The following is a 288,358-nucleotide window of genomic DNA, read 5'->3' on the forward strand; positions in this document are numbered from 1 at the left end:
AGAAAGATTTCCTCCAGTTTACAGTGAAAGCTTCATCGAGCTTCCAGCTGTCGTATCAGTCTGAAATGTTGATATCAAATTTTATTGAACTTTATATCAGAATCAGAATCGGCTTTATTGGCCAAGTATTTGCACATACAAGGAAATTGGCCCCGGTTCGCTAAACTCTCACTATGTACACACACACAATTAAACATTCACATTAACTACTTATACAATGCAATTATAAGTGGAAAAACGTCTATTTTGAATGTGTATGTATGTATGTATGTACTGTATGTAGTGTGTGACCTGCTCTGACAAAATCAGTCACATTGACCCCAAAACACATTTTGAGTGCAGCCAAAATCAATATTTTCTCATGAAATCACGTTTCTAAACGGGCCTGTGCTACATGTGACTGATTTTGTCAGAGCAAGTCACGTGTGTGTGTGTGTGTGTGTGTGTGTGTGTGTGTGTGTGTGTGTGTGTGTGTGTGTGTGTGTACGTGTGTGTGTGTGTGTGTGTGTGTGTGTGTGTGTGTGTGTGTGTGTAAAAGCAGGATGTAGCTGGTCCACTGACCCACATGCTGTCAGATAAGGATCAGAGTGGAAGAGGACAAACCCAACACACACACACACACACCTCTGAGAAGATATAGTGTGTGTGTGTGTGTGTGTGTGTGTGTGTGTGTGTGTGTGTGTGTGTGTGTGTGTGTGTGTGTGTGTGTGTGTGTGTGTGCGCGTCTGTGTGTGTGTGTGTGTGTGTGTGGGGGGGGGGGGGGGTCTCTGTTTAAGTTCCATGTCTTCACTTGCCCTTTGTCTTGGTGGCCTAATATCTTTACTATCAGGTCAAACGCAAGAACATATAAAAGAGATTTAATACTGCTGCTGCAAGTACAGTACTACTCTCAAGGGGGAACCTCCGCGGCTGAAAAAATGAAGCCAATGCGGAAGTGTCTTAAACTTGCATTCTTTCCAATTGTCTGATTGTAACTGACTTGATTTATGACCTCAGGGAACACTTGCCTATGAGTTCATGTCTCAATCGCTAGATTCTAGTCTTCCTCATTACAGCATGATGTTCATATTGTAAGTTATGCTCCCATTTAGAGTCAAATATGATAAACCTTAGAAAAATAATGGACACCCGCACACTGTCTTCACTTGCTCAAAATTGGAAAATATATGATAAAATAAAATATGATATTAAATCAAATATGATAAAGCAAAATATGTTTTGGGGTGTGATTAACAGGTCGCCTGTCTGTCCAGTGATCACGCAGCTGGCCGTTGACAGGCCAATAGCAGGCGGCTCTGCGGCTCTGTCTGGCATGGTAGCTTGTCAGGAAGGAAGCTAAATAATACTGCAAACATAGCCTCAATTTTGGTGAGGGAAAACTATTCTTCTCACCTCCAGATATCTGAATGAGAATGGGTTGAATGGGCCCATGAGGCTCCCCTTTACAGACAAGGTCATATTTTTCACCTCCTTATGTTGGCAGGCAGCAGGTACGTAGAAAGTACTCGAGTGAGTACATGATCTCCGCCTAATGTCAATGTATGGACTTGTGAGAGTGAGCGCAATGATCCCACAGAAAAGCAGTCATGTTAAATGCATGTCAATGGAGACATTTAAATCACATTAATATCTTGTGGATTGATTTTTTTTTCTGTTGTTACTCGTCACAGTTTGTCTCAACAAAGGTGTTATGCAGGCTAAACCTCTGATGAGTAAGGGGAGAAACTGTGGACAAGCTTTTGGGTATTTTGCCTCAATGTTTGTATGTAGGCTATAGATGGATTATTAATTTTGCCGTATGCCCAAATTCACAGGTCTGTTTATGAAATGAAAAAAATATGAAGGGAAAGACTTAATCTTAGCGTGTGTTGATCAGAGTTGCCAGATTTCGATGTGGGCAGTTTGGGAACTCCCGGTCCAAACCCCAAACCCTGTACTACTACTATTATTATTTCTATTGTTACTTTGACACTTTGACGCCTGCCCCCCCCCACCCACCCCACCCCACACACACACACACACACACACACACACACACACACACACACACACACACACACACACACACACACACACACACACACACACACACACACACACACACACATCCTCCCTGATCCCCATCCTGCCAGAGCCTTCGTCCTATTGGTCGATCCCACACAACAACAGGTGATGACACAGTTATGTTGACACCCAATCAGTGATCGGACTGAACTCGTTAACCCACAGTCCTCTGACCTCTGTACTCTGAGCTCGCTCCTCCTCCTTCATCCCTGCTTTCTTTTGCTGAAACATTTCTGATGGCTCTCCTCTCGCCTCCTCTCGCCTCCTCCCTGCATCCTTGAACAGGTTTCCTGTGGCAGGAAGCAGCCTGGTAGTGGAGCCTGAAACAGGATGTCCTGCAGAGCAGTGGAGAGTTATTATTGTTTTGTATTTTTTATTAGTGTTTATTTTTATTTAATTTTTATTAGATAGATAGATAGATAGATAGATAGATAGATAGATAGATAGATAGATAGATAGATAGATAGATAGATAGAGAGATAGATGGATGGATAGAGAGATAGAGAGAGAGAGAGAGAGAGAGAGAGAGAGAGAGAGATCGAGTATTTTAGTTTTATTATGGGGGTCTTTGTCAGGGGTAAGAAGTTGAGAATAAGTATTACAATACAAACAACAAATTGTGAAGCCAGTTGACTCTCAGTCATGTAGACATCCCAGTCTCAATAAACATATGACCCAATGCCTCCTCATGCATGTTGTGTTGACACATTTGACCAAATTGAGAAGACTAAAGCTAAAGACTTTTCTGTGTATTTTTATTTTATTTTAGTTAGTTTTTATTTCCTATTTGTTTTTATTTCAGTAACTACAATGTTTTTTGTTTTGTTTTCCACACCCAGTTTTGACTTCAGTTTTAGTTCACTGTAATAACCTTGGTACAGGTTGTAATGGTTATCACCATGTTGCTGTCACTTCTCTAGAACTAACGAGTCCTGACATCACTCAGGCCGGCGCTACTATGCGCCCCCTAGGAGAACTAACCGGTACTCCAAGTCTTTCTTCCCTTCAGCTGTCAGGCTGGTAAACACAGACAGTAGTCATTTTAAATGAATGCCTTCACTTATACAGTATGAGCGCACAACAGGCTGTACATATCCTGTCTGTGACAAACAGGTTAGGCTTGTTCATACATATATAGATACAGTATATATCTATATTTCTTATACATGTTCTCATGTCTTTACATACAGAAATATATGTATACTTTTTATTTCTTGTTCATGTTTATATAAGGCTGATCTGCTATCTCTGACATTATTTATTTGTTTATGTTTATGTTTATGTCATGCTGTTACGTTACGTCCTGTCATGTCTGAAGTTTGTAGCTCACTGTGAGCTTTTGAAGGTGTTGGGTAGGATGTCACGCAATTGCTCGACTGTGATGTCATCAGGCAGTTGTGATGTCATCAGTGATGTCCTCGAGCAATTGTCTTATTTTATTAGTTAAAATTGACCTGTTCTCGCGTAGCGTAACGTCACCGTTACGTTTCAGATGTTTTGCTGTTCATCCGTCATTAACATGGTGAATTAGGTGGTTAATTCTCAACAATGTTGTTCATGCTACATACCAAACGAATCGTCAGACTCTTGCGCATCGAACCGTGTCTTCCTTTTTCGGATCAGATCAACACAGCAGAAGTTATAGACGTATTTGTACAAAGAGTCCTGATTTTTTTTCCCGAGGCGAGGTAGTATCACTACTGTTCAGTGGGCTGTGGCACCACCAACATATCTCATAGTAAATCTTGCATGGAAAATGAAGCTAAGGGTCTAACGAACAAAACTAGCTATTACATTTAGTCACCACATCATCCTAACTGCGACAATCAACAATAAAACCATATTTGCTTACTTTGCAAATCCGTGAAGAAGATATTGTTTTTGTTCGGTTTCCTGTTTGTATACCGTGAACACAAAGGCGGAAGGACGAATGACGACCCATTTTGGAAACTAGATACTCTCTGGAGCAAAATGAGTTCTTCCGCAATTTGCTGTGGGCTCTATTGGCTACACAGTGTGTCAGTCAACTCATGTCATGCTCTGGTTGGATGTTGACAAATGTGGGCGCCTGTTATGCGTAAACGTCATATACATCGAATCCAATGGCAGATTGCTAAAATTTGACTGACCAGTCTTGTAGCAAATTAAATTACCTTTCCAACGAGTGGTGTAACTCTTTGTTTGGGTGAGGGGGAGGGGCATGTACAGCCCTGCGTCTAGGAAAGAACGTTTTCACTTTGCGCATGGAGTTTTGAATAGCGCACGGGGCAACAAGAACAGCAAAGTCAAAGACAATTATTTTGGTTTTTCTGATTTGTTTTATTTGATTTACAATACCGAAAGCAAAGAAGAAGACTCATTTTCTTGGCACAAAGTACAGTAGAGGAGGCTGATGTCGATTTCTCTGAATCAGAATCAGGATAGTATTGACTCGAGGAAGAAGATGGTTTGATCCTATGCTCGATCGGTGAGTATACATGCATTTTCAAAATGTTTTATGATATTATTCAATAATGAAAATGGCATGTGAATGTGTGGGACACATTCACATTGATGGTAGGCTACTTATTTTCATTACCCTGATTTATAACACTGAACAAATAAATACATAAATAAACAAATAAATAATTTCCAACCAGTCAATGACTTTATATGAATGCTATGTTGGAGTGTTCACAGTTCTAATCTATCTTGGTATAATTGTTTGACTAGAGTAAGATGATGGGTGTCTATTTGCATTCAAATGGTTCACCTGGATGTGGGGGTGGGTGGGGGTAGGCAGGGAAGTGGAGACCTGGCAATAGGGGGGTGGGGGGATTTTATTCAAAATGCAGTCTTTCCCTGCACTCCATAAAATGGTGAATGGTTGTTTACTATAAAAAAAAATTGTGAAGCAGAAGTGGAGACATTGACTGGGTGCCAGAGACATCTCACAGAGGAAGCGTCGGCCCCCACTGGCCTCTACCTCCCCCGCTGATCCTACTGTCCCCACCACCCCCGATGCTCCTACTGCGGATGGCATGATGTTGATGAGGCAGATGTTGAGCCACCACAGCTACAGTTCAAGCCTGTCAGAACACCTGGACCACAGGTTACCACCACTGCACAATACAGTGTACTGCAGCTGTTTCAGCTCTTCCTGTCTGCCTCCACACTGCATTCTGTGCAGAAATCGAGTACACCCAGACACAGAATTATAGTGGCCAGAGCCATAGAGAGAGGGGGCTTGGTGCAATACTTTTTTTTATTATACTGCACACGTGTTTTATTATATTGTACACGTTTATAGTGTGCACATTGGTCAATTGACAGTTCCTATGTGCAATTGTGCTTTTTTGAAAGACAGGGATGCAAACTAGTCACTAGGTGACGGTCACCTTTTTCATACCAACATAGGATTATTTTTGAGTGATTTTATGTCTGCCCTGGCATCTGTAACCTTTTTCATTTTCCGTGACTTTACATCCCTGCAAAGAGTAAATAAAACTATTTGTACTCAAGTTATTTGGTTTGACTCTATTCTTCTATTTCTATAGCCTCAGCCAGGAAGGATTTATGACATCACTGATGACATCACAATTGCTTTTGGCCACTTTTAGAGAGGCTTTGGGTAACTAAGAGATTTGAAAAAAAAAAAAAAATCTAAAATACAACAAAGTTGTTTTTATGAGTAATTTATGTGATATTGTTGAAAAAAAATATATATATATATATTAGGGATGGGCATTTCTAGCAAAAACACTATTCGAAATTCGCTGGCCAAAGTCGACTTTTATTCGAAATTCGAAAATTAAATTTTTTTTTTTTTTTTTTTTTTTTAATATTTTTAATATTTTTTACATTGACATTTTCGAAAATAAAAAACTGTTTTGACAATCATGAGTGGTTCATTAAATATTTAGTAGGCTCAGGTCTGAGTGCCAAAGGGGTGCCAAAGTCACCCCCTCTCCCTCTTCATGGGATTTTCATCTGCCATTCATTTTTCCAGAAACCTTGCTTAAAATGCTTATAAAAATTGTTTTACTTGCTCAAACCAAGCGATTCGACTATACTTAGAATCAGGGGAGACAATGCAACATTTCACTAAAAAAAAAATTTTTTTTTTTTTTTCTTTTTTTCGAATTTCGAATTTCGATTTTCCATAATAAAAGTCGACCTTGATAATAACAACGATTATTCGAAAATTCGAAATTCGATGCCCATCCCTAATATATATATCATATGCCTCTAAAGTAATTTGGTTACCAGGTGTCCATTTGGAGTCTCCAAATGGCTTTTTGGAAATCCGCCTAGGTATCTCCCTACTAAAACCACTGCCAAATACTCATGTTTTGATATTTTTTCATCTCCTTTGAGTTGTCATGTGGTAAGGCCTGTGGCTATGTCTCCATTGGGTTTCTAGCCATAAATACAACAACCACAGGTAACTGTTTACACTGTAAAAGTGTTTTTTATTCTAGGCGAGAATCAACCACTGTGTTTGAGCTGGTGTTACTCAGGGTGAGTAACACATAGAGTCATTCTGACACTTGGAACAGAAACTTCAAAGTCTTACCTTTCAGAAATGGTCAGGCAGTTGTCTGTAACCCTAGCGGTTCAGCCACAGTAAGCATTTTAGTTTGGGTATGTCGTTTTCACCATTTTCTTCAGAAATAGGCCCCAGGAAGATTCTGTTTTTTTATACCCTGGACCTTATTTCCAGCTTTATGATGTTTAAGTCACCCTGACAACTTTGGTTTGATCAGCATCAGCAGAAACGATAATCAGTTTGAACTGTGACCTGATATCAGCTACTGTATATAACGAGGAAAACAGGGCATGTGAAAAAACCTGTATTTATGTCTTGTAAATAGCTTATTTTCCGACTCACAGCGGGTCATAATGCTTTTTATAGAGAGAACGAGGTATTCCCCGGCTGCTACATGTAATCCATATGACGTTACTCCATACAGGCGGCCACTGAATTCAAATAAATAATCTATATTCTCTAAAACAGATAAATATCATCAGTGTATATCATGCTAAGCTATTCACCTTATGTAGCCATGCCCATTTGACCCGGTTGTGTGGCCGTATCAAAACTTCCGGCTAAAAATAAATAAAATAAAATGGCTGGCTGCTCCAATATCATCTAACTCTGAATTAACTAATAATTTTGCCAATTGTATGTAACATACCAAATAAAAGCAAACGGCAATGTCTAAGAATGCAATGCCATGTAACTGGCTCGTTAATTCTCGCATTCCAGGGAATTACGTTAACGTCTGCGGGTCTTATTGACGCTAGTGGCTCGAGCGCTCGGAGGAGAGAAAACTATCTGAAGCTTTCTTTGTTGGTGTCCAGGTATGTTTTACAAGAAAGTGCTCTTCATTGTCGACCATAACGTTATCTGACCTGGCTAACAGTGGATACTCTGCTTGCTTGCTGTGTACCAGCTCAAAGTAGTAGGCTACGTTCTTTATTTTACCCCTTCACTGTCTGCTCCAAAAACAACTCTCTGCTTTTGCGCCGTGACTGCCGGAAGTGTTAAAAGGACCCGGAAGAATTTGGCCCACTGTAAGGTCTGAACATAAGGTGAATATAACAGCTAACTACACTGCAGTGAACCCTGCACCCGGATGATGATGATGATGATGATGATGATGATGATGTTCTTCTTCTTCTTCTTCTTCTTCTTCTTCTTCTTCTTCTTCTTCTTCTGTTCCACCATTAAAACTAGCTGCTAGCCAACCGGGACCAATGGACATGAATGTGATCTATCGCAGTTGAGTTTCGCTTTTTGAGATGAGATGACACCATCAGTCACGTTTTTGGTCTAAACATAAACACTATGAGCAGATTTAGAGTAGTAGGCTACTGAATGTAAACACTATGAGCAGATTTAGAGTAGTACTGAATGTAAACTTACTTTGACATGCCACATGGGTGATATAGCTGTTGGGATTCTACGTCCACTGCGTTCTTCTGAGCAACTTTTCTTTTCATGAGCGTTAGTACGGGGCGGTAGGCGTAGGCTGGGGGTTACACAGCTTCTCCACCCGTTACTTTTGTCGTGCATGACGAGGGCATGTTTTCAATTCTGTCAGTCCCTCCAAAACTTACCACTGTTGCTCCAACAAATGTAGAAAGCCCCCCCCCTTTCTTTTCATACCAGTCTGGGCTTTACATCAATCAAACAAATCAGTGTGGCTCCTCATACATTTTGCCATAAGCATGCCCACCTTCTGCTTTAGCGGGTAGAGCACAGACATAAGCATGCCCACCTTCTGCTTTAGCGGGTAGAGCACAGACATAAGCATGCCCACCTTCTGCTTTAGCGGGTAGAGCACAGACATAAGCATGCCCACCTTCTGCTTTAGCAGGTAGAGCACAGACATAAGCATGCCCACCTTCTGCTTTAGCGGGTAGAGCACAGACATAAGCATGCCCACCTTCTGCTTTAGCGGGGAGAGCACAGACATAAGCATGCCCACCTTCTGCTTTAGCAGGTAGAGCACAGACATAAGCATGCCCACCTTCTGCTTTAGCGGGTAGAGCACAGACATAAGCATGCCCACCTTCTGCTTTAGCGGGTAGAGCACAGACATTTTGCGCTGCACGGAGAATAGCAGAACGTTTTGCCATGCCTCAATCTTTTTTTTTCAAAGATAGGGTAGTTCTCAGTATATTACTGGGATAACCTTTCAGGGACCACTAGTGATTTTCGCTATTCAGTGGTATCATATCATGAGATATTTTGCCATGCAGGTAATTATAATATATGATAATTGGATTACTAACTTTGCTTACGAACCATATTTTGATATATATTGGTATCGTGAATGACCCCTATGATTATCGTGATATTGATTTCAACCATATTGCCCAGCCCCATGTATCCCTTGTTTGTTCTGCTCTCTCTCTTCTCCCCCTCCCTCCCCCGTTCCCTCCCTTCTCTCACTCCCTTCTCTGCTCTCTCTCCCTCCTCTCTTCCCCCCATTTTCTCCCCTTCCTTTTGAAACAATTTCCCAACAAGAGCACTTTGTGACGGTGGCAAGGACAAATACCCCTTTAACAGGGAAGAAACCTGCCAGGTGGATCTTAGTGGGCGTTCATCAGCCATGAGCCGCAGGCTTTAGTTGCCAGAACATTATTTCCATCCTAATTAAGTTCCAACCTCCTTCAACGAGACCCTCACCACAACCCCCTCAGAGGACCCTCACCACAAACCCCTCAGAGGACCCTCACCACAAACCCCTCAGAGGACCCTCACCACAAACCCCTCAGAGACCCTCACCACAAACCAGCATCTATCAGCATGGCCATGATATACAATCAATGAGGGATGGGCTCTCACCCAGCCAGCAGCTCACTGTCTTCCCTGCAAGGCATGGCACCATCCCCCCCGACACTCCGTCAGGTGACTGGACCACCACAAGCAGACAAGTGCTCCTCTCGATCAGCTGCTGTGCCTGATCAGCTGTGTTGCGGTGAGATAGTCCACCATGCGAACGGTGGCTGAAAACGCAACGTGACGAGACGGACAGACACACATACACACAAACACAAACACACCGATAACACAGATGAGCTCGGTTCAGGGTCAGAGTCAAGTCAAGTGAGGGAATGCACAGTAACAGTATCTAGGTGCTAGCTCTCTACACTTGGTTAGTTTGTAAAGCCAATGCTTACCTTAAACCTGTATTCTTTCAAATGGCCTGCAGGGGACGACTCCACTGGCTGCAAAAATAAGTCTGATTACATGGAAGTGAATGGGAAAATGATTGTATGTCTCACTTGGTCTCAATCACCAGTTTCAAGTCTTCAGTCTTCAAGTCACTATGATGTTCATTTTGTAAATTATTTGAGTAGAATTGACGATAAAAAATTGTGTTTTGGGGCGCGATTGACAGGTCGCCTGTCCAATGATTGTGAAGCTTACCAAATCACGGACCAATAGCAGGCTGTGCTGCAGCTCTCCTCTTCATATATTTCATATATTTATATGGTCTATGGTTGGCAGCCACCTTTCTGATCTCTGTTGAATTATCCGCCATAGATGCCCTGCTTGAGGTAGATGCACCCGTTGTTCTCCACCAAGCCACCCAGTTTCTTGGCCAGCTGCAGGGCCTTGTTCTATAGGTTCATAGAGGCTGTGGCTGTGGGCTCTGTCCGGTGCATCGTGACCATCTGGGTCGGTTGGTCCAGTGACGCCATCAGCTCTTTGTTGATGATCATCTTGCTGATGATGCTGTGGACAGTGGGCAACTCTAACTCAAACATTTGCGACAGCGTCTCCGTGCTGATGGAGTCGTACACACTGCTGTATGTGAACAGGTAAGTCCTCAGTGACTCCTCTTGGATCTTCATGACAAGCATCTCGCGTACTCGCTGCGTCTCGGGAAACAGGTCCCACACCTTTCTGTTCATCTTCTCGTTGATGATGAAAGAGTGGGAGGTGCGCCAGTCGCCCATCTTCATGGCCTTGCTGGCGGCGACCACGTGCTCCCTCATGCTCTCTGGGGGTCCCAGCAGCGGCTGCCTCTCTCCCACCCTGAGCTGGTGACGGAACTGCTTGCTGATCATCCTGCGGCGGACATCAAACTCGTGGGCGGCCATGTAGGGGATTTCCAGTAGCATGGCTGCAACCAGGTACACACACTCTAGCAGCTCCAGGTTGATGTGCATATGGAATGGCACCTGTCTCCTCTTTTCAATCTTCTCCTGCTCGGCATTCCTCTCTTGCATGGTCCTCATCAGCAGGCCCTGACCCAGGAGCTCCTTGGCGCGGCCGGAGGACTGTATGTCCAGCAGGGCATTGTGGGCATCCTTGATCATGCCCTGGCGGAAAACGCAGATTCCCAGTTGCACCATGGTTCTGTTGTACAGGATCTGCACAGGTGGGTCGGCGCGCTGGATGTTGTCCTGCACATGGCTCATCAGCATGAGGTCACGGGCCTTGTACCAGCGTGAATGCAGAGCGTGGTGGTAGATGTGGCAGAGGATGGCGCAGGTGCGGACACAGTCGGTCCGGTCCTTGGCATAGATGAACTTGCAGAGGCGGTCCATGATGACGGTGCTGTCCTCCACCAAGCTCTCTTCCTGGTCCTGCCCCGACTTGGTCTCTCCCTGGAGGCCCATGCTGCGGCGGTGAGCCTTGTAGTCAAACTTATAGTAGGTGTGCAGAATTCGGCGCAGGTAGATGCGGCAAATCTCCTCCGTGCTGCCCTTGTTCTCCAGGTAGTTCAGCAGCCTGCCAATGATGCCACAAACCCGGCCCTCATCCTTTAGGTTGTCTACGTACTCTTGAGAATGGGGATCAGTGTTCTGCATGATCTTGGTGAACTCTTCGTCCATCCTCTCCACCAGCGTTAAGATGCATCCACACACCCTGAATGGCTGGTCTGAGATGCTGAGGTTCTCACTGTCCTCTGCAATGTTCTCCCCAATGAAGATGTTGCTGTTTTCAAAGAGGATGTCCAGCATCTCGTCTATACAGTCCAGGCACTTCTTCCATATGTCTGCCTTCATGAAGGCCGCCAGGTTGGGGTTGTAGTCATAAAGGGAGGCAATGATGTTGAACTTGATCTTGACCAGGATGCCTTGGCCCAGGTTGTTCTCATTGGAGATGCATTCAAGGGTGTGCAGCAGCTCTATCTGGGCAGCTCTGTCTGTGCCCTTCTTGCCTCTTGCTTGAAGGATCTCATGCAGCTTCTTCACTACCACCGCAGTGTTGATCTCTGTGCCCTTCACAAACATTCTGGGCTCCTCCTTGACCAGAGCTACTCCACCCTTCACCTTCTCCCAGCCTCCCTCACCCTTCTTTGCTCCCTCCTCTTTGGCCTCTACCTCAAGCCGCTCTTTCTTCTTGAGCTTCTTCTTCCTCCCATCCTTCTTCTCACCAACCTGGGTGTTGGGGAGAGAGTCCAGTGGTCTCTCTTTTTTGAGGAAGGCCTGGGCCAGGAAAGCATTCTTTCCCTCCCCGACGTCAGAGCTCTCACTGCCGCTTTCTGCGGTGTCCGAGCCCCACTCTTCATCATAATCATCGTTGTCAGGAGATGACTCATCCAGTGAGCCCTTCTTGAGGAACTTGCTGGCCTCTGAGGGAGCATCTGCAGGCTTTTTCTTTAAGAAGGCCTTGGTTGACACACCATCCTCACCCCGCTCTGTGTCGCTGTCTGAAGAGCCTGAATCCTCTGGCTCCTCCTCATCCGCAGACTCCGGTGGGTTCTCCTTGTAAGCAGTGATCTCTGTTTCATAATCCCTGTTGTACTTGCGGATCTTCTGACGTAGCGTGCTAAGGGCTTTTGCATTGTTCTTGTTCATCTTCTTCTTTCCTTCTTTGTCCTCCCAAAGTTGGTTGAGATAATCTTCCAGGTTAGCCAGAAGACGGATGTAGAAAGAGGGAACCCCCACTTCGTCCACTATAGTCTTGCTTCTGAGGAACGCTCGACATAACTGCTCAAACCCCTCCAAGCATTTGGCCATGTCACGGATCTTCATGGCATTGCGGATAGTCTTGATGAAGTTGGTCAACTGCTCAAACCTTTTGTCTTTGGCACTGCGTACCACTCTCTTGGTGTCCTCCTCATCGTCACTAAGCAGCAAGGTCTGCTTGAAAGTAATCGCTGATGCTTTAGAGGTGATCTCATCGGCGGATGAGGACTCCTCTGACTCACTGTCAGACCCAGTGGCGAAGAAACGAGACATTGCTGAATCAATATCCTTGTGAAAATGGTCAGTTTTGCAATTTAGCGGGCACAAATGATGGCGTGCGACAGGGTGCGCAGGCACTAGCATCAGCAAAAACACGTTCTGATTGGTCAATTTGCATGAAATCATGTGTGCCACTTATATAGCCTCATTGGGATGATTTATGACATCACTGAGGATGTCACAATGTCTATGACATGATTATGGTCTATGACATCACATTTCCTTGTGAAAATGGACAGTTTTGCAATTTAGCGGGCACAAATGATGGCATGCGACAGGGTGCGCAGGAACTGCAAAAACCCATTCTTATTGGCATGAAATCACGTGTGCCACTTGTATAGCCTCATCGGAATGATTTATGACATCACTGATGATGTCACAATGTCTATAACATGATTATGGTCTATTACATAAGGGTGGTCACGGTCAGGGTGGGGTAAAAACCCCCGTTCTATCCATTCAGCAAAGTTAGAATTTAGCTGATAGCCCAGCCCAGACAGACACGATCAGGGATTTAACGACCGCAGTAAACGCACATCTGAGCAGACGTCTTGTGTTCTGCTCTAGAACCCCCAAACCTGTAGTTTAGAACCGCAGCACCGTCTTTTGGTGAGTCAGCCCATGAGATATATCGGCGGTTTTACCCCACTCGCGTGCCAGCCGTTTAACATTTTGTGGGCGTTCCCATACATGCCTCTATGGACCGCTATGGATCCTGGAAGAAAGTCACCATTTCTATTACTATTTTCAGTCCTGTTCTTATTACAGCTGCTACTGTGCATTACTAGTATTACTTATGCTCTTACTTATTATAGTTGTTAATGGTATCATTATTACTGCCATTACTGTGCCCCTCTCTCTCTCTCTCTCTCTCTCTCTCTCTCTGTCTCAATACAAACCGCTCAACCGCACAAAACGCCACCATCGCAAAGTGCTGCTCTTGTTGAGTAATTGTTTCAATTGCCACATTAAACAGTAAAATCGCCAGTGCACGTGAGAATTGTTTCAATTGTTGGGTCTAAAATAAAGAGCCTGTCTCCTACCTGCTCTATTTGTAAAGCGCCTTGGGATAACTCTTGTTATGATTTGGCACTATATAAATATATAATTGATTGATTGAAATTTAGGTCTATGCCATTATCAGAGCTTTATGACATCACTCATGATGCATGCAACTGGGGTCCTCCACAATGGTTCTGTGAGGAGAAAAATACGTCAAATATTGCTGTAGCGCCCCTGCCTAGTAGCCCCCCTTATTGGCGGTCACTATAGTGATGTAATATATCACCGATGATGTCACAAACAGTGATGAGGTCATAAATCACTGATGCTGTCATATAGATGTCATAAATCACTGATACTGTCATACTCGAACAATTGTGATGTCGCACTTATGGATGTCAAAGACCAAATTGGGTTTTCTACCTAATCCAAACAATATCAAGATAGCGTAAACCAAGTGTTGGATTATCTAGCAGTGTCCACCCGCTATGCCGACCACCCGCAATGCCGACCTTAGGTTTAGGCGTGGGGGGTGGGAGAGGTTAGGTTTTGGGTTAGGGTCTGGGGGAGGTTAGGTTTAGGCATTGGGGGAGGTTAGGTTTGGCGTGGGGGCTGGGAGAGGTTAGCTCCAGCCGGTCCACCGCACCGACACGCTGCACGCCACCTCGCTCAGCTGGTTCTGCTTGTGGGCTAACGACATTGCAGCCTGTCGGCACATAGACGCGGCACCTATCTAGCATGGGTATTGGAATTTAAACAGTAACCCAAAAGTGAGAAAATCCCTTTCCGCTCCCTGTAAGCTCTGCCATTGGCTCCAACCGACCGGCTCTGCCCATTAATGGATTTATTTTCCGCTCCCTGCGTGTCGCTCTCAAATCCGTCCGTCGCTATGAAACAACAACAACTCTAGCTTGTTGGTAGTAGCAAGTACTGTAGCAACTTGCTATTCGCTGAAAATGGTAAGTGTTGACTACACACCGTTCACGTTCACTTCATTTTGATCGGGTAAAGTGCAGCATGCGTGCGAGCGCTGTTACATCCCTTCTGACGGAGCCTGCCGACAGATTTTCGAAAGTCTCGAGAGAGATTAGGCATTGTTAGGCAGCAACTGGGCAAGTTTTCGGGCTGAATTTTGAGGATTACCTGTTGGTGACTGGACTCAGTGAGAAAGAGGCTGATGTGCAGTAGGGCTGTTGAAACAAATTTTGGTATTAGAATATTATTCGATTTGCATAAATATGAATTTTTATTCAAAGAAAATTACAGCGCATCTCGTCCGTCTCAACCCAACCAGCGTGTGAAAACAAATAATTTTGTCACAGGTGATGAATTATTAAAGTTTTCTGAGTCTGGTTCGGATATAGATGAGCACGCTGAAGAAGGCCTGTTGTCTGAAACGTCCGTTGTTGCTTTGCCTTCCCCAGATGATGGATTAAACCTGTGAAAGGACATTTAGTGTGCTGTAGAGATGCGCGGATGAGCTTTTATGCCATCGTAATCCGCGTGTATGCATGAACCGTCCGCCCACCATAAATCCGCGCAAATTATTTCATACTATTTATAGATCCGCGCCCGCCATGCACCCGACGCCATAAACGCTAAAAAACGCTATAAAAGGAGCAAACTTACGGTTTCTGCTGCCGTTGGTGCGAATCGATCGCTGCAGTCTAAGACTCCAAATAAATTTCTATGCTGTATTATGTCCAGTCCACCACTTGCCCTCATGTAGTTTACTCGGCTAACCCTATAGCTTTAAGTTTAGTTTACTTGATGATTGCCTCATTGTATGGGAAAATACGAACACGTCTTCTCTTCAAACACGTCTTCAGCGGAGACTCCTTTTTGAGGATGACATCATTGACCATATATGGACGAAAAGTGCAGCCTAGTGACCTAGCACATGGCTATTTGGTTTACGGCCGTGGGTCCTTTGGGGGATCTACAATTGGCGACTAAGAATGTGCCTGACGAAAAATGTAGCTTAAAATACGTTCATAGGCTAGAGAACGTAATTAATATTATTTTTCCTCATTAATGATACATCGTTTCAACCGCCTGCAACCCATCCGCTATTAATCAGAACGTTTATTTTTATGATCCGGCCCGCCCGCGGGGCGGGATATCCGCGGTCAGCGCGGTTATAACTGCGGCCCGCGCATCACTAGTGTGCTGGCTCTTGCCTCTTTCTCACTTTTGGACTTTGCTGTTTGCCTTTGCACCTGAGTTTTTGATCGATTCTTGAGTGTGTTCGCTACTGGTGTGGTTGGGCGCCAGGTCCTACCTCGTCAATGTGGAAGGGACTATTACCGTCGCAACAGGGTCGATCTCAGACCAGCGGAGACGGCCCCTCCTCAGCCGTCGGGCCACTCAGTACGGCCCCCAGAGCAGCGCGGGGATGCGCCTGTGGAGGATCCATCTATCTCACCCTCCCACACAGACTGTTGGCACACTACGTCGAGAGGAGCAGGGCCTCGTGGAGTGGGAAGTTGATTAAGCCTCGAGGCAGACTAGACCTCTAAGTTGTGATTGGCTGGTTGTAAAAATCAATCAATCAACCAATGTTACAAACTGTTGGTACTACGTTAAAAAACTGTGATATGACATTTAAGTATATAGGCAGTTGGTTGAAATAATTGCATGCACCTTTCCATAATTTGAATAGCATATGGTTAAGTTTAATCTCTCTACAATATTTGTACCTTTTGGTTTATTGAGACTTTTGTTCATGTAGGAACTAGGCCAGTCAATGTTCTGATGATCTTATTACAGAAAGGGAGATGTTACAGGGCGTCTTGTAATAGCTGGTTAGTCAACAGCGCCGCCCAGTGATTAGTCCTGGCATCTCATGCTTGTACCCAGAAATGCCCGGCCCCAGAGTGTGTGTGTGTGTGTGTGTGTGTGTGTGTGTGTGTGTGTGTGTGTGTGTGTGTGTGTGTGTGTGTGTGTGTGTGTGTGTGTGTGTGTGTGTGTGTGTGTGTGTGTGTGTGTGTGTGTGTGTGTGTGTGTGTGCGCGCGCGCGCGCGCGTGCGTGCGTGTGTCACAGCTGGGCTACAGTTGTAAACTTTTAGTTTTCATATTTGGTAGCCTGGGTCATGTACACACACTGGTTGTGAGAGGCCTCCAGTAGGGTGTACCACGAAGCAAGATTAGTGGCTTAGCGAGGTAACTTCAGGTTTAACCCTAGGTTTGCCGTGCCACGACGCTAGTTAACTTCTTACCGAGATCGATCACCATAGTAACTTATGCTCTACGGCTAACCTGCTTTGTAGCAGGTTAAGTTCAGAGGATAAGATCAAAACCCAAGACCCACGCTCACTGCATTCACTGCAGTCAGCAACATGTTGCCACTCTCATTTTATTTTGAATTGATAATCAGGCCCGTTTATATGTGCTGAAACTTCATGTGGTGATTTACATTGACCACTGGTTGGATTTGAGCTTGCAGGGGACGGGATATGGGCAGATCCCCGTGCGTAATCACTGTGGCAGCTGCTGGTAACGGGGAATTGCGTGCAGCATAGGCGCCGGAAGCGAAGTGGGGCTGTTATTTAGGGGGGCAAGGGGAAATTTTGCCCCCCTAAATATGAGAGAGTGGGGGAAAAAGAGAAGAATCCACAGCCAGCGCTCCGAGAGCGAGCGAGCAACCCAATCCCCCCGCCCCCACCCGCCCTGGCGTCCACCCGCAGTGCCGACAGCCCGCAATGCCAACGTTAGGTTTAGGCGTGGGGGGTGGGAGAGGTTAGGTTTAGGCGTGGGGGCTGGGAGAGGCAGCCGGTCCCCCGACACGCTGCACACCGCCTCGCTGAGCTGGTTCTGCTTGTGGGCTATCGGCATTGCGGACTGTCGGCACATAGACGCGGCACCCCCGTCCCGACTTGCTGCTCGGCTTTCTTTGGCAGCCTACTACTAATACTTCTTCTGGGGAAGTTACAGAGAGCCCACTTTACACTGTTTACACAGCCTGTGATGCTTGTTAAAGCTGTGATCGTTGTGGGATTATTACACCTGAGAGACAGACAGACCCGGAGAGAACTCAACTTACTAGTATTGCCGTGGAGCTGTCTCTCCCTCCCTGCTCTCTCACCGACAGCTCCACGGCAATAGTAGAGAGAGCAGCAGAGGCGAGCCGGTTAGCAGCAGAGCCAGAGACAGTCATCTCATCTCCACCGGTCACCCCGGGGGGGTTTACGGCAGTGTTGCTCTGGTGACTGAGAGCTAAACCAAATGGGTGTTTTGTGTGTCTGGGATACACTTCCTCAGTACTTATTTAAGTTCTGTTTTATTTATTTTTCATTGTTACGATGCCACACCCTTACTGCACTCAGTAATGCACTTTAGGATGGCTTGAATGTGTTGTCATTGGCTGCTGCTATAATGGTATAGTATACAGTACGGTTAGTTTCATTTTATTTTTGTGTTGAGATGACAAGTTTTGCACTGTGTTTCAAAGTGATAATAATAATAATAATAAGTTCAGTGTTGCTGTCTGTTGTAGTGTAATTGTAAAATTACCTAAAGGGAGAGCAGGTCACCACATGAGTGAGAAAAGGAGAAAATACTGAATAATGACATCACTACAGTATAATCCTAATGTTAATTTAAAATGAGATATTCCTCTAAATATGGCTAAAAATCATTCAAACGTCCAAAAAAACGTTTTTTGTTTTGTTTTGTTTTTCTCAAGACTCACTTCCTGCTTTTGCCCCCCTAATTGCAAACTCATTCCGGCGCCACTGGCGTGCAGGTGCGTGCGCAGTCACTGGTTAGCCATTCTTTTCAACACAGTCGTAGGAATGCTAGTAGGGATTCTACGCAAGGTTTGATAGATTAGACCACAGCTGTTCCTGCTGCAGGGTGTGAACAACACAATAATCTATATAAACCTCACCCAAACCCTGGGCCTGGGCCTGACCCAAACCCTGGGCCTGACCCAAACCCCCAGTCAATGCTCACCAAAATGTACACTTAAGAGACTGCATTTTTTCCCCAGAAATATTGTCAATGCTTTTATTGAATGCTGTGTTAAAATCTATATGACAAGTTACATCAGATATCTCATCTGACACAGGAAACATACAGTGTCCTAAGAGGAAGTGACGATGGCTGTGGGGTCTTCCTTGTCGCACCTCTCGACGTGAACGTGCGAGGTGATTCGTGGGTAAACGCTCTGCATGGGCAGCATGGTGCCGAGCCTCTCACCCTTCCTCACCGTGCCGGAGGTCTTGTCTGGTTTGATGTACCACATCTTAAAGCCAATGCCTGGAGGACACACAACAGTGAGAGTGGTTCACCATCATGATCCATGGAGGCCAAACAATCTGCACATTTTGACCATAGTGTATGTTGCACGGCAATATAGCAGAGAATTCCCTATCAGCTCTCACTATTCAAGTGGCAAACTATACCCTTATTGGACATTTACAGTAGTAGACCAGGTTTCTCGTGGATAAAAAGCTATAGCGATAGCGAGGAATATTTGTCCAGCGGCTGTCTACATCTCTGAGCCCACCCTTCTTAAACTCCAGAAGCACCCCTAGTGGCCTGTATAGTGATACCTGCGAGGAGTCGCCAGGATTTATACGACAGCTATCTTCTTACTGTAACAGTTGGTGTGGTTGCTGGATGTGCACTTTAAGCTATATGCTTTTACAGCTAAGAGAGATTCTACCTAATTCCTCCTATACTCTGGTCGATGAGGCAATTTGGTTATTCGGCGTTTGAGACTATAAACCCATTAGGAAAGTGTTGACTGGGGCTATAAATCAAGTGAGAAATAGGGGAATTTCCTCATTCACTTCCATGTACTTATTTTTGCAGCCAGTGGAGTCGCCCCCTGCAGGCCATTCGAGAGAATGCAGGTTTAAGGCACTTCCACATTAGCTTCACAAACGGAGCTACAAGCTAGCCCCTTGATTGTGACCAGGCAGTTTTTCATTCATTTCACTGTGTACACTAGGAGAGGATTTAAATAGATGGTGTTTCAGTATACACCTTATTCACCACGCCCACTTTTTCTCTCTTCCGCATTACCCGCAAATGTATTTGTTCTTCCGGTTCAGTTGGCGGCCAATTTCAAAACAAAACGTCACTATGAATGTCACTATGAATGAAGTTTGGCAACATTCAGAAGCTACACTGCGGCCAACTTCAGTTACATGCTCATAGCGTTACTGCTGTGAGGAGCCGATGGCTGTACCCGGTTTGACAGATAGCTAGTCCGACCGGTCAGCACAGTCAGCGCTCCCAGTCCTCGCTGCTCGTTAAATATTTCCAAATAGGCGTTATTCTGATAAACTGGTCACATACTATTTGGAATGTTCTCATCTGAAAAAATATTGCAACTTTATAACAGTGTTTTTTTGTTTTTTTACTTGAAAACATATTTTTGGCAAGTCTAAAAATGATGACGGTAGGCGTAATCTACTTCCGTGTCTAAAACGGAAAGACGATTACAAAATGAAATCATGCAGAAGCGTCCTTGTATGGGCAAAGAATAAGGTGAATACAACATGGTGGAAATAGACAGACCTCCTGCAGTGAAGCAGACGCCGTCATCGATGGCGTTGCCGTTGCCATAGGGACGAGACCGTCTGGTGATCGTCAAGTCTGCCGGAGCGAGGACCTCCGCACCGTCGGCACACACGACGTCAACTCCCCTGTGTGCTCTACCACCACCATCACTTCAGTTCAGGATTCACAGGGAAACAAGACAACATACATGTTTGCACCATCATCACATTTTCATAAGTCGCCAGATTAAGACGTTTCTGAATGAAAATACGTTGCATATCACGTTTTTAGATATGTGAATAATTAACGTTATGACGTGTAATGTTAATCTTCATGTCCATGATGGTCTCATGTTGAAATACGTCACGGACGCCTAAGCGAGAAGGGATGGGATTGGCAGACCACAAGCAAGAGAGTGCAGTTTGGTGTGTAAAATCCTTCTTTGATCTTACCAGCGTTTTTATGATTTTTATTTCATCACGTAAAGCAGTTTGTACGTATCATTAAATTAAGACAACAATAATATGAATGTATCCAATAATGTAAAAACCAAAGGAGAATTTGCACTAAACAAGTTGAACTGGATGGGTGAAAGTTACCGAGAAGCTCCATAGTGTCCATGTCCATGGGGGTCCGAACCTCTGATTCTGTTTGTGGGGTTTCCACTGCTTAACGGTCCAAACTTCATGGTGCTTCAGTAGATCCTGTTGTTTCCAGTGGATCCTGTTGCCTCAGTAGATCCTATTGCTTCAGTAGATCCTGTTGCTTCAGTAGATCTTGTTGGTTGTGATCTAACCCAGTATGGTTTCGCTCCTCTCTTATCAGCACAATGTGTTGTTTACAGCAGTTAGTGTTGTTCCTGAAAAAATGGGCCAACTTCCCCGTGTGTAACCGACGTGCTGCTGCACCAGTGGCGTAGCCAGACTTGGCACATTGGGTGTGCCACAGAAAGAGAGAGTGTGCCAGGGGGCGGACCATTTGGCGGCGGTGCCGCCAAAGAAAATGTGGGCCTTTTCAAGCCAGATTTAGAGGAAAAATGGCGACATCTAGTGGACAAAAAAAAATCACTACATAGTGCCTTTAAGATAGGACCATGACCATAACCATCAATGTTTGCTCCTTTTCGCACTCATTATTAGCAGATAGAAGCAGTCAATTAAATTGGCAACATGTAAAACTACTTTGGTATCTCAAAAAAGCCTGCTGCTGCAGTGCAGGGAGGGTCTCATTTCTCTTCTCCAAAAACAAACAGTGAGGATACAGTATATATCTTTGGAGGCTCTCTCTCAGAGAGATCTGTAGCGTCAGTGTCCTCTGGCTCTGCACAAACCTCCGGTGTGTTGTTGGCTGCGTTCCCCGCTGTTAATGTCATTGTTTCGGCTGCATCATCTTCTTCATCATCGTCTGTCTCTTCTCCACTGTACACCACCAATACAGGTGCGGGAACGGGTGCACTACAATCCGCACTTGTTGAGGAGGAGGGTGACAACGAGTCATCTTCTTCCTCGTCGTCAATGCGACGTTTCTTGCCTTTGACCGAAAAAGCTTAAAAGCGAGCTTTGTTTCATGTCTTCTTGATTTGGCGCTGCTGTGCGTGCATTTGTTTACTTTACGTGGACGACAGCTTAACTAGTTTCTCATGATGCTCCGGGGCACATAGGTCAGGTTATTATTATTAGCCTACTATGCTAAGGAAGGTAGGTGACCATAATTCATTTCAATGTCCGCTCTCAATGTCCGCTCTCGAAATCGCTGTCCGTTCTCAAGAGCTATTCAGTTGGTTCATGAAATCGCTGGGCTGCGTGCCCTCCAGTGTTGCTCCTGGCCAATCCGGGCGCCACAGGGCGTGGTTATTGCTTATCCTATCTGCGAATAGAAATCACGCGTCAGGTCAGCGGACAGTTGGACACAGTGCATGACAGCGTTGACATGTGTTTTGCAGACAAACAAAAAACTTTTTTACCCCATTTTTTTTGGGTGTGCCAGCCACCTGCAGCAGCTTGCTGGCTAACTTAGCTGAAATATAGCACTCAGAATGTTTCACAAAAACTGCAACCCGCAGATTTTGCACAGCACTGACAGCAGCAGTGCAAACGGATGCGTTTCAGCAACACAGTCTCACAGAAAATTGTAAAATAGCAACGTTTTGGACCAACGTTGCTATGTTACAATTCTGGCTCGAAAAATGTAAAATGGTAACGTTCTGAGATCTTAGGGTTAGGGTTAGGGTAGGGGGAGGGGTTAGAAACAGAAAATCTCCGTAAACCACGCCACCCCTGTAGAAACATACGTTACCATTTTACAATTTCTGAGCCGAAATTGTAACATAGCAACATCCACAAATGTTGCTATTTTACAAAAAAAAATTAGATCGGGGCAGTTGGGCTGGCACCCGATGCCTTTGAAGTCTGCACCAGCAGTTTACTAGCAGAAACCTCATGTCGTGCAATGAGTAAATTAACGTTAAAGTGTCAATCATTTCTGCTCTATAATTTTACTTTGTCTTTGTCATTATATGTATGTAGACCGTAGTTGCTTTCATCTATATTGCATATTCATATTGTTTACTGTCTAGCTGTACTTCCTTATGATATAATATTTATTGAGTAGAATGCAAGCAGTTTTATTACAGTCAGCTTTTATTCACACATTGAGATGAGATGAGATGAGATGAGATAAACTTTATTGTCACTTCATGGTACAAGTATCACAAGCGAAATTCTGCTTGGTTCGCTCTCAGAGTCGGAGAGCAAAACCATGTCGCCATTGAACAGCGCCAGCAATTGGACAATGCATTTAAATGAAATACACTCAGAATAATTCACATTATTACTAATTTGAGAAGTAATAAAGGCACACTTCAATATTATACAATACATATACATTTGTTGTAATACGGTATGTACCGGATTACCAGCAAACACCACAACGCAAAAGGCTGCCGTACATAGGCGCCACTTTGGTCGTGGGAGGTGAAAGGGGGGGTGGGGGGGGCGGAAGATTGCCATCATCATGAGCAGCAAGAGGAACAACAGGGGTGTCAGTGACATTTGCCAGTATTTTGGCAAATAAAATAATAAAAGTAAGTTTACAGCAGTGATGAAATGAGTACCGGTCAGATGATAGAGGTGGCTCAGGGCTGTACAGTAACTAATTCAACTGTAAAATCCTACAGAAGTTGGTAACAAAAAGCCTAGTGTGTGTGTGTGTGTGTGTGTGTGTGTGTGTGTGTGTGTGTGTGTGTGTGTGTGTGTGTATGTGTGTGTGTGTGTTTGTGTGTGTGTGTGTGTGTGTGTGTGTGTGTGTGTGTGTGTGTCTGTCTGTCTGTGTGTGTGTGTGTGTGTGTGTGTGTGTGTGTGTGTGTGTGCGTGTGCGTGTGCGAACCGCGTCATACACACACAAATGAGGGATATACATGCAAATGCTGCATCAGGTATCAATGGGTTAAGACAGTTTTATATGTAGGGAGGAGCAGCACACAGTTGTGGTCAGCAGAACCTATGGGAAGCAGGGGGATTGATTTATATGCTCCCTTTACTGTACCATAACAGAGATCTAGGGCCCTATCATCGTACGGTGCTATCGCTTATGCTATCTTCCCTGCGTCTTATGCTATCGTCTGCCTCCACCATCCAGTTTTGCGCTGGAATCTAAGCGCAGACACAGGTGTAGGCATGGCCCAGGCGTGTCCGTGCTAAATACTGGACTTTGCCTGTCTCAAATGCTATCGTCTGCCTCCCACAAGTGTCATTTTGCACTCTGGCCAAGATACCAGCGACAGGTTCCGAGCGTAAACACAGGGTTGGGCGTCGCCCATGCCAAACCAGGCGTTTCCGCGCTGTTAGGAAAAATGTCCTTGGGTGAGTGCAATTTTAAGACCACCTAATAGCAGGTCTTAGCCAGAGATGTGCGAAAATACATCATAAAGTATTTTGATACAAATTACAAATACTTGCTCAAAAAATGTATCACAATACAAATACAAAATACTGGTCTGAAAAATGTATTTGAGATACAAATACGTATTTTGTATTTTGAAAATACATAAAAATGCATTTTATAAAAACTGATAAAACAGTGCAACAATTAGTCAATCCATCAATTCATTGCCAAATATTACATTAATTGCCTATTTTGATCATCTATTCATTATTTTGAGCCATTTCTGAAGGAAAATTTCCTAATTCTCCGATTCCAGCTTCTCAAATGTGAAATGTTCTGGTTTCCTTAGATGTTAAATCATCTTTTAGTCCTCTGTGACAGTATTCTCCTTTCCCTCTAACCCATTACAGTTCTTTCATTTCAGTTAGCTGTTTTTCAGCACAGCTAATTTCTCCCTCACTTCAGCTGTTAATAACCTTCTGTGAGGGCTTTTGACTTACAGGCAGCATTTCTACATGTTAACCTCAAGTTTTGGAACTTTGACCATGTTAGCCCTAGATATCTGACATCATAACAGTATCCCTGGATATGATGTGCCATGGCTGCAGTTATGGAAATCACGGGCTCCACGGGCTCCCAAAATCGGTTACATGCTGCCACTCCGACGTGCTGCCACTCCGACGTTCTGCCACTCCGAAATATCGGCACTCAGAAAGGGATCATGTCTATGTTCCCCGGGTTCTATATTGCCCGTTTTCCCACGCCAAACCTAACCTCCCCCCATGCCTAAACCTAACCTCCCCCAGACCCTAACCCAAAACCTAACCTCTCCCACCCCCACGCCTAAACCTAAGGTCGGCATTGCGGCTTCTAAGGTGAACGACCGCCAGTCCGAATAATAGAAGTTAACGTTCGGAGTGGCAGGGCTTCGGAAAGGCAGACAGTTACCCCCAAAATCACCCACCTTGGTGCGATCGTGCAAATGTGCATCGGCTCATACTACATCAGAGTTGCTCGAGTGACATCACTGATGACATCACAACCATGACCCACACTGCCGCCACACACACTGCCACCCACTTTGCCAATTTTAATTAAGAAGAAAATTAGTTGTGTCTTTCTAATATGATACACTGGTTTGAATATGCAGTAAACCGTTTCATTTGCAGATAGGCCAGTGCATGCAATATCTAATCATCAATTTATATTAGTAATTTATCTCGGGGAATTTCAACCAATACAAGGCTTCATACTAGATGAAGAAGTGATGCGAAGTCTGACTCAAGACCCACCCTACTCTGCCTCTGATTTGTGGTTGAGTTTGTTCTGAGGGTAAGCCAATCAGAGGTAGAGTAGAAGTGACATGTCACATTTTTTTTCTCCACAGTTTAAACCTGTGTCAATGGTAAGAATGTGTCAATTTGAGAATAAAATGACATAAAATTAAAGAAAAAAGTATTTTATGTATTTAAAATACACAAAATACAAGGTCTGAAAGTATCTTGATACAAATTACATCTTATTTTTCTCGGTCCAGCCAAATACAAATTACAAAATACACAAATGTATTTGAAATACGTATTTTAAATACATGTATTTAAAATACTGCCCATCTCTGGTCTTAGCGCTAAAAACCCCACTGCGCCTGAGCGCACGCAATATTTTCCGCGCAGTGCAGGGGGAACTCCTACATTACGCACAGCATGGATGTCCCTCTCTCTCCAAAACCTCGCGCGCACACACTCTCCCTTCATCAGGTTGATTTTCAACTATAACCTACATTGCATTATTAGGCTACATAATTCTTGACCATACAGGTCTGTGGTGTTAGGTGTATAACAGTAGATTACTTTTGAGAAAGTTGTGCCGGCCAGTAACCTATTTCCCTGCAATTGCACACATGGAAGACCATGCTTCTCCACACTGCGGATGGCGTGACCGCAGTCAATAGCTTAACCCGAGTGGACAATTCTGATATAAGATATTGAAATAGGCTAGAATAAAAATCTCACACATCCCTACCCTATTAAAGAAACAAATATTTTGACATGCATATAGCCTATATGAACGAAACGTCTAATTACAGTAAGCGCACGCTTTGGGACATAATGTAACACCATGGGGATATGCACTCCGTATTTAGCCTTTCTAATGCTATAGTATGGGTAAATGAGCAAATTCTAAGTGGTCCCTGGGAAATGTGGTTTGGTACATAGTGGTGCTTGCTGGGAAATGTGGTTTGGTACATAGTGGTGCTTGCTGGGAAATGTGGTTTGGTACATAGTGGTGCTTGCTGGGAAATGTGGTTTGGTACATAGTGGTGCTTGCTGGGAAATGTGGTTTGGTACATAGTGGTGCTTGCTGGGAAATGTGGTTTGGTACATAGTGGTGCTTGCTGGGAAATGTGGTTTGGTAGATAGTGGTGCTTGGTCTGAAAAGTTTGGGAACCCCTGCAGTAAATGATTCGCAGTTGGACCGTCTCACTCTTCTAAACACTCTATTCACTCTGTGTAAGTAGAGGATTGTACATGCTGACTTTATAACCTGTTCTTTTTAAATAATACCCCTGAAGTATAGTTGTAGGTATTTGGCACTATAGGAGCCATGTTTTACCACAGAATCCTTGAAGAGATTTTTACAGCATTTTATTCATAAAAGTGCACTGTCATCAAATATGACCTCCACTTATGATGTGCGCATCATAAACACAGAATTATGGATCGCCAGTGGCAGAGACAATGAAGGACAGAACGGTTCCCTGATACGTTACTTCAGTTCCTTGTTGGACAATATTTTCAACATCCAGCAGATGGTGCTGTATGATAAGTGATGAAAGGAGGCTTTTTAGAGAGACATTAGAAAATCAATGCATGAGTATATTTGCAGAAGGTCATGCAATTACATGTAGATAATGCAATGATTAAAACACAATTTAAAAACAGGGTGAGTCCATCAGGTCTAGGGTGAGTCCATCAGGTTCATCGGTGAGTCCTTCAGGTTCATCGGTGAGTCCATCAAAAGTAGCGGGTTGGATCAGACTTGTCACACATCTGGACGTGAACATGCGAGGTGATCCCTGCGTAAACACTCTGCATGGGCAGCATGGTGCCGATCCTCTCACCCTTCCTCAGCGTGCCAGAGGTCCGGTCCGGCCTCACATAGAACAGCTTGAAACACAAACCTGCAGACAAGGATCCATACAATTACTGACCAGGCAGTAAAGTAGAATAATGTGTTAAGGTAATTTCATTACTTTCCCCAGTAACAAGGATTGTAAGGGATTACAATTTCCACAACTGTAATTATATTACAGTTACTCATCCAAGTTTCATAGTTACTGCATTACTTTCTCCAGCGCACAGTGCTAAAATTACGTGTGGAGATAGGTCTGGCTATGCTATCCTACTGCGTTGCCAGAACGCAATTAGTTTTTTGTCTTAGGTAGGCAAATAAATAAAAGTATGCAGTTTGGCTAATTGTTGTCTCCTCTAAGGTTAATTATTGTTGCAATAAAGTGGATTCAGTTCTAAAAGGGAGCTGGCTAAACAGGTTGTACGTCACTTCTTCGAAAGGGGGGGTAGCGAAAATAATAAATTGACAAGTAATGTAACTAATTACTTTTGATACCAAGTAATAAAGTAATTTAATTTAAGTAATACTTTTTCTAAAGGAGTGATAAGTAACTCATTACACTTCCTGAGTAACTTGCGCGATCAATCAATTAGCCAGTTACAGAGAAAATGGCTGTGTGGCGTTTTTAAAGGAACAGTGCCGTAATTTTGGCTTCACAACACTGGAAAAATTCTGCTGCGCGCAAACTGTCTGGAGTCACTTTACGTTCCTGTTCACTTTAGGTATTTAGGTGATGGCTGATATGGAGCTGCTGCATAGCTGCTCGGTGTGTGTCTTAAGTGGACAAACAAAGTTTGCCAAAGTTTCTACTGACATGAGGGGGAGGAGATGATTTAATTTTTGGGTGAACTATTCATTTAACTCGTACTTTTCAATACCTGCACATTCACATGAGCATTATTGCTGATGGTCTGCTGTCTGTTGTTTTTTTGTCACCAGACTAATTGGATTAGACTTGGTGATTAAAGTGACTCCAGTAACTCTGAGTAACAGTTACTTGTTTTGGGTTTGTTTGGTGTAATGAGTTTTAGGATCTGAAGCTGACTGAAAGAACTGATCAATTTGGTTGCAGATGTTCTGTAAAGACGTTTGAGGCGAGGTGACCTTCTCCTCTGAGGTTGATGCCGCTGTTGATTGCCGCCTTCTTGGGGTCGGTGTAAACGATGACCTTGCCGTTGAGCGTCACATCAAACGGAGCGTAGACAGTCGCTCCATCGCTGCACACTATATCCAGACCTTTGTGCAGCCGGCTTCCCCTGAGACAGAGCAGATTCAACCAGTCACAGACGACAGTTGTATTAGCAAACCGTTGCATTGTGGTGTTGCGTAGCAAAGTGTTGCATTGTGGTGTTGCGTAGCAAAGTGTTGCATTGTGGTGTTTGGCGTTACCGGCTCGCTCCATAGCGTCCTTCCCCCCATCTGTCACTAGTTCTCCTCTGATTGGTTGGGTTTCCACTGCAGAGCGGACCGAACCGAACGCCATCGCACACACTCAGCACAGCTGGAGAGACAGCAGATATTCACCACACTGTATGCAATTATGAAAATAGTTGCACTTTATTTCGCGTATTGTTACCATGTGATTACAGCATTGTTTTTGTATTAGTACCCCATGATTACAAACTACTTACACTGTAATTAACAGGTCGTAAAATAAAATACAAATATTGTATTTATTATTTTATTTAAATTCATTAATTCAATTTGAGCAGACAAATTAGTTCTGAAATGCAGATAAATCATTACATTTAAAAAAGGCTTATGCAAAATGATCAAAGAAAAAATATATAGCAATAAAAGTAAATCATCAAGGTAACTAGTGATGTAAAGCAGTAAGTAAGTAAAAGTTTATTTCTAAAGCACCCCTCCCAGCACGAGTGCACAGAGTACTGTACATAATATGTCAGTCAAAACATTTAGGCCTATATGGCACTAGGGCATAATAGTAACATAGCATAACATAACAGCAAAAGTAGGATAAAATCTTAAAAACAATATACAAACATAAAACCAAGTGCAAGAGGACAGTGAGGTGATGATTGGCAGCAGTTCATACCCAGCAGCGCTGCCATCAGAAGCAGTCCAGTCTTCATGGTGAACGTGCAGGTTGGATCTCTGAGAGAAGCTGCTCAGGTGAATGTGCAGGTTGGATCGGTGAGAGAAGCTGGTCAGGTGTCTGCTCTCCACACTGACTGAGGCTCCAGGAGGCTTTATAGAAGCTGCTGAGCACATGTCCCCTAAGCTGGCAGCTTGCCAAGCCCTTCTGTCTCCACCATTACAACAGACTCAACATTCCAGTATGATACAATAACTCACCTTTACTGGAAGGAAAACTCTTAAACATAGAGTCTGTGGAAAGCAAAAATTGCCACAGCCCTTTGTGTGTGTGTGTGTGTGTGTGTGTTTGTGTGTGTGTGTGTGTGTGTGTGTGTTTGTGTGTGTGTGTGTGTGTGTGTGTGCGTGCGTGTGTGTGTGTGTGTGTGTGTGTGTGTGTGTGTGTGTGTGTGTGTGTGTGTGTGTGTGTGTGTGTGTGCGTGCGTGCGTGCGTGTGTGCGTGCGTGCAGGGAATTGCGTAAAAATGAAACATTTATCATCATGTTATTGCAGTGTTTATGCCAGCACCATAGCTCCTGCATCACATGGCTAGCTTGCCTTGGAAGCTAAGCAGATCTGTGGCAGTCCTTGGATGGGAGACTATCCAAGGACTGAATAAAAAATAAATAAATAATAATAATTAATTAATATTTTCCTTCATCATGAGACTCATAACATAGACAACAACAAGTTATATATTGGTTTATTTCAAGACAATAATTACATTGTTAACCCTCTGACTTTTTTTTTGTCTGTCTGGACTCCTTAATAATTTGTATAACCTCAACCCTGTAATGCACAATCAAGTGATATACATGATACTTTTTTTTTCAGGACAACCTGGACAACCAGAAGTATGCTGCAGTGATGTCACATGGATATATTCATTGTTATATCAGAAACACAAAAGGAAAAAAACAGAGTGGAAATTGAATCTCACAGAAATGTATTTAAATCGCAGAACAATGATAATAAAGGCTTTTTGGCAATTGAAAATTGTTCTCCTAAGTCTTAATGATCATGGGGAAAAATAAACAATATAACTTGCACACATCAAAAATTATTTACATTTTTCACAAAGAAAACCCTTTTTTCACCCAAATAAGTTATTAGTCTCCAAAAGGACTAGGGTTCTTATCGATACAGATACTTAACGATACTCTTATCGATACTACTCTCCATGCAAAAAATAAAGACATGACATTAAAATATATAAAAAGTTATTTTGTCATTAACTTTTTGCATCAATAATATATTCAGCATTGTGAATATGGTCATTTATTAAATCTAGGCCACCTATGTAATTGTAATTGAAATGTGCAATTATTTTTGAAATTTGGATTCCTATCATAAGAGAAAACTGAGAAAACGGCTGTAGTTCACTCTAAGAGGGAATTCTACTACAACAACCAGAATGCATTGCGCTGGCCCGACTCTTTCAATTTCACATATAATATACAGTCAATGGTTTCACTTCAGGGACAGAGAAAACCAGCATATATCTCTACTGAGCATTATTTTCATTTATAGCATGGTCTGGCTGAGCTGTTTAATCAAATAGCACAGCAACATTGTTCAACACACTACCTCAACTTCACCGGCTCGTATCCAAGGTTCGTCCTATTTACTGGAACAGCAACCATGTTTCCATTGCATGAGAAGCTGACGGGCTGTAACGCTTGTTCCAGGTATTAGTCAATTCCCCAAGTAAACAGAGTTACCCAAGACGCCTGCGGCACACACCTAACGTGATTATCATCATCAAGTGTGGATCAATCACAGCCGTTTTCAAAGGATTAAAAAACAAACGACAACTTACCCTGTGCTGACCGGCTGGCTGGATATATTTTGCTGCAAGCTAGCGCTAAAGGTAGGTTAAAGTTAACAACACCATCGCTGTTTGTCGCTTTTCTGTATTCAGAGTTGGCAAAGTCGACATACTATTCTTTAAGAAAACAAGTCATGTCCACCAAAGCACAGCGAAGTTTGTTGCAGCGTGAGGCATATCATGCTAGTTTTCTGTCTGTCCCCTGACTCCCAGCTGGCTGCAGGCATCTCTCTCGGGTAAAACGCTAGTTTGGTGCTGGTTTTCTTCCAAATATACTACTGATATTTTAAAGTATTTAGTAGTATTATATTTTAGGGTTTTTCCTGTCGCAGCTACTGTAGCATGAGACAGGAGTGTAAACATGCAGTTAAGCAACATCAAACGTAATTGCTTCCTGATCCTGGTAGCTTGTCATCATTAGGGGATGGTAAAAAATAAATAAAAATACGGACAGCAATACCGTTCATCGAGACGCTTATTGATACTCCGGTACTGACCAATCAGGAACCGGTACCAATTTAGAACCGGTCTACGGTAGCCATCCCTAAAAAGGACACTGTATTTCAAGGCTGGACTTCAAAGCTTCTGAAAGGGCAGCAATCACACCGGAGAACTCCTTCTAGCGGTGCAGCCTTTAGCTTTCAGAGGAAAAAACTGTAAGTGAATCAGTCATAGCGTTCCAGAGATATTCCATGTAACATTCAGAGCATCTTTTTGATGTCACATATGACATCGCGAATCACAAATTTCTTAAAAAAGCACGTGTGTGTGTGTTTCTATCTGTCCGACGTCTGTCTGTCTGTCTTTGGTCAGCAATGTGAGTGTTTCATTCTCCTCCCTCTACATGACACAGAGACACAGAGGAACCAGACTCAGTCCAAAACCAGAACCCAGGATAGAGGGGTTCGGTGAATGTGGAGTGGAAGGTGTAGAGGTGGATTAGTGTGTTGGAAGAAACTCTGTAGAAGGACAGAGAGCCAGCAGGCCAGTCCAGATACACTGCTACTCTAGAGCTAGAAGCGAGGAGGGAACGTATGTCTGTTCTTCTGTTATTGTGAAAGGCATAGTAAGTATAATCAGAGCAGAGCAGACTCCAGGAATTTTCATTCCATCCAAGCCCGCAGTCGAACACCCCTCCTCTCCTACTGATTCCTTTGTAAGTCACCCCTATATAAACCTGTCCTTTCCTCTCCACCTCCCAGTAACAGCGACCAGTCAGACCATTTCTACACAGTAGCTGACAACAGCCGTCAAATCTCTCTGGGTGATCGGGATATGGCTGCCACTCTCCCACCCTTGTCACCTTTCTGTTGTCTTCAGACAGGAGGAGGTGTCTGTGTGCTGTGTTTGGGTCCAGTGTGAGTTCACAGGCATCTGATGGGACAACAAGACACAATACATAGTATGACTTTCTATATAAATAGTTAAGAGTGTGTTGCTTTGTTTCCACAAATCAAACTAAATACACACTTACATTTCCTCACACCTGGTGTCAACCTCTCCAATCCACCATGGGCCACACTAATAAACAAAATCAGATCAGCAGATTTTCTTTGATGCTGCAAACATGGACATGTGTGACAGTGTGACAGAGTGACTCCGCCTTCTACAGACATTGCCTCTCCATACCTGAGAGAGTCCAGTCTCCAGTGTGGATCCAAAAGTCCAGCAGAGAGCAGATTCACTCCCGACGCTCCTGGATGATTGTAGCTCAGGTCCAGCTCTCTCAGATGGGAGGGGTTGGAGCTTAGAGCTGAGGCCAGAGAAGCACATCCTTTCTCTGTGAGCAAACAGCCTGACAGCCTACACACACACACACACACACACACACACACACACACACACACACACACACACACACACACACACACACACACACACACACACACACACACACACACACACATACACACAGAGAGAAACACACACACACACACACACACACACACACACACACACACACACACACACAGTTTTCTGGTTTAGATTAGTCAGTTTGGTCAGTTTGACAGTTCTTGGATCAGTTTGTTGCAGAATCTTAGTAATCCTTTTTGGTATTTTCGAGAGACCGGAAGGTTCACTGTTATTCACTGTTACTCTGTAAGTAAAGCAGGGTTTAAATGGTCATGTGTTGAACAGGTTTAATTGTTTAATTGTTTATTGTGGATCCCCATTAGGCTACCGCTACATCAAAGGTGAGACTACTCTTCCTGGGGTCCAAAGACATAAAATACAAACATAAAAATCCAAAAGCATTGGAGTAAAAACAACACAACAAAAATAAATAAAAAACAAAAACAAAAAACAAGTGAGTCAAGGCTGACTCAATATTCATGTCAGTCAAATATCAACCATATCAACTCTTCTCATAAACAAAAAGAAATGTATCGGTCTTCCCGAGTAATTGCACCAGCAAAAACAACTGGGAATATTGAGGAATACTGACCTGAGAGTCTCCAGGCTACAGTGTGGAAATGTGTCAAATCAATTGATAATGTAAAACGTGTTGCTGAGTCTCCATTTGCAGATTCAGGAATACTCACCTGAGGGAGTTTTGAGAGCAGGGACCATTTGGAGAAATGTGTCAAATCAACTGAAGTAAACTGTGAATAGATCTTACCTGAGACTCTTCAGTCTACATTCTGGGCTCTCCAGTCCAGCAGATAACAGCTTCACCGCTGAATCCTGTAAGTCGTTGTTACTCAGGTCCAGTTCTCTCAGACTAGAGGAGTGGGAGCTGAGAACTGAGGCCAGAGCTTCACAGCTTCTCTCTGACAGATTACAGCTACTCAGCCTGAAGACATGAAAATATATGAAAATGGTATTCTCTTGTATTTTAATGCCAATATAGTAATAATGTTGGGTGATGTTTCCCTTATCTAAAAGCAGGGTTCAGTGTTCTCTGGTGTGGTGGTTCATGGAACTGAGTGCAGCACTAACAATGCCAGATACTGGTTTGATTCAAATTGGGTCAGCCCATATTGAAACTGTATTCACACATGGTGCTGCAATGTGATCTGGATCAATACATCCACCAAATCTATACTATGTCATGGGGCTGAACAATATTAACACAATAAAATCTAATTGCAACTGTGACTTGTGTGTCTTTTTTTTTCTTTTTTTTAAATAAATGTGATTTTATTAATAGAAAATACATGTCAATGTGCAGGATTTATTCAGATTGGTTTTCACCAATACTAGTTTAATTCATGGCCAAAATATTACCCAAAATATCGTGTTGAGAAATCTTGGGCACTTCTCTCTCTTAAGCAATTAACTGCAGCAGGCTCTATGATTTGGAAATTGCAGAAGTTCATGTTGGATGTTGGAGTTTTTTTCAGTGAATTGTTATGCATTACAGAAAGCCATTAAGAAGAATCATAAGATATATGATGCAGCTTTAAGCTACATAAGCACTTTTCTGACCACTAGTGTGAGACAGAAACCACATGACAGCAAACAAAGCAAACGTGCTGTGCTACAGGGTCAGCAGCGCCTTTTTTGTCTCCGGAAACTTGCCAAATTCCAGGTAGACAAGACCTTAATGAAATTGTTCTACAGCGCTTTCATTGAATCGGTGATCACCTTCTCTATTGCTTGCTGGTATGGCAGCCTCGACATCAAGAATAGGAACTCCCTAGGGAGAATTGTGAAAACGGCTTCAAAAATAGCCGGAATCCATTTTAGGAGCCTAGACCACATTTTCAACTTGCAGTTGCTGAAAAAAACAAGGGCTATCTGCTCAGACAATGCCCATCTGCTGTGCTCTGAATATGAGCTGCTTCCATCTGGCCTTCGTCTTCGTGCTCCCTTGGCTAAGAAAAATAGATATAGGAATTCCTTTGTGCCTGCTTCGATTCGAGCTTTAAATGCTACTTAAGAGAATATACAGTAATGTAACATCTATTTGATGTTTTTATTTATTTTATGTTCTCCTATACAATAGTTATATTGTAGCATTTACTTTCTATGTAGTGCTTTGTGGCTAAGTCTCCTTCTTATCGCATTTGCACTTATCACATTTGCACTTATCGGCCTCTAATGCACTTAAACTACACTGGCACTTTTGAACTGAACTGCTACTTTGCACTATGTCGTGGTCTATTGTGTCTCCATTTTGTTTTTATGGTTTTATGGTCTTTTATGGTTTTTATGGTTTTATGGTCTATTTGTGTCTGCACTTTGTTTTCATGTTTTTATTTCGAGTCTTGTGTGATTTTATGACTGTTTTGTTTTTGCTCTGCTGCAACCCAAAGTGCCCTTCTGGGACATATGAATAAACTTGAACTTGAACTTGAACAGAATCCCCTAAGGACCAGCCATGCATAAAGGCTCATGGCTAAAACAAATGTGCCAACGGAGAAGTATCCTTGGTTACCAGTCTCACTTCTCCAGATGTTTCTGCCACTGAAGGTAGCATGACCAACAAGGACAAGTAAAGAGGCAGGTAGTAAGATTACTAATTGATCATGTGTCCTCGCTCTCATCGATTCCAATACTTTTTTTCAGGGAAGGAAGAGCGCCGCTTTCATACAGCGAGAGAGGAGACAAGCTAGTTTAAACAAGGCTAGGTGGAATCCTAGCATATGGCCAGCGCGGAAAAGAGTTGACAACCGAGCCTGTTGGTTGTAGCAGGCAGCAGCGTTGTTAATGTGGAGGGCTCTCAGTGACGTTCAAAGTTTTTTTCAGTTTTCTACTGATTTGTGTCGAAATCAAACCCAGATAAAGTTAATAAATTGGCATGTCATCACAGCAGCTTCCTAGCCTGGTAAACCAGCCAGTCACGTGAACTCACATTTCATTTCCCGTTCTACCAGGTCTGTGATATTTTTTCCCCAGGATGGCAAAGGCATGACCCACCCTTCTCTGACTGATTGGCCTAGTGTAAAACCTTGTTCATCCAATCACGTTCGCTTGGCTATCCTGCATCTCTTTCTACAGTCAGTTGTCAGACAGACAGCAGTTTTGCTTGTTAGCATGCATGAAAAACGGCACTGTTTTTATATGTTTTTATAGTCTGGTTTGGTTTATAACGCTGCCGCTATACTCTGACAGTGCACATGTAGCCTATAGCCTGTTGCCTATGAACAAATTATTAGATGACCCACAGTAACGTTATAGCCTCAGAAACAACTAACTGCAGTCATTCATAGAAAAGTATTAATGTCCAGCAAACATACCACTTGCAAGTAGCCCACTGTTGTTGTTTTTATTCCCCCATAGGCCTACATGTAAAATTGTGTAAAATTCCTGTCTTGTACCATGAAATAAAATGGTTCAAAACTTTTTGACAGACAATCTGATGTTGGTGAAAATGAAGCAATTCAATTGCAGCCCGACCTCCAAAGTCATCGTCATCAGCGGTTGCTCCTCCTCTGTCTGCTTTGCTACATGTTCTGCACCACGTTGAACATAATTAAAGAAAATAAACTTAACTTACTAGGCCCTGTTTCCACGGCAACGCTCTCTGCATAAAACTGCAAACTTTTTTTTAGCATCTAGGTCCTGGTGGTTAACTAAAAATCAGGGCAGTTGAATCACTGTGTTAAAATGTACTTTCAGTTGTCTGTGTTCTATGACTTCTGTGTATGTCGGATCACACACATACAAAAAAAAATTGCAACATGCATCAATAATTAGTTTATTTAATTACCATTATTGTGAAGGTTCTAACCAGAACTTTCAATGTTATTCGGGCTCACTTGACACTGCTCTGACTTTTTTGCGGCTTCAGTCTGCACGCAAATCGTCCGCTGAGAAACAGCCATTACTGTTTTGCCAGCGGGGTTCCTGATTGGCCAGAGCTGCAGCGTCCCATCACCCAAAGGCTTGCAGCGTGTCCTTGGATGTGTGCATATGTGTGCAGCTCACATCACTCAACAAAAGTGGCAGACAAATTGGCACGGAAATTGGCCCTGGACAAAGCCAGATGTAGGGCTGGATGTAGGCTGTAGGGCGCTGGCCAAAAAGGAATATTGTTTGGTCAAAACTAGACAACACAAGCTGAAGAAAATAGGTGAAGACAACAACACAGCTACTGGCTCCTGGTTTATATCATTGCGTCACACTGAAAGCAGGGACCTTTTGGAGAAATGTGTCAAATCAACTGAAGTAAACTGAATAATAGATCTTACCTGAGAGTCGCCAGTATACATTGTGGACTCTCCAGTCCAGCAGATAACCGCTTCACCGCTGAATCCTGTAAGTCGTTGTTACTCAGGTCCAGTTCTCTCAGACTAGAGGAGTGGGAGCTGAGAACTGAGGCCAGAGCTTCACAGCTTCTCTCTGACAGATTACAGCCACTCAGCCTGAAGACATGAAGAGATATGAAAATGGTATTCTTTGTATTTTAATGCCAATATAGTATATTTATAGTTATATTTTAATGGAAATGTAGTTTGTGATTTTTCTTTTAAATAAGTATAGCTAATAATGTTGATTGATGTTAAAAGCAGAGTTGACAGTGTTCTTAAAAAGGTGCTGGAGTTAATTGAAAGGAGTGCAGAACTAACAATGATAGAGTTGCTGGTTTGATTCCCACTGGGTTCACCCATGTTAAATCTGTATTAAGACATGGTGCTGCAAGGTGGTTTGGGTCAATCCACCCAATGGTATATGGCTATGCTATGTTGTAGGGCTGAACAATATTGACAAAATATTCTAATCACAAGAGACCCTTTTCACAGGGGCCATTTTGTGTCGAAAAGGCAGGGTAAACAAAGGTGCATGCAAAACAGTAATGAGGGTTTTCAACTTACACTCATGGAAGTTGGAAAGCCTCAATAGTGTATTAATTAATGCTTGCACTTCTGTTTACCCTGCCTTTTCGAAAAACAAAATGGCCATAGCAAGGGTCTATTGTAATTTAAACTGTAATTTGATATCATCAAAAGTTCTTCTTGTTGTTGTTTTTTACTTAAACATTGTTTATATAAAGGTGTTTTTGATGTCAGTGTGCAGGATTTACTGAGATTGAGTCTGATGAAAGGTTTTCACAAATACTATAGATTCATGGACCCAAAATATCTTGTTGAGAAATCCTGGACACTTCTCTCTCTTAAGCAATTAACTGCCAGTGCTATTTCGAAATTGTGGAAGTTCAAATTGCCAAATTGCCAACCCTCCCCCCGGTTAATTATTCAACTCTACTATGTTGTGCTTTACAGAAAGACATTGAGAGGAATGACAAGATATACAGTATGAACAGGATTTAAAGCTCAGTGATTTTCTGACCACTAGGCTGAGCGAACCCCCAACATTGACAAGTAGCAAGTTTACTAGTTGAAAACATTTCCTCACTCGCTTAATCAATTCAGACATTACAACGTTGCAACATGCATCAATAAAGCTATTAGTTTATTTAATTCCCATTATTCTGAAGGTTTTAACCAGAAGTTCCCCTTTTAGTCTGGCTCACTTGACGCTGCTCTGAGTTTTTTCCGGCTTCAGTCTGCACGTGAATCGTTCACACAAACGCTGTGTATAAACACAAAATCAAAGGCAAGAATGCAACAACAGTTTGCCGTTTTATCCACAGACCGTTGTCGTCTAAACATGTCCTTAGTCTGGAGTTTAGACTGAGTGTAAGTCAGGAGGACCAGAAGATCTCAGCTTTAGTCTGGAGTTTAGACTGAGTGTAAGTCAGGAGGACCAGAAGATCTCAGCTTTAGTCTGGAGTTTAGACTGAGTGTCAGTCAGAAGGACCAGAAGGTCAGCTTTAGTCTGGAATTTAGACTGAGTGTCAGCCAGAAGGACCAGAAGATCTCAGCTTCTCTCCAGCTCAGACAGAATTGACATGTATGCAGTGTAATGCTGCATGCATGTGCTGTCAGAGTAATTGGAAAAATGTGATACCAACTGAGAAATTTCACATGAACGGATGCTCAAGTCGGAACAATTATAACTCTGCAACTTTAGGAAGATTTTGGTACACGAGTTGCCGACTTGACATCATATACGCAGAAACCATAGAGGCAGAAACATGCACGGGCAAAAGTAGATGCTTTGCAGATGGCAAGAAACGTTTTATTTTGCACACACGTCATTTGTAATATTACCGGCAGTTGCTGTCCATGTAGAGTGGCCTAGATGATTAGTTAGAAAAATATCGGCATTAATCCGGATTTGGTTTACACATTTGATCATTCCGGCACCAAAAGCACGTAAACACACGGACGTCGCAAGAATGACTTGCCTGCTCAGAAAATACAGTAGGACCATCCGAGGGGCACATGAATGCACATAACTCAGGGTCAAAACTAGTCAATCTCTGTGAGATTTGAATATTCATTCTTTATCAGCAAGTAAACAGTGGAAATATGTGGCCTGCAGAAACCCTTGCATGTCACTGCCGCACAATTATTTTCATAAAACAAAAGGGAAAGTAATTATTTTTTTATGGTTTTGGTGGAATGCCATTGTAGAAAATAGAACGTTCTGGAATGCTTAAAGCCATTTTCCCCACGTTTTACTTTTAGACACATAACAGATTAAAATACTCTAACATTTGATCGAGAGAGCTATCTCAGTCATTCAAAAAGTTATATATAGGTGAGAGTTTCTAATTCATGGAAATGTAAAAAAAGATTAAAATGTCAAATTTCCACCATGTGAAGGGTTTTTGCAGACCACCACACATGTGCTAAATCTGAGATATACTCCATCTATGATCTCCCATTCACACTAATTCAAGTCCTAGCTGCCCTATTCTTAACCGAAGCTGAGTGCCACGTACGCTAAACCGCGGTCACACCAGAAGCACTCTCTTTTCCTCAGCGCCTCGCCCTCCCCAGGCTCGCTCACAACTTGCATTGACCTCATGCCTGGCAGCTCGGGTGCAGTGCGCTGCACGCTTGAAAAATAGAACAGAAGCTGAAGCTATCGCTGCAGCGTGGCTTCAGCGTGGTGTGGCATGCGGCTGACAGTCTCGCCTGTGAACAAGGAACTGAAATGAAACTGCCATAGCGCTGCGTAGCTTCAGCGTGGCTTCGGGGATATGGTGTGAATGAGTGCTGAGACAGGAAGAGAAAGGTGCTGTAATGTAAATTACATAAGATTAAAGCATGGAAGATCTTCACCCAGTCATCCAGGTTCATAGATGTGTATGAATTTTGATCAGGACAAAACACATTCCGGAAAATCCAGAACATTATTTTCACTGCGCTCAGAGAGTTTTGAGAGCAGGGACTTGAGTTTGGAGAAATATGTCAACCAAATTGATGAAAACTGTGAATAGATCTTACCTGAGAGTCTTCAGTCTACATTGTGGACTCTCCAGTCCAGCAGAAAGCAGTTTCACACCCAAATCATGGAGATGATTGTTACTCAGGTCCAGTTCTCTCAAACTAGAGGACTGGGAGCTGAGAACTGATGCCAGAGCTTCACAGCTTCTCTCTGACAGCTGACAGACACTCAGCCTGAAGGACATGAAGATATGAAAATAGTATTATCTTATATTTTAATGTCAGTGTAGTCAGTGATTTTTCTTTCAAATCATTAGCCTACTGTGAATTATTTTGATTTATGTTCCCCATATATAAAAGTAGAGTTCACACTGTTCAATGAACCTACTAACCACTAACAACGCCAGCAGAGATGCTGGTTTGATTCCCACTGGGTTCACTCATGTTAAAGCTGTATCCACACATCGTGCTGAAAGGTGATTTAGATCATACATCCACCAAATGCTCTATGCTACTGTATGTTGTAGGGCAGCCCAATGGTTAGAGAAGCAAGCTTGTGCCTGGAAGCTCGTTGTTCGGAAGTTCAATCCCCGGGACCGGCAGGATAAATCTTGGTGGGTAAACTGAAAAGGCAGTGCTTTACACTTCTTAGTTACCACCACTGAGGTGCCCTTGAGCAGGGCCCTTAAAGGAGAATGCAATTTTTTACAACCTGGACCTTATTTCCAGCTTTAAATATTATTTTTAAGTCACCCCGATAAGTTTGGTTTGATATGCACTGAAACGATCATTTGTTTTGAACTGCGACCTGAAAACAACGAAAACTGTCATGTGAAATGCTTGTATCCTGTAAATAGCTTATTTTCCGACATGCAGCAGTGTGGATTAGACTGAGTGTCAGTCAGAAATACCTGAAGATCATCCTAATAATAATTCTTCATCACCAAGTAAACAGTGGAAATATGCTGAATCTGGGGTTTATCTCTGCTTCACACTCATTAAAGTCCTACCTGCTCTATTCTCAATAAGCTGGATATGTGACAGTGCAGTAATATAAATTACATGAGAGAAAAGCAAGGAGGATCTTCTCTCTGTCCTCCGGGTGCCTGACTGCATGAATGTAGATCAGGACAAAACACATTCTTGAAGATTCAAAACTGTATTTTCATTGAAATAAAAAATGCAGAGTGTTGGAGTCTCTCTTTGCAGATTCAGGAAAACGAACCTGATAGAGTTTTGAGAGCTGGAACCTTAGTTTGTAAAAATGTGTCAAATCAATTGATGAAAACTGCGAATGGATCTTACCTGAGAGTCTCCAGTCTACAGTGTGGACTCTCCAGTCCAGCAGAAAGCATTTTGACTCCAGAGTCTTGTGTGGCGTTGTCACTCAGGTCCAACTCTCTCAGACTAGAGGACTGGGAGCTGAGAACTGAGGCCAGAGCTTCACAGCTTCTCTCTGACAGCTGACAGAGACTCAGACTGAAGGAGAATCAGTGATTAAGACAACTTAAAAATTTTGTACTGACATCACAATTTAATCAAGTTAATATATCCAATTATCTGTCCACCTACAGAGCTTTATTGGAGGCTTTGACCACTGGCAGCAGCCTCAGAAGAGCCTCCTCTGAAGGAGAGTATTTCTTCAGGTCAAACATGCCCAGCTCTTCTCCTGATGAGAGTAAGATGAAGACCAGAGCCGACCAATGAGCAGGGGAGAGATCGTATATGGGGAGATGCCCTGATCTCAGGTGCTGTTGGATCTCCTCCACTAGAGAATGGTCATTCATCTCATTCAGACAGTGGAACAGATTGATGCTTCGCTCTGGAGAGGGATTCTTCTTGATTTTCTTCTTGATATACTGGACTGTTTCATGATTGCCCTGTGATCTTCTCCCTGTCTGTGTCAGCAGGCCTTGTAGGATAATCTGATTGGTCTCCAGTGAAAGGCCCAGGAGGAAGCGGAGGAAGAAGTCCAGGTTTCCATTTGGAGTCTGTAAGGCCTTGTTCACAGCACTCCGGTATAGGTATTTTACTGCTGATTTGTCTCTGAATCGCATAGACCACCAGGAGGCTTCTGACAGCAGATTGACATCAGAGTCGATGAATGAGACGATGACATGAACAGCAGCCAGAAACTCCTGCATGCTCATATGGAGAAAGCAGAAGACCTTGTCCTGGTACAGCCCACACTCCTCTTTAAAGATCTGTGTGAACACTCCTGCGTACACTGAGGCTGCTCTGATATCAATGCCACACTCTGCCAGGTCTTCTTCATAGAAGATCATGTTGCCTTTCTCCAGCTGCTCAAAAGCCAGTTTTCCCAGAGAGAGAATCATCTCCCTGCGCTCTGTATTCCAGAGTGGATCTGTCTCCGATCTCTCATGATACTTGACATTCTGCAGTTTGGACTGAACCACCAGGAAGTGGATGTACAACTCAGTCAGGGTCTTGGGCAGGTCTTCTCTCACACTGGTTTTCAATACATGCTCCAGAACTGTAGCAGTGATCCAGCAGAAGACTGGGATGCGACACATGGTGTGGAGGTTTTGTGAAGTTTTGATGTGGGCGATTATTCTGCTGGCCTGCTCCTCATCATCTCTGAAACTCTTCCTGATGTACTCCTCCTTCTGCGGGTCAGTGAAGCCTCTCAACTCTGTCACCATGTCAACACACTCAGGAGGGATCCGATTGGCTGCTGCAGGTCGTGTGGTTATAAGGAGGCGAGCAGAGGGAAGCAGTTTTCCCATGATGAGGTTTGTCAGCAGCGCATCCACTGAGGTCGACTCTGTGACATCAGTCAGGATCTCGTTGTTCTGGAAGTCTAGAGGAAGTCGACACTCATCCAGACCGTCAAAAATGATCACAACCTGGAACTTGTCAAACCTGTAGATTCCTGCGTCTTTGGTCTCTGGAAAGAAGTGATGAAAAAGTTCGACCAAGCTGTACTTTTTCCCTTTCAGCAGATTCAGCTCTCGGAAAGTGAATCTAAATATGAACTGTATATCCTGGTTGGCTTTGCCTTCAGCCCAGTCCAGAGTGAGCTTCTGTGTTAAGACTGTTTTCCCAATGCCTGCAACTCCCTTTGTCATCACTGTTCTGATTGATTGATCTTGTCCAGGTACGGGTTTAAAGAGATCTTCACTTTTGATTGTGTTTTCTGGTCTGAATGGTTTCCTGGATGCCATTTCAATCTGTCTGACTTCATGTTCATTGTCGACCTCTCCAGTCCCCTCCTCTGGGATGTAGATCTCAGTTGGTAGTATCAACTTTCCTGATTTTGTGATTCCCTCAAACAAATGCTGAAACTTCTTCTGTTGGTCAGATTTGTGTTTACTCTGGCACTTGGCAAGAATATCTGAATGAATAAAAAGTATATGACATCAATTTGAGGATGATAGAATAATGCTAACATTTCCGGTAAATGTCCATATTCCAAACGTATACGTAATATATTGAGCTCATCCTTTTTTTATACATTTTTTATTGAGTTGGGGGGTTTTTTACAAGAAAAAACTAAAAAACAACAAACATAAAACCTATACAAACACATGCACAACCAGACTCACTCAGAACCCCCCTCCCCGCACGCCAACTAGAGGTCACAATGAGAATTTTCCCACTGGGGACTCAATATAAAACATCCAGAAATTACAATAATACAAATATGCCAGTTTACAATAAACCTAGTCACTTCAAAAGGCAGTCTGTGTCTCTTCACACATATATTGGCTGATAAAGTACACATAAACAATGATGCAGTCCGCACTCTATATAAAGTGTTGTTACTAATACTTTTATGTGATGCATGCTTGCATAATGTCCCATTTTAATCTTCCTTACCTTTGGGTCCTAAACCCGTGTTTAATAGTCGTTGAAGTAGATCATTCTTGTTGATCTCCCTCAAAAGCGTTTTGGTCACCTCCAGAGTGTATTCGCTGTAGGTCTGCCCCATGTGATCCACTGTCTCCAGCCTGTCTGCATTCTCCAGGCGGCTCTTTGGGATGGCTGGGAAGCCTTCCAGGAAGTCACTCTGCTGCAGGAACCACTTGAACTTCTTGAACTCTTCGTCGTCCAACTCCCCTAAAGTTCCCAAGAGCAGCTCTACAGGTGTCGCCATGACTGCTCCCTGATGAGAAGACATTATGATTAATTGACCTTAATGCTGTTTGTGAGCTTGCAGGTAATAGCGCCCTCAAGTGAGGAAGTGTCTTGAGACTTGGCAGCTCTCCTATCCCTGAGACTGAGTCACAAGGTTTGTTTACAATAAGGTCCGGGTAGACAATGCCTGCATCACATACAACTTAATGGAGTGGAGCAAACAGGGCGGGGAACCAATTATATAAAGAGAAAATGGTTACATCTAAAACGCAGGTTTGATTCTTTCATATCTCATTAATTAACAACACTTTCACCAACATTAGAGACCTAATGTACCCAATACTAGCAGTTAGTCCGACTGGTGGTGATGAGATGTCACTGGTGTGTGGTGGTAGATTTGGTTTCTCAACACATACTACGAGCAGCGCCCGACCGGCCTTGGCCCCCCCCTCCTCCTTGATACCCCCTGGCAATATTGACCCTGCCATAAGTTGTGTTTCCATTACACTCAGAAATGCGCAAAATCTAAATATCGCAATATAAATTGGGCAATGGAAACAGGTAAATTTCGAAAAACCTCCCAAATATCGCAAAACGTTTTTGCGCTCTCATGAGGTGGTTTTTCAGACGTGTCGATATAGCAGTTTATCGCAAAAGTGGAATGGAAACACATTTTTCGCATTTGCATGTCATGTGACCCATCTTCTCCTTTGGAAAAGGAGCGGAAAATGAGGGAGAAAGGGTTCGATAAGCCGTGGCAAAACCTCCGCAGCAACCTAGCAGAAAGACGAGTGTTGTGCAAAAGCGGAGCTGGGGAAAATAGATCATGTTTAATGACAGAAATCGCTCCATGGTGACAGGCTGCCTGTCTGTGTGCGCGCAGTTGTAGGCTACCTTTTTTCCTCTGCCTCTCACGCTCACTGCATTCACCGCAGCCAGCAACATGTTGGGGCTGGGTACGACACTCATTTCTTTTTAATTGATAATCAGGCTCGTTTATATGCGTTGTAACTGCATGTGGTGATTTGCATTGACCATTGGTTGGATTTGAGCATGCAGGGGACGGGATTTGGGGCAGATCCCCATGCGTAATCACTGTGGCAGCTGCTGCAACGGGGAAGTGCGTTCAGGTGTGTGCGCCGTCACTCAAACTCAACTTCAATGGAAACGCCTACAAGTCGCAATTGTACATTGTCGAAGTTGTAGAAATATCGCAATTATTTTGCGAAAAACTGTAATGGAAACACAGCTATAGACACCTACAGCAAACTTATCCACCAGGACATCACCAAATTAGAACAGAGCATTCCCTTTGTTAGACAGAATATCACCCACAGGGAACGAACAGCTCTGAATGAACTACAACATAGGACGACTCTATTGTCATTCGCCCCGCCGATAAGGGTGGAGCCGTAGTGCTACAGGACGACACTGACTATTTAGCAGAAGCCACCAGACATCTCTCTGACACCAACACTTATGTCAGACTACAGAATGATCCTGGCACGCCCACCCGCAATGGCATTAAAGCTATAATTGACACGGCCCTCCAATCTGGCCACATCACTAAACGTGACCACAGATTCTTACTACGCAAACACCATAGGACCCCAGTACTCTAGCCTAGGTAAACCCAGCCACCACGTGACCTGCTCTCTCAGTTCCCAGTCACTGAGAACAGGTCTGAGAGCAGGTCACGTGGGGGATGGGTTTACCCAGGCTACCAGTACTCTACCTACTGCCTAAAATCCACAAGAACAAAACACCATGTCCTGGACGTCCTATTGTATCTGGCAATGAGTCCCTACTTGAACCTCTATCACAATATGTTGACCACCACATCCAACCATTTGTCCGTACTTTACCAGCCTACGTCCGTGACTCCTCTGATTTCTTACTGAAACTTGACCAACTCAACCTAGACCTATCTGACGTCATCCTAGCCACCATGGACACAGAATCTTTATATACTAACATCCCACAACAGGCGGCCATTGACACGATCAGACAGACTTTATCCAACAGAACCACTGAACTCCCCCCTAATGACTTCATCACCAAACTATTTCATGTTTGGTGGTGAGTACTATCTACAGACCTCTGGAGTGGCGATGGGCTGTGCCACTGTGCCTCTGTGGCCAATTTGTATGTGGGCACCTTTAGGGGCACGGTGGCTCAGTGGTAGAGCTGTCGCCTCGCAGTCAGAAGGTCCTGAGTTCGATTCTCGCCTGGGACACTGCGGGCGCTGTGGTTGTGTTCCCCCCATATCTTCAGTGCCTACTGCCCAGGTGGGGTATCTCGTCATAAGGGCCTTTCTGTCTGTGTGGAGTTTGCATGTTCTCCCCGTGCTCCCCCAGGGGGTTCCTCCGTATATAACCCCCCCCCCCCCCCACATTAAAAACATGCAGAAGATCAGATCGTCATCGTCATCCGACCAGTGACGACAACATCCGAAGTCGGTCCCCGGGCGCTGTACGAGAAAGCGACCACTGCTCCTGGCGTGCCCCCCGGAGGAAAGGACAAAGCCAGGATGGGTTAAATGCAGAGGACAAATTTCACCGGCCACCGTCAGCATGTGTGTGTTTGTGGCCCTCCGTGCATGTGTTGATGTGTAACCGTGTGACAATAAAGACGGGCTTGTCCATCTGAAATCGTGTTAAATCGTGTCGTGTTGAGATGGATTTTGTGTATAACCCATTTATTGCCCACATCAGTCTATGGCTCAGGTATATAGATGACATTTTCCTCATTTGGCATGGCACAGCAGCCTGCCTACTTGAGTTCCATCGCCTCCTCAACACTTGGAATAAACACCTCCAATTCACCATCGAGCACTCCCCGGACTCTATCCACTTCTTGGATGTTTCTGTCTATAAACACAACAGTAAATTAAACTCCACTATCTACAGGAAACCCACAGACATAAACACCCTCCTACACGCCTCCAGTTATCATCCCTCCCCCCTCAAAAACAACCTGCCAGCCGGACAATTTATGCGCCTACGCAGGCTGTGTAGCGACAAGCGGGACTTCATATCCAAGTCTTCCGACATGCGTCTGAGGTTCCTGGAGAGGGGCTACGGTCGCCGCCCTGTCTCCCACGCCTTTAAGCGCGCACTCCATGCCCACAGAGACATATTGCTGGAGGCCAGAAAAACGGACACTTCCCCTCCCAGAATCACTGCAACCCTCCAATACTCCCCCCTGGCCAACAAAATCAGACGCTGCCTCCTGAAACACTGGAATATTCTTCAGGTTCACAACACCTTCACACTACCCCCCAGGATTGCTTTTACGCGCAATCCGAACATCAGAGACAAGCTGGTTAAAACCTTCCACACTCCCAGCATTACGCAGCGCACCATTGACTCCCTACCTCCCCCCCGTCGGGCACTTCCCTTGCGCACACTGCTCATGTTGCGCACAATCACTGACAGACTCAAAACGTTCACCACCCCGGACAGTCAGTCTTACAAACTCAAACACCTCACCACCTTGCGCATCGCAGGTGGTAGTCTATCTAGTTGCCCGTGCCCCTTCCTATACATCGGGAAGACGACCCGCCCATTACGCACACGGATCACTGAGCACAAAAGCGCTATTAGTCGTGGAGACACCAAAGCCCCACTAGTCGAGCACTTTTTAAACAAATCTCATAGTGACAGTGACCTCCGTTTCTGGGCCATTGATCTTATCAAGCAACACCCGAGAGGCGGGGACTTGGACAGAGCGCTCCTCCAGCGCGAGACACGCTCGATCCATGCGCTCCACACAGCCGCTCCCCACGGCCTCAATGAAGAGTTTGATTTATCATGCTTCCTATAATCTGTGCCTATATCTGCTCCCCCCCGTTTTTTTTACATGTTCCAGCTATATATTGCTTTGTGTGTTGCTTAGCCTTTGATGTATCCACATCCCAGTGTATTATTTATTATAGCCTATGTTGCTTCTACAGTCTTATGTGTTATTGCTAATAGCCTATATTGTATGTACAGGCCAATGCATTATGCCTTATAGCCTATGCTGTATGTACAGCCCAGTGTGCTATTTCTATGTCTGGATGTTCTCTCTCTCTCTATCTTATACACTTCTGTTTTTGACGTAGTTCATACGTCACAGTATCACTTCCGCACACCACGTCAGCTCACCTTGTACCACGTATTGCTCTTATACAGGTGTGGCAACCAACTTTTCTGCCCTCCAGCCTGACGAAGAGCAGAGGTTGAAACGTGTTGCGTCTCTTGTGCCCTTGTCCTTCTCTGAAGATGTACTTTGTATTAACTGATTAAGTATACCTGTACATTACTTCTTTATTACATTCCTCTATAAGCATCAAGAAGCTCCCTCTTTCTTCTATTTACTGTTTCTCAACACAGTACATAAAACAAGAAAAACCAAATCAGATAGGTCATACCACCGTGTTTAACTACAATTACATCCGAAAATGAAAACAGAAATACACAATAAACAAGTTTGGTGATATCTCCACAACTCAAATCAATTGGCAGGTGTCTACCCGTAAGTCACTTTTGTTGTTAAAGGAACACTCCGCCCATTTTCAACCAGCTTTGTATCATTAGAACATCAGTAGTATATCAGAAAACTGTAAACTGTTTTGAAGTCTGTCATTTAATTTGACAGTTATTGAGTGTTAAAGTGTGGACCAGTGACATCACTGGTCCACACTAACTCAAATTAATAACTAATTAACTCAAATCAACTCTCAATAACTGTCAAACTAGATGAATGATGAATAGTTTGACAGTTATTGAGAGTTGATTTGAGTTAATGAGTTATTAATTTGAGTTGGTGTGGACCAGTGATGTCACTGGTCCACACTTTAACACTCAATAACTGTCAAATTAAATGACAGATTTCAAAACAGTTTACAGTTTTCTGATATACTACTGATGTTCTAATGATACAAAGCTGGTTGAAAATGGGCAGAGTGTTCCTTTAACGCGACGTCACGGTGATTTGGTCTATAAGGCAATACGTCCTCATACCAACTGAAAGCGTTGAATACACATCTTGAAAGATGTCACGTCATCTTATACACAACAGTTGTACAGATTAATTCCACATAACTCACTTATCAAACATGTGTAATGTTTCCTGGTGGATCCTTACCTGGTGACCTCACATCCAGTTCAAGTCAAACTGTCTGCCTTCACTCAGACACTTCAGTCCTGGTGTGTTTGATCTGAGGCTGCTGTTACGTACCCTTTATAGCTAAATGACATTACAAAAATGGTATTTCCAACACCAAGCAAGCTGTTTGGTCAATTAGACACACATGCGCGTGTGTGCGCACACACACATTCACACACACACACACACACACACACACACACACACACACACACACACACACATGCACGCGCACCTGCTGCACACACACACACACACACACACACACACACACACACACACGCACACGCACCTGCTCCACACACACACACACACACACACACACACACACACACACACACACACACATAGTCACACAGAGCTGGAAATGTGTTGCAGTGACAGAACAGATTGTGCTGTAGTTAGTTCCTTAAAAAATGAGCAAACATCCCCTTTCTGAATTTACAACCAAGTGTGAAATACCATAACGGCTACATTACAAGCTTTTAGAAAGACATGGCCACAAGCGCTTTATATGGGCTACTGTTCAACTTTATTTCAGAAATATATGGCTACTTCTGTATGAATCAGAATACATCTAGCAAGCTGACATTAATCAATAATACTGGCTTTAACTGGGGATGGAAAGGTTGTTGTGCAACGTGACAGCAAAAAGAATCCATGACATTTCTGCATCAAAACTAATCAACTAGGCTATTATTAAAGTTATAAAAACAAGCAAACAGATGCAACAGAATGCTTCATTGGATCAAATACAACAACAATAAGAAAAGTGAGCATGCAAGCTCCAGGAGTTTGAGGTAATCGAGTACCACAGGCATGACGTAGGCTATTTTTTTGACCAACCTGGAAGTTAGCATCGCCTGCTCCCTCGTCTGGAAGTCAGTGGGATGTTTGTATGGGGATTTTGGTTAGATGCGTGAAATATGTTTGATGGTTAACAAAAGTTTAAGAATCTGAGACCTTTGTGTTCAGCAAGATCATTTTCACAAATGAACACCATCGCCAAAAATCAAAATTTTCATAAAATGAAATCTCCCCATCATTTGTGTCTGTGTCTGTGTGTGTGTGTGTGTGTGTGTGTGTGTGTGTGTGTGTGTGTGTGTGTGTGTCCGTGTGCGTGTGCGTGTGTGTGTGTGTGTGTCTGACTTCTCATCATCCAGCTTCCCTACACATGTTCGACATTAAAGTAAAGTATTATAACTTTCAATCAGAATTCTGAAAATAAAGTCAGAATTTTTAGATTAAAGTCAGAATTCTGAGGGGAAAAGAAGCATACTGTTACATGTGAAATCACTGATGATGTCACTGATGATAGTATTGATGGTGTACCGGAATTTGAATCGGAATCTACTAGGCCCCAACATGTGCAGCCTTTTGGGCCAGAAGCATCTGGATCTGCATGCATTGCATGTGCATTTTCACATGAAGCGAGAACTGTGTCTAGTACTACAAGGGACGTTAAAAAACCTTAATGGATAGAATATTCAATTTTGCTTCCATCAAAGAGACTTGGAAAAACAATCTGGCAGGTCTCCATACAGCAGATTGTTTTACTATTGTCCTTGTTATGTTTGGTTCTTTGTAACCGCCGCTTATTGCGCTCTAATGAGTTGATTATAGTAATTCACTGTGATCATGTGATCAAGTTAATACGCTGATTTTAACAAGTAAAGACTGGTCTCTAATAAGAGCCTGCCTAAATAAGATAAGATAAGATAAGATAAGATTAACTTTATTGTCCCACGCATGGGAAATTTGTCTTGGGCTTACGCCCACACTGCAGCCATAAAAACATACATACATACATACATACATACATACATACATACATACATACATACATACATACATACATACATACATACATAAAAACATACATACATACATACATACATACATACACACAGGACAACAGCCAAGTGCGACGTTACACAAATACAGAGTTTGTCTGGTCAACAAAGTATCCGGCAAAACAGTCGGAGGAGCTCGGGCATCAATCAATCAATCGACTCAAGACATAACAACAATAAACAAGATGACCACACAACATGATGTCCCGGCTATTTAGCAGGTCTAGGACCTGCCTCACCTCACTGCAATGCAGTATTTCAAGATACATTTCTTATAATATATATAAATATATATAATTGCTATCTGCCTGTCTGTAAAATAAAAGCCCCGGCCACAATTGGAAGAAATACGGTAACTGAACTGAACTGAAACATGGAGTTTCAGGAGGGAACTGAAGCAATAACTGAGAGAAGCTGGACTGCAGGTCAAAGTCCTGTGCAGTAAAGTCCTGCTGCCACTAGATGGCAGAACATATTTATTTTATCACAGTCTGTGGTACTAATGTCCAAATGTTGTAGAAATAAGAATGGATGATTCTTCTTTGTTCACAGTCATAAAAACACAAACTGTAACTTTCTAGTCTTTCTACCTATTTGGAATTTGTTATTCTCTGTCTTTATCATTGATATTGATGCGTGTCTGTTAGTGTTTTGTGTATATAGAGGGTCTTTGAGTATTTTGAAAAGCACAAATACAAATACACTTTCCACTGTTGTGTTGAGAGTGAGGAGTGTCACTCAGTCATGTCCTCTGAAACAATTTCGGATTCAAAGACAAAAACGAGCTTGAAAAAAGCAAAGCGATTTGCAAGATCAGCTGAGCGGGTCCGTGTCGGTCCATGTCGGTCTGTCGGTCTGTGTCGGTCCGTGTGTGAAGTGTTGCGGAAATACAGCAAATATCCGAAACCACATGATGAGACATCACCCAGCCAGATCTGCTATCTGAAGAAGAGCCGACCAGACTGAAACCAAATAAAGTGAGCAAACTGCCTGTCTGTCTGTCTGTCTGTCTGTCTGTCTGTCTGTCTGTCTGTCTGTCTGTCTGTCTGTCCGTCCGTCCGTCCGTCCGTCCGTCCGTCTGTCTGTTTGTGTCTGTCTGTCAGCCTGTCTGTCTGTCTGCCTGCCTGCCTGTCTGTCTGCCTGCCTGTCTGTCTGCCTGCCTGCCTGTCAGTCTGTCTGTCTGTCTGCCTGTCTGCCTGCCGCCTGTCTGCCTGCCTGCCTGCCTGTCTGTCTGTCTGTCTGTCTGTGTGTGTGTGTGTGTGTGTGTGTGTGTGTGTGTGTGTGTGTGTGTGTGTGTGTGTGTCTCTGCCTGCCTGCCTGTCTGTCTGTCAGGCTGAGGTGGCCTGCACATTGTGATAGTCTTATCTAAAGGCAGCAGGCAGCAGCAAGAGTTGCAATATCCTCTTTTTTTATTTGATGAATGGTGAGAACACACCCTGTGTGTGTGTGTGTGTGTGTGTGTGTGTGTGTGTGTGTGTGTGTGTGTGTGTGTGTGTGTGTGTGTGTGTTTAAACTGTTATACTACACTATTACTATACTGTAACTATCTAACTGTTGAAATTAGCTAGCTAACTAGCTAATGACAAATGTGTTTTTTATGTCTGTTATCTGTTTTCATTTTTCCCTTAAAGGAACACTCCACCCATTTTCAACCAGCTTTGTATCATTAGAACATCAGTAGTATATCAGAAAACTGTAAACGGTTTTGAAGTTTGTCATTTAATTTGACAGTTATTGAGTGTTCAAGTGTGGACCAGTGACATCACTGGTCCTCACTAACTCAAATTAATAACTCATTAACTCAAATCAACTCTCAATAACTGTCAAACTATTCATCATTCATCTAGTTTGACAGTTATTGAGAGTTGATTTGAGTTAATTAGTTATTAGTGTGGACCAGTGATGTCACTGGTCCACACTTTAACACTCAATAACTGTCAAATTAAATGACAGCCTTCAAAACAGTTTACAGTTTTCTGATATACTACTGATGTTCTAATGATACAAAGCTGGTTGAAAATGGGCAGTGTTCCTTTAAGTCTTTGCGCTCTCAGCCAGAAAATAGATGTCTTTCTGACCTTAGGTTGTAGGTCACCTACCAACTGTTTATCAACCATTTCATTGGTTGATAAACAAAGTGACGAGCAACACCTATGACAGGCGCCGAAGCCACTCTCATCATTGTAAACAGTACAGTACACCCTCCCAACCGATACATGGTGCTGGAGCAGTTGAAACCCAGAATGACACAGCCGAGGAAGGCTGTTTTTGAGATTTCGCTTCGGCTGTAGCATGTGAATAAGGGCTCAGTATTGTAAAACTACGTACTATTTTTGGATGCTCTTGGTATCTTTCAAAGGAGAACAACATTGTGCGTCGGTAAGGTACATATCTATTGTGATTGACAACATGTATGTTGCTATAGAGACCATCCCAAACAATAAGTTGAGTTGATTGAGGACCTGCTACGGTGAGACTCAGTCTGAAGAATGAAGGCTGAGTCTCGTCTCGCGTTGAGGCTATCAATAGCCTATCAGCTCAAGCCATTCATTTCCCTCGCTTTTCCGCTGAGCCAATCAACTAAGCTGTTCAGCATATTAGAGCCCTGTGTCTTACTGTGTTACTCTCCTATGTGCTGTCACCCTCAGTTGCTGTGATCTTCATCGCTGAAGCAGTTGTTTCGCCCCACCTCCACCCCTGCCACCACTGACGCCTTTCTCTCTCATCTCAGGAGGAGCGTCATCACATCATGAAGTCATACTGCACGCCAAACTTAATGTAGCGGGTGGTACCTGCGGCTTGCCGTACACACCTTGAATGCGGATGGGGAGGCGTATATAATAGGGGAGGTGTGTCTTGTATTAGACTCTTCCGGGCAGGACAGAGGAAAAGTTTGGCGTGTTCCCAAGTTAAGCTGGAGTGTCTGTTCAGTCGGTAAGCGATTTAAGAGTGTTACTTTATAAGCAATGGGAAGAGAATCATTGTTTCTTTCTGACAGTACGACTTCTTGTTTTAGACTCTCTTGCGGGTGGGAAGACAACGCGCCGTGTCCTCGTTTGAGCGTTGAGTGTTGACCATTTGGTAAGAGATGAATGCTTTTACTCAGTAATCTGAAGGGAATTATTGTTTCTTTCTGATAGTGCAACTTCTGCGTTTTACTGTGCCTTTCAGTGCGATACTGCAGCGTGTTAGTGGTGGGCTTTCAGCTGCCGGGAGTAACGTTATACCGGGCGAGGGAAAGCACACGCTGACGCAGCAGGTATTTCATACAGTAGTAGTTTATTTTCTTATATGTTTTACAGTGTTTGCTATATGTTTTAGTCTGAGAAATAAAGCAATAGTTTTAAATCTAGGTGCAAATGTTTATTAATTGTGATATTAATTGTGACATTGTTTGTGTGTTGCAGTGATTGCAGGAGGGTCTATTCGCTGTTCTTGCTGACTTTAATTTGTTTATTTGTTTATTTGGGGATTCAATTAGTCCGCCTGGGCCTTGTTACATGACCCATAAGACGAAAAGAGTTGGGAGTTCGTCTTGGAAAGGCGGGCTAATCTTTTTATATTTTGTTTGTTTGTTTGTTTATTTGTTCCTGTGTGCGCAGTCTCCCAGTTAAACAGGGCCCTTGTATATCATTAGACTGAGAACCTAGGAGTGCCTCACCTGTTTGCTCATACTTGCATGTGATTTGGAGTGTCCACAAAATCAAGTGTGAAACGTTGTAGTGCTGTGTATTCCAGAGTGTGGATCGTACCACTGTGTGAGACGTTGCAGTGCTGTGTATCCCCAAGTGTGGATCTTATCACCGTGTGTCATGTGTTCCAGTGTACATTACTTCACTGGTAGCTTAAACTTTCTCAGTCCTAATGGAATATAGAAGAGTACATAATGACTCAGGAGAACTGTGCTCTTAGATCTGTTTCTTTGTCTTGTCCCTAAGTGTGAAATAAACCCTGGCATTGCATTTTGATAATTAACACTTGTTGGATCATTTATTTGGATTGGGCTCTCATCCACCATACCTGGCCTTCAGTAAGCATTCAGTGCAGAGGCATAGCGGGTGTAACATTAATTTGTCTATTTGTTTCATTAAAGATTATTGAAACGTCTTACTAGTCTCTCATGACTGAAATACAAAAATGTCAGTGTTAACCAAGCAACCAATGAGCCTTAAATTTCTCCCTTTCCCTTGTTGTGAAATGGATCAGACCAAGGCAATCAAACACAGATGAGTATAGGCTATAATAGCAGAATATAACGTTGATATACATCTAGAAATGTTGATATGAAACATAGTTTTGGTTCAGAAACGTTGATATTCTACTTATCCGTTGACTGCAGAAACGTAAAATGGTGCCATTTTATTCTGACGACCGCATGCTGGCTGTTTCCAGGCTTTTCCTTCCTGTCTGCGTTGGCTCTGGGTTTCATCAGTCATGATATTTCCATGTCAAACCATAAGCTATAGGAACATTTGGGGCCTCTCCTTTTTGACAGTTTTCACAGTGATCATATCTTCCTTACAATTCAAATATGAATTCAGTTGAATTCCTTCATTGTCGGTCTTGAAAACATTTAAAACATATCACAGCTTATAACATAACATGGTATCTTGCTGATTAAGAATACAGAACAGTAAATTGTGGCCACAACAACTCCTAATGGCCACTGGCGGGCTCGGTAAGAGTTAACAAGGCCAGGTCGAAACCTGGCATATGGCCGGTGCATGGGATCGTCACCCCTGTATACCCATACACATTTTAACAATCAACAGAACACATATAAGCCATCGTCTGATTTTCCACCTTTTTCCCTGTTTGTGTTTATAAATAAATATCTGCTTCGATACTCGATACAGATACGATACTCGATACCTAATGGATAAGAAACAGAATGTCCACAAGGTTGATCACATTCACAAATTCAAGGTTTAGTAACACCCTTAACAGTCACTGTAGGATTGAAGGACACCTTTTGAAATGTGTCTCTCTGGTGTTAGAAGACCACCATATTAACTGAATGTTTCTGTGTTAGAAGAATAATGCCATATTAACTGAATGTCTCTCTGTGATAGAACAACGCCATAATGTAGGCCAGTGGTTCCCAAATGGTGTGGGATTTTGCATTATTGCAATTGCAAATATAGCCTAAAACTATACAAAAAGTGGGTGTCTTGCTGCTTTGATGTAGTAATTTTGCAAAGTTTTAAATTAATTCCTAGAGTAATATATTTTGTCAAATTGTATTTGACATTAGTAAGTAAAAAAGCATTTAGAGTGATAAGAGTAATAGAGGCTGTTTTGCACTGATAGAGTTAGGCTATATAGGTGTGCCTTGAGATTTTGTCGTGCCATTTGGTGTGCCATGGGCACAAAAAGTTTGGAAACCACTGATGTAGGCTATCTCTATGTATCTCTTAATACAATATTTTTCTTTACACTCTTTACAAATTATATCCATGTAAATTGCACTCTTCAGTCTTCACAACAACCTGTGATATCAGTCAATGTTTGAGACAGGTCCTTTGCCTGTCTCATTGAAAACAGAATAGAAAAATATAAAGTGCAGCACTGGCACAGCACACTATAGACCAGTGGTTCCCAACCTTTTTTCTCTTATTTACCCCTTGAGCTGTTTTTCCATGACAATAGTACCCCTCACTCATGCGTCTTGATGATTACATACAAGTAAATCTATACAAAATATATGTTTCACTGAACTGCCGGTGTTTGGGCTTTTTAGTTGTTTTTTTTGCCATTATCAGTAGCAGAAAGTGTAGCAGTTGACACTTGCCAGCAGAACTAGTTGCGGCACACACATCACATTTTAACAATGGGCTTATGAAATAACTTGGAATATATATTTATTTATTTATCATTTTGGAGGTAAATTGTATTCCCCAATCATTCTAAGTACCCCCTGCAAGCTGCTCAAGTACCCCTAGGGGTACACGTACCCCTGGTTGGGAATCACTGCTATAGACTATGTAAAATGGCTCAGACTGAAAAGTTATTAGTGTGTCTGTCAGTAACACACGATAACATAGGGTAACCCAGGTTATTTATTTTGTTGTGACACATTACAGATGTCACGCTTTCCCGACGGTTCCTGAACGCGTCATGTGCAGGAGGGAGGCGATATTTTTTTTTGGATGATGGCGAAGGCTATGCGAAGGGCCTAGCGTCAAACTTCCATCCAAACATGATCCAAACATTCGCTTGGCTATCCTGCATTACATCTCTTTCTACACTGTGGTCAGACTGTCAGCAGTTATGCTTGCTAGTTCCCTGTAAATAACCCTGTTTTATATCACCCTTGATCAATTCTCTGTCTATAGGCTACATACGTGCACTGCCAAGAGTAGCGGCAGCGTTATAAACCATAGATATATGACTATATTAAAAACATAAACACACTGGCGTGTTTCATGCAGGCTAGCAAGCGTAACTGCTGTCTGTCTGAGTCTGACCACAGACTGTAGAAAGAGATGTAATGCAGGACATAGCCAAGCGAATGTGTTTGGATGGAAGTTTGATGCTAGGCCAATCAGAGACAGAGAGGGGCGGGTTATGCCTTCGCCATCATCCAAAAGAAAATATCGCAGGAGGGAGAGAGGATGCAAATGCGAGTTTGTCTGTCTGCTCTCAACTCCGTGAATATCGCTTTAATCTTCATAACAACTGGGTTTCCATCCAAATGTATCGCATAATTCAAGCAAATTTTGTGAAAATCCGCAAAATAAAATGCGAATTTATGCATGTTTCCATTCAGTTTTGTTTAGCGAGTTTTGGGAGTCGGCAGGTTGAGCAGTCGGTGGCGCTTCTCGTCAGAACGTGCCTGTGTGCCTGTAAGAGATCTCTATCAGCGGAGACCTGCTTTGATTGAGTCATCACCCGGTGATGGTGATGATCACCGTCCTCATCGTCGTAAAGTCGCCTTCAAAGCATGATGTTAGATTATAACGAACTAGTTGTGTGGCTTAGCCTTCCCAAATGTTGAGGGTCGTTTTTTAGAATTTAATACATAGAATTGCGAACGTTACATTCAATTTCATTCAGACTGCCTGGCGCTAATCGCCACCATTTCCCCCTGGAGTAGCATGAAGCGGAAGTGAAGTCGGGGTTCCTCTGCCTTTCCGACATGCTGCCACTCCGAATGTTAACTTCCATTATTCGGACTGGCGGTCGTTCACCTTAGAAGCCGCAATGCCGACCTTAGGTTTAGGCGTGGGGGTGGGAGAGGTTAGGTTTTGGGTTAGGGTCTGGGGGAGGTTAGGTTTAGGCATGGGGGGAGGTTAGGTTTGGCGTGGGGGCTGGGAGAGGTTAGTGAAAAACGGGGAATATAGACCCCCTTTCTGAGTGCCGATATTTCGGAGTGGCAGAACGTCGGAGTGGCAGCACGTCGGAGTGGCAGCATGTAACCAGTGAAGTCACATCTGGTACGTCATCGTTAATTCGCAAAATCTGTTTCCATTGCAAAAGTTCGCATCTTCCTACTGTCGATACGCTGATAAATCCACCCCCTCCAAGCGTAAAAACATTTATGCGATATTTCGACCTTTATTCGAATTTCTGGTGTTTCCATTCAAGTTTATATTCGCATTTTGGGTAAATGCGAATATCCAGAGGTGGATGGAAACCCACTGGCTCGATCATTACCCGCTGTACACAACATGCACTAGTTCTGCACAAGCACCCGCGGGTCTCTCCTCCCTTCACCGACACTCACTAATCTCACCGCTGTTTACATGCTTTTCAGATCGGCTAACACTAGTTAGCCTACTTAGCTCAGCTGTTAGCTACTTAGCTTAGCTCTCTGCCTCTCGGTAAGATGTTCATCATGTTCCTTACACATAACATCATTCATGTATATTTGCTGGAAGGGGAGACGTCTCCCGCTACTGTTGATGTCCAGTGTGCTGGCAGAGACACTGGGAAATGTGTGTTTGTTTATTTGTTGCGTCGCATGTAACGTTAATAAGACGAGGAATCCCGCAACTTCATTTCAAAAGCACAACAACCAGTTAGTGATGGTACCGAACTTTGGGAACTTCCAATACCGAACCGTTTATACAGTACACAGTAAACAAATTTCGATATTTTTACACAATCGATATTTCGAGCCCAATTGGCCGGAAAACCAGGATCGATTTCTATTTTTCTGCGTGGACCATGGGCGCGGAGTGGACCCTCTGCGTCCGTTAACGACTGTCAAGCTGCACAAGATCAGATCGGGGCAGACAGGAAGTCCGAAACCGGACATTCGTCAAATAAAACAAATTTCAAAGTAAAAGCCCATCTTGATGAAAGGGTGCCAGGAGTCGTGTATGCAGCGATTGGGACACACGTGGTCCTATAGGCCAGTGCAAGCACCGGCCTAAAAATGTAAAAAGTAAAATAAAATAAAAGAATTACAAGAGTTAAAATGAAAAATCCTTCATAACTCAAGGCAAGTTTATTTGTATAGCCCTAATTCACAACATGTCTCAGAGGACTTTACAGAGAATGTGTCCAGCTAAAGGTGCATTCACACCGAGATATTTATTTTTCGCTCTGTCGCTCAAGTCAACCCTTTGGAATCGCTCTGTCGCTCTGTTTAAATCGCTCATCAACAGGCACACGAAATGATGGACATGTGGGTGATATAACGTTACGCAATGTCATGCTGTTTGTCCACTACGAGCCACCGTCATTGTTTACAAGCTAAGCCTATCAGCGTGCTCCTAATGCGAGCTGCATACCGGTAGTACAGACTTCACTTCATGTCAGCTGTCAGCCTGTCAATGCGGTTTGTTGCCACACAATAAACCAGCGGTTTGTTCCAAGCCAGAGTGATCCTTGACTCGCTCTCACACGGCAGCCAATCAGCATTGAACAGCGAGCGACTGATGCCAGCGTATTTTCGCTTGAGTTGGAATATTTCATCTTGAGCGACGAGCGTATTTTCTCCCTATCGCTCTGTCTCTGCCGCTCGGACGCCCAGCGATTATTCTCCCAGGCGAATATACGCTCAATCGCTCGTTTGCATTGACTTTGTATGTAAACTCGACGCCAGCGACAAACTTTAATAGGTCGGTGTGAACGCAGCTTAAGTCTAGCTAAGCACTATCAATTTAAACAGGTTTGAACAAGCTTATATTAGAGAGAGGAGGAGGGGGGGATAGAGAAGGGAGATAACACGGGGGAGAAGGGAGAGAGAGAGAGCAGAGAACCGAACAAATAGGGCATAATAGGGCTGGGTGATACAGTTCAAATCAATATCACAATAATAATAAGGATCTTTCTCTATATCAATATAGCACTATGTTCCATCCATGTATGCAAAATCACCTTAAATAAAATAATAATATAATATTGAATTACTGCCCAGCCCTAGGGCATACAAGTGTTACTCATCTCACTCGTCCATTCCGCGGCAGCACCACCGCTACGTCACTGCCGCGGTAGCAGCGGCACCTTGGAAACCCGCCAGCAAAGCGGACATTCTGACTACCCTAACTTTAACCGGAAATACATAGCAAACAAGGAATCTAGCTAATCTACAGCCTCACCTGCCCTATCCTGACCTACTAATTTAATCTAATCTCAGCCTGAATTACATAAAAATCTCTGAGGCCATTTAGACCGGTTCCATGTCGCTGTTCCGACCTCTCGCTGTTCCGACCTCCCCTCTCCCAGCCCCCATGCCTAAACCTAACCTCTCCCAGACCCTAACCCAAAACCTAACCTCTCCCACCCCCACGCCTAAACCTAACCTCCCCCAGACCCTAACCCAAAACCTAACCTGTCCCACCCACCCCCCACGCCTAAACCTAAGGTCGGCATTGCGAGTGGTCGACATAGCGGGTGGACACCATTTAGACCTGGCGTTAACATGCGTTTTCTGCCATCAGATTGCAATCAAATTCTGTTTTACCACTTGAAAGTACAGGTGTAAACGCCCCCAAAACGCATTGAAGAAGGATTGCAATCTGATCGGCCAAACCACCTCCGGAGGTGGTCAGGGATGCATTGTCTACACATTGAACACAAGTGTAAATGCAATGTGTCCTCTCAATCTGGATACAGCAACTTTATGCGGATTGAGAGGACACCCATTTCTGCCATCAGATCATGTTAACGCCAGGTGTAAATGGAATCAGGCTAATGTGGTCAAGTACAATCTGATTGCAATCTGATGGCAGAAAATGCATGTTAATGCCAGGTGTAAATGGCCTCTATGTGATCTCCAGCCTAACCTAAACCGGCATCCCTCGGCCCTGAACCCTGCCTCGCCCCAGGCCCCCTGTCAGCCCACGGAACCAGACATGGCCACTTCACGGTGGCCGCATGGCGCGACCCAAAACGTGTTTAGGCCTGTCTCAACAGTGCTGCCCGTAGAAGGCTGTTTCACACAAACAGCCGAGCAGACACCGATCCCCCGTGACAGCAGAGATGTGGCTAACATCTAGATCCCTGCAGCCATCTGGAAGAGGTATACAACTACTGACATGCACAGGAAGGTCAGGCTTATTATGAAACAGCCGTCTGTCTCCAGGGATGAATATTTACTCTCCACTTCCCCTCCTGTAAATTACATTTTGTGTGTCCAGATGTTTGGCAGCGACGGCACACACAACACGTGACGTCAGGGAGTTTCAGGATAAACCGTTTTAAAGAGCATGTGTTTAGAGATGGACCGCTGATTCACTCATTGACAAAAAACGCTTAATACATGTTAATTGTTCCTGATTCTTACACACTTTTAAGGTTTTTAATACAGCTTTAAATTCTGTCGTTACACTTTGTTCGTGTTGCTCTGCTGTAATGCTGAGATTTCTGACTTGACTTGAAGGCGCCGACTCCTCTGTGTCTCTCCTTCACGCCACGTCGTCATCGCCGGTCCGGCTGGATTTCGATAAAAAGGTGACCTTTGACCTCGCTCCCGACGAGGACGAGTATGACGTGTTTCCTGACAAGGAGGAGGAAGGAGTCTTGGAAGAGTCGCAAAACAGGACGCTCCTCGCCTTTTCCCTGAAGTCATCCGACACGTAGTAGAAGATGAAGGGGTCGATGCAGCTGTTGAAGGTGCTAACGGCTAAGCTAACCATGTACGCGAGGTAGAGGTCACTCCCGTCCCTGTCCCCGCCCAGACAGCTGTCACAGTAGGTGAGGAGCAGCAGTATGTTGCTGGGCAGCAGACACACAATGAACACCAGAAGGACCAGCACGGTGACTCGCACCGCGTGGTTGTAACGTTCCCCGGCGGCCACCAGGGTGCGCAGCACGGCGCCGTAGCAGAACAGGATGAGCAGGAAGGGAAGCAGGAAGCCGAGGACGAACAGAGTGGAGAAGTAGGCCATGAAGTAGTTCTCGTGCTGCGCCTTGGGCAGCGCGTCGTGGCAGGTGGTGATCGGCGGCTCGTCCAGGCGGTAGGACTGGCGGGAGAGCAGCAGCGGCAGCATGGCGGCGAGCACGGCCAGCCACACGGCGGCGCTCATGTACAGCGAGATCCGCTTGCTGCGCAGCGTCTTGGCGCCAAACGGGTGGACCAGGGCGATGTAGCGGTCCAGAGCCACCAGCGCCAGACACAGCACGCTCCCGTACATGTTGCCGTACAACATGGCCGTCACGACGCGGCAGAGCGGCTCGCCCAGGTCCCAGTCGTTCCCGCGGAAGTGGTAGACGATGCGAAACGGCAGCGCCAGCAGCAGCATCAGGTCGGCGGCGGTCAGGTTGATGAGCAGCACGGTGGACGGGAGCTTCTGGGTCCTGAACAGCAGGACCCACAGAGCCAGCAGGTTGGCCGGCAGCCCCACGCCCAACGCCAGCAGGTAGAGCACGGGCACGTACAGGTTGGTGCTCGGAGCCTGGAGCTGCTGCCGGTGCTTGTCCTTCACTGTGGTGTAGTTGCATCTCTTGATCAGTATGAACGCTCGTCCACCTGCGGAGACAGAAGAAGAGGGACCAGAGAAGAGACTCGTGTCAAAGTTCAGTACAAGATCTTTGAAGGTAGATTTAGGAGGTGAGGTTTATGGAGATATACTGTATATATGTGGGTGTGTCGTCCACATCCTACAACTACAACTCCTAGAAACATGGAAGAAACGTTGAGCGGGCCTAACTTAAGTCCAAATAAGACTAAGAGAAACATGATGATGAGGCAGGAAGATGGCAGTTTGTCCGCTGCTATTTTAGGAGCATTTTACATTTCCAAAACAGGCTAGCTACTTTCGTTTTAAAGAGGACATGAAACAGTCACATGATTCTTTTATTGCCACACAACCAGGTTGGTGGTATTTAGTTTCAGTACAGATATATTATCTGTACTGAAACTAGAGTCACATGATCAAATGTTTCATGTCCTCTTTAATGCACCAGAGACCAAACCAACATAACGTTGTTTGTGTCTCTTTCTTGTCAGCTTTTATGTGCACCTTTTTTGTGGAGAAAACATATCACACAAATTATGAATCAAAGTAGAGTTTGTATATCTCTTAAAACATGTTTGCAGGGGATCTTTTAAGTTTAATAGTATTCAAACTATATTAATATAGATCTGGCGTGAGTTTCAATTAGCTTTGCACAGAAACAGCCGGTAGAAATACTTTTATACTTTATTCAATTTTTTCAGAGCCTGTACTTTTTTACTTTTACTCGAGTAAGTTTTACCAGAGTTTTTCTTTTTTTTTTACACAAGTAACACAAGTAATACTCAAGTGACGAATGTGTGTAGCTACTTTTCCCATCTATGGTGTTAATGGACCACATATTCACTGTGACGAGGTCTACAGCAGCAAGACAGGAACTTGCATTCTATAGATGGCCTGCGCGCACACACATACACACACACACACACACACACACACACACACACACACACACACACACACACACACACACACACACACACACACACACACACACACACACACACACATGCACACACACACACACACACACACACACACACACACACACATGCACACACACACACACACACACACACACACACACACACACACACACCCACACACACCCCTCCACACACACACACACACACACACACACACACACACACACACACACACACACGCACGCACACACACACACACATTGTTTCAATCAGTATTGGAATGTGGTCTACTTGAGCAGCACTGGTGAGGTTTAGCTGTCGTCTGTCTGTCTGTAAGTTACATTATAATCTTTCTGAATTTCTCTATGATGAACTGTGCATGCTAATGTGCTGTGCAGCAGATCCTATTATTATTATTATCATCATCCTGAAATGAAATAAGATATTATTTAGTTATTCTCTCTCTCAATCTCTCTTTCTCTCTCCTGATCTGTTCTTTCCCTCTGTCTCTGCATCAACTTTCCCCCTTTCACCCTTATTCTCTCTCCCTCTCTCTCTCCCGCTCCCCACCTCTCTCTCTCTCTCTCTCCCCCTCCCCACCTCTCTCTCTCTCTCCCCCTCCCCACCTCTCTCTCTCCCCCAACCCCACCTCTCACTCTCTCCCCCTCCCCACCTCTCTCTCTCTCCCCCTCCCCACCTCTCTCCCTCTCTCTCTCCCCCTCCCCACCTCTCTCTCTCTCTCCCCCTCCCCACCTCTCTCTCTCTCTCCCCCTCCCCACCTCTCTCTCTCACACTCAGAAAACAGAGGGACAACAGCAGAGAAACAGTCCGCCCGCCTACCCGATGTCTGCAGGGGGTCGAACGCCCAGTTTCAGTTGTGCCATAAAGTGATTAACTGCCGAAAAGTAATTGCCATCAGATTGAAGATATTTAACCAGACTGGATTGGTTAGAATCTATGGCAGAGAGCATGTAAGAGAATGCAGTCAGAAGGATCATTGCAAATTTCTTTATTTTACTTATAGAATCCATCCATAAATCATGTTTATTATATAGTCTAGTTTCCAAATATATAGGTCTAAACGAGAATATTAGACATACCAAAACACATATAAACATGGGAAACTATACTACAATACTAAAGTATTGTTATACATACGTTATAAACTAACTATTAACTTGAAGCTGTATTGCCCGTCATCACTTTTTGGCACAACACCGGCAGAGCGAGAGAGGAAGAGTGAGCTTACGGGAGCCGATGCCAGAACACTCGTCTTCAGGTCCAGACCCGGGGTCAAGTCCAGATCCAGCTCCGGGTTCAGATTGGTTTCCGGGTCCAGATCCAGAGCCTTGGCAGACGGCACAGAGCAGCAAGACGAGGAGCAGAGTCCTCATCACGTCCAGGAGACACATCTTCTTCTGCTGCGACTGACCGCTTCCTCTGCCTCCTCCTCCAACACTGCAACAACCAGGAGGGGGCAGCAGCTGTGGAGCTGTGTGTGGAGCTGTGTGTGTAGCTGTGTGTGGAGCTGTGTGTAGTTGCAGCAGTCGTGCTAATAGTTGTGTGTGTAGTTGTGTATCTCCAGCTGCAGGCAGCAGCAGTCTTGTGATGATTTACCTCACTCCACTCTGCACTGTGGTAATTGAATCCAGCTGTCCAGTGTGTGTGTGTGTGTGTGTGTGTGTGTGTGTGTGTGTGTGTGTGTGTGTGTGTGTGTGTGGTGTGTCCCTCCCACGCTGTGATTCAGATGGGAAGTGAAAGTGTTTGGTCTTCACTCATCATCAAACAGTCATCATAACTGTCTGTCTGTCTGTCTGTCTGTCTGTCTGTCTGCCTGTCTGTCTGTCTGTCTGTCTGTCTGTCTGTCTGTCTGCCTATCTGCCTGTCTGCCTTTCTGTCTGTCTGTCTGTCTGTCTGTCTGTCTGTCTGCCTGTCTGTCTGTCTGTCTGTCTGTCTGTCTGTCTGCCTTTCTATCTGCCTGTCTGTCTGCCTGTCTGTCTGTCTGTCTGTCTGTCTGTCTGTCTGTCTGTCTGCCTTTCTGTCTGTCTGTCTGTCTGTCTGCCTGTCTGTCTGTCTGTCTGTCTGTCTGTCTGTCTGTCTGCCTTTCTGTCTGTCTGTCTGTCTGTCTGTCTGTCTGCCTTTCTGTCTGTCTGTCTGTCTGTCTGTCTGTCTGTCTGTCTGTCTGTCTGCCTTTCTGTCTGCCTGTCTGCCTTTCTGTCTGTCTGCCTTTCTGTCTGTCTGTCTGCCTTTCTGTCTGTCTGTCTGTCTGTCTGTCTGTCTGCCTTTCTGTCTGTCTGTCTGCCTTTCTGTCTGCCTGTCTGCCTTTCTGTCTGTCTGCCTTTCTGTCTGTCTGTCTGCCTTTCTGTCTGTCTGTCTGTCTGTCTGTCTGTCTGCCTGTCTGTCTGTCTGTCTGTCTGTCTGTCTGCCTTTCTGTCTGTCTGTCTGTCTGTCTGTCTGTCTGTCTGTCTGCCTGTCTGTCTGTATGTCTGTCTGTCTGCCTTTCTGTCTGTCTGTCTGTCTGTCTGCCTTTCTGTCTGTCTGTCTGTCTGTCTGTCTATCTGCCTGCCTGCCTGCCTGTCTGTCTGTCTGTCTGTCTGTCTGCCTTTCTGTCTGTCTGTCTGTCTGCCTGTCTGTCTGTCTGTCTGCCTGCCCTCCCTCTCTCTCTCTCTCTCTCTCTCTCTCTCTCTCTCCCTCCCTCTCTCTCTCTCTCTCCCTCTTCCTGCCCATACTGGACACAGATAAGCACATTTCCTGTACAAACAGCAGGCTGGTTAGTAAAACACACCAGAAACATTCCAGTTATTATTACTCCGAGAGGAGTTAAACCATTTCAGCTGTAAATGTGTGTGAATAAAAGTTTAGATGACTAAAACCTCTGTGGCTTTAAAATCAGTTGATCACAAGACCAGGTTGAGCATTCCATTCCTGTCAAGTCAAGGCACAGCCTGCCTCTAAGCGTTTATATCTAACTGTCAATACCGTCTCAGGACAGCATGTTGGAGAGCTGGAGACAAACTCCTAGAAAACATTCAAAGGCAAACAAAAAGAATGGAAGAAACATTGAGGGGGGTCAACTTAGCCAAGTCCCAACAAGACAAAGACAAACATGATGATGCAGGAAGATGACAGTTTGTCCACTGCTATTTTGGGAGCATTTTGAAAGTTGACAGTGGAGTATCTCACTTGCCAGACTATCTCCGGCTCGCGCTGTACCAGTATGCTTTGTACCCATAGAGACACTGAATGAAATAGGCCACGCCCATCACGGGGGAAAGCTCTCCGTTCACTTCCACACACCAGCGTCATTTTCCTTGAATTAAACATAGCTAAAAGCTATTGTGTGGTGGGCTGCGCAGACAACAAATTAGTTAGCCAGTTAGTTTTTTTGTACTACCGAGCAAAACAAGGAAGCCATTGAGAATTGGCGAGAAGAAAAATGTGGATGTTGCTGTCAGTGAAGTAAGTTGGAGTGTTCATCTTCCGTATATATGATCTTTGTGTGCAACACACAACCATGCACGCAACATAGGAGAACGCCAGGATTGGGGGGGGGGTTGTGTTTTCCCCCATTTTGGGCGTGGTTTCTGAATGATGACTCACTCCGCAGTGTCTCTATTATTATTAACGAGGGTCTCGGCCCTGAGGCTCGCTGGCTGCTGTGTGGCCTCGCCTGCTCTATTGGCCTGCGCAGCGCACAATTGCCCAACTTCGCATCACTGATGACATCACTGTCACTGATGATGTCACATAGGACATCACTGATGATGTCACAATGCCTGACATCATCGGTGGCCTCAATAATGATGTCACTGATGGCATCACTGATGATGTCATAGACATTGTGACGTCATCAGTGGGACAAAAATGGAAACAGACAGATATTGCCCGCTTGCTCCCTTTTATACCATATAAAGGAAGGATATTGGATTTGTGAGGTAGCGAGCGCATAAGCTCATCAAGGGTTTCCAGTCTCTATACCCACGCATAATTTTTGTTGTTTTCATTTTGTCCATTTCTGTTTTTAAAGATGTGCAAATAAACACATTACCAGTGCAGGAGAGAGTCTGGCTGCTCTAACTCTCACTCTGGTCTAGTGGAAAAAAAGGCTCTGTTATCTTTACAACCATCCACCGAAAGTACCAAGCAGGCCTGCTTTATTGCACAATCCAAATCTTTGTCAAAACTTGCCATTTTCAGCCTGTAGCAATGAGCTAGCTTTGTTGTTGTTTCACTGCGGTGGAGGCATTTGAGAGCGACACGCAGGGAGTGGAAAGGGATTTCCCTTCTGCTCCGACTGAAATGGTCGGAGCCAATGGCAGAGCTTATCCCCGCGGCCTGATTCCTGTGAGTCAGACTAGGCAGAGCCTATCCCTGCAGCCTGCTTCCTGTGAGTCAGACTAGGCAGAGCTTATCCCCGCGGCCTGATTCCTGTGAGTCAGACTAGGCAGAGCCTATCCCTGCAGCCTGCTTCCTGTGAGTCAGACTAGGCAGAGCTTATCCCCGCGGCCTGATTCCTGTGAGTCAGACTAGGCAGAGCCTATCCCTGCAGCCTGCTTCCTGTGAGTCAGACTAGGCAGAGCTTATCTCCGCGGCCTGATTCCTGTGAGTCAGACTAGGCAGAGCCTATCCCTGCAGCCTGCTTCCTGTGAGTCAGACTAGGCAGAGCTTATCCCCGCGGCCTGATTCCTGTGAGTCAGACTAGGCAGAGCCTATCCCTGCAGCCTGCTTCCTGTGAGTCAGACTAGGCAGAGCTTATCCCCGCGGCCTGATTCCTGTGAGTCAGACTAGGCAGAGCGTATCCCCGCGGCCTGATTCCTGTGAGTCAGACTAGGCAGAGCCTATCCCCGCGGCCTGATTCCAGTGAGTCAGACTAGGCAGAGCCTATCCCCGCGGCCTGATTCCAGTGAGTCAGACTAGGCAGAGCCTATCCCCGCGGCCTGATTCCTGTGAGTCAGACTAGGCAGAGCCTATCCCCGCGGCCTGATTCCAGTGAGTCAGACTAGGCAGAGCCTATCCCTGCGGCCTGCTTCCAGTGAGTCAGACTAGGCAGAGCCTATCCCCGCGGCCTGATTCCTGTGAGTCAGACTAGGCAGAGCCTATCCCCGCAGCCTGCTTCCTGTGAGTCAGACTAGGCAGAGCCTATCCCTGCAGCCTGCTTCCAGTGAGTCAGACTAGGCAGAGCCTATCCCCGCGGCCTGATTCCTGCGAGTCAGACTAGGAGAGAGAGAGGAAATATATTGGGGTTATATACGCCAAAGGTCCTGGGCCAGATGTGAACCCAGGACATCATGCTTATTACGTGTGAACTTTGACCTTACGCCCCTGCTGATCTCTTCTTGGTTCTCCAGCTAAGCTAAGTGTCCTGTGATCAGAGGGGAACATGAGGGACGTCACAGTCAGATCTGGCTGCAGGTCAGACAGAGTGGGTGTTACATTTTCCATTTTGACAGTTTTCTAGCAGCATCTTGTACGTGTTGAAGGTTTTAAGATACAATCATTGAGTCTTGACTAAACAAATGCATCTACATGCATGGGTTTCCGTGTCGGCCACATTTAAGAAAATACCTTTTCTTTTTTGCTACATTCTAAATGGATCACGCTTTGGGATATCACTGATGTGCAAGTCAAACGAGATTAGATAGTCCAAAATGTAAAATTAAGTCTGCGTCTTTTCCGATCAGAGGAAGCTCAGGGTGGGTCTCATCAGATGTAATGTAATCTGGGTGAGAGGTTCAGTCACTCCCTGTTGCCTTTGGAAAGCTGACGGATTTCCCCATCATTTCACAAGTTTCCTCCGCCGACCTAAAACAGAAGGTTGCTTCTTCTCCGGCTGCTTGTGTTTACAGCCTTATAGCCAGAGAGACCATTTCACTGGAACTCTGTTGCTAAGGAACTTGCTACTTTGCATCTGTCTTTGCTTCTCTTTTCTTCTTTTGCTGTGTGGAAAAAGGAACCGTTTGAACCCAGTTTTTTTCTTGTCAGCTTTTTCACAGGAGCCAACAACTGTCCCTCTGTGTTGTTTGACACTTTTTCACCTCCTTCACCACTCTGTTTTCAACAGCGTGTGGTATAGCGACACTTATCTAACATGGTTAAAGCACATTGCTTTAGGCTACTTACATATTAGGCTTACACAGTCACCAATACAGGACAATACATTCTAATTCGTGTTGAGCGATGATATGGGCCAGGCATTAGATATAGTCTCTTAGAACAGACGAGTTGGCTCCCGCAATTTTCAAATGCTTCCGCCATACCGTCTGTACTTCGTGGGGGAGAATCATGCACCAACCGCAATGGGAAGTAGAAAGGCGGGTTTTCCGCTCATTAGTCCAATCAGAATCGCAGAAAGGCGGGTCTTCCGCTCATTAGTCCAATCAGAATCCAATATGCCGCATTTTTCGTGGACACACGTGCCGTGATTGGTCGGATTCCGTCGAACTTCTTTCCTGTCTGAAGGTTTTTTTTCCCAACTTCCTTGTGCATGTTCTGGGGGTGTAACGTACAGACTGTGTATAGCTGCATTCGCCGGATGTAGATGAGACAGTCTGTTTTAAGAGACTAGGCATTAGAAGACATCTATGATGGTAAGCAGCACGGTTATTTTGTTGTTCTTTTTGGAATTCTTGTTTTGGAGAAAGCTGCTACAAAGTTGTGCTGAGTGATGTGGACAGGAGTTTACACTGACATGGGGGGAGGAGATAAACACGATTTCAGACGGACAAGCCCGTCTTTATTGTCACACGATTACACATCAACACATGCACGGATGGCCACAAACACACACATGCTGACGGTGGCCGGTGAAAAAAAAAAAAAAACTCGTAACGGACAAGCCCGTCTTTTATTGTCACACGAACACCACAACACATGCATGCGGCCACAACACACTCATGCTGACGGTGGCCGGTGAAAAGTGTCCTCTGCATTTAACCCATCCAGGCATGTCCTTTCCTCCGAGGGGCAGGCCAGGAGCAGTGGTCGCTTTCTCGTACAGCGCCCGGGGACCGACTTCGGATGTTGTCGTCACTGGTCGGATGACGATGACGATCTGATCTTCTGCATGTTGTTAGTGGGGGGGTTATATACGGAGGAGCCCCCTGGGGGAGCACGGGGAGAACATGCAAACTCCACACAGAGAGAAAGGCCCTTACGACGAGATAACCCACCTGGGCAGTGGGCACTGAAGATATGGGGGGGAACACAACCACAGCGCTCACAGTGTCCCAGGCGAGAATCGAACTCGGGACCTTCTAACTGTGAGGCGACAGCGCTACCGACTGCGCCACCGTACCCCACCGTACCCCCTCATGTCAGTTTACACTGACATGGGGGGAGGAGATTATGCGTGATGTGGAGTTTACACTGACATGAGGGGAGGAAGTGATGACTGAATTTCCATTTTTGGGTGAACTATTCCTTTAACATGAGTCTGACTGCAGTCTTTACTCACTTCATCCACTAGAGGTCAGTCCTGATGCAGCAGAGAGTTGTGCCCTGTCCCCTTCTCTCTGTCCTTTCTCCTCCTCTCTCCATCCTGTCTCCTCTCCATAGCTCCTCTGTGTGTGTGTGTGTGTGTGTGTGTGTGTGTGTGTGTGTGTGTGTGTGTGTGTGTGTGTGTGCGTGTGCGTGTGCGTGTGCGTGTGCGTGTTTGTCCGCGCGAGTGTGTGTGTCCATCTTGTCTCCCTCTCTGCTGAAGGGAACTGATTTAATTGTGAGTCCATGTTCTCAAATCAAATCAATGGTTATTATGGAGATCATGGTCATGATGTAGGCTACTTTTAATTTGAGTTTGTTTTGCTTCATGTTTTCACAACAACAAATAATTCCGTCATCTCAATGACTCAACAGAGTCAAATGACATGTGCATGCCTGTCTGCTTACAATTACAAATATGCAGGCAGAGAAAGAGGGAGGGGCAGACACACACACACACACACACACACACACACACACACACACACACACACACACACACACACACACACACACACACACACACACACACACACACACACACACACACACACACACACACACACACACACACACACACACACACACACACACACACACACACACACACACACACACACACACACACACACAAACAGAGAGAGAGAGAAAGAGAGAATTGATTGATGATCCCCAGCAGGAGGTATCGCGACAGCTGCCGAGATCTCACGTACCTAAACATGAAGGTACACGCTGCTGCCTCCCTGCTGTGGCTCTGCGCCTGCGCAGTGCGGACCGAGCACAGAGGAACGGGAGAGACGGGCTCGAGCCCTCCGCCCTCCGTCCGTCCGAGACAAAAACACAGATCAAACGGAATAAAACCTGGATTCACGGAGAGCACGCGGGACAAAGACACGATCTACAGTACCGGGGATGACGTTAAAGCTACCGGGACCTACCAGCGCGAGTCTGCCTGTCTGTCCGCCTGCTCACGGTAGGTTGTCAGCTCTCGAGACAAAGCGGAACAACGTTACAGCGTCTGTTTAACACCGAGTCGTTAACTATTCAATACCGCAGACGGAGAGAGGCGTTATTTACAGCTGCCGTTTACATTGAAATGGATGTCTGTCTGTCTGTCTGTATGTCTGTCTGTCTGTATGTCTGTCTGTCTCTGTGTCTGTCTCTGTGTCTCTGTCTGTGTCTCTGTCTGTCTCTCTCTGTGTCACAGTGATGCGCACGCAGCAGCTCGCGGTGTTATTATTGTTGGACAGATGTTGGCCTGTGTGATGCTGCATGCTAACGGCTAACAGGCCTTCTTACATCATTAACTTGGCGTTGTTATTACAGTTCATATTAGTGTTCGTGTTACTGTCGGTATCAATCTGACCTGTTTATATGACTATGTGTCGCTTTGTGTTGGCTGCAAGGCCGATAGGACACATGCCGAGACACCAAGGAGACAGGAGGAGGATATAAAGAAGACATAAAAGAGACATAGGGGAGACAACCAGGATATACTAAAAGACGCAAGGACATAACAAAGGAGACAAAGATAAAGAAGCCATAAAGGAGACCGAGAGAAGAGAGGATGTAAAGATGATACAAAAAGACACAAGGAGGACATAAAGAAGACAAAAGAGACATAGAGAAGACGTAAGGAGGACAGCATGTTGCTCTTGAATGGAGCTATGCAGTAAATCTGCTTGAAGCGTCGAGGAGTTTTAGTCTTTGTATCCTGACTGTTAGCTTGGATGTAAAGAGGACCTACAGGAGGACACACGATGTCCCCGAGGCGGACCGGTCTCTGGGTCCCGGTGCTGGTGGCGTTTGTGGTGCTGGCGCGGGCGGCGGCGGCAGTGCGGGCCACAGACAGGAGTCTGGCTAAAGAGGAACACGTGGGCGCCACGGTGAACGCCACGGTGATGGACGCCCGAGGAAACCCCGTCCACATGATGAGCACCGACGACGGGACGTACGGACAGCACTCGCCCAAGACCGACACCAAGGGCATCGTGCTCGCACCCGCGCCCTACCATGGAGGTACGTACCTACGTCACCTACACCTGGGCCAGTTAATGTTAGACCAGTCTTCATTTTGCTCATATTCATAATGAGTTAAACCGTTTAAACCGTTTCACAAAAATAAACACAAACTACTTTTAAGCAAAAATAAATAAATAGACACCTTAGCCCCAGGCTAACTCAGGCATTAAGTCCCATGTTAGCATGGTGCAGCCCACAGAGTCAAGAGGAAGAGACAGGCAAATGACAGCCAAGAGGAGAACACAGCTAATATTAGGCTAATAAAGTCTCTAGGAGTTGTTTTGGTGACATCAGTCAAAATATTTTTTTTTACTCTTGATGTTTATTTTGGTATGCTAATGTTGAGCTGGTAGCTAGCTAGCTACTGACTTTACATCTTTCATGCTCCTGGCAACAGTCGGATTAACACTGTTTACTCTCGCTGAGTTAGCCCCTTTTCACACACACGTTTGTGAACCCAGGTTAACCTAACCTAAACCGAAGGCTACACTGTAGTTCTACTAGCCCAGGTTAACCTAAACACAAGACTATGCGATTCACACTGCAGTTCTACTAGCCCAGGGTGTGTTAGTAGAGCTCAGGGCTGTTGGAACCAGTGCTGCAGCTAGATACAGCAAATGTCTGGCATGATTTCAGTTTCCCCGACAATTGGAATAACTTCTGATCAAATATTAGATCTGTGTGTATTGAGCTTAAAAACAATTGATAGCATGCTATCTATCTCTCTATCTATATATCTATCTATCTATCTATCTATCTATCTATCTATCTATCTATCTATCTATCTATCTATCTATCTATCTGGCAATGTGGACTAGGGCTGTGAATCTTCACTGGCCTCACGATTCGATTACGATTCAGAGGGCTACGTTTCGATTCGATAACGATTATCGATGCATCTCGATGCATCTTAAATCGATGCATCACTTTTTTTCCCGAATACATGATTTTTTTTCTCACTTTCTTTTTTCTCACTGTATGGCTACTAGGGCTGTGCGATTTTGCCTAAAACTAAAATTGACGATTTTTTCTCTCAAAACTCGATTTTCGATTTCGATTTATTATACTATTATACTTCTCTAAACATTTGTTGCCCTGCAGAGCTCTTTTCCCCCCTTTTTTCCATAATTGACAATTTACGCTTTTACTCTGAAGGTAGAACAACTCAACTTCTTGTTTTAGCTTGCCGCTGCTATGCTTAACTTCCTGCCTGTTGCTTGCTAACTTGACACTGGTGGATTTGCGTGTTCCTCCGTGAGATAATTATATTAGTGTCTAAGCGACCACCCGTGCTCGGAGTTATATCTGTACTAGAATAACACAAAGTCACAACAGGAATGCGTGGAACTGCGATAGCAGTTAGGGGGAAATTCAGACACACAGGGACAGGTGAGTCAGCTGAGGCTGCTAACTTACAGCCATGAATACAGCCAATCTATCAGTACTATGCTCGGTGGCCTCACGTGTTGTTTTGTTATTATGTGAACTGGCAACGTTTCATCGTCCGGTGATAATGTCTGTGTTCGTGTGCGCGCGTGAGTGTGTTGTGGCAATCGTTATCTTGTAGGCTACAGCCTGCAGTGCAACAAGCTGCTTTTTGGTCGGAGGTGTTGAAATAAGTCCATTGTGCTGCTGTTTTTAGTAGCCAGTATCACAGCCTCTAGAGAGACTTTACACAAGTAGCAGCATGCGTACATGAGAGAGAGCCGCCCCGCGTAACGTACTTACCCTAGTTAAAGTGAAAATTAAAAAAAAAAAAAAAAAAAAACGATTTTACGATTTTCATTTTTTTAACATCGTCCTATCTAATTAATTCGATTACGATTCAAAATCGATTAATCGCACAGCCCTAATGGCTACTTTAAAAAAAAAAGTGCATTTAGAATTGCATTGTATTATGACCCATAATTAACACATTCAGTGCCAGCGACGCCATATGGCGTCATTAGAAATTTACCGTACAGTGCCAGCGACGCCAAATGGCGTCAATAACTCGAATTTTTTTTTTTGACGGGGGGGTGTCGATCTATGCCTCTTACATCGCCTCTTACAATATTCAGAGGTATTGAATGTGTCTAACCTATTTTACAGAACCCTTAGGTGGCGACAGCGCTCTCCAGATGAGAGAACGTGGAGTGAAACACACAGAAGAAGTCATTGGGGGGAAGGAAATCGCATCGCATCCGTCCGTATGCAGCGGCTTCATTGAAGCAACGTTTAGCTGTGCCCCTGCAGCAGCCAATCTGCTATCACAATTGAGCACCTCGGTGTCCGCTGCAACAGCCTCCGTGTCCGCTGCAACACATGATCAGCCGTGGATTTGTTATTATTCTCAACTCGAAGCATGGGAGCTGGTACACGCGGCTGTAAAAAAGCAGTATCTAGCGGACTTTTTCAGTGCTGAGCACAGGCAGACAAAACAGCAGAGCAGAGAGACACTCCTCCCACAACGGGGGGGGGGGGGAGGAGGAGGGGGGGAGGTGGGCACGCAGAGCCAAGTACACAACACAGACCCAGACAGCAGGACAGGGTTGGCAAACGCAAGCCAGAATATCCGATGCCCACCAGCAGCAAAAGATCAGCAAGAAGCTGCAACCAGCAGCGCATGCAGGCGCCAGCGCTGCTGGTTTCAGCTAAAAATATTATTCTTCCAAACAAAATTCCCTTGCCTTCACTGTTTTATTGAAGGAAATTATTTTTGAGGTGTGACTACATCAGAAAATTAGCTTCAGAGTCAGTGATGTGCTTGAAATGTTTAATTTCACAAAAGGCTCATTATCTCAGCTCGTAGAAAAAAAGCTCTGTTTTTCGTTCAATCAAGCTATCTTCTCCGGCTCATAACTAAAGAACGGAAAATGGGATCAATAAACTTTTTTTTGCAGGTGATAGAAGAGAGTCTCATCGTTATTTGTGCGTGTTCAGTGTTTACATAGTAATTATTAAAGAAATTATATGACTGTTTTAAAATGCATTGCGGCCTATGTGGCACAGCAAGCAACCTTTTGCCCAAGGGCCGTGGCACTGAAAGTGTTAAAATAAACAACTGCATGTACTTCCATTATATTTTATTTGATTGATATAAAAATTTTTTTTTTTTTTTTTAATAATCGATTTTTGACATTTGTGAATCGATGCAGAATCGTGCAGGTCCGCATCGCGATGCATCTTATAATCGATTATTTTTGACACCGCTAATGTGGACTCTGTCGTGACTCTTGTCTGTTTGTTTCAAGAATTTTGGTCGACCACAGCTATGCCGTTTTACGTGCGATCGGGCTGAAACTTTGAGGAAGTGTAAAGAGCACCCGTGCGGGTGACCTGACGAAGCCGGATTTTTTAATTAGGGCAGATTAATTGCCCTAAGGCTGATTGCCCTAAGGCTGAGGCTATAGTTCAGTGTTGATGTCATCAGTGATAATGTCATCAGTGATGATGCCATCAGTGATGTCATCAGGGTGAGGCTATATAAGTGATGGGAGTATAAGTAGATAGAATCGGGAGGAACCAGACGGAGACGATGGCTTCCGCCCCGGGGCTGTGCGGGTGACCTGACAGAGTCGAATTTTTTAATTAGATGATTGCCCTAATTACGATGTCAGGACGGGCGAGGCCGCGCAGCGGGCAAGCCTAGCCTAGTAGCTTTGAATCAGAAAATCAGAAAATACTTTTTAAGGTTTGATTCACATTTCATCTCTCTTTCTCTCTGCATGGCGATATGCAGGCGCAATATAGCCACACTCCACCTGTTGAGAGCCGCTGCGGGGGCATCGCAATCGTGAATTAGGCTATGTTTTGTTGTTTCGTTCATACAGTAGCCTACACTATAACGTACACATACAAATATTCATTGGATAGGAGGAGCTGTGTGGAAATGCAATTTGAGCCTATTTTAATACAACTCGAATTGTGATGAGGGGATTACTTTCACTGGACTTGGTGACCAGCAGATTTTAATTTGTCAAACTTTGATTCATTATAACGGTAAAAGTCTGACAATTACCGGATAACGCAAACCCTGGTTCCAGGATTGTGCAAGTGTGAAAGCTTTCTTAGCCTGTGCCTAACCGCTCCCTCAGCCCCAGGCTAAGAGACTCGCTTAACCCCGGCTAAGTGTAGTGTGAAAAGCCCTATAGGGGCTTTAACACAGCTGATAAAAGCTAATGTAGCGTGATAAAAAATATACAGCTTTCAGTGACAAGCCAGATGAATTTCCTTTTAACAGCAGCCAGTGCTAATTAGCAGGTGGCGGCAGCAGTGTATAGATTATCTGACAGTTGGAGTTTGCAGTGAGGTTTACTGTTAATTTACTGTACTGTTAATTCACAGTGGGGTGGGTGGAGTCCGCCAACAGCCAATGAGAGAGGCCAGCTTACAGAGAGGCGAGGGGGGAGAGAATGTAGGCCTATTAAAAAAATACATATCAATATAATGAGGGAACTCTGTTAGCAATCAAACTACATTACCCGTCTCTCTCTCTCTGTTTCCCGACTGTGCTGCATGCTAATGCATGCTGCATTAACGTTGCATGTTAATATCGATTCATCTCGGCTCTCTGGTTCAGCCTGAACATCTCGGCTCTCTGGTTCACCCTGGACATCTCAGCTCTCTGGTTCACCCTGGACATCTCAGCTCTCTGATTCACCCTGGACATCTTAGCTCTCTGGTTCACCCTGGACATCTTAGCTCTCTGGTTCACCCTGGACATCTCAGCTCTCTGGTTCACCCTGGACATCTTAGCTCTCTGGTTCACCCTGGACATCTTAGCTCTCTGGTTCACCCTGGACATCTTAGCTCTGGTTCACCCTGGACATCTTAGCTCTCTGGTTCACCCTGGACATCTCAGCTCTCTGTTTCAGCCTGCAGCAGATTCATCTCAGCTCTCTGGTTCACCCTGGACATCTCAGCTCTCTGTTTCAGCCTGCAGCAGATTCATCTCAGCTCTCTGGTTCACCCTGGACATCTCGGCTCTCTGGTTCACCCTGCAGCAGATTCATCTCAGTTCTCTGGTTCAGCCTGCAGCAGATTCATCTCAGCTCTCTGGTTCACCCTGGACATCTCAGCTCTCTGGTTCACCCTGGACATCTCAGCTCTCTGGTTCACCCTGGACATCTCGGCTCTCTGGTTCAGCCTGCAGCAGATTCATCTCAGCTCTCTGGTTCAGCCTGCAGCAGATTCATGAATCATGATCACTCACGCAAAACATCTGTCTGATCCGCTTTGTGCTTTGAAGTCTTCACAGTGTGAATCGAAACAATTACAGTGTGAATAGAAACCATCACACTGTGAATAGAAACAATCACAGTGTGAATCGAAACAATCACACTGTGAATAGAAACAATCACAGTGTGAATCGAAACAATTACAGTGTGAATAGAAACAATCACAATGTGAATAGAAACAATCACACTGTGAATAGAAACAATCACAGTGTGAATCGAAACAATTACAGTGTGAATAGAAACAATCACAATGTGAATAGAAACAATCACAGTGTGAATCGAAACAATTACAGTGTGAATAGAAACCATCACAATGTGAATAGAAACAATCACAGTGTGAATAGAAACCATCAGTGTGAATAGAAACCATCACAATGTGAATAGAAACAACCACACTGTGAATAGAAACCATCACAGTGTGAATAGAAACCATCACAATGTCAATAGAAACAACCACACTGTGAATAGAAACCATCACAGTGTGAATAGAAACAATCACAGTGTGAATAGAAACAATCACAGTGTGAATAGAAACAATCACACTGTGAATAGAAACAATCACAGTGTGAATAGAAACAATCACAGTGTGAATAGAAACCACCACACTGTGAATAGAAACAATCACAGTGTGAATAGAAACAATCACAGTGTGAATAGAAACAATCACAGTGTGAATAGAAACAATCACACTGTGAATAGAAACAATCACAGTGTGAATAGAAACAATCACAGTGTGAATAGAAACCACCACACTGTGAATAGAAACAATCACAGTGTGAATAGAAACAATCACAGTGTGAATAGAAACCACCACACTGTGAATAGAAACCACCACACTGTGAATAGAAACAATCACAGTGTGAATAGAAACAATCACAGTGTGAATAGAAACCACCACACTGTGAATAGAAACCACCACACTGTGAATAGAAACAATCACAGTGTGAATAGAAACAATCACAATGTGAATAGAAACCATCACAGTGTGAATAGAAACAATCACAATGTGAATAGAAACCATCACAGTGTGAATAGAAACAATCACAATGTGAATAGAAACCATCACAGTGTGAATAGAAACCATCACAGTGTGAATAGAAACAATCACAGTGTGAATAGAAACAATCACAGTGTGAATAGAAACCACCACACTGTGAATAGAAACAATCACAGTGTGAATAGAAACAATCACAGTGTGAATAGAAACCACCACACTGTGAATAGAAACCACCACACTGTGAATAGAAACAATCACAATGTGAATAGAAACCACCACACTGTGAATAGAAACCACCACACTGTGAATAGAAACAATCACAATGTGAATAGAAACAATCACAATGTGAATAGAAACCACCACACTGTGAATAGAAACAATCACAATGTGAATAGAAACCACCACACTGTGAATAGAAACCACCACACTGTGAATAGAAACAATCACACTGTGAATAGAAACCACCACACTGTGAATAGAAACAATCACAATGTGAATAGAAACCATCACAGTGTGAATAGAAACAATCACAATGTGAATAGAAACCATCACAGTGTGAATAGAAACAATCACAGTGTGAATAGAAACAATCACAGTGTGAATAGAAACCACCACACTGTGAATAGAAACCACCACACTGTGAATAGAAACCACCACACTGTGAATAGAAACAATCACAATGTGAATAGAAACCACCACACTGTGAATAGAAACAATCACAATGTGAATAGAAACCACCACACTGTGAATAGAAACCACCACACTGTGAATAGAAACAATCACACTGTGAATAGAAACCACCACACTGTGAATAGAAACAATCACAATGTGAATAGAAACCACCACACTGTGAATAGAAACAATCACAATGTGAATAGAAACAACCACACTGTGAATAGAAACAACCACACTGTGAATAGAAACAATCACAGTGTGAATAGAAACCACCACACTGTGAATAGAAACAATCACACTGTGAATAGAAACAATCACACTGTGAATAGAAACCACCACACTGTGAATAGAAACAATCACAATGTGAATAGAAACCACCACACTGTGAATAGAAACAATCACAATGTGAATAGAAACAACCACACTGTGAATAGAAACAACCACACTGTGAATAGAAACAATCACAGTGTGAATAGAAACAATCACATTGTGAATAGAAAGACCTACACACCATCAGCTGTACTTCAGATTGTCACTAAATGATGGTGTAAATCATCACCGAAAATCAATAAGGTCCGAGCTTATCAATACTGTCATTGATACTGGCGCTGGTCCTCCCCCCCCTCACTCTCTCTCCCTCTCTCCTATCGCCGCTGAGTCCGCTCTCAAGTGCTCTAAGCCTTTGTTCACACCTGGCGCTTAACAGAAGCAGAGCTCACGCTTAACCGGTCACACAAGAAGCACTCTCTTTTAGGGCTGAACGATTTTGGGTAAAAAAATCTATTTTTTACAAATTTTATATTTTTTTTTATTCAAGTTTCAGTGCAATATTAACTCTAATAAATGTAAAACACAATGGAGCATTTGCCTACCACATTCAAACATCACAATCAACAAACTGCTCTATATTATAATGCAAGGATGAGAACTTGGATAAGAATTCCTTCCAGCAACATTTATTTGCTTTTAAACAACAGCTGCAATTCTCTCTGTGTCTCAGTCTGAGACACAACTCAAGTCTTAAGTCTTTAACAATAAAAACAAAACAAAAAGCACCAGCATCGCCGCAGCTCTTGAAGTAACTGCCCAAGGATCGCTTGGCCTTTTTTGCAGCCGACGGCCTGGCTCCTTCCTGTGCTGCACTTTGAGGCACAGCAGCAGCATCTGGGGTGATGCCTCTTCTCCTGCAAAACACAGACACAACTGTTAAGTTTCACATTAATGCAATTCACAGCACACACATTAAATACGGGGCACAGGGCAGGCTATATACACACAAGCAGTGTTTCAGTGAAGCCCTGTTTTGCAAGGAAAGGAAGGGGAGAGAGGGGGAGGATGAGGAGAGAGGAGTGGGAAAGGAGATAATTAATGCAGGTTACCTTTAGTGCCACCTGCCACCTTCCATCTCTCTCTTCACCCAGGCCTTGATTTGTGGGACATTCTCTGCACTTATGTAGCTTGTTCGCAACTTTTCTGAAAAACAAAATAATTAACCAAATTATTCTATAAGTACTACATAGCTGTATTGCATTTTTAAGATTGGAACTAATTATACTAATAATGATGATGTAGGAGGGAGAGAAAGTAGAGAGGAGAGATGGGGAGGGAGAGAGCAGAACGCTGGGAGAGAGGACATTAGCTACTACAGAATCATTCCATTTCCCAGACTGAAGAGGGGCATTTAGACATAACTGTAGGCTTCCCAAGCTAACGTTACAATACAAGTAGCCTACTGCATTCAGGCAGAGTCAGACTGAGAATGTTAAGTGAGAGGGGAAGAGGACATGTAACGTGAGCTAGCCAGTTAGGGCTAGCAAGCTAACTTTACTAGCTAAATGAGCTATCTCCTTAGTTGAGAGAGCTAGCGTTAGTAAAGGTAACTTGCTAGCCCTAGCTGCTAGGCTAAATAACGTACCGATGGCGAGGTGTAGTCTGTGGTGAAGCACTGGAGTCTGGTCCATCTGTTGATTTCCATAGCTTTTATGACGTTTGAAGCGTTGTCGGTGGTTATGCACCGCGCTTGCATAGTCTTTTGGTCACTAACCGGTGCTCTAAATCCAAAGTAGTTCCAGCCTTTCTTCGGTGCTAAATCATCCGGCGGCCGCTTGTTCTTGTTCGGCTGAAGCCATTACACCTCCGAGTCTTGTTAGATGGCTGCCCTTCCATTGTAGAGAATCCAGTCAGTGGCGCACTATTAAAAACCCAGTCAGAGTGAATAATTGTGTCAACTTTTGTAAAGTTCGCTAATCGGCTCGCTAGCTAGCTTCTGCAGACTGCTGCAGCTATGCTTTCTCCTCCTCCATCCAGGCACGTCTACTACGGCGTGCTGCTGCTGCGTAACGACGTCACGTCACGTGTACCTACATGCAGTCATGTCACATGTTAAATCGCAGCCTTTGCGATTAATCTAATTGCGTTGTTTCAAATCTCGGTTTCGATTTAAATTCGATGAATCGTTCAGCCCTACTCTCTTTTCCTCAGCGCCTCGCTCGGCGCTCCTTGAACCCGCCAAAAACGTCCATTCACTTCATGCCTGGCAGCTTCACGCTTGGAAAATAGGACTGAATCCTGAACGATCGCTTGAGCGTGGCTTGAGCAAGGCAGCCGCGCGGCTGGTGTGAACGGCTTCGCTTGTTAACAAGGACGCTAACTTCACCTGTGTTTACACTGGCATGAGGGGGAGGAGCTAACTTCACCTGTGTTTACACTGGCATGAGGGGGAAGAGCTAACTTCACCTGTGTTTACACTGGCATGAGGGGGAGGAGCTAACTTCACCCGTGTTTACACTGGCATGAAGAGGAGGCGCTAACTTCACCTGTGTTTACACTGGCATGAAGAGGAGGCGCTAACTTCACCTGTGTTTACACTGGCATGAAGAGGAGGCGCTAACTTCACCTGTGTTTACACTGGCATGAGGGGAGGAGCTAACTTCACCTGTGTTTACACTGGCATGAGGGGAGGAGATGATGACAGAATGTAAATTTTTGGGGTGAACTATTACTTTAAAGAGAACATGAGACATTTGATCATGTGACTCTAGCTCATTTGCATACGGTACTGTACTGTACTGTACTGCACTGCACTGTATGGCCATCATCATCATCTAGCAGCGCTAGTTGGCAAAAAGGTGAAATGTTGTCTATCTTTCTAGCAAATCTAGGTAAATGTCAGAGTTGAGCAGTGTGCTGTCTTGTCTGAGGTGAAATGCAAATGAACCAGAGTCATATCAAATGTTCTTTGTCCTCTTTAAACGTGCAGTAAGTGATATTGGACCTGAAGCTAATGTGTGCTACAGAATGTGGACATGTCCTTCAGTCATAATCATATAATAACCCAATATCCAGCTGGTTTTTCAGGGTTTTTCCTGCAGCATTTGGAGGCGGGGCCAGTTACCTCAGTCAAATGCCGTGCCACCTCCAGCTGTGCCAAAACTCTTGACAGGTGTCTTCATAGAAAATACTATTTGTACTTAGTACTGTACTGTACAGTACAGTTAACCTAGTGATGTCATGTAGTGGCGCCCTAGTTGGCGGAAAAGTGAAATGTTATTCATCTTTCTAGCAAATCTAGGTAAATGTCAGACTTGAAAGCAGTGTGCTGTTTGTCTGAGGTGAAATGCAAATGAACTAGTCACATGATCAAATAATGTCCTCTTTAAAGGTATCAAGTACCGATACCCAGACCTAGCTTTGACACAAATACACAGTGTGTGTGTGTGTCTGTCTGTCTGTCTGTCTGTCTGTCTGTCTGTCTGTCTGCCTGCCTGCCTGCCTGTCTGTCTGTCTGCCTGCCTGCCTGCCTGTCTGTCTGTCTGTCTGTCTGTCTGCCTGCCTGCCTGCCTGTCTGTCTGTCTGTCTGTCTGTCTGTCTGTCTGCCTGTCTGTCTGTCTGTCTGTCTGCCTGCCTGCCTGCCTGTCTGTCTGTCTGTCTGTCTGCCTGTCTGCCTGTCTGCCTGTCTGTCTGCCTGCCTGTCTGTCTGCCTGCCTGCCTGTCTGTCTGCCTGACTGCCTGTCTGCTAGACTCTAGCGTCATCATCACTGTAGGCTAGAGGCTAGCTACCTGTAGCCTCTAGCCTACAGTGATGCTAGGTGGTGTAGGCTATAGAGGCTAGCTACATGTAGCATCTAGCCTACAGTGATGATAGGTGGTGTAGGCTATAGAGGCTAGCTACATGTAGCATCTAGCCTAAAGTGATGATAGGTGGTGTAGGCTATAGAGGCTAGCTACATGTAGCCTCTAGCCTACAGTGATGATAGGTGGTGTATGCTATAAAGGTTAGCTACCTGTAGCCTCTAGCCTACAGTGATGATAGGTGGTGTTGGCTATAGAGGCTAGCTACATGTAGCATCTAGCCTACAGTGATGATAGGGGGTGTAGGCTATAGATGCTAGGCTAGTTACATGTGGCCTCTAGCCTACAGTGATGATAGGGGGTGTAGGCTATAAGGCTAGCTACATGTAGCCTCTAGCCTACAGTGATGATAGGTGGTGTTGGCTATAGAGGCTAGCTACATGTGGCCTCTAGCCTACAGTGATGATAGGTGGTGTAGGCTATAGAGGCTAGCTACATGTAGCCTCTAGCCTACAGTGATGATAGGGGTGTAGGCTATAAGGCTAGCTACATGTAGCCTCTAGCCTACAATGATGATAGGGGGTGTAGGCTATCAGGCTAGCTACATGTAGCCTCTAGCCTACAGTGATGATAATGGGTGTAGGCTATAGGCTAGCTACATGTAGCCTCTATAGCCTACAGTGATGATAGGTGGTGTAGGCTATAGAGGCTAGCTACATGTAGCCTCTATAGCCTACAGTGATGATAGGTGGTGTAGGCTATAGAGGCTAGCTACATGTAGCCTCTATAGCCTACAGTGATGATAGGTGGTGTAGGCTATAGAGGCTAGCTACATGTAGCCTCTAGCCTACAGTGATGATAGGTGGTGTAGGCTATAGCGGCTAGCTACATGTAGCCTCTAGCCTACAGTGATGATAGGTGTAGGCTATAGAGGCTAGCTACATGTAGCCTCTATAGCCTACAGTGATGATAGGTGGTGTAGGCTATAGAGGCTAGCTACATGTAGCCTCTATAGCCTACAGTGATGATAGGTGGTGTAGGCTATAGAGGCTAGCTACATGTAGCCTCTATAGCCTACAGTGATGATAGGTGGTGTAGGCTATAGAGGCTAGCTACATGTAGCCTCTATAGCCTACAGTGATGATAGGTGGTGTAGGCTATAGAGGCTAGCTACATGTAGCATCTAGCCTACAGTGATGATAGGTGGTGTAGGCTATAGAGGCTAGCTACATGTAGCATCTTGCCTACAGTGATAATAGGTGGTGTAGGCTATAGAGGCTAGCTACATGTAGCCTCTAGCCTACAGTGATGATAGAAGGTGTAGGAGGTGCAGCTGCTCCTGTCTGGATGATCCATGAGTGTGTGTGTGTTTCAGTTATACTGAACCAGCCTTGCTGCATCATCCGTGGCTTTTTGCCCCAGAAGGGCTGTGATTGGCTGGAGGGGGTGTGTGATGTCGTCGATAATGCTTCCTATGGGAGCGGCGGTGTCGTCTTCCTGGCGTCGGGGCGACCTCTGCTCCTCATCGGCTTACAGGAAGCATGAAAACAGAGCCCACACACACACAGACACACACAGATGCGCGCACAGACACACACACACACACACACACACACACACACACACACACACACACACACACACACACACGGACAGACACTGAGCTGCGGCTGAACTGTTGTCATGGAAACCAACTGATTTCCCAATTCTGTGAACATGAATGTCTCTACTGAACCATACTGGGCCTACTGGTACAGCACCAGAACAGTACCGTACTGGTTCTATTATCATACTGTATTGATCAGTAAGTAGCCTACTGCAATATACCGTTCACATTTTGCTTTTATCGACACAAGATTTTAATAGGACGAATCAGCGTGACATCACTTGCCACCCAGAAACGCGGAACCCCGCAGCAGTTAATAGTATGAGTTGTGCCAAACAAACGTTCATATCTCAAAAACTATACATCACATCGCTTATAATATATTCTGACATTCTGAGTGAGAGCAGAATTAGCTCAAGAGTTTGATGTATAATATATGCATGCCGTGTTAAAGTTGTGTGAACTGTCGCAGTTTTAAAAATGTAAACAGTTAACCGGCTAGAGTCAGACACACAAGCCTCGCGCCACTTGAGGCTCCATAGGGTTCCATTGCCGTTGCCACCCAGTGACGCGGTTTGTTGACCAAAATGCTACTCGGCTGATCCCTCGTGTACAGCACAAGCAAGCATCTAGTCAGGAGAGAACAAGGAGAGCAAATGTGGGTCCCCCACCTAGGGGTGGGACAAAATATCGATACCCACGTTATCGCGATATTTCCACCCGCGATACGTTATCGATACACTGGCGCCAAGTATCGATATGTTTATTAATTTTTTTTTTTTTTTTTTTTTTTTTTTTTTTTTTCCCCAAGTTGACTTTATTTATGTTTGTAGTTGAAACAAAAACATAACTACTGTAGGCTACATGAATGGAAATGTTTGATCATTAATATCTACTTTTAGAAATTATATAGGTAGGTAGGTTATAGCCTATAGGTTTTCTTGTTTTAATAGTAATAATAAAAAGACTTAATGTGTAACTTTTCCTCCGTGGTATCGAAAATGGTATGAGTGAGTGAGTGAACTCAGAGAGTTCATGTCAATTCTGCTAATAAATGCATAATACATGATTTTTTGCCTTCAGAGGTATTTTTTTCACTTGTTACACAGGTATCGTGATGTATCGTCTTCCAATATATCGCAGTATCGCAGTATCGCAGTATCGTGATATATCGTTATCGAGGGCCAAGTATCGTGACGATATCGTATCGTGAGCTACTCAGCGATTCCCACCCCTACCCCCACCCCCGCTGGTCAGATTTCACATTACAACATTTCTTCCGTGCTTGGGAACGCAACAGAGTGCACTTGTGTCATCAACTACCCTGGAGTTTATCCTCGCCCGTGTGTTGTCTATGTGGTTCAGAGCGGTTGGCGTTCACATTCACACGTGTTCCGTTCTCGGGCACGCCAAAGCGTTCCCCAGACCACCTTTTCAAGTGGATCCTGTCACGGAACGCAATGTTCACACTAGGGGTGTCACGGTACACAAAAGTCACGGTTCGGTACGTACCTCGGTTTTGGGGTCACGGTTCGATACAAATACGGTACAACGGAGAAAAAAAGCAACAAATCCCAAATTCAGTTTTTTTCCCTTTGAATTTTTCTGAATTCTGTGTTTTGCTTTTTACCCTCATTTTACCATCAGAAATAGTGTCTAATAAGTGGGAATGAATAAATGTCCACAATTTAATAAGATCTAGGCAATCCACACAAAAAGCTTTTACTATTCAAAGTGTGAGGTGCGCCTCCCTCTCAGATGTCTGTATTCCAGCTGTTTGACAGGGCAAAGGCATTTCCCCCAACTTTAAATCTTTATTGTACACAAGTTTGTAAAGGGAATGCATGGAGTAGCCTAATACCCCCTCCCCCGCTCCCACCCACCCTCCCCTGTCTCCGCAGTAGTTGTCAGACAGCGGGGTGGGTTTCACTTTCCCAAGTAAGTAGGCTAACGTTAGTGGATGCGAGTTTTGTTTAGCATAATGATTACGTTCGGTCATCATAATGGATTATTGGAAGATGACAATGAGTCATCCCCTCTTCCTCACCACATCTTGCTTGTCCTCTCATGCGATGCAAGTTGCTTGTTTACAAGTTAAGCACTTTGTCAGTGTTATGTAACGTGTGTAGCCACGACACGCAACTATAAAGGAAAGTCCTTTAATATAGTCGCGCATCGCGGCTACGTAACGTTACATTAGCAAGCTTACCTCATTGGCTTGATGTTGACAGAATTTGCAAAACGGCTTATCGCCTGAGTCATAAAAGCCATTAGGATACTGCTCTGCACCCACTTTTTTGACGACAGTAAAGGGGGAGCAGCTGGACGCTTCAATATTGTTGTGGTTTAGTAGCAGGGAAGCTACGGCTTGTAAACAGCGACCCCCAGTAATGTTTCCTCTCCACAAAACGTTCCATTCAGTGAACGGCGATTTCTATGGCCCTTGTGTTGTTTTGGTGTGTCTTCTCATGGTGTTCAAACAGCATTTAGGTGCTTTGCCACCACCTTATGGATTCGACGTATTCGTCGTGTCGCTTCACGCACCGAACCGTGACGCCCATACCGTGAATTCACGGGACGAATACACGTACCGTGACACCACTAGACTAGTTCACACTCATCAAACGTTCCAAAACTAGGATCGATTTGGGGTCAAGTGTGCTCGGAAACGGTAGCTACCGGGGGCGCCAGTGAGAAAGCACCCTTATTCACCAAAGTTTAAACATTTCAATCTCAAGGGAATTAAGTTAATTTCACTTAACCTTTCACTTTATGCGCCTCATTCCCGGGGCTAAACTGCCTCTACCTGTTTGCATTGACTTTATATGTCATCTTGTTGCACAAATTTGCGAAAATCACCTTGATGTGAACGCCCACTAAGAGCCACCATAATGCTCTCTAGACTTAGTGCTACGAGGCTGAGTCTGGCTGCTAGTTGCTCCACTGTGGACTAGCTCTGTTTAATACCTTTACAGCCATTCACCGAAAGTACCATGCACATCAATCGTTTTCAGCATCTAGCAACGAGCTAGCGACTAGCGCTGCTGTTGTTATTGTTTCAAAGGCAGCGGCGCAGGCATTTGAGCTCGGCAGATTCCACACGTACAGCAGCAGAGGCATACAGATTCAACATGTACAGCAGAGACATACAGATTCAACATGTACAGCAGAGACATACAGATTCAACATGTACAGCAGCAGAGACATACAGATTCAACATGTACAGCAGCAGAGGCATACAGATTCAACATGTACAGCAGCAGAGACATACAGATTCAACATGTACAGCAGCAGAGACATACAGATTCCACACGTACAGCAGCAGAGACATACAGATTCAACATGTACAGCAGCAGAGACATACAGATTCAACATGTACAGCAGCAGAGGCATACAGATTCAACATGTACAGCAGCAGAGACATACAGATTCAACATGTACAGCAGCAGAGACATACAGATTCAACACGTACAGCAGCAGAGACATACAGATTCAACATGTACAGCAGCAGAGGCATACAGATTCAACATGTACAGCAGCAGAGACATACAGATTCAACATGTACAGCAGCAGAGACATACAGATTCAACATGTACAGCAGCAGAGACATACAGATTCAACACGTACAGCAGCAGAGACATACAGATTCAACATGTACAGCAGCAGAGACATACAGATTCAACATGTACAGCAGCAGAGACATACAGATTCAACATGTACAGCAGCAGAGACATACAGATTCAACACGTACAGCAGCAGAGACATACAGATTCAACATGTACAGCAGCAGAGACATACAGATTCAACATGTACAGCAGCAGAGACATACAGATTCAACACGTACAGCAGCAGAGACATACAGATTCAACATGTACAGCAGCAGAGACATACAGATTCAACATGTACAGCAGCAGAGACATACAGATTCAACATGTACAGCAGCAGAGACATACAGATTCAACACGTACAGCAGCAGAGACATACAGATTCAACATGTACAGCAGCAGAGACATACAGATTCAACATGTACAGCAGCAGAGACATACAGATTCCACACGTACAGCAGCAGAGACATACAGATTCAACATGTACAGCAGCAGAGACATACAGATTCGGATGGTCGGCACCAATGGGAGAGCTAAGTCCACCAGGCTGCTTCAAGCCAGTCAGACTACTAGTGTGTCCCATATATCTGCAGGCTGTGATGTCATCAGTGTGTCCCATATATCTGCAGGCTGTGATGTCATCAGTGTGTCCCATATATCTGCAGGCTGTGATGTCATCAGTGTGTCCCATATATCTGCAGGCTGTGATGTCATCAGTGTGTCCCATTATATCTGCAGGCTGTGATGTCATCAGTGTGTCCCATTATATCTGCATGCTGTGATGTCATCAGTGTGTCCCATTATATCTGCAGGCTGTGATGTCATCAGTGTGTCCCATATCTCTGCATGCTGTGATGTCATCAGTGTGTCCCATTATATCTGCAGGCTGTGATGTCATCAGTGTGTCCCATATATCTGCAGGCTGTGATGTGGAGATATTGCAGCAGCTGAGGCTCCAGGCTCCATAAAGGCTGGTCAAGGTCGGAGCATCTCTGCTCCTGACGAGCGAGCGAGTGGGTCGATGTCTCAGATTACACCCAGCATGGCCAAGGACACTGCAGGCTTCTCTCTGACGGAGCCCGTGGCAGCAGTGCTCCACCATATTATGTATACAAAAGAAAGTAGCATACAGGGATCAAAAATATGAAATATGAAGAAAAAACTATTACAAAGCAAAAATAATAAATGATACATTCAAGAAGGTCACAGTGCACTTTGGAGACTTCACATAAAAATAGACAGAGTGAACAGAAAAAAACAAACAAGGATGGGAGACGCTAGTGCAGTTCAAATCATGTGAGAGAGAGTAAGATAAGAGAAGACAATCGATAGCCGCTGTGACCCCACCCTCAGTCCTGAGGACCTGACGGAGAGAGAGCAGGCTGCCGTGTTCTGCCTCGTCGGGGGGGAGACCGACAGGAAGTGATGTCGTCAGAGGGCTGACAAGCTCGTTAGTGGAGGTTGAGTAGGTCCGCATGGTGAGGAGCGACCCAGGCTGAGCAGGGGCATGCTGGGATCATGGCGGCTACCGTAATTAAAAACTCCCTCCCAACAGGAAGCTTGACAGAGCAGCGAGTGGAAAAACACACTTCCCGATAGAGAGCCAAAGTCACGTAGGTTAGGCTTACGAACCAAGGAATTTCATTTCTTAAAATGCGTATAAAAATAGTTTCACTTGGCCAAAACCAAGCCATTCAGCTATATTTAGAATCAGCAGTGACCATAGAACATTTCTCTCGGACCAAAACCAAATAGCAAGATTAAATCTTTTAGTTTGGTTTGTTTTGAGTTTTTTTGTCTGAGACGAGTGAAATGTTGGCCCAGGCCCACAATACAGTGTGTGGTGGTGAAGTTGAGCGCGGTGTTTGTGACGGAGTTGGCAGTTCAGCAAGATGCAACCAAAACATTCAAATCTCACTAATATAATAAGGCAGCCGGCGGCGCACAATTGCTTGAGCTAGAAATGAGCATGTGAAGCGTGTGATATTTCTATTTTACACAATGGGTATTGAATTAAGTATAAAAAAAGGCCTTGAATGAAGTACTTGGTATTGGTATTGTATCTGGTACCAATGGTCATTTTTTAAATGATACCCACACTGTAGGAGTTGGTGGAGAACATATAACTCTTGGATTATCTCTAATGCACTCGGTAACAGCAGAATAGAACGTCTTTGTGCTTCTCTGTACTCTGTTAAATGCTGCTTATACACTGTCAGCCTTGTGTCCTGAATTGTCTTTACAGTCTCCAGCCAGGGTTTTGAAGAGACTGCAGTTCATCAGTGTACCAGCGGGCGGAGCATTTAAAGGAGACCACCCTGGGCTGGTTCTGAGTGAGACAAGCTGGTTGATGATGTCAGAGAGAGAGAGAGAGGCTATCAGGTAGCACAGTTGGATCTATATGAAGAGCCGGGACCTCAGGCTGCGATAGGTCAGGGTACACAACACTTAGTGTCAGATGGTAAAGAAATGTTGACGTCCATAGAGATAGCGATGACCTTGTGATCCGAGATTTGAAGGTCACTACTGGTCAGGTTGCTCATGGAGAGGCCACTTAAACAGGGTGGCCACTAGGGCTGGACCCGACTCAGAATTCTGACAGACAAATCAGATTTGGCTGTTCAATATGAATATTCGACTGATTTCTTCTTCTTTTAATAAGACTATCTGGCAATCAGAAAATCCATTGGCGTGGGCTTGTTTGATTTGTTTGTTTAATTGGGACTTGGGTTTTACGGTATTAATTGGCTGATACTTATAGCAAAATAGGCTAGGTATCGCAATTTAGTGGGAGAAACCAAGCAATTTTATGTAATGTCAGATATTCGCTTGCAAACACTGAGGCAAACAATGGAAACGTGCAAATCACTGCTGTGATTATCTTCTACGACCGAATCACAGCAGTGATGATATTAGCCAACAACAGCACTCCCTCTCGTGTGATATTGCTTAAAGGGGCCATATTATGCATTTCTTAATTTTGTATCATATATATGTTGTTACAATCTCGGATGGTCATATTAAACATGGGCTAAGCTTCAAATAAATATGTGAAAGTGTTTTAATGTTACCCCCATGAACCACCCCTCGCGCCTATGAACTCTCGTAGACGAGATGACATGGATTTATGGCGATTTTGTGCGAGAACCATAATTTTTGTGACGTCAGTAAGGACTTGTTACCCTGGCAACAAAGCGTTGCCGCCGGCCGGCGCGCAGCGCGCGCACGCTAGCTCCCACCCTTCCGCTCTCTTCCCTGTTCTGTGTTTCAACCCGCGTCGCCACTCAGCAGGCTCTCTCTAGCCTGGCTGTCTGGGACACAAGTAGTCTCATGGAATAACGGATTCCAGACCGCAAAAACAAGGAGACGACATGGAAGTGAGCCAGGATGTAGGACTGAAGTGGTAAGTTCTGAAAATATGTGTCTCATTCCAGCATCGGTCCAATGTGCTGCTAGGAAGCGCTAACGTTACTTACCGGCTGGGTAACGTTAGCACTTGCTATTATGTTAGCCTATGAACAACCGATGAATGACGAAAGGCACATATTTTCAGAACTTGTAACGTTAGTCCAACTTGCTGACTTCTCCAAGTCCTCATTTTGGTTTGGTCCGTGTAGCCTTTGCTAGGAGAGGCACACTATAGTCACAAGCATTTGGGAAGTTAGCTAACTAGCTACATTAGCTAGTGTGAAGCTGCCCGGGCAGGGTGTAACGTTATGGCAGGCCGTGGTAATAAAATCCCTGCTTGGCCAGCCACCGAAGCAAATGTCCGGGTGCAGCCCGGCCTAGCGGAGCTGTAGATAGCTAGGGGGATGTTGATAAATCAATTGATAGCTTGCTTTATGTCCAAGTCACGTTTTTCATCGATGGTCAAATTCGTTTTGACAATCCGTTGCTCGTTGATATAATTGTTTTACAACTACCAAATTTAGTAGCCATAGCAGAGATCGCCTGTCTGTTTCTGTTATGCATGATGACTATCTATCTATCTATCTATCTATCTATCTATCTATCTAGATAGATAGATAGATAGACAGACAGACAGACAGACAGTCTAGCTTCTACAGCGATAGCTCTCTGGGCAGAAGTTTGCAAACGCAAAAACTCCTCGCGCTGCCCACCTGGAGTATTTTCCGGAGGGTGGGGGTTCAGGGACAGGACCTAAAAACAGAGCGTTTCAGACAGAGGGTGAACTGAAGGGGGCAGTGAGAGCCAGTACAAGATAAACTGAGTTTTTTAAACTATGACTGATGCAATAAGTTACTCTAGTGGAGGCCAACAATAAAATAATAATACATTATATTAGCAAAATATGGGCCCTTTAAGTGTATTTCTTACATTGCCTGCAAAGTCACGTTTGCACTTCTGTGGTGGGGTGTGCTGTCACCCTGTCTGTGACCCTCCTGAACTAACTAAGCAGTAGCTATGCAGTTTACAGTAAGTGTGCAGTTGATAAGTGGTAACTAAGCAGTAACTATCTATGGCAACTGTCTCTGCAGTGGTGGACCGGCAGGGCTGCGACCCGAACACTCGCTTCCTGGTTCCTCCCCGGGGCGTCCACTGGGTGGCGCTACTGCAGCGAGGAAACTGCACCTTCAAGGAGAAGATCCTCAAGGCCGCCGCCTTCAACGCCTCCGCCGTCCTCATCTACAACAACTCCACCGACGAGACCGTCAAGATGGGTCATGAAGGTCAGACTGTGTGTGTAGACTGTGTGTGTGTGTGTGTGTGTGTGTGTGTGTGTGTGTGTGTGTGTGTGTGTGTGTGAATGGCTGTCATGTATTGGCAAAACGTGTTTTTCAGCTAGTATATAAGTAGCTTATTCTGGCATTCACAGCCATCTATTCTTTAATTCTTCACAGTGATGGGAAATTTCTAAAAAGTTTCAAAATCTAATTTTCCAGGCCTGGAAAGTCAGGGAATTTGTAAAATCCTTGAAAGTTTTGGAAGTCATGGAAGTTAGTGGTTTCTCTTTATTTTTTTTTATTTTTTATTGAAAATTCATGCCCCCCCCCCCCAATAGTTTCCATGTAATGTGGCGCAATGACTCCAAATCAATACCAGAAATTATTACGTCACTCGACAAATAGAACACAGAACCTCTTCATATTACATTTTAGTGCTGCTTCTTATAGTTTTATTATTATTATTATTATTATTATTATTATTAATTTATTAATTTATTTATTTTTTAATTCTGCGGGTGTTGCAGTGTTTTGTGTTTCCGTGACAACGTGCGGGCGGGTGCCAGACAGCGGGCGTTGCAGTGTTTGTCCTGTTGTTCTCCAGTGGTTGTAGCGAGCGATGCACCTGAACACTCCTCAGCCTCTCTCTGCAGGATGTGTCGGCCAAGTTGACGTAGCCGCCTGTCAGTATGCGGCATGACGCACAGAGCGGAGGCGGAGCTTCCTCTAAAGATGTCGGGGGATTGGCTGACCTCCCAACGCCAAACTGTCCTTGGGGTTCGTCGCCAACTTATGTTTGGCTCCTCGCCAAATATCACTGAACCGCCTCCTCACACTTTTGCTACCAGTAACGTGGCAACACAGCAGAGCCGGACATCACTGACTGACTGACTGACTAGTGGCTGAGGAGAGGAGGAGAGGAGAGGAGGAGGAGAGAGAGGAGAAGAGGAGGAGAGGAGGTGTATATAGGATGAGTGTTGGTCTGGGGGGATCAATGTCTTGTTCTAAATATAGCAAGTAAAGTGTCACTAATTGATGAGGTCACTCCAACCTCACGGTGGGTGTGTGTGTGTGTGTGTGTGTGTGTGTGTGTGTGTACAGCTGTGTGGACTGTAGACAAATATTACTCCTGAGTAGGGATGCCACAAACTCGTGACAACACCCGGCGGTGTTGTCGATCACACCGGACATTTTACAGGAGAAGAAACAAGTCTTCTCCGGAAGGTTTCCTTCAAATGCTGAAGCCTTAAAGGTGTTTTGGGCAACCGGGTTTATTTGAAGGAAACCTTAACTGTGACTTTAAGGGAAATCTTAACTCAAGGTGTTTTGTCCACCCGAGCCCCGGGGCTCTCTGCAGCTCCCGGCTCCTTCATCTGTCAAGAGGACATCCCGACCCGTTGGTTGACTGTGCGTCAAACTGCCAGGGCACGCAAACAGTTTACAGATTGCCTGATTAACGTTATCACGTTCCAAATTAGCATTGGGGTTTAAATCCCAAATATTGCCAAATAGGCGCTTTTGCTTGTCGCTTCGACACCAACTCCTCCACCATCATCTTATGGGTCTACTCACACTCTAGGGTTTTTTGCGTGGAGAAAACGCTGCCTGCCTGGAACACATTTTGTGAGAAAGCTGGTAAAATGATCCCACACAGTGAAGTGAAATGCTTTACATTTACCACTATACTACTTGATTTAATCAATATAATATTGCGATTTTGATTCGATGAATTGTTCAGCTCTCACTGGCATATTACATATATATATATATATATATATATATATATATATATATATATATATATATATATATATATATGTATGTATGTATGTATATATATATATATATGTGTGTGTGTGTGTGTATGTATTAGGGATGCACATTTTCCACAAATTCCAAACTCGATCATTGGTAACGTTAACGAGCAATCAATCAATCGAGTAATTGTAATTAAAAATAAAAATAAATCCAAACCATACCAAATGCGTTTTTTCCTCAATAAAACCTTTATTTATACAGCAGCAACTTATTGTATATTTCTCACAGCATTGCATAGCATAGCCTACGCTATGAAATGTATGAAACACATAAAAACGTAGAGGCATAACTTTTAGACATGTCAACATTTGCCCAGAATCCCGGCCGCGGGCGCAGCGGCTCACTTACCGCACGCAGATTGTTTACTTTTTCTGCTGCAGTGCGTCGCAGCTCTTAAACGCTGATGCAGAGTTGCTCAGCTTCAGTCCAGGTGAGACTAGGATCCCAATGAACATTGTTCAAGTGATTGTTGTTCTACGTGCGTCGCAACTCTTCCTCTTCCTCTTCCTCGCTGATGGTGGGTTGCTCCAGGTTTGAGGAAGAGGAGCGAGCCAATTTATCCGAATGAACACTGTTCAAGTAGAGCATCTTATGGCTTGTCTGAAAAGGGCTATGGTGATGTAGCCGAGTGTCCGGGTCCGCCTATTACTTACACTTTGATAATAAAACAACAAACAAGAGTTAGGCTGTAACGTTATAACACGTTTCCACATTTATTCTCAGACAGCTAGCGCCACCGGCTCTGTCAACAACATAAGTCCCCCACTTCCTGTTCTACGGCAACTCTGAGGTGACATCCACAGAGCCTTGCATACACACTGAACAGTCTGTTACAGTGATATCATTGCGCCCTCTGGAGGATCATTGAAAAATGATTTGAAAACACCATTCTACTGACAGTTCACGTTGCTTTTTTTTTTTTTGATCAAGTAATTTTTCACATGCTCGAGTAAATCTTTAACGAGCGATTAATCGAGCTTTGATTAATTGTGTGCATCCCTAGTATGTATATGTATAGCAGAGATTCCTAACCAGGGGTACGCATACCCCTAGGGGTACTTGAGCAGCTGACGGGGTACATGGAAAGATGGGCTTTTTTTCACAGCAGCCATTTTGTGTTCTAAAGGTAGGCTAAACACAGGTGCAACTAAAACATCAATGAGGGCCCCAGCACTGGAACACCTAAAGGGATTGGAAGTTGGAAACCATCATTGATGTTTTGGTTGTGTTTACCCTGCATTTTAGACACAAACTGGCTGCTGTGAAAAAGGGCCATTGGGGATTACAATTTTTATTTCCAAAATATCCACCTTATTTCTAGCTGCCATGATGCCTATGGGTGCTTCTTCTGGTGTACTCCTCCCAGCCTTGTTGCTGACAGCTTGACACCCGTCTGTAATGTTTCAAAGCTGCAGGCGAATGGAGCAAATCACTAATCAGGTCCAGCTTGGCAAAAATGTTGTAGATAAATATCCAGAGTTGCTCAAAGAGCAACAGAAATAGCGGATGTGATAGATAAAATTATTACATTCCCTCAAATAAGTCGTCAAACCAGTTTTATTTATTGTGAGCTTTAGGGTTAGCTCAAAGAGGACAGGCCCACACAGAGGCAGCTTTAGGGTTAGCTCAAAGAGGACAGACCCACACAGAGGCAGCTTTAGGGTTAGCTCAAAGAGGACAGACCCACACAGAGGCAGCTTTAGGGTTAGCTCAAAGAGGACAGGCCCACACAGAGGCAGCTTTAGGGTTAGCTCAAAGAGGACAGACCCACACAGATTCAGCTTTAGGGTTAGCTCAAAGAGGACAGACCCACACAGAGGCAGCTTTAGGGTTAGCTCAAAGAGGACAGACCCACACAGAGGCAGCTTTAGGGTTAGCTCAAAGAGGACAGGCCCACACAGAGGCAGCTTTAGGGTTAGCTCAAAGAGGACAGACCCACACAGAGGCAGCTTTAGGGTTAGCTCAAAGAGGACAGACCCACACAGAGGCAGCTTTAGGGTTAGCTCAAAGAGGACAGACCCACACAGAGGCAGCTTTAGGGTTAGCTCAAAGAGGACAGACCCACACAGAGGCAGCTTTAGGGTTAGCTCAAAGAGGACAGACCCACACAGAGGCAGCTTTAGGGTTAGCTCAAAGAGGACAGACCCACACAGAGGCAGCTTTAGGGTTAGCTCAAAGGGGACAGACCCACACAGAGGCAGCTTTAGGGTTAGCTCAAAGAGGACAGACCCACACAGAGGCAGCTTTAGGGTTAGCTCAAAGAGGACAGACCCACACAGAGGCAGCTTTAGGGTTAGCTCAAAGGGGACAGACCCACACAGAGGCAGCTTTAGGGTTAGCTCAAAGAGGACAGACCCACACAGATTCAGCTTTAGGGTTAGCTCAAAGAGGACAGACCCACACAGAGGCAGCTTTAGGGTTAGCTCAAAGGGGACAGACCCACACAGAGGCAGCTTTAGGGTTAGCTCAAAGAGGACAGGCTCACACAGAGGCAGCTTTAGGGTTAGCTCAAAGAGGACAGACCCACACAGAGGCAGCTTTAGGGTTAGCTCAAAGGGGACAGACCCACACAGAGGCAGCTTTAGGGTTAGCTCAAAGAGGACAGACCCACACAGAGGCAGCTTTAGGGTTAGCTCAAAGAGGACAGACCCACACAGAGGCAGCTTTAGGGTTAGCTCAAATAGGACAGACCCACACAGAGGCAGCTTTAGGGTTAGCTCAAAGAGGACAGACCCACACAGAGGCAGCTTTAGGGTTAGCTCAGAGGACAGACCCACACAGAGGCAGCTTTAGGGTTAGCTTAACACATTGAGTGCCAGCGACGCCATATGGCGTCATTAGAAATTTACCGTAGGCTGCCAGCGACGCCAAATGGCGTCAGTAACTCCAAATAGTTTTTTTGACGGGGGGGTGTCGATCTAAGCTTCTTACATCGCCTCTTACAATATTGTAGCTATTGGAGGTCTATAACCTATTTTACAAACCCATTAGGTGGCGACAGCACTCTCCTGATAAGAGAAAGTGGAGCCAAACACACAGAAGAAGTCGCTGGGGAAAAAGGAAATCGCATCGCATCCGTCCGTATGCATCGACATGCATGAAGCCAAACGCCAGCTGTGCCCGCAGCAGCTGCATCCGCTGTCACAACTGAGCACCTCCGTGTCCGCTGCGACAGCACATTAGCATAATCAGCCTTATTATTCTCAACTCGAAGCATGGGAGCCCGTGACAAACACACGCGGAACCAAAAAGCTGATTGTCGCGCACCCTTCACTGTGTGTGCACAGCAAACTCAGCAGAGAGCCAACAGACACACCCAGGAGGAGGCGTGTGCAGTTGAGGGGGGGGGGGGCACGCAGAGCACGCAGAGCAGCATACACTTCACCCAGACAGACCCAGACATCAGAAAATTAGCTTCAGAGTCAGTGATGTGCTTGAAATGTTTAATTTCACAAAAGGCTCATTATCTCAGCTCGTAGAAAAAAAGGGCTGTTTTTGGTTAAATCAAGCTATCTTCTCCGGCTCATAACTAAAGAACGGAAAATGGGATCAATAAACTTTTTTTTGCAGGTGATAGAAGAGAGTCTCATTGTTATTTGTGCGTGTTCAGTGTTTACATAGTAATTATTAAAGAAATTATATGACTGTTTTAAAATGCATTGCGGCCTATGTGGCACAGCAAGCAACCTTTTGCCCAAGGGCCGTGGCACTCAAAGTGTTAAAGAGGACAGACCCACACAGAGGCAGCTTTAGGGTTAGCTCAAAGAGGACAGACCCACACAGAGGCAGCTTTAGGGTTAGCTCAAAGAGGACAGACCCACACAGAGGCAGCTTTAGGCTGGTTTCACACCGACGACCCACGCCTTGCCTTGCCTCAACCCACGCCTACGCCGAGCTGGGCGTGAACCTGTTACACGCTTTTGCGATCACACCGCACGCCTTTTGCACGCCGAACCTGGAGCCGAGTCACAAGCGCCTCTCCTCTCTCCCGACTGTATTTTTTCACGTGTTGTCCAGAATTGTCATGGGTAGCCTCTAGGTAAAATAAATCGGATATATTTAATGTTCTATTGATGCTGGATATGTATAACCAGGTCTGACTATAGTCGGACATTTTAGGGAGGTGATCTTGCAAGAATATGTGCTGGCAGCCTGGCACAACAACATTGTCCATCTTGCTTCTTCGGTCGCTATTCTCTCTCATGAAGATTTGTTTGCCGACGGGGAGAAAGCCCCACGTGATAGCCACCCGTCAATCTCTCTGTCTCTCTGCTCAACATGTTGTAGTAACTCCATTTTATTTTGAAATTCAGTTGACTTTGCAATTTCCGACGGATATTGTGCGTTTTTCTTTCATGGCTTGACAGAAGAAGCCTGCCTGCACGCGCCTTGTCGGCTTCAAAATAGAACTCACGCCTATTCGATAAAATCGGCAAGGCACAGGCAAGGCGTGGGTACACGCAGGGTTCACGCTCAGGCGGCCGGTGTACACAGCCTCGTTGACTAAAACGGACGCCTATTTAAAAGCGTGGGTAAAGGCAAGGCATAGGCAAGGCTTGGGTCGTCGGTGTGAAACCAGCCTTAGGGTTAGCTCAAAGAGGACAGGCCCACACAGAGGCAGCTTTAGGGTTAGCTCAAAGAGGACAGGCTCACACAGAGGCAGCTTTAGGGTTAGCTCAAATAGGACAGGCCCACACAGATTCAGCTTTAGGGTTAGCTCAAAGAGGACAGGCCCACACAGAGGCAGCTTTAGGGTTAGCTCAAAGAGGACACGCCCACACAGAGGCAGCTTTAGGGTTAGATCAAAGAGGACACGCCCACACAGATTCAGCTTTAGGGTTAGCTTAACACATTCAGTGCCACAGCGCTTCAGTAAAATTGTCTGGAGCCTGTGCCAGATTCACTTCCATTCAGTTGAAAACAGCTATAGAATTTTTTCTATTATGGCTATATTAACGGGGCTGGACTTTAATGAAACATTGAACACTCCTGCTTCTTCCAAAGAAGAAATTTTGTTTCTAGACAGTTCCATTATGAAATTACAGCCTCTCAAAAAAGTGCACTTTCAAGGGTTTTCTGTCGTTTTTTTTTACTTTCCAAGATATAGGCCCTTTTATGAATACCTTTTGCACTCTAATTTCGAGCACATTCACTGACTCTGGCTGGTGTTTTCTGATGTGGTGGCGTGTGGTGTGGTTTCTGTGAAGCCTGTGTGCCACACACCCCTCTCCCCCCCCCCCCCCCCCCTCCCCCCTCTCCCCTCTCCACCTCTGAGCTGCGGGCTCCTCCCACACGCACAGAGTTTGTTTTCTCGTTTTTGCCCCGGACAGATCCCAGCGCCCATCAAGAAGGAAATGATGCGCGCTGGCAAACGCGACTGAACGAAAAGGCTTGGCCGTTCGGCTTCGGATGCTGGCTTTCTAGGAAATCGTGTGGAGATAGATAGAAGCATAAGAGCTCAGTTGTGAGCGCGGATGCAGCCGAGCCCACTGTCCGCTGTAGACAGAGCAATATATACGGCTCTGGCAGAAAGCATGCATCGGTTTCCACTTTCTCCGCTGTCTCCTGTACAAAGTAAAGGATCTGAGGTGGGTGGAGCAGCTCCTGTGACGATGTTTAAGGTGGCGCCGTGTGATCCCTTGAAGGGATTCATGCTCACTGGCTAGGTACGACCTTAAACAGCAGAATTATGGAATAATATGAATTATGATTTTAGGACGTCCACAGACGTCCTTGGCACTCCTCGTTACTTTTTTTTAGGACGTCCACAGACGTCCTTGGCACTGAATGTGTTAAAGAGGACAGACCCACACAGAGGCAGCTTTAGGGTTAGCTTAAAGAGGACAGACCCACACAGAGGCAGCTTTAGGGTTAGCTCAAAGAGGACAGACCCACACAGAGGCAGCTTTAGGGTTAGCTCAAAGAGGACAGACCCACACAGAGGCAGCTTTAGGGTTAGCTCAAAGAGGACAGACCCACACAGATTCAGCTTTAGGGTTAGCTCAAAGAGGACAGACCCACACAGAGGCAGCTTTAGGGTTAGCTCAAAGAGGACAGACCCACACAGAGGCAGCTTTAGGGTTAGCTCAAAGAGGACAGACCCACACAGATTCAGCTTTAGGGTTAGCTCAAAGAGGACAGGCCCACACAGAGGCAGCTTTAGGGTTAGCTCAAAGAGGACAGACCCACACAGAGGCAGCTTTAGGGTTAGCTCAAAGAGGACAGACCCACACAGAGGCAGCTTTAGGGTTAGCTCAAAGAGGACAGACCCACACAGAGGCAGCTTTAGGGTTAGCTCAAAGAGGACAGGCTCACACAGAGGCAGCTTTAGGGTTAGCTCAAAGAGGACAGACCCACACAGAGGCAGCTTTAGGGTTAGCTCAAAGAGGACAGACCCACACAGATTCAGCTTTAGGGTTAGCTCAAAGAGGACAGACCCACACAGAGGCAGCTTTAGGGTTAGCTCAAAGAGGACAGACCCACACAGAGGCAGCTTTAGGGTTAGCTCAAAAAGGACAGACCCACACAGAGGCAGCTTTAGGGTTAGCTCAAAGAGGACAGACCCACACAGAGGCAGCTCAGGGAAACATACATTATGGATGGATTTACTTGTATGTCTGCATATTCAACTAAAAGTGATAGAACATCTTGAGGAGAATCATCAACATGCATGAGTGAGGGGGGAGCCTACTATTGGCATGGCAACACAAATCAATGTACATAAGACACACACACACACATGCACACACACTAGGGATGTTCATCAGTTATCGAAAATCGATAATTGATCGTTAAGGAATGGAATCGATCATGTGGAATTTTTATCGATTTTGTTATTATTATTATTATTATTATTATTATTATTATTTGCGGACTAGGTTTGGGTGGAATTCGTTCCTCCTCGCCCCACTCCATTGCACAGCCGACTAACGTGAGGTGGAGCTTCATATAGTCTCTAGTTTTCTGGCTGGGCACGGGCCTTTGTGCCAACAAAACTGTTTTAAACATGGGGAATTCACACCGGCATGTGCCGGGGACAGCAGAGTGTTGGAGAGGAGACACATTGAAATAAAGAGTTCATTGAGGAGAACACGTTGTCTTTCGTATTTTCTGCCATAGGCATTCATTTTGTAAAAAAATAATATATATATTAAAAAAATATGTTTATTAATATGATCGATAATTGATAATTGATCGTTAATTTCCCCCGATTTTCGATTATGGAAATTTTTCAAAATGAACATCCCTAACACACACACAAAAAAAGTTTTGGAACCACTGCTGTGTAGTCCTGTCTGTCTGAATAGCCAGACTGTCTGTCTAACTGCCTGTCTGAACTCTGAATAGCCAGACTGATTGCCTGTCTAACTGCCTGTCTGAACTCTGAATAGCCAGACTGTCTACCTGCCTGTCTGAACTCTGAATAGCCAGACTGATTGCCTGTCTGAACTCTGAATAGCCAGACTGTCTAACTGCCTGTCTGAACTCTGAATAGCCACACTGATTGCCTGTCTAACTGCCCGTCTGAACTCTGAATAGCCAGACTGTCTAACTGCCTGTCTGAACTCTGAATAGCCAGACTGATTGCCTGTCTAACTGCCTGTCTGAACTCTGAATAGCCAGACTGTCTAACTGCCTGTCTGAAGTCTGAATAGCCAGACTGGCTGTCTGTCTAACTGCCTGTCTGAAGTCTGAATAGCCAGACTGGCTGTCTGTCTAACTGCCTGTCTGAACTCTGAATAGCCAGACTGTCTAACTGCCTGTCTGAAGTCTGAATAGCCAGACTGATTGCCTGTCTAACTGCCTGTCTGAACTCTGAATAGCCAGACTGTCTAACTGCCTGTCTGAAGTCTGAATAGCCAGACTGGCTGTCTGTCTAACTGCCTGTCTGAACTCTGAATAGCCAGACTGGCTGTCTGTCTAACTGCCTGTCTGAACTCTGAATAGCCAGACTGTCTAACTGCCTGTCTGAAGTCTGAATAGCCAGACTGGCTTTCTGCCTGTTTAACTGTCTGTCTGAACTGTGAATAGCTAGACCCTATCTCTGTCTGTCTGCCTGTCTGAAGTTGAACTATGAATAGCCAGACTGGCTGTCTGCCTGTCTAAACTCTGAATACCTAGACTGTCTGAACTCTGAATAGCCAGACTGTCTGTCTGCATGTCTGAACTCTGAATAGCCAGACCAGACTGTCTGTCTGTCTGTCTGTCTGTCTGTCTGTTTGTTTGTTTAACTGCCTGTCTGAACTCTGAATAGCCAGACCAGACTGTCTGTCTGTTTGTTTAACTGCCTGTCTGAACTCTGAATAGCCAGACTGTCTGTCTGTCTGTCTGTCTGTCTGTCTGTCTGTCTGTGGGTCTGTCTGTCTGTCTGTCTGTCTGTCTGTGGATCTGTGGGTCTGTCTGTGGGTCTGTCTGTCTGTCTGTGGGTCTGTCTGTCTGTGGGTCTGTCTGTCTGTCTGTCTGTCTGTCTGTCTGTGGGTCTGTCTGTCTGTGAGTCTACCTGTCTGTCTGTCTGTCTGTGGGTCTGCCCAGAGAGCAGCTGAGTCACCTCGATCAATACTGCTCATATCGGCCATTTCTCCAGCTGATTGAAAAAGGAATTTGATGTCTATTTGTCTCTAACATCATTTGAAGATAGCTTTTAGGTTTGGGGGGGGATCCACATGTAAGTTAGGTTTCTATAGGTTTTAGGTTTGGGGGGATCCACATGTAAGTTAGGTTTCTATAGGTTTTAGGGTTGGGGGGATCCACATGTAAGTTAGGTTTCTATAGGTTTTAGGGTTGGGGGGATCCACATGTAAGTTAGGTTTCTATAGCTTTTAGGGTTGGGGGGTCCACATGTAAGTTAGGTTTCTATAGCTTTTAGGGTTGGGGGGATCCACATATAAGTTAGGTTTCTATAGGTTTTAGGTTTGGGGGGGATCCACATGTAAGTTAGGTTTCTATAGGTTTTAGGTTTGGGGGGGATCCACATGTAAGTTAGGTTTCTATAGGTTTTAGGGTTGGGGGGGATCCACATGTAAGTTAGGTTTCTATAGGTTTTAGAGTTGGGGGGGATCCACATGTAAGTTAGATTTCTATAGCTTTTAGGGTTGCGGGGGATCCACATGTAAGTTAGGTTTCTATAGGTTTTAGGTTTGGGGGGGATCCACATCTAAGTTAGGTTCATATAGCTTTTAGGGTTGGGGGGGATCCACGTGTAAGTTAGGTTTCTATAGGTTTTAGGTTTGGGGGGATCCACATCTAAGTTAGGTTTCTATAGCTTTTAGGGTTGCGGGGGATCCACATGTAAGTTAGGTTTCTATAGGTTTTAGGTTTGGGGGATCCACATGTAAGTTAGGTTTCTATAGGTTTTAGGGTTGGGGCGGCTCCACATGTAAGTTAGGTTTCTATAGGTTTTAGGTTTGGGGGGGATCCACATGTAAGTTAGGTTTCTATAGGTTTTAGGTTTGTGGGGGGATCCACATGTAAGTTAGGTTTCTATAGGTTTTAGGTTTGGGGGGGTTCCACATGTAAGTTAGGTTTCTATAGGTTTTAGGGTTGGGAGTTGATCCACATGTAAGTTAGGTTTCTATAGGTTTTAGGGTTGGGAGTTGATCCACATGTAAGTTAGGTTTCTTCAAGAGAGGTTTAAAACTTGAGGGAAACATAGCAGAGGAAAGAGAGCTGTTAACAATAGATAACAAGTGAGGATATACTGCATTAGAGTCATCTTGAGGTATAATTGTGTGAATAACATTAAAAGGAAAGGAAGGCCACCTTGTGCTAGAGATTGGTTCCTTTCAAAGTGGTAGAGAAATTATGTCCAAGTTTCTTAAAACAACTATAAGAGTTATAAGATAAAACAAAACAAATACATCTGGAGTTAAATGGTTTCAAGGTTTTTTGCGGGTAGAAAATGTTAGAAACTTTCTACCATTTTCTACCCAAAAATAGTATATACTGTATACTAGTTCTTTTGAGTTTTGAAAACCATACATTGTTGAATTGATTGCTACCAGGGTTTGCCGCTTGCTGGTCTTGAAGCTCAGTCTCTGGTTGCTCTTGCAGGAACGGGTGACACGGTGGCGGTGATGATCACCGAGGCATACGCTAAGGAGATCCTGGCCCATCTGGACAGGAACCTGACCGTTCTGGTGACTGTGGTGGTCGGCCAGCGCAGCCCGGCCAAGAACATCAACCGAGGATCACTGGTCTTCGTCTCCATCTCCTTCATTGTCCTGATGATCATCTCATCAGCCTGGCTCATCTTCTACTTCATCCAGAAGATCCGCTACACCAACGCCCGCGACCGCAGCCAGGTAGGTAACACCTTAACATGCTAGCTAACACACTAGCACCACCAGGTAACACACCTAAGGCTGGTTTCACACCGACGACCCAAGCCTTGCCTTGCCTCAACCCACGCCTACGCCGAGCTGGGCGTGAACCTGTTACACGCTTTTGCGATCACACCGCACGCCTTTTGCACGCCGAACCTGGAGCCGAGTCACAAGCGCCTCTCCTCTCTCCCGACTGTATTTTTTCACGTGTTGTCCAGAATTGTCATGGGTAGCCTCTAGGTAAAATAAATCGGATATATTTAATGTTATATTGATGCTGGATATGTATAACCAGGTCTGACTATAGTCGGACATTTTAGGGAGGTGATCTTGCAAGAATATGTGCTGGCAGCCTGGCACAACAACATTGTCCATCTTGCTTCTTCGGTCGCTATTCTCTCTCATGAAGATTTGTTTGCCGACGGGGAGAAAGCCCCACGTGATAGCCACCCGTCAATATCTCTGTCTCTGCTCAACATGTTGTAGTAACTCCATTTTATTTTGAAATTCAGTTGACTTTTCCATTTCCGACGGATATTGTGCGTTTTTCTTTCATGGCTTGACAGAAGAAGTCTGCCTGCACGCGCCTTGTCGGCTTCAAAATAGAACTCACGCCTATTCGATAAAATCGGCAAGGCACAGGCAAGGCGTGGGTACACGCAGGGTTCACGCTCAGGCACCCGGTGTACACAGCCTCGTTGACTAAAACGGACGCCTATTAAAAAGCGTGGGTAAAGGCAAGGCATAGGCAAGGCTTGGGTCGTCGGTGTGAAACCAGCCTAATGCAGCCAGTTAACGGGCTAGCTAACGCACTAGCACCACCAGGTAACACACCTAATGCAGCCAGTTAACGGGCTAGCTAACACACTAGCACCACCAGGTAACACACCTAATGCAGCCAGTTAACGGGCTAGCTAACACACTAGCACCACCAGGTAACACACCTAATGCAGCCAGGTAACGGGCTAGCTAACACACTAGCACCACCAGGTAACACACCTAATGCAGCCAGGTAACACCTTAACATGCTAAGCTAACACACTACCGCCACCAGGTAACACACTAATGCAGCCAGGTAACGGGCTAGCTAACACAGCCAGTAGAAGAGCATTATAGAACATACTGTATTTATAGCCTTAAAACCATCCTGATAACCTGACCTCACATTCTGTTTCACTCGACGTCTCAGTCTGGACTTCCAGTACTTGCCTTCAGCCAATCAGCGTCGCCAAATCCAATCCAAGTCCAGTTTCAAGTTTTCTGAAATTGTATGTTTAATTGTGCAAATTAGGCATAAATATGTGCTATATATTTGAACATTGGATAAAGCCAGATTAAAATTTATTTTTTCATTTTGTTGACATATTAGAGCCAAAGGTTATATAACAAAGGGGTTTGTTCATATATCATTCATAGCCTGATTTATATAACATATTATTCCAATAAACCTGACGAAAATGGATTTCTTTTTTAAATTGACTGTTGACAGTATGTATGGAGTGATAAAATGAGATATCCATTGAGGACACAAAATCCATTGAGCCATATCTTACGCCCAGGTCTTAGTGCAAGAGCAAAACTTTGCTAGTTTCTAGCACTCAACATCTCCCTTTTCTTTAATTAATAGAAGAAAATTGAGATTTTGAGAGAATCTAGCAAAGATTTGTCCTTGCACCAAGACTTGACTAACCAAAAATGGTTGGCCTCAGGTCTGATGAAACGACTCTGACTCTGACTGGTAAATATCTCAATGCATTGGTACTGATGGTAAATATCATCATTTATTTATGATGATGGTGAATATCTTATGTATTAATGCTGATGGTATATCTCTAGTGCAGTGCCTGTTCAAAACGTGCCTGTTCAACATGTGCCGACTGCTGCTGGCAGCTTTCTGGAGAGGGGCTCATCCAAACAGCTTCACTGCCTCCTGTGTGTGCTCGTTCTTCTCGCTCTCGGGCAGTTTAACATCAGAGCCCTGAAGCCCCGCCCCGCTGTAATGTCAGAGCCCTGAAGCCCCGCCCCCTCTGTAACATCAGAGCCCTGAAGCCCCGCCCTGCTGTCACGCCCCCACCCCCTCTTCACGTCAGAGCCCTGAAGCCCCGCCCCGCTGGGATGTGACGTCGTTGACATCAGTCAGACACAAAGCTGAGCGGCGGCTCGCTGTTGATTCATATTGAATGTGTCGCGTGTCCAAATTGCACCAAATCCGACACTGCACACCGCCCGATCGACCACATGCGAAGTCGATCGGACGGTTCTCATCTCAAGATATGTGGCAGGCCACACGGACAGAAATTCCTACAATTAGTAGAGAGATTGATGCTATTATGGTAAATATCTTCACACAATTGACTCATTTTGCTGGGAACTCCCCTGCGACCCCCTCGTCAAACTGCTGTTTGAGTATATAGTCTAACTGCCGTTGGCAAGGCTCCAAGATGATGCTGACTTTGGAGCATGTTCCCAGTTTAATGCTGATGGATAGAAGGCACTGGAAGCACTCAGCTACTGGTAAAGTGGGAGAAACGCTGACTGGTCCAGAGAGATCCCAGTCACACGTGTTCCCGTGTCCTCCTCTTTCTCCTCTTCCTCCCTGCTGTTCAGACAGAGGGGGAGGAAGCAGCCATGAAAATGTGATGTGGTGAATCTGTGCTGCAAGCTTAATGGAGCAGCTGTAGGGTAACATCAGTGTAACTCAAGCCACCAACAAGGACGCCTGGCACTCAGAACAGGAAGTGGACAGACAGGACAAGGATGCCTGGCACTCAGAACAGGAAGTGGACAGACAGCGTCCTCCAGCGTGAACGGCCACCTTGTTGTGCTGCGGCGATACTTTCAGTTCACCTTTCCTCTGACTTCTTACTGAACTTACTTTCACCTTCTGTGCAGGAACTTTGCCTCTGTCCAGGACGCCTGGATCATATTTAATAGCAGGGAGAACTGGATCATATTTAATAGCAGGGAGAATGTGAGCAGCCACAGTCACTGACTATGTTTACCTGCACAGCAATCTCAGAACCCAGAGTCTATCAGTCTGGCCACTTATCAGCAGGCAACGGACGATATTTCCGGGTTTCTAGGGCCATATGAAATCTGTTTAACACATTGACTGCCAGCCGTTTTTTTTTTGCTGTAGGTAGCTTCTGCCAAGCCGTTTTTTGAGGATTCTGGCTCATTTTACAAGAGCCGAGGATTCTTTTCTGCTTGGACTTTGTGAACATACAATATCTCAAAAGTACTAATAGAATGTGTACTTTCTCTGTCTAAAAGAGTTAGTTTGTAGAGTTAGTAGTTATGTAGATATTAGCCGTTGAGTACAGCATGGTTTCAGGGTCTGAGGCAGAAAGCTGAGATAATCGCAGTTTTGTGAAATTCAATCAAACAGGCAGAAAAGTCACTTTAACCATTTATTTTTGGCATCAGTGAGACATCAGACATCTGAACAATAGTTGTTTTCAATAATGGAGGAATAATACAATAATAAAATAAATAAATGTCAAAATAAATACAAAACAAGAGCAGACCACAGGTCACTCAGCTTTTTTTTTTTTTTATAGGTTTTTTCGGTTCGTGATCAAACCGGTTTGGGCTCGTACACCGAATCCAGAACTGTTCCAAAATGTAATGGGTACTTCCTTGGCCCATGTTACACCCATCCACAAAGTTACATGAAAATCGGCAGGTGCTTTTTATGTATTCCTGCTAGCTAGCAAACAATCAAACAAAGAGCATCAAAAACAGGCAGTTTTTTTTTTTTTTTATGACCCATGCCTACTTGTGCCACCGAGCATGGTTCTTCTCTGAGTGGTACACCTCATAGCAGCCAGCCCTGTGTAATGGGACATTACACACGACACAACGGTAGCGTGTCTCGCTTCTAACACCTCTCTCTGTACAAACTCTACACCTCCTCGCTGGGAGCTCTTTTTTGCATGTGGCTGGATACTTGGCCATTACATGGCCCGCTAGATCGACATCCAGCCTGCTTGGAGGGTCCAGGTATGGTGCCCGGCCCGGCCTGGTTGCAGGTTGGTCACTGACCTCCCCCCCAGCCCCCACCCCGCCACCCCCCACCTCCTCCCCCACCTCCTCCCCCACCTCCTCCTCCTCCTCCACCCCAGCCCCCACCTCCTCCTCCACCCCAGCCCCCACCTCCTCCTCCACCACAGGTCTGGTCCATGCACCGACAACACTCAGGATGATATCCAGCAATGTTTTACACTTTCTCTGGCGTTTAGCTGGGTGTTTAGCTTTGTACAAAACAAAGGCGTTATAAAAAGACATCTGAAACAAGTACATGACAAACTTGAATGGCCACCTGGATGTCTTCCTGGCAAAGGGATAGTAGGCAATGTTCTGGTCCAATCTGTCTACCCCATTCATGTACTTGTTGTAGTCCACAACGCACTTGGGTTTTGCGTGTGGGACCCTCTCTCTGCTGCCTTTCTGCCTGACCTGCACTGTCTCCATCGTGTCGTCGTGCAGAGTGGAAACCATTTTGACGATTCTTTTGTCTCGCCAGGCCAGAACCATGGTGCCACCATTGTGGCGCATGACGGTTTCCCCCAGCTTCACGGTGTGGTTGGTAACCTTTGTAGCAGGTGGCTCGCCCCTGTTCTTCCTCAGAGTGCCACAGACATGTGTCTGACACTCCAGCAGCTGTGCACACATTCCAACAGAGTTGTAGTAGTTGTCCATGTATAAATGGTAACCCTGCCCTGCCATGTCCCCGAGGAGGAACTCCACCGTCTCGCCTAGGGAGGACCGCTCACCACAGTAGGGCTTCATGCTGTAGCAGTAACCTGTCTGGGAGTCACAGAGGATGTATGATTTTATCCCATACTTTATGGGTTTCTGTGGGTTGTACACCTTGAAGGCCAACCGCCCACGCCACAGGAGCATCCCCTCATCAATACTGATGTCTTGACCTGGTGTGAACATGGCTCTGAACTTTCCTAACAGGTCATTCAATACTGGCCGGACCTTGTACAACCTGTCTGCACCATCAACATCAAAATTGTTAGAGAAATGGAGGAATCTGGTTAGCAGTTGAAAGCGGTTGCGAGACATGGTTTTGTTGAAGTGGGGGGTAGCATACAGTTCATTTGTGGTCCAGTACATGGACAGTTCAGGCTTCTTCACGATCCCAGTGAGGAAGTATAGTCCCAAGAAGCTCTTGATTTCTGCCACATCAGTGTCCTTCCACCTCCCAAGCCTTGAATGTGGCAGAGCCTCGCTCACCTGACTGATGCACTGATGTGCATACAGATTAGTTTGTGCTACAATGGCCTGGAGCAGCTCATCGTCCAGGAAGAGCTGGAAAAAGTCCACTGGTTGAGCAGGAGCACCACCAGTATGAGGACCCGGTTCTGCTGTGAATGGGATGTGGGTTGCCTCCCAGTCAACATCACTCCACTCAGGAGGACCTGCAGGCTGGGGATGTTTCCCACTTCCAGCTCCATCTGCAAATTATAGAAATACATAATTACCATAAAATAGTGTTTTTCATATGTGTGGTACTGAATTCTGGAGTTCTAGAATTTCTGGAATTCTGGCTGGAACCTGTGATGTGAAAATAAACCTGATTCTGAAGAGTGATCTTACCCATTTTCCTGGCACCAGAGGATGTGGCACCAGATGCTGTAGCGCTACAGCTGGCTACAGGCTCATCTTCAGAGTCTGAAATTCAAGATTCAAGATTTTTATTGTCACTCCATGGTACAAGTATCACGTGTGAAATTCTTGTGCTGTGAACTCCGTTTACAACATAGTACAAATATAACAGGGCATTGAGTGCAAAAAAACAACAACAAGAGACAACAATCAATAAGGCAGTATAGTGATAAGACATACTGCCTTATTGATTGTTGTGTCTCTTGTTGTTCAGTAAAATGAATTGACTGACTGCTAGCTTTTGTACAGTCATAGTAATTACATTTACACAAGTTACACAAGTCATCTCAAACATCGTCTTACCACTGCTGCTCTGTGGAGCTTCGCTCCTCGACGGGGCCCATTCTTCCTCAGAATCCTCCGCGTCTGGAGAAGACGTGAGGTCGCTCGACTCGGACGACTCAGTCAGCCCAGCAGCCGCAGCGGCGACATGCATGGGCTCACCCCGTTCCTCATCCGAGACCTCGGAATCGGTCTCCGGCACAAGCTCGTTTCGGACGGAAAAGAAATCCAGCAGTGACCTCTGATCCGCCGATCGCTTGGGTTTGGCCGCCGAAGACCGCTTGCGTTTGGCCGGCATGGCACAAACACAAACACCACCCACTCCCAACTAAACTAAAACTGAAAATACTAACTAAACTAAACTGAAATAAAACAACTACTGCTACGACTAGATCAAACTGAACTGAAATAAGGCTAATCTACCGGCTACCAACTCGATCAAACTGAACTAGAATAAACGCTAAATACTAAAATGAACTGACGCTAAGGCTAAGCTAACTACAATGAACTGTAACTACGCGCTAACTATATCTAAACAAAGTCTACTATAAAGACTATACTAAACACTACTACTGTACTAACAACTAACAAACTAAATCAACTACGCTAACCAACTCGCTCTAAATCTGACTCTAAATTGCTAAATTGCTGAAATTCTCTATCTATAAATCGCTATGTAATTCTGTCTCGCTCTGTATCTCAAACTTACCTACTACCCACGCTGATCAAAGGAGCCCGCCTTCCTTATATAGAAATCTTTGTTAGAGTACTTCCGGGGCAGCGGGAGAGGTCGGATCCACATTCACCTATTGCCCAAGGGCCTCACCTAGTGGAAACCACTGAAAAAACAGTTTGACGTATTAATACGTCAATGGCAGTGAACCGCTGGATTTTTTTTGACGTATTAATACGTCAGTGGCAGTGAACGTGTTAATTAAAAAAAAATCAAAATCATAAATCATATATATATATAAAAATCATAAATTATATATATATATATATATATATATATATATATATATATATATATATATATATATATATTAGGGCTGGTTTCAAAAAATCGATTCTCCGATTTTTTTTATCGATTTTTATATTAATCCTTTGATATCGATTCATATGTCCAGAGATCGATTTTTTTTTTTTTTTTAATAAATAAATAATAATAATAAACATAGGCTAAAATATTATGCTGTGTGTGGTAGTTGAAACATAGTTTCAAGTTGACATTTATTTATGTTTGTAGTTGAAAGGGGGCATGGTGGCTCAGTGGTAGAGCTGTCGCCTCACAGTCAGAAGGTCCTGAGTTCGATTCTCGCCTGGGACACTGTGGGCGCTGTGGTTGTGTTCCCCCCCATATCTTCAGTGCCTACTGCCCAGGTGGGGTATCTCGTCGTAAGGGCCTTTCTGTCTGTGTGGAGTTTGCATGTTCTCCCCGTGCTCCCCCAGGGGGTTCCTCCGTATATAACCCCCCCACTAAAAACATGCAGAAGATCAGATCGTCATCGTCATCCGACCAGTGACGACAACATCCGAAGTTGGTCCCCGGGCGCTGTACGAGAAAGCGACCACTGCTCCTGGCCTGCCCCCTGGAGGAAAGGACAAGCCTGGATGGGTCAAATGCAGAGGACATATTTCACCGGCCACCATCAGCATGAGTGTGTTGTGGCCGCATGCATGTGTTGTAGTGTGTTGTGTGACAATAAAGACGGGCTGCCGTCTGAAAATCGTGAAAAAATCGTTTAAAATCGAAACAAAAACATAAATACTGTAGGCTACATAAATGGAAATGTTTGATCAAATATCTACTTTTAGAAATTATATAGACTGAAATCAAATCACTGTGCATAATTGTGAAAGTGTCATTATTGACACATGAAAAGGCTGTTAATTACCCTTTGTCACCACCTGGTGAGTAAATATATTAAAATTGACAACCGGTCCGCAACTTTTTTTTCCCATGTATCTACTTGGCGCAAAAAAGGTTGGGAACCCCTGTGTTACATAACTGGACAGTCATGTAATTCAGGTTACAGCTCAAAAAACACGTTTTGGTATCACTAACCAAATCGATATTGAATCTAATCGAATCTTGAAATTTGAACCAATACCCAGCTCTAATATACTATATATACTTTTTCCATAATTGTATCGCCCCTGTACCAAAGAGCACCTTGCTGTATTTTATTCATCCTTCAAAAGACGCACTCCTCTTTCTGCCTTTCTCACTTTAATTCCCCCAGGAAGGAACGTCCTTTACGTGTCTCTGTAGCCTGTAGGCTCCTCATGTTCTCCTCAGGGGATTCACCTTCACCTCTCTCCCTTTTCACCATTTTTCTCTTCTCTTCTCTTCTGTTCTCTCTCTTTCTCTCTTCTGTTCTGTCTGTCTCTCTCTCCCTCTGTCTCTCCCTCCCTCTGTCTCTCTCTTTCTCTCTTCTGTTCTGTCTGTCTCTCCCTTGCTCTGTCTCTCTCTTTCTCTCTTCTGTTCTGTCTGTCTCTCCCTTGCTCTGTCTCTCTTTCTGTGAACCAAAGTGCCCTTCTGGGACATACGAATAAACTTGAACTTGAACTTGAACTTCTCTCTTCTGTTCTGTCTGTCTCTCCCTTGCTCTGTCTCTCTTTCTCTCTTCTGTTCTGTCTGTCTCTCCCTTGCTCTGTCTCTCTTTCTCTCTTCTGTTCTGTCTGTCTCTCTCTCCCTCTGTCTCTCTCTCACAGCGTCGTCTTGGTGATGCAGCTAAGAAAGCCATTGGGAAGCTGACGACGAGGACAGTGAAGAAAGGAGATAAGGTAAAAAGTACTAGACTAGTATTAGTACTGCTAGTACCATTGATACTGTCTCAATCATTGCCATTATAGCTGGACAACCATCTGTCCATCCTGTGAGGTTTAAATGGTCTGTTTTGGACTACGACTCTCAGCAGAGGCCTGTACTACAAAGCAAGATTTAGGTTGATCCTGATAAGTTTGGGTTTAAACCTGGTTTAGCCGTACTACAAAGCAAGTTAACTTCTAACCTAGTTCAATCACCATGGCAACTCACGCTGCAAAGCTCACCTGGTCCCGACCAGGTTAGCTTCAGAGGATAAGATCAAAATCCATGACAGACCCATATAATCGGCTCTCTGGAGTCACTCACCATTCATATAAGATGAAAAATAGATAGCAGTCAACTGAGAATAGAACAAGAAAAACATTCGTGGCTCTGTAGGTTACATAATTAAATTAAGCCTACTTACCACTTTATGTCTTAACAGCCAAACGATGCGTGGAGAAATATGATCACTATTAATCACCGCAGCGCATATCATGAACGGAGCCTCAAATGGAGTGAGGGTGATATTCTCCTACATGCCAGAAAAGCCTATACATATAATATAGATATGGGATAAATATGGGATAGCCCCAATACTAAATATGCAGGCTACTCTTGCATGTTTCAGCTGGAACTGTGTCCTGTAGGCTGTATGCCAATATATGAGCAAAAATAGGCTAGTTTCTATCAATGAAAACTATGCCCGCATCGTCTCAATTCAGTTCAGCAGTTTTCTCTTTTATATTAGGCTATCATTATTTTATATATGAATTATTCGATCAGTGCAACCACACACATAATGAGTGATAGAGATCATTATTCATTGAGCATGCGTTTCTAAATCTATGGTCTAAATAGGCTTACAGATTGTGGAAATTTATAGACTGAGATTACACATTTACATTTACACTCGCAAAAAGCTGCTGTAGGAGACAGAAATCGCTGATCAAAGTAAATCAAATGACTGATGTGAATACAAGCGGCAGCTTTAGACAGTCCTTCAGCAGACTATATCCAACGTGGATTTTCATTCTGACATAGGCTACATTAAATATCCGCTAAAAACTCTGATCACACTGCGCTTTCATTGAATGAGGAAATGGGTGTGCCTTCCCGTGGATCAACTCAGCTGTTCATAATGTGATTGGCTAGCGCACCTCTTTCGCGTGGACGCGCGCCTGTGCACGAGCGAAAAACGTGCACGTGCACAGGCAGATCCCAGATAAATCCAGCTTCAGTTATCGAGTAGAAAACCAGCGTCGTAGTATCGTTAAACTAGATAGCTTTGATCCTGTTCAGTCAAACCAGATCAAAGTGACAGATCGCGGATCTGTTAAGATAGCTTCGTAGTATAGGGCTCTGGCCTTGCTCCCAGCATGCTCCTGTTGATCCTGACTCGAAATTCTGTTACTATCAGAGCCTGAGACTCGGCTCACAAAGCGAAATTAGCGGGTACGTAAGGCCCGTCTCCTGACCAATCAGCTCTCTGGAAACAGCGAGTCACCATTACTACAGGATCCCGACGTGGACAAATATACTGCATTCAAATTAAAATCACAAAGAAAAGAAAACTGTCTATTTTATTTTATATTAACAAGCAGTAAGAAGTGCTGTTCGCAGGGCAACGCGTTAACAGACCGTAGAATCATGTTTTCCCCCCATGATAACCAATTATATTGGAGATGGAGCAGGTAGAGAGAGAGAGCAGGTAGACGACATAAATGACATCGCATTTCCACGTTGTTGTTGTTGTGGCCAGATGTGTGTCTGACCTCAGCTGTGTTGTTTATACTCTGATGTTTGTCTGTTCGAGGTCAAGCTTTACTTTATTTGTCTCCCGTGGGGGAATATAATATAATATAATATTAAAAACCGATCGGGTTAAGGAAAGGAGTTACATTTAAGAGGAATTTAGAGGGAAACTAGCTCTTAGTTTTAAGGGTCTTAGTTTTCATCTTTTAAGTCTTACTGGTTTTCTCATAGATAGAGCTGGTCTGGGTGCAGGCTCAGATCCACACTCTCACCCCAGGACGTCTCTGCCTTGCTAAATGGCACCTGGGCAGCAGATTCTGTGTGACAGGAGTGTTAAGCCGCAGCCACAATGATGCATCAGAAAACGGACAGAATCGACGGATACATTTCTGTCCGTTGGGCTGTTTTAGAAGGTCAACATCTTCACTAACCCTGACCGAGACAACCGGCATCTCTCATTGAAAATTAACTGAAATGAACAGAGATGGACACGATCAGTGTGGCCGTGGCCTTAAAGGAACACCACCGATTCTCAACCAGTTACTGAGAGTTGACTTGAGATAAGTTGTGGACCAGTGATGTCATGTGTGCATGAATTACATCACTGGTTCGCAACTTCACTCAAATCAACTCTCAATAACTGTCAAACTAAATGAATGCCTGCAAAGCTGTTGACAGTTTTCAGATATACTACTAATTTTGTAGTGATACACAAAGCTGGTTGAAAATGGGCGGGGTGTTCCTTTAACTGGCGGGCGGAGCACTTTACTGCTCAGTTATTTAGGTTGTGTCTGTAATGCAAGGAAGCTTAATATCATCTACTTACCTAATTAGATGATTGTTTAATTAGGTATCTCATTTTAATATAGGTGATTAAAAAATAACTTTGTTTCAGACGTCCTCATTCTTGAAGGTAGCATTGCACGCGACAGGTCGCACTGGTGCTGTTTCCATTGAATATACAGACCTTTTCTGACCAAGCTTGATGAAGTTGTTTCCCAAAGCATTTGGCAATAAATTAGTATAAAACTGCATGACTGATGGCTGTTTTCTATAACGTTATTATAATCCAAACAGGTCGAGGCTTCACAGGCGAACGTTTCAATGTTTTTACACTTTTAATTTGAAGGCGAAAAAGGGAAATGGTACGTGTGAAATTATAGAATTGACAGACCAGTGTCAATTCAATCTACTCAAACCATTTCCCGTTTCAGCCTTCAAACTAAAAGCGTGAAACCAAGCTAACTTGGAGCTTTGCATTTGACAAACAAATTGGTAAAATTAGATAAGCAATGACAGTTTGTCATTTAAAAAAGCACAGTTAAAACGAACTCCACTTACACTTGCTGCTATCCTCCGGGCTGTACAGTGTAAGTCCTGCTTTGGGGCACACGGAGTGGGTTTTCTAAGCTAATGTTAACGTTAGCTAGCAACCTAACTAGCCGGCTGCTGTCCACAACAGAGTCAGATAAGATGCTTCCAAGTTCCTACTATTGTTCAAAAGTGACTTTCCTGACACTGTACAAACATCTGACTGCACTGAAATTAAGTAAAGGTTGATGTTATTGACTATTCTACAATAAAAACAAAAAGAAAGTGACAGATGTTTGTTATTTAGCCAATGTTGCTTCACTTTTTTCTGATGCGGTCGGCTTTGTGGGCGTCGCCATTAGGGGCTTGCTCGGGCTTCGTTCTTCTTCCTCGATTGTAAGGGTCGCAAGGTATCATGGGATATCCTAACAAAACAAAGGTACCATGGTATGGTTCCTCGAAGATTATCCATAATCAGGTACCTAGAAAGGTTGCAAATTCAGTGAACTTATGTATAAAACTGGTTTCAGACAGCCTAATTACAACTTCTTAAAAAGTTTGCACACTGCAAAGGGCTCCAGTTAGTTTTTTTTTATTGCAACACCGTGTAGTAATGTTTCGGGCAGCACCATGCCCTTCTTCAGACTGTTAGACAAAGGAGAAACGCCATCTTAAATACCCACCTGATTCAGTCACATGACCTGGTCAGGTGGGACACCTCAATCACGTGAACATCAAAAAATATATAAAGTAAAAATATATACAAATTAATCTACACATAGAGGGCCACATAGATGTGTGTGATACAGACAGAGAACCAAAGAAAAAAGCAGTTAGGATAAAAGTCATGTTGAAGTTGATCCTGTACATTAACACACATATTTGACACAAGTGGGCCAGTGTGCACTGGCCTACACTGGACTGCCAGACATAGCAGGTGTGTGGTGAGAGAGGAGGAGAGAAAGATATACACATAACATTAGGGGTGTCACGGTACACAAAAGTCACGGTTCGGTACGTACCTCGGTTTTGGGGTCACGGTTCGGTACGAATACGGCACGGTACGAAAACGGGGAAAAAAAGCAACAAATCCCAAATTCTGTTTTTTTCCCTTTGAATATGTCTGAATTCTGCTTTTTACGCTATTTTTACCATCAGAAATAGTGTCTAATATGTGGGAATGAATAAATGTCCACTATTTAATAAGATCTAGGCAATCCACACAAAAAGGTTTTACTCTAGAGCAGTGATTTTCAAAGTGTGGGGTGCGCCTCCCTCTCAGATGTCTGTATTCCAGCTGTTTGACAGGGCAAAGGCATTTCCCCCCACTTTAAATCTTTATTGTACACAAGTTTGTAAACAGAGCGCATGTGTGGAGTAGCCTAATACTCCCACCAACCCCTCCCCCTGTTGTATTTGTTTTATGTAGCATTTGCGTTTGATGTAAGCACTAATTTGGAATCCTATCTAAAAGCGGCCACTAGTGTTTCTTTAGTCAACGTCAAAATACCTACATGTTCAGAAGAAGAATAAAACGGCAGAAGAAGAAAAACTTCTAAACCCTGTTGAAAGATACCCCCACTGTCTGACAGACAACGGGGTGGGTTTCACTTTCCCAGTAAGTACGGGAAAGAACCCTGTCAGCGCCTTAACGTTATTGGATGTGAGTTTTGTTTAGCATAATATGATTACGTTCGGTCATCTAATGGATTATTGGAACATGACAAGGAGTCATCCCCTCTTCCTCACCGCAGCTTGCCTGTCTGCATCCGCAGATGTCTGCTTGACCGCATCACTCATCCCACGCGATGTATGTTGCTTGTTTACAAGTTAACAGCTTTGTCAGTGTTATGTAACGTTTAGCCGCAACGCGCAACTATAAAGGACTTTGTCGCGGCTACGTAACGTTACATTGGCAAGCTTACCTCGTTGGCTTGATGTTGACAGAATTTGCAAAACAGCTTATCGCCACAAAACGTCCCATTCTGTGAACGCGGATTTCTATGGCCCTTGTGTTGTTTTGGTGTGTCTTCTTCTGTGGCGTTTAATTCAATTCAATTCAATGCCGTTCAAACAGCGTTTGACAGGTGCTTCTGGATTTGACGTATTCGTCGTGTCGTTTCATGTATCGTGAAACGAGGTACCGTGAGGGTCGTACCGTAAACTCACGGGACGAATACATGTACCGTGACACCCCTACATAACATCTACTGTGTTACTTGGCATGGCCAAATAAACCATATACTCAAAAGGTCTGTTGCTGTGTGGTATTTAGTTGTGGAGGGCCCCCTAGTGGACTATGCTATTGAAAGAGGCACAGAGAGCAGATTCAAGTCACGTGGACACATGAAGGGAAACAGTAGCTCTGCCATCAGGCTAGTAAGCTGTGTGGGAGAGCTGTGGAGGCGCGTTCCAGATGTCTGGAGCACCGTGTGCGTATAGCAACACAAGACCAGCTAGAGAAAAATAGTCAAGTTAAAACATCAAAGTGAATTTAATAATTAAGTTAAAAATGGAGACGAGAGAGATCAGTCAGTTACACACCAATAGCAAAAACGATTACAGAAAAGGACGAATATCTATGTCCTCATTTAGACCCCTGGGTGACAGAGTGTCCAGTGTGTAAATCCCAAAAAGTTCTCGTTTGAGTAAAAGGTTGTTTATGTCCCCTCCCCTGCGTGGAAGCTTCACATGTTCAATCCCTATGTAGCTGAGAGAGGCAACCGAGTGGTTCATACTGGCAAAATGGTTGGCCACCAGACTCTTGGGGTCACGGTTTCTAATGGTACTGCGGTGTTCTGATATTCTATTCTTCAACGGTCTAGATGTCTTCCCGAGGAACAAGGACAACGGAGCATGTAGATGACATTGCTAGTTTTGCAAGAGATGATGCCTTTGATGTTAAAAGTCTTGCCAGTGTGTGGTGTGGGTGATGGAATTTGTGTGTTTCTCTGGTGAAATTACACTGCTGGCAGTTACCACACTTGTAGTTGCCTGGTTGCACAGGTGGGAGGAAGGTGGGTGGCGTGGCAGGGGGGTTAGGTGGACAATCAGCCCTCACCAGCAAGTTCCTGAGGGTAGGGGGGGGGGGGGGGTCCAGGCTGGATCTGAGGAAAGAATGTGCCAGTGATTGTTAATAATAGCTGACATGTCCTTGGCAAGAGGTGAAAATGGTGTGGCACAGGTCATTTTATTGTCACTAGTGGCAGGTTTGGTATGATTTTTTTTATCCCCTATTAGTGCCAATTTATTTATTTATCCTGGTTGCTACTCCACCCTCTGCCGATCTGGGGAGAGCCGAAACTGGCTCCATGCTTCCTCCGAGACATGGGCAGTTAGCCAGCCGCTTCTTTTCACCTGACAGGGGAAGCTTCACTGGTAGGACATAGCACGTGGGAGGTTCACGCTATTTCAACCAGTTCCCCTCCCTCTGAACATTTTCAAAGTACCTTGAGGATTTTTCAAGTTGTGAATTAAGTCAAATTTCTCTCTTGATTACAAAGGTGGAAAATACAACTGTTTTTAACTGGGTGTTTACTGATTAAATGTTTAAGCTCCCCACAAATGCAGATGTTTTTTTAAATATATATAACCAATTGCAAATTATTACAATTACCAAACGGATAAAAAGTAGATTATTACCGTATATTGAAATGTTATTTTAGATTTAGAATGTTAATTTTCTATAAAACACAATACATTTTAATGTAATTCCACAACGTTTATTTTTGGCCCTCGGCCCTCCACCCAGATTGAGTTTTGGCCCTTCATGGGAAAGAATTTGGGCACCCCTGGTGTAGACAGTCAGCTTGTGTGAGCTGTGTGAAACGCTTAGCAGCTTGTGTCACCCATTCTTTTTTGTACCCTCGGGCCAGAAATCTCCCTTGTAGGTCCGTGCTGTATTTATTAAAGTCGCTGTCGGAGCTGCAAATGCGACGTATTTGTTTAAATTGAGAGATGGGCAGACCTTTTTTGAGCGGTGTGGGATGATAGGATTGCCCGTGTAGGAGAGAAATTCTGTCAGTTGGTTTCCTATATAAACTGGTGCTAATTACAACTTCTTACCTAGAAATGCCACCTATATTGCTCGTTCACTTGAGAATCAGACAGGCCCTTCAGAGTGATCCACGGTGAGGTCAGAGGTCATGGGTCCACTCCAGACTGTGTGTTGTTGTGTTGAAAGAGATGGCGCCATTTATCAATCTGCACATACAGAGCACTTTATTAGAAACATGGTCTACTGAACACGGGATGCTGGCTAGGTAGGTATCAGCTACCAAAGTGCCATCTGCCTTTAGGTCGGACATGTTTCAGTACGTACGGGGTCTCGAAAAGTATTAAAAGTTGATCGATCAATTTAGGGAAAATTAAAGCCCTTGAAAAGTCTTGATCGCCATTTGACGAGGTGTTACATTTTGTAGCTGATTGTGTTAAATGGGCATAATGATATCGTCTCCTAACGATCAGAGACCCCTGAATTGAATCAAAATTGTATCGTGGCAGACTTTGTGATATCAGAAAATATCATATCATTGTCCAAATAATCTATATATCATATAGAGAGGGGGGGGGGGACCAGGCAATTTTGTTGATTGTTTCTTTTTTACCTCCAAATAATTCTTCTGTTGGTGTGTTGTCTTTAATGTTGTAATTGAGTCTTCCACTCGTACCTGTATTATTCACGTGTGCCTTGGTATCACATATACATGTATGTATTATATGAAGAACGACGAGCTATTTGACTGCTTTTGCCTCATAGTTCTTCATTGGATATTGACGGGATCCATTATGTGAGTTGTTGATCAGTTGACACTACGCAACGGCTTCCAGAGTCAGCTTGGAAATTCAAACATGTTTGTTATAATCGTGGCTCCGACTGGCGTCCTGAGGCAGTCTTGACGATTAGAATCTGTACCCATCATACACTTAACAGATGTTGGTGCCAACTGGCACAACTGCCCACAACAACTGCAGACTAGTGTAGACAAAGACAGACTGTGCCCAACTGTAGTCTAGTGTAGACAAAGACAGACTGAGCCCCACTGCAGACTAGTGTAGACAAAGACAGACTGAGCCCCACTAGTCTAGTGTAGACAAAGACAGACTGAGCCCAACTGTAGTCTAGTGTAGACAAAGACAGACTGAGCCCAACTGTAGTCTAGTGTAGACAAAGACAGACTGAGCCCAACTGCAGACTAGTGTAGACAAAGACAGACTGTGCCCAACTGCAGACTAGTGTAGACAAAGACAGACTGAGCCCAACTGCAGACTAGTGTAGACAAAGACAGACTGTGCCCAACTGCAGACTAGTGTAGACAAAGACAGACTGAGCCCAACTGCAGTCTAGTGTAGACAAAGACAGACTGAGCCCAGCTGCAGTCTAGTGTAGACAAAGACAGACTGAGCCCAGCTGCAGACTAGTGTAGACAAAGACAGACTGAGCCCAACTGCAGACTAGTGTAGACAAAGACAGACTGAGCCCAACTGCAGACTAGTGTAGACAAAGACAGACGGAGCCCAACTGCAGACTAGTGTAGACAAAGACAGACGGAGCCCAACTGTAGACTAGTGTAGACAAAGACAGACGGAGCCCCACTGCAGACTAGTGTAGACAAAGACAGACTGAGCCCAACTGCAGTCTAGTGTAGACAAAGACAGACTGAGCCCAACTGCAGACTAGTGTAGACAAAGACAGATGGAGCCCAACTGTAGACTAGTGTAGACAAAGACAGACTGAGCCCAACTGCAGTCTAGTGTAGACAAAGACAGACTGAGCCCAACTGCAGACTAGTGTAGACAAAGACAGACTGTGCCCAACTGCAGACTAGTGTAGACAAAGACAGACTGAGCCCAACTGTAGTCTAGTGTAGACAAAGACAGATGGAGCCCAACTGTAGACTAGTGTAGACAAAGACAGACTGAGCCCAACTGCAGTCTAGTGTAGACAAAGACAGACTGAGCCCAACTGCAGACTAGTGTAGACAAAGACAGACTGAGCCCAACTGCAGACTAGTGTAGACAAAGACAGGCGGAGCCCAACTGCAGACTAGTGTAGACAAAGACAGACTGAGCCCAACTGCAGACTAGTGTAGACAAAGACAGACTGAGCCCAACTGCAGTCTAGTGTAGACAAAGACAGACTGAGCCTAACTGCAGTCTAGTGTAGACAAAGACAGACTGAGCCCAACTGCAGACTAGTGTAGACAAAGACAGACTGTGCCCAACTGCAGACTAGTGTAGACAAAGACAGACTGAGCCCAACTGTAGTCTAGTGTAGACAAAGACAGATGGAGCCCAACTGTAGACTAGTGTAGACAAAGACAGACTGAGCCCAACTGCAGTCTAGTGTAGACAAAGACAGACTGAGCCCAACTGCAGACTAGTGTAGACAAAGACAGACTGAGCCCAACTGCAGACTAGTGTAGACAAAGACAGGCGGAGCCCAACTGCAGACTAGTGTAGACAAAGACAGACTGAGCCCAACTGCAGACTAGTGTAGACAAAGACAGACTGAGCCCAACTGCAGTCTAGTGTAGACAAAGACAGACTGAGCCTAACTGCAGTCTAGTGTAGACAAAGACAGACTGAGCCCAACTGCAGACTAGTGTAGACAAAGACAGACTGAGCCCAACTGCAGTCTAGTGTAGACAAAGACAGACTGAGCCCAACTGCAGTCTAGTGTAGACAAAGACAGACGGAGCCCAACTGCAGACTAGTGTAGACAAAGACAGACGGAGCCCAACTGTAGACTAGTGTAGACAAAGACAGACGGAGCCCCACTGCAGACTAGTGTAGACAAAGACAGACTGAGCCCAACTGCAGTCTAGTGTAGACAAAGACAGACTGAGCCCAACTGCAGACTAGTGTAGACAAAGACAGATGGAGCCCAACTGTAGACTAGTGTAGACAAAGACAGACTGAGCCCAACTGCAGTCTAGTGTAGACAAAGACAGACTGAGCCCAACTGCAGACTAGTGTAGACAAAGACAGACTGTGCCCAACTGCAGACTAGTGTAGACAAAGACAGACTGAGCCCAACTGTAGTCTAGTGTAGACAAAGACAGATGGAGCCCAACTGTAGACTAGTGTAGACAAAGACAGACTGAGCCCAACTGCAGTCTAGTGTAGACAAAGACAGACTGAGCCCAACTGCAGACTAGTGTAGACAAAGACAGACTGAGCCCAACTGCAGACTAGTGTAGACAAAGACAGGCGGAGCCCAACTGCAGACTAGTGTAGACAAAGACAGACTGAGCCCAACTGCAGACTAGTGTAGACAAAGACAGACTGAGCCCAACTGCAGTCTAGTGTAGACAAAGACAGACTGAGCCTAACTGCAGTCTAGTGTAGACAAAGACAGACTGAGCCCAACTGCAGACTAGTGTAGACAAAGACAGACTGAGCCCAACTGCAGTCTAGTGTAGACAAAGACAGACTGAGCCCAACTGCAGTCTAGTGTAGACAAAGACAGACTGAGCCCAACTGCAGTCTAGTGTAGGCAAAGACAGACTGAGCCCAACTGTAGACTAGTGTAGACAAAGACAGACTGAGCCCAACTGCAGACTAGTGTAGACAAAGACAGACTGAGCCCAACTGCAGTCTAGTGTAGACAAAGACAGACTGAGCCCAACTGCAGACTAGTGTAGACAAAGACAGACGGAGCCCAACTGGAAATCCTGTGTACAATCTGGGGAATTATCTTGTAGTGTAACCTCAGCATTAGACAATTTTGATGATGATGATGATGATGATTTAGGGAGCTCTGCAGATGACAGTCCCTGTCTGTCTCACCCCGTGCCTTGCGCTCTCATTGGCTGTAGCACGTTGCTGGCTCTCATTGGCTGTAGCATGTTGCTGGCTCTCATTGGCTGTAGCACGTTGCTGGCTCTTATTGGCTGTAGCATGTTGCTGGCTCTCATTGGCTGTAGCATGTTGCTGGCTCTCATTGGCTGTAGCACGTTGCTGGCTCTCATTGGCTGTAGCATGTTGCTGGCTCTCATTGGCTGTAGCACGTTGCTGGCTCTTATTGGCTGTAGCACGTGGCTGGCTCTCATTGGCTGTAGCATGTTGCTGGCTCTCATTGGCTGTAGCATGTTGCTGGCTCTCATTGGCTGTAGCACGTGGCTGGCTCTCATTGGCTGTAGCATGTTGCTGGCTCTCATTGGCTGTAGCATGTTGCTGGCTCTCATTGGCTGTAGCATGTTGCTGGCTCTCATTGGCTGTAGCATGTTGCTGGCTCTCATTGGCTGTAGCATGTTGCTGGCTCTCCCGACACCAGCAGATATTTAGCCTGCTAGATACTGTACAGTATGTGATGGGCCTCTGTGACTCATCGGCCAGCTCCCCTGTTGCCTCTGTGAACAGTTCGCACATCCTGCCTCCACCTGGCTGGTTCAGCTCTGGTTCCACTCTGCAGCCATTTCCCTGCAGACTGTCAGACAGACAGACAGGCAGACACAGTACAAAATGTCAGGCAGACAGTACAGACTGTCAGACAGGCAGACAGACACTGCAGACTGTCAGACAGGCAGACGGTACAGACTGTCAGACAGACAGGCAGACACTGCAGACTGTCAGACAGGCAGACAGACACTACAGACTGTCAGACAGACAGGCAGACACTGCAGACAGGCAGACAGACACTACAGACTGTCAGACAGACAGGCAGACACTGCAGACTATCAGACAGGCAGACGGTACAGACTGTCAGACAGACAGGCAGACACTGCAGACAGACAGGCAGACAGTACAGACTGCCAGACAGACAGGCAGACACTGCAGACTGTCAGACAGGCAGACATAACAGACTGTCAGACAGACAGAGAGACAGACAGGCAGACAGACAGACAGGCAGGAAGACAGACAGTGAGTGGACAGCGGCTGTCAGCAGGAGAGGTCGTCAGCCTGCAGAGCTCAGAGCTGTTCAACACAAACAGAAAAGAGCAGCAGAGAGACTGAAGAGAGACGCACAGAGGGAGGCTAGGTCGTTAGCCTGGTTAGAGAAGCACAGAGGGAGGCTAGCTCGTTAGCCTGGTTAGAGAAGCACAGAGGGAGGCTAGCTCGTTAGCCTGGTTAGCCACGCTAGATAGCTGGACTCTGGACTGCATCTATCTTCACAGAAGGGTCACAGTGTATTCTGTGTAGATAATCTTAGTTAAAATTGGCTAAGTGATGTCTGTCTCTGCGCTCGATGTCAGTCACGATCTGTGACGGGAGTGATGTCATCAGTGCTGCTGTCATCAGTGATGTCACTTGAGCAACTGTGATGTCATCAGTGATGTCACACGAGCAACTGTGTTTGCCCAACTGTGATGTCACTCAGGCACTTGTGATGTTGTCAGTGATGTCACTCGAGCAACTGTGATGTAGTATGAGCCGATTGCGCACAGTTGCACGATGGCGCTGTTGTGCTCGTTATTTGGGTGAATTTAGTTAGGTAAGATAAAATATTAATAATCCGAAAATTATTAATATTTCATAAAGTTATTAAAATCAAATATGTAATCCTTGGTAAGGATTAACCTAGGGGCACCACCGGCTTAATCACCGGACCTAATCTGAATCACCTTAGTCTAATCTGAAAGGAGAGAGTTCTTATATCTTAGACAACAGTTTACCACAATTCCACAAAATCACTCTGAAACAGTTGAATTCTAATAAAAGTTGACAATATTTATTATATATATAAAATAAAAGAGAGGGATTGGCAATACAGTCAGTGGATTCACGTTGTAACTGAGTTACCATCTAAACATTTCAATGCATGGTCGGTGAATGTGAGGGAGGGGTATTTATCTGCATCAAAAGTGTAAAGCACCGGATGAACACTAGAGGGAGGCAGAGTGTGTGTGTGTGTGGGTGTGTGTGTGTGCGTGAGGGGTCTGTTCTCAAAATGGCCGACCCGGAAGGACCGACTAGGCACAAAATGGAGGATACGGGGGTGTGCTTTTGGGCCAAAATGGCGATCGGCCCAAGATGGAGACTAAGGGAATGCGTTCTCGGCACAAAATGGCGGTTAGCCGACTAATAGCTATGTGTGTGAGTATTTAGCAAGGAAGGGTCCGTTCACGCGCTTGCGCACGTGCCCGTGAGTGAGAAATAACCGTCTAGATGAAAAACAGGGCCGTGAGGCTCTTACTCCGCCACGATTAGTTAATCGACTTTGAATTGGCGAAACAAGTTCCTCTCAGCTCGTTGGCTATATTAGATCCACTCGGTGGATCGGTGAAGAAGTAACTGGCTAGCGTCTAAACACTCGGATTCAGTAATGCACATATAACTCACAGTCACAGTCAGATATAAACAGTCACAGATTCATTCACAGTATCATATCAGTTAATCATGTACATCTAAAGATATATATATCATCTAACTCTAACAATTCTAAGCCCGGACGTGAGTGATCAATTCAGTCTCTTACTTGGCTTGTTCGCTCAGCTCTGCAAACGCAGATGCAGTGGTTTGTTGCGGTCGGACTCGCAAGGTTCCTCCAGCGGGGAGGAGAGGGGCTCGTGGAGCGGGCGGCCGCTTGTCCCGAAGAGGAAGCCGTGGAGGCAGGAGCGGGGGGTTGAGAATAGGCAGTCGATCTCAGCTGGCCACGCTGAGTTCTTGCATCTGCTGTCGTCTCAGTGGAGGAAAGGGGGAACCTCACAGCTCGCTTCTTCGGGTTGAGGGCGCTCAGGCGATGCGGGTCGGTTTCAGGATATCAGAGCTGGCTTGGCCCTGATGTGGAGGTCGTCGGCCTGGTTGCGGCCTGGGCGGCTCGGGTCCGAGCAGGGGGGAAGGGCGGTTTGTCTCGGGACACAAACGTACGTCCTGTTGCGACGATTAGTCACTTAGAACTTCTCAGAGGAGGACCTGTCTGCAGCTAGGCTGCTTAGGAACTGACGTTTTCAGGTTTCAAACCTGTATATGTTTTGGGGTGCAGGGCGTGTCTTTGCTGTGGTTTAGGCACACCGATTGGTTCCCCTTATCTCGCTGCTGTGGGACAAAGGAATCGGCTCGCTCCCCTGTGGTTCTTATCACGGGTGTGGTATTCAAATTGGCCAAATGGCCAGGTGTGGGGGTTGTGTGCTCCCACTGTCTCCACAAGGACCAGCCAGTATTCAAACAACATGTCTTTCATTCAATGTTGCTGTTAATTCAATATCAATGTTAATTCAATATCAATGTCCTTCAATATGTCTGGCCCAACATCCCCCCGATGGTTGAAAGGGTGTGTTCTGGCACAGTCTTTAAAGCATCTCCAGGGCCATGCGGCCTGCGGGTGGCGACCCATTGGTTGCCTAGTCCGTGAGGCTGAAAGGAGCAAGTTCGTTAGGTCCTACGCTATGTGGTCCTATGTGGGCTCAAGTCCGGGCAGATCACCTGTGTCCGGGCAGGACTTTCTCAAGTTATTCTATCATACTATATCACACAAAAATACATTCAGATTGTCATACTAGTCTACATCACACGAAGCAATACATTCAGATTGTCATACTTCAAGTTTCTTAGGCAGGGCCTGGGCCCGGTTCTCTGTCTTGGTCACTTAGCTCTTCGTTTTTACACGATTTGCATAAGGGGAAGGGAGAGAAGGAGTGTGAGGTAGTGTAATGACCTGGTTACATGTTTGGTGAATGGGGGTCCAGTTGCCTTGGGGCTGAACTAGACTAGTTTGGTCCCTCGGGGGACCGTGTAGAAGACCGTCTGATTCATAGGCTCAGTTTAGTGACTGTGTCATAGCGGTTGTGTGACAGTGTTTTAGCCTACATGTTCTGCGGTTCAATGATTTGGTAGGTTGACAAGGAATCCTATTTCTAGATGCTGTGGATCTATGAAAATTGGGATTGCACTGCCAAGACTATATGCCAAGTGTACCTGAGAGGGCTAGGCCACGGTGGTCGTGGCGGGTCTTAAGATTTGTTCAACCAGAGATAGGGAGACTAGGTAGGGGGGTATGTTACCCCCACTCAGACTGGTGACTGAGGAGGATATCTCCCTGTAGGGTCTTGTGTCAAGTCTCTGGTCGCGTGCACATAGGTCTTGTCCTCTCGTACTATGCTGGTTAGAGTCTGTAAGGCATGGAGGTTGAGTCTGAGTTACTGGCAGTAGGGCTCTATGTAGCCTAGGTTAGTGGTTAGTGCATACTGGTTGAGTGAGTGGACATGCACCTATCCTGGCCTACCCTACTAAGTCTCGTTCACTACCCCTGTGGTGGGGCTTGCCCCCCCCCCCTTTGGAGGTGTGTACGAGTTGTTAACTGACACTCCCAGTGGCTGCCGCATCAGCGCTGGGTCAGGTGCATGCGTCGGGTTCTGCACCAGAGTGTTGGTTGAACGATTGTCCAACTTAAAGAAAGGAGTGCCGCGCATCGTCATGTTTTGTTCTCTGTGCCGGGGCAACGGCTGGGAGAATGCCTGCCTGCCGGGCAGTTTCTGTCCCGGGCTCATGGCCAGGCGTACGGGAACCTTCGCGGTTCGAGCGGGAACTGACGCGCGGGTTTCGTTTGCGGCGAATGCGGGGAGCAGTCGCTCCTGTTTGCACAGGCGGCGGTACAGCTCGGGGCTAGCGGTGGAAACGTAGCGTGCCGGCAGCGATGTGCCAGCTTCCTTGATGACAGCGACTTGTCTGTCTGTGCTAGGCTGGCGGCCAGGTGACGCCCATGGCTTTGGCGTTTGAACCTGAGCCCAAATGCGATTGCTGGAGCAGTCGATGATTGGGACTAGCCGGTCCAGGAGATCCTGGCCAATGAGAAGCGGTTCGGTATCGAGAGGGCTGATGTGAATGGGGTGGCGTATAGTCATCCCCTGGAAGGTGACGTCCAGCAGAGCACGCTCAGCAATGGGGGTTCGGTCTTGCGTGTAGCTGGTGATGCTAAAATCACAAGGCTCGATCCGAAGTGGCCTATTGGTGGTGTGCATGGCTTTGCAGACCTTCTCGAAGGTGTTGGCACTCATCAAGCTGATGGAGGCTCCTGTGTCCACTAAGGCGAGGGTGCGAGTGCACCCCCCTACCACCACTGGGGTGTAGATACGATGGGCGTTGCCCTTGCGGACAAGGTTGCCCATGAAAGTTAGAGTAGAACGGTTTGGTGAAGCCTGAGAAGGAGACTTAGGAAGGGATCTGGTTCTTCGGGGTCCCCTCCGCCTGTTGGCAAAGCGAACTTTGGCAGGTGGCGGAGGTTCCCCCCCGAGACATGCGACCGGGGTTTTGTCTGGCTCCGGCGGGGAGCCAGCTGGTTTGTCTTTATCCAAGAACATTTTCACTGTGTCAGCTAAAGCGTTCAGCGCGTCTCGGGTCGACTGGTCTTCCGCGGTTGTTCGCCTGTCCCTACCGTCTGTGCCACTCCCTGGCTTCTTCTTCTTCTTGGGTTTACGTGGTTTCTTCCATGGCTTTTCCTGGGTTTGGCCTTGGAAGTTACCTGACGGGTGTGGGTCCTGGTCTTGGCTCTGCCAGGACCGTCCCTGACTTGGATGGTAGAAGCTACCATGAGGATTTTGGGCCGGCTCCTGGTTCTGCCAGGGCCGTCCCTGGGGGTTTTCTTCCCCTTTGCCCCCGCCCCCGGAGCTTACCGGCCTGTCGGGCTGGTGGCTGGGTGCGTGGGGCCACGGTGGCCGGGGAACAGCTGGTGCTCTGACTTGGGGCACTTTGTCGCCCTCTAGGGCTAGACTGTCAGCTACTGGGTTCTCTACTCGGTAGACTTCCCTCCCCTGGGCCTCCTCCTCATCCGAGTCGGGCTCTACCCCGTAAACTTGGGAGCCTTCTGTGTGTTTCTTGGCTACCCGGGGGCGTGCTTCCCATGCCAGCTGTGCATACTGTCGCGTATAGCTCAGTGTGGCTTGGTGGTGCCTACAGTGTGTCTCCACATTGGATCTTATGCTCTCGTGCAGGTTAGACATGTACATGCGGATGAACTCCTCATCTCCCTCCCCACCGCCGGTGGGGGGGCCTCTACCCTGAAAGTAGGCTGCTGACAGGCGCCTGTGGTACTCTCTGGGGTCCTCGTCTACTCTCTGCTTGATAGCTTCAGCGGCCCGTCTCGCGAGCATCGGGCAGGCGTACTGACGGTACTCCTGTCGGAGGGCCTGGCAGACGAGTCGGTAGCTCTTTTGAGTCCGACTGGGAAGTATGTCTATGAAATCGCGGGCTGTGCTCGCGGTGGTCTTCCAGACAAGCCAGAGCTTCTCGCGTGTCGTGGGTCGCTCCAGATTGGTGAGAGAGCGATTGACCTCCCGTATGTAACGGTCGACGTTAGAGGCACGGTTAGTCGGGTCAAAGCGTTCTATGTCCTTGGCGAAGGACTCGATCCGTCGGTCGCGGACGTCCCTTTCCCGCGTGGTGAGCAGATCCTCAGAGTCGGATGACGGTGAGTCACTGAGGTCGTCCTGCTCCGGGCCGCGCCCCCCCCAATCCAGAAAGGGGTGGGCGTCGCCTCGACCATGGCAACGTCCTTCCTCCCATCCCGGGGGAGGGAAGGAGTCGATGTAGCGATCATCGCGGTGCTGCCCCCCATCGCGCTCGAGCGCCGATGAGGGGTCGCGGTGATGGCGGTCATCATGGCGTGGCGGCGGCGTGTTGTCACGATTGTGATCATCGCGGCGGCGCCCCCCCTCGCGCGTGCGTGGTGGGGAGTCGTCGCGGTAGTCACGCTCGCTTCTCCTAGTCTCCTGGTGATCGTCCCAGCGGTCGTCTCCCCCCCACCCCAAAGGTGGGGGGCAGTCGTCGCGGCGACGGTCATCTTGGCGACATGGCGGAGCGTAGGCACGACGGCGGTCAACATAGCGATGTCCCCCCTCGCTCTTGCGTTGCGGGGGGTCATCTTGGCGACATGGCGGAGAGTAGGCACGACGGCGGTCAACATAGCGATGTCCCCCCTCGCTCTTGCGTTGTGGGGGGTCATAGCGGTCGTCGTAGCGTCGTGGCGGAGAATAGTCACGATGGCGTTCACCATAGTGGGGCTCCTCCCTGCGCCTTGACGGCGGGGAAAAGTCGTCACAACGGCGACCGCCATGGTGTTGTGGCGGGGAATAGTCGCGGTGGCGTTCACCATAGTGAGGCTCCTCCCTGCGCCTTGACGGCGGGGGAAAATCGTCACGGCGGTGGCCGCCATGGCGTTGTGGCGGAGAATAGTCGCGATGGCGTTCCGTGTGGCGTTCGTTGCCCCAGCGGTCGTCTGCCCGCCGCCCTGTGGGCGGGGGGCAGTCATCCGGGCGTGGGGGCGGGGAATAGTCGCGATGGCGGTGTGGGGAAGCATGGTCGCGGCGGTGGCCTTCGCGGCGAGGCTCCTCCCCCCGCCGTGACGGCGGGGAGAAGTCCTCACAGCGGCAGCTCTCCCAGCGGCGGCCATCGCCTCTCAGCCACGGGGGAGCGCGGTCGCTCCTGTGTCTATTCCCCCCCTCCTCTTGTGGAGGGGAGACTTCGGTCCTACTGTACTCGAACCATGGTTGTTCAAAGGTGGCCTTTTTGTGGCCCCTCTCACGGGTTAGCGAGCCCCCTCGGTCGTCCCTATGCGATTGCCTTAAGGACGTGGACTCGAACGGGGGATTGGGTCCCCTGGCCTCACTGGGCTGGGACCCGAGTACGACGGGCGTGTCGATGTCGTATGGCGAGGGTTCGGCTCCACTACCGAGCCCGTTACGCAGTGCAGCCGGCGTCTGGACGCCGTGCGATGAGGACGCTTGTGGAGGCAGACTTACCTGCCTCTCTTCTCCTGGGACCTGGTGGGGGGTGGACGAGAACGGAGGCTTGTCGGTTTCACGCTTACCGTCATTGCCTCCCTCTCCATCACCCTCTTCCTCAGAATCTGCTTGGGCTGCTCGCAGTTTCCTTTCCAAGTCCTGGATTGTCCTCTCTTGGTCTTCGTTTGAGACCTCCAGGCACGCATTTTGCCTGTCCAACTCAGTTGCTCGGTTATGCAGCTGTGTGTTGGTTTTTCTGTGAAAGGTTTCTCTGTGGAGAACGAGATAAAGCAGCTCTGACAGCATGGTGCAGTTTACCGTACCTGCACTTTTCATGGCGGCTGCTTTTCCTTCCAACATTTTCTCACATTCTGATTCTGTGAGCTTCCGCAGATATTCGATCTGTCCTCTCTCCGGAGGAACCGCGTTCATGAGCGCTTCATGTAACAGCTGGTCGGGCGAGGCCGAGTGCTCTGCAGCAGCACTCTGGCTGTTGTGCTCTGACATCTTACCTGCTGGTCAGTGCACTTTTCTTAAGCTTTAGGTGGAGCTCGTACCTGTAGCTTGAATGTCAAATAGCTTGTATTTGAGAGGCAAACGTAAAATAGGCTTGTGGTCAAACTGTGTTTGCGAAAGTCCTATGGTTGAATTTTAAATATAAGCAGGTTTTAATTCAACTGTCGTTGCCTAATGTTAGGAGTTAGTCGCTATGCAAGCTTGAAATAAGGGGTTCTTAAATCAAAACGATTGAACTGTGTTAGTTGTCTGTGTCAGTCTGAATCTGTGTCAGTCTGAGCGGTGGTAGCTCTGTCTGGCTCCGCTCGTTCTGGCTGGAAGCTGTTTCGGGAGGTTATTAGCATTCAGTGCTTGGCATGCGCTTCAGTGGTTACACAATGCAGTTTAGGTAATTCAGTGTTTCAGTCAAAATTGTGATATTTGTGGTAAACTCTGCCTGAAAGATGCCTCGGGCGGGGCTCCAAATGTTGTGCTCGTTATTTGGGTGAATTTAGTTAGGTAAGATAAAATATTAATAATCCGAAAATTATTAATATTTCATAAAGTTATTAAAATCAAATATGTAATCCTTGGTAAGGATTAACCTAGGGGCACCACCGGCTTAATCACCGGACCTAATCTGAATCACCTTAGTCTAATCTGAAAGGAGAGAGTTCTTATATCTTAGACAACAGTTTACCACAATTCCACAAAATCACTCTGAAACAGTTGAATTCTAATAAAAGTTGACAATATTTATTATATATATAAAATAAAAGAGAGGGATTGGCAATACAGTCAGTGGATTCACGTTGTAACTGAGTTACCATCTAAACATTTCAATGCATGGTCGGTGAATGTGAGGGAGGGGTATTTATCTGCATCAAAAGTGTAAAGCACCGGATGAACACTAGAGGGAGGCAGAGTGTGTGTGTGTGTGGGTGTGTGTGTGTGCGTGAGGGGTCTGTTCTCAAAATGGCCGACCCGGAAGGACCGACTAGGCACAAAATGGAGGATACGGGGGTGTGCTTTTGGGCCAAAATGGCGATCGGCCCAAGATGGAGACTAAGGGAATGCGTTCTCGGCACAAAATGGCGGTTAGCCGACTAATAGCTATGTGTGTGAGTATTTAGCAAGGAAGGGTCCGTTCACGCGCTTGCGCACGTGCCCGTGAGTGAGAAATAACCGTCTAGATGAAAAACAGGGCCGTGAGGCTCTTACTCCGCCACGATTAGTTAATCGACTTTGAATTGGCGAAACAAGTTCCTCTCAGCTCGTTGGCTATATTAGATCCACTCGGTGGATCGGTGAAGAAGTAACTGGCTAGCGTCTAAACACTCGGATTCAGTAATGCACATATAACTCACAGTCACAGTCAGATATAAACAGTCACAGATTCATTCACAGTATCATATCAGTTAATCATGTACATCTAAAGATATATATATCATCTAACTCTAACAATTCTAAGCCCGGACGTGAGTGATCAATTCAGTCTCTTACTTGGCTTGTTCGCTCAGCTCTGCAAACGCAGATGCAGTGGTTTGTTGCGGTCGGACTCGCAAGGTTCCTCCAGCGGGGAGGAGAGGGGCTCGTGGAGCGGGCGGCCGCTTGTCCCGAAGAGGAAGCCGTGGAGGCAGGAGCGGGGGGTTGAGAATAGGCAGTCGATCTCAGCTGGCCACGCTGAGTTCTTGCATCTGCTGTCGTCTCAGTGGAGGAAAGGGGGAACCTCACAGCTCGCTTCTTCGGGTTGAGGGCGCTCAGGCGATGCGGGTCGGTTTCAGGATATCAGAGCTGGCTTGGCCCTGATGTGGAGGTCGTCGGCCTGGTTGCGGCCTGGGCGGCTCGGGTCCGAGCAGGGGGGAAGGGCGGTTTGTCTCGGGACACAAACGTACGTCCTGTTGCGACGATTAGTCACTTAGAACTTCTCAGAGGAGGACCTGTCTGCAGCTAGGCTGCTTAGGAACTGACGTTTTCAGGTTTCAAACCTGTATATGTTTTGGGGTGCAGGGCGTGTCTTTGCTGTGGTTTAGGCACACCGATTGGTTCCCCTTATCTCGCTGCTGTGGGACAAAGGAATCGGCTCGCTCCCCTGTGGTTCTTATCACGGGTGTGGTATTCAAATTGGCCAAATGGCCAGGTGTGGGGGTTGTGTGCTCCCACTGTCTCCACAAGGACCAGCCAGTATTCAAACAACATGTCTTTCATTCAATGTTGCTGTTAATTCAATATCAATGTTAATTCAATATCAATGTCCTTCAATATGTCTGGCCCAACAGCGCCTAGGTGGGTGGGCGGTGTCTGTCTGTCTGTCACGATTTTGGGGCGATTTCCATAACTGCAGCCATGGCACATCATCTCCAGTCTCCATCCGAGGTATCGAGCGCGGCGCGCAATTCCTATTAAAAGTGTCCTTGGGTCAGTATCTTCTCGTCTGTCAGGAGAGATCGACAGCAGCTGGAAATAACTCCCCAATAATCCTCTACATCTCTCTCTCTCTCTCTCTCTCTCTCTCTCTCACTCACACACACACACACTCTCTCTCTCTCTCCCACACACTCTCTCTATAAACACTTTCTAGCTATCTCTCTCTTTATACCTGTTCAGCAGTTTAAAGGAGGACTTACCTCCAAAACACTTTTTTTCAGCTTTTAACCAATATATATGACTTTGGGGGTGATGTGTGAAGAATTCTGGTCAAAATTTCCACATTTGACACCAAACTGTTGACATTTTACCATTTGTATCATTTTTCAGCAGCATACCTGGCATAAGCGCCCTCTTAAGGTCCTTACACACCGGGAGCGTTTTTTCCGTGCGATTAATTCGCACGTCAATAATATTTTCCGAACCTATATCAGTCAATGCAACCGTGCATACCAACGGCGAAGTTTCGCTGAGGGTTATTGCGGTGTTTATTTTTTCGAACCACGGTCGATTTTTCAGAAATTCGCTTCCGACGTGTACACATCTGTGGCTGCGATTGACAGGTGGGTCAAAACTTGCACCGCAATTTCGTGGCGTATATTCGCATCGCTCTTGATGTGTAAGGACCTTTAGGGTCGAACACTGCTTTTTTTTTTCTCTCAAATGAATGGGATATTTGACACGTCGTGACGTCACGGTGACCCAAAGACTATGGGATTTCAAGATAATTACTCCCCTACCCCCCCTGTACCCTTTCGGCTCCTCAGAACTCCAAGCCTATTCCTATTGAAGTTTGCTCTCAAAATACTGAACCAAACGTCGTCAAAGTTGGCACATGTCTTAATTATAGTTAGTTTCCCGCTGAATGTGTCACTACTTTATTAATATATTACCTGGATAAGCTCGAATGATGATGTTTATATTATCAGTCCGAGTTGTAAGCACTGTCTCCAGCCCAGGCAGGCGGGAGAGAGTCGTACTGTAAAACCTCATGCGCGCGCAGCAGCAGCTGGGCTCTCTGTGCACAGTCTGACATTTCCGCGGCTATCAGTCCGACTTGGAAGCACTTTCTCTCGGCCAGTCAAACGGGAGAGTCTGCTCGCTCATGCACCCGCAGCAGCAGCAGCACACAGCAGCAGTGAGAGGCGGGGGCTTTCAACAGTCTGACATTTCAGCAAACAAATCTCGTCACAGTTTAGCGGGAATGTAAGGTATAACGCTATACTACGACGTGACAACGTGACAAAGCTTCTCTAAACATATCGGCTAATATAATATCATCACTGTGTACAAGCAACGCCAACTTCTCAGGAAATGAAAGTCAGCAGAGCAGAGCAACTGGCTCTGTCTGTGTGTGTGTGCTCCGAGGAGGAGAAGAGCTCTGTCCTGCTCTGCCTGCGCCCTGAGAGGAAAAATCAGAGGTGTTGTAACTTTCAACAAGAATCACGAAAAGCCCCAAAACGCAAATTAAAAACGGATTTCATTGCGCGGTTTATCTCTAGTTAGACGAGGGAATTATGTGGAGAAATCTCGCATTGTGTTACCCCAGAGCGAGAGGTTTGTCCTATTGTGGGTGTGCTGCTGTTAACGAGCCCATGTCACTTTGCTCTCGTAACGTAATTTGACACCCAGCCATAGAGATACATGCAGAAAAATAATTAAATTTCTACTTCGCCACTGAATTACCAAATTGATATAACTTTCAACCATTTTCAGATTTTCTGTTTCCATACAGACCAACAGCGTTGGCTAGTTGTTGATATTTATAAAGATATTGCCCCTCTCAAATAAATTATTTTTGAGGCAGTAGGCAAACTGTAATGGCGTCGATTTCCGAAAAAGAATCTTGACTTGAACACAGCCAAAGAGTCCAGTATAGACAAGAGCATATGTCATTTCTTGGTTTTTTCCATAGGTATTTTCAAATCACTGTTCTAATACATATCTAGGGGGTAAGTCCTCCTTTAACGTGTTCTCTCCCTTCTATGTGTGTGTGTGTGTGTGTGTGTGTGTGCAGGAAACAGACCCAGACTTCAACCACTGTGCAGTGTGTATAGAGGGCTACCAGCTGAATGATGTGGTCCGCATCCTACCCTGCAAGTAAGTCCAGATCCGTCTGGTCCAGCAGGTTCTGTCAGTAATCAGGGTCTGAAGCGGTTCTTTACAGGAGAGGGTGTATGCTTGAGTGTCCTGAATATTATGGGATGTCAGCGTAACCTGCAGAGTGATGGAAGCAGATCCTGATGTTTTGTCATTGCGACAGATGGTGAGTCCCCCCCCTCTCCCTGGGGGGTCAGGCCCCCTGACAGATAGATGGATAATCATAGACACACAGCAGTACCACCAACGACCTCCAAGCTCAAACAAACACACACGCACACACACACACACGCACGCACGCACACACACACTGCTAAGGTCATCACATCAGTCTTCAGCCCCACACACCTGTCAATCATGTGGATGTTGGTTGAAGCTTGTTCTCCTACTGAAGAAGAAGAAGAAGAAGAACCAGACGGACAAACCCATCTTTATTTGCCCCACAGACACCCACAACACATGCATGCTTTGCAGCCACACGCACACCCGTGCTGACGATGACTGCACGGGCATGCCCTCCCTCCCTCCAGGGGGCAGCCAGGAGCAGTGGGCAGCTTCGCTTGTGATGAGCATCCTCATGGTCAGGTGGCGATCGTCTTGCATCTTTTTAGTGCGGGGGGGGGGGGGGGGGGGTTCATATATGGAGGAAAGCCCAGGGGAGCGTGTGTGGAGAACATGCAAACTCCACACCCAAAGGCCCTTTCACCAGATAGTCCACCTGAGCACCAGGCACTGAAGACATGAACACGCCGTCTGCGCCACAGCATCCCAGGTGGGAATCGAACGCAGGACCTTCTTGCTGTGAAGCCACCGTGCCCCCCCAGCCTGCATGCTGAAATTCCCTTCTCAACCTAAGATGGCTGCTAGTCAATTAAGAGCCGGTAATGGCGTGGTCAACACCAATCAATAAAAGCCGTACCCAAATACAGGCCAGGGAAAAGACAACGGTGGATCCAGGCAAACTCCTGGTTCCTGTTATATAATGTAACTGTAGTTTGTAGTAATGTACCACAAGTGCCACAATATGGCAGTAGCTACATTTGAAGCCATATGGGACCATACGGCGTATACCAGTATCTTTCTTCTCTATATGGTGTGTGAGTGAGTGAGAGAGAGTGTGAGGCCCACACCCCAGGTCGGATTGGGCTGAACTTTTGCATGGTAGGGGTTCTGATCCGGGGAAGTTCATGGGCAGGTCATCAAGTCCTGGAAACACAGGACATCACCATAATTTCCAACCAAGCAAAAAGCGCAGTTGTCTTGCTTTGTGTCTATTTAAGCCGGGCAACATTGCTAGTACTGTATACCATCTATGAGACCCATACAGTGTGAATTCTCTGGAGCATGCCGTTGTCGATTACCGTAATTATCGTAATACAACATAGCAGTAGGGGTGTCACGATACACTCAGTTCACGATACGATACGTATCACGATACTGGGTTCACGATAACGATACGATACGATACGATTTTAACAATATTTTTTAAAACTTGAATAATGACAATATATGACTGGAAAAGTAGTATTTTATTTGAAATGCACAAATACAAAACATGCTGTTGTGGGAAATTGTTATTACAATAACAACTAGAAAAAACATGAGATTGGAGATAATGCTTATCTTGAAATAGAATGAGTTACACCGTCACTTAGATTTACTTTGAACTAAAAGGTTTCTCAGCAGTATAAATTCTCATTATGCATCTTCGGTTTTTCTTCAAACTCAAACAACAAGACTTTTCTTAATCTATTTTTTATGCATCTTCAGTTTTTCCTGTCAAGTAAACAGTTTTGCCAGAAACTCAATTGAATGGTTTCTCTCCTGTATAACTTCTCATGTGTCTCTTCAGAGACTTGTTCAACTGAACTACTTTCCACACATTGAACTTCAACAAACAAAGACGTTTCTTAGTCTATTTTTTTGGGGAGAAAAAAAAAGATTTCATCTCAACGATACATATCGTGACGTTTTACTATCGCGGAATTTCGTGGGACGATATATTGTGACACCCCTACATAGCAGTGACAAAAAAAATTGTTACCTAACAAACCCCAACCAATGCAGATCGGAAATCAAGAAGACTTGATACTAAAATATGAGTAAATATACTTATCAGAGGGAAATAGAAATAAACGCCTGTCTCTCTCTGTCTCTGTCTCTCTGCAGACATGTCTTCCATAAGATGTGTGTGGACCCCTGGCTGAATGAACACTGTACCTGCCCCATGTGTAAACTCAACATCCTCAAAGCGCTGGGTATCATGGTGAGTCTTTGCTAATATAAACAACCATAAGCAGGGGTTGCAAAGATTGCTTTTAAAATGTAGTCCACTACATACAGTCCACCCCGTATCTGAGTTTGTTTGTTTTTTTGTTTTTCTGTGTTCTAAAAAAATTAAATTGCTAAATAAAATATATATATATATACCGTAAATTCCGGACTATAAGGCGCACCGGTCTATAAGCCGCAGCACCAAAATTGACTATTTTTTTCTTATATAAGCCGCACCGGTCTATAAGCCGCGGGTGTTTTGATGTTTAATTACCATATGAAAGGGTTCGTGCACAGAGAGGAATGTCGGGAAAGAGATGGCTGTTTGGGGAAGCTCCCATTTATTAACATTTCAACAAAACAAGCATTACGGTAGGCTATAGGCTATAAGAAGCTCCCATTTATTAACATTTCAACAAAATAAATACCGTAGCTATAAAAAATAAAACAATAATAATAATAATAAAACAATCCTCAAAAGGATAATGTGCTGTAAACAATAAAACAATCCTCAAAAGGATAAAGTGCTGTAAACAATAAAACAATTCTCAAAAGGTTAAGGTAAGGTGCAGTAAATAACTGGAAAACAATAATATAACAATCCTCAAAAGGATAAGGTGCTGCCAACAATGAAACCAGGTACCGTAATCCTTGTCTTCATCTTTTAGGTGAAGGTGCAGCAAACGGCTGTAAACAGAGTCAAAGTCAAGTCACTAATCCTCGTCTTCCTCTTCTTCCTCCGTACTGAAACCAGCAAAGTCCTCAACTTCAGTGTCGGAAACGAACAGGTTCAGGGTGGCTTCGTCAACCACTCTCCTCTCTCCTTCGTTGTCGCTCTCAAAACCAACGAACTCCTCTTCGTCACTGTCGGAATCGAACAGCCTCTGAAGGCCCTCAGCTGTGGCGGCGTCCTCCTCTTCATCACGCAGCAGTCCAGCCTTTCGGAACCCGTTGGTGATCGTGGATGTTTTAACACTCCTCCACGCTGTCAGGACCCACTGGCAAACTTGTGCGAAAGTTGCTTTTCGCATGCGCCCTGTTTTTGTGAATGATTTGTCGCCGCTCGTCATCCACGTCTCCCACTCAACGCGTAGTGCCACTTTGAATGCGCGATTCACACTGATGTCGAGTGGCTGCAGATGCTTGGTCGTGCCCCCAGGAATCACAGCTGGAATGGAGTTTGTGGTCTTGATGGCTGCTTTCACCGAATCTGTTATATGAGCCCTCATGCTGTCCAGAACGAGCAAAGCTTTCTTTTGGTGAAAGAATCCTCCAGGGCGCTTGACGTAGCACTCAGCCAACCACTCCTTCATGACACTTTCCGTCGTGTGAATTTCTGCGTACCTTCCCCATGGTAAGTGAGAGAGAGACTGCTCGTCTTGTTGTGATTCCGGGCGGCTGATGAACTTTGAACCGGTAGGAGTAACCGGTTGATTTCCGCCAATGATGTCAAGTCTTTAATACACAAAGGCAATTCAAGGTGCTTTACAAAAAAATAATCGAAAAAACAAGCAGCAAAGCAATGCACATAAAATGTGCTGATGAAGCTGTGTAACCTGTAAAATCCATCGATTTTGGAGGTCACCGAGTGGCCGTTTGCTTACCGTAATTACCATATGTAAGGGTTCACGCACAGAGGGGATTGTTGGCTGTTTGAGGAAGCTCCCATTTACCGTATTACCGTAACATTTCAACAAAACAACATAACACAACACCTTTGTTTATTTCGACAGTGCACACAGTGTCCGCGGTGTGGTGAAAAGAGGGCAACAGAGGAAATTAAAACAGAAGTGGATTTATAGGTAGAAAGAGTGCTAAAAAAGAGAGATTTTATTTGTATTTGGAATTTTTTTTCTGAAAAAATCCATAGATAAGCCGCACCGTTATATAAGCCGCAGGGGCCAAAAAACGGGAAAAAAGCCGCGGCTTATAGTCCGGAATTTACGGTATATAAAAAAAAAATGTAGTCCACTACAGAATACTGAATACATACCCTAAAATGTAATTAATACTCAAGTTGAGTAACCTATTCCGAACTTTGGAATACTTAAAAATATTCTCGCTGAGCCCATTTGTCTGGGTCCCTCTGAATGTTGTTAACACTTGCTTAGTTAGGAATGATGTTCAGAGGAAAGGTTATGCAAGTATGTACACTAGGGATGTTCATTTCGAACAATTTCCATAATTATAAATATATAAATGTGTGTGTGTGTGTGTGTGTGTGTGTGTGTGTGCATACGTGTGTGTGTGTGTGTGTGTGTGTGTGTGTGTGTGTGCGCGTGTGTGTGTGGGTGCGTGCGTGCGTGCGTGTGCGTGCGTGTGTGTGCGTGTGTGTGCGTGCATACGTGCGTGCATACGTGTGTGCTTGCATGCGTGTGTGTGCGTGCGTGCGTGCGTGCGTGTGTGCGTGCAGCCCAGCCTGCCCTGTGTGGACAGTGTGGTGTTAGATGTGGAGCGGCTGGGTGCCAGCCAGTCCTCCAGCACCCAGAGGAGCGGGCTGAGTGACAGCAGCCAGGCGTCCATCAGCCTGGAGCCCCTCAGCCCCCCCCACCCCGAGGTGACACCCAGGACCCCCGCTGAGATCAACATCGCCGTCACCAGTAAGACCACACCACACCACACCACACCACGCACACTGCAAACTGTTTCACATGGCTGCTGCTTTCTGTCACATATCATCATTATATTATTCATTCATTCATTTGTTCATTCATTCATCTCACTACTATAATACGTATACGTATAGCGTTTTAAGTGGCAGCCTCAGGCTTGGATTGATTAAGGGCGTTTTCACACACGTTTTAGGTTCCTCGTTTCGGACCCAAAAATAATACATTGTTTTGTTTTCCAGCTGGTCCGGTTCGCTTTCACACAAGCCAAATAGCAAGCGGGCCAAATAGGGCTACCAACCCTCCCAGACTGACCAGGAGACTCTGGTCGTCTCCCGGGATGAAAAATATAAATTCCCAGAATTTTTGTGATGGCTGAAATTATCATGTGTGTGTGATGGGCAATGTTGTCCAAAGATCCATAGCCGACATTTTGCATGTGCCAACCATGCTATAGCACCTGTCAATCAAAGTCTGCCACCCAGAACGCACGAGTGGGGCTGATATGTGTTCATTATCGAGCAGCAATTTGAATCCGGTGATTGTTGTTGTGAATTGTTGTACTCCGTCGAACCAAACGGATCAGCTAACGCTATAATCGGGAGAGACCATAGAACATTTCACTTGGACCAAAACAAAAAAAAACTGAGAAAAAATATTTCCTTTAAACCACATTTCTTTTTTTACGTTTTCGTCCCAGTGAAATGTTATGCGATCTCTCCCGTTTCTAAATATATCTGTACTGTTTGGTTTGAACCAGTAAAACAATTTTTATACTCATTTTACGAAATACATATGGGAAAATAAATGGCGGATGAAAATCTCTGGTACAGTGCTGAAGCAGGAAGTAGGCGGTCACTTAGTCTCTCTATAGGCTATGGAGATGCAATAACCTAATGAAGAGGCTGCAATCAATCTTCTGATCACAGAAGTCCTCAAAGGCTCCTTATAACATTGGGGTCCCCCAGGGGTCAATATTAGGACCTTTGCTATTCGATGCATACATAAATGATGTGCCATCTATCTGCCTTTTCACACAAGCCATAATGTATGCAGACGATACCGTGGTATATGTATCAGACCCAGATATAAATGTAATAAATTCAAAACTGGCATTCGATCTTTCCACTCTCCACAACTGGTTACACACAAATCATCTCACCTTAACTCATTCATGGCCAGTTTAGGACTGCCAATATTTAGCACAGGCCAAAGATTTTCATAATTGTTGGTCATCTTTCAAGATCCACAGTAAATTATCTATTAGCACCAGAGTGATTTGCAATACCTCAAAATGAAGATGTACGTCTCTGGGTTCACCAGGAAAAAAAAAGTGAGCTTTTAGCATGTTCTGTACTCTACTTATATCCATTTATATACACCCTGTTTTCACCCAAAAGGTCTCTCTGAGATGACAAACAGGAGAAAAGTCAATTTCTGTAAAATACACATTCTCAAGCAGAACTCGCTCTCAATTATTTTATTTTGAACTGTATTGACATCAGACATGTAAATACTATTCGTTATGACACAAATGAAAATATATATATATATATATATATATATATATATATACACACATGAAGTGCTTTTTTTTACATTCAACAATACAGCAGTGTGAGTGAGTGTGCAGACAGACACACAGACAGACAGACAGACACACACACACACACACACACACACAATCCCCCTTCGTTGCGTGATTTCTAACCCCACATAGGATAAGCAATAACCACGCCCTGTGGCACCGGGATTGGCCAGGAGCAACACTGGAGGGCACGCAGCCCAGCGATTTCATGAACCAACTGAATAGCTCTTGAGAACAGACAGCGGGCTGCTGTGACTGCCGCTTCTGCCGTGTGTTTATTTTGTTTTGTTCTGGTCCACCCGTCCTCGTCCATGTCTCCCTGACTGTCCTATCCTCCCTGCTATTTGATCGTTCCCGTTTTCCCCTCGGCTATTCAACACGTCCTCGCCGCCCTCTGATCGATCATTTCCTCATTCCTCCGATGATCAAACGCATCTCTGGATTACTTTCTCCCGTTTTCTCCGGCTGGCACACAGGAAAGCGACCAGCTCCTGCAGCGCGCGAGGGGCGTTTCAATGGCGTTTCTCCTGTCTGCACATAGTGCACAAGGAAGCGTTTATCCGTTTTCTGCTTTTCCTCTTGCTCAATTTCAAAACAACAGCTGCGGTATGTGTTTGTTCACGTGTTGTCTTAGATGCTAGGGACCTGATACTATGTCACAGGCTGAGGAAGTGTTTGAACTACGCCCTGCAGTAATAAAAACAAAAACACGTCAAACACGTCATTGGCCCTCTGGGCTATTCCTGATAACACGTCAAAGACGTCATTGGCCCTGAATGAGTTAAACATAAAAAAAACACAATGCATGTACTTCAAATCCCCCCTGAAACAGCTACCAAAGTATCAACCTATAATGATAAATAATGAACCTTTAGCCGTAGTAAATAAATACAAATATTTAGGAATTCTGCTTGACTCAAACCTTACATATAAACTACATATAGACAAGGTAGTGAAGCAAATTAAACAAAGATTGTTTGTCTTCCATAAAATCCGTCCATTTCTCTCTCAGACTTTAGCTCATATCTATGTAAACTCAGTTATACTCACCAATATCTCCTACTGCCTACCAATTTGGTGTCTGACTGCTAAGGACACTCTAAAACCTGTGGAGCGACTGTACAATCGTGCCTACAAAATCTGTTTAAATCTTCCCTATCGCTCACACCACTGTATTGCACTTGAAAGAGCTAGTGCATTAGACTTTGAGAACTACCTCAAATTAACATCAATGAAATTATATTATCAGATCCAATATCATCTTACGCCATCCCTTATAAGCTCCCTCCTCCCCAGGTTCTCAGCCACAAGACAAACTCGAACCACTCGTGCCATCACAAACTCAGAAAATACCCAGGTCTGCGGTCATTGACCTGGGTAATGAGGCAACACTTGCAGCTGCCTCATGACCTAAGCCAGACAACCCTGAATCCTCTTCTTCTGTTTCTTGAAATTTCCCCATCTTTCATATATCTATCACTTTAACTGTGTTTTTGTTTTTCTCTTGCTGCAGGACAGGAACCCTCTGAAAACCAGCATTTATGCTGAGTAGGGCCCAAAAGTATTTGAATTACCTTCTTGGTGTTGTATGCTTTTTTTCCTGTTAAATAAATAAACTGAAACTGAAACAGAAGAAGCTGCTGCGCTGAGACCATCTCCTTGCCATTTGCCATACGAGAGGTAGCCTGTAATGTTAGATTGGTCTGCTGATGAAAAATCCCCCCAAAATAATCCACGCAGTTTCATCAAAACATGATGTGAAGAATGAAGATGTTTTTAACCAAAATGCTCATCCTCAGCTTATTAAGCGCAGCTCGTTTAATCCAAAAATGTGCGGTTTTCTGCATTTGGGTCGGATCAAGTTCAGATCACGTTCACACCACAAACTAACCGTACTAGAGTTTGTTTGGAATCGCACCGAGACCACCTCTTTCAACAGGTCTCGGGCCGCTTGTTTGGTGCGCATCAGAGTTCGATTGCTGCATTCACATCTGCCCAAACAAACCACACCAAGGGGGAAAACTAACTCTAGTGCGATTCAACTGAACCAAACGAGCTAGGTGTGAAAGCGCCCTGAGCCAATGCGAACCGTCGCCATCTTGTTTTTTGTGGGGCAGGAGCAGCCCTAACCCATAGACCATTTACTGAGGTGATAAATCAAGTGAGAAGTAGGGTCATTTTCCCATTGACTTCTATACAATCAGACTTATTTTTGCAGCCAATGGAGTCGCCCCTTTCTGGCAATTAGAAATAATGCAGGTTTAAGCCACTTCCACATTGGCTTCATTTTTCAGCCGCATAGGTTGCCCCTTTAGTCTAGTAGGAACGGGGGGTCCCCGCGCACCCGAAAGATATATTTTTCTAACATAGATTTTTGTACTCCTCAAGGTGTCTAATAAACAAATTTTGTTGTTACCCTGTTGAAATAGTGTCCCATGGGTCCGTTTGGCGGCCATCTTTGCGGGCATATTGCGATGTCTGATGAAAATGGATAAGGGTCATAACTTTTGAACTAGACGTCATACAGAGACAAATGACACCACTTTTCTGTATGATTTCTGCATGAGGAATTGATTGAGAGGGTTGTTTTAATGATTTTAACAGGTTTGTTATAGTAAAACTCAAAAACATTAGAAAAAAGTGTCTAATTTACTCTCAAAATCTTGCAAAAGAAATCTATCTACATATTAGTCCATGGGCCAGAAGGGTTGGGAATAATGCTCATATTGATTTTTGGCAAGGTATACATCTCTAAAGTTAGAAAATATGTGAGAGCATTGCACCAATGGTAGCTAAATGTGTGTTATCACTCGATTTATAACACGCAAAACATAATAGTTGCGGGACTTTTAGGGACATTTGAGGCTAAGTTCATGCAAATCAAGTCTAAAAGCACCAGATTTTGCCCAGAATTAGCCCAGGGCATGCTCTAACAATTGAGCCAGAGTGCCCGAGCCGGTGACCCCCGGGGTCACCATGGCGGCCAAATCCAATATGACCACTGTCCGAAAAAGATTTTGGTTATAACTTTTGAAAGAGATGAGCTAGAAATACAGACAGGGGGCCCTATTCTCCCACAAGCCTTCAGCGCTAAAACGGGCCTTAAACGCAAAAAAACGTGCCTTGCGCCTGTTTTGGGACGATATCAATATGGCTTTACGCTGCCAAATGCTCTTTAGGCCGAATGGGCGTGGCGCAGTCCCAGAATGGGCCAAAGTGGGCGTGTCGGCCTTAAATACCGGCGTACTGCTATCTTCGCACCTGCCGTAAATTTAGCGCTTTGCGCCTTTGAAAACCAGGCCTATTCAGTGCGCCAGTGCACTTGTGCCTCTCCCCTGTCACCCTTCTCTGTCTCTCTCTGAAACCAGGCCTATTCAGTGCGCCAGTGCTCTTCTGCCTCTGAGTCACCCTTCTCTCTCTCTCTCTGACTCCCTCGCTCAAACAGACACAACACATAGCAGCACCCAGCTTCCCATAGGAAATAGCAGTTGTAAGTTTACTGCCTGTGAATGTCCACTCCCAGCATGCAATTGGGTCCTCCATTTCGCTACTAAATAGCAACCAAATGAGCTGAAATAGATATAAAAGGTAGATCTAAAATAATGTGTAATGGTAAGACAACCTGCAATTGTAGAACATTTCAATATTGGACCAAATAAAACATCGAAATGAAACACCACCCTATGTGAAACATATATGTCCTCTTGAGCCTATATATACCCCTTGTGGGTTTAACGTGATTTAGATAAGTGACAGCGGAACGCGCTTCTGTGATGTGCTATACTGTGATGTCCGCTCCAATAACTTGGCCCTACTTGACATTTAGTTTTACAATAAAAACACATTTATGCAATGACTTTACATAATGTAGGGTATATTTATGTGCATCATTCTACCTGCAGCAGGGGAGAGAAAACGATATCTTTCTGGACAAACTTTCACCAATCTAATAGGCTATATTTTTCTAGCTGATGCGTTTAGTACATTATTTTCACTTTGATCTTGCTATAGTGTAGCGTATTTACATGCTTGCAGTATTGAAACTGCAGTTAGATTGGTTTGAGAAGCATAATAATATGGAATAATAGCCTATAATGCAGACAGACAGACTTGATGAAGGGAGGGGGGGGGGGCAGAGCGTTTGGCTTTCGTCTGGTTTTGCGGGATCACTGGAATTGGAGCTAAAAAGGCAAGCGTGCGATTCGTTTATTGCAGTTATCCAATGAGCATGACGGTGCATAATTTTACGCTTAAAAGGCGTGGTTGTAATGGTTGAGGCTGCGTCTAGCGCCAGCACGACGATATCAAGTGCGCTGGTCCACGCCCACTGATTTGAGCTGCGCCAGCCGCTCGGCCTAGAAACAGCGCCGATGCAACGATAGGGACCTTGGTGTCTATCTTATGTTTTTTGACCATTAGAAAGGTGTTGGAATGCTTATCTTTACTAATGAAGATGTGTGTGGAGCCCTAATCTGCATATTTCCAAGATGGCGGCTACCTGAATATGAGTTTTACCATAACTGTTGATGCTTTTAGTAAACTCGGTGTCCATTTTATGGTTTTTGAGTTTTAGAAACACATTGTAATACTCAGATTTATGATTTAATCTATCTATGCACTCTACTTTGCATAGTAAATAGGCTACCAATATGGCTGCTATCCCATTTCTTTTTTACATACACTTTTGTAGTTGTAAGAATGAGTTACCATCAAACAATCTACAGTATTTATCTTACATATTTTATTGAAACAATTAGTGAGTAACACTTAGGTATGTCCATGGGTTGGGGGGGTTAAGTTAGATTGAGTGTAAAGTGTTTTTTGTTTATATCCTTATATCCACAGCCAGATTAATCAAATATTTTTGTCTTGACCGCATTGTTGGTACAGGCACTCTTGCATCCACATTGAGGTGCCACGGGCTCCAGCTTTACAGCATTCACAGCACCCACTACATGACTTTTTGCAGCTGCAGCAGAGAATGATGGCTCAGGCTTTACTGGCATCTGAAAGATGGGTCCAGTAAGGTTCCCAAGCCTTGGTCATGTGAGTCCCAGTACCAGCCCCACGTACTGAACTCTGGATATTTTGCTGGACAGAGGTTGCCTTATTCCAGTAGAAGCTGGTCTGCAGCAGTCCCCATTTGACATGCTGAATCAGTGCATCTTGGGTGGGAGGCAAGTTATCAAGGGACTTGGTACCATTTGAGAAAAGCTGATGTCTGGCTTCATCTACTTGGCTGGAGACACAGCTCTTGCTGGACATGACAACAACCATAATGCTTCCAGTCTTTGGACATCGACATCTGAGTTGATCGGTTCAGGCTCCAAGGTGAAGGCGTCCACGGTCTCAGTGAGATCCGATGTTGCTTCCCAAGCTGCCCATCCACTCCTTTTCCCATAGCCCTGGAAGGCTGATGTAGTATCACATCATTTTAGCACATGGAAGAGATGTAATGCCAGTGATCTCTGGGGACCAAGAACATTGCAGATTTTGTGAACATAAATGTACTTTCCACATGTGAAGCCAATCCAGTGCTCTGTGAGGCCTAATGTGTAGAAGAAGCGTATTGCAAGTATTACAACATCACTGTCGGACGTATGGATCCTGAGTTTCTATGGCTACTAGCCCAGCATATGCCAGGTGCTATAAATCATTTTACTGTAGTGTCTGCTTCAGGATGGTTAGAAGGCTGAAGTGCAGATATGTCATATTCAGATCTGTTGGAAAGTATAACATCCTTCTTGGTAGAAATGAGGAGTTCATCCCAAAACCCTGGTCGCCCTCACCTTGGGGTTGTCATGTACAGCAAAAGCTGTGGCTCCATCCAAGTAGATGATGCTAGACATTAGCTTTTTTCAAATGCATCAGGAGAACCTGCCTACCACCCAATATGCACTGATTCAGCATGTAAAATGGGGACTGCTGCAGGCCAGCTTCTACTACTGGAATCAGGCAACCTCTGTCCAGCAAAATATCCAGAGTTCAGTACGTGGGGCTGGTACTGGGACTCCATGACCAAGACTTTGGAACCTTACTGGACCCATCTTCCAGATGCCAGTAAAGCCTGAGCAATCATTCTCTGCTGTGTCTGCAAAAAGTCATGTAGTGGGTGCTGTGAATGCTGTAAAGCTGGAGCCCGTGGCACCTCAATGTGGATGCAAGACTGCCTGTACCAACAATGAGGGTCGAGACAACACTATTTTAGTAATCTGGCTGTGGATATAAGGATATAAACAAAAACCACTTGTCATCTGAAGTATTTTATGCAAAATCAGTCACCCTGGTAAATCAAAAGGACTGAGCACTTCTAACTCAATTCAACCCATGGACATAAGTAGGCTACTACTCACTTGTACATAGGCACCAATATATGTTTTCTTCTGTTTTTGTTTCTGATATTGTAATATTTTGTTCAAATTCTAAACACGTTTGATCAGTATTGATAGCAGTTCACATTTATGGAGAGCATTGATGCACAGACTGGCTATTACCTGTATCAATGGGAATGGGTTCTACTATATTTCTCTAATTGTTTCAATAAAATCTGTAAGATAGGCTACATACTGTAGATTGTTTGTTTCCACCAGTTTGATGGTAACTTATTCTTACAAGTCTACACTCAATCTGGATGAAAGTGTATGTAAAAAGAAAATCAGTTAGCGGCCATATTGGTAGCCTACTTACTATGCAAAGTAGAGTGCTATAGATAGATTAAATCATGAATCTGAGTATTACAATGTGTTTCTAAAACTCAAAAACCATAAAATGGACACCGAGTTTACTAAAAGCATCAACAGTTATGGTAAAACTCATATTCAGGTAGCCGCCATCTTGGAAATATGCAGATTAAGGGTCCACACACATCTTCATTAGTAAAGATAAGCATTCCAACACCTTTCTAATGGTCAAAAAACATAAGATAGACACCAAGTCTGTATTTCTAGCTCATCTCTTTCAAAAGTTATAGCCAAAATCTTTTTCGGACAGTGGTCATATTGGATCTGGCCGCCATGGTGACCCCGGGGGTCACCGGCTCGGGCACTCTGGCTCAATTGTTAGAGCATGCCCTGGGCTAATTCTGGGCAAAATCTGGTGCTTTTAGACTTGATTTGCATGAACTTAGCCTCAAATGTCCCTAAAAGTCCCGCAACTATTATGTTTTGCATGGTGTTATAAATCGAGTGATAACACACATTTAGCTACCATTGGTGCAATGCTCTCACATACTTTCTAACTCTAGAGATGTATACCTTGCCAAAAATCAATATGAGCATTATTCCCAACCCTTCTGGCCCATGGACTAATATGTAGATAGATTTCTTTTGCAAGATTTTGAGAGTAAATTAGACACTTTTTTCAAATGTTTTTGAGTTTTACTATACCAAACCTGTTAAAATCATTAAAACAACCCTCTCAATCAATTCCTCATGCAGAAATCATACAGAAAAGTGGTGTCATTTGTCTCTGTATGACGTCTAGTTCAAAAGTTATGACCCTGATCCATTTTCATCAGACATCGCAATATGCCCGCAAAGATGGCCGCCAAACGGACCCATGGGACACTATTTCAACGGGGTAACAACAAAATTTGTTTATTAGACACCTTGAGGAGTACAAAAATCTATGTTAGAAAAATATATCTTTCGGGTGCGCGGGGACCCCCCGTTCCTACTAGACTGGGCAGTCTTTCAGTTTATCAGCTCTTTACAGGTTTGCTGTAATGTGTTAGTTTCTCCACTAGATGGGGTCCTCTGCTAGTGTTTGTTACCTGAGCCAACATCACCACGCAGGCACGCGCACATACACACACACACACATTTCATATCTCAGCTGATGTTGACGACAGTAACGTCGAGACCTTCTCCTCCTCATCTATCCAGGCGGTCACTTCTTCAACCGGACCTCCATGTCTCCTCGCAGTGTGGTGTGTGAGATGGAGCTCCCAGACATCCAGGCGTCGCTCGACCTCTACGACCATGACAACAACAAGTCGTGAGGCTCGTCGTCATGGTTACGAGCCGCCCCCCCGCTGGAGGACAGAGGATGACCTGTTTGTGCAGACGCACGCTGGAGGACCAGGAAGTGTTGACGCAGCGTTTTCTAATGGGAGGGGGGTGGCGATGACGACGACCCGGACAGACCTTTGAACATCCATTCTCCCATCAGACTTTCTTCCACTGAGGAATGTAACGCCACAGGATTCTGATTCCCGTTCGGTTTATTCCTGTTAGATCTACAAAGTCTGTAAGGCTGGGTGTCATTTAAAAAATTACAATACCAGTACACGTACCAGTACCAATACCAATACCCTTAAAGTGTTAGTAATACCAATAGAGTACTTTATTCAATACTTTTTTTTTTATCCCTTTTCATTCTTTTTCTTTTTGGGGAACTGCCAACTCTGTCACATACCGTACACCGCGCTCGACTTCACCGCCACAGACTGTATGGGTTGTAGCTGCTGCGATAGTGAGCCAATCACACGTCACATTAAATCAAAGAACGCTCGTGGTGATTGGCTGCAGGCGAAACCATACAGATTTGTTTTAGATGTGTGTACAAAAAGGATTGAATGCAGGTATGGTTTAACTGGAGAAGTTTCAATACTACTTGGTACTGGGTTATTTCACTCGATATTTTTAAGGTATTGAGTAGCCAGCCCTGATTTTCATTTCCATGTCCTCTGCAGAAGACTGGAGCAGCAGTGTAGGACGTCCACCTTTCTCTTAGTCTCACCTGATACAGGTGTGTCACCTGACGCACCTGTTCTCTGGTGTCCCGCTCTCTCTCATTCCTGGCAACAACTCGTAAACAATCACAAATGTCCGCAATTCATCTGTAAATAGGACCTGCGGTCTGATCCGGTCCGCTTCTCAGACGCGGACGGTTCCGGTTTCTCGGACAGACCGGCTTCCTCTCTTTCCCCACGCCGCCTGTGGAGTGGACGCACGCCGCTGACGAGACCGACGCCCTCGAGTCGGCCATGGATGATGTGAAGTGTCACTTAAGAGACTGGCTTGTAAACAGTGTTACTCTCCTGTAGCCAAAAAACTCATGTTTCTCTAGTGCAAAGAGACATTTTAATGTGTATTCAAAAAGCTTATGAAATACCCCTCAGCGTGTACTAATCAGAACCTGAAGGGAACCTAGTATATACAGTATATATACAATCTATATACATCATGATATATAGCTCTAAAGTGGCCTATTAAAGCACTGTTTTCATTTTCTTTTCTCAATCTTGTACGAGCCAATCAGGTGGAGGAATCTGTCCTTTTGTTGTCATCCCTTTGTGTTCTAGTCTTTGTATCTGATATATTGTATAGTGATGATGATGATGATGAAGATGTGAAAGGAGGAGGAGTTTGGGTTTGGGTTCACTGTGTTACATACAGTACTGCCTCAGCATTAAAGAGTCATTATTGCCTATACGACTAGGCCCGTGTCGACCCTGTGTCGCCCTGTGAAGCTCAGTGGGAGTCGGAGAAGACTTGAAGAGAAAGTGACGAGCAATAATTAGATTTACTGGGCGTTCACATGGGGACGATTTCCACAACGAGATTACATAGAAAGTCAATGCAAATACGTGAGGAGATGTGATACACCACACACACACACACACACACACACACCCCGGGCAGTGCGGATGACGCAAACTTCTGTGGCGCAAATGATGTGATTTTTCGCCTCCTCGCCCATTCGCTCGAGTTAAAAAAGTCAACTTTTGTGAATAATTCTTATAATAGAGCACCACAGGAATGAGTCCGCTTTTAGAAAGTGTCAGGAATGTGTCAAAAATGTCAAGATTTATGACTGAGAAATCAACATAATTCTGCATAATTCAGACTTTGCTGTCACTGAAGATTTATTTCCTTACATGTTTGGTTGAACAGTTAGAGATGATCAGAACAATTATAATAAAAATATGAAATAAAATGAAATTGCAACATGAACTTCTGCAATTTCCAAATCAGAGGCAGCAAAACATTTCTTCAGAGAGTTTGATCCAAACTGTAACAAAATATTAAAACATGTAACATAATAAATCCTGCACACTGAAAACAAAGTTTTATTTCAAGAGAAAAAGTGTGACAAATAATCACAATTCGATTTTTTTTTTCAGTATCGTTCAGTCCTCTTGGACAGAGAGAAACTGGTTCCCACTGGAGACAGTGGAGGCGCTCTTCAGCAGGTTAGATGCAGCGGTGCTTCTTCACAGTATTTGAGTGTCTGAACATTTTCTTACAGCGGACACAGTAGAAGGGTTTAACTCCAGTGTGAATGTGTTGGTGTGTTTTTAGGTGACCTAACACACTGAACCTGCTCCCACATTGGTCACAGCTGTAGGGTTTAACTCCAGTGTGAATGTGTTGGTGTGTTTTTAGGTGACCTAACTGACTGAAGCTGCTCCCACATTGGTCACAGCTGTAGGGTTTAACTCCAGTGTGAATGTGTTGGTGTCTTTTTAGGCTATTTAAATGACTGAACCTGCTCCCACATTGGTCACAGCTGTAGGGTTTAACTCCAGTGTGAATGCGTTGGTGTGATTTTAGGCTACCTAACTCACTGAACCTGCTCCCACATTGGTCACAGCTGTAGGGTTTAACTCCAGTGTGAATGTGTTGGTGTCTTTTTAGGCTATTTAAATGACTGAACCTGCTCCCACATTGGTCACAGCTGTAGGGTTTAACTCCAGTGTGAATGCGTTGGTGTGATTTTAGGCTACCTAACTCACTGAACCTGCTCCCACATTGGTCACAGCTGTAGGGTTTAACTCCAGTGTGAATGTGTTGGTGTGTTTTTAGGTGACCTAACTGACTGAACCTGCTCCCACATTGGTCACAGCTGTAGGGTTTAACTCCAGTGTGAATGCGTTGATGTGTTTTTAGGCTACCTAACTGACTGAAACAGCTCCCACACTCCTGACAGGAGTAAGGCTTCTCGGTAACACTTTACAATAACGTACACAAATCCTATAGTAGTTACTGATAAACGAACCATTAACTAATCGCCAGTTAATCATTCGCTAATGAAAAATTTGGCATTAGTTTATCACTAGTTAATCATAGTTAATGAGTAGGTAGTCATTAGTTAATGATTAGTATCTAATTTCCTGAGTAGAGTAGTTAATCAGTACCTAATGATTACTAAATTTCAGCTCGTGAATAGAGTAGTTAATCATTACTTAATGATTCCAAAATGTCAGTGCGTGAATGTATTAGTTAATCATTAGTTAATCATTAGTTAATCTTTTTGTGTACCCTATTGTAAAGTGGTGCATCATACTCAGTAGTTTATGAATACTGAATCATTACCTGTCCATTAGTTACTCTTTTCGCACCCTAATATAAAGTGAAAGATATCCTTATCAAATAAACACTCCTTCCAGGTGAGATTCGAACTCTGAACCCCAAGATTGTCAAATTGTAAGTCTGGTTCTCTACCATCTGAGCTAACCAGCCTGTTACTTGGTAGAGCCATACTATAGGTCTGTAGAGTCAGAGACTAAGTATTATGTCCTATCCACATACTACTTTCTGTTCAAGTACTTATAGTTTTTAAGATATATTCCACCCAAATACTACCTTCTCTCCAAATACTTATAGTTTTAAAGGTATATTCCATCCAAATACTACTTCATGTCCAAGTACTTAGGTATGTTTCAGCCAAATACTACTTATGTCTAAGTACTTGTAAGCAGTGTTGGGAAAGTTACTGAAAATTGGTAATTAGTTACAGTTACTAGTTACTTCTCTCAAAAGGTAATTTAATTACTTTAAAGTTACCAGTTACTTCAAAGTAATTAGTTACTAGGGAAAGTAACTTTTGCGTTACTTTTAAAAGTCCGCTTCGATTGTTATTAATGCACACATTATGTTAGTGTTGCTGTGCCACAGTGTGGCATTGAACATTCGCTTATTGGGGAGGCTTATAGCCTATCAAGGTCCTTAGCCTCTGGGGCTCTGGCTGCAGCTCTTTCCCCGGACTAGGTCTGAGGATCAGAAACTGGGTAATCCTCTGAAGTTGTCCGTTATTTTCATGTCCTAAAGTAACTAGTAACTAGTCCAGTTACTATTTTAGTAACTGTAACTGAGTTACTGAATTTGAAAAAGTAATTAGTTAGATTACTAGTTACTGAAAAAGGTAGTTAAGTTACAGTAACTAGTTACTTAGTAACTAGTTACTCCCAACACTGCTTGTAAGTACTTGGACAGAAAGTAGTATTTGGGTGGAATATACCTTTAAACTATAATACTTGGTCTCAGGCTCTACATTCAATAGTATGGCTCGAACAAGCAACAGGCTGGTTAGCTCAGATGGTAGAGAACCAGACTTACAATTTAACAATCTTGGGGTTCAGGGTTCGAATCTCACCTGGAGGGAGTGATTATTTGATAAGGATATCTTTCACTTTATATTAGGGTGCGAAAAGAGTAACTAATGGACAGGTAATGATTCAGTATTCATAAACTACTGAGTATGATGCACCACTTTACAATAGGGTACACAAAAAGATTAACTAATGATTAACTAATGATTAACTAATACATTCACGCACTGACATTTTGGAATCATTAAGTAATGATTAACTACTCTATTCACGAGCTGAAATTTAGTAATCATTAGGTACTGATTAACTACTCTACTCAGGAAATTAGATACTAATCATTAACTAATGACTACCTACTCATTAACTATGATTAACTAGTGATAAACTAATGCCAAATTTTTCATTAGCGAATGATTAACTGGCGATTAGTTAATGGTTAGTTTATCAGTAACTACTATAGGATTTGTGTACGTTATTGTAAAGTGTTACCGGCTTCTCTCCTGAGTGAACTCTCTGATGCTTTAACAGCTGAAGTCTTGTGAATGTTTTGTCACACTGATCACAGCGGTGACGTCTGGGTCCACTGGTGTCTCTCTGTTTCTATAAAGAAAGATATAAAGAAAGAATCAGGACAGAGATATGTGTGTGTGTGTGTGTGTGTGTGTGTGTGTGTGTGTGTGTTGCAACATCAGTGATGCAACTGATATTTTTTCTCACCACTTCTGAAGAGTTCATCTTGACAACGTTCCTCTCCTCCTCTGCCAGGTGTCTCTCTTCCCGCCAAACCACTCTGACATCAGAGACAGACGGTAAGACAGGGTGAACACCCACAAAAACAACAATAACAAAAACAACAACAATAGCAAAATAGCAATAGCAAGCTAAAACCTACTGAAGAAATATTAAGGTTTCATTAATATTAATGTAAAAACAGTCAAAGTGCTGCTGTCCAAAAGACAGTGTCTCATATAATTCATTTAAAGAAACTAGAGGACTGGACTTGGTAGAGTGCAAACCTCCGCTCCATCAACCTTTCTTCAAAGTTTTGTGGAGTTAAGTTAATCTGTTTAGAAGTTAGGCACCTTTTTATAGCCACGCCCTTCACCACGCCCTGTTTTGACCAGTGGGTGTGGAAAGTTAATCAGTTCTTCCTTGGCCTTCCATGACCAACCTTTCTACAAAGTTTTGTTGTGTCACGTGATCTGTGTGGAAGTTAAGCGCATTTTTGTGATTGGCCACGGTCATTGCCACTCCCCCTTTTGTCTAGTGGGCGTGGAAAGTTGATCAGTTCTAAGTTGAGTCACCTGTTTTTCTACCAAGTTTCATGTAAATCTGTTTTGAGATCTCCTGCCGGGTGAAAGCATAACCTCCCAGCCAACGATTGATCACATGAGCAGGTCTAATTTAAACGTCAATGTGTCACGTGTGTGTGTGTGTGTGTGTGTGTGTGTGTGTGTGTGTGTGTGTGTGTGTGTGTGTGTGTGTGTGTGTGTGTGTGTGTGTGTGTGTGTGTGTGTGTGTGTGTGTGTGTGTGTGTGTGTGAAGACTGGAGCAAGCTGGTCTGCACAGTGCTTCAGTGTGGAGGACGACACTACATCAGGTCCGGGGGTTTTGGCGTTTTAAGAGACTATTCACATCACTCTCCAGTATGGATGGGGAGGGGGGGTGGAGGGGGCGACTTCCTGGAGGGGACTGGTGTCGCTCTCCGGGGGAGGGAGGTGCGGTGGGTGGAGGGGTGGGGGGGCAAGGGGAGAATTGGCTGTTGGTGGGGTCATTGTGGCTGCTGAGGTGGGGGGCTGTGTGTGTTTGAGAGAAAGGGCTGCTCCTTTGTCTTTCAAATCTGCAGTAGAAGTTGTTCTGCTGATTTGCAAGTTGGAGGTCATCCACAGCGTAGAAGTTCAGGGTTCGAGGGGTGGGTAGGGAGTGGTTGGAGGGATGGTCATAAAGGACATGATGATGATGATGCGGCTGTTCTGCTGGAGGGGGCAGGACCAGAGGAGGAGGGAGGGATCTGCTGCTGCTGCTGCTGCTGCTGCTGTGTGTGTGTGTGTGTGTGTGTGTGTGTGTGTGTGTGTGTGTGTGTGTGTGTGTGTGTGTGTGTGTGTGTGTGTGTGTGTGTGTGCGCGTGTGCGTGTGCGTGTGTGTGTGCGTGCGTGTGCGTGTGTGTGTGTGCGTGTTCTGCTGAAGGGGGCGGGCCAGAGGCGGAGACAGTTCTGCTCTGCTCTGTGGGCTAACCCACGTTACTACTGCTGCCAGTTTGAGTTTTAACCTCTGTGTGCCCAGGGACAGTGATGAACTCCATGCTCACATAGGCTATATAGGCTGTGTGTGTGTGTGTGTGTGTGTGTGTGTGTGTGTGTGTGTGTGTGTGTGTGTGTGTGTGTGTGTGTGTGTGTGTGTGTGTGCGTGCGTGCACGTGCGTGGGTGTGTGTGTGTGTGTGTGTGTGTGTGTGTGTGTGTGTCTGTCTGTCTGTGTGTAGATAGATAGATAGATATATAGAGAAATAATCCGGAGCCTGATTTTTTAATTAGGTGATTGCCCTAATTACCTAATGATGTCAGTGATGATGTCATCAGTGATGTCATCCTTCCTGGCTGAGGCTAATAAGTTCAGTGATGATGTCATCAGTGATGATGTCATCCCACTGATTATCTCAGTGATGTCATAAATCACCGATGTCATAAGTGATGTCATCAGTGATGTCACTTGAGCAATTGTGCATTGTGACATCACTGATGATCATCAGCATTGTGACATCACTGGTAGCGCGCTCGATTCCTAGTATATAGTGTGTGTGTTATGTTATTACTGTTGTGCATTATTATCACTAGAAATATCGTGTGCTTCCCAGTGCGCGCCCCACCGCCTTATTAGTCATGAGATTGTATTCATTTTTATTTTTACTACAGTTATTGTTATTGTTATTATTGCTACTGTGTGCACCCAATCTCTCTCTCTCTCTCTCTCTCTCTCTCTCTCTCACTTGGTCTAAGCAGATGGCCGCCCACCTTGAGCAAGGAGTGTTTCCTTTCGCCAAGTGCTCGCTCATGTGTGAGCATTTTTTCAAATGTTGGGTCTAAAATGAAAAGCCCATGACCTGCTCGAGCTATATGAAAAGTGTCTTGATATAACTTTTATGATTTGGCACGATATAATTTATATAGGTAATAGAAAATTGACTTGACTTGGATCGCAGTATTTTTCAAAAGAGCTTATAGTTTAACATCATATATACAATTTGGTGATTCGTGATTATGTCACATACTGTGTATTGTGCACTTGTGCCAATCAGCCCTAACCCAGCTACCATCACAGACTGTGAAAATCTTATATCAGATTTTTGCTGATTCCTATTTCTATCTCTCTTATCTGGAAGTAATTCCATGCAATATCTCCAACTTTATCATGTTTAGGTGTTATACACCCCTTACCATTTTCCCCCCACAACCCATCCCTGTGTCTCCCCATATGTAGGCCTATAAGGATTTGGGTCATAGGTTTAAGGTAAATAAATAAATTAAAAATAAATTAAAAAAAATCACTCGAGCAACTGGACTGCCCAACTGTGATGTCATCAGTGATGTCACTCGAGCAACTGTGATGTATGTATGAGCCGATAGGCTATATGAGCTTTCATCTGTGAATAAGGTCATCTAGTGGTCATGGTCAGTCATTACAACATCCCAATCATCACTCTTCATTTCAAATGCATTGTTGCAAGATAAGAATAACGTGGTTCTTTTAATAAATGAAGTGTAGTTAGGCTAGTGGAAATTAATGATTCATGATCTCACAAAGTTCTGACTAATGTTAGTAATAGTAGGCCTACATGGCCCTCAGATCATAAAGTCTCAAATGAACCCATTTCAGCCTTAAAGAGGACATGAAACATTTCATTTCAATTCAGACAAGACACTGCTTTCAAGTCAAGTCAAGTCCTACCTACCTTTACCTAGCTACCTAGCTACCTAAATTTGCCTAGCTATACCTACAGATGATGTCACTAGGATGACTGTACACTATATAGAATGTTTTGATGAATCAAAACAACCACAATGCAAGTCAGAAACACAACAGCATGTGCTGTGAGCCTGTTAGAATTCCAAATCGTACCACAAACACTTCAACTAGCCTGTGCTCCACTACTGTATATGGCTACTCTACTGTAGGCCTACTGTACAGTCAACCTAGTGACATCATCTAGCAGTGCCCTATTTGGCGAAAATGTGTGTAAATGTCAGACTTGAAAGCCGTGTCCTGTCTTGTCTGAGGTGAGATGCAAATTAACTCGTCATGATCAAATGTTTAGTGTCCTCTTTAAAGTTTCATCTTTCAATTATCTGGAAGGGGAGGGCTGTTCAACCTACGTTCGACTAAGCGTTTTACTTTGAAAATCTGTTAATCTTATCTGTTGTCTAAGGTGAAAAAACTGAAAAAAGATGGTGCTAGAAGGTTCCTGAACATTGTGGACATTTCTCATTTCTGGAGAGGAGATTGAGAAAACACTGAGGCATGAATTCTCACAGACTCAGACAATAGAGTACCGCAGGAATGAGTCGGATGTAGCAAATCGCCACCATCTTGGTTCGTAAGGGGAAAAAGTCAATAGGATTTTAGTATGGGGATTTCTATTAAAATGCATGAAATAAGGTAGGCCTATGTGGTTAACACAAGCTTATGGGAGTGGAAATGTGTGTTCAGCAAGATCATCTTCACAGACGAGGACCACCTCGAAACCTCACGTGAGGTTTCGGGAGTAGGCTACAACAATGGCGGAAAGTATGGAGTCCGTGTCACCAATTGACTCTAAAAAGTTAGGCCTATATATTTCATTATTCTGTTCATAGCTATCATTTATTTTAGTAGATGCCAATTGTGGCCTATGGAGCTAGGCTATACCATAATGACCCACTACTTGCTTTTGGTAAGGAAACACCAGCCACGAGAAAACAACCTTACTTCTGGCCACCTGTCATCCATGTTTGTTGCTCTTTCTGACCAACTTGAGCACTTGAATGGTGTCATGTCGTAACTACGAATTCACAACTAAGTGCGAGCTTCCGAGGAGTACGTGAATGCAGCACAATGGACACAGTATCGGGAATGGGAGCACATCACTGTAAATAGTTTGCACTCAAAGATGTCAAAATCCTGTAGGAGGCGGTAATGCAACACTTGGATGCCAACTGCCATAAAAGTCAACAGAAGAAGTATTTAATATCAACAAGATTAATTAATACAATCTGAGAAAATTGATTGACAAAGAGAATAGATTTTAGTCCACACTCCAGGTCAATGGGTGGCGGTAATGCACCCGAAAGCTGTTTGCCAACCGCCATTAAAACCACAAGAAGAAGAAGAAGAAGGTGGTGACCGGAAATACAAACAAACCGGCTGCTAGCTAGCTTGTGTTTTTCTCCAATTAACGTTAGCTGCTGGAATAGCTACTTTACTTCTGTCTCTGTGGAATCTGTCCACTGACTGATGACACACCGCAGATTGGTTTTCGGGCGATGACCAGATCCGGAGTTGGGATAAAACGACTCGTCTTGGCCTGGAGCTCCAGCTGTACACAGACCAGACAGCTAGCCTAGCTAGCCTCTTCTCCTTAACCCACCCGACTGCTAGCTAGTGGACTGCAGCTTACTCGCTCTTAACACCCTTCACTTCATGTGATGCAGTCGCGGTATGTTTTTTTCTTAATATATATTAGCTAGCTAGTTACTTCATAATGTGACACGCAAAACGCAACTTTATTACCAGTTGATAACAGGACATCAAGTAGACATGACAGGATAAGGTTAAATGGCAATGGCTAGCTTACTTCCTGTTTGCTATGTTGTCATGTTTGTCTTCGTCACCTAACGTTAGCAAGTAGCTAAACTGTCATATAATGAGATACAGTAGACTTTCATTTGAATGTGATAGCGTTAAGTGTTTGTGTCACATTAGCATTACACCGCTAACGTTGGTTAGCTTCTAGCTGCCTGTCACTCTAGCGTCCTCCAAAATGCACCAAAACACTGCGTCCATGTCTCAAAATCGATATCATTTTACCCAAACCAACACTAGTTTTCTCCCAACAAGAACACTAGTCATAACACATTGAGCTAAAACACTAACAACAGGTAGCCTTACAGTAGACGCAGTATTTCGTACTCACTTGACATAGGAAATGTATAGATTATGTTATTATCAACGGATGGAAACTAGCCTTGTGCTAAATCCGGCGATTTTTACACTTTTATTATGTTCCAGATGTTTTTATCTGTTCCATGGTTATTGTGTTCATTAATTTTGCATTGTCCCGTCGAAATAAATAAATCAAATCAAATCAGATGTTTTTTTTTTTTTTTTTTTTAAGAAACCTTATTGAAAACACAAACATGCCACAGTCTGTCTCTATAATATTCGTTTTTCTTTTAGGATTTTGAATATATTTAACATATTTCAATATAGTATTTTATTTTTTGATTTAGCAAATTGCTGTCCACTTAAATTTGAACTTCAATTTAGCATGTTTGAAAAGAGTATCTAAACGTTCACAAAGGGGGCTATAGATACAGTTTTGCTGGTGTTTGAGAGCTACGGTTGACCACTCCTGGCATACATTGACTATGACACATTTCTGGTAATGAGTGGTGTAAGAGCCTCTGAGAGTGTTTTCCTTTACTGATCTTATAGCTGTTCTGTTTTCTGATCTTAGAATGAGAATGCTGATGTTTTTCTTTTAGGTGTTGAACAGTCATGATGGCAGGTTCCCAGTGGGAACTCCCTCCAGAGTTATGTTGTCGGCCCATGGCCTTTGTAGCTTTGACCGGGCTGGATGTGGTCTACAATGCAGTGCACCGAGCCATCTGGGATGCCTTCTGCGCTAACCGCCGGGCCGACAGAGTCCCCATCTCTTTCAAAGTCCTCCCAGGAGACCACGAGTACCCCAAATGTCGCACCAAGGTGAGCAATAGACAGCGAGATCCTCAAGAAGTAATTCACATCAACCTCTCCCAATTGATTGCTATCATTTGAAAATGTTAACATTTTCAAAATCACACTGATTGGCCACAGCGGGGCACTAGAAGTACAGGTCAAAATTAACAAGGTAACAGTATTGTAAACATGTCCTCCACAAATGACACAGTCTCTCTGGTCAGTAATTTGGAAAATGCATGCTGAGATGCATAATTTCCTCAAGTTTGACTAAATTTCAATAAGCAGTGTCTGATGGCACATTCAATTTGTATTGGGAACTAGGAACTATCTAATTTGAATAAACAGTATTTACTACAACTTTCACTACTGTTGAAGTGCGGAGCTGCCATCTTGGGGGATGAAATCTGAGGTCAGATGACGTCACAGGGTGGCGTTCCTGTCTTTGACCTGGGAAATTCCTAGTTCCCATTACAAATGGAGTGTGCATGAGATATTTTGTGTATAATGTTTGGTGGATGAGGGAATGAACAGAAGGAAACAATTTCATAATTGGGGCCAGAAATAATCCCACCTCCCACCCTATAAATTAAAATTACATGCAATTTGGTGAACATATCAGCTGTTCTTCCTCTACAAATGTGCCTCCAGGACCATCACTGTATAATTGCGGATTGAGTTTGTTGAAAGACAGTTTTCTCCCTTTTTTTTGCAGTCAAACAATCAACCTTCCTAGGGTGCCACACATGCAAAAAATAAAATACTAGCAGACCATAGTTAGATTTCCATTCAGGTTTTGCACAAATTCTAACTGAACTTTGAAAAGTCAACAATCCCAAAATTAGAATCAGACTGTACAAGCTGCCAGCTGTGCAGAACACAGGGTTGAGGTAACTCTGCGTCATTATTATTTCACAAAACATGTTTTTAGAATAACCTCTCCATCAACAGACAAACAAATCTGCCTCAAGGGGACGTAAAAACCTTTTTGCAGTATTTGCTGATTTTTTCTTTTCGAAATTTGGAGTTTCCATTCAGCTTATTACCGTAGTTAGGTTGATGACAGGTTCGTGTTGGAAAAGGAAAAAATAATCTGCACACTGTTTTTGAAGTTCCCACGGTGAGTTTTTAATTACAAAGATACAACGTTTCGACCCTCACGGGTCTTCATCGGGCAGTAGAAGGTTGGTGTTGGAACCTGCGAAGCATTTCTGCGTGTCGCACATTCACCATTGCCCAGCTGGCTACCAGCTGGCTACCAGCTGGCTACCAGCTGGCTACCAGCTGGCTGCAGAAAGAAGACCAAGGAAAGTCCTCTTTATAGTAATAATCAGTCAGTCAAGAGAAAATGTCAGTCAGCAGAAAAGCCCTCTTTGTCACTCACTCACTCATCCCATGGCCTAGAGGGCCGTAGGGGTGTCATGGTGGATGCTTGGACAGTCAAGGATCTCCATCGCTCACGGTCTTCAGCTGTTCTTAGCAGGGTCTGGAAGCTGCGGCCAGTCCATTCTTTGATGTTGTCCATCCAGGACTTTCTCTGCCTGCCTCTTCTCCGCTTTCCCTCTACTGTCCCCTGCAGGATGGTCTTTGACCTCTTTGTACTGTAGTAATAATCAGTCAATCAAAAGAAACGATAGTCACAGTAGGCTACTGAGCTACTTAGCACATATGGGGCGGCTGTAGCTCAGGAGGTAGAGCGGGTCGTCCACTAATCGCTTTGGATAAAAGAGGTCGGTGGTTCGATTCCCGGCTCCTCCAGTCTGCATGTCGAAGTGTCCTTGGGCAAGATACTGAACCCCAAATTGCTCCCGTTGGTGTGCCAGCACCCTGCGTGGTAACCTGCCGCCATCGGTGTGTGAATGGGTGAATGTACCTACTGACTGTAAAGCGCTTTGGATAAAAGCGCTATATAAATGCAGGCCATTTACCATTTACCACACGTCAGTGCTGCTGTATGTTGTACAATGTAGACATTGGTGTGAGAGTCTCTATACTGTCGTTTGTCTCTCCCTCTCCAGCGGACCTCGTATGAGTGGTACATCCCTAAAGGCATCCTGAAGACAGGCTGGATGAACAAACACCTGAACCTGGTGCCGGCTCTGGTGGTTCTGTTCTATGAGCTGGACTGGGACGACCCAACGTGGAAGGAGAAACAGTCTGAGTGCGCCACTAAAGTGGAGATTGTCAGGTAGGTGTGTGTGTGTGTGTGTGTGTGTGTGTCTGTCTGTCTGTCTGTCTGTCTGTCTGTCTGTCTGTCTGTCTGTCTGTCTGTCTGTGTCTCTCCATCAGTGAGTCAGGCCTATGTTCTACTTGCTTTAAGTCCCTCAATTCAGAAAGCAGATTTTCTTCATATCAAATCTTGAAAATGGTTTGGAATGATTGTGTTACATCCACAACAACTTAGAGTAAGTGACCATGTTGGGGGTAAATTAACAACAATAACATGTTGCACTTTAATATCTGTGCAATATCTGATACCTGATTGTTTATACATGTACCTTATTTATACGTAGTTTATTTATCCATATAATTTATATATATATTAGGGATGTCACAATATATCGTCCCACGATATATCACGATATCAAAACGTGACAATATGTATCGTTGAGATGAAATCTCATATCGTGAGAAAAAGAAGCTGAACATGGTGGCACTGATCTGCATCTGATTGCATGCTCGCTCTCCTTGTCATTGCTTTGTTTGAACAGACGAGGGACGTTATAGACACAGAGGATGAAAATTGTGAAATTACTCAAATTAGAGGGGAGGATGCCCCCTCAATTTACAAATCGATCGCAAAAAAATATTGTTAAAATATCGTATCGTTATCGTGAACCCAATATCGTGTATCGTATCGTGAACTGAGTGTATCGTGACACCTCTAATATAATAATAATAATAATAATAGATGGGGCTTATATAGCGCTTTTCCATGGCTCAAAGACGCTTTACAATAGGCTACACAAAAACTAAACACTGGGGGGGCGGGGGGTGACGTTCGTAAACATATAACGACAGAGATGACACTAAACACTGAGTACTATGTGGGGGGGGGGGGCGATAGTGGTGAGACAAGACAGTAGACAGAGACAGCACACAAGCAAGGATGGCAGGAGGGAGCAGAGGGACTAAGGGAAGGCGGTGGAAAAGAGATGGGTTTTGAGGCGGGAGTGGAAGACTGTGAGGGACTCTGAGGTTCTGATTTCTTGGGGAAGGGCGTTCCAGAGTCTGGGAGCTGCCCGAGAGAAAGCTCTGTCCCCAAAGCTGCGGAGTTTGGACTTGGGGGTGGAAAGGAGGTCGGCTGAGGAGGATCTGAGGGACCGGGAGGGTTGGTAGGGGGAGAGGAGGTCTGTGAGGTAAGGGGGGGCCAGTTGATGAAGGGCTTTGTAGGTGATGACCAGGATTTTGTAGTTGATGCGGTAGGGGATGGGAAGCCAGTGGAGTTCTTTGAGGACAGGGGTGATGTGGTGCCAGGATTTGGTGTGGGTGAGGAGTCGAGCTGCTGCATTCTGAACCAGTTGGAGTCTGTTGATGAGGGTGGAGTTGATGCTGTGAAGGAGTGAGTTGCAGTAGTCCAGGCGGGAGGAGATGAAGGTGTGAATGAGAGTTTCAGCAGTGGAGTGTGAGAGGGAGGGGCGAATTTTGGCAATATTACGGAGGTGGTAGAAGGAGGATTTGACGATTTGACGGATGTGGGGTTCAAGGGAAAGGGTGGGGTCGATGATGACGCCGAGTAGGGATGGGCATTTTAAGCAATTTAAATACTCGAGTACTCTCCTTCTATTATGAACGAGTACTCGAGTACTTGCGTGGAGGGGGGGGGCGGGGGGTCTGTGTGATTACTATGGTAATGACGGAGCAGGGGTAATCTGCTGTGTGTGGGGCTGTTCACACATAACGTTTGCATTTTTGCATGGAGAAAGCGCTACCTGGAGCATGTGAGGAGAGGGACTGACTGACTGTGATATTAGGTGAGGTGACGCTCAGCTAACGTCTAAAGCCTACCTCAGACAGCATCTCCGATGGTTGGATGGATGGCATTAGCGCTTCGGAGCGGACAATATTGTTGTGAAACAAGCGAAGGCTCAATTCCAATACCGGTGTTCTGCCAAAAAGTGAAAACTGACCACTGACCAGTGTGATTAACGTTACAGCTGCAGCTAAATAGTGATCACCATGAAACGATTGTCTCCCAAAAAGCGATTCTTTCTCCACATTTCTTGTGACTAACGTTATGGGAAACGACAGTGTAGTCAGTAAACTACTGCAAAGTTTTGAATGAGTTTTATCGGGCGTGCGCTATGAAGAAGCGTGCATCTGTCTCCTTCGGGAGCATATCTTCAGCCACCATTTTCGGGATAAGCTGGAAAACTTCCGGTTAAAACTTTCAAAATAATGTTACTTAAACAAAAGTAAATAGCTTATTTATGCACGTTGGAGGAGAAAAGGGTATTTCAACGAACGAAGCAGCAAACCTTGTATCAAAATACTCGTGATGTTATATGGCGTGAAACTATGGCTGTAACGCATTACTCAAAGTAGATAAGGTTACAACTTGCGTTACAATAAGCCTTTTATTTTGAAATCAACAAAGCGGATGATGTACTTGTACATTGTGGCTGACTTGACGCCCGTGCAGTTCATGCTGGCAGATCCACATAACGATGCATGCGTAGATTTAGACCATTTTTAAAGGGGTGGGGAGTGGGGCGAGTACCCGGACAGCGCAAACGTTACTCGAGTACTGACGTTATGAACGAGCACTCGAGTACCCGAGTACTCGCGCCCATCCCTAACGCCGAGATTGCGTGCCTGGGAGGAAGGGGAAACAGTGGTGTTATCGATGGTGAGGGTGGGGTTGTTGGTTTTGGAGAGAGTGGACTTGGAGCCGATGAGGAGAAGTTCTGTTTTATCACTGTTGAGTTGTAGAAAGTTTTCTTGCATCCAGGATTTGATAGCAGACAGGCAGGAGTTGATGTGGGAGAGGGGTGGGTTGTGAGGGGAGGTGGTGCTGAGGTAGATCTGGGTGTCGTCGGCATAACAGTGAAAGTCCAGGTTGAAGTGACGGAGGATCTGACCGAGGGGGAGGATGTAAGTGATGAACAGAAATGGACCGAGTACAGAACCTTGGGGGACACCATGTGAGACTATAGAGGGAGCAGAGGAGTGGTTGTGTAGGGAAATGAATTGAGAACGGTTGAAGAGGTAGGAGTGAATCCACCTGAGTGCAGTACCTTCGATACCGAGATCTTCCAATCTGGAGAGCAGGATGTTATGGTTCACGGTATCGAAGGCTGCACTCAGGTCGATGAGGATGGTGAGGGATCCGGAGTCGGCAGAGGTGAGGAGGTCGTTGAAGACTTTAAGGAGTGCTGTTTCAGTGCTGTGGAGGGGGCGGAAAACAGATTGGAGGGGTTCGAATAAATCATTGGAGTGCAGGTGGTGTTGAAGTTGGGTGGCTACTATGCGTTCCAGGGTTTTTGAGAGGAAGGGGAGGTTGGAGATAGGCCGGTAGTGATTGAGGCAGGATGGGTCAAGACCAGGTTTCTTCAGGATGGGAGTGACAGCAGCAGTTTTGAAAGCAGAGGGGACAGTGCCATGGGAGAGTGAGGAGTTGAAGAGGTTTGTGAGGTAGGGGCAGATGACAGGAAGGCATGATTTAAGAAGGGGGGTGGGGAGGGGGTCAAGGGAGCAGGTTGTGGGTTTAGATGAGCTGATGAGTTTGGAGACGGTGGAGGCAGTGACAGGGGTGAACCGGGAAAGACGGCGGTGGGGGGGGAGGCTAGGAAAGGCAAGCGGGATGGAGAGGAGAGAAGCAGGGGTAGGGGCAGCTGGGGGGGACAGAGGGGACAGTGATTGGTAGATGGTGGTGATTTTGTCAGCAAAGAATTGAAGGAAGGCAGTGCATTGTTCAGATGAGGAGGTAGGGAAGGCGTCGGTACGGGGCTTGAGGAGGCTGTTGACGGTGGAAAAGAGGGTTTTGGGATTACGGCTGGGGTCGTTGATGATGGAGGAGAAATAGGCAGACTTGGCGGCAGTGAGGGCATCTTTGTAGGTTGAGAGGTGGAGTTTGTAGGCTTTGAGGTGAACGGTGAGTGGTGTTTTCATGATGAGTCTTTCCAGTTGGCGGCCGGTCTGTTTGAGTGTGCGGAGTTGAGGTGTGAACCAGGGTGCAGAGGAGGTGAAGGAGACGGTTTTTGTTTTGAGAGGGGCCAGCAGGTTGAGGGAAGCAGATAGTGTGTTGTTAAGGTTGTTGGTGAGATCATCAGGTGAGGTGGGGGGAGGTTCCTGGGGGAGAGTGTTGGAGATCAGATCGGAGAGTTGGAGGGGGTCAATGGATTTTATTTTCCGGAAGGTGATTTGCCTGAGGATCTGTGGACGTGGGGTTGGGGATGGGACAGTGAACTGGATGATGCTATGGTCTGACAGAGGGAATGGGGACGGATGGATGTTGTGAACTGGTTGATTGAGGGAGCAGACGAGGTCGAGGATGTGGCCTTTGACATGGGTGGGGAAAGTGATGTGCTGGGTGAGGTTGAAGTTGTCCAGTAAGGTGGTGAATTCAGAGGTAAACTTGGAGGTCGGTGAGTCGATGTGAATGTTGAAGTCGCCAAGGAGCAGTAGACGGGAGGAGAGGGATGAGGCAATTGTAAGAAGTTCAGACAGATCAGATAAAAAGGATGGGTTTGGTTTGGGGGGCCGGTAGATGAGAATAACAGTCAGTGAGAAGCAGGTTTTGAAGGCAAGTGATTCAAATGAGGAGACAGTGAAGTGACACGGAGCGTCTGGCAGTGCACGCAGTTTCATTTCTGCACCCTTTTTAACAGATCAGACCGGTCACACCTCGCGGCCTGCAGCGACAGTCTCCAAATGGGGAAATAAGATCCGTGTGCATACTGCAGCATGTCCAGCCCTGTGAAGGCTACATGCAGCCCTGTGAAGGCTACATGCAGCCCTGTGAAGGCTACATTCAGCCAAGTGAATGAGCTGAGCAAGCTGGAGGGAAAGTTCATCAAAGTTAGTGAGCAGGGGAGATGGTCTGCTGAATAACTTGTTAGGAATAACTTCTTGGAAACAGGCTGAGTTCCTTGGGTTTCTCTGTTAATAGATCCACCATTCTGCAACACAAAGTCCATGAAGTTCAGTCTTCCAGAAAATCCTTCCACCATTGCATAACTGGTATTTTAGTATGCCGTCGCCAAAACGTTTTGCTGTTCAACAAGCAGTTGAACAGCAACAGTTTTGGAGGCATTCATTTAGTTTGACAGTTATTGAGAGTTGAGTTGATTTGAGGTCAGTTGTGCACCAGTGATGTCATTTGTGCACTGCACACATGACATCACTTTGGATATTTGTGATCATGTGCAGCAGGTACAGGTAACAGCCAAACTAAAGCACCAACAGGGTTCTGTCTACACAGGTAACAGCCAAACTAAAGCACCAACAGGGTTCTGTCTACACAGGTAACAGCCAAACTAAAGCACCAACAGGGTTCTGTCTACACAGGTAACAGCCAAACTAAAGCACCAACAGGGTTCTGTCTACACAGGTAACAGCCAAACTAAAGCACCAACAGGGTTCTGTCTACACAGGTAACAGCCAAACTAAAGCACCAACAGGGTTCTGTCTACACAGGTAACAGCCAAACTAAAGCACCAACTAAAGCACCAACAGGGTTCTGTCTACACAGGTAACAGCCAAACTAAAGCACCATCTAAAGCACCAACAGGGTTCTGTCTACACAGGTAACAGGCAAACTAAAGCACCACCAGGGTTCTGTCTACACAGGTAACAGCCAAACTAAAGCACCAACAGGGTTCTGTCTACACAGGTAACAGCCAAACTAAAGCACCAACAGGGTTCTGTCTACACAGGTAACACCCAAACTAAAGCACCAACAGGGTTCTGTCTACACAGGTAACAGTCAAACTAAAGCACCAACAGGGTTCTGTCTACACAGGTAACAGCCAAACTAAAGCACCAACAGGGTTCTGTCTACACAGGTAACAGTCAAACTAAAGCACCAACAGGGTTCTGTCTACACAGGTAACAGCCAAACTAAAGCACCAACTAAAGCACCAACAGGGTTCTGTCTACACAGGTAACAGCCAAACTAAAGCACCATCTAAAGCACCAACAGGGTTCTGTCTACACAGGTAACAGGCAAACTAAAGCACCACCAGGGTTCTGTCTACACAGGTAACAGCCAAACTAAAGCACCAAAAGGGTTCTGTCTACACAGGTAACAGCCAAACTAAAGCACCAACAGGGTTCTGTCTACACAGGTAACACCCAAACTAAAGCACCAACAGGGTTCTGTCTACACAGGTAACAGTCAAACTAAAGCACCAACAGGGTTCTGTCTACACAGGTAACAGCCAAACTAAAGCACCAACAGGGTTCTGTCTACACAGGTAACAGTCAAACTAAAGCACCAACAGGGTTCTGTCTACACAGGTAACAGTCAAACTAAAGCACCAACAGGGTTCTGTCTACACAGGTAACAGCCAAACTAAAGCACCAACAGGGTTCTGTCTACACAGGTAACAGCTAAACTAAAGCACCAACTAAAGCACCAACAGGGTTCTGTCTACACAGGTAACAGCCAAACTAAAGCACCAACTAAAGCACCAACAGGGTTCTGTCTACACAGGTAACAGCCAAACTAAAGCACCACCAGGGTTCTGTCTACACAGGTAAGAGCCAAACTAAAGCACCAACAGGGTTCTGTCTACACAGGTAACAGCCAAACTAAAGCACCAACAGGGTTCTGTCTACACAGGTAACACCCAAACTAGGACAATATAATAACTAGGACAAATTAAAGCACCAACTGCCACAAGCTACCATGGTTTTACTGCACATTTTCCATGCAATTAAGTCGATTTTTAGGTGTAATAAGGGTTTTATTTAGTGTAAACTAAACTGGCTATTAGCCCACTCTGTTAAGTTGTTTTCAGTAAAACGTCTTACTCACCCTTTAAATTCCCATTTGCAGTCAACTGAATCAGAGTTGCTTGTCTGTTATTTCGGCTGTATGGCTGCTGTACACTTATGGTCACCGGAAGCATCTTTAGAATTGTAACCTCTGTATTGTGTCTCTGTTCTTAGGACCAGTCTTCAGGGACGGAACACCAAGGTGGCTGTGGTGTTAATCCAGAAGAAAACCCCTCTGCCTCCAGGTAAAGCCACAATCAATCACATGTGTGGGACGTGTCAACTCTGGCCACTAGTCCACATTACATGGGGACAGTTAGCTTGTACAGACTTCTGACAAGAATCTGAAAACGTTGTCAGCTGGGTAAAACAATGAAAGTAGCTGGTTAAATTTGGGACACTGTAGCTACTGCAGCAAAATAAAAAATAAAAATAAAATAAAAATCCTGTCCTGGCATTGCTTTTTCCCTGCATTACTGTACTGTGGCATTTACTACCAACACTAGTTCTGGGGAAAAGGCAGCAACATGGCGGCATCCATAGTGCAACCTGAGCAAAGGTGTCTATTATACATAGTCGGGTTTCCATCCACCTGTTTTTATGCGAAATGTCAATTTGCACATAAAAAAACTGAATGGAAAACACTGCCAAATTCGCAAAAACCTCCAAATATCGCAAAAAAAAATTCACGCTTGAAGGAGGCGGAAAAGTCGGGTGTATCAATAAAAGGAAAATGTGATAAGTGCAGTGGAAACAGATGAAGCGATATTCTGTTGTCTCTCCATTGAAAAACCAGGCAGTTTGCCTTGATCACTGCAAAATATGACGTGCTGTGTAGCCTCCACACAATAGGGCTACACACGGTAAATCATGGTAAATACGCAGCACAATACCCGCCGTGGTAAACAGAAGAAGACTGGGATATTAACTTTAAGGCGACTCACTTCTAGACTTGAATTAAATTGCATTCACTCAGCCTACTATCGCTGCTCCGTGGATTATAATGTTATGCTTTCCGAATTGCACCTGGTAATCCAGAAATTGCGTTTATGGTACCTTTGTCTACTTGTAGATCATCAAGAAACTTTAAATGAATAACGTCAGATGTGTTTAATAGAGCTGTATATCGGGTCTAGCAGCTGATCAGCAGCTCAGACAGCCTCAAACACCAGGTGATTGACAGCTCTATAATTCGCCTAATAGCAGCGGATGGAAACGCACATTATTTAGCATTTTCTTTTGCCGACTTTCTGAAAATTCAATTCAAATTTGCATGGAAACCCAACTTATGACTGTGGGTCCTGTTACCAAGTAGGGCATTCACGACTACTGCATTTGAGTAGTCATCGACTAACAGTAGTCAACTACTAGTCGACCAGTCACAGGAAATATAATCATACTTTTTTCACCCAATAAAAATGTTCAATTCTCATCAAAAGAAGGTCTCAAAAACAGTCTGCAAAGGGTAACTAATGTAGGCGGGACCAACATGGGGGTATGTGAAATAGCAGAGTCCTAATTGGCTCTGAGAGGCTGTTTACAAATGAGCCGCTAAACCTCAGCTTCTTGTCTGAGCTGGAGATAGCGCCTGTTTGACTGCAGATGGGAGTCTTTCCCTCTCTAAATACAATCATAGAATCAAATTCAAACAAATCTATGTTCAACCTATTTATTGATATTGTTTATCCCTAAAGCCACAGATGAACAATTAGTCAACTATGATGCACAGTGTCGACTAGTGGTTTTGATAGTGGACTAGTGAGCCGACTAGTCTGTGTCCCTATTACCCAAACCTGATCATCATGAACTTGTTGTGTGTGCAGGAGAGGACTTGGTGGCGTCAGAGAGAGCAGCATCTCTCTGTAATTCCTGTGATCTGTCTGGAAAGAGTCTCTTCGTCCTGCCACACACTGACCACCTGGTGGGCTATATTATCAGGTAGGAGCTATTCACACACTGACCACCTGGTGGGCTATATTATCAGGTAGGTATTCATGTAAAGATGACGTCAGCTTTACACCCTACCTTTACAATCAAATGCAGGTTGAGCCACAGCTCATGTAAGTTGACTCTGCCTGGTGATGTTCTAGGTTGGAGAACGCCTTCTATGAACACTCTCAGACATACTACTACACTGAGATCCGCAGAGTCAAGTCACACAAAGAGTTCCTCAACAAGACCACACACCAGGTAGGAACACACACACACACGTCACACACACACACACAGACACAGACACACACACACACACACACACACGTCACACACACACACACACACACACACACACACACACACACACACACACACACACAAGGGATGAAACGATAACCGGTTTTAATGATAACCGTGATAAAATTCCTTACGATAACCGTACGCTTTGAAAAACATGGTAAATACGGTCCATCATCAACCAAAGTTGGCAACCGTCTCCCAGATGCAGACGCGCAGCCTTGGAGAAATGATTTCAGTGAGTGTATTAGTACTTTTTGAAAAATTTCAGCACATTTGAATTAGGGCTGTGAATCTTCACTGGCCTCACGATTCGATTCGATTACGATTCAGAGGGCTACGATTCGATTATAAAACGATTATCGATGCGTCTCGATGCATCTTCAATCGAGGCGTCACTTTTTTTCCCCAATACATGATTTATTTTTTCTCACTTTATTTTTTCTCACTGTGTGGCTACTTTTAAAATAAAAGTGCATTTGGAATTGCATTGTATTATGATCCATAATTAAAATAAACAAATGCATGTACTTCCATTATATTTTATTCGATTATTATTATTATTATTATTTCTTTTTTTTTAATAATACATTTTTGACATTTGGGAATCGATGCAGAATCGTGCACGTCCGCATCTTATTATCGATTATTTTTGACACCCCTGATTTTAACAATACCGTGATAATACTGATAACTCTGATAATTTTGGTCACTATAATCATGATGTGAAATTTTCATATCGTTTCATCTCTATCACACACACACACACAGACTTCAGTGTCTGTGTTATGCTTAAGCCAAATATATATTAGACAGTATATATTAGACAGATGTTTAGGATTGCTTTGATCATAATTGCACTTGTATATCTCATTCAAACCTGTACATGTAAATTTGTCAACAAAGACGTATCTTTCATTTGATGCATTATTTTCACTAGGTCCTATTCTCGTTAATGCGATATCTCAGGAACGCCTTTAAGGAATTTCTTCAAATTTGGCACTTAATGTCCACTTGGACTCATTAGATTTTAGGGTCAAAGTTCAAGGTCACTGTGACCTCAGGTCCGTCCCATTTGAACACGATATCTCAGGAGCGCCTTGAGAGAATTTCATGACACCTGGCATAAACGTCTGCTTGGACTCAAAGATGAACTGATTACACTTTGGTGGTCAAAGGTCACTGTGACCTCACAAATACAGTTTTTGTTCATAACTCAAGAATTCATACCCTAATTATGACCACATTTCACACACATGTCTAATAGGATAAAATGATGAAGGGATGACATTTTTATATGTAAAAGTTCAGAAGTCAGATTCACTGGGAGGGACATCATAATGTTTTGCTTCTCACTGTAGCTGAGAAAACCATCTAGGGTCGTTCTACACAAAACGGTGCAAGCGCTGACACTTAGTTTTTGCAGACAGCAAAATCATTTAAGTTGACCTAAGTTAAGAATCACATTAATTATATTGATTTGGACCTCAAGATACTTGTATGAGTCCACCCTCTTCACTTCCTCTCCGTGGATGACAGCAGGACAGGGGGTGTGTCCTCCCGTTCCTCTGGTAGCTCATTGGATTACCGTAGCTTATATTGAGCTTCAGGTGATTGGTGGTTGCACCATGTAATGAAGCTCTCTCTCAGTCCTCTGTTCTCCTCTGTAAAAAAAGAGTCTCTAAGTGAAGACTAGGGATGCACGATATATCGGCAATCATATCGGTATCGGCCAGTATCGGCCGATTTTTTAACATATCGGTCATATCGGTATCGGTCAGATGTTGCAATGTTAATATCGGTTATCATTATCAGCCAAATTCTTCACATTGATATGAAATAATGCAGTAAATCTATGATTTATGGGCTTTTCCAAAGGCTTTGCAAATAAAGAAATGCATAACTTTTTAAAATTCAGTGTTAACATGTGTTTTTCAGTATGTACAAAATGTGATGATCATAAAAATGTGGTTTTATACAGATCATATCGACATCGGTAAATATCGGTTATCGGCCATAACAGCAATGTTAATATCGGTTATCGGCATCGGCCAAAATTTTCATATCGGTGCATCCCTAGTGAAGACAGCATGTTTCTCACTGGAATCATACATATATATAGTCATAATATAGTCATAGCTTAGCTTGACGTGACCTCACATCTTCACTCTACGTATCAGTCTGGACCCACCCACAGAGATTTCAGTGGGTGGGACTACTTGCCAGACAACTCCTTCAGCCAATCAGTTTCGCCAAATCCAGTCGTAGCGGCGGCCCTGGGCCCAGTTACATTCTAATTTGTGGAAATTGCTGTGTGCGGGTAGAGGTCCACGCCAGACTGATCCGTGGAGCCAAACTGATTTATTTTTTTACCTTTATTTATTCAGAGGGATCTCACTGAATGTGAGATCCTCTGATCAGGATGGTTTTACCAGGCGATCACAAAACAACAACACGTCATAAATACCTTTTGAGTCAATTCTTTCAAAGTCTTCATGACATTATTTGATGTGTCAGACATGGATGTAAACTGCAACTTGACTTGTTGGTGGAGGCATATAACTTAAATCACATGAGCATAATAACTGTGGTTTTCTAGGTACCTGCCATGTTTGTTCTGATGCTGTGTTCTCTCTGTGTGTAGCTGCTGTTTGTCAGACACCAGTTTAAGATCGCCTTCTTCAGTGAACTCAAACAGGACACGCAGAACGCTCTCAAGTAAGTCTCAACCCATCCACCCACAATGGATACAAAGGCCACTTCCTCCTTCTTCTTCTTGTTTTTTTTTTAAGCAGTGTGGCCAGCTGTCAAGCAAAAAACAAAAAAGTAATTGTCGACTATTTGGTTATTTGGTCGATATTTTTAGTTGGATTTTTACCTCCGCCAAGGAGATCATGTTTTCGGTGCCATTTGTCTGTCTGTCTGTTAGCAGGATGAGTGAAAAACTGTGATTTTCATGAAACTTGGTGGAAGGATGTAGCACGGTGGTATGGTATGGTATGGCAGCACGGGCCAAGGAAGAAAGAAACCATTACATTTCAGCGCCGATTCCATCAAGGAAGGGGGCGGGGCCAGGCTACAGAAAAGGGACCGCACCTCGCGATAGGAAACTTGCGTAAAATAAGCAGACTGGACTCTTTTGGCTTTGGCCTTCCATCACAATTCATCATCTCATTTCTTTATCAACAAAAGCTCTTCTCCCTCAAGTGAGTGGGGGGAAAAATCAGTGTTAGGAAATCTGATTGAAATTTGAATTGTGTCAATACTCCGTGTGCAGTTCAGGAAAAGAGTTGTTATTATTATAATTTTTATTAATTCATTAATTTATTAATTTATTTTCATCTTTTGTAGGAAAAAAATAAAAATAAATATCCCATCCCTAGGCTTGTGGCTTTTGCTCATTGCCCTCCCTCTGTGTGTGTGTGTGTGTGTGTGTGTGTGTGTGTGTGTGTGTGTGTGTGTGTGTGTGTGTGTGTGTGTGTGTGTGTGTGCGCGCGCGCGCGTGTGTGCGTGCGTGCGTGTGTGCGCGCAGGTATTACAGAACAGCATACAGTCTTGTCCATGAGCTGAGAGCCCACGAGACCAACATCTTGGAGATCAAAACAATGGCTGGATTTATCAACTATAAGGTATGTTTCACACGGTCTATAAGGTATGTTTCATAGGGTCGATAAGATAAATTAAACTTTATTGTCACTTCATGGTACAAGTATCACAAGTGAAATTCTGCTTGGTTCGCTCTCAGAGTCGGAGAGCAAAACCGGGTCGCCATTGAACAGCGCCAGCAATTTGGATTGGACAAAGCATTTAAATGAAATACACTCAGAATTCACATTATTACTAATTTGAAGAGTAATAAAGGCACACTTTAATATTATACAATACAAATACATTTGTTGTAAGTGTACAGGATTACCAGCAAAGACAACCCACACCACGACACCAAGGAGGCTGCCATTTCAGCGCCAGCTTGGTTTGTGGGAGGGAAGGGGGGGGGGGGGGGGTTAGGGGAGGGGGGTGGGGTTTGGGGGAGTGCGTGCGTGACCATGTGTGTTGGCCTATGACTGGAGTCCTTAGGGTCCATGTGTGTACAGTATGTGTGTGTGTAAGTCTGAGCCCCCTCCTGGCTGAAACACAGCGGTGGCTGTAGAGATGGCCTCGGTTTTTCCAGGAAACAGGAAATAAGAGGCCAAGCCCAGACACCGGCAGTTCAGTGACACATATATTTAGTATGGATTTAGGCTACTTCTATGTCCGGTGATCCACCACACTCAGTGTTTTCTTTGTGCCACTTTGAGTGAGGGGGAACTATTGGAATGGCAAAACAGCTCAAGGGGTACATAAGAACGCACTGTATAAAGCATCAGAATTTAAAGTCTGACTTCTGAATGGGCTGACTCAGTGTTTTTTGCTTGAGGCTATATTAACAACTTTACATAAGCCAAAGTACATACGCAGTCTGCAGTTATTGCCCCTGTATTTCACCCCCCTCCCCCTCTCTCTCCCCCTCTCTCTCTCTCTCTCTCTCTCCCCCTCTCTCTCTGTCTGTCTGTAGATCTGTCGTCTGTGCTTCCAGCACAACACCCCTCTGGACGCCATCGCCCAGTTCAGGAAGCACATTGACCTGTGTAAGAAGAAGATCGGCAGTGCAGAGCTGGCCTTCGAGCACACGGCCTGGATGTCCAAACAGTAAGACACACACATCGTCTGTCAACCCAGAGAACACACACACACACACACACACACACACACCAAGAGAAAGTTAGTGTCGCAGTAGTTTCAAACTTCCAGAAGTAGTGCTAACATAAAATACTGCATTATGATTTCACTCACAAAGTAAAAATATGTTAATAATTTTGCACTGTGGTCTTTTGGATCTTGTGTTTTACCTTGTAACACTCTGCTCTCTTCCTTTTATCCATTTTATGTAAATGAATTGCCTTAAAAATGGTGCAAGAAGCCTGTCTGTGTATGAAATGTGCAACACAAATACGCAGTTTTCTCTCCAATTGTACTAATTCTCCCTGCTGTCCCAGTCGTCGCTCCACACCCTCTGCCCATCTGGGAGAGTTGTAGACTATACATGCTTCCTCTGATACATGTGCTTCTTTTCACCTGACAGCGATGAGTTTGATAGAGGATCATGCTATTCCCCCCTGCCCCCCCTCCCAAACAAACGACCAACCAACCAGTTGTACCAACCAGTTTCTTTCTTTCTTTCTTTCTTTCTTTCTTTCTTTCTTTCTTTCTTTCTTTCTTTCTTTCTTTCTAGGTTCCAGTCATTTGGGGAGCTGTTTGATGAAGCCATCAAACTGGGTCTGACAGCCATCCAGACGCAGAACCCCGGCTTCTACTACCAGCAGGCTGCCTGTTACAGCCAGGACAGGAAGCTGCAGGCACAGCAGCTCTGCCAGGTCACATGACACACTGATCACATGACACAATGATCACATGACACACTGATCACATGACACACTGATCACATGACACAATGATCACATGACACAATGATCACATGACACAATGATCACATGACACAATGATCACATGACACAATGATCACATGACACAATGATCACATGACACAATGATCACATGACACAATGATCACATGACACAATGATCACACATGCACACACGCACGATGTTACAATAAATCATGAAAATAAATGTAACGTTAAAATAAATCATAAATAAACTCTTTCACTCCATTTCTTATTTTGTAATGTTATATTCTTCAAAAGGTGGTTCATATTCATGCATTGCATCATCTTGCAGTTTTCTAAGCAGAATGTTGTAGTCAGGGAAAGGGGGTACTGAAGGCCAAAAATGTGAGAACCACTGTTCTAGTAGGAAACTTGTATCTACCGTCTCTCTCGTACAGTATCAGCTGAATGCAGTTGAAGGGCGGAGATAACCTTGCTTTTGACTACATGTACGCACGCGGCGCGAATGATGGCTGCCTCGCGTGTCCTATCCAGTGTTAATGGATAGGACGTGCACAACCGATGCTCCAAACGGATGCAGGGGCATAGCCACCAGCAAGCATATCTCCGGCCTAAAGCTGTTTGCTTGTTAATAGAAAGCCAAAGTGAAACGTCACTTCCTGCTTTCTCCCTGTACCAGTGCTGAAGAAAATATGAATGGCAGTGAACGGAGAATAACGTTTTTTTTTTTGATCCCGTTTGAATTATGCCACGGGGTGCCAATGCTAATTTTGTCAATTTAAAACGTAACCTTGCATGTCAAGAAAGTCACAGTTTGTCGTCAAACTGAAACGTAGGGGTTAGTTTCGTCTCAAAACTTCATAGCTTGTGGAAGCTCGTGGCATGTCGCCAGTCTTCAGCTTTGCCGGTAGAGAAAGTGACGTCACTTAGGCGACAGTGTATGTAGTCTTTCTGATTTATAACTTATAGTCCAACAGTTTGGCGACAAACTGCAACTTTCTTGACATGCAAAGTTATGTTTTAAATTGACCAAATTAACGTTGGCACCCCATGGCCCAATTAAAACGGGATAAAAAAAGTAACCTTATTCTCCGTTCATCACCATTCATATTTTTTCAGCACCTGGTACAGAGAGAAAAGCAGCAAGTGACATTCACTTTGCCTCTCTATAGAGTAGACAGTGTTAATACTTTCTGTTGATTGGTTGGCTGTTCCAGGCTGGAGTGACTTATCCCACCCCCGACCCGTTGGACACGCCCACTGGAGCACTGGACTTCTATGGCCAGCGACCATGGAGACAAGGACACCAGAGTAGATACACACACACACACACACACACACACACACACACACAGGGACATCAAAACACAAACGTGTCCTCTTTGTAAAGGGCAGTTTAGATTTCAGTGATTTAGCATAGCCCAATGGACATCGCTGAACGCTGATTTTGGACGCTGTCGCTTGTAAAAAGTATAAACACCCAGGTGAGAGGAGAACACATCACAGAGGCGCAGGGCAGGATGTGTTGTGATATTTTCACATGGATTAATGCCGGACAGACAGAGAAGCTGCCAGTCAAGTCAGTCACTTATACCGTTTTGATCGCAACATTACAAAACTGTCTATCTGCTTGCTAACATGCTGTATGATTATCCATGCTAACGATGTTTTAGCTGTTACTTACCATCTGTGTTGAGAATGTCCGCTTTCCAGGCATTTGCCTTTTTAACAGCATCTTTATAATCTGCCTGCTCGTCAGCCAAAAGGCTCGGGAACCGTGTCATTGTGTTTATTAAGTTTTCGACAAATATGTGATCGTCTGCCATTGTTAATTCAACTAGCTAGCTAACTAGTGGCTTCAGAAACTGCGGTAGGAGAGCAAAGAATGGTGGTTGTCATGACAACGGAGCCAACGATGGGGCCAAAGTTGAATCGAGATGAAGTCTTGACGATGGTCGCAACGTTCATCACAACGATGGCATATCGCCCGTCGCTGGAAGTATAAACACTTGTCGTTATCACCGACGATGGAATGTGATCATGGTCGGTCACAACGAACGAACATAAATCGCTGGACTCTAAACTGTTTACGGTGATAAATCATCACATGATTTGAGACTCAGAGTGTGCCAGAGTGTCAGACCTCCTACTTCCACTTCCTGCCAATGGGCCAATAGAAAGTGGCGGTAGAGGAAGCTGCATGCAGCATCTATCATCTACTAGCTGAACACCCGTCCCTGTGTGATGAGCCAGTTAGTCAGGCCTCGCTCTCCTCTCCTCTCCTCTCTCTACCCAGAGGGTTTTCACAGTCCACTTCAGAGGCTGATTACACTTCCTGAAAGATTCAGGCCAATCACACGTCAAATGGCACAGCTGTGGCCAAACACAATTCTGCTCACTCACTCACACAGACACTTCACATTCTTAATATAGTATGCTTTTATGGTCTGGTCTATGCCTACATTCACCCATTCACACACACACACACACACACACACACACACACACACACACACCGATGGCGGCAAGCTAACACGCAGGGTGCTGGCACAACCACAGGGAACAATTTGCAGTTCAGTATCTTGCCCAAGGGCACTTCGACATGCAGACTGGGAGAGCCCGGGATTGAACCCCCGACCTTCTGATTAGTGGCCGACCCACCCCCCCCCCTACCTCCTGAGCCACAGCCGCCCCCAAGATTATCGTGCATTCCTTTATAACTGGGAACTGGTAATCTTACCGGTTCAAAGTTCATGAGCTGGGATGTGACGTCACTAGAGCTGGTATTTCCCATTCCAAACTCGTAGGAGCCTCAGCAGCCCCGACGTAAAAAATCCAAGATGGCTGATCCACGCAACAACAGTAGTTATAATCATATAAATGCTATTTACACTTCTGTCTTGTTTGTGTCTCATTAAATCAGCTGTACACACAGCACGGCCTACTTCTATCTGTGTGGACACGAGGCTGCAGTGTTTGTATGCACAAAATGCCACGAAATGCCTTGTTATCAACTGTTATTGCTAACAATGGCTAGCCTGGCTAGTGACTGGATCTGACCAGTGAACAGTAAACTTCCCAGCTCAACTTTTCTGCAAATGGAATGGAATTTCTGTGACGTCATTTAGCCTACACATCCCAGTTCTTTTGCGATAAAGGAACGCACGATTAGGTCAACTTGACATTTAGAATAATACAATGGCCCCACCTCTGTCCATAATGTGGTACTACTAGTGTCTCTAATACATAGCTATAGGGCTAATGCATTGACATGTTGTTTTAATATATAGCTATAGGGCTAATGCATTGACATGTTTTAATATATAGCTATAGGGCTAATGCATTGACATGTTTTAATGTATAGCTATAGGGCTAATGCATTGACGTGTTGTTTTAATGTATAGCTATAGGGCTAATGCATTGACGTGTTGTTTTAATGTATAGCTATAGGGCTAATGCATTGACGTGTTGTTTTAATGTATAGCTATAGGGCTAATGCATTGACGTGTTGTTTTAATGTATAGCTATAGGGCTAATGCATTGACGTGTTGTTTTAATGTATAGCTATAGGGCTAATGCATTGACGTGTTGTTTTAATGTATAGCTATAGGGCTAATGCATTGACGTGTTGTTTTAATATATAGCTATAGGGCTAATGCATTGACGTGTTGTTTTAATGTATAGCTATAGGGCTAATGCATTGACGTGTTGTTTTAATGTATAGCTATAGGGCTAATGCATTGACGTGTTGTTTTAATATATAGCTATAGGGCTAATGCATTGACGTGTTGTTCTAATATATAGCTATAGGGCTAATGCATTGACGTGTTGTTTTAATATATAGCTATAGGGCTAATGCATTGACGTGTTGTTTTAATATATAGCTATAGGGCTAATGCATTGACATGTTGTTTTAATATATAGCTATAGGGCTAATGCATTGACATGTTGTTTTAATGTCCAGGTATCGACCCTCCAGACGGTGAGAAGGAGAAGACAGGAATACTGGCCCTCCAGATTAAAGAGAGAGACGTACCACATTCTGTTAGTACCCACACAATACACACATTACATACAAGAATACACACACTGAACATACTAAACGCATACAGAGTACACAGTACACTACACTATAACATACTAAACACAATAGACAGTACACAGTACACTACACTATAACATACTAAACACAATAGACAGTACACAGTACACTACACTATAACATACTAAACACAATAGACAGTACACAGTACACTACACTATAACATACTAAACACAATAGACAGTACACAGTACACTACACTATAACATACTAAACACAATAGACAGTACACAGTACACTACACTATAACATACTAAACACATAGACAGTACACAGTACACTACACTATAACATACTAAACACATAGACAGTACACAGTACACTACACTATAACATACTAAACGCATACAGAGTACACAGTACACTACACTATAACATACTAAACACATAGGCAGTACATACTAAACACACAGACAGTACATAGTAAACACTAGGGGGAGGGATTGCTAAGTAGTTTGGTGTATACCTTGGTCTTTGGCGACACAGCACACCCCACTTAAACCCAACAGCAAAAAAATCTAAAAATGTATGATATTGGATTTTTTTTGTTTTTGCCCGACATTTGGTGACATACAGATACAGTATATGTACACATTTTCCCCATCTATTAGAGCTCAACAGTCACGTGACATTTCAAGCCCCGGAGGAGAGTTCCTCATTCATTTTCTCCATAGACATTTTGAAAAATCCTTACATAACGAGTTTTAAGGCTGGAACCAAGCCAACCTGTGACCTACTGAATCAATGAAATGTGTTAAGGTGTTTTCTGGTCTCTCTCCATGCAGGAGGTGATCATAGCCCTCCTCAGTAACGCTGTGGCCCAGTTTAAGAAGTACAAGTGTCCTCGTATGAAGAGCCACCTCAGTGAGTACCACAGCTTTTCTCATCATTTTATTTCCCAACCAGCTTTCCTGACCTATGGCTTGGAATGAGCCGTGTCCATACACCACAAATGTATTTTTTTTTTTTTTTGCATTTTTTTCCCCCCTGGCCTGGCGGGCCCACCAGGCTTGTAGAATACCATTAGAACTGCATTGATGAGCAGCGCTCCTCTCTAAAAGTTGAGATGTTTACTGCTTGAGGCGCCCAGAGCGCTTAACACCAGCCGCAGTGCTGGGGAGCACTCCTAGAGCATCTTTACCATGGAGAACGAATTGCAGAAAGGCGCTGGCAGCTAAAAAAAAGCGTTCTGTGGACACGACTCCTTACTGCTGTTGCATTCGAGAAAGCATTTTTTAAATGTATTGGTCTTACCTCACATTGTCAGTCTTTTCTTATAGAGAAGTATTTCTCTCTCTCTCTCTCTCTCTCTCTCTCTCTCGTCCAGTGGTGCAGATGGGAGAGGAGTACTACCATGCTAAAGACTACACCAAAGCCCTGAAGTAAGTCACCAAATCTGCTTTCAAAAAATATACTGCTCTACACCATGTTTTTCTATACCTAGGTGAAAAAATATACCTTGTTGTTTGGTGTGTGTGTGTGTGTGTGTGTGTGTGTGTGTGTGTGTGTGTGTGTGTGTGTGTGTGTGTAGGCTGTTGGACTATGTGATGTGTGACTATCGCACAGAGCGCTGGTGGGGTCTGCTGACGGCCATCTTGAGCACAGCCCTGCGCTGTGCTTATCTGATGGCCAACGTCAAAGACTACATCACCTACTGCATGGAGCTGCTGGGCAGAGGTAAGCACCATCCACCATCTCAAAAACATGGTGACGTCACCCATTGGTTTTTGGACTCTAGTTTTGAAGCCTAGTGTGGCCGTTGCACGTAGCTCGTGCCAGACAAGGGCTTTCCCAGAGCCGCAGCTCCGCCTGCTATTGGTCCGTGATCGGTGAGCTGCATGATCACTGGACAGGTGACCTGTCAATCAGCCCCAAAACATAGTCTCTTTTATCTATCTTGAAAGGTGAAATTAGCGATATAGAGCAAAACCGTTTTTTTGAACCAGGCTGTAAACATGCTTAATCCTGTCCTAGCTTTCGATTCCCACCTGGGACGCTGTGAGACGCTGTGAAGGAGTGCGTGCCCCTCCGCATGTCCTCCAGTGCCCACCGCCCGGGTGGGGTCGTCAAAAAGATCCTTTCTGTGTGGAGTTTGCATGTTCTCCCCGTGCCCCCTGGGGGTTTCCTTCATATAGGAACCCCTCACCAAAACATGCAATATCCTGGTCGCTGAAGTGGTGCCTCCTCTGGTCGTTCGGGGCGCCTGTTCGGAGGGAGGGGAACTGGTTGGAATAGCGTGATCCTCCCACGTGCTTTGTCCTACCACTGAAGCTTCCTCTGTCAGGTGAAAAGAAGCAGCTGGCTAACTGCCCATGTCTCGGAGGAAGCATGGAGCCAGTTTCAGCTCTCTCCAGATCGGCAGAGGGTGGAGAAGCAACCAGGATAAATAAATTAAAATTAGCACTAATGGGGGATAAAAATGGGATAAAAAAATCCTGTCCTATGTAACTAGCTAACTATTAGTTAATAGTTACAACCAGGGAGCCGGAGTAACCTACCACTCAGTCCTGGCTGACTCCCCCTACACGCCACGGGCGAAGTCGAAGCCACGGTGAGGCATTATCATGAAACCCACAGCCCTGTATAATAAATGTGCAATGATGTATCTACACCAGTGTGAGGCAGCAATGCACTAAACCGTGCCTAGTCTGGCGGAAACTAAAATGAAGAAGATGGACTATGGACTCTGCTGGTTTAAAAAAATGAAGCAGCTGTTTTGGCAGAATTCTGGGGGTTTAGTCTCCTTTAAGAGATAACAGCTGGTGTTTAGTCTCCTTTAAGAGATAACAGCTGGTGCAACAGGTTGCAGGATTTCTTTCTCAGCACAATCCATGCTGTTCCTCTTTCTATCAGATATGATAGAGAGAGATCATTTTTATTTCATTTCATTTATTTATTTAATGTGACTCATTGACCATGATCACATGGTATGGAGCACAAACAAAACATACAAAAACAATATACAATGGCACACGGCATGGCTAGTGCATGTCATTTGAACAAAGGCAGGACATTCTTCAAAAAGGCACCTAATTTACACATGACTTTACACATGTCTGATTGTAGTAGCAAAATCAGTTTAAACATAGATGGACGAGTTAAATAATATCTGGGTAAATATAACTGTCTGAAATTCAAAATTCAAACTAGTTGCTTTTCGGCGAAATTCACCTCTTTGAATTGGTTTGACTATCAGATATAGATGATATAGACGGTTTTCACCAGAGCGCAACCCCACAGCACTTCCTTTTTCTCAGCATTCGGCAAACTGCAGAAATATTCACTCGACATCGTTACTTTTGTTTTCGCTGCTCAGCTGTATAGGCGGTTTTCACGGAATGGTCAGTCCTGCACTTGAATGTTTTTTTTTCTTTTATGTCCATAGCAAACACTGCAACAGGAAGTGAGCGGGGGTTCAATTTAGAATGTTTTTGTTGTCAAGTTAAAACCGTCTATAGAGATCATAATAGCTCCAGATAGTTAGCCATAGTTACTGTGTGTGCACTGTGGAGGACATTTCAGTGAGCCTCAGTCAGCTTGCACAGACAGGAGCGTGACCCCGTTGACCTATTTGTTTGTGGCTAATGCTGCCTACACACTAGAGGATTTTCAAATCTTAACCGATTTTAAAAACATGAGAGACCACAGACATAAGGACAATTTCATCAGATTTTAACATTAAAATCGCCTGAACGCACACACTAGACGATTCGGCCAGACTGCGAGACCACACACCCACCAGCCGTTTGAAGTACAGACTCAAAGCGATTCCAGCAACTAGACTGTTAGGCTGTTCATATCCCACAAAACCGCAGATGGCTCTCCAAACATGTACAGAGCGGCGGGTCCACTACAAGCAGCGGACACCCTCGCAAAATGAGCTAAAACAACGTCCTGTCTGAGAGCTCATATAGCATATCCGCTCCCTTGAAGCAAACAAACCGCTCGCTCGGCACATGTTTGGAGAGCCATCCGCCGCTGTCCACCCGCTGCTGTGAGGATGCTGGGGAGAGAGGAGCTACATGGCACTGCTGTTGCTCGTTTGTTGTGAGCGCTGCATTAACATCCGGGTATGACGCGTCGACGCGTCCCGGTCTGCTCGCTCTCTTTGGCTATTGCGGGTTCCGTCGGGAGACAGCCATCGTAAATATCAAACATGTTTGATATGCCCGATTCGAGATCGGGCAGGCTCCGATTCAATCAATAATCTTATTGACACCACACACTTGACAATTATTTTGACAAAAAATCGGTTGAGACTAGCCTCGAATCGGGCCACGCCCCCCCGAGGGGAATCGGGCATTAAATCGGGCATTTTATCCTCTAGTGTGTGGGAGGCATAACTCTCTGGAGCTGGTATGAGGAGCAGCATGGATTGTGCTGAGAAAGGAATCTACCAATCAATATCATAAGTAGCAAATAGGGCTAGGGTTCCAAAAATCTGAACTACTCCTTTAATCTAAATTAGGGCTTCTCAAAGTTTTCATGACTGAGGGCCAATTAGGAAGCCAGCATCTTATTGAGAGGGGCGTCCGGGTGGTGCAGCAGTAGATTCCCTGCCTACCAATACGAGGGTCGCAGGTTCGAGCCCCCGTGTTAACCCCGGCTTGGTCGGGCGTCCATACAGGCACAATTGGCTGTGTTTGCGGGTGGGAAGCCAGATTAAGGGTATGTGTCCTGGTCGCTGCACTAGCGCCTCCTCTGGTCGGTGGGGACGCCTGTTCAGGGAGAGGGGAACTGGGGGGAATAGCGTGATCCTCCCTCGAGCTATGTCCTGCCTGTGAAACTCCTCACTGTCAGGTGAAAAGAAGAGGCTGGTGATGTAGCAGAGGAAGCATGGTGCTAGTCTACAGCTCTCTCCAGATCGGCAGAGGGGGGTGGAGCAACGACCAGGACAGCAGGGGGAATTGACCAAGTATAATTGGGGAGATTTTTTTTTATTATCATTGAGAGTCACCCAAGAAAAAAACTCAACACAAAATAATTCAGAAAATAAATATTTTCTCTTTTGCCTATTCTAGACTAAAACATGCCATGTTTAGGCGACCAACTAAGGTTTTACAATACAAGAAAAAACATGCATATTTGTGTGAACATTAGAGTTGCGAGGATGAGCTTTTATGCCACCCTAATGAACCATCCGCCTGCCATAAATCCACGCAAATTATTTTGTACTATTTATAGATCTGCACCCGACATTTCACAACGCTATAAAGGAGCGATATGAACATAGTGTTTGAGCTGCCGTCGGTGCGATCGCTGCAGTTAACTCCAAATAAGCTTCCATGCTGTATTATAATCCAGTCCAGCACTTGCCCATGTAGCATACGAGGCTAACTCTATAGCTTTAAGTTTAGATCAAGACTGGATTGAGCTGTATGGGAAAATAATACTAGCGCGTCTTCTCTTCCAACGTGTTTTCAGTGGAGACTCCTTGTTGACGTTCTGGTACATCATTGACCATATAAGGAGTTAAAAAATAAGGCATCCCATCACGTGGCTATTTGTTTAGTACTGCTTTGAGTCCTTGGGGGTCCTTGCCATCTAACAATAGGTGGCTAACATGTGCCTGACGAAAAATGCAGCTTAAAATACGTTCATAGACTAGATAACGTAATTAATATTAATGTTCCTCATTAATGATATATCATTTCACCCGCCCGCAACCCATCCGCTATTAATCAGAATGTTTATTTTTATGATCCACTGAAATCCGCGGTCAGCGCGGTTATAACTGCAGCATGCGCATCTCTAGTGAACACACACACACACACACACACACACACACACACACACACACACAGGAGATGCTGTAATGTAATGTAGGAGTGTTAAAGGTTGTGATGTAGTCTTCTTGTCGTCCACTAGCTTCTACCTTGCAGGAGGAGCAAAAGTCAAGGATTGAGAAGAACCTCATCAAAGTCCTCATGGTGAGTAGATGACTCCACCCGGCCCAGCACACTACATACAACAAATTATTACACATCTGTAATGACGAGAACGGTTTTTCATTTATTTTCATTAAGATTGGACATGTTTTTAAGTGAGAATTTACACTACCTGTTTGCCATTGACAGTTAAATTCTCATGCATTATAGGCCTGTCACTTTTTCCAAAAATAAAGTTTGAACAAACTTTAATTGACACGCAAATCATTCAAATACATACGAAGATAATTGCAGAAAACATTATTTTATGTCGGGTTTTTAAAGTGTTTAGATGTGATTAACTTCTGTAGCAACATTTTAAACGCCTTTTATTATTATTTCCTCAGAATGAAGCTCCAGACGCAGAGCCCGAGTGCGACCCTGGCTCCTGCAGTGCAGCTGGCTCGCTGTGGAGCGACCGCATGGCTCTAGCTGGATCCAACGAGTTCACCATAGAAGTCCAGGACTACGTACCATTCAGTGAGTTATCACACGCGCACGCTCACACACACACACACACACCAGACACACACACACACACACACACACACACACACACACACACACACACACACACACACACACACACACACTTGAAATATTTATTTATGTCCACATAAATACAAGTATGCAAAGGACATAAACAGTAATAGTGCAGTCAAATCCTGTGAGTCAGTCAGTTACATGAGTGCCCAGACGGCAAACACAATAATGCGTACATCCACATAAGAAACACACAGGATGATAACATGGCAGGTTGATATATACAGTTATACTGTAATGCAAGATAGAGGTCAGTATCCACTTCATGGGTACAAAAAGCAGCGCCTCCTCCATATTGAGCGGCTGCCGATAATAGTAGATATTGAACAATATCTCGCTAACTGCTTGGGCCTTCTATTTGGGAGACCAGCCATCTGAAGGCCTCTCACAACCAGCTTATGGACATGACCTGACACACACTAGACTCAGCCCTCAGTCTTAATACGTTTCACTCCTGTAAGACTGAGAATATTACTATTTAAATCTTTGCATAACGTTAGGTGGCGCTGTTGGAAGCCTTGCATCGGAGAACCAATCATGAGTGTTGTGGGCGGGCCTGCTTTCTGGGGGCAGATCTCATGCAGAACCGGTGTCTCGCAAAACATCGTCGCATTTGCGGAGAAACATATTAATCACGTAGAAACAAACATAACCTGTTAATAGGACGTGTTTCATCCGGCCCCGGCGGCTAGAGGTCTTTCCCCCAGCGATAAACCCGACTCCCGAGGCTAACGTTACAGAGCCTGCTGGCTGCTGATGACTTCACACAAGTTCACAGTATCAAGCGGACCACTTCCGGGTAGGAAAAACGATTGTAAAATAAACCACAGCTATAAATTTTGTTTGGAGCATATTCATGCTTCATGCTCTGTGTTAGGACTATGATAAATGGCATTGCCGCTACCAAATAAAATTCTAATAATAAATGTAGGCGTGTCTGCTGCCGGCGGTTCTCGCCGGGCTCGGACAGACAGTTTCTGACAGTGAAATTCCCAGACGTTTGGTGGCGCAGCTCACCAAACGTCTGGGAGCCGAGACTAGACACACACACACACACACACACACACGAGGGATGAAACGATAACCGGTTTTAATGATAAAAAAAATGATTTAAGTTAAAGACCCTCTGAAGTCAGAAATGTGTTTTTCTTCTTGTTCCTTCAGTTAGATGTTTGATCTTCACTGTGCAGAATGATTCAGTCTGTGCAGAGTTTGACACTAGAAGCTGTTTCCACACGCGTGACTCGTCTGCTGAAAGTGGACATTTTCTCTGAACTCATTGAAAATAAAAATTTCAGAATCAGAATAACGTTATTGATCCTCGGGGGGAAATTGAGTAAATTGAGTTAGGGGGCGAGCCTGCAAGCATTTAATGAGTGACATTTATTAAAGAAGACATTGAACATCGCAATTTGATGTTATCGAACTGTTAAAGGTCCCAATTCGTGCAGCTGTAACCTCTTAAAAACATGTGTCTCTGGTCCATAAAACATGATTCTGGATTAATCTGTCGAAAATATAGCAACCCCGTTTGTTGTGACGGAGTTCTCACTTCCTCATCTAGTCGCTTCCCAAGAATGGCCTGTTTCTATAATATATTCAGAACTAACAGTTCCCATTGGCCGCTGAGGGAGAGCCCGCCCCAGGCTCCCAGCAGCCAATCAGATCAGCGTCTGTGGACCAGCACGCTAGGTTGCGAGTTATCGTTAACTTAACGGTACTACGCTAAAGAGGACATCTCAAAATGCCTAGACTTACCGAATGCACCTCTGCAGTTGCTGGATCACGTACAGTTGGCGTCGCTCCAGCTAGAAGTGTTAATTTTGTGGCTATAGACTAAATGGTGCAGGTAGCTTGTGTGAGAGAGACCCGCGCAGTATGCAGGAGGAAGCTAGTGACGTCCCAATTCCCCCAGATTCCCCTCTGGGCAAACAACGCGTTTGGGGGTGTGGCTTGGAGGAGACTGCAGGGGGACGCTGGATAGGGACAAATCCAACTCTGGCAGTTCTGAGCTTGTGACCACTCATTACAGGGAGGGCTGACAGCAGTATATATGCATTTACAAGTAAAAACAGCTTTTGCACGGAATGGGACCTTTAAGACTATATGACGATTTTCCTTGAAGTAAGCTCTCCCCTCCCTCTGACTCCAGTCCAGTGTAAAGCCAGGTTCCACTCTCCCAGTTTCCACGTGGACCAGCCCATCCAGCTCCAGGTTTTCCTCCGAGCCGACTGCCCGCATCCTGTCAGGTTCAACAAGCTGGCCGTCAGCCTCAGTAACCAGGTGCACGCGCACACACACACACACACACACACGCACACACACACACACACACACACACACACACACACACAGTCTAATAGCCAAACAAATACAGGAGCACTTACAGTCCCTGCTTATTAATAAAAATAAAAATAAATCCAAACATGTGCAAAGTGCAAACTCATCAGAAATGGAGCGTAAAAAACCTGTAGTGTCTGTTTGGTTGAACATTTCTTCATGCTTAGCAATTCTGCTGTGTCAGCAACACCTGGCTCCGTTTGAAAATGTGTGTTTCTCCTAAATGTCTGGCCGTGTGTGTGTGTGTGTGTGTGTGTGTGTGTGTGTGTGTGTGTGTAGGAGTACAACCAGTCGTGTGTGGTGGAGTCGTCGGGCCAGGAGAGCATGTGCCTGTCGCCGGGGGCAACCAGATGCTACAACTTCAGCTTCGTGGCCAAGACCGAAGACGTGGGCAAGAAGATCGAGGTAGAGCAGGCCCACATACAGACCAATATACAGTCAGGAGGCAAAACAAACATTCTTAAGCTTGGCATTCATTGTGCTCTGTACTTGTGCGTGTGCGTGTGTAGATGACAGGTGTGGAGGTGATGCTGGGCAGTGACAGCAGGGGGCGCTGTGTGTTTGTGACCTGGAGAGGAGCAGGAGGAGACGCAGCCTCAGGCCACGAGGCACTGCAGGCCAGCCGCTCTGCCCGACCCAGAGCCCACACAGCCAGGGGGCGGGCCCAAGACTGGGACTGCATCAACATACAGCACAGCACCATGTAAATACACACACACACACACACACACACACACACACACACACACACACACACACACACACACACACACACACACACACACACACAGAGCCCACACACACACACACACACACAGAGCCCACACAGCCAGGGGGCGGGGCCAAGACTGGGACTGTGCGCGCCGTACGGTATCGGTCTCGGGAGTGAATAATCAGACTTGACTCAGTCTCGGATGAATTAAATGTATGGTACAATCAGAAGATGCGCCCGTCGGCGAGTGGGATAAGCCTGCTGCAGGTCAGCACCTCTCAGCACATACTAGCCTGACATATAAGTCAGTGGTCCACATATATCAATAAATACATAAATCAACTTGCAGGAACGTCACAGCAGCAACACGTGATGTGTGACCTGATAAAGCCTTTCACTTGTCTGACAAACATGTTGACTTGGACGTGCCTTACGTTCATTACTTTCCATGTTTCACTCACAACTGCTTTGAAGTGTTAGTGAACTGAGGTTAGCAGATAACACATTAACGTAACCCAGCCATTAGCCATGTGCCCGGCTCAGGCTACAGTTAGCAGACCGTAAATAGCAGGGTGGTGCGTCCATTCATGTATTTTTCCGAAACCCATAGTAGTCAAATGTCCCATTGGACCGAGAAATACAAAGCCATTGTTGGCGAAGGTCCATTCATCCAAACTCCATACAAAGCTGCCCTGGCTGCAGTCCAGCAGCAAAAGCCTGTGCCGATGACAGCCAGTAGCCATGTGCTTTGTGTTTACTTTCTGTTACGTTCGTCTCCTCAATGAAAAATACACATACAATTCGTCATAGTTTTTATGATCAGGATCTAGTTTTAGCTCATCATTGTCTCGTCTTTGTCACGGAAAAAAGGACAAACGTTTTTATGCCTCCACCTGGCGATAGCCGTGGCTGAAGGCATTATGTTTTCGGGTTGTCCGTCACAGGACACCTCGATGGAATTGCTTCAAATTTGGCTCAAACATCCACTTGGACTCGAGGATGAACTGATTCGATTTTGGTGGTCAAATTTCCAGGTCACTGACCTCAGGAACGTCATTTCCATGCTCGTTAACGCGATATCTCAGGAACGGTAAGAAACGGAAGGTTGTTTTGTTTATTAAATGACCGTCTGCGAGATATAGTGTAATGAATTATACTTGACCACATGTCTGTCCGTCGTCAGCGCGAAGTTATGGCCCGCGTTTCTCAGTTTGTTGTATGATGGCAACTTTAGATAAATACTTTTGACCTGCTGGATTATATTGATTAGTCGATCGTCAGAAGCATGGATTTAAGACTCCTTTTCCACAGTTTTGAATAACACCATATCTTTAACCAGGTGAGTGGTGATTGCTGCACGCCTTCCATCTGACACTGTAGCACTGTCCCGTTTATACTTTGATCTTCACCCCAAAACTCACAGTGCTCTGTGCCATCTCCCCCCCCCCCCCCCCCCGCCAGGGAAATTCTACGTTAGATTTATTTTCCCGTTGTTATTTTTTGTTCTCGCTTAAACCCAATGTTTTATGGTCACTCACGATTCACGTGAGCTCAGTGGTAGAGCTGTCGCCTCACAGTCAGAAGGTCCTGAGTTCGATTCTCGCCTGGGACACTGTGGGCGCTGTGGTTGTGTTCCCCCCCATATCTTCAGTGCCTACTGCCCAGGTGGGGTATCTCGTCGTAAGGGCCTTTCTCTCTGTTTGGAGTTTGCATGTTCTCCCTGTGCTCCCCCAGGGGGTTCCTCCGTATATAACCCCCCCACTAAAAACATGCAGAAGATCAGATCATCATCGTCATCCGACCAGTGACGACAACATCCGAAGTTGGTCCCCGGGCGCTGTACGAGAAAGCGACCACTGCTCCTGGCCTGCCCCTCAGAGGAAAGGACATGCCTGGATGGGTTAAATGCAGAGGACACTTTTCACCGGCCACCGTCAGCATGAGTGTGTTGTGGCCGCATGCATGTGTTGTGGTGTTCGTGTGACAATAAAAGACGGGGCTTGTCCGTTACGAGAGAGTTACGAGATTCAGTAGGTCACGGGTTGGCTTGGTTTGAGCCTTAAAACTCGTTATATGAGGATTTATCGAAATGTCTACGGAGAAAATGAATGCAGAACTTTACTTGCGCGACAATTTACGTCACGTGCCTTTTGAGCTCTATTCCTATTACCATTATAAGTCCTGGGTAAAAAAAAAATCTGTGTCCCACCTCTTAACTACTGGCCCATTTCAAGGGAGATTTTCCAACATTTTACACTTACAATGTGTTTTTCCCCTTCACATTACCCTGCAGGTATTACATTATCAGTTGCTACGTGCACTGCTCTGTTTGCCACATTGCCGTTAAGTCAGAGAGATGTGGTGAGCTGGTTGTCTTTGTTGCTGTCTTGGTTAGGATCATCTCCAGAGTCCCAAAGATCTGTGTGGAGCTGAGCCACCAGCCTCCTGCGCTCACCAACGAGATGTACTGCATCACCCTCACCGTCCAATCACAGGAGGAGGGCGTGGCCAGAGATGTTAAACTGACGGCCGGCCTCAAACCAGGTATACAGAACGAGCTGCAGTACAGCAGAAAGGACACAATTAATCCAATTCATATTGGATTTGGCCAAGTGCAATATCCAATGGCAGGAGCAGCTGGAATTTAATGAAGGTAAAAGTGTGGTGCTTCAGAGATGCCCCGGCCTACAAATCATATTGTCCAGTCGTAAGGTAACATGCTTGTTTGTTACAGACTCCAGCAAAAGTCACATAATTTATATATGTGGGAATTTTGCATCCCCACTAAAATCGGGAGAACATCTTCTGTACCGTCATGGTAAGGAGAACCTGTTTTTGTCTTGCCAAACTCCATGGTAACATCGTGTGTATGTTTTGTGTTGATTGGTCTTCATGGTAGCATTAGGTGCTTTCAGACTAAACAGTTCTGCGGACTCCCTGAGAGGAACTGCCCACTGGGGACGTTTCCCGAGAACTACATACCTCCAAGGGCTTTTTTTCTGTTTGCATTCGCCCCGCCAATAGGAACCATAGGAAGTGAGGCCGGTGGTTAGCATGCTAAACGCTGCTATTGTAGTAGCTTGACAGCAAAGCATAAAACACTAATGAGGGTTTCCAAATTCCAATCGTGGAAACCCTCATTAGTGTTTTGCTTGCACCTGTGTTTGCCCTGCCTTTTTGACACAAAATGGCCCCCGTGAGAAGGGTCTATTGTATCCTAGAACTATGAAAAGGTTCCTGTGGTCCCAAAGCACCTATTGTGTGTATGTGTTGTTTTGATTGGTGTCTCCAGGCCAGGATGCCAACCTGAGCCAGAGCACCCAGGTGACGCTCAGCGGCTCCACAGTGTGTGACGACACAGACCCTGCCCTGCTGCCTGACATCCCTGTGGGAGACCTCCACCCAGGCCAGAAGGTACACACACACGCACACGCACACACACACACACACACACTGCCCTGCTGCCTGACATCCCTGTGGGAGACCTCCACCCAGGCCAGAAGGTACACACACACATACATACACACACACACACACACACACACACACTGCCTTGCTGCCTGACATCCCTGTGGGAGACCTCCACCCAGGCCAGAAGGTACGCACGCACACGCACACACACACACACACACACACACACACACACACACACACACACACACACACACACACTGCCTTGCTGCCTGACATCCCTGTGGGAGACCTCCACCCAGGCCAGAAGGCACGCACGCACACACACACACACACACACACACACACACACATAGGGCTGTGTATAACGCACCGAGCAATGGCCTGGAACAGAGGAAATAGGGCCATGTGTAATGCATGGATTAACGTCCTGTAAATAGCTGACTTCCTGCCACGCAGTGCCTCATATCCCTATTATCTGATCCTGCTGTATTCACCTCTCTCAACCTGCTGCGCTGTGCTGTGTAACCTTTAACTACGCTATGCATTTGAACCTATCGCCCACAGTGAGCAAGGTTTTCCCACGAGGACCAGGAAGTAACCCTGAAAACTGTAATTCCTCGCATGGCCACTTGAGGCAGGGCTGAGAAGTCCCGTCGTTCCCGACCGTTCACCCCCATGTTAAAATGCCCCACTTTGTAACCGTGATTAGGCATCTTTACAGCCTGGTCCTTAACATGGTTTTGGTCGATATAGTTCATTTCACCTTTTCATAACAACTGTATGGGCGTCATACTGTATGCCCCCCCCCCCCCCCCCCCCGTTTGGAGTAAAATAGACTATCCACCTTATTTTTGAATGCCCCACTGTAAAAAATAATTGTGCGTACAAGGTCCGGTTTAACGTGACTATTGCTGCAGCTTGCCATTTCCTAATCTATTCTACTTGATTTGAAAAGATGGCTGCCTACACTCAGTCTCTTGTACCCTGGCTGAATTGAACATAACTTGGTCAATAAGTATGTAACATACAAAATAAAACAACCCGTAATATCTTAATTTTATGTAGAATGCAGAGGACATGTAACTGTTTAGTTAAACTTGCATTCCAGGAATATTGTGCTCTTAAGATGACGTTAGTGGCTCGAGTCTGTTTCCTCCTGAAACCCACACGCTTTGCGGTGGTGGTTTTAGCGTAACCTATGTGGGATTCGAGGCGTAAAGTATGTGCGTTTTAGCGTAACTTATGTGGGATTCGAGGCGTAACCTATGTGGGGTTTGGCGTAACCTATGTGCGATTCGAAATAACGTATCCGAGATAGAAAACGTTATGAATATAGCCACTTTATAAACAACAAACTAACGCCGGTGATCCGTATGGAAACAGTGTTACTCGAAATGGTTAATATTGGCCACAGCAGGCGATTACCCATGAATGCACTGCACCCTTAAAGCGATATTTATCGACGAGATTTTTGCCAAGCTGGACCTGATTAGTGATTTGCTCCGTTCGCCCAGACGGGTGTCAAGCTGTCAGCAACAAGGCTGGGAGGATCACACCGGAAGAAGCACCCATCAGCAGATCAGGCAAAAATGGCCGCCAAAAATAAGGTGGATAGGAAAGGGGGTGATTGGCAGGTCGCCTGTCCAGTGATCGCACAGCTTGCCGATCACGGACCAATAGCTGGCAGAGCTGCGGCTCTGGGAAACTCTCATCTCACATGTGAGCTGCGCAAGGACTCAACCCACTCCCTCCCACTCTGCTGACGAAAAATCAAGTAGGCAATGGCCGATGTTTGAACTCCAAAACGGGAGCCCAAAATCAATGGGATAGCTCTGTCCATCCTTTTTTACGTCAGTCCTCAGTCACCCACCTACCTGCCTACATGTTCAGCTCCCCACATGGCAAAAACAATAGTAATCCAGTATGTGCATTTGTCTCCAGGTGGAGAGGTGTGTGTACGTGAGGTGTGTAACGACTGGGCCGAGGGTCTTCCTGTTCCACGTGGCCTACAGCATCAACACCACTGTGGAAGGACAACCCATCAGCTGCAAGTGTCACAAGGTAAAGCAGCAGCAAGGTAAAGCAGCAGCAAGGTAAAGCAGCAGCAAGGTAAAGCAGCAGCAAAGTAAAGCAGCAGCGAGGTAAAGAAGCAGCCAGGGGCCACGACGTACAGACTGAACTTAATGGAGCAATGTGTTTTCAAGCACCCCGAGTTTGAGAAAGGAAGCTATTTCAGGGTACAGTACAAATGTGGGACTTTACTATGATCTAAAATGATGCAGTAAAAATGCTTGATTTTGAGTTGCAGGAAAGCTTTGCTGCTTTGTATCATTACAAGGTCAGTCATATATGCAGATGGGCAGCCTTGACCTTATCTTCATGTTCTCCTGTGCTGAGAGCTCTGCACTTTATTCCAGCACTTCTGTATCAGAAGGATGCGTTAGGCGTTTCTTTTAATTCTTTCTGTGTGCGCACATCCACAGAGAATCACCTGGAGAGCCTTAATGACTCAGACCAGCTGGTGTTTCTGCAGGCAGACAAATGGAGGATATTTCTCTGTGTGGAAAACACTGTCCATCTGCTTATATTACTGAGATTATAATGATATCCAAAGTGGGTTGAAAATCGCAAACCCTTCCTTTAATATGTCCTACAGCGTATCAGTCATATCCAGGATTTTTTCTCTTTTATTGCACCCCATAATCAAAGAATAAAGTAATGTCCCTTACAATTTAGTATAACTTTTTAACGCTAAAACCTCTCTCTGGGGGGCGAAGACGCCTTTGGGGTGCCAACAATTCCTCTATGCAGGAGAAGCCTTGCTGTCCCAACCTGTATTTGAAGAAGAACTGATCTAGAGTCAGTGCTGACGCTGAGCACTACCTCCTCTGATTGACTCCTCCCTTTTCTCTTGCAGGATGAGACTGTTACCATAGAGACCGTGGTCCCATTCGAGGTGTCTGTCAAGTTTGTGTCCACCAAGGTCTGTAGCTGATGCTTTATAGAACAAGTGTGTCAGTGTTTGTCTGCGAGTCTTTTAGCTTTTGGCTCAACAATGTTCATCCATGTTTCTGAGTCTAATGATCTAAAACACCGTTCTTTTAGATTGTCTCAGATAGAGATGAAACTGTATTCAAATTTAAAATGTTATTCTTATCACGATTATAATGACCAAATGTATCACTGTTATCAGTATTATCACGGTATCTATTATAAAATGGAGCAAGTGGGCAATGTTTGTTTATTTCAATTTTTGTCCGACTGATGATGTCATAGGAGGCATTGTGACAGTGATGTGTCATAACTGATGATGTCATCAGTGATGTCATAAGAGCAAAATCATCTTATGACATCACTGATGACATCATCAGTCTTATGACCTCACTGATGACATCAGTGATGTCACAATGCCTCCTATGATATCAGTGGGACAAAAATGTAAACAAACAAACAAACATTGCCCACTTGCTGGGGCACACACACACACACACACACACACACACACACACACACGCACAAAATTAAGGGGCACACACACACACACATGTAAACTTAAGGACAATAACATTTTGTGAGCAACACACCCACGCACGCCAATAGAGGAGGCGAAGCCACGCAGCAGCCGAGCTTCATTATGCAAGCTGCAGGGCGAGGCCACGCAGCAGCCGAGCTGCGTATGCAAGCTGCAGGGCGAGGCCACGCAGCAGCCGAGCTGCGTATGCAAGCTGCAGGGCGAGGGCACGCAGCAGCCGAGCTGCGTATGCAAGCTGCAGGGCGAGGGCACGCAGCAGCCGAGCTGCGTATGCAAGCTGCAGGGCGAGGGCACGCAGCAGCCGAGCTGCGTATGCAAGCTGCAGGGCGGGAATAGCGACTAGGAATTGAGTGTGCCAGATGCCTAGTTGTTAAAATGTGCTGAAAATGTTCAAAAAGTAGTGATAATATGCTCAATAATAATAAGTTATAAGTTTTATATTGAAAACTCAGATTCACCATGTTTTTCAAAGCACTGTAATCACGGTAACACGGTTTATCATTAAACTGGTAATCATTTCATCCCTAGTCTCAGATGAGAAAGCGATTGCTTGTGTTACCATGTATTCACACTAGGGGTGTCAGGATTCGATTTGACTTTCAATTTAAACTACTCCTTAAAGTACTCGTTTGCCAGAGGTAATAACTTATGCAGTAATAATAATAACTCAAACTGCAAAACAAAAGACAGTGGCTTTTTGCAGGTGAAGAAACTCAAGCTGTTGTTTTAAAGTACCGGTACCCTTCTGCCATCTAGTGGTTGCCTGGGTCCAGACCTTCCAATCCGCCCACTCCACTGAGTTGAGTTGTGGCTGCTTCTGCTTTAGCATCATGCTATGCAACAGGGATTTCTTGGAGTGAAAAAAGGATTAGCCTATCAGCGTAGGTGACTAATGTTTAGCCAATCAGTGTCAATAAACAGCACAAACACATCATGAGTGATAAGAGATCATTATTCATTTAGCCTATGTTTCTTTTAGATTTTAAATAAATAGGCCTACAGATTTTGGAAATTTAGACTGAGCTTACACATTACTTCCACTCGCAAAAAAGACATGCAGGTTTTATTGAGTTTATAAACTACTATAGGCTCGTGGAGGCAGAAACTGCTGTTCAAAGAAATCAAATGACTGATGTGAATAAAAGTGGTAACGTTAGACAGTCCTTCAGTACCAGACTAATATCCAACACGGATTTTGATTCTGACATACAGTAAAGCTCCGCTATAATTAATACACTTTGATGTGCGCTTTGAATGAATGTGGAAATAGGCGTGTCTGGCGCTGTCCATATTGCATTGTGATTGGCTAGTTCTTATAAACCACGCCTCTTTCGTGGGCACGAGCTCCTGTGCACGAGCATTTTCATGTGCACGAGCTCAGAGCTGGATAGGGAAATCCTAAATTGACAGACCCAGCTGATAACCTCCTTTGTGGTATCTTTTAGCTCAATTGCGATTGTCTGGTTCAGTCAAACCAGATCAAGGGTACAGGCCCTAGCTCAGACAAGTGGCTCATTTATAAACAGCCTCTCAGAGCCAATCAGGACACTGCTATTTCACATTTTCCCAGGTTGGTCCAGCCTACATTATTTAACCCTTTACTGGCTGTTTATGATGAGAATTTGTCATTTCTATTGGGTCACCTGTGACTAGTCAACTACCTTTTGGGAGAAGTCGATGACTGGGTGTGAATGCCCTAGTTTACAGGGTGAGTCATTGGATTGGGTGATGGCAGGGATCACTTCTGTCTTGATGACTGATTTAATGAATTAAATTATTATGATTATATCTGCTTGTATCTTTGAAGTTTGAGCCGTTGGAGCGGGTAGCAGTGGACATCCCCTTCCTGTTGATGAGCGACCTGCTGTCGTCGTCTCCTTGGCCCCTCCTGCTGGCCGCCTCCTCTCTGCAGCTGGTTACCATGACGAGCAGCACCCCCCAGCTCCACTCACAGCTACAACAAGGTATCTGTTTATTTTATATATCTTATATCTTATATATATATATATATATATATATATATATATATATATAATTTATTTGTTCATTTATTTATAATGATCCCCATTAGCTGACGCCTAGATGACAGCTAGTCTTCCTGCGGTCCAAGACAACAACACATGCTACATGACAGACATACAAAGAAAATGAAATCAAATACAAAGAATCAAAAGCAACACACTAACGAATAAGAATAAAACATCCATCTATCCATCCATCTTCAACCGCTTATCCGGGGTCGAGTCGCGGAGGTAGCAGTTCCAGCAGGGGACCAGCAGGGGACCCCAGACTTGCCTTTCCCCGGCCACATTAGCCAGCTCTGACTGGGGGATCCCGAGTCGTTCCCAGGCCAGCGTGGAGATATAATCTCTCCACCTAGCCCCTCGCTCTGCCCCGTGGTCTCCTCCAAGCTGGACGTGCCTCCAGGAGGGATCCTTACCAGATGCCCCAACCACCTCAACTGTCTCATTTTCTATGCAAAGGAGCAGCGGCAGAATTAAAAGGGGGTGGGGGGAAACAAGGATTAAAAAATGCACACACACACACACACACACACACACACACACACATATATATATATATACACACAGAACCGTTCCAAAAAATTTGAATATCATGGAAATACCATGGATGACCGTGAGCTTCAGCGGATTGTCAAGCAAAGACGATTCAAAAATTTGGCAGAGATTCAGAGGGAGTGGACTGAGGCTGGAGTCAGTCATAACCAGAGATGGGAAGTAACGAAGTACAAATACTTCGTTACTGTACTTAAGTAGATTTTTCGAGTATCTGTACTTTACTTGAGTATTTAATTTTCTGACGACTTTTTACTTTTACTCGTTACATTTTAACACAAGTATCTGTACTTTTACTTGTGTACATTTTCAAAACAGGTTCGTTACTTTTGTTTAAATGCACGATAATGTAATTTAAAAACGAGTAGAAAACGGGAGAACGGAGCAGAAGTAATAGACGAGTTTCCCAGCGCTGCTGATAAAAGCTCATTCCAGCTCCGCCAATAGTATGACTTGGCACTCCTCCGGGGCGTGGACAAAGAAGAGAAACACGGATTTTCTCTGAGGGGAGACACACGCAGATATTAGGAGCCGTGCAGACAGCCAGCACTTATTAGCGCTCGTCTTTTTGCAATTCATTCTCTATAAGTACGCGCTTAGCGCGCATCTCTTTCAAGAAGCATTTCATCGCGTTTAAAAGCTGGTGGTGGTTTTTTAGCGCAGCGCTCTGGGCGCTGAAAGCTGAGGAAAAGTTTAACAGGAAAAGCGCCCTGCTCCTCTTCACTCCTCCCACCTCGAGTCTTCTCCCAGGAGAGGAGGATTTTCATCTCGCTCCTTCCAGAGTTGCCAATAATCTGGCTTTTCCAAGCGTTATTTTTTAAATAACCGCATGGCCCCTTATGGTGTTGTTCTAACACATACATTCAGTTTGTGCACTGTCAACATTCAGCTAATATGGAATATGGTGGTGTTCTAACACCAGAGACAGTTCTGTCTTAATAATAAACCTTGAATTTGTGAATGTGATCAACCTGTGGACATTCAGTTCCTTATCCATTAGGTATCAGTATCATATCAGTCTCGAGTATTGTGATTCTGCACTTTGTAAGGGACACCTTGTATCCAGCAGTTAAACTTGTCTAACTATTTGCACATTTATATATCATGGAAATATTAATGAGGGAGGACTAGATATGATTTTAATGGGGGTTTTTTGTGTGGAAAAACCATAGCACACTATTTAAAGTAGAGTTTTAAGATGTGTAAAACATTTGTAGGGGATCTTTTATCCTCAAATTATATTCTATGATGTGAGGTTCAGTCATTCAGAAAGATACAGTAAAAATACTTTTACTTTTACTCGTTTACTTTTACTTGAGTAAAATAATTGAATCAGTACTTCTACTTTTACCAGAGTAGTTTTTACACAAGTAACTGTACTTCTACTCAAGTACAGAATGTCAGTACTTTTCCCATCTCTGGTCATAACTGAGAAGTAACTGCTGATTTTCTTCACACTATTCTAATTTCTTGAAATACTGTTTTGGGGGTTTTGTGGAGCTGTAGGCCAAAATTATGAAAAATGAAACAAATCAAGGCTAGAAATATTTCACTTTGTGTGTAATGAATCTATAATCTATGTCTGTGTGTGTGTGTGTGTGTGTATGTATGTATATATATATATATATATATATATATATATATATATATATATATATATATATATATATATATATATGCTTCATTGCAAAACTACCTAGATTTTGTTGATGTCGGGGCACACTATATGATCTTTAGGTATATTATTAAGGCTGGGGTTCACGTCAGTGCCTGATCACCTTGTCACGGATTATTTTCCAATAATTATCGTCTCGTGTGTGTGTGTGTGTGTGTGTGCGCGCGTGTGTGTGTGCGTGTGTGTGCATGCGTGTGTGTGCATGTGTATGTGTGTGTGTGTGTGTGTGTGCGTGCAGTGGTTCTACAGACAGGCGAGTGTGCCAGCGAGTGTTTCTGTCTCCAGTGTCCACCGGTCACCAACGGCAACAACACTGTGGCTACAGGACAGTACTTGATATCATGGAGGAGGTACACACACACTCACACATACTGTACATACTGTATGCACATGAAAATGCACAAAACACATTTCTAGATCATGTATCAAGAGATAGACCATAATATATCCTCCCTTTGTCCATGCTTGGCTGTATCAACTCGGTTAAGATGGTTCCACTATCTTTGTCAAAACATTCCCATCTTCCTTACATCGGCTTTCTTCAAAGATCTGGACTCCATAATTCTGTTCTACATCTGGAACTATAAGAACCATAGAATTTCAAAAATTCACTTGCAAAAAGCCAAGTCTGAAGGAGGGCTGACCTTACCAGTGTTTAGGCGCTGCTACTGGGCTGCCAATGTTTTGGCGGCAAGGGACGCCTGTGGCTAAAACTGGAGGTCAGCTCTAATGCCAACTCCTCCCTGCCAGCCATGTTATTTTCTAAGCTAGAGACGCCTAGGGCTTTAAATAATTTAGCTTTTATTATGAAAAACTCTGTCAGGATCCTGAGCCAGGTTAGGGGCATTTTGAGTATATACCAGATGTTTCTGTTCATACAGAAAACAATCAACTGCACCAAAGATGGATCTATCCCAACAGATCATCTTATCAAAACAGTGCATAGTCAATGAGGGGAGAGACAGAGCACATAGAGACAGAGCACATAGAGACAGAGCACATAGAGACAGAGCACATAGAGACAGAGCACATAGTTAACGAGGGGAGAGACAGAGCACATAGAGAAGTCCCACTGAGGCTGGATTTGAATTTTTTCATGTTTTTATTCTTTTGCAACAGAATTGATAACCTTGTTTTAAAGACCCATGAGACATGTTTGATACAGTTAAAAAACAGCATGTGAACTTTATTGTACCCTTCTGTTAACAGACAGTCGTCCGGTCCAGACAGTCCTCTGGTCCAGACCACAGTGACTCTGCCTCATGTCATGCTGGAGACGGTCCCTCTATACGTCCATGCTGGTCAGTATACACACATTTGTTCATTGAATACACACATCACACATAGGTCAATTGAATATGTTGCTGCAATGAATAGTTTTTACACTTCATGTCCGTATGCCTACTGCCTATAGATTATACTATACTATACTATTCTATATTATACTATAATATACTATAATATACTATATTATACTATTATACTATACTATACTATCTACTGCCTAGCCATTTATGACACGTTATGCTTATGTAGAAATGTTGCAAATACATGCCAGATATTGAGTCAAACTCACAAAAAGACGTTTCAACACTTGATACATTTGCCGTTAGTTATCTTCCTACTTCTTATCTCTGTATATTGATGTAACCGCTACGCTGCATACAGACACTAAGACAAATTCCTCGTATGTAACTTGCATACTGTGGCAATAAAAGTGATTCTGATTCTGATATATTAACCATATTTCCATATGCCTGTGTATGTGTGTGTGTGTGTGTGTGTGTGTGTGTGTGTGTGTGTGTGCGCGTGCGTGCGTGTCTGTGTGTGTGCGAAGAGCTGCCATCGTTTGGGCGGGTCAGAGAGTCTCTGGCGGTGCGGTACCACATCCAGAACAGAACGTCTCTGGTCCAGGAGGTGGAGATGGCTGTGGAACCCTCTGATGCCTTCATGTTCTCTGGACTCAAACAGGTGAGCTGAGACTCCAGTCCACTGTTAAAGGGACAGTTCACCCTAAAATCCAAAAGTGCTATTTATCTATAGTGCCTTCTCTCCAATACAATGGAACTGGATGGCACTCGGCTTGTTGTGCTCAAAGCACACACAAAATACATTTCAAAAACTCAACAGCAACGTCTCTTTCCAGAAATCATGACCCGGTTGCTCAAGATAATGCACAGACCTTGTTTAATGTCGGAACTATTGTCTTTCAACCAAACTACACCCACTAGCTGCTAGCTAGTTCCTACATGAAACTGCAGCTACCAGCAGCTAGCTAGCAGCTAGTGGGTGTAGTTTGGTTGAAAGTGGTAAATGGTAAATGGCCTGCATTTATACAGCGCTTTTATCCAAAGCGCTTTACAGTCAGTAGGTACATTCACCCATTCATACACCGATGGTGGCAGGCTGCCACGCAGGGTGCTGGCACACCAACGGGAGCAATTTGGGGTTCAGTATCTTGCCCAAGGACACTTCGACATGCAGACTGGAGGAGGCGGGAATCGAACCACCGACCTCTTTCATTCAAAGTGATTAGTGACGACCCGCTCTACCTCCTGAGCTACAGCCGCCCCCAACAAGAAAATTGTTCCTACATGAAACTGCTTACAATAAGGTATGTGGATTACCTTGAGCAACCAGGATATGATTTCTGGAAAGAGACATTCCTGTTGAGTTTTTCAAACTTTTCAGGGAGAAACAAAGTTACGGTGGACTGTTTTTTAACATTTCAGAAAGTCCAAAGCCACTTTTGAACTGACATTGAATGGATTATGCTACATCATAACAGACGACAGCATTATGCTACAGCATAACAGACGACAGCATTATGTTACCAAATCTGCTTCCATCCTAAATTGGGCGAAATTGGTCTCAAATTGGATCTGGATTGTTGTCATCCTGCAGTAATTTAGTCACAAATAAATACATGGACAGAAAGATGCATTAAACTGTGTGTCTGCGTGCTGACGTGCTCTTGTGTGTGTGTGTGTTCAAGATTCAAGATTCAAGATTCAAGATTCAAGATTGGGGTGGGGGGGAGGAGGGAGGGGGGGGTGATGGGGGGGAGGAGAGGGGGAGAGGGGTGGGAGAGGGGGGGGGGGGGAGGAGGGGAGGCGCTCTGGCAGAGGGGTCGAACCTAGCGTAGAACGCGTTGAGTTCGTCCGGTAGGGTGGGTGACGTGCTGGGGTTCTGTCGTTTCACCTCTTTGTGTGTGTCTGTGTCTGTGTGTACTTGTGTGTGTGTGTGTGTGTGTGTGTGTGTGTGTGTGTGTGTGTACAGGTGCGTCTGCGTATCCTGCCCGGCTCCGAGCAGCAGATGCTGTATAACTATTACCCTCTGATGGCCGGGTATCAAACCCTCCCCCAGCTGAACATCAGCCTGCCCCGCTGCCCCACCGCCAGCCCACACACACTGCGCCGCTTCCTGCCACAACGCATCTTTGTCAAGGTACACACACACACACACACACACACACACACACAGAGTGTGGCACTTCCTGCCCCAACCTATCTTTGTCAAGGTACACACACACACACACACACACACACACACACACACACACACACACACACACAAACACACACACACACACAGTGTGGCGCTTCCTGCCCCAACGCATCTTTGTCAAGATACACACACACACACACACACACACACACACACACACAAACACACACACACACACACAGTGTGGCGCTTCCTGCCCCAACGCATCTTTGTCAAGGTACACACACACACACACACACACACACAAACACACACACACACACAGTGTGGCGCTTCCTGGCCCAACGCATCTTTGTCAAGGTACACACACACACACACACACACACACACACACACACACACACACACACACACACAGAGTGTGGCACTTCCTGCCCCAACGTATCTTTGTCAAGGTACACACACCCACCCACACACACACACACACACACACACACAGTACGGCGCTTCCTGTCCCAACGCATCTTTGTCAAGGTACACACACACACGCACACACGCACGCACACACACACACACACACACACACCAACCCCACCCAGGGCTTCAGCCATAACACCTCTTTCTAATATATACATTACACACACTTAGAAGGCTGTGCGCCCCCTGGTGAGTAGCCTTTGTACCACCGCAGTTTGGTGTTTAATTAAAGCCCCATTAAGCAACTTTTCCAAGTTTTGCTATTGGGGAAACAGCGTCCTCTGGGTGCAATAGCATCGTTATCGATATCGCCGTTCAAAGTCAACAAAACACAGTGCCAGAAAGCTCCATGTACATGTTGTGACATCGGGTACTCACCACGTGATGAAATAATAATCCATTCTTACGTGAAACGTCATTTTCGTAGCAAATCCACAGGAGTTACTTCCTTGTTTTCATGAACACAACGCTCCCGCTGTAGAGCGCATGCGCGCATCTTGCCTCCAGGACGCAGGCACAAAACTGCTTAGTCCCAGGAGAGGCCTTTGGAGGGCGGTGTGTGACCAATAGAGGTGACATTTCACTGTACCATCAATGACTAAAGAGCTGTTATATTAACTCATTGAGTGCCATGGACGTCTTTCGACGTCCAATTAAATAGTGACGTAGAGTGCCACGGACGTCTTTCGACGTCCAATGCGTTTTTTGACGGTGGGACGTCGATCAAAGCCTTCCGCAGCTCCTGTACAACTATTGTAGCTATTGGAGGTCTATAACCTATTTTACAGAACCCTTAGGTGGCGAAAGTGCTCTCCAGGTTAACAGAAAGGCAGAGAAAAACAGAGAATAAGTCGTTGGGGAAACGGAAATCGCATCGCATCCGTATGCATCGATATGCATGAAGCGTTTTAACGTTAGATGTGCCTGCAGCAGGCAGCAGCCAATCTGCTCCCACAATTGAGCTCCTCCATGTCCGCTGCGACAGGCTGTCGCCGACAGCCCATTCGCATGATCAGCCGTTATTATTCTCAACTGGAAGCATACAGTAGTAGCCGGTGACAAACACACGCGGAAAAAGCTGGATGTCGCCGACGCGCACTCACAGTGCAGAGCAAACTCAGCAGAGAGCCACCTCCCATAAGGAGGAGTGTGCAGTTGAGGCGGGGCGGGGCGGGGGGGGGGGCACGCAGAGCAGCACACAACACTGACCCAGACAGACCCAGGCAGCAGGACAGGGTTGGCAAACGCAAGCCAGAATATCCGATGCCCACCAGCAGCAAATCAAGACCAGCAAGAAGCTGCAACCAGCAGCGCACGCAGGGGCCAGCGCTGCTGGTTGCAGCTAAAAATATTATTCTGCCAAACAAAATTCCCTGGCCTTCACTGTTTTATTGAAGGAAATTATTTTTGAGGTGTGACTACATCAGAAAATTAGCTTCAGAGTCAGTGATGTGTTTGAAATGTTTAATTTCACAAAAGGGCCATTATCTCAGCTTCTAGAAAAAAACTGCTCTTTTTTGTTAAATCAAGCTATCTTCTCCGGCTGATAACTAAAGAACGGAAAATGATATCAATAAACCTGTTTTTGCTGATGATAGAAAAGAGTCTCATCGTTCTTTTTGCGTGTTCATTGTTTACATAGTAATATCACACAATATTCTGTGGGCCTCGAGAAATCACTGAAAAAAGCTCTGAAACTCTGGCACTGGGAGCGTCCGTTCTCCAAAAGTGGCTGGCACTCAATGAGTTAAGGTGAAAAGGTTATTGATTGGGGCTTTAATACTGCAGGCCATTTGGTAAAAATTTAATTGCGGACCATCTATGTATACACTTTCATACTCCATAATGTACACACACATACACAGAAACAAAGTCGATTTCACATCTTAATGAGTAATAAAATGGCAGATGCTGATTGGTTGGATTTGTATTTGCATGTTTGTTTTTTGTTTGTTTTTCAGCCTCAGGGTCGACAGTTGGACGATGATTCCATCGCCGCCGCCTGAGATCAACACATTGACAGGGGCGTGGCTTTTCCTGAGATCATTCTTCAACAGCAGTGTTACAGTAACATGACAGTTAATCATTATTCTAACAGCAGCGTTACAGTAACATGACAGTTAATCATTATTCTCCTGTGTGATTCCTCTAAGATGACGTTAACACAATTTGTTTCATGTTTTTCTGTAAAAGCAGAATTGTTGAAAGTCAGCCGAGACAGGAGACATTTGATTCCAGTATTTGTGTTCTGATTAATAAGTAATAAATGGACGTGATCATGACTGAACACTGATCATTGAACTGATACACTGCCTGTGTGAGTGTATCAATCATGCATGTATCAATATGTATCAATCAGATGTTAATTATATCAAAAGTTGAGCCTACTTGAGTGTGATATTACTAATGCTTAACATTTAAACTTGAATGTCATTAGAGTTTAATTAAATATAAATGATGTAAAATATGCCCTAACTTGACCTTACATTTGTGTGTTAAGTTTGTTTTCACTGGGCGCTTGTTACATTGTGGAGGTTGTCTTGAAAAAGCCATAGTTAACTTTGTTTCACCAGTACTAATTGCTTTCAGGAATGCTAACAAGTAACACATATTCCCAATATTGAGTAGTACCTGGAAAAGAAAAAAACAAGAGAATAAAATGTTAAAAGGTGTTATTGATAACATCAAACATCAAAGACATGTATGTTAGGGTTAATACTCCTGTCAGTGCCCCTGACCAAGGCAATGGCGAAAGAACTGGAGTTGGTCCCTGGTCGCTGCACTGCGGCTGCCCACTGCTCCTAGTTCTAGGAAGGTTCCTACTAGAGGATGGGTCAAATGCAGAGGATGAATTTCCCCATGGGGATAAATAAAGGATAACTTAACTTAAATTAACTTAACTTAACATTCAACATTGATAACTTTCTAGATGTCAGACTCCCCCTTCCATTGCATTCACATCACAGCACAGTTGTTGCTCAGAAACAGAACCTAGCCAGGTAAACCAGCCCATCACGTGAACTCACATTTCATTTGGTTCTGTGAGATGGTCTGACCCCAAGCTTTCTCTCAGTGTATCGCAGTGGGCGGGTGTACTTGCCTTGACAGACAACTCCTTCAGCCAATCAGCGTTGGATCCAGTCAAACCCAAATCCACTCGGGAGAACGGCAAAAACATATTTTCCACCGAGAAACTCTGCTGTTGCGGCGATACTCCTGTACTTGTTTAATTGTTCTTATTGAGTCTATTTCTGCAATAACTGCACTTTATGGCTGTTTAAACTAGGCAAACGCTGACATTACTCCTCCAGGTGGACAGGCAAGGAGGCGGCCATTACTGTTTTGTTAGTGCACTGCTAGTGGCGTTCCTGATTGGCCAACTTGCGCTGTCATTCACAGGGCACTGAGCGCAGTCGCTGATTGGCTCATCCACTTTGCAGCTTCTGCTCAACACCCTCCCAGGCCTTGGGGCCAGACGGTCTCGCAGAACCAAATGAAATGTGAGTTCACGTGATGGGCTGGTTTACCAGGCTAGTTTTGGTTTATTGCCTGTAGATTCAAGAAACAATTAATATCAACCTCAGAAACACAGACATAAACAGAACAGTTCATTTTGAGCCAGACATTTCTTTCAATTATTAATTCAGCATCATAATATATAGGGTGGAGACTCTGGAGACGATGTGCCATCGGCACACTTTTTTTTTGGGTGTGACCAAACTCATGCCGAAATTTGGCACTGCACTCTGTCGGGTCCCCTGCAGCGCATCCCCCAGGTTTGAAGTCGATCTGATCGACGGCTTTTGAGATACTTGTTTTGTGTGTGTTGCCAGTAGTTGGCACTATGACTATGCACGTACCAGAATGTGGCACTGCACTCTGTCGGGTCCACAGCTGCGCACTCCCCAAGTTTGAAGTCGATTGGATCGACGGTTCTCGAGATGAACTGCTTTTTGTGTTGGCAGTAGGTGGTACTATTTGTCTGAAATTCAGCACTGCACTCATCGGGTTCCCGGCGGCGTACTCCCCAAGTGTGTGTGTGTGTCTTGTATATATATGTGTGTATATACAGTACATTATATATATATATATATATATATATACCGTAATTTCTGTTTGTTACATATATAAGCCGCACCGGACTATAAGCCGCAGGTTTTTTAATGTTTTTTTTTTTTTTTTTTTTTTATTATATTGTGTTTTAATGTTTAATTACCATATGTAAGGGTTCATGCACAGAGGGGATTGTCGGGAAAGAGATGGCTGTTTGAGGAAGCTCCCATTTATTAACATTTCAACAAAACAACATAACACAACCTGTGTTTTTTTTTACAGTGCACACAGTGTCCGCGGTGTGGTGAAAAGAGGGCAAGAGAGGAAATTAAAACAGAAGTGGATTTATAGTTAGAAAGAGTGCTAAAGAAGAGAGGATTCCGTTTTTTTTTTTTTTTTTTTTTTTTTCGAAAAAATCCATAGATAAGCCGCACCGTTATATAAGCCGCAGGGCCAAAAAACGGGGGAAAAGCCGCGGCTTATAGTCCGAAATTTACGGTATATATATATATATATATACACACACACATACAGTATATATACATATATAATTCCACACCTTTCTAAAGGCTTAGTGGATGTATCATTTTTTCCAAATTATTTGTTATCAATAGTAGGGCATTCACGACTAGTGAATTTTACTAGTCGACTAGTGGTCCCTAAAGGTAGTCGACTAGTCGACTAACCGTTTAAAAATATATATATATATATATATTTTTTTTTATCTTTAAGAAATAACATGAGATATTTACACGACATACATGGACTATCATATCCCATATCCCCCACAAAGAACGTCAAAACACAACAAAACAAAACAAGAAAACTGCACAAGATACACAATAATCCAAGAACAAACAAGACTATTGGACAAACAACCAAACAAAAACAATGCATTCAGCTCCTATCCTGATAAGCCTAATGACACTGGGGTAAAAAGTTCTTAAAGTCAAACTCTGTATGTGGTTGCCATATTTTGGGGATGTCTAAGAATCTGCCTTTGCTCTTGTAGTAAATGTTATCCAACGTATGGTAGCTTGAGAGTTCATTCCACCAGTGAACTACAGCTGGGGGATTCCAATTTAAAGCTATGCATTTCCTAGCTGCCAACAGGGCAAGATCTACTGTATGTATTTACTTTGAATGCATTGTTTTTGTTTGGTTGTTTGTCCAATAGTCTTGTTTGTTCTTGGATTATTGTGTATCTTATGCAGTTTTCTTGTTTTGTTTTGTTGTGTTTTGATGTTCTTTGTGGGGGATATGGGATATGATAGTCCATGTATGTCGTGTAAATACCTCATGTTCTTTCTTAAAGATTAAAAAAAATAATAATAATAATTTTTTGCTAAAACGACTAGTCGACTACTAAGCACAGTGTCAACTAGTGGTTTTACTAGTCGACTAGTCTGTGAATGCCCTAATCAATAGTAGAACCTTTAAATGTCATGACTAAAGTGTGATGAGTGGATCACACTTGGAGTGGTGGAGATCATATTGCAGTGAATGACTGTAACGGTACGTATCTTAGCCACAAAGAAGCTGATGTTTATTAAAGCATTAAAATTAGTCCACAGTTTCATTGGCTTAGGAGTGGATGTAAGTTTAACGACTTTATTGTGCTATCCTTGAGTTATTTTGTACTGTTGTTGGTGTATCGTATGTATGTGTGTATATATATATATATATATATATACATACATACATACATCTCGAATAAATTCGTTCATTCATTAAACAACAACAATTAGTTAAAAAAATTCAACAAAAGGGTTTTCAATGGATTCTGGCATGTTAAATAACATATTAAAAATTGGGGTTGTATAGGTAGAAGGGGCATTTTACCTCCTCCATATTAGCAAGAATGCTAGCCCTCTATCATCAGAGCTGTTAAAGTTTTTCATATCTGTTTATTGAATGTGTGTCCCACTGTGGACTTTATTTTTGGCGTATTGGGCACAGGCAGTGTTCCACTCACTGGTACAGTATATACTGTATATATGTATCGGCCTGGTGGAGAGACCGAGAATAATATGTAGGCTACATTAAATAATTAGACAGCACCAACAAGGGCTCATAACACATCATGTATCTGGACCTGGTGCCATGTTTGCATTGAGCCACCTATGTGGACCTCCTATCCTATGTGTCTTTTTCTCATGAGATGAAAGGTGAGAACTTTGAACTAACTTTTGTGCAAATCTCTCTTATATGACTGTATACGTTTTCTTGGTTTCTCAAGAAAATAAACAATCTAATAGCCAGCCAGTCTTTCAATACCTTTTTTTAATCAAGTCTTTTCAGTGTCTGTCTCCTATTTCAGTCCTGAAGCTGTGAACATGGACCAGGTTTATTTGTAATCTGTAGGCTATGTTGGAAATATCTGAGCCAATTATGAGCATAGCACGCGAGACTAGTGGGGATATCCTACTGAGTGAATCTAATTCCTTAAAGCAATTATTTGGATCACAGCTTGGATACTACTAGTGACCAAAAGTTACAAACTAAACATTTAAAATATTTTAATTCATTTAGCAATTGTATCTTTTTCAGCCGTGAAGATGTGTTGAGGCTTTCTGCTGGTGCTGAAACAGCAACAAAACCCAGTTAACCATGATAGGGCTGTGACCTCTGACCTGGTATGGTTGACTGGGCACTGTGAAACATTAATCTATATGTTTTTCTTCAAACTCTTAACTGCCATATAATAATCTATGGGCCTAACCGCTAAGCGCTCCCTTCGCTCCTCCACCAGTGCAGGACGCCTCGCCCCTCCCTCGCTTCAGGGGCTCAAAAGTCGCTCATCCCGATCTCGACTCTTCTCGTCCCTGGCACCTCAATGGTGGAACGAGCTTCCACCTTCGGTCAGGACAGCTGAATCACTGCCGATCTTTCGGAAAAGACTAAAGACACACCTTTTCAGGCTCCATCTGGGCCCTTCTTGATCTAACTTCTTTCTCTATCTTTCTAAAAAAAAAAAAAAACTAAACTAAACTTGTACCACTGTTCCTTCAGAGGTTGTAGTTGTCATAGACTGTGTTGCATAGTTGATTGCTCTATTGCTGACAAAAATGTGTTATTGTAAGTCGCTTTGGATAAAAGCGTCTGCCAAATGACGTAAAGTAATGTAAATGCTAAAAACAGCCGACTTTGGCAACAAAACAAAAAAGTCATTTAGAAATTGCTGAAAAATAATCCAAAGGTCTGATTTGGGTGTAACAAATTGTCTTCCCACAACCTCAGTTGGCTTTCTAAAAATGGGAAGATTATTTTCATGGTTGTGACCCTGATTCTCTTTTGGAAATTAAATGTATTTTGATCTATTTTAACCAGGTTTGGCATTCCTTGTTTATTTTTGTTTTTTTTGTGTGTTGTGGTTATGTTGTATATTGTTAGTTGCTGTTTTTTGTTTATCTGCTGTTGTGCTATATTATTTCTTGCTGTTTTTTCCCTTTTATTGTTAGCTTTTACCTTTGATAATTTCATCATCCTAGATGACAGTGATACTGTTGCCCCTGCTTGCTTTTTGTCACCAACATGACATTTAAAACTCAATAAATACGAAGTACGAATAGTAATAATTGGTCAAAAACATAATAATATAATAATAACCCAAAGGAAAATTGTGTAGTTGCAGTAACAGATTACATCATTGGGTGGCGCTTTTTGTTAGTCTGAGTTGCTGCAACAGGTTGTACTCCTAGTCTATCTTTTGACCAGTAATGTAACGACTGAGTAAAAGTTACACAAGTTGTATGTATATACATACTGTATATACATATGTGTATATATATATATATATATATATATATATATATATATATATATATATATATATATATATATAGAATATAGTGTCGCGGAGAGCAGGCATTGTATAGCGGTATGAGAAAATCCAAACCATGTTTTCATCAAGATGACCAAAACAGCCAAACAGACACCTGGTATTAACATGTGTTTTCTGTCATCAGATTGCAATCAGATTGTGTTTTATCACTAGAAAGTACAGGTGTAAACACCCCCAAAACGCATTGAAGAAGGATTGCAATCTGATCGGCCAAACCACCTCCGGAGGTGGTCAGGGATGCATTGTGTACACATTGAACACAAGTGTAAATGTAATGTGTCCTCCCAATCTGGATACAGAAACTTTATGCGGATTGAGAGGACACCCATTTCTGCCATCAGATTGCAATCTGATGGCAGAAAACACATTTTAATGCCAGGTGTAAATGGCCTCAGAATGTTTCAATGAATGTGTTGGAATATAAAGAGGAAATGCCTGAATGAAGGTGATGTTGGTGGTTTTTACTGTCTTAGCTCTCTTCTGTTAAAGTCCTTTGAACTTTCAAACTGGACTGACTGGACCTGGATTTGTTTGAATGTCACGAGAACACATTTTGCTCGTCCGTTTTACTTTGGGTATAACCCCTTGTCCATGTGGTTTTGAGGTTGGGCCACATTGTGGGGGAGGTTGAACAGGCATGACTCAGACACTTTCTCCTCTGTTCTCTCCCTCCTCCCATCCTGTCCTGTGAAGTTATGTTCATAGATCTGATTTGCATACAGTTCCTATCTGCCAGTGTCACTGCCACCAGAGGCACCTCCAGTCTTTCCAGCGGGTGCACTCTGCCCTGACAGGAGCTGGACTGAAGCATAGCCCACTGCTTCTACTGGGACTGAAGTGGACTCTGAGAAGACCTCTCTCTCTGCAACTCTCCTTAGGAATACTTCACCGGGTATGGTTGTAACACATTTAGTTTATATAACTCAGAGTTTTGGAGTTAGATCTCTCAAATGGTCTGCTACAAATATCTATCACTTTAACCCCTATTATCATATCACAGACTTCATGCATTGATGTCACATATACAAGGAGGGCCATTGTTACAACCTAAGTTCTAACACTACCAGGGTGAGTTGAGTTGTAGCAACAATCGTACAGTAAAGAAGCGCCCATGTCATGCAATTTGCATTAGATTAACTTGAATGAAAATTGTATGACTTTAAATAACATCATGACTGTCAATCATTGTGTGTGTGTGTGTGTGTGTGTGTGTGTGTGTGTGTGTGTGGTTGTCTTTTTAACAAAAATAACTGCAATATCAGTTAATTAAAGTTAAATAATTTATAAGCAATTAAAACTTGAAACATAGTGTTCCAGGAACACTTTATAATAATGTTTTTATTTTCCAGTGTCTGCGCGTTTGTTTTCTCTGTGCATTGTTCTTAAAAAAATAAAATATTGAGAGAGAGAAAACATTAGGGAATGTCTACTAATCTCACCTAATCAATGCTGATACTATATTCTAGTAGATAAGGAGTGAGGATCATAGAATACATGTGTTGAATTCCTTAGTAGCTGTCCAGTGTTCTAAGCAGACCAGATGGCATCCACAGATGATAGAACGCTCACCCCTCAAAGACTTGAGACTTGACTTGGACGTGCAAAAAATGACTTGTGAGCATCTCTGGTGTGTGATTCTTCTGGTTTGCAGAGTGTGTTTTGTGATGCTGGAGTACGAGGAGGCCCTGTCCTTCCTGGGCGAGTGGGGCAGCTTCCAGAGGACCATCTTCACCCTGCTCAGCCTGAGCTCCGTGCCTAATGGCTACGTGGGCATGGCCATGGTGTTCCTGGCCGACATCCCCCCACACCGCTGCCGTCTGCCCCCCCTCGACTCCAACGCATCAGCCCCCTCCTTCAGCCTGGAGCTCAACACCTCCATCCCTCTGCAGACGGTGAAAGGGGAGGTGATCCTCAGCCGCTGCTCCAGGTAGAGAAAGAAATCCCCTGCCTAGAAACGTGTTTTCTTTCTGATTTTCTCCCGTTTTCTCCCCAATTATACTTTCTACTATAATATACTATAATTTGCCGCCTGCCCCCCCTGTGCATGATTCATATAAGATGTCTGTTGTTGCAGGTACAGACAGTCTGTGACAGGTCCTCTGTGCATGATTCATATAAGATGTCTGTTGTTGCAGGTACAGATAGTCTGTGACAGGTCCTCTGTGCATGATTCATATAAGATGTCTGTTGTTGCAGGTACAGACAATCTGTGACAGGTCCTCCTCTGTGCATGATTCATATAAGATGTCTGTTGTTGCAGGTACAGACAGTCTGTGACAGGTCCTCCTCTGTGCATGATTCATATAAGATGTCTGTTGTTGCAGGTACAGACAGTCTGTGACAGGTCCTCCTCTGTGCATGATTCATATAAGATGTCTGTTGTTGCAGGTACATACAGTCTGTGACAAGTCCTCTATGCATGATTCATATAAGATGTCTGTTGTTGCAGGTACAGACAGTCTGTGACAGGTCCTCCCTCTGTGCATGATTCATATAAGATGTCTGTAGTTGCAGGTACGGTCTGTGACAGGTCCTCCTCTGTGCATGATTCATATAAGATGTCTGTTGTTGCAGGTACAGACGGTCTGTGACAGGTCCTCCCTCTGTGCATGATTCATATAAGATGTCTGTTGTTGCAGGTACAGACAATCTGTGACAGGTCCTCCTCTGTGCATGATTCATATAAGATGTCTGTTGTTGCAGGTACAGACAGTCTGTGACAGGTCCTCCTCTGTGCATGATTCATATAAGATGTCTGTTGTTGCAGGTACAGACAGTCTGTGACAGGTCCTCCTCTGTGCATGATTCATATAAGATGTCTGTTGTTGCAGGTACATACAGTCTGTGACAGGTCCTCTATGCATGATTCATATAAGATGTCTGTTGTTGCAGGTACAAACAGTCTGTGACAGGTCCTCCCTCTGTGCATGATTCATATAAGATGTCTGTTGTTGCAGGTACGGTCTGTGACAGGTCCTCCTCTGTGCATGATTCATATAAGATGTCTGTTGTTGCAGGTACAAACAGTCTGTGACAGGTCCTCTATGCATGATTCATATAAGATGTCTGTTGTTGCAGGTACAAACAGTCTGTGACAGGTCCTCCTCTGTGCATGATTCATATAAGATGTCTGTTGTTGCAGGTACAGACGGTCTGTGACAGGTCCTCCCTCTGTGCATGATTCATATAAGATGTCTGTTGTTGCAGGTACAGACAGTCTGTGACAGGTCCTCCTCTGTGCATGATTCATATAAGATGTCTGTTGTTGCAGGTACAGACAGTCTGTGGACAGGTCCTTCTATACTAATGAGACAGAGGGATGTGTTGATGGTTGGGTGTTCAGCTCTGAGAGATACTCCTCCACCATCGTTACAGAGGTAAGGACATGGCACACAAACAACTTTAAAGTAAGATTTTCATGTGAATAGATCTCTTAAGTCACGATCTATCTGATAGCGTTAACACAATGCTGATTGAGCATATGGCCCATTGATGGAAGCCTTTGTATTTTCAGTATTGCAGCATTTATCAACTTGGTTGATCTGTGGTGACACCCCAGAGAGAGTAGGCGGCGCTAACACAATAGACTCGCTCTTCAACTACCCCGTAGGTTCCCGAGAACTCCTGTGTGAAGTAGGATAACAAGCTACTTTTGCTGCTCTTTGCTAGCAAACTGATTGATGTCGCTAAAGATAACGAAACTGAAATCTTTGAGATTATCACTTTAAAACAGCGTTTCTCAAAGAAATACTCTGCTGTGAAAAGGTATTCGCCCCATTTGATTTGACTTCTAGTGATCCTAATCGAATAAACATCTCAGAATTCTCCACTAAACTTCCCAACCTCAAAATCCTGTAATGTCATGTCACCTGATTCTTGCTATCAAGACCTCTCGTGTCCTCCATCCGATCTGATCCAAATTATCTTCTTCCCCCGTCATCTCCTTCTTTCTTCCCATTCCTCTAGCTCCTTCTCGTGGTTCTCAACTTCTTCTTCTTCTTCTTTTCCCTTGGTGCTGGCGTGCCAGAGGAAGAAAACTGGTATACTTAAATCTGAAGTCCTGAGAGGCAAGGGGTGGTGGGTGAGCACCCAGCCGCAGTTGGCTGCACCCACTCAGTCAGGCTCATTCATTCTCACCATTCCATTTGCAGAAGTAGAAGCATCAAGGTTGTCCAAACTTTGTGGTGAGAACTTTGAGGGCCGTCTTGCCCCCAGACAAACCAAGCAAGAAGCGGGGTCCCATCAAATCCTTGTGGAGCTGCCACTTTCATGGAGGAGTTTTTCTCTCCAGGACCTCTCAGTTATGTGTCCAGTGGTTCTGATGGCTGGTACTCATGGAGGGTGGGAATGGTACCTGAGAGCCAGGGTGAAATTAGCTGGTTATACCTTCAAGTGTAACTTCATCACTCACTCAGCTACAACATACAGAACGTGGCTGGCTTCACCTGACTACCCTCCTCCCCCACCATGCCAGAAAGAGTTGTGTGAAGATAGAAAGGAGCGGCCTGAGCCCCAATCAGGGGGCCAGAAGCAGCCCCGGATGCGGGTGGAGTGGCTGGCTCAGCCCATGGCGCCTCCTCGCCAACCCTCACCAGTGGAGTTGGGTGGTCATCCAGCATCTGTTGTCTACCCACCTGCGATGGGACATGGGGAGTTGGAACGGTCTGATAGGGAGTACCGTCCAACTCGAAAGTCCACAACTGCGCAATCATCAAGACTTCCTTACCTCGCAGCCACCACCTCCCAGGGCTCTTATCCAGCTGCCTACTTACCTCAACAGCCTCCAAGTTGGTGCCAGTATGGGCATCGACCAGTTCACCTGTACCACTCACCATGGAAGCAGAAGCAGAAGAGCCATGGGCTATTATATCAGTTTCGAGCAAATTCCCAGGTCCCGCTGGAGTCAGCGTTGGTCAGAGTCTAGGGCTTTATCGGGGTTGAAGTGCCTGCTGATGGAGATGAAGAGGTCGGGCACTTCTCAGCAGTCTCAGTGTAACCCTGTAGGAGCTAGTGGTGCAGAAAGGCTTCCGTCTGCCAGAATACACTCTTTATGCCTCATATTTAAACAGACTTAAAAAAACGTGTACAGAAAAGACATGTCTTAATGAACTCATTCCCGGCCAGGGTTTCTGACCATTTTCAGTGATTTTCCGGGACCCACAGGTCTTCTATGACTATGACTATGTAAACACCGGATATCCCAAAAGACAGAACAAAGCCTCGACTTTCATGGGGAAAAAAGTTTGCTTCTGCCTTTTTCTGTTCTTTAGTTATCAACACTTGAATGTTGGTCATTTTCACCGAAAACGCCCGTCTCTCACCAGGAAGCCGAGCGAGATACATGCCTGTTTGTGCAGTGAAGCGAGTGAGAAATTCACCCTGCACGGAGAGCGGACGGGGTGGGTCACGCTCTCATCTTCCCCGTGGGTCTGGTGCTTCCTGGTACTCGATGTGTGGAGGTCTGGTGCTTCCTGGTACTCGATGTGTGGAGGTCTGGTGCTTCCTGGTACTCGATGTGTGGAGATCTGGTGCTTCCTGGTACTCGAGGTCTGGGGGCAGATTTGACAGCTGAAATTTACACTATGTGAACCCTCATTCACAAAGCGGATTACTAATCTAAGTGACAGGAGAAGTGATTGTTGTGCGTTTACCCTGCTTCCAGTGAAAGAAATCCTCCAGCGTTGAGTGACTGTCAAGAGCCTGTGTGACAACATGCCGACTGCCGAGCCCCGGGGGTAAACAATGGCGGGGAAGTTTCATGGTGATATCTATTAGTAAAAAACTACCCTATTCATATGGGGTGTCTCACTTCAACTTGAGTCAACCAATTTGTCTTTTTCTCTGTTTGTATGTGTGTGTGTGTGTGTGTGTGTGTGTGTGTGTGTGTGTGTGTGTGTGTGTGTGCATGCGTGCATGTTTGTAGTGGTCTTTAGTGTGTGATGACGGCTGGAAAGCTCCATTCACCGTCACCATTTTCTTCTTTGGAGTCCTCTTTGGATCTTTCATCTGTGGAATCATCGCTGATCGGTACACACGCACACACACACGCACACGCACGCACACGCACACGCTCACACACACACACACACACACACACACACACACACACACACACACACACCTTGTAGAAGTGTTGTCAGGATCAGTAGTACTGTAGTCTACCCATGATCAGTCATCCGCAGTGTTGAGCAAGTTACTCAGGAAGTGCAATTAGTTACTTATTACTGATTATTACCCCTTTAAAAAGTAATAACATTACTTTAATTATTACTTGGTATCAAAAGTAATTAATTACGTTACTCATTACTACATTACTACAGTATGTTACTTTCGCTACGCCCCCTTCCATAAAATAACAAAACAACCTATTTAGCCAGATCAGTTTAGAACTGAATCCACTTTGTTGGAACAATAATTAACCTTACAGGAGGAGTCAACAATCCGTCAAACTGCATACTTTGTATTTATTTGCCTACCTAGGACTAACAACTAATTAAGCCCTGTAACTGTAATATAATAACTTTTTGGAAATTATAATCCTTACATTACCAGTTACTGGGGAAAGTAAAACAATTACAGTAACTACATTACTCTAAGTTACTGCTCAACACGGGTCATCCGTGTAGCTCTGTGAGAGTTCTCCGTTTCAGCCCGAGCCTGACGGGACCCGACCCAGCCCGCCGTGCTCGGACGGGCCGGGCTTGGGCTGAGCAAAAAAATATACCAAAGAAAATGCATTTACATTAGGCCAGATCGATACTCTCTCTTTATTCTCCCTCACTCTCTTCCATGCTCTCTCACTCTCTCACACACACACACACACACACACACACACACAAGTTTCCAGGCCCGTTGAGAACGCTTCTCTCATTCTGTTTGTTTCTGTATCTTAGTTATGGGCGCCGGCCTATCTTCTTCCTGACCATGGCCATGCAGACGGTGTTCAGCCTCCTTCAAGCCTTTGTCAACAGCTGGGAAATGTTCTGCATGATGTACTTCATAGTGGGAATGGGACAGATCGCCAACTACTGCAGTGCCTTTATACTGGGTATGACCAGTACAGTACATGCCTTTATACTGGGTATGACCAGTACAGTACATGCCTTTATACTGGGTATGACCAGTACAGTACATGCCTTTATACTGGGTATGACCAGTACAGTACCTTTATACTGGGTATGACCAGTACAGTACATGCCTTTATACTGGGTATGACCAGTGCAGTACATGCCTTTATACTGGGTATGACCAGTACAGTGCCTTTATACTGGGTATGACCAGAGCAGTACATGCCTTTATACTGGGTATGACCAGTGCAGTATATGCCTTTATACTGGGTATGACCAGTACAGTACATGCCTTTATACTGGGTATGACCAGTGCAGTATATGCCTTTATACTGGGTATGACCAGTACAGTACATGCCTTTATACTGGGTATGACCAGTAGGCTACAGTACATGCCTTTATACTGGGTATGACCAGTACAGTACCTTTATACTGGGTATGACCAGTACAGTACCTTTATACTGGGTATGACCAGTACAGTACCTTTATACTGGGTATGACCAGTACAGTACATGCCTTTATACTGGGTATGACCAGTGCAGTATATGCCTTTATACTGGGTATGACCAGTACAGTACATGCCTTTATACTGGGTATGACCAGTAGGCTACAGTACATGCCTTTATACTGGGTATGACCAGTACAGTACCTTTATACTGGGTATGACCAGTACAGTACCTTTATACTGGGTATGACCAGTACAGTACCTTTATACTGGGTATGACCAGTACAGTACCTTTATACTGGGTATGACCAGTACAGTACATGCCATATAGATAAATAGGTGTTTTATTTGTGTTGAACGTTGTAAAGGCTTTGGGTTGCTGTTGGATTTGAATCCGTCCGTAGACAATATTTTGGGCCCATATCCAAAAATTTTAAATTTGCCCACTTTCATCCTAAAAAGAATCAATAAACTAACTAGTCATTATTTATTTATTGTCTGTCCCCAGAATTGTATTGTTGACTGGATGGGAAAGCCTGGGAAAAAAACGGCTAAACCAATAGTTGTTCTTCTAATGGGTTTTCTCTACGTCTAGGCTCGGAGTTGTTGACGAAGAATGCTCGGATTAACTTTGCAGCTATAGGAGTGGCTTTCAGCTACGCCCTGGGTTACACCATACTGCCTCTGTTCGCCTTCTACATCAGGAGCTGGAGGTGGCTGCTCGTTGCACTGTCTCTACCTGGGCTACTGTACATACCTCTGTGGTGGTAAGATCTAAAACTTCTGTCTCCATCTGGTCTACTGTACCTAACTTTAAGAAAAAAAGAACCGGACGGACAAACTCCGCCTTTACTTTGTCATAGATGACACACATGGCAGCCAGTACACACACACACATGCTTTGGAGGCACCATGAAATGTGTCCTCCACGTTTGACCCATCCTGGCTCGTCCTCCATGGTCAGCTACGAGTGGTGGGCACAAGGTGCCCAAGGTGCATGGACGGATTAACCATATGGGCAAATGGGCAGTTGCCCGCAGGGGCACCAAGCATCCAATGAATTCCCTTTTGCTTTATTGAAACATGCTACAGTCGATGCTTCACTTCGCCTGTAGAGCGAGGCAGAGCAAAAGTATTGGAAAGAGGGTGTTGAGTTGTGTTGTAGCAGAGAGGGGCAAGGACAAACTGCTGGGATCAACACACAATGGGAATTACTTGGGCTTGCTTGAACTGTTTTTTAAAGGAACACATCAAAAAGCATGGTCAGAAGGAGAGATGGAGGTAAAGCATGGTCAGAAGGAGAGATGGAGGTAAAGCATGGTCAGAAGGAGAGATGGAGGTAAGCCATCATACTTGTCCTCTATCTGTGAAGAGTTCATCTCATTAATGGGCGAGAAAACAAAGAACGTCAGCTGAAATCCAAAATGCAAAATATGTGTCTGTAATTGTTGATTCAACGCCAGATCTATTTCACGTAGACCAGCTCACATTTGTTTTCACATTTGTCAGTGCTGACCCAATGCGGGCTTGCCAAATAATTGATATAAAATTAGGTTTTGAAATCATGAAAAGTAAGCAGTATTCTCTGCTCTGAAACTGGGGAGGCGTTTGCCCCCAGTGCTCCCTTCCCCAAAGTGCTGTTGTTTTTCCTTCAGGGTAGAAGCCCTTCGGCCTGATTGGTTTGCAGAGCTTATTGTGTAAGGCTGGGTTCACACCGGCGACCCATGCCTTGCCTATGCCTTGCCTTTACCCACGCTTTTAAATAGGCGTCCGTTTTAGTCAACGAGGCTGTGTACACAGGGCGCCTGAGCGTGAACCCAGCGTGTACCCACGCCTTGCCTGTGCCTTGCCGATTTTATCGTTTAGGCGAGAGTTCTATTTTGAAGCCGACAAGGCGCGTGCAGGCAGGCTTTTCTGTCAAGCCATGAAAGAAAAACGCGACAATATCCGTGGGAAATGGCAAAGTCAACTGAATTTCAAAATAAAATGGAGTTTCTACAACAGTGTTGAGCAGAGAGAGAGATTGACGGGTGGCTATCACGTGGGGCTTTCTCCCCGTCGGCAAACAAATATTCATGAGAGAGAATAGCGACCGAAGAAGCAAGATGGACAATGTTGTTGTGCCAGCACATATTCTTGCAAGATAAATGTCTGACTATAGTCAGACCTGGTTATACATATCCAGCATCAATAGAACATTAAATATATCAGATTTATTTTACCTAGAGGCTACCCATGACAATTCTAGACAACACGTGAAAAAATACAGTCGGGAGAGAGGAGAGGTGCTTGTGACTCGGCTCCAGGTTCGGCGTGCAAAAGGCGTGCGGTGTGATCGCAAAAGCGCGTAACAGGTTCACGCCCAGCTCGGCGTAGGCGTGGGTTGAGGCAAGGCAAGGCGTAGGTTGTCTGTGTGAACTAAGCGTAATAAGTCTGGAGCATAACCACGCCCACTTCAAACACAACATCAGGAACAGTACAAAAACGTGTGTCATGTCGAGCACTTTGAGATGCACAGATGCAGATGCATTACATAGTTGGAAGGTTATTGTGGGACAACACATCAGTGTAAATCAGTGGCCCCCCTATTTACTGATTGTCCCTTGACCCGTCATTAGGTACCTACCAGAGTCTCCTCGCTGGCTATTGTCTCAGGGCCGCGTAAAGGAGGCGGAGCTTATAATCAGAGCGGCGGCTAAGAAGAACAGGGTAACGCCTCCTGAAGTCATCTTCAAACAGGAAGTGACTCCAATCAAGGTGCACGCACACGCACACACACACACACACACACACACACACACACACACACATAAATATAACTTCCATGATGCATTCCAGTCAATCTGTCTGTCGTAAAATAAATGTTATTACAACGTCTCGTAGCCACTCAACTCCAAACTCACCTGCACTCACTCCTCCAATAACCTATTTGAACCTCTCCAGTCTGGTTTCCACCTACTCCACCTACTCGTCAAAGTATTCAACAATCTCCTCACCTCTGCTTACACCGAATCCCTCAACATTCTCATCTCCTCCGACCTGAGTGCAGCCTTTGATACCTTGAGCCATAACATGTAGCACTCAAGACTGGAAGACCACGGTATTGAAGGCATTGTATGTTTAATTAGGTCTATGCCATTTGCACCTGTCCAAACAGAATGTCAATTATGTTTAATTATGTTTAAAGTATGTCCATGCCATTTGCACCTATGTGCAGTGAATATGTCACTGTCTTTGACTTGTCTTATTGCTTTACTGCCTTATTGCTTGTTGCTTCTGTTGTTTTCCTGCACCTATATGCCCTGTTATTTTGCACTATGTTGTAACGGAGTCTACAGCACAATCATTTCACACGTGATACTTTCAGGGCCGCCCATAAGGGGGGGTAAAGGGGTAAGCTGCCAGGGCCATCGCCACTAGGGGGGGGGCATTGGAGCCAGGCAAAAAAAAAAGAAAAAAAGAAAGAAATTAACACTAAAATATATCTCCCATCCTGAAAATGCGGCAACTCAATTATTTTTTGCCAGGAGTCGAACAAATACATAAAACACAGCAGCAGTAACGAGTAGGGGTGTCACAATATATCGTCCCACGAAATTTCGCGATAGTAAAACGTCACGATATGTATCGTTGAGATGAAATCTCATATCGCAAAAAAAAAAAAAAAAAAAAAAAAAAAAAAAAAAAAATCTTTCAAAAAATAGACTAAGAAACGTCTTTGTTTGTTGAAGTTCAATGTGTGGAAAGTAGTTCAGTTGAACAAGTCTCTGAAGAGACACATGAGAAGTTATACAGGAGAGAAACAATTCAATTGAGTTTCTGGCAAAACTGTTTACTTGACAGGAAAAACTGAAGATGCATAAAAAATAGACTAAGAAAAGTCTTGTTGTTTGAGTTTGAAGAAAAACTGAAGATGCATAATGAGAATTTATACTGCTGAGAAACCTTTTAGTTCAAAGTAAATCTAAGTGACGGTGTAACTCATTCTATTTCAAGATAAGCCTTATCTCCAATCTCATGTTTTTTCTAGTTGTTATTGTAATAACAATTTCCCACAACAGCATGTTTTGTATTTGTGCATTTCAAATAAAATACTACTTTTCCAGTCATATATTGTCATTATTCAAGTTTAAAAAAATATTGTTAAAATCGTATCGTATCGTATCGTTATCGTGAACCCAGTATCGTGATACGTATCGTATCGTGAACTGAGTGTATCGTGACACCCCTAGGCATGCTTGGGCAGGAGTGCTCCTGTGGAAAATAGTGCCATTCTGATGTAATCCCCCATCCGACCAGTGCAGTGAGAGGCAGCAATGTGCCGCAAGGCATCTAGTCTGCCGGAAAGCCAAACGAAGAAGAAGAACAAGGCAGGCTTGGGGCGGACCATTTTGCTTGGGGCAGCAGCAGCTAGAGGGACCATTTATGGTGTAACACACAACACAGACAGGTGATGGCAAACAAAACCAGACCGGTGATAGCAAAATGCCAGGAGCAAAACAAAAGTCAGGATGCCAAAATCGCAAGGCAAAACAAAAAGCGGGAGCAGGCAAGGGCTTTAGACCCAAATAATAATCTGTTGACAAACTTTTTTCAGTCAGCTCTGAAAGCTGCAGCGTTGATATGAGTAAAGCGCGTGCGGGGGAGGGGGGGGGGCATAGTGGCTGCACCCTTCCAGGGGCACTGCCATCTCTCTGGGCGGCCTGTACTACGGAGTGATAATAAAAATCTTGAATCTTGAATCTTGAATCATTGCACTCAGCTGGTCCTACCTCTCCAACCAATCTCAAATCTCTGCCCGAACCCGAGCCCGGCCCGTGCCGTGTCGGAATTTCTCCTCTATTCCTTGGGCCAGGGCTCCTGGACAGATATAATACCTTTTTTTATATCATTGGGGTAATATTGGGTGCGATAAACATAATGTTATAACATTGCAACCTTAAAAACGTATGTATTCATTAGACTGAACAGACACCATGGATATAGTTTAGATAAACAGCCAACGTACTAAGAAAATATTGGGGTTGCTCCTCCTGTCTGCAATAAAAGCCTGGGTGCAACAACTCAAGTGACAAAACTGAACTCCTCCTCATCGCTTCCAAGTCCACCCTCAGTCAAATCAACAACCCAACCAACACTCAACATCGATCAACAAATCCTCCTCCTACCACCTCCACAATATTGCCAAGATCATCTCCTCCCGTCTTGATTACTGGCATTCCTCCACGGCATCAACACCACCCTCATCAACTCCACCCTCATCAACTCCACCCTCATCAACACCACCCTCATCAACTCCACCCTCATCAACTCCCCCCTCATCAACACCACCCTCATCAACACCCCCCTCATCAACTCCCCCCTCATCAACCCCACCCTCATCAACTCCACCCTCATCAACTCCACCCTCATCAACTCCACCCTCATCAACACCACCCTCATCAACACCCCCCTCATCAACCCCACCCTCATCAACACCACCCTCATCAACACCACCCTCATCAACTCCACCCTCATCAACTCCACCCTCATCAACACCACCCTCATCAACACCCCCCTCATCAACCCCACCCTCATCAACACCACCCTCATCAACTCCCCCCTCATCAACACCACCCTCATCAACTCCACCCTCATCAACTCCACCCTCATCAACTCCACCCTCATCAACACCACCCTCATCAACTCCCCCCTCATCAACACCACCCTCATCAACACCACCCTCATCAACAGACTCCAACTGGTCCAGAATGCAGCCGACCCACTTCTCACTCACACCCAATCATGGCAGCACATCACCCCAGTCCTAAAACAAACCCCTTCCCAACTGGGCTCCCATATCTATCTCACTGGTGTGTGTGTGTGTGTGTGTGTGTGTGTGTGTGTGTGTGTGTGTGTGTGTGTGTGTGTGTGTGTGTGTGTGTGTGTGTGTGTGTGTGTGTGTGTGTGTGTGTGTGTGTGTGTGTGTGTGTGTGTGTGTGTGTGTGTGTGTGTGTGTGTGTGTGTGTGTGTGTGTGTGTGTCAAAAGTATCGATGGTATCAATAAAAGTCAATACTAAAAATTTGATACGGATACAATACTCATTTGCAACAGGTATCGATAGTATCGATAAGTATCAATACTACAAATTGGAAATGGATACAATACTCATTTGCAACTGAAAAATCAAACATACCACTGATTTCTCCCTCCCTGTCATTGGTGGGTATCTTTTGCTTCAACAAGTTCAATGTATTCTGATAGGTTGATGGCTAGAGCAGGTGTAATCTGCTGTGTTATGATAGGCTGATGACTAGAGCAGGTGTAATCTGCTGTGTTATGATAGGCTGATGACTAGAGCAGGTGTAATCTGCTGTGTTGTGATAGGCTGATGACTAGAGCAGGTGTAATCTGCTGTGTTATGATAGGCTGATGACTAGAGCAGGTGTAATCTGCTGTGTTATGATAGGCTGATGACTAGAGCAGGTGTAATCTGCTGTGTTGTGATAGGCTGATCACTAGAGCAGGTGTAATCTGCTGTGTTATGATAGGCTGATGACTAGAGCAGGTGTAATCTGCTGTGTTATGATAGGCTGATGACTAGAGCAGGTGTAATCTGCTGTGTTATGATAGGCTGATCACTAGAGCAGGTGTAATCTGCTGTGTTGTGATAGGCTGATGACTAGAGCAGGTGTAATCTGCTGTGTTCTGATAGGCTAATGACTAGATCAAGTGTAATATTCTGTTTAAGGTCAAAGTTTTTAATTAGTTTTATCAGACCTAGATTATGGAGAAGCGTGCATCTGTCCATCCATCGTCCATTGTTTATTTTTTATGCCTCTTGATGTGTTGTTGTCATTCCCCCGCGTGGTATCGAAAATGGTATCGAGTATTGATATTTTCCTGGGTATCGGTATCGAAGTAGAAATTCTAGTATCGTGACATCCCTAGTGTGTGTGTGTGTGTTTGTTTAGGAGAAAGAATACACCTGGCTGGACCTGTACCAGACTAGAGACATCAGACAACTCTCCATCATCAACATATTTATCTGGTATGTTGTTTTTTGTCTTTTCTATAATAATATGTGATTCTGTAAGAAGTCAGTGTTACTGTTAACATACACGCTCCACACCAAGATGATCCTGAACAAGCTGATCATTCTTCTGGCAACCTAATATAAGAATGAGAAGGCGTAACTGTTATTATACTTATTCACAAGCAGCATAAGAACATTACAATGGGGCGGCTGTGGCTCAGGAGGTAGATTAGGTCGCCCACCTAGAAGGTCGGTGGTCCTCCTCCAGTCCACATGTCGAAGTGTCCTTCGGCAAGACACTGAACCCCAAACTGATGTCACTGATGATGACATCATCAGTAATGTCACAATGATGTCACAACCATGCCTATGTATGACATCATCACTGATGACATCACATAATTAGCTAATTAGGGCAATCACCTAATTAAAAGATATGGCTCCGTCAGGTCACCCCCACGGGTGCCCTTTACACACTCTGAAGGTTTCAGCCCGATCGTACATAAAACGGCATAGCTGTGGCCGAACACAGAACTTGAAACAGTGGACAGAGCCCACATACTCAATTTTATAGATATCAGATAGATAGATAGATAGATAGATAGATAGATAGATAGATAGATAGATAGATAGATAGATAGATGTACGTAGATGGGGAGATAACAGGAGAGAGTGAAAGCTATTACCAAGTATATGCACTACATTCTCTCCTTGGGCTAACTTCTTAGTCATTGAAATCCTAGTGAAATCACACAATTGACTCATTTTGCTGGGGACTCCCCTGCGACCCCTCGTCAAGCTGACGTTTGAGTATATGAGACTAGCTGCCACCGGCTTAGCTCCAAGTCGAGGCTATTGCACAAGTATGTTTTCCGCTTTAGGGCGTAGGGCTGACATGTGTCTGGCTATACGTTGCCAGAGAGAGGGAAACATTTGTGTGTTTCTGTTTTGTGTTGTGTAAAATATTGGCCTGAGGGAAGATTGTTGAGGTTACTTAGGCCTGGCTGTATGTAGGCCTGAGGGAGCGTTTTCTGACTTCTTTCCTCCCAGCGGCTGTCAAGACTTTTTAATTCTGTACATTCTTGAGTGTACAATGGTTTTAAATTGCTCCTCTCAATTAGCTACTAAAGGCACTTTTATCCAGCACTTTTAATGTAATATTGTACTTTTTTTAATGCAGTTTTTACTTGTATACTTGCTATAATCTGTTTTTACTGTTGACTGTACGTGGTATTATGTGGCTGTCTCTTTTTTAACCCTGTCCACTTGCTGCTGTAGCACTGAAATTTCCCCTTGTGGGACGAATAAAGGATTATCTTATCTTAAATGTATGACCATTTTCATGGCAGAAAATCAAAACCTATGAAAAGGGGAAAAGCAAGCACACTCACAAAAAACAGTTGGGTGCACGGCTCAAAATGGTACACTGAGGAAGACTTCTGTCGAAACGTTTGTACCTGCCATCTGCTTCAATTAAATTAACAAAAGGACATTTTTGAGAGTGCTGGCTTTTCTTCTCCTTCATAGATAATCAAAACCTGACATAGTTAAAATGTGTGTATCTATTTATTTATCTATCTGTCATTTTATCATGTAGGATTGTCATGTCCATGACATATTATGGAATGTCTCTGAACACACCAAACATGGACGGAGACCCGTACGTAAACTGTCTGGTTTTAGGAGCGACTGAGTTTGTTGCTTATGGCATTATGTGGTTTGCCATTCTCTACCTTCCTCGACGTTTATTGCTCCCCATCACCCTGCTGCCCTCTGGACTCCTACTGCTGCTCGTCAGATTCATACCTGATGGTATAGTAGACACACACACACACACACACACACACACACACACACACGTGATGTCATAAATTAGTAATGTCACAACAATGTCGGACCCATGGAATTACCATTGGCAGCAAATGTAACATTTTGAGTAAGTAACAGATTAAGCATATTTACCACGTAGACAATGGCAAACAGGTGAGTCACACACAAGTTGCAAAAAGTAAGATGCACTGCGTCCTACTTCCTGTCTCGCTCTCGCACTGTTTGGATGTCATGAAGAGAATACTCAAGAGCACAGTGCCATCTAGTGGCTTTAGTGGGAACGTATTTCCCACTAGGCTACATTATGAATAGACATTGTGGCATCATCAGTGACACACATCTTCAATTATTACATACATCACTCACTGAAGATGTCATTTCATTTGAGGTTTAGTCTTTAACATGCATTACGAATACAACAAGTTGTTGTTAGATTGTCCCATTGTACAATTTAGCCACTTAAGGACGAACCAAAATGATCCAGATGTTTCTGGTAAATTGTTGGTTTCGGTGCTTGTCTATGCTAACACTTTAGCTTAAATACACTATGTTGAGTGATAGAAGGCTTCATGCTAACACTTTAGCATGGGTGATAGAAGACATGAGTAACTTTTTATAGATTGGTAACTGTAATATAAATGCTGAAATTAAAATTTTGTAATTTTTCCATTTCATTCCTGAGAAAAATGGCTGTCAAAAATTATTTTGGCAGTCTTCTTATGTCGTGTCATCTCTTCTATTCTCATCTCGTATTCTCATCTCTAATAATTGCATCTTTTCTAGATCTGCCGGGCGTGACGCTAACTGTGGTGATGATAGTGAAGATAGCGGTGACGGGTGGGTTTGGTTTCCTCTACCTCTACGCCACAGAGCTCTTCCCCACTGTAGTGAGAAACATGGCACTAGGCTCCTTATCCATGGCCTCCCGTGTTGGCAGCACTGTCTCACCATACCTCGCTTTCATGGGTAAGCTTTACCTGTGTGTGTGTGTGTGTGTGTGTGTGTGTGTGTGTGTGTGTGTGTGTGTGTGTGTGTGTGTGCATGCGTGCGTGTGTTCCACTTCCTCTACTTATTTTTTTCTTTTTAATTTAGATTGATTGATTGATTGATTGAATGTCTTCACAGGGATAGAAAGATGAACTACTTTTCACATATTTTTTTTACAAGGGGCCTAAAGTTAAGATTTGGATTTAGGATTATGGCAGTTTCATGTCATCTCTTCTGTGGATATAGTAGTTTTCTCTCCTGGCAGTTTCATGTCATCTCTTCTGTGGATATAGTAGTTTTCTCTCCTGGCAGTTTCATGTCATCTCTTCTGTGGATATAGTAGTTTTCTCTCCGCAGTTTGCAGGCCAGGCAGGACTACACGTTTGGACCCATTTGAGAGACGTTGAGCTCACCTATTGCTTGAGGCCTATCGGGAGTAGTGAGATTTTGGAGAGCCTGAAAACAGAGGCGGGGCTATCACAGAGTCCTGATCTTCATTTGCATAGCCTCATTGCTGTAAAGATCTCATGACATTTTCACCAAATACTACACAAAGAAAGTCACCTAATGTGACAGAGTTTGGCTCTCAAAATAGGATCAAGCTTGTGTCTAGTACAATCCAAACCTTGTCACAATAACATAGAACGTCTTTGCACAGAAATATCAAACCAGAAGTCTCAAAAGTGATGGGAGCAGCCTACCTGCTACAGCATGGGGCGATGACATCTAGACAGCCCGGCATGTGTGGACAGCTCCGTCGGTAGTGTGGAGGCCAGATTCAGGCAGCCTCAGCTCATAAGACGCTTCTTAAAACAAAAGTCACACACACACACACACACACTAACACGTGAAAACAAAGGGAAAACTACAAGAGAACAGGGGCTCCAGAGCAAGGTTATAATAGTTTTGGATTTTTTCATTCGTTTTTATTTTTATTAGTTTTGACTTTTTGTTTTGAATTTCAGTTTAGTTTTCATTAGTTTTTAAGGTGGCTTTGATCGTTTAGTTTAGTTTATATTTTTTGAAAATGCTTAGTTTTAGTTTAGTTTTTATTAGTTTCAGTGTTAGTTTTAGTCTTTTTTTGCCCCTCTTTTTTTGTAATATGGGGTGTTTGTCAGGGGTGAGATTCAAAAGGATCATAAAATATGATAGATCTAGGAAAATAGATTTCATCTCCACTCAAAATATAGGCTTATTATGTATGAAATACTGTAAACTGACAAAGACTATAGTTATCGTTTTTTTGTAAAGCTTAGTTTTTATTTTTATTTCAGTTTATTTCATGTTTTTTCAATTCTAGTTTTCGTTTTTTCGTTAGTTTTCGTTAACTATAATAACCTTGCTCCAGAGAATTCATGGCTCGACCTCAATCAATGGCAGAGAGAGGAGCTGCGCACCTGAAATCCATGGCTATAATCTCTAAGCCACTCCCACTTCCTGTTTGACTCTCTGGTCAAAGACGTAAATTACAATATCATAAATAAACAAGGGGGTGTCTGACAATACATATCAGTCACATATCACTCTGTGACACCTAGCCTAGCTTTAAACGAGTATTCCGTCATTGATTATTTACCCCCTGGAGAGCCACAGAAATGACCCCGCCCCCGAATGTGATGAAACAAACACAATTTCTTGTTTTGCCAATGAGCTTTCTAGGCAAGAACTTGAATCTTTTGAAAGCCAGAATGAGTTGCACCACAGCCTTGGGCGAAGGGCATCATGTCTATATTCATGGGAAGTTGGTAACACCATAATCCGAACTGAGAAAACGTATGCCGATGGAAGAAAGAAAATATAAGTCAGAACCAGCCGTGTCAAAGTCCTGTCTCACGCTTTCCCCCCCCTTTTTTTTGCTGCAGGTACATACAACAAGTTCCTCCCCTACATCGTGATGAGTGGAACCACCATCATATCAGGGCTCCTCAGCCTCCTGCTACCAGAAACCAAAGACCAGGAGCTCCCTGATCTCATCCACCACGTGAAACCACTGGTCAGGTAGGTTCCAGTAGAGAATGTCTCCCCACCTCTCGCTGGGTATTTAAATTACAGCATTATGGGCTCTCAATACCACCACCATCACCAATGAGCTTCATCACAGTTGGAATATAGAAGCATATCCAGCCAAGAAATGTCTTCAAACTTCCTTTTATAGTATATGCAAAACGGTGTATCTACTGTATAAAATCAATATTGAGGAGCCTCAAACTCTAGATTTTTTTTGGCTCGAATTACTAGATTTTCTTTGCTAAGCAATAGTAGTAATTGTCCCACCGTTTGTCCGTGTCTGTTTATCTAACTGTTGTACTTCTGTTTTCCTGTCTGTCTCTCTGTCTTCCTGTCTCTCTGTCAGGCTGTCCAGTCTGTTTCAGACACACACTGATCCAGCTGGGCGCGGGGAGGTTGAGGTGGAGAAGAGTCCTGCTTTAACTGAACCCAACCAGAACAAACCAGTAGACTCGACCCTAAGCTATACCAAAGTCCCTGCATCTGATATCATTTAGCACGTCCAAACTCTGGTATATCAATGACAAAGTGAAGCAATGACTGATGACTGACAAGATATTATTTGGTTAATGTGATACATCAGTTCAGGAATATGCTTTTACACACAGACTCATTGATATTGCTCTGACTAAAGTTGTTGTCCATAAGGTTACTGACAGTACTGTGAAATGGGTTTTTACACATTGCACATCGTTTCATTACAAACAATTGTCCTATTTTACTGAAATAAATAGATTGGCCACAACTATTAATCTCCATGATCCTGCTGTTCTGAGAGGTAGGCTAATCATGTACCACTTCCCAACACATAAAATACACATGAAGGCATGAAATAGATGTTAAGACACCTTCCTACTGAGATAAATGATATAGGATTACTATTGCCATTCAGACACATTCATACTTTCAGACACATTGACACATAGAGACATGAGGGTAAAGATCAGATATACAGTATGCCAGCTATTCAGGATGGATGAGAAGACGGCTGTGCACCAAATCCTCCCATAGCTGTGATCAAAGCATCCAACACATCATTAAAACTATCCAGGGCTAATTTGACCCAATGGAACACATCATTAAAACAATCCAGTGCTAATTTGACCCAATGGAACACATCATTAAAACAATCCAGGGCTATTTTGACCCAATGGAACACATTAAAAGTATCCAGGGCTATTTTGACCCAATTTTCTCACTGAGATTGTAATGTTGTTAATGAAATACAAGATGATAAGGTTGGGGCTTGCCCTTCCTGCCAAAACATCTGACAAATAAATTGACTTTCTTTAACCCTAACCCTTAAAGGGATAATTATATATATATATATATATATATATATACAGTGGGGAGAACAAGTATTTGATACACTGCCGATTTTGCAGGTTTTCCCACTTACAAAGCATGTAGAGGTCTGTCATTTTTATCATAGGTACACTTCAACTGTGGGAGACGGAATCTAAAACAAAAATCCAGAAAATCACATTGTATGATTTTTAAGTAACTAATTTGCATTTTATTGCATGAAATAAGTATTTGATACATCAGAAAAACAGAACTTAATATTTGGTAAAGAAACCTTTGTTTGCACCTCGTGGGGCATCAATGATCATGAGAAAGATGAGGGATCAGCCCAGAACTACACGGCAGGACCTGGTCAATGTCCTGAAGAGAGCTGGGACCACAGTCTCAAAGAAAACCATTAGTAACACACTACGCCGTAATGGATTAAAATCCTGCAGCTCACGCAAGGTCCCCCTGCTCAAGCCAGCGCATGTCCAGGCCCGTCTGAGGTTTGCCAATGAGCATCTGGATGATCCAGAGGAGGAATGGGAGAAGGTCATGTGGTCTGATGAGACCAAAATAGAGCTTTTTGGCGTAAACTCCACTCGGCGTGTTTGGAGGAAGAAGAAGGATGAGTACAACCCCAAGAACACCATCCCAACCGTGAAGCATGGAGGTGGAAACATCCTTCTTTGGGGATGCTTTTCTGCAAAGGGGACAGGACATATATACAGTATATATATATACCGGTATATATATATATATATATATATATATATACCGGTATATATATAAAGTTTAGGCCTGATTTGCTACTAACCAATGATGGTGTTGATTGAGTTCTTTCTCAGCACACTCCATGCTGTTCCTCATCACAGCTCTGGAAAGTTGGACAAAAACTAATGCAAGGTCAATGGGGTCACGCTCCTGTCTGTACTCGTTCTATTTACAGATATATGTGTGGCTGAATACTGTCTGTACTCATTCTATTTACAGATATATGTGTGGCTGAATACTGTCTGTACTCATTCTATTTACAGATATATGTGTGGCTGAATACTGTCTGTACTCATTCTATTTACAGATATATGTGTGGCTGAATACTGTCTGTACTCATTCTATTTACAGATATATGTGTGGCTGAATACTGTCTGTACTCATTCTATTTACAGATATATGTGTGGCTCCTGTCTGTACTCATTCTATTTACAGATATATGTGTGGCTGAATACTGTCTGTACTCATTCTATTTACAGATATATGTGTGGCTCCTGTCTGTACTCATTCTATTTACAGATATATGTGTGGCTGAATATCTGTACTCATTCTATTTACAGATATATGTGTGGCTGAATATCTGTACTCATTCTATTTACAGATATATGTGTGGCTGAATATCTGTACTCATTCTATTTACAGATATATGTGTGGCTGAATACTTCTATTTACAGATATATGTGTGGCTGAATACTTCTATTTACAGATATATGTGTGGCTGAATATCTGTACTCATTCTATTTACAGATATATGTGTGGCTGAATATCTGTACTCATTCTATTTACAGATATATGTGTGGCTGAATACTTCTATTTACAGATATATGTGTGGCTGAATACTTCTATTTACAGATATATGTGTGGCTGAATACTTCTATTTACAGATATGTGTGGCTGAATACTTTTTTCATAAGACACTTCTTGACTCCTGGCTTCATTTATTATTTTGATCTCAACTGGTTTGATCTCAAAGCTGCCCACCTTCACAATATCGGCAAAAGAGCTGTTGCTTATGCAGGAGAAGAATGATGATTAAATTCCATTCTACAGTTGAGAATTCGGACACTACAAAAAAATGGGACACCAGGGGCGGTTTTAGCATCAGAGCTTTGGGTGGGCTCAGCCCAAAGAAGAAAATTTTGTACAGTTTCAAGTAAAAATGGATCAAACTGGCGCACTTTGAGATCAAAATGAAGAGACTAGATCTATGAAGAGACTAGATCTATGAAGAACTACACACATCAATATCTTCTTTACCGTTCTGTGGTTTTACAGCGATGAAAAAATAATTGTTTCCCTATATATACTATATATATTCTGCATACAGGTTACTATATGGTAGAATTATGCTTGCATAAATAATACCAAAATCACTTCAGGGGAGTTTCAAGTAAAGTAACATTTTGCTTTGTAGGCAAAACAAAAGTAAAATTAAATCAAAAGGGAACTTCCTAACTTATTGGCTGGAATAATATTCCGACAAGATAATATAAGCACTAAAGCAGGAGTTTGCAGTCAACTAGTTGAAATTAATATGTGGCAGTATTTGTGGGGGTCAAAATCTATATAGGGTGTACCACCACAAATAGATCAGTGTATGGGAAACACTGACTATTAAATTGTGTGACTAGAAAGACACCAATAAATCTGAGAAAATAATTTTGAACAACAGCACTACAACGGTGGCATTACAAATGGTATTATGAATGTATTGTGGGAAAAAACAAGAATGCCACTTTTTTTCATGAACTTTAAGCAGAAAATTAAAAAATAGTTTTAAAGCAAAAATAAATAATAAATAAAGATCATTTTAAAGCAGCTACGAGCAAGATTTTCGATTGTTATTAAACAGTATAATTACAATATTGATGCATCACATCTTACCTATAATAGTAGCTGAGACCAAAGCCGTGTGAATCGGAGATTGCTCTCTTGATGATTATAGAGTGTGTGTCTGTCTAACCTCGCATCACCAGGGGGGTCTCTCTCTCTTTCTGCCTACCGGCGGTGATTTCTATTCGCACATAGGTTACGCAATAACCATGCCCTGTGCCCGCCTACGCAGCAGTCAAGCGCCGGGATTGGCCAGGAACAAGTCTTTTGTCTTCTTCTTTTGACAGATGGAATCTCCCACACCACAAACACTGGAGGGCACGCAGCCCAGCGATTTCATGAACCAACTGAATAGCTCTTGAGAACGGACAGCGATTTCGAGAGCGGACAAGGCAAGGCAGGAGAGAGAAGAGAGAGGACAAGGCAAGAGAGAGGACAAGGCAGGAGAGAGGACAGGGGAGAGAGAGGCGGGAGAGAGGACTTCAAGGCAGGAGAGAGAAGAGAGAGGACAAGGCAAGAGAGAGGACAAGGCAGGAGAGAGAGAGGCGGGAGGGAGGACTTCAAGGCAGGAGAGGACAACGCAGGAGAGAGGGCAAGGCAGGAGAGAGGACAAGGCAGGAGAGAGAAGAGAGAGGACAAGGCAGGAGAGAGAGGCGGGAGAGAGGACTTCAAGACAGGACAACGCAGGAGTTACCCAGGCTGTAGGGGTTAAGGCGGAGGACCTCTCCTCTGCAGGCGCAATCCCTGCAGAGATGGTAGAGTGAACAGGGTGAGAGGAAGGAGGCGGGGAGATAGATGGCAGAGGAGGGACAGGAGGTAGGGAGGCTAGAGAGAGGAGGCAGGAGAGAGGCATGAGGGGGAGGAGGCAGGCGGTAGGCATAGGATAGACAGGAGAGGACAGAGAGGACAAAGACAATGCAGGAGGTTGCACCTGCGTAGAGAATAGCAAGAGAGGCGCCTCCCCCCAACCTCCTCCCTTCACTCCCTCCCCCCTCCAACCTGTCCACCACCACCATTTCCCCCCCCCCATCTCCGACCTCCTCCTCCCGTCTCCAACAAAATCCCCTCCTCTGCCATCTATCTATGTATCTCCCGGCTTCCTTCCTCTCACCCTGTTCGCACTCAACCACTCTACCATCTCCGCAGGGACTGAGCCTGCAGAGGAGAGAGGGGAGCAGGCACAGTCCCTGCAGAGATGGTGAGAGTGGTTGAGTGAGAACACGGTGAAGGAAGGAGGCCGGGAGATGGCAGAGGAGGGAGGGGGGGGAGGATGGGGAGGAGGGGGGGTGGGAGATGGGGGGGGGGGGGGAGGAGGAGGGAGGGGGGGGATGGGAGATGGGGGGGGAGGGAGGGATGGGGAGGAGGAGGGGTGGGAGATGGGGGGGGAGGATGGGGTGGAGGGAGGGGGGGATGGGGAGGAGGAGGGAGGGGTGGGGAGACGACTTCAAATCCCCTGCAGGAATCAAACCTGCACTTCTCCGCATACAATGCGGTCTGTTAAGGTGACCGCCTTAACCCCTAGACCATCAGCTAGGTAACTTACAATGGATCTCTAGGCAGTTTTGTTATGGCTTTCCCAATGAAAGACTTGAAAAGGTTTTAGTGTCCGTACCGGGATTCAAACCACAAACCTTTGGGTTGAAAGGCATGGTCTTTCACCACTGGACTACAGCCCAGCTCAAACACACAGCACATGCAGCAAGTCAAATAGATGTGGTTAAGATCAGGGTTTTCTTAACCACGACCATACCCTAACCCAATTGATATGGTGGTCGTGGTTAAGAAAACCCTGATCTTAACCACATCTATTTGACTTGCTGCATGTGCTGTGTGTTTGAGCTGGGCTGTAGTCCAGTGGTGAAAGACCATGCCTTCCAACCCAAAGGTTTGTGGTTTGAATCCCGGTACGGACACTAAAACCTTTCAAGTCTTTTTTGAATATTTTGTTTTCAATTATTAATATTATTTTCACATTTACTAATCATTAACCACTCTATTCAGGAATTGACCGACTAATCAGCAACTATCTAATGATTAACTAATATATTCACGAACTGACATGTATTAATCATTAAACAGTTAACTACTCTGAGTCTGCACTGAGTGCTCATAAGTGTCAAAATAGAAAACCAGATTCAAACATAGGCAGAATGGTTCCAGGTCCATGTTTATCATACCAGAATGTTAGCACAACAATACAAAACTCACAGCAACAAGTAGACCAGTGGTTTATTGATAGTATTCTGTGACATCACCACACAGACATCTTGGTCTGATTGTAATCAATTAACAGGTGATTACAATCTAATTACACACACAGCCAATGAGCTGTGTGTAGTGTAAAGTGCCATATTGGTGGGAAATGCATGTGACATCATGGGAATACTGTGAATAGACAAGTCCAAGTGAATCAGTTGTTATTAAGCTTTATACGAGGCGGACGAGTCTGTTGTGGCCTTCACCTTGTCAGTCTCACGTGTCTCGTCTCACGCATGGGCGCCTGGCCAATCCCGGCGCTTGACTGCTGCGTAGGCGGGCACAGGGCGTGGTTGTTGCGTAACCTATGTGCGAATAGAAATCACGCACCGGCGGACCGGATAAACCCGGAAGTGAAACCCGGAAGTGAAACGCAGCTGCCTGCCTTCCACTGTTTCGCTCTGCCTAGCAACAAACCATAAACAAGGAGAACGCCAGAACGGGCTTGCTACTCTCGCGAACATCTCTCGTTATATTCTAACAGGTTTTTTGGAAGTTATTTTGTGGTTATGGCCGAAGTGGCTGCTGCAAACCGTTTAATTTCACTTCCTGATCTGCCCTGGCCACAGACAGACTAACACTGGCCGCCGATTCACTCGGGGTTCAAGCGAGACTACTCTGCGTTGGTCTCGTCTACTATTACAGGTAAGATGTGATGCATCGATATTAAATTTAGACTGTTTAATAACAATCGAAAATCTTGCTCGTAGCTGCTTTAACAGAAACTGCTACTAATGACCACCATGGATTTGGAGAGAAGAAAAAAAAAAAAAAAAATCGGGTGGGCTGAGACTATTTTTTGGGTGGTCATAGGGAGCAATTCTGAACAGGGCTAATGTCTATGCATCATCAGTGTATGACATCATCAGTCACGACTGGTCCACTTGACAATTGTGGGGCATGACATCATCAGTGGGTATGACATTGGCAGTCACCCACTGGCCACCACTCGACAGTTGTGGGGCAAGACATCATCAGTGGATGACATCAGACAGTCAGTGGCATTTGTTGATGGACATGAAACTCGTCTACCACCAAAGGTGAGCACAGAAACGAATAAAAAAATAAAGACAAATGTAACGTTAAATCTCACAAGGGCACACTGTCTACTGCTGGCGGACGTCAATGTAACATTGCTATGCTGTTATTGTCAAGTTAATGTTGCAGGGCTAACGTTTTTTCTGGCACAAACTTGTTATGCAAAGATGATGACATCGCTGATGATGTCCATCATCAGTGATGTCATCATCACAATGCTACAGTAGTGCTGAGTCATTATGCATACGTGCTGGCCATGCTAGGTTCCGACCTGGTTTACATGCCCAACACTGGTGTAGTGATGTCACTTGAGCAACTGTGATGTCATCAGTGAGTGATTCATCAGTGATGTCACTCGAGCAATTGTGATGTCACCAGTGAATGTCATCATCAGTGATGTCAGTAACCACAACCCCCTGCTCCAGGACTACCCTGGTCAGGTCTCCATTTACTCCTGTCCTTAAAAGGTTTCCTTAGTTAATGAAGGAAAAACTTTAAGGCATTTACTGCAATGGAAGATTTTACAGCGGTAAAATTCTAGTTTCCAATGAGAGACCATTTGCACTTGAGCTACAGACCAGCTCCTTCGAGCACTTCAACCGACCTTGATGTATTCTTAGGTCCTTGATAGATGTTATCTTAAACCAGCTGTAGCGCCATGGAGATCCATTCCAGCAGTTCATCAACCGCTGGAATGGAGTCTCAGGTGCTGTGCCGACTATCTGATTGGTTGTCGTCTTCATTCCAGGGTTGTTTACAGGTTGTCAGTGGAGTCATGCTAGCGCTCTTCGTAGCCGTGAGGGGTGACTCCTATTTCACTTATCAAACTGCACGGGTCCAGTTTTGCAAACCCATACCCACCCAGACCCGTTAATATAAGACCCGCGCCCGACCCGTCACCCGCATCACACAGGCTACAAACAGTCGCTGCCCTTGAACCAAACCAAACTGCCACCGTTTCACACAGGAGGCAAATAGCAAGTCTTTCTGGATGAGACTCATCACCTGTAACGTTAGCATTAGCAGCTGCTAACATTAGCTCAGTAACCAGCTGGTTAGCACTTTCTATCAACAAAGCAGGCAGCGTATCCTCATCTCCGGTCAAACATGAGTCCACGGCTGAGTTTTGAATGTTTATTTTCTGCAGTCCGTAGCATCAAATAATGCACTATGCATTCTTGAAACATGTTGGGTGTGTAGCAAAGCGTAGAACAACTGTTCAACAAAAAGTAAGTCGTCTCCCCTCTCCCTGACTGACTTCCGGTATCAACACACACAGACACCTCCCATGTCATGCACCAGATACTGTAAATGACTGTTAATTCAAGCTGAGCGCAAACACAAACACATACATGGCTCCCACGTTTGTTCTCACCCACTCCCCCACCTGCACATTTAGTTCATTCTTACCCATACATTTATAGAATATACTTTTTACCCGTTACACAAACTTGTTGCGGGTACCCGTGTGTAGGCCTACCGAACCTGGTGCAGGACTACCGGAGCCCGCCGACTGCCGTCATCATGGATAGATCGTCTATGCTGTTGGGGTCTTTCCCTCCTGTCAGCAGTCTTTCCACGCCGTCACATTCATGGTCTTTCCCTATTTATCACAGAAGTCACTGGATTTATCATCCCTGCTTTTACCCCTCCTGCTGTATGCTCATCCATCCTGCAATCCAGTTGAGGTCCTTTCTTTTTAACCATCACCAATAACCTCACACTTGCTCGAGTGACATCACTGGTAACATGTAATTATTCAAATGACATCACTGGTGAGATCACAACAGATCACAAGTGACATCATGTAGAGTATCAATAGTAGTCATTATCCTCCATAGTGAAACAAAGTGGAGATACAGCAAATCACTTTGTAACACGGAGAAAACTTTGGAACGCGAGAAACGTTACATTTGATTGTTTTATCAGTTTACAAGAACATGACTTCTGCATGTCAGCGCCCCTCCTGCATAAACACTCTGGATTGGTTCTGCGATGCAGTTTCTTTTACTGTCAAATTTCTTCCAACCAGTTTTAACAATGAATGAAAGGCTTGAGAACGTCCTCATTCTCTATTGAACTGTATGACATCAGTGACCTGGCCATCCATCCATGCTTCCATCCATCCATAAGGACAGACCCTCAGACACCTTGGCCCGTAGTGGCCCTGCTGTAAAGTGTGCCTATAGGGGTCGCTAGAGAAATATCTTACATATTTTAAAGGTCCCATTCCATGCAAAAGCTGTTTTTACTTGTAAATGCATATATACTGCTGTCATCCCTCCCTGTAATGAGTGGTCACAACCTCAGAACTGCCAGAGTTGGATTTGTCCCTATCCAGCTTCCCCCTGCAGTCTCCTTCAAGCCACGCCCCTTACACTCTGTTCCCCCAGACGGGTTAATGTGATGTCACTCTGGTCCTTAAAGCATACTGCGCGCGGTCTCTCTCACACAAGCTACCTGCACCATTTTGTCTATAGCCACAAAATTAACACTTCTAGCTGGAGCGACGCCAACTGTACGTGATCCAGCAACTGCGGAGGTGCATTCGGTAAGTCTAGGCATTTTGAGATGTCCTCTTTAGCGTAGCAACCGTTAAGTTAGCGATAGCTCGTTGCTAACGTTAGTTGTGGACACAACCTAGCGTGCTGGTCCACAGACGCTAATCTGATTGGCCGCTGGGAGCCTGGGGCGGGCTCTCCCTCAGCGGCCAATGGGAACTGTTAGTTCTGAATATATTATAGAAACAGACCATTCTTGGGAAGCGACGAGATGAGGAAGTGAGAACTCCGTTAGAACGAACAGGGTTGCTATATTTTCTACAAATTAATCCAGAATCATGTTTTATGGACCAGAGACACACGTTTTTAAGAGGTTACAGCTGCACGAATTGGGACCTTTAAATGGCCATAACTTCTATGTTCAATGATCTCACTGTGTTCACGCGTGACTTCTGTGATCTCTGTGGCCATAACTTGTGTTGTGTGAGCTCACTGTGTTCACGCGTGACTTCTGTGTTCACGCGTGACTTCTGTGATCTCTGTGGCCATAACTTGTGTTGTGTGAGCTCACTGTGTTCACGCGTGACTTCTGTGTTCACGCGTGACTTCTGTGATCTCTGTGGCCATAACTTGTGTTGTGTGAGCTCACTGTGTTCACGTGTGACTTCTGTATTCACGCGTGTCTTTAGTGTTCATGCGTGATCACATTGTTCATCAAGTGACCTGGCCAGTTTCTCTTGGGGAGACATCACGCTGTAAAAAGTGTGCCTATAGGGGGCGCTAGAGAAATATTTTATATTTTAAATGGCCATAACTTCTGTGTTCACGTGATCTCACTGTGTTCACGCGTGACTTCTGTGATCTCACTGTGGCCATAACTTGTGTTGTGTGAGCTCACTGTGTTCACGCGTGACTTCTGTGTTCACGCGTGACTTCTGTGTTCATGCGTGATCACATTGTTCATCAAGTGACCTGGCCACTTTCTTTCTTGGGGAGAGAGACAGACATACATAGAGACAGACAGATACATAGACCGTCTTATAGACGCCTCGACACCTAGTGGCCACATCATAAAGAAGCAACAATTTAGGACACTAAGGAATTGAACTGGGAGTGATCAGCATCCCCTCAGTGGAAAAGTGATGACATTGGCACACTCCCTCTACTAATATCCCAACTTGGTACAACTGTCCATAAGTAGATACATAAGTACATAAGTACTACTACCCTAACCCTAACCCTACTACAGGATGGATGGAACTAGCCTGGTAAACCATCGTGTGATCATGTGAACTCACATTGTTTTTTCTGCAAATCCATCTGGCCTCCAGGAAGGGGCGGCGGGCATTTTCAGAAATTACAAAGTCCACACAATAATAATTAAACAAAAAAAGAATATGCACCAGTGGTGTTTCTCGGCGTACGTTTTCACCATTCTTCCGAGTGGATTTGGATTTGACTGGATAAGACGCTGATTGGCTGAAGGACTGGATTTGGCAACGCTGATTGGCTGAAGTTGTCTGTCAAGGCAATTACACCCACTGAAATTACTGTGGACAGCTTGGTGTCCAGAGTGATGCGTAGAGCGAAACAGAATGAGATGACATCATCAGGAAGGTTTGAACCAGGCTATGGATGAGAAAAGAGGTTCAGGGAGAGAAGAGAGGAGGTTCAGAAGACTGTTGACCCTGAAGCATGCCCACAGTTCATCACAAGTCCTTTCCCAAACGGTGTATCTCATCCAGCACAAAGTCCATGTCCTCCTTGCCGACCTGAGGACTGATGACGATCATTCTGAAGAAGTTGGCCCTGTCTCCGTGGGGCTGGTAGCTCACCATCATGCTGCCCGCCTCCATCATGCGCCCTTTCACTGCCGGGCCCACACTGTTCACCTTCTGCCAGAACTCAGGACTGTCTGGCATGCTCCTCAGACTGGGTGGAATGTACCAAAAGCAAACGTTTGCATATTCAGGCTCCATCACGAGACGGAAGCCCTCTCTTCTCTGGACCTCTTGTGCAAGATACCTGGCCATGGCTAGGGCTCTGTCCACCCTGCGCCCCAGCTCCTCGCTTCCCAAGGCCTTCCAGATGAGCCAGAACTTGAAGGCGTCGGGCTTGCGGCTGCACTGGATGGACTTGTCCCCCGTGTCGTAGCTGACATCATAGAACTTATCCTTCTGGAAGAGGTAGGTGGCCTGCGCCGAGTGGCAGCGCTGCAGAAGGCCCGTTTTGTCCCGGACAAGGAACGCGCAGCACTGCAGACACGCCATCAGCATCTTGTGGGGGTTCCAGGCCACAGAGTTGGCCCTGTGGATGCCCTGTAACAAGTGTTTATGCTTCTGCGATATAAGAGCAGCTCCGCCCCAACACGCATCCACATGCAGCCAGAGGTTGTGTTCCTCACAGATGTCTGCAATTTCCTCTAAGGGGTCGAACGCTCCCAGCACTGTGGTCCCAGCTGTGGCATTTACCATGAAGGGCACTGCACCTTCACTTTTAGCAGCCATTATTTGCTCCTCCAGAACCTTGGTGATCATCTTCCCTCTCTTGTCAGATGGTATCGCATAAACATTCTTAGTGCCGATGCCGAGGAACGCTGCTGCTTTGGAAACAGAGTAATGGCACTCCTGTGATGTAAACATGACCAGTCGCGGGTTGGCAGAGAGACCGTGCTCTTTCACGTCTGGGCAGTGGTGAAACCTGGCTATGTTCATGGCATACATATTGGACACCGAACCACCTGGGTTGAAGATTCCGTCTCCTCCATCCTCCCAGCCGATCTTCTCAATCATCTTCGCCACCAGAAGCTGCTCCATCACGGTGAAGACTGGAGCCACCTCATATGTGTACATATTGGTGTTGAGGGCCTCTAAGATCAAGCTTCCCACCAGGGAATAGGGCTCCATCCCTGCAAACAGCTGGTTGAAGAAACGAGGATGGGTGGTCTTGACGCTGTATTTGATGACATCTCTGCAGCACTGCAGAACCTTGGACTGTTCCTCGCCTCTGTCTCCCAGCTCCAGGTCCAGCAGCTCCTTCAGCTGCTCTGGTGTACGCCACTCACACACCTTTTCCCTGACATCAGTGGCCTTTCTCACTGCATCCTCCATGATGACGGCCATGTATTGCTGGAACAAGCTCTCCGCTGCATGCAGGTCCAGAGCAGGGCCGTTCAGGGAAATGCCGTCTATCAAAACTGGAGAACTCTCCTTTTGTTCACGTTCACAATCTTCCGCTTCATAAGTAGCCTGCAAATCCATTTGCACTACTAGGCTACTGTACTACCGGTCCTACTTATAGCCTCTGCACGGAAGGATTTATGACATCATGAAAGATGTCACAATGTCTATATAACATCAGTGTCTGTCATAAATCACGGATGTCAGTTATGCATCTTGTGACATCACACATCGCTGTCATCATCATCACAGTTGCTCGAGTGACATGACTGATGACATGATCACTGATGACATCATCTCTGATGACATCACAATTGCTCGAGTGACGACTGATGACATTATCCCTGATGACATCACTCACTGATGACATCCTCACCGATGATGTCACAATTGCTCAGTGTCATCGGTGTGACATCATTTGGTGACCTGGCCACTTTCTCTTTCATGGGGACATAGAACTTAATGACATCGTCAGCGACCTGACCACTTTCTTTCAGTGACATTATTTTTTCTGATTTCCCAATTTTCTCCCCAGATGTACTTTGGCCAATTTCCCCCTGCTGCCCTGGCTGCTGCTCCACCCTCTGCTGATCTGGGCAGAGCTGTAGACTAGCACCATGCTTCCTCCGACACACGCACAGTTGCCAGACCCTTCTTTTCACCTGACAGTGAAGCGCTTCACCCGCAGGACGTGGGAGGATCACACTATTCCCACCAGTTCCCTTCCGTCCGACCAACCAGAGGCGGCGCTAGTGCAGCGACCAGGACATATATCCCTAATCTGGCTTCCCACCCACAGACACAGCCAATCATGCCTGTATGGATGCCTGACGAAGCCGGAAAGCTGTGGAGTCTAATTAGGACGTGGCTTCGACGCCGTCAAATTTTAACGATCACATCAACACCAATGACATAATTGCTCGATTGACATCATTGATGACATCATCACCGATGACATCACAATCCCTCAAGTGACATCACTGGACATTATCACCGATGACATAACTGCTAGGTGTCATCGATGTGACATCGGCGACCTGGCCACTTTCTTTCGTGGGGAAATAGGTATGACATCATCGGCGACCTGGCCGCCTTCTTTCGTGGGGACATAGAACTGTATGACAGTGTGCGTCCTGGTGGCTCACCTGGTAGCACGCGTACGACGGAGGCTCGGTCCTCCGCACGGCTGACCCGGGTTCGAATCCGACCGGAGGTCCTTCGCCGCATGTCATCCCCTCTCTCCCCCCCACACCTTTCCTGTCTGCCTACTGCAGCTTGATTGGTGTCTTGCTGTCTTGAATTGGTCGATTATAAAAAAAGGCCCCTCCTATCCCAGCAAAGCATGCTGGGATACCTGCCGGCGGACCGCAGTGGCGAGAGGCGGGGCCAATTTGAAATGGACCAATTTAAGATGGGAAGGTGTCTAAACACGGGGAAAAACGTGCATGTGCGTGTGCAGTGCTGGGTCCTCATTTATGCTCCAAAGTTGAAAGCAGTTCAGAGTCGGGGCATCAAGCCTCAGAACTCTTCTAGCACATCTTCATGTTCGGCCGTGGACTTGAAAACGCCAGCGTCAGACGCTTCCAGTGTGTTCAGGGCTTTCATGTAAGTGGTCCTATTAATAAAAGTGTTAACAGTAATCACACATCCATCGTTTCTACCTTCTTCATGTAATGACTCAAACATCAGTTTCATTTCAAAGCTCATTTAATTAAAATGAGACAACAATCCACTAAAACACAATAAAAAAGCATGCATAAAACAAACCACAAGGTTTAAATGAGACAAATAAGTCTTACTTTCATAAACATTAATCATTAATTAAAACATGCATAAATCAACAAACCACATACAATATGAAAGATCTCCTTTTAGAAAACATCAATGACAAAACATAAAAGATGGTGAACCCTGAAACATGCCTGCAGTGAGGTAGATCCATATAGCGGCACCTAGTGGTGCAGTGAGGTATAGCGTGCTAACTGGCTGGAGAAGGGGGCCAGCTGTCTAGAGCTTGTAGATGACCTTCAGGACTTGCGTGGCCGCAGCACGGCGAGCCTCCTCCAGCAGGGTGGCGACGTTGGGTTCTGGCAAGGTGGACACCAGGCCAGTGAAGGGCAGCATCACCCCGGGGACATGCACCCTGTATCCAGGGGTTGGGAGGGTTACTTTAAAAATGAAATCCGATACAATTACTAATTACCTGTTAAAAAATGTAATCAGTAACACAACCCAAGTATCACAATATTAAACTAGTGTAACTGATTACTTTCCATTACTTTTGGATTATTTTTGAACAAATGTCCTGCATTTGAGTATGTGTTGGTTAGAGCAGGCTTTCAACCAATCTATCTAGTGTTTCCTGTTTCTCATTAATAATAACAATAATAGAGCTCAACAATCACGTGACACCACTTCCGGAAGAGTGTTCCCCCGTTCATATTCTGCTATGAGATTTGATTATAGCCATAATGTCGTAACCACCCATAGTAAACTTACCACGGGTAAGTCTACCAAGTCTGCCAGTGGTGAAACGATGCTAGTACAATATATCTTCCTGTACAAGCCATACACTAAGATATCATCCTTGTTTATTTTAAAACATTTTGTATTCAATTTCAAGTACTACACTACCCACATTTCGACATTGTGATGTCGACGTGTTTGATTGGTGGAGCTCGCTGTTTGGTCGTCTGATTGATGGCCTGCACTCATTCCTCTCTCTGGCTGTTCTGTCTCTGGCTCGGCTACTACGGATTTAGGCTATCAGGGGTTCCCAAACTTAAGAATGTCTGGGGCCCACTTTGAAATCTGATCATCTTCCGGGGCCCACCCAACCCTTTAATCACAACTCTGATCAGCACACGTGACTAGTGAGGTTGCTTTCACATATAAGCTGGTGGATTGTTTCATTTTTCATTTGGTCCGGTTCGCTTTCACACAGCAATTTTTCACAAACGCACCAAACTTTCTGAACAATGTCACGTGGCTGAAACAGTCACTCGTCTATTGGACAGAATAGAGAAGGGAAATATCTCCTCTCTTCAGCAGGCATCTTGCCTGGCTGAGGGCTGACTGAACAACACAAGTGAATCCGCAAAACAAATCATGGAGCAACACCATCTGCAATATTGGGATTTCTGGTTTTACTTTGGTGTTACTATCAAATAATTATTTAACAAGAATGTGCCCAATATGAGCAGCAGAAGAGGCAGCGAGCTGTTGAACATTTCATTCTGCAGATGAGAGTAGCCTACGCACCAAAGGAGAAGGCAAGTTGAGAGACAATGATGTGTTGTTGTTATGACGGCGTACCTCACGCAGGTACTGTACACATGTGGGCGCCACAGTGTTTGTTTTCCTCCCTTCTACCTCATGATGCAGTGCATTATGAGTGCATCAGATGCACTGGCACTTCCTATTTGCTCTTGTATTTAGTCCGTTTTGCTTTCACACAACAAACGAAGCGCGCCAGGGTTCACTTGGAAGTGAACCGACCACGTTTTCAAGCGGACCAGAGTTCGCTTGTTTGTTCCGCCCCAGAGTTTGTTTGCGCTTTCAACACCACCCCAAACGAAGCGCACTATCCGAGGAAACGAGCTCTGGCACGTTTAAAGTGGACCAAACAGCTTATATGTGAAAGCGACCTTAGATGATGTATTTCTATATATTTATTTCATTAAAGGAGAATTTCGTTTTTTTTTAACCTTATGATCCGACGACTCACCCAGTGATCTCTGCAGCGTTTTTGTCCGTCCTAGGCGTTGTTTTGAGATCAATAGCGTCCAAGCCAGTCCTAGAATGGAGCTCCGTGGGGGCCAAGTGGCAGCATGCTTTTCCTCCATTTAAATAGACAGTTTTATTCCCGTTTTCGACGCATATCGTCATAAACTGTTCCCTAAGGAACGATCAGACTGCATTTCTCCCCCGGGCTCTTTTCACTAGTTACAGGCATCCCATTTTTGCCTGTCGGGTCAGTGAGACACAACTCTCGTCAGGAAAGTCCCACGAGACTATCGCATTTTCAGCCACAGTTTCACTCCTAACTGTGGCTGAAACTTGGCAGCCCTGATACAGTAGTACAATAAAAACTGATTTGGGTGGTCTAACCTAGTTTGTTAGTGTGGCCTATTATTCAAGCCTTCTAGTCAACCCACAAGAATCAACAAGTACATAGAGCTTTCTGGCGCTGTGTTTTGTTGACTTTGAACGGCGATATCGATACCGATGCTATTGCACCCAGAGGGCGCTGTTTCTCCAATAGCAAAACTTGGAAAAGTTGCTGAATGGGGCTTTAAGAAACCAGGTGACCAATATGAACGAGTAAATAGGATAATTTACTATAAACAGACAAACTGACAGTAAAACATGATGGAATGTACTGAATGAAATGATGGTAAAAAGACTCCCACACTTCTTTTGTTGAATCAGATGGTGTCTGTTTGACCAAGCCAGTTCAGATCTCAAATTATTTGAATGATTACTTTGTCAACGAGGTCTCCAAGCTTAGAGAGAATTTGCATAGTACTGTTAGTTTGAACTCTGAAGAGCTTATAAAAAAATGAATCATGAATGATAAGACGTGCACTTTTGAATTCCATCAAGTTGATGTGGAGATGCTGGAGAGGTTGTTGAGTTCTCTGCCTGCAGGTGGGTTTGCTGCTACTGACCTCCTTGACAGCACATTGTTGAGATGTCTCCTGTGGTGAGAATCTAGAGTTGCTGTAACACCTCCTGCACCCAAGGTGACGTCACAATGTCATGTGACTGTTGAGCTCTATACAAAGTGAAAAATAACTGTGTACTAATCCCGTTACTGTTTTTAGTAATCTGATTACGTAATCCCCGTTACATGTAATCTGTAACTCCCCCAAGCCTACCTGTATCTGAAGTAGTGGAGTCCGTCTGGCCCGGCGTGGCTGTAGAGCAGGTTGTAGAGCGGCTGGCCCCCGCCAAACATCTCACACAGCTTATGGAGCAGCAGCACCGAGGAGGTGGGCTCCACAACCACCACGGGCCCCCGGGGAGGTTGAGGGGGCTGGGGGGCGAGGGGCCCTCCTACAGCCCTGCAGAAGCGCGGGGGGGGAGGGCAGGGCCGGAGCAGGCGAGGGGGCAGGCCCGAGGGCTGGGGGGCGCTCGGGAGGCGGCGGCGGGGCTTAGCGGGTGACAGCAGTGGAGACGCTGGATCCTCCTTGCCGGGCTTGACCGAGAACTGCCACTCGATAGAGATGGTCAAGGCAAAACGCTTCTTGAAAGCTGGAGACAGAGAGGAGGGGGGTGAAATACAGCGGGAATTAAGAGCAAGGTGTTATTTTCTTTTGAAGAGGAAGGTAGAGCGCACATCTACTCACAAAGCCAGGTGCCGGATGAATGAATAAACAACTAGTCAAAAGAAATAAACTCCGCACACTGAAGTTCCTGGCTCCCGGTCAGTTTATTAACGTTTCCATCAAAAGATCTTCATCAGAATGAAGCAGGAAGTAGGAGGAGCACTTACTTTTGAAACGTAAATGCATTTTTTTAATGTGATTTTTTTAATGTGATTTTCAGTAAACGTTTCAAAAGTCATAAAAGTGGCCCACGTGTGTGAAGATTATCTTGCTGAACACAAATGACCACACCCATAAACTTTTGTTAACCACAAACATTTTATGCATTGAAGTGAAATCCCCATGTTAAATCCTCATAGATTTTTCCCCTGATGAACCAAAGTGCTACTTCCTGACTCATTCCTGCAGTATTATTATCTATTCACTCATAGATATGAGATGAGATCCTTTTGAAGGCTGATAAAGAGAACCGACTGATGAGACAAATCATCATCATAAAAAACAACAACATCATTATCGGACACAGCTGGCAGAATATCATCAAGCGGTATCAGCTCCAGAAATCAGTCAGCCATAACTAAGAAAAACAAGTTAACAGGTTTACATAGTTATCCTCTAATACCAATACTACATCCATTCTAGGGTTGCACGATATACCGGTATTAGTATGGTACCGCGGTTCCCTGCCGTTAAAAAGGATACTATACCACGTTAATTTAGTACCGATACTTAAAAAAATGTCATGGGTTGCGTCAGTGTGCGACCGTGGTGTTTGTTAGCGGAGGAGAGAGACACAGCGGCATTAAAGTTGAGAGCCTGTCTCCCACTTCACGTGAAGGCAACACATCGTTGCCTTGAACCAATGGTGACTCGTGAAAAGTGAAAAAAAGCTCTCTCTGACTTCTGTCTGCTTCATGTGGGGGCATGCCGACTTTCCCCTCTTCCCTCTCTGCTCGCTCTCTGGCCACAGTCGTTCAGTCCTCACTACAGCACCCCGACACACAGGACAGACACAGCGAAAATGGCAGCGGCTTCTTCTAGTCTTGCAAGCCGACCAACGCTTGTAGAAAAAGCAGATGCACGAAGCGAAATATGGAAATATTTTGCTTACGTTGCCGACAGCGAAGGCAAGCCCGTGGACACATCGAAACCAGTGTGTAAAAGGTGCTTTCAACGCGACCCAAGCGAAAGGCTCAAACACATCGAACCTGGCTAAACATCTTGCCGACAGGCATCCCGACCTGTTCAAAGAGTTTAAAGACCGACAGGTTAGCGAACGTGAACGATAAACATACATGCCCTCAAATAAGTCAAACGAGTATTGTGTGACAAGCGAACTTGTTTCACTGAAAAAGTTCGCTTGTCACAATAGCCTACTCGTTTACAGTGAAACACGAGGCAATGTGCTGGAGCACATATCTCTGCCAAGGAGCAAGTCATGACATGTAACGTTTAGGGGAGGGGACATCAGATGACTGCATACCATGTACAATATTTAATAACACTATGGCCCTCAATGCCAGTGTTATTAAAGCTTTTACATGGTAAGCAGTCATCTGATGTCACCTATCCTAATATTTACAATAATCCCAATTATTAATGATATACGAATTCATTGTAAAAAACACCTAGCCTACATGTATGGGGGGGGGGGGGGGGGGGATACACCACATAATAAACCTACATTTCAATAGCCTACATTTATGTGTGAAAATAATATATATTACTAGATTAACCATAAATCAGGCACTTCATGTTAATGAAGCTTAGGAGCTGCAAGTACAGAGTACTTTTTTTTGATAAAACAAATAGCTATAATAGTGTAGCAGCTGTGTGAAAATATATTTTATTTATATTATTTATAAGTTTAAACGGTTCACATTCCTTTAAAATATGTTTACAGGAGAGATTATGTTAATTTTACACTAGATAATAAAAGTTCTAGCATGTTCAGCGCCACACGTGGTGGCAGTACTACCAGCATGTAGTAAAATGACTACATGGCTGTGCATTACCTTGTTAAATCAATAAAATAAGTTTTAAGTTCCATGTTTTGTCCCCTCTATTTATTCCAATACTTTTCCTGATGTTTTAGTTTTTTGCCGTGGTATCGTTTCAGTATCGGTATCGAGATACTTAGGCAGGTATCGGTATCGAACTCATAATTTTGGTATCGTGACATCCCTAATCCATTCACACATGGAATCTGATCATAGTATCTCATTGGAGTGAGTTCAAGTTGAGGGCTACAATAAATATGTCGTTAGTCAAACTGCATCATATGAGAGGTGGACCAGACTGACTAGGGGTGGGGGAAAAAAATTATACTTAGATGCATCGAGATGCGGACGTGGACGATTATGAATCGATTCACAAATGTCAATAATCAATTTTTTTAAACGTTAGTTGTGACGTGATGTTGACGGAACGAAAAGGCGGAACTAAACCGTGAGAGCGAGGCAGCGCCCGGACAGTTTACATCGTGGCGCGCGCAGGCCGAAAGAAAAACAAATGTGTGTGAAGATAGCAGACACACACCCCCTGTAGTTGCTCCCAACCAGCAGCCAACAATTTAGCAAGCAATGCTATTAAAGCATCCACCTAACTCGGAAAGGGCGAAACGAATCACAAAATCCATCGCGACTTTTATTGCCATGATGGATATACATCCGTACTCAGTCGTTGAGAACCAGGGATTCCGCGCTTTGGAGCCGAGGTACAACGTTCCATCTCGCCGTTTTTTTACCGACACAGTGATCTCCAGACTGCATAATGAGACCAAAGCCCAAGTTTTGGACTCACTGAAGAAAGCGGGTAGGATAGCTCTAACTTGTGATCCATTGTTACTGCGCACATCATCACTGAACACTGACAGTGGCAGCTAGCGTCTCATGTACTCCAAACAAGGGTGATGAGTGACTGGTGCAAATGTGGCAGAGCTGTTACAACATGTAGAAGAAGTGATTCAGAATAATGCTGAAGTGGAGTTAATTTACTACAGGATGACACAACTGGCACACTTGTTTCTTTTCCTGTTGGTTCTTTGCAATGCAGGGAAATATGTTGGCAAATGTAACCTTCCAGTTGACACATCTTTTCCATTTGCTTTGTTAATAAAAGATAATGGAAGTAAATTCATCTGTTTATTTTAATTATGGATCATTACAATGCAATTTAAATTCACTTTATTTTAAAAGTAGTAACATAGTGAATAAAAGAAAGCATGTATTGAAAAAAACGTTGCATCGATAATCGTTTTATAATCGAATCGTAGCCCTCTGAATCGAAATCGAATCGAATCGTGAGGTGCCTAGAGATTCCCACCCCTAAGACTGACTGGACTAGATACAAGATACTTTATTAGTAACACACAACAGTGTTGGTGGTAATTGTTAATAATTAATAATTATTAATTTTTAATAATTTTATAATAATTAATGATAAATTAATAGTATCTAGCTTGCCTACCTTCCACCAGCATCTTCTTGGCCATGGAGGCAGCGTGATGGGATGAGAAGATGACCACAGCCGACACCCCCTCGATCCCAGGCCCCATCTTCAGAGACACGCCCTCCACCCCCTCCGTCAGACCGCGCAGCACCTGGCAACAAAAATTCCATTATTCATTTTCATCATTACCAACGAATGAAAACAATCTAATGTATGTGTTTGCAAAATATCTTCCCAGCAAGACGCTTGATAGTGGAGGACGCAGTGTTTAAAGTCACAATGAAATGGCACTTTGAGAGCATCTTGCTGTACACATCCTTCCTACACATTTTCAAAAATTCAGACTTTTTCCACATCTTGATTTGTTTTGAAGATTTTGTCTGCTGTTCAATATACTGTATATCTTACCCCTGCTAACTAGTTCATACCTCTGTATAGATGAAGATTCTTAGTTGATGGCAATAGTTTCCATTTTAAAATTCCATATTTTTCCAAGGAGAACCTATGTTCTTGACTGGATGTGATTTTGGTGGCTATTTGATATAATGTGTATGCCGACAGCAGCTGACTGGGTAAAAAGAGCATCCCTCTATCTGAACATTATTCTTCAAATCAACAAACTGTGACCTCAAAGTGGGTCTACAACAACATAGAGCCCTGCACGGGCCTAACATTTAAGCCTATAGCCCGACCCAGCACGAGACAATCAAGCTTGGTCATTGCCTGCCTGCAAGACAGCATGTATGGGTCTAGCAGCTGATCAGCAGCTCAGACAGCCTCAAACACGAGGTGATTGACAGCTTGATCATTCGCATAATAGCAGCGGATGGAAACGCGTATTATTTTGCATTTTCGTTTGCCGCCTTTCTGAAAATTCGATTAAAATTTGCGATACCTTTGGATGGAAACCGAACTATTGGCGCTAAACATTGCAATTTGAGTCGTTTCAAGTTGCCATACCTCGAGTCACAAGTTAAGTCTGAGTCAAGACAAAGTAACAAAATGGTTGTCAAATAAATGTATGTGTCAGAGAATTACACTTTAGAAACTCAAGAAAAGGCTTTCCTCAACAAAAAGATTTGGAGACCTGTTTTAAAAGAGCCTGTGGTGCCCTCAAGTGGTCAGTAAGCTCCTCCTCCTCCTCCTCCTCCTCCTCCTCCTCCTCCTCCTCCGAAAATTTGTCATTATCGTCTCACCCCATGTTGGCTGAAACTCAGTGAAGTTTTTTAGTCCATATTGTCCCTGAGCTCCACAGCACAATGGCATAGAAGCCTTCCCCAAAACAACTGAAGCTGCTGGGCACCTGACTTCACGGTTAAAATAATAATGGAAAATAAGAATAAAATGGCTCCATGCAGCTTGTCCACCATATTCTACCGTTCCATCCCACCACTGTATGATAGGGGTGGGGTGGGGGGGGGGGGGAGAAATCGATGCTTAGATGCATTGAGATGCGGACGTTCCATCTCGGTGGGTTTTTACCGACACAGTGATCTCCAGACTGCATAATGAGACCAAAGCCCAAGTTATGGACTCACTGAAGAAAGCGGGTAGGATAGCTCTAAATTGTGATGCGTGAACATGCATTGTTACTGCGCACATCATCACTGAACACTGACAGTGGCAGCTAGCGTCTCATGTACTCCAAACAAGAGTGATGAGTGACTGGTGCAAATGTGGCAGAGCTGTTACAACATGTAGAAGAAGTGATTCAGAATAATGCTGAAGTGGAGTTAATTTACTACAGGATGACACAACTGGCACACTTGTTTCTTTTCCTGTTGGTTCTTTGCAATGCAGGGAAATATGTTGGCAAATGTAACCTTCCAGTTGACACATCTCTTCCATTTGCTTTGTTAATAAAAGATAATGGAAGTAAATGAATCTGTTTATTTTAAGTATGGATCATTACAATGCAATTTAAATTCACTTTATTTTAAAAGTAGTAACATAGTAGTGAGAAAAAGAAAGCATGTATTGAAAATCTATCTGCATCTATCTATTTCATAGTTTCATAATCGAATCGTAGCCCTCTGAATCGAAATCGAATCGAATCGTGAGGTGCCTAGAGATTCCCACCCCTACTATGTGATAGGTGTCAGGTGTTAGAGGGTACACTATCCCATGCTTTTTGGTTTTGCCCTTCGCTATCTGGATTCTGGGCCAAAATATTTAATTGCTACTCTAAGGCCGATAGAGTAACCCGTCATCAAGAGACTCATTCTGAAGGAGTGGAAGTCCCCCTCTCCACCTTCTTTTCAGCTGTGGCTGACGGACATGGTCTCGCTTATAGGTATGGAGAGACTCCGGTTCCTGAGGACCAACTCACTTAAGAAATTCTCAATTATTTGGGACCCGTTTCTGGCTTACTTAGACGAGGTTAGGAGCGACGGGTGACTCGCCCGGCTGACTTTTCATCATTTTGCTTCCCACGCACATCTCTTACAAGCACATAAGCACTTGACGCGGCTGGTAGCAACACACTGTAACATTGGAATGTTGATGATATATGTATGTTTTTGTTATACAAACATATATCATCCAATATGTATGTGTTTTTTGTCTGAGCCTGTTTTTGTTCTCATGTTCTGAAAATGACAAAATAAAATATTTGGAAACTAGAACGACCGCAACGCGGACTTATGCCTCCGCCATTAGTTCATTCTTGAGTCCAAGTGGATGTTGGAGCAAAATTGGAAGAAATTGCATCAAGGCGTTTCTGTGCAGAATTGGATATTTGAGCCAAATGTGAAGACATTTAGTCAATGTGTTACTGAGATATGGCGTTACCGAGCTAGAAAATGGCATTTGTTAGGTCACTGTGACCTTGACCTTTGACCTTTGATAACCAAAATGGAATCAGTTCATCCTTGAGCCTAAGTGAATGTTTAAGGCGAATCTGATGAAATTCCGTCCAGGCGTTCCTCAGATATCGCGTTAACAAGCTTGAAAATGGCGTTTGAGAGGTCACAGTGACCTTGACCTTTGACCACCAAAATCTAATCAGATCATCCTTGAGCCTAAGTGAATGTTTAAGGTGAATCTGATGAAATTCCATCCAGGCGTTCCTCAGATATGGCGTTAACAAGCTTGAAAATGGCGTTCGAGAGGTCACAGTGACCTTGACCTTTGACCTTTGACCACCAAAATCTAATCAGATCATCCTTGAGCCTAAGTGAATGTTTAAGGCGAATCTGATGAAATTCCGTCCAGGCGTTCCTCAGATATCGCGTTAACAAGCTTGAAAATGGCGTTCGAGAGGTCACAGTGACCTTGACCTTTGACCTTTGACCACCAAAATCTAATCAGATCATCCTTGAGCCTAAGTGAATGTTTAAGGCGAATCTGATGAAATTCCGTCCAGGCGTTCCTCAGATATCGCGTTAACAAGCTTGAAAATGGCGTTCGAGAGGTCACAGTGACCTTGACCTTTGACCTTTGACCACCAAAATCTAATCAGATCATCCTTGAGCCTAAGTGAATGTTTAAGGCGAATCTGATGAAATTCCGTCCAGGCGTTCCTCAGATATCGCATTAACAAGCTTGAAAATGGCGTTCGAGAGGTCACAGTGACCTTGACCTTTGACCTTTGACCACCAAAATCTAATCAGATCATCCTTGAGCCTAAGTGAATGTTTAAGGCGAATCTGATGAAATTCCGTCCAGGCGTTCCTCAGATATCGCATTAACAAGCTTGAAAATGGCGTTCGAGAGGTCACAGTGACCTTGACCTTTGACCTTTGACCACCAAAATCTAATCAGATCATCCTTGAGCCTAAGTGAATGTTTAAGGCGAATCTGATGAAATTCCGTCAAGGCGTTCCTCAGATATGGCGTTAACAAACATCCGTACGGACGGACGGACGGACAACCCGGATCCATAATGCCTTCGGCCTGGCTTCGCCGGCGGAGGCATAAAAAGAGAGGCTGCATTACAGTAAAGTGATGTCATTTTCTGAACTTACCAGACTATTCTAGATGTTCTGTTATTTGCCTTTACTCACTTCGTCATATCCACATTACTGGTGATAAGTTAACTATTTTGATTTTAAGAGAAAAGGTCTAAATTCTCTGATTCCAGCTTCTTAAATGTGAATATTTTCTGGTTTCTTTACTCCTGTATGACAGTAAACTGATATTATCTTTGAGTTGTGGACAAAACAAGACATTTGAGGGCGTCATCTTGACATTTTATAGACCAAACAACGAATCGATAAATCGAGAAAATAATCGACAGATTAATCGATTATGAAAATAATAGTTAGTGGCAGCCCTAGTTGCAATATCCATATTGAGGTGGTCAAAAAGATTGTGATATTTGATTTTGTCCATATTGTCCATATCTCACATGTGGCTTTGACTGAACAACTGAACATTTTGCCCACTTCATAGAAATAAAATACTGATATATATATATATTGTATATCGCCATTCAGCCTAAACATACTGAGATATGATTTTTGGTCCATATCGCCCAGCTCCACACACAACCTACCTGTATGAGCTCCTCTCGCTTGGTGCTAGGCGGCAGCTCTCCGAGGCAGAGGTGGCGTTTCTCGGTGCTGCGGCAGACGGCAAGGTGTGTGCCGGGCTCGAGCGTGTGGCCGTGCAGCAGGCTGATGGCCTCGGAGGCCAGCGCGGGCGAGCCATACTTGGCGTAGGCGAAGCCGCGGTTCTGCCCGCTGAAGTTCATCATGAGGCGGAACTCCCACAGCGCCCCCACCTGGCTGAACAGGGGGATCAGCTGGTCCTCATACGTGTCCCGCGGGATCTGGCTGATGAAGACCTCACAGCGCCCTCCGGGGGGCGGGCCCTCCCACACTGACAGGGGAGGATAAATGAATAAATAAATAAATAAATTGTGTAAAAAAGAAAGTCTCTAGTAAAAGTGGAAGTACTGATTGGACTTGTTTACTCAAGTAAAAGTAAAAAAAAAAGTACAGGCTCTGAAATGCAATGAAGTATAAACAGGGCTCCAGTTAGGGGTGGACGATATGGCAAAAATATATCAAGATTTTTTCCATCAGGATCACGATCCACAATCTTATCACGATTATTTTTCATCTTGGTTTTTAAGACTATTTTGCAAGTTACTGAACAGTACACCCAGACGTGTTTCAGGAGTGTGGTTTAGGAGAATATTACTCTCAAAGAATGTGTATAAATTAGGGCTGTCAGCGTTAACGCGTTAATCGTGCGTTAACGCGCGCCGATCATAACGCGTTTTTTTTTTTTAATCGCGTTAATCGCATGCCGACAAAATAGCGGCTATTTTGTCCCTTCGTCGCCCCGTACTTGTAGTCAAGCCGTTCGGTTTCCTGTCTCCTGCTTGTGCAGGCAGGCATGGAAGAGAACGACAGCAATACGCTTTTAAATGGATCGTTTTACTTCCCAAATGGCACAGTGGATAAGTCAAGAGCCGTAGTTTGCACCTTGTGAAAAACAGAATTTAAATATCACCGAAGTACATTGAGTTTGAGGCGAGCGATCACCTGAAAGTAGCTAGCAGCCAGCTAGCTAGCGCGAGACTCATCACTCATTCTTCCTTCAGAGTCTCGGATGCGCGGGTCCTCTAACCACTGGGAGGTCGGCTCCAATGGCTTCACGCGATATACACGTTATCAATACACAGTTTCCAATACCGAGCCATTATTCACATGGAAGTGCCAAAGTTTTTAGCTCAGCTCAGATACAGCCTTCTTCGGCTGTGTCATTTTGGGTTTCGACTGCTCCACAGCGCCGCCGCCGGAAGTATCGGTTCTGGAGTGTTTACAATTATGTATTTTCTATTCAAGATGCATTTTGTGACCTCCTGTCTACATTGCACTTCTATTGAATTGAAAATAAATCTAAAATTCAAGATCACAAAGTACATTTATTTGCATTAATTTGATTCCCAATCACGACACACTGGTAATAATTATTAATATCTAATTAAAAATGCTTTACAATGCAAAATAATAGCATTTTAAACATGCGATACAAAGACGCGATTAATCGCGATTAATTATAATTAATCGCACGATTAATCGCGATTAAGAAAATTAATCGTTTGACAGCCCTAGTATAAATGTAGAGCTGTTTAAATCTCAGATCCGTGCGAACTGGTTACAGTCTTGGACTGAAGAAATTTGGCAGAAGCCAAAATTAAGAACTTATTGTTTATTTAAAAATGAATTTAAAGTGAAAAATATGTTTTGTTTGATTTATCTAAAAGCAAGAGGTCCTTATGTGCTCAGTTAAGATGTGGCATCCTGCCTTTACATATTGAAACAGGCAGATACAGAGGGACGGTGGAGGAGGATAGGATTTGTGAATATTGTGAGTTGAAGGAAGTGGAGAATGAATTTCATTTTATTTTGTACTGCCCATTGCATCATGACTTACGAGAGATACTATTTAAAAAAGTTCACTCCCCTCAGCTAAACCTGTTAGATTTTGAAGAAGGAGCCATACTTGAGTTTCTTTTTGACAACATCTTTGCTTTTTCTGAACATATTTCATTTGCGTGGGATAGGAGGAAAAAGATGACATATGATAGATAATTCATATATTTTACTTACTACATATTGTAGTTAAATCTGTGTTTTGCTGTCCCTTTCCTGAATGTATTGTATTGATTATTGTATGCACCGTAATCGATATGGTAATAACTGTATGTTGATGTGTCTGATAATCCCATGCAGGATGGGTCATGTCATTTGTCCTGACACGTAAATAAAACTTTCATTCATTCATTCATTCATTCATTCACCAAACTAATTGCAGGGTTCGTACAGCCATGAGAAACCTGGAAAATTTTAGCTACATGCTAAGACAGACGATTTCATGCTTGCCGATCACGGACCAAAAGGAGGCGGAGCTGCGGCTCTGGGAAACCCCCATCTCACGTGAGCTGCGCAACGACTCAACCCACTCCCTCTCACTCTGCTGACGGAAAATCAAGATGGCGACGGCCAACACTTCAACTCAAAAGGGGAGCCCAAAATCAATGGGGTAGCTCTGTCCATATTTTTTTTAGGTCAGTGGCTCTCACCCTCCGGTGGTCCTCCATACTTCCTCTGGCCATTGACTTGGGTCAGCTTCACATTGGTTCTGTTCAGCCAGACGTCCAGTGCCTTCAACGGCCCAAGATTCAGAACCTACGGTGGAAAGAAAGTTTGGAAACCAACCATCAGAAATACAGCTCAGTGTAGGGAGGACCGTGTCCAATTTATATGACTGTATTTGCTAAGTATTTGTTAGTCTCAACGACAGACCCATGAGAGTTCTACGTTACTTGATAGATTTCTCTCCCCAATCTATGGTATTTTGATCAAACATTTCTCCATAGGCCCAGTTTGGACTCAACAGGAGGCAGATACTTCAGCATGGCGGCCCTACATGCTGATATGAAAATATGCAATTACAGAGATGATCTTGTCATTTGTTAATTCAAATATATCTTTAATTATGTTTAAATGTTCTGTTCTAGGTCATCGGAGGAGCGGCTGAGTTTGTGTAATGATGAACTTTCTCCATTTCTATTAGGAGACGTGCGGACCATGGGAATTAACCATTAGAAGGTTCTGTGGAGTTGAACAATGCTTTGTGTGTGACAAGCTGTTATTTTAAGCTGTTTATGGCAGGTCTGGGAAACGGATAAGCTGCACAAGGACGGTCATTTAGGATATGGTCGGGGCAGAGGTCACGGAGATCAGCCGACAAAAGGACATTCTATATGTCTCTGCTCAGTCACGTTTGGAAAACAACACAGGGTTTATGGCGTCTCTCTAAGATAAATGGTTACAAGTGCATCCACAGAAGTGGGGAAACATTCCACCAGATGCCCCAGCAAGCAGAAGCTATGTGGAAAGGAAGCGTTTCTCTCATGCTTGACTATTGTTGCTTATTATTCAATATATATCCTACTGATTGACTGACTGGTTTTGATATCTAATATGGAATAAAGTTTAGACTATACATTCGATGTGCTGACTTTTCCCGCCGAGGAGACAGGATCAGACGCAGCACAGAGCAGAGGAGAGGAACCATGATTTGAATCTCAGACGGCCCGGCTGGGAATGTTGGATGATCAGCAGAATATATATTGGTTATCTTATGAGAATAGAGTGTGATTAGATCAGTCTGATGTTGTATTTCTGTGTTTTGAATAACTTCAAATTTGTCCCACTTGCTGCACGATAGGAGAGTGCTATAATATTTAGATAAATAATAGCCTATTGTTATTATTGCAACCAAATGGAAAATAAAGGTATAGTCAAATTAGTTGATAAGTGGTAATTGATAAGAGTTTCTCATCCGGTTTAAACAGGGTGAGTTTTTCTCTGTTTTGATTGAAGAATACGCTCTCACTCTGGTTACACCCTTAGGGTGGTTACAGACCGAGAGACAGTAAGTCTGAACTGTAAGATGTTTAAATCCAGTTCAGACTGGGATTAACCCATGATTTAGCTGAATTTGATCCATATCCAGAATATAGTTTAAGTTTATCTAGTCTAACAATAACCTTACATAATGTTCTAAACTAGGACTTTAATAGGTAAATAGCTAAATTAGCTGACCCAAATTATAAGTTGAAAATAGGAAATAAAATGGATGACCAGTATTCAAGTGAGGGTTAGTGCTGTGACCTCCAGTGGAAGCCAGGTCACATGATTGCGGACCAAGAGGAGGAGAAAACATGCCTATCATAAGAGTGACAGACCAATGACAGCCCAAGCAGTGAAGGATGTCCCCAGATGGAGGAGGAAACCTGCGGGGAGAGACCAGCCCACAAGAAAATGCAGTTTAAAAGTCCACGCAAAATATTAGAATGGGTCGATTTGCAGGGGTCTTCTTTTGACCTGCTACATATTTTGCTGTGAGGGAAAGACCACTGGAAATCCACCTCAGAGATCTCTGAATGGGGTAATATAAATACTTGATCTGCTTTGTACTTTATGCAAAATTCTCTATATAAAATAATGTTCTAAATATCAGAATTGCTTGTTGTATTGATTTTTCATATATCTGGAATAATTGGACACTGGAAAGGTATTAACATATGTCACACCTTCTGATTGGAGTGGGCTGTTTTTAATTAGGTTGAACGAGGTACAGAGAAACCCTTTCCATCAATTGGTGACCCCGACGTGATCCAGAGAAAAAAGCAAGCATTCTGATCAAGCATTTCAGGAAAACAGTGGCTTAACATCCCGGGAAAATATCAATAAAGGGTTTACGGATTACCTTTTTCATAAAAATATCTGCATTGGCTATTCTAAATTATTGTTACACTAACTGGATTCCACAAATGCTGTAATTTATCAATCAAATTTAGGAACCGGTACAAAGCTGGTCAGACACGTGTTTTGATATTTTGGAAAGACCTGTGGGCGAGATTGTACGTCAAAAACATCTGCCCAAGGCCGCTAGCATATGTGAGGGGATAACAGTAATTTTCTCAAGACCATAATAGCGTAGCGAGCATATGTGAGGGGATAACAGTAACTTTCTCAAGACCATACAGCTGACCGAGTGCGTGTGAGGGATAACAGTACTTTTCCAAGATCATAGCAGAAAATGTGTTATTTATACAGAACCGGCGTGTTCTGGGGGAGTCCGTTTTGTACAGAGAGCATTAATGCTCAGGTTTTTGCATTTTATTGTAATATATCTCTGAAGGTTTTGGTATAATATGAATTGTGAAAAAATCAGCTATAGAAAAGATCATAAAAGATTATTTTTAAATGGGGAAGAAATAACACAGAATTGTCTAATAATAGTAATATCAATATCCATATTTTGAGTTGAATTTTAGATTCTTCCAATTTATGTTGCTATGTAAATTAGACACAAAGGTGTATGCTATAAATTCAAACAACAAGGTGAATTTAATGCAAGATTAGGTCACTTTGGGGTAGTATTCCTTTGTATTATTGTGTTATACTGCTTTATGATCCATAACTTTGCTGTAAGTTTGAGAAGAAGAGAATGAATGTAAACGATCCTTAGACTTAGGGGAACATTTTCTATATAATAGAAAGGGATACATAGGTTGTATAATTAGTCACACTCCTTGATTTGTCAAAGTGAGTGCTATTTGAAACAAAGAAGTTTTCACTGTGCAGGGACGCCTGTCACAGTGGAACGGTAATATGTAACAGTATAGTATATAAATAGAATTAACAGTAATTTGACGCTTATGAAAAAACTGTTTGTGGAAGAAAAATACACCATAGTTGATGCGCGCAGCTTCTAACCAAGGGTCCGGGTGCAGCCAAATGACCGCGGGTGTAATTCTGCTGGCACTTTTGCTGTCTGAGTGGGCTCTGGCGTCAATACAGGAGAAGCCTGTGAGTCTGTCTGGCGGAGTTGGGCTGTAGAGCGGAGAATTGTAGATAGCCTATGAGTTATTTTGCCATCAAATTGGCGTAAGGTCGCGCGACAGTTCAAAATAATAGCGTATGCTTTTAACGTTAGATTTATTTAGAAATATAAATGGATCTTTTAAGAGAGTGGTGGATTCGTTAGAGGGTAAAGATATGGAATGGGATTAATGGCCTATGGCCTATGGATTATGCGAATAGATATAATAGGCGTCACATAGATAATATGTCCTCCCAACTAGTAGACATGATGTATGCGTGAGACGGGGTAGATTATATAAGCATGACCGGCTCTTTACGCATTCAAATAAATATAGCTCAGTTGGTAGAGCGGCCGTGCGGTTCCATCCCCGTGTGAGGAGCCAAGAATTTGCAGTAGCCTAATGGAACAATGTCTGTATGTAGTAAACGATTGACTGTTAAATCAAAACAGACATCGACAACCTTTATTTAGTTTTTGTCTGTCCGTCAGTCTGTCTGTCTGTCTGTTTGGTTGTCTTTTATCTGTGGGTCGCTCGTAGTGCAAACTTCACATGTCGTTGGGCAGAGAATGTGTGTGATTGTGTGTATGCGCGAAAGGGGAGAGCATGAGGGGGTGTGTGTGTGTTTGTGTGTGAGCCATGTTAGAGAAGGAAGCGGAGTTTCCGGCTGTTTCCAGCGGAGGGAGAGGATTGCTGACGCCGCGGAACCCCGAGAGAAGCGATGCTGACGGGTCCGGCTCGAGGGGGGCTAAGCAGCTGTACAACAGGTAGACGTGGTTTTCTTTCAGGGCTGGTACAGTACGGGCCAAGGAGGGTCTGACAGCGAGCAGAGCACCAGACGCGACTTGCACCGGGCGGTGGCGAGCCAGCAGTTACCAGAATGGCTAGGAGGGTGTTTCACGCTACTTTTGTCTGTTAAAATGAAGTTGGTAATGTACAATTTGATGCAAGGGGGAACAAACCCTTTCAGAGGAACCTATAACACAAAACGGTCTGTTTTACTGCTTTGTCCAGGACATTGAGAGTAAAGGAAAAAATGGTCTATGGGAGTGAATTGAGGTGTCGGGAGCTCCGTTCTGTTCAAGGTCTATATGATAAGTGAACTGGGCATGCGCAAAAGACTGGGCGTGTCTAAAAACACACCATGTCCAAGAATGTTGTCCCTTGAGAAGGTCAAAGAGGGCAGCCCTTTCCTAAGGGTGGGGCTGCTCGGGTAGTATAGGCTGCAAGGCATTACACCAGGAGGCTGCTCTAGGTGGCTGAACATCTAGGGATAAGTTCATGAATATTTGTGAATGCATTTAGTGGTGAAAGGAGACAGATAGGATTTGAGTGGGTTGGTATGTGTGATGAAGTTTGTGGAATGTGGGTTTTTATGTGGATGGTTGGGAATACAATGCTGATAGTATGGGGCGTGAACGTTCATTGTTTCTATGGAGAATGAAAGCATTGATTATAATATTTAGATTGGCGAAATGGTGCTGTGTTTTGTCGGTGTGGCTGTGATATGGGAAGTGATGTCTGTTACTCGTTTGAGGTGTCAATTGATCTAATGATTATTGATAGTTGTTTGATTAATTTAGACCAAAGGGGGGTCCCCATACATTGTGGAATGCATGGTGAATGAATGCATAGAATATAGAATGGACCCAGATGGAGGGTTAAATCTCAGCAAAAAACACACTGACGAAGTGTCAGATATAATGAGTTATGAAAAATAGATTGGACTGGGAAATTACAGAAGTGGGGAACACTGAACACTGCACATTATATAGTAATACGTACTGAATAGAAAGTTTGCAGTGACACATAAAAGAACAATAGTTATATGATGAGTATGTTTAGTTGACAACTTTGCATAAATGAAGGGTTTGTTGATTAACTTGAAAATTCTCTCTGTCGTCCCTATAGAAGAACTAGCTCAAACCCAGGTAAGATACACTATCATTTTTTCGTTTGAGAAAAGCTACACATAGCGAAATTTACACTTAAGTACGCTGAAGATGTTTTCAAAAGTATCTATAAATAAGTCAATGGCCTCCTCTGAGGACGAGATTATACTTGAGTTTGCATTTAGAGTATTGTTGTTTTGCCTCAGTCTGGGGACTGACCCACCCCAATAAGCTAGCTCTTAAAGCAGTTGTTCTTTTGGGAATTCATCCAACCCATTCAAGACATGTACACGAAATCTGTAAACTTGAAAGGCAGACTCAAGGAGCCATCTTGTTTATGAGGATTCATTGCAAACAAATTATAAAGTAAACAATTGGATATGTACTCACAGAGTATCTCAAACATTATCTGCCATACAAGCGACTTGTTGTACTAATAAAAATACAAGAAATTATTTTGTTTAAAATACAGGCACATTGTGAAATCTGATGTTTACAGGTACAGTGGTACGTCACCAGAGGACCACACACCGGGACAATTCCAATATCGAAGATGTGGGTTTCATTTTTGCATAGTGGGATCTAAGCAAATCATCATGCACTCATTTGGTTACAAATGGAATCAAGGGGGTATGGGTGTAGCATGGGTCAAGGGGGCAACCATATTATGACGAATTTGGAAATGATTAGATGCATTAATGGGGTTAAGTTGTGTTTGTGCTGAGGTTTAATGCTGTCTAAGTGGGTTCCAGGAAAGATATGGGAACAGATATGTTACTGAATGAACTTGTGACCATCAAGGTCAGACTGAATGTTGGTCATTAGAGGTTTATGTTAGATTCAATAAGGACCCAAGTTGAAGTGGGTAAGTTGAAGAATATGTTTAAAATAACTCAAATCACAGTGTTAATGTTGCAGGGAGGAATGGAACTGGAGTAATGAGACGAGATCAATAAGTTAGGTGGTTTCACACCTCTATTGGAGGTGTGAATAGGGGGATTGATAGATTTCTCTCCCCAATCTATGGTATTTTGATCAAACATTTCTCCATAGGCCCAGTTTGGACTCAACAGGAGGCAGATACTTCAGCATGGCGGCCCTACATGCTGATATGAAAATATGCAATTACAGAGATGATCTTGTCATTTGTTAATTCAAATATATCTTTAATTATGTTTAAATGTTCTGTTCTAGGTCATCGGAGGAGCGGCTGAGTTTGTGTAATGATGAACTTTCTCCATTTCTATTAGGAGACGTGCGGACCATGGGAATTAACCATTAGAAGGTTCTGTGGAGTTGAACAATGCTTTGTGTGTGACAAGCTGTTATTTTAAGCTGTTTATGGCAGGTCTGGGAAACGGATAAGCTGCACAAGGACGGTCATTTAGGATATGGTCGGGGCAGAGGTCACGGAGATCAGCCGACAAAAGGACATTCTATATGTCTCTGCTCAGTCACGTTTGGAAAACAACACAGGGTTTATGGCGTCTCTCTAAGATAAATGGTTACAAGTGCATCCACAGAAGTGGGGAAACATTCCACCAGATGCCCCAGCAAGCAGAAGCTATGTGGAAAGGAAGCGTTTCTCTCATGCTTGACTATTGTTGCTTATTATTCAATATATATCCTACTGATTGACTGACTGGTTTTGATATCTAATATGGAATAAAGTTTAGACTATACATTCGATGTGCTGACTTTTCCCGCCGAGGAGACAGGATCAGACGCAGCACAGAGCAGAGGAGAGGAACCATGATTTGAATCTCAGACGGCCCGGCTGGGAATGTTGGATGATCAGCAGAATATATATTGGTTATCTTATGAGAATAGAGTGTGTTTAGATCAGTCTGATGTTGTATTTCTGTGTTTTGAATAACTTCAAATTTGTCCCACTTGCTGCACGATAGGAGAGTGCTATAATATTTAGATAAATAATAGCCTATTGTTATTATTGCAACCAAATGGAAAATAAAGGTATAGTCAAATTAGTTGATAAGTGGTAATTGATAAGAGTTTCTCATCCGGTTTAAACAGGGTGAGTTTTTCTCTGTTTTGATTGAAGAATACGCTCTCACTCTGGTTACACCCTTAGGGTGGTTACAGACCGAGAGACAGTAAGTCTGAACTGTAAGATGTTTAAATCCAGTTCAGACTGGGATTAACCCATGATTTAGCTGAATTTGATCCATATCCAGAATATAGTTTAAGTTTATCTAGTCTAACAATAACCTTACATAATGTTCTAAACTAGGACTTTAATAGGTAAATAGCTAAATTAGCTGACCCAAATTATAAGTTGAAAATAGGAAATAAAATGGATGACCAGTATTCAAGTGAGGGTTAGTGCTGTGACCTCCAGTGGAAGCCAGGTCACATGATTGCGGACCAAGAGGAGGAGAAAACATGCCTATCATAAGAGTGACAGACCAATGACAGCCCAAGCAGTGAAGGATGTCCCCAGATGGAGGAGGAAACCTGCGGGGAGAGACCAGCCCACAAGAAAATGCAGTTTAAAAGTCCACGCAAAATATTAGAATGGGTCGATTTGCAGGGGTCTTCTTTTGACCTGCTACATATTTTGCTGTGAGGGAAAGACCACTGGAAATCCACCTCAGAGATCTCTGAATGGGGTAATATAAATACTTGATCTGCTTTGTACTTTATGCAAAATTCTCTATATAAAATAATGTTCTAAATATCAGAATTGCTTGTTGTATTGATTTTTCATATATCTGGAATAATTGGACACTGGAAAGGTATTAACATATGTCACACCTTCTGATTGGAGTGGGCTGTTTTTAATTAGGTTGAACGAGGTACAGAGAAACCCTTTCCATCATACTGCATGCTGCAGATCTCTCTCTGGGTCTGATACACTACGTTACTGCATGCTGCAGATCTCTCTCTGGGTCTGATACACTACGTTACTGCAGCATGGAGTCAGTCTTCACCAATCACTAACGACTTTGCGATCAGACGGCACGGGAGGCGCAGGCCATTTTTCGAACCGCTCTCTCATTGGTGCTACAACGTGTCACTCATTCAATTTCAACCCCCCCTAGACCCGCTCTCAAACAACAGCAGTGGCTGTGAAGTGGCACAGACTCATTTATGTAGCAGGAGGCGTGCAGCGATTCAACGTAATATTTGAGCCTGGGGAGAGACTAGCACTTTGTAGTGACATTTTGAAATTGAAATTCAACACCCGCCCTCCCCCTCCCCCCAGCGATGATTCCTAAATGCCCCGCTCAGTGTTAGTTTGATTTCACTCCTGGACGTGGGCGCACTCTGCTGGACAAACAACATGATGATTCCATAGTCAAAACTAAATATCTGCAAACACTGACTGCACGTGTGCACTTTACTGTACTTGACAGCAGCTAGCTAGGAAAGCAATGAGAGGAAAGTGCTAATGACAAATGAAGAACAGAAGCAGAGAAAACAATTGTAAATAGTCTGCCAAAAGTGCCCTCTTCCTTTTGTCCAGCATCTGAAAAAGGCCTGCAGACGACTGCACCTGCTGCCAGTGCATCACTGTCACAGCATGCTAACCAAACAACTGGACATGCTCATCAGAACCATGGACATGACAGGCCTTCTACTCAAACAGATAACCTATTGAAACAGGCCCCCAGATGCTTAAGGCCGGCTATGCAGAGGATATGTAGCCTAGAGAAAACCAGGTGTATCCATCAATTCATAGTAATGTCCATGTCACATGCATGCATTTCCTACCAGTATGGTGCACAACAATACATACAGCTCATTGGCTCTGTTGCTGTCATTTGATTATAATAATCACCCGTTAATTTATTACAATCACCTGTTATTTTCCTACCCAGATATCCATGTGATGATGGTAGCCTAACAGAACCCTATGAATAGATTCTGTGTTGTAATGCAAAAAGCAACAGTTAAGTGTTCCAACTGCTCTGTCTCCCCTAATGAGCAACAGGTGAGCTCATCCAACTCTGCAAAACTGCCTTCAACACAACACAACACAACACAGCACAGCACAACACACCCCAAATATCACACTGTAAACTGCCTTCAACACAACACGACACAACACAACACAACACAACACAACACAACACACCCCAAATATCACACTGTAAACTGCCTTCAACACAACACAACACAACACAACACAACACAACACAACACACCCCAAATATCACACTGTAAACTGCCTTCAACACAACACAACACAACACAACACAACACAACACAACACAACACACCCCAAATATCACACTGTAAACTGCCTTCAACACAACACAACACACCCCAAATATCACACTGTAAACTGCCTTCAACACAACACAACACAACACAACACAACACAACACAACACAACACAACACACCCCAAATATCACACTGTAAACTGCCTTCAACACAACACAACACAACACAACACAACACACCCCAAATATCACACTGTAAACTGCCTTCAACACAACACAACACAACACAACACAACACACCCCAAATATCACACTGTAAACTGCCTTCAACACAACACAACACAACACACCCCAAATATCACACTGTAAACTGCCTTCAACACAACACAACACAACACAACACAACACAACACAACACAACACAACACACCCCAAATATCACACTGTAAACTGCCTTCAACACAACACAGTGTGCACACACACACCAAACATCACCCTGGAGGTTACGTTGCAATCTAACACGCAGGCTGGACGGCAGTGTTTTCGTGTTTTAAACTACAAGTTATTAAACCGCGCAGGAGCAGCTAAACAGCGCTTGGCGCAGCACAGTCTGTCATGCTCTCACGCACAGCAGCTACTTTGGAAGCGATGTCCGCTCATGTCACTAATAACTTGATAAACATCGAAGCAAAACGGCAGAAACTTGAGTGAATGAACGTTACCTGACTGTGTCTGGTCTCCATCTCCACCGTCAATTAGTCTCGCTGCTCGGTGTAGGCTAGTGTGCAGTGGTCCAGTCCAGCCTGGCCGCACCTGGAGGAAAACTACCGTTATTGACCAGCCAATCACACATCTCAAATGATGCTGCCTTCAGGGGCCAATTGGACTCTGGTTAGCACTGACACAAACAAAAAGAAAGAAGGTATGCACAAATTAAAAACAGTCAGGTCAAAAGGGCATTTAGACATTAGCAAACATTTAGCCTACAGTAACTTCCAGAGATGGGCACTTGAGACTTGGACTCGAGTTGACCGCAGAGCGGTCGCGTAAAAACCCACCTAACTTGCAGGGTCACTCTATAGACCAAATCACCGTGACGTCACCATGTAAACAAATTTACTTCCGGGTACCACTTGGGGAAGGCGGCAGGTTTAAATGTGCGTGTTGTCAAATAAATGCTGTCAAACCCTCTCGTTGTTTTCAGCCGACTACTTTCAATTTAAATGGTTAAACGGTTGGTAAACATGCTTGTCCGACGTATCTAGCCTTTCTTCTGTGTTTGTTTTATGTAGTGTTAGCTAGCTAATAATGTTTGTTTGTCTGTCAAACTCGCTGTTTTTTTACGTTACAGACAGAGTAACCTCGCGTCACCAGGCTCTTCTCGGCGAGAAAGAGCCTGGTACAGACAGAGCTACTGACGCCACGTCAATTTAATTTAGCTTCAAGTCTACTCTAGTCTGGTCCAACAGGTAAATTAGCTAGTCTGGTCTCCACTAACGTTAGTGATTTGGTCTATTGACCAAATCAGCGGGATGTTTACATTTACTTCCGGGTACCCCTGAGGTCCACACATTATAATGGCGGTGGACGGCACAAACTGACGTGTTGAAGACAAAAACAGACAAAGAAGACAAAAATGGTTCCTCCGTGTTGTGTTGTTGTTTAATATCATTCATAACAACACTTTCACTAACGTTAGTGGAGACCAGACTAGCTAATTTACCTGTTGGACCAGACTAGAGTAGACTTGAAGCTAAATTAAATTGACCTGGCGTCAGTAGCTCTGTCTGTACCAGGCTCTTTCTCGCCGAGAAGAGCCTGGTGACGCGAGGTTACTCTGTCTGTAACGTAAAAAAACAGCGAGTTTGACAGACAAACAAACTTTATTAGCTAGCTAACACTACATAAAACAAACACAGAAGAAAGGCTAGATACGTCGGACAAGCAGATGGACAGAGATGGGCACTTGAGACTTGGACTCGAGTTGACCGCAGAGCGGTCGCGTAAAAACCCACCTAACTTGCAGGGTCACTCTATAGACCAAATCACCGTGACGTCACCATGTAAACAAATTTACTTCCGGGTACCACTTGGGGAAGGCGGCAGGTTTAAATGTGCGTGTTGTCAAATAAATGCTGTCAAACCCTCTCGTTGTTTTCGGCCGACTACTTTCAATTTAAATGGTTAAACGGTTGGTAAACATGCTTGTCCGACGTATCTAGCCTTTCTTCTGTGTTTGTTTTATGTAGTGTTAGCTAGCTAATAACGTTTGTTTGTCTGTCAAACTCGCTGTTTTTTTGCAGAGTCGTTAACGTTACAGGCAGAGTAACCTCGGTCACCAGGCTCTTCTCGGCGAGAAAGAGCCTGGTACAGACAGCTACTGACGCCACGTCAATTTAATTTAGCTTCAAGTCTACTCTAGTCTGGTCCAACAGGTAAATTAGCTAGTCTGGTCTCCACTAACGTTAGTGAAAGTGTTGTTATGAATGATATTAAACAACAACACAACACGGACGAACCATTTTTGTCTTCTTTGTCTGTTTTTGTCTTCAACACGTCAGTTTGTGCCGTCCACCGCCATTATAATGTGTGGACCCAGGGGTACCCGGAAGTAAATGTAAACATCCCGCTGATTTGGTCTATTGGCTTGGAAACTTTTAGACTGAAGAAAATGCCACTAGTTTGTGGATATTAGTGGGATTTTTGGCCAGTTTAAAAGGGGCTTAATAAAGTACTGGTGACAAGTTTAAAGTTTGAATGGAGTTTCTAGAGTAGTAATGTTCAAAGAGGGCATGGTTTTGAACAGTCCTCCCATAGACTTACATTTTTTTTTATTTTTTTTTTACCTTTATTTATACAGGGGGAGTCTCACTGAGAGCAATGCTCTCTTTTTCAGGAGCACCCTGTTCACATTCACACACACATTCATACCTGGAAGCTGACCAGTACAACCACAGTCTGATCTGTTGGCCACTGAGCAGCTCCACTGGAGCAGTTGGGGTTAAGGGCCTTGCTCAAGGGCACATCAGTGGTGGTAATGAGGGAGGGGCAAGCGCTGCCTTTTCGCTTTCCTCACCCAGATTTATCCTGCCGGTCCCGGGGATTGAACCGACGACCTTCCGATCACAAGCTCGCTTCTCTAACCATTGGGCCACCACCGCCAAATTGTTAAAAAAAAAAAAAAAAAAAAACATTTTTGGTAAGATCATATTTAGGTGATTTTCAAAGCTTTCCACCAATATAATAATTGACTTTTTCTCTCATTTAGAACATATTGAGGACACAAAATCCATTGAGTTTGTTTCATGTGCAAAATACCCTTTTCACAGCAACCATTTTGAGGTGGTAAATCAGGAAGTAAAGCAGGTAACCAGTAACCAAGCATTAATGATGGTTCCATTCCATTTTGGTGTGTTGTTAGAATGTGATGGTTGTGTTGTGTGTCATTTCACTACAAAATAATAAACTGGAATGCAGTTTTGTTTGCTTTGTGATTTGGCCCCCCGGCCCCAAATTGCATTTTGTGGTACAGTAGTGATTTTGTGTTTGGGGTTTGAGGAAGCCCTAGTTTCAGAAAATGTGTGTAAGCAATTGTGGAAAAGTGTAAGATGGAGATGTTTTACAGTGTAAATAAGTTTACATCAATTAACCCAGGTTTAAATTAATCTAAACCATAATAAGCCACCGCAGGGCATTTCAGCTCCTCACTCACTGCTGCTGTTGAACTCAACATGTTGCCTCTAGCAACAGATGACCACCAGCTGTGTTTCTGATTGGCTGCTGACTGGACTGGACTTGAACCTGAAGCTACACAGGTTTAAATAAACAGGCTATCTGCCATAATGAGCCACCAGGGGGCAGTAACGTCTCACTCTGCTGTTTACAGTTTTCACAATTGCTTACACACATTATTGTCTGAAACTAGGGCTCATTTTCTCAAAACTCTAAACACAAAATGCAAAACCCCACAAATCACTGGCAAAATGGAACACTTGAAAATATTATTTTGCAATAAAATGATACAATTCAAATCAATGCACCTAACAGCCAACTACACACTGGACTAGGGTGACCAGATTGCAGGAACTGCACAGTATTTTCATGCCTTTTACCATGTCCCACATATTGAGATGATATCCCACATATTGACTGGCTCTAGTTTTAAAAGGCCAAACCACTGAGAGAGAGAGACAGAGACAGAGACAGAGACAGAGAGAGAGAGAGAGAGAGAGAGAGAGAGAGAGAGATAGACAGACAGACAGACAGACAGACAGACAGACAGACTAATTTATTTTTATTTTTCTTGTTCCGGCTTTCTGATGTCTTTAGTCTTTTATGACAAACTATCTTTGGGTTGTGGACTGTTGGTCAGGACAAAAGATGACATTTGAGGATGTCATCTTGGCGTTTTGTGTAAAACATTATCACCATTTTTCACCATTTGGTGACATTTTATAGACCAAACAATTAATCGATTAGTCTAAAATAATCGACAGATTAATCGATAATGAAAATAATCGTTAGTTTCAGCCCTATCAGCATTGGTAACGTCCGTGTGCCACATTGTCCCACACAAACATAGCCTACTCCTACTTTGTCCCACATTTGGTTTGCTGGGATCTGGCCACTACTACACACTTAAGAAGGTTTAAATAAAAGATTATAGGTTTAAATAAACACATTTAAACCATAATGAACCACTATGGGGCATCTCAGCTCCTCACTCTCTGCTGCTGTAGAATCCAACATGTTGCCTCTAGCAACAGATGACACAAACACCAGCTGTGTTTCTGATTGGCTGCTGACTGGACATGGAAGTGAAAGTAAAAATAAAGAGCCGCGGACTTTCCATAGATTCTGCTGCCTTCAGGTGCTGCTCGTAAACTCCCCTCCTAAATGTACTACATTAGATATGAGTTCAGGTGCTGCAGGTTGACTGGATGTTAAACTCATGTTTTATGTATCAACATGTTAGCACTTACCCATCAGCTGCTGACTGCAGGCAAATAAACTAGAAGTGAAGAAGTGATGAGATCTGATTAACTTGTTTCTATGGCAGATTGACTCATATCAGGAGTTGGCCGGCTGCTCCTCGCTGTGTGGTGAAGGTGGTAAAGTCCTGGTGTATCTGAAGGTACCTTAAGGCACCATGAGGCTGCAGTCATGAGGCTGGAGTTTGGTGGGAAACAGAGAAGAGAAACCTGGAACAGAAACTGTGAACTTGAACAGACCACAGTCTGTCACACAGAGCTGCCAAGTTTCACCAAAAGTTAGAAGTGAGACTTCGGGGGAAGGGACCTTCATTTAAAAAAAAGTGACGTTTGAAGCAAGATTTAGCGAGGAGTAGGCCTATCTCATTTTAAATTAACAGGATTACAATGTTGTGATGTTGGTCTTAACCATCTGTTGGCTATCTGCCATAATGAGCCACCAGGGCGCGTTAGCTCCTTACTCTGCTGTTTACAGTTTTTCACAATAGCTTACACACATTATTGTCTGAAACTAGGGCTTATTTTCTCAAAACTCTAAACACAAATTGCAAAACCACACAAATCACTGGCAAAATGGAACACTGCATTGAAAACCATTTGATCTATTTTGAAAATGTTATTTTGCAATAAAATGACACCCTACCATCAAATCAATGCACCTAACAGCTGACTACACAGACAGACAGACAGACAGACAGACAGACAGACAGACAGACAGACAGACAGACAGACAGACAGACACATTTATTTATTTTTCTTGTCCTGCTTTCTGATGTCTTTAGTCTTTTATGACAGACTATCTTTGGGTGGTGGACTGTTGGTCAGGCCAAAAGAAGACATTTGACGATGTCATCTTGGGGTTTTGGGTTGAAAATGATCACCATTTTTCACCATTTGGTGGCATTTTATAGACCAAACAATTAATCGATTAGTCTAAAATAATCAACAGATTAATCGCTAATGAAAATAATCGTTAGATGCAGCCATACGTGCAACCTACGTAGCGTTGTTGCACTACTGTACATCCCCTTATATATTCATATATAAAAATGCAATATCTGTATAAACCTTGTTCACAAACGTTGTTGCACACCTACCGTACACTTTGACTGTACACTCCCTAATATATTCATATTTAAAAATAGCCACTTTACTACATTGTATATAGCACAGTCACCACATTGTATATAGCAGACAGTCACTGTAAAAAGAATATTTTTTACAAAGTATTTTTTACAAAGTATTCTTGCCTTGACTATGTGTAACCTCCTTTCTCCTTTTTTATTTTTCTCTATATGTGTGTACTTGTGTACTCCGTGTGTACTTGAGAGCAAAGCTAACCGGAGCCCAATTCCTTGTATGTGTTTGCATACTTGGCCAATAAAGCTGATTCTGATTCTGATTCTGATACTCTGCATTGGTAACGTGTCCCACATTGTCCCACACAAACATACTCTTTATCCCACATTTGGTATGCTGGGATCTGGTCACTACACACTGATGTGCTCAACAGTTAGACTTCTGCCTTTTGCATATTCAGAGTTACATGTATGCAGACAGTTGCAACAGGCTGTTACAGTATACAGTAATATAATAACAGTAATACTTTATTTAAAAATACTTTATTTCAACACTTGAATGTGTTGATATGAGCAGTGTTCTACATACAAAACACAATGCAGTAGTAGAAAAACAGAAGAAGAAAAAAGGTGCACCCTGCCTCTTTAGGTCATCTCTTACTTCTGACAATCTAAAACATGATGTGATTGGCTATGATTCAAGATTAACCTTAACGAGGTTTGCATGAAAAATGATAGGTTTAAATAAACACATTTTAAACCATAATGAACCACTATGGGGCGTCTCAGCTCCTCACGCTCTGCTGCTGTAGAATCCAACATGTTGCCTCTAGCAACAGATGACACAAACACCAGCTGTGTTTCTGATTGGCTGCTGACTGGACTGGACATAGAAGTGAAAGTAAAGAGCCGGGACTTTCCAGCAGTGCTGCTGCCTTCAGGTGCTGCTCGTAAACTCTACTCTGCTAAACGCGCTACATTACAGCTTAGAGAGTGATATATGAGTTCAGGTGCTGCAGGTTGACTATTAAAATCATGTGTTTTATCTATCAACATGTTAGAACTTATCCACCAGCTGCTGACTGCAGGGAAATAAACTAGAAGTGATGAGATCTGATTAACTTGTTTCTATGACAGATTGACTCATAGGGATTTAGTAGCCTGCTCCTCACTCTGTGTGGTGGAGGAGGTAAAGTCCTGGTGTATCTGACGGTACCTGAAGGCACCATGAGGCTGGACTGGTTTGGTGGGAAACAGAGAAGAGAAAGCTGGAACAGAAACTGTGAACTTGAACAGACCACAGTCTACTGTCACGCTTACTTACATCACTATAGTATAGACATTACTATAAGTACTACTTTGTTCATACAGCAGCTTTCACAGAGCAAAGTCACAAAGTGCTTCAAAATAGTCTAATAGTCCAAATATGACCAGAAAACAGTCAAAACAACAACAATAAAACATGAAAACAAAAGACATAAAACACAGACAGAGACTAGAAAGGCCGTTCTTAGCAGAAGAGTCTTTAGCTGCCCCAGCGAGCACAAAACGTTTTTTCAACGTTGATTTTTAGTTGAAATCTGGGTGATATTGGGTTTGAACGTCTAAGACCTAATTTCACCCTCTTTTCAACCGGCTAAAATGCGGTTACAACGTCAACGTGTAAAAAAACACAATTTGGTTCATCATATTGTTAAAACATTTGTTGTAGCTTGGAATAGAGGCAATATTGATAGTGTGTGGATTGGCATTTGTCCATTTTATTGTGTAACTGAGCGTTGAAATCTGGTCTATACGAAAACTAAATTTCAACGCATTTTATGTCACATGAAATATCATAAATATGGGACTATATAGGCTATGTGGTGCCAGCAAAAAGCTTCCAGGACACAACTATGGTTAATAGTTTAGCGCAATACTATAAAATAATGAATTCAGTTCCTGCCGCAACGTGCATGCGCAAGTACTTAATTGCTAGCTATACTAACCGTGACTGACTAGACTAGACCAAAGCAAGTCTGCACCGGTCTGCACCAAGTGCGGAACGCTATGTTATTGTAACAGACTGTATACAAGGCTCTGTGTACCTCCTCAGTCTCTGGTGTTAAATGAAGTAACCTCTGAAGCCATAGGCTACAGCCTATAGACAACACACACACACAACATAATTTTAGTCTGTTACATTAATATAATAGTCTCGTACACATCACATAAAATAACTTAACTCCCGATCGTCGACAATCATGTAGTCTACAAGTTGTGTGCGAGATAGAGTATATATGTGCCCAGCTCTCTATAGAGTATAAGGAAATGTATAGCTCAGCGCGTTAAGCGGACTGGCTTGAATGTGGGAAAGCAGGGTTCGAATCCCGTGTGCGCTGCTGAATTTTTAATTTAAGAACCTGGTGAAATATGGTCTAAATCTGAACAGTGGGTGAAAAAACTTTCACTTTCAAACCTTCCTTGCACGTTTTTTCAACGTTGACCCTAAACGTTTTTTAAACGTCTTTTCAACCGAAAAATGCTCGCTGGGGCGTTTGGATAAAGTCAATAAAGAGTCAGATCTTCAGTCCAGTGAGAGTGTCCACTGTTTAGAACATACGGCCCGGGGACCAGAACCAGCCTGCAGTGCCAAAGGGTCCAATCCAGCCCACAGGAGGACTTTGCAAAGTGTAAAGATTGCACTGAGAAGTCCTTTAATCCAATGTGATGCACTTGAGGCTAAGGTACCAGCAGGTTTCAGGAGCAAGATAAATAAGTTAAATGTCATAACTGCACAGTTGCCATCAATTATAATGCACAGTTACAGACAGTAGATTTGATCATTGGTTTGATGGTAGCTGAGATCACTATGTGAAAACGTGTTGTTAAAATGTATCTGTAATTCTTTACACTAAAAGAAACATTCAGAGATGTTGTAATTTATAAGTCATTTATAAGTTTATAATTTATAAGGCATGTGGCTAAAATGAGGTTTAGAGGCTCCATCAGCTTTAGTCTGATCTAGTCTCTAGACGTGAGGGACGATAGCTTGATAAGTAAAATGGTGTGGTTTGTGTTAGTCCTCCCGGGCCAGGCAGAACCATCAGACATTCAGACAGTTTCCAGCGAGATGCAGTGGCCGCTACGTGTACTGCAGCTATACGGCTATGTGAGAGGGTGTCTCATTAAAACCCTCCTTTCTGCCTTCTTGCCTTCAAAACAAGGTGTGTGCGAGCGAACCAGGGAAAGACCTTTTTAAAAGGCTGTAGGCTATTTTGTAGCTTTACTTTCGTTTCTCCTTTTTTTGTTTCTGTACTTGAGATATCTGCTATTTTACAGTTTCCTCCTGATCGCTTTCAGTCATAGATCGGTTGTTGAAACATTTCCTGGCCCTGCTGCTTTCTATTGACAATCTAACCAACGGATTTATATTGTGAAGAACTGACAGATACAGCCGTGAGTGACCTTTGAGAGCACTGTCACAGCCTGACGCTCTACCCCCATTAACAATGAATGGAGCGCAGAGGGCCAAATACAGAGCGCTGTAGGCTGTGTGAATGCAGCCTTAGAGGGAGGCACGAGCAGTCAGCCTGGGCAGAAGACCTGCGAGAGCTGCTACTGTAGGGACAGAGTCCAGATGTTCAGCTGTCTGACCATGCAGGGCTCTATACAGGGCGGGGCAAGCTATCTCTTCAACTTGATGCGAAGCCGATGTCAAGAAGCTACAGTAAGCAGGGTGAGATGATGTCCTGCTGGACCTCGACCAGCCTGGCAGCATGGTGGACCATCTGTAGACATCCAGGGACGAGGCTGAAGCACTGGAATGGTGAACTAGAGGATGATATAAAAACATGAATAATCATCTCCGTAGGGTTTTAGGATTTTATTATTCAAGTCTATTGGATGGGGAAGAGGGGGGGGGGAGGGGGGGTTGCAGTGACCGCCTCCCAAATGGAACATCCCTTGTGGTGGAGTCAGGTGGACATCAGTTCTCGGTTCATGTGAAGATGCAGATTACTCAAGATTCAATTAATTTATTGCCATGTCAACATAGTTGTTAGGAATTTGTCTTGGTTCACTCTCAGGCAGAGACAAAGACAGTGCAGCAGCACACCATATACAGTACAAACAATAACTATTAAACACAAGAATAAAACATTTAGGAACAGTACCCAGCAGCGTCATATTCAGCAGAAAGTGCATACAGTTTAAAGTGCTATAGGTCAAGATCACATGTCTAATGGCTTGGAGGTAGGTGCTGCCTCTGAGACGAGATGTTTTGCTCACACACACACACACACACACACACACACACACACACACACACACACACACACACACACACACACACACACACACACACACACACACACACACACACACACAGCACATAGGGTTTGCTTGTCATTCATAACGTCGTATGCCGAATCTGGCCCGGGTGGGCGGAGTCAGTACGTATTTGCAAATTTGCTAAATATGCAAATTAGCGTCTGATGTCATCTAGCGACTTCTAGTGACTTTCTGAGCAGCCAATAGCTACTTTCCTTGGAAAAGAGTTGGCAACACTGAAATGCATTTATATAAGTGCACTCCTCTTATAGTGATCACTATAACCGTGATCACTATATAAGCAGATTCCACTGTAGCACTTTTCTATGTCTGATGACTGACACAGTATGTTTACATTCATGCTCACATTCACACAGCGACGGTAAACAATCATTTTGACGAGACAGGTCATGTGACATGTCGTCATGGTTACAACCTAACAAAGGTGATATCAGCAAAAAGCCCAGGATGTCCTCTACACCTGCAACAGGTTTCAACATGACAGCATCAGAATGCTTCTTGAAATGAAGACCAGAGAATCATGTTCCTCAGGTCTCAGCAGGCGACATCATTACAGGAGTTCACAACAGAAATAAAGCACTGAAGTGCAAAAAAGCATGAGGCCCTTGAAATGCTGATATCTCTCCACAGATGAAGGAAGGCCACCATGAGCTTAACCTGTGAAACCGGAGCTCCTTGTCATCGCAGCTAGTCTCTCTGGACAACATTAGATCATATCCAGCTCCAATCCTGTCAGCTGATTCCCAAAAAGGTCTGCCAGAAACCTGAAGAAGCTGTCATGACTGATGACCAACTAAACCTTCATGTGCATGTGGCTTCTGTTGCTCAGTCATGTGGATTTGCTCTGTATAACAATGATTCCCAACCAGGGGTACGTGCACCCCAAGGTGTACCTGAGCAGCTTGCACCCCCTTTACATGGAAAGATTGAGATTATAATTTATCCCCCCCCCCCAAAATCCATGTCATTTCATAAGCCCTTGACACACCGATGGCGTCAAGCTACCACGCAGGTTGGTGGCACAGCCATCAGGAGCAATTTGGGGTTCAGTATCTTCCCCAAGGACACGAGGAGTTGGGGATCGAACCACCGACCTCTTTTATCGACCTGCTCTACATCCTGCGCTACAGCCGCCCCAAGACAAGAGGTCACATTCACATTATGTCAAAACTGTGGGCAAACCAACTAGCCAGCAAACATGGATACATGGCTCAAATGTCCAGTTGCTGGCGTTCTGGATCCAGGTTTAGGAGAGCCCGGTGACAAAAGGGGAAAAATATTTTGTCTGGATTTACTTGAGCTCAACTGTCTCAATAAAAACTGACTGATGTAAAGGAATTTAAACTGCTACTGGGTCAGTTTGAATATAATTTTTTCACTCGGTGTAAATGTCTTGGGGTGATTCAAATGATTTTCATTGTTTAATAATCAGTTGTGTTCGATACTAAAAGTTTAATGAGTTCTAATAGAACAAATAAGGAGAATCATCACCATGCCTGAGTGAGCGGGTGCTATTGGCAGGGTGAAACAGCTCAAGGGGTACATAAGACACAAAAAAAGGTTGGGAAGCACTGCTGTACAACATCATGATCAGACCCTATACCTCTGCATGCAGCACAACAGGCACTTTGAGTCAGACTTTGAGTCTGTAGCTCCTAGGTTGTGGAATGCTCTTCCACTGGTCTTGAGGGCCGCGGCCTCAGTTGAGATCTTTAAAAAGCAATTGAAAACTTTTCTGTTTAGACAGGCATTTGTTGCCTAGACTGGCCTGACGTTTCGTTTCTCTGTAACCCTGCTATCCTGTACTGCTATTTCTCCATCTCACTGTTTTACAGTTGTATGCCTTGTCCTATTTTTGTGTTTATTTTGTGTTTCTTAACCTGTGAAGCACTTTGTGAGTCCTCTTTGTGATAAGTGCTATATAAATAAAATGTACTTACTTACTTGTAATATCACGCCTTGACTGCTGCAGCTCCTGACTGCCAGCAAATTATATACACCTTCTTTTCATCTTTGTGTTTGAGTTTGCATCATTTTGGATTTAAATGATAGAAGGAACCTATGGCTCAAACAGTAGATAGATGTAAGCAAAATGTGTTGTACAATAATAGGCTATATTTATGCAATAACACTACAGTGCACTCCCCTTATAGTGATCACCTTGGGACGGGTCGAATTGATCACTATAAGCAGA

The 288,358-nt window shown here is 44.3% G+C and overlaps 9 protein-coding genes and 1 pseudogene across 10 annotated transcripts; 3 read left to right on the plus strand and 7 right to left on the minus strand.

The window, feature by feature from the left end:
* Positions 1–10,053: 10,053 nt before the first annotated feature.
* LOC310790245 (eukaryotic translation initiation factor 3 subunit C pseudogene) lies at positions 10,054–12,753 on the minus strand (annotated as a pseudogene). Its single transcript has one exon. The product of its transcript is annotated as a eukaryotic translation initiation factor 3 subunit C pseudogene (transcript).
* Positions 12,754–18,760: 6,007 nt separating this feature from the next.
* On the minus strand, positions 18,761–21,181 carry LOC310790287 (leukocyte cell-derived chemotaxin-2-like). Its single transcript, XM_083651955.1, has 3 exons — positions 20,871–21,181; positions 20,290–20,441; positions 18,761–19,020 (listed from the first exon to the last, which is right to left on the minus strand). Exons 1-3 carry the CDS (start codon positions 20,957–20,959, stop codon positions 18,845–18,847), a joined length of 417 nt encoding a protein of 138 aa, XP_083508081.1. The 5' UTR covers positions 20,960–21,181; the 3' UTR covers positions 18,761–18,844.
* Positions 21,182–26,783: 5,602 nt separating this feature from the next.
* LOC310789940 (leukocyte cell-derived chemotaxin-2-like) lies at positions 26,784–29,470 on the minus strand. The gene is made up of 4 exons (XM_083651660.1): positions 29,342–29,470; positions 28,675–28,786; positions 28,390–28,541; positions 26,784–27,334 (listed from the first exon to the last, which is right to left on the minus strand). The coding sequence occupies exons 1-4, from the start codon at positions 29,376–29,378 to the stop codon at positions 27,168–27,170; spliced, it is 468 nt and encodes a 155-aa protein (XP_083507786.1). The 5' UTR covers positions 29,379–29,470; the 3' UTR covers positions 26,784–27,167.
* Positions 29,471–30,135: 665 nt separating this feature from the next.
* Positions 30,136–49,743, minus strand: LOC310789782 (NACHT, LRR and PYD domains-containing protein 3-like). Its single transcript, XM_083651462.1, has 10 exons — positions 49,621–49,743; positions 44,233–44,518; positions 41,965–43,747; positions 41,698–41,871; positions 40,453–40,626; positions 37,345–37,518; positions 33,828–34,001; positions 32,837–33,010; positions 32,682–32,728; positions 30,136–32,581 (listed from the first exon to the last, which is right to left on the minus strand). The coding sequence occupies exons 2-10, from the start codon at positions 44,507–44,509 to the stop codon at positions 32,034–32,036; spliced, it is 3,525 nt and encodes a 1,174-aa protein (XP_083507588.1). The 5' UTR covers positions 44,510–44,518; positions 49,621–49,743; the 3' UTR covers positions 30,136–32,033.
* Positions 49,744–61,375: 11,632 nt separating this feature from the next.
* On the minus strand, positions 61,376–65,772 carry LOC310789933 (proteinase-activated receptor 4). The gene is made up of 2 exons (XM_083651655.1): positions 65,576–65,772; positions 61,376–63,414 (listed from the first exon to the last, which is right to left on the minus strand). The coding sequence occupies exons 1-2, from the start codon at positions 65,736–65,738 to the stop codon at positions 62,351–62,353; spliced, it is 1,227 nt and encodes a 408-aa protein (XP_083507781.1). The 5' UTR covers positions 65,739–65,772; the 3' UTR covers positions 61,376–62,350.
* A 6,807-nt stretch (positions 65,773–72,579) lies between these two features.
* rnf130 (ring finger protein 130) lies at positions 72,580–155,248 on the plus strand. The gene is made up of 9 exons (XM_083651401.1): positions 72,580–72,775; positions 73,209–73,821; positions 94,497–94,688; positions 106,551–106,801; positions 115,496–115,567; positions 139,254–139,336; positions 141,506–141,602; positions 144,024–144,210; positions 153,691–155,248. Exons 2-9 carry the CDS (start codon positions 73,563–73,565, stop codon positions 153,804–153,806), a joined length of 1,257 nt encoding a protein of 418 aa, XP_083507527.1. The 5' UTR covers positions 72,580–72,775; positions 73,209–73,562; the 3' UTR covers positions 153,807–155,248.
* Positions 155,249–163,517: 8,269 nt separating this feature from the next.
* Positions 163,518–212,882, plus strand: LOC310790578 (trafficking protein particle complex subunit 11-like). The gene is made up of 30 exons (XM_083652286.1): positions 163,518–163,828; positions 164,877–165,096; positions 167,088–167,257; positions 174,184–174,254; positions 175,833–175,947; positions 176,100–176,199; positions 178,886–178,959; positions 179,774–179,870; positions 180,797–180,930; positions 181,514–181,655; positions 182,906–182,999; positions 185,653–185,732; positions 186,576–186,654; positions 187,118–187,172; positions 187,322–187,467; positions 191,659–191,720; positions 192,065–192,197; positions 194,413–194,543; positions 194,880–195,005; positions 195,110–195,303; positions 197,708–197,856; positions 198,605–198,726; positions 200,668–200,787; positions 201,644–201,709; positions 204,066–204,222; positions 206,748–206,859; positions 207,719–207,810; positions 208,347–208,480; positions 209,789–209,956; positions 212,395–212,882. The coding sequence occupies exons 2-30, from the start codon at positions 164,890–164,892 to the stop codon at positions 212,437–212,439; spliced, it is 3,375 nt and encodes a 1,124-aa protein (XP_083508412.1). The 5' UTR covers positions 163,518–163,828; positions 164,877–164,889; the 3' UTR covers positions 212,440–212,882.
* A 7,112-nt stretch (positions 212,883–219,994) lies between these two features.
* On the plus strand, positions 219,995–238,179 carry LOC310790792 (solute carrier family 22 member 4-like; the record flags this gene model as incomplete). The annotated part of the gene is made up of 11 exons (XM_083652506.1): positions 219,995–220,257; positions 221,602–221,707; positions 224,254–224,357; positions 225,224–225,378; positions 226,438–226,609; positions 228,461–228,599; positions 232,797–232,873; positions 234,456–234,670; positions 235,472–235,654; positions 237,538–237,673; positions 238,029–238,179. 11 exons carry the CDS (start codon positions 219,995–219,997, stop codon positions 238,177–238,179), a joined length of 1,701 nt encoding a protein of 566 aa, XP_083508632.1.
* A 10,901-nt stretch (positions 238,180–249,080) lies between these two features.
* Positions 249,081–250,493, minus strand: LOC310790304 (acidic amino acid decarboxylase GADL1-like; the record flags this gene model as incomplete). Its single annotated transcript, XM_083651981.1, has 1 exon — positions 249,081–250,493. One exon carries the CDS (start codon positions 250,491–250,493, stop codon positions 249,081–249,083), a length of 1,413 nt encoding a protein of 470 aa, XP_083508107.1.
* A 2,064-nt stretch (positions 250,494–252,557) lies between these two features.
* On the minus strand, positions 252,558–276,505 carry LOC310790793 (dead end protein 1-like; the record flags this gene model as incomplete). Its single annotated transcript, XM_083652507.1, has 11 exons — positions 252,558–252,693; positions 255,431–255,806; positions 259,349–259,481; positions 263,826–264,151; positions 266,367–266,472; positions 275,598–275,621; positions 275,743–275,766; positions 275,863–275,886; positions 276,003–276,026; positions 276,113–276,136; positions 276,485–276,505. The coding sequence occupies 11 exons, from the start codon at positions 276,503–276,505 to the stop codon at positions 252,558–252,560; spliced, it is 1,218 nt and encodes a 405-aa protein (XP_083508633.1).
* Between the last annotated feature and the right edge of the window lie 11,853 nt (positions 276,506–288,358).

Source organism: Poromitra crassiceps, assembly GCF_964638095.1.
Source record: "Poromitra crassiceps genome assembly, chromosome: 15".
Classification (NCBI taxonomy): domain Eukaryota; kingdom Metazoa; phylum Chordata; class Actinopteri; order Beryciformes; family Melamphaidae; genus Poromitra; species Poromitra crassiceps.

What these genes read in the sequence shown, in the direction of transcription:
- rnf130 (XM_083651401.1), top strand. Translation starts at nt 73,563, where the DNA reads ATGTCCCCGAGGCGGACCGGTCTCTGGGTCCCGGTGCTGGTGGCGTTT. An exon ending in CGTCAAGATGGGTCATGAAG is followed by an intron (nt 94,689 to 106,550) that starts GTCAGACTGTGT and finishes TTGCTCTTGCAG; the next exon opens with GAACGGGTGACACGGTGGCG. An exon ending in GTCCGCATCCTACCCTGCAA is followed by an intron (nt 139,337 to 141,505) that starts GTAAGTCCAGAT and finishes GTCTCTCTGCAG; the next exon opens with ACATGTCTTCCATAAGATGT.
- LOC310789940 (XM_083651660.1), bottom strand. Translation starts at nt 29,378, where the DNA reads ATGAAGACTGGACTGCTTCTGATGGCAGCGCTGCTGG. An exon ending in TCTGATGGCAGCGCTGCTGG is followed by an intron (nt 28,787 to 29,341) that starts GTATGAACTGCT and finishes CTGTCTCTCCAG; the next exon opens with CTGTGCTGAGTGTGTGCGAT. An exon ending in CATCAACCTCAGAGGAGAAG is followed by an intron (nt 27,335 to 28,389) that starts GTCACCTCGCCT and finishes CCTTGTCTGCAG; the next exon opens with GTTTGTGTTTCAAGCTGTTC.
- LOC310790578 (XM_083652286.1), top strand. Translation starts at nt 164,890, where the DNA reads ATGATGGCAGGTTCCCAGTGGGAACTCCCTCCAGAGTTATGTTGTCGG. An exon ending in GAAAACCCCTCTGCCTCCAG is followed by an intron (nt 174,255 to 175,832) that starts GTAAAGCCACAA and finishes TTGTGTGTGCAG; the next exon opens with GAGAGGACTTGGTGGCGTCA. An exon ending in ACCTCCACCCAGGCCAGAAG is followed by an intron (nt 198,727 to 200,667) that starts GTACACACACAC and finishes ATTTGTCTCCAG; the next exon opens with GTGGAGAGGTGTGTGTACGT.
- LOC310790287 (XM_083651955.1), bottom strand. Translation starts at nt 20,959, where the DNA reads ATGAAGTTTGGACCGTTAAGCAGTGGAAACCCCACAAACAGAATCAGA. An exon ending in GGACACTATGGAGCTTCTCG is followed by an intron (nt 20,442 to 20,870) that starts GTAACTTTCACC and finishes CCTGAACTGAAG; the next exon opens with TGATGGTGGTGGTAGAGCAC. An exon ending in CGTCTGCTTCACTGCAGGAG is followed by an intron (nt 19,021 to 20,289) that starts GTCTGTCTATTT and finishes TGTGTCCTCCAG; the next exon opens with GCATTGGCTTTAAGATGTGG.
- LOC310789782 (XM_083651462.1), bottom strand. Translation starts at nt 44,509, where the DNA reads ATGGCGACACCTGTAGAGCTGCTCTTGGGAACTTTAGGGGAGTTGGAC. An exon ending in AAAGCCTCCAATAAAGCTCT is followed by an intron (nt 41,872 to 41,964) that starts GTAGGTGGACAG and finishes ATTCTCCTTCAG; the next exon opens with TCTGAGTCTCTGTCAGCTGT. An exon ending in GACACCAGGTGTGAGGAAAT is followed by an intron (nt 32,582 to 32,681) that starts GTAAGTGTGTAT and finishes TTGTCCCATCAG; the next exon opens with ATGCCTGTGAACTCACACTG.
- LOC310789933 (XM_083651655.1), bottom strand. Translation starts at nt 65,738, where the DNA reads ATGTGTCTCCTGGACGTGATGAGGACTCTGCTCCTCGTCTTGCTGCTC. An exon ending in GTGTTCTGGCATCGGCTCCC is followed by an intron (nt 63,415 to 65,575) that starts GTAAGCTCACTC and finishes CTGTCTCCGCAG; the next exon opens with GTGGACGAGCGTTCATACTG.